Source organism: Arachis ipaensis, chromosome B6, assembly GCF_059453495.1.
Source record: "Arachis ipaensis isolate K30076 ecotype BB chromosome B6, ASM5945349v1, whole genome shotgun sequence".
In the NCBI taxonomy this organism is placed as follows: Eukaryota; Viridiplantae; Streptophyta; class Magnoliopsida; order Fabales; family Fabaceae; genus Arachis; species Arachis ipaensis.
The window spans coordinates 7,501-250,185 of record NC_142441.1 but is presented as its reverse complement, the minus strand read 5'-3'; the positions used below and the strand labels follow the sequence as shown (position 1 = coordinate 250,185).

General features: G+C 34.2%; 27 protein-coding genes and 3 pseudogenes across 49 annotated transcripts; 16 read left to right on the top strand and 14 right to left on the bottom strand.

Annotated features, from left to right (window-relative positions):
- Window positions 1–1,290: 1,290 nt before the first annotated feature.
- On the top strand, window positions 1,291–2,123 carry LOC107647891 (E3 ubiquitin-protein ligase ATL23 pseudogene; annotated as a pseudogene).
- Window positions 2,124–7,487: 5,364 nt separating this feature from the next.
- On the top strand, window positions 7,488–7,913 carry LOC148554388 (uncharacterized). The gene has a single exon (XM_088489707.1). The coding sequence runs from the start codon at window positions 7,488–7,490 to the stop codon at window positions 7,911–7,913; it is 426 nt and encodes a 141-aa protein (XP_088345833.1).
- A 316-nt stretch (window positions 7,914–8,229) lies between these two features.
- LOC148554387 (uncharacterized) lies at window positions 8,230–8,837 on the bottom strand. Its single transcript, XM_088489706.1, has 2 exons — window positions 8,748–8,837; window positions 8,230–8,676 (listed from the first exon to the last, which is right to left on the bottom strand). The coding sequence occupies exons 1-2, from the start codon at window positions 8,835–8,837 to the stop codon at window positions 8,230–8,232; spliced, it is 537 nt and encodes a 178-aa protein (XP_088345832.1).
- A 6,034-nt stretch (window positions 8,838–14,871) lies between these two features.
- LOC107645331 (glutamate-1-semialdehyde 2,1-aminomutase, chloroplastic-like) lies at window positions 14,872–16,998 on the top strand. Of its 2 annotated transcripts, XM_088489996.1 has the most exons (4): window positions 14,872–15,149; window positions 15,253–15,396; window positions 15,471–15,644; window positions 15,751–16,998. In XM_088489996.1, the coding sequence occupies exons 2-4, from the start codon at window positions 15,277–15,279 to the stop codon at window positions 16,816–16,818; spliced, it is 1,362 nt and encodes a 453-aa protein (XP_088346122.1). In that variant the 5' UTR covers window positions 14,872–15,149; window positions 15,253–15,276; the 3' UTR covers window positions 16,819–16,998. The 2 variants fall into 2 exon arrangements, with proteins under 2 accessions (XP_088346122.1, XP_016204822.3); XM_016349336.3 differs by having other exon boundaries at window positions 14,872–15,396.
- Window positions 16,999–17,341: 343 nt separating this feature from the next.
- Window positions 17,342–21,747, top strand: CPK29 (calcium-dependent protein kinase 29). 2 transcript variants are annotated; one of them, XM_016349338.3, is made up of 8 exons: window positions 17,342–18,072; window positions 20,149–20,292; window positions 20,376–20,528; window positions 20,612–20,727; window positions 20,828–20,995; window positions 21,107–21,234; window positions 21,321–21,420; window positions 21,491–21,747. In XM_016349338.3, the coding sequence occupies exons 1-8, from the start codon at window positions 17,421–17,423 to the stop codon at window positions 21,581–21,583; spliced, it is 1,554 nt and encodes a 517-aa protein (XP_016204824.1). In that variant the 5' UTR covers window positions 17,342–17,420; the 3' UTR covers window positions 21,584–21,747. The 2 variants fall into 2 exon arrangements, with proteins under 2 accessions (XP_016204824.1, XP_016204823.1); XM_016349337.3 differs by lacking the exon at window positions 17,342–18,072 and adding an exon at window positions 18,246–19,269.
- Window positions 21,748–22,501: 754 nt separating this feature from the next.
- Window positions 22,502–23,802, bottom strand: LOC107647892 (LYR family of Fe/S cluster biogenesis protein). Of its 3 annotated transcripts, none has more exons than XM_016351940.3 (4): window positions 23,671–23,802; window positions 23,389–23,517; window positions 22,810–22,971; window positions 22,502–22,638 (listed from the first exon to the last, which is right to left on the bottom strand). In XM_016351940.3, the coding sequence occupies exons 2-3, from the start codon at window positions 23,480–23,482 to the stop codon at window positions 22,832–22,834; spliced, it is 234 nt and encodes a 77-aa protein (XP_016207426.1). In that variant the 5' UTR covers window positions 23,483–23,517; window positions 23,671–23,802; the 3' UTR covers window positions 22,502–22,638; window positions 22,810–22,831. The 3 variants fall into 3 exon arrangements, with proteins under 3 accessions (XP_016207426.1, XP_016207427.1, XP_016207428.1); XM_016351941.3 differs by having other exon boundaries at window positions 23,389–23,513; window positions 23,671–23,796; XM_016351942.3 differs by having other exon boundaries at window positions 23,389–23,509; window positions 23,671–23,791.
- A 1,351-nt stretch (window positions 23,803–25,153) lies between these two features.
- On the top strand, window positions 25,154–29,443 carry LOC107645333 (uncharacterized; annotated as a pseudogene). The gene is made up of 2 exons (XR_015885860.1): window positions 25,154–25,560; window positions 26,700–29,443. The product of XR_015885860.1 is annotated as an uncharacterized LOC107645333 (transcript).
- Window positions 29,444–36,126: 6,683 nt separating this feature from the next.
- On the top strand, window positions 36,127–37,573 carry LOC107645334 (uncharacterized protein At1g76070). The gene has a single exon (XM_016349341.3). The coding sequence runs from the start codon at window positions 36,364–36,366 to the stop codon at window positions 37,228–37,230; it is 867 nt and encodes a 288-aa protein (XP_016204827.1). The 5' UTR covers window positions 36,127–36,363; the 3' UTR covers window positions 37,231–37,573.
- Window positions 37,574–38,919: 1,346 nt separating this feature from the next.
- Window positions 38,920–40,662, bottom strand: CDSP32 (chloroplastic drought-induced stress protein of 32 kD). Its single transcript, XM_016349343.3, has 2 exons — window positions 39,721–40,662; window positions 38,920–39,487 (listed from the first exon to the last, which is right to left on the bottom strand). Exons 1-2 carry the CDS (start codon window positions 40,214–40,216, stop codon window positions 39,078–39,080), a joined length of 906 nt encoding a protein of 301 aa, XP_016204829.1. The 5' UTR covers window positions 40,217–40,662; the 3' UTR covers window positions 38,920–39,077.
- A 1,832-nt stretch (window positions 40,663–42,494) lies between these two features.
- Window positions 42,495–43,581, bottom strand: LOC107645336 (glutathione S-transferase). Its single transcript, XM_016349344.3, has 3 exons — window positions 43,257–43,581; window positions 43,123–43,171; window positions 42,495–43,037 (listed from the first exon to the last, which is right to left on the bottom strand). Exons 1-3 carry the CDS (start codon window positions 43,404–43,406, stop codon window positions 42,580–42,582), a joined length of 657 nt encoding a protein of 218 aa, XP_016204830.1. The 5' UTR covers window positions 43,407–43,581; the 3' UTR covers window positions 42,495–42,579.
- Window positions 43,582–46,712: 3,131 nt separating this feature from the next.
- On the top strand, window positions 46,713–50,106 carry AMY2 (alpha-amylase-like 2). 2 transcript variants are annotated; one of them, XM_016349345.3, is made up of 12 exons: window positions 46,726–47,181; window positions 47,273–47,327; window positions 47,407–47,440; window positions 47,638–47,675; window positions 47,817–48,170; window positions 48,292–48,437; window positions 48,513–48,625; window positions 48,718–48,806; window positions 48,896–49,018; window positions 49,385–49,420; window positions 49,522–49,620; window positions 49,696–50,106. In XM_016349345.3, the coding sequence occupies exons 2-12, from the start codon at window positions 47,310–47,312 to the stop codon at window positions 49,894–49,896; spliced, it is 1,251 nt and encodes a 416-aa protein (XP_016204831.1). In that variant the 5' UTR covers window positions 46,726–47,181; window positions 47,273–47,309; the 3' UTR covers window positions 49,897–50,106. The 2 variants fall into 2 exon arrangements, with proteins under 2 accessions (XP_088346338.1, XP_016204831.1); XM_088490212.1 differs by lacking the exon at window positions 47,638–47,675 and having other exon boundaries at window positions 46,713–47,181.
- Window positions 50,107–62,263: 12,157 nt separating this feature from the next.
- Window positions 62,264–65,441, top strand: LOC107645339 (uncharacterized). 2 transcript variants are annotated; one of them, XM_016349348.3, is made up of 9 exons: window positions 62,264–62,394; window positions 62,476–62,905; window positions 62,983–63,053; window positions 63,139–64,306; window positions 64,401–64,476; window positions 64,549–64,612; window positions 64,729–64,864; window positions 64,931–65,044; window positions 65,125–65,441. In XM_016349348.3, exons 1-9 carry the CDS (start codon window positions 62,270–62,272, stop codon window positions 65,188–65,190), a joined length of 2,250 nt encoding a protein of 749 aa, XP_016204834.3. In that variant the 5' UTR covers window positions 62,264–62,269; the 3' UTR covers window positions 65,191–65,441. The 2 variants fall into 2 exon arrangements, with proteins under 2 accessions (XP_016204834.3, XP_088345935.1); XM_088489809.1 differs by having other exon boundaries at window positions 64,401–64,612.
- Window positions 65,356–69,247, bottom strand: SKS5 (SKU5 similar 5). The gene is made up of 5 exons (XM_016349350.3): window positions 68,935–69,247; window positions 68,721–68,830; window positions 67,494–67,764; window positions 65,992–66,806; window positions 65,356–65,898 (listed from the first exon to the last, which is right to left on the bottom strand). The coding sequence occupies exons 1-5, from the start codon at window positions 69,076–69,078 to the stop codon at window positions 65,607–65,609; spliced, it is 1,632 nt and encodes a 543-aa protein (XP_016204836.1). The 5' UTR covers window positions 69,079–69,247; the 3' UTR covers window positions 65,356–65,606.
- A 6,575-nt stretch (window positions 69,248–75,822) lies between these two features.
- Window positions 75,823–83,300, bottom strand: LOC107646233 (DEAD-box ATP-dependent RNA helicase 16). Of its 2 annotated transcripts, none has more exons than XM_088489811.1 (16): window positions 82,716–83,300; window positions 82,379–82,629; window positions 81,979–82,134; window positions 81,789–81,878; window positions 81,478–81,606; window positions 81,032–81,132; window positions 80,551–80,665; window positions 79,618–79,749; window positions 79,148–79,213; window positions 78,741–78,914; window positions 78,450–78,545; window positions 78,127–78,264; window positions 77,490–77,572; window positions 77,368–77,405; window positions 77,055–77,263; window positions 75,823–76,106 (listed from the first exon to the last, which is right to left on the bottom strand). In XM_088489811.1, exons 2-16 carry the CDS (start codon window positions 82,556–82,558, stop codon window positions 76,032–76,034), a joined length of 1,782 nt encoding a protein of 593 aa, XP_088345937.1. In that variant the 5' UTR covers window positions 82,559–82,629; window positions 82,716–83,300; the 3' UTR covers window positions 75,823–76,031. The 2 variants fall into 2 exon arrangements, with proteins under 2 accessions (XP_088345937.1, XP_088345936.1); XM_088489810.1 differs by having other exon boundaries at window positions 82,379–82,636; window positions 82,716–83,227.
- Window positions 83,301–88,243: 4,943 nt separating this feature from the next.
- On the bottom strand, window positions 88,244–95,397 carry LOC107645338 (Ubiquitin-like superfamily protein). 4 transcript variants are annotated; one of them, XM_088489906.1, is made up of 18 exons: window positions 95,192–95,397; window positions 94,218–94,384; window positions 93,963–94,080; window positions 93,575–93,670; window positions 93,322–93,440; window positions 93,121–93,201; window positions 92,342–92,509; window positions 92,167–92,236; window positions 91,942–92,093; window positions 91,450–91,614; window positions 91,297–91,368; window positions 90,962–91,082; window positions 90,577–90,894; window positions 90,365–90,498; window positions 90,041–90,268; window positions 89,196–89,744; window positions 88,726–88,881; window positions 88,244–88,628 (listed from the first exon to the last, which is right to left on the bottom strand). In XM_088489906.1, exons 2-18 carry the CDS (start codon window positions 94,344–94,346, stop codon window positions 88,557–88,559), a joined length of 2,748 nt encoding a protein of 915 aa, XP_088346032.1. In that variant the 5' UTR covers window positions 94,347–94,384; window positions 95,192–95,397; the 3' UTR covers window positions 88,244–88,556. The 4 variants fall into 4 exon arrangements, with proteins under 4 accessions (XP_088346032.1, XP_088346031.1, XP_088346033.1 ...); XM_088489905.1 differs by having other exon boundaries at window positions 93,566–93,670; window positions 95,192–95,393; XM_088489907.1 differs by having other exon boundaries at window positions 93,322–93,428; window positions 93,566–93,670; window positions 95,192–95,325.
- On the top strand, window positions 95,350–100,565 carry LOC107645340 (ATP-dependent zinc metalloprotease FTSH, chloroplastic). The gene is made up of 5 exons (XM_016349349.3): window positions 95,350–97,142; window positions 97,407–97,653; window positions 97,746–97,929; window positions 99,833–100,004; window positions 100,099–100,565. Exons 1-5 carry the CDS (start codon window positions 95,862–95,864, stop codon window positions 100,318–100,320), a joined length of 2,106 nt encoding a protein of 701 aa, XP_016204835.1. The 5' UTR covers window positions 95,350–95,861; the 3' UTR covers window positions 100,321–100,565.
- Window positions 98,095–99,398, bottom strand: LOC107645342 (uncharacterized). Its single transcript, XM_016349351.3, has one exon. It carries the CDS (start codon window positions 99,063–99,065, stop codon window positions 98,424–98,426), a length of 642 nt encoding a protein of 213 aa, XP_016204837.1. The 5' UTR covers window positions 99,066–99,398; the 3' UTR covers window positions 98,095–98,423.
- A 262-nt stretch (window positions 100,566–100,827) lies between the features above and the next one.
- On the bottom strand, window positions 100,828–103,382 carry LOC107645344 (protein ALTERED PHOSPHATE STARVATION RESPONSE 1-like). The gene is made up of 4 exons (XM_088489909.1): window positions 102,419–103,382; window positions 102,099–102,268; window positions 101,795–102,018; window positions 100,828–101,702 (listed from the first exon to the last, which is right to left on the bottom strand). The coding sequence occupies exons 1-4, from the start codon at window positions 103,170–103,172 to the stop codon at window positions 100,991–100,993; spliced, it is 1,860 nt and encodes a 619-aa protein (XP_088346035.1). The 5' UTR covers window positions 103,173–103,382; the 3' UTR covers window positions 100,828–100,990.
- Window positions 103,383–114,780: 11,398 nt separating this feature from the next.
- On the bottom strand, window positions 114,781–120,511 carry LOC107645345 (O-fucosyltransferase 16). Its single transcript, XM_016349353.3, has 10 exons — window positions 119,565–120,511; window positions 119,413–119,463; window positions 119,219–119,309; window positions 118,996–119,072; window positions 118,628–118,716; window positions 118,296–118,479; window positions 117,487–117,668; window positions 116,515–116,617; window positions 115,810–116,141; window positions 114,781–115,732 (listed from the first exon to the last, which is right to left on the bottom strand). Exons 1-10 carry the CDS (start codon window positions 119,733–119,735, stop codon window positions 115,300–115,302), a joined length of 1,713 nt encoding a protein of 570 aa, XP_016204839.1. The 5' UTR covers window positions 119,736–120,511; the 3' UTR covers window positions 114,781–115,299.
- A 1,762-nt stretch (window positions 120,512–122,273) lies between these two features.
- On the bottom strand, window positions 122,274–127,358 carry LOC107645346 (mRNA cap guanine-N(7) methyltransferase 1). 4 transcript variants are annotated; one of them, XM_016349354.3, is made up of 14 exons: window positions 127,039–127,358; window positions 126,758–126,932; window positions 126,330–126,469; window positions 126,165–126,233; window positions 125,999–126,070; window positions 125,294–125,395; window positions 124,608–124,664; window positions 124,084–124,222; window positions 123,434–123,498; window positions 123,290–123,340; window positions 123,142–123,204; window positions 122,862–122,985; window positions 122,690–122,751; window positions 122,274–122,614 (listed from the first exon to the last, which is right to left on the bottom strand). In XM_016349354.3, exons 2-14 carry the CDS (start codon window positions 126,924–126,926, stop codon window positions 122,519–122,521), a joined length of 1,209 nt encoding a protein of 402 aa, XP_016204840.1. In that variant the 5' UTR covers window positions 126,927–126,932; window positions 127,039–127,358; the 3' UTR covers window positions 122,274–122,518. The 4 variants fall into 4 exon arrangements, with proteins under 4 accessions (XP_016204840.1, XP_088348062.1, XP_088348063.1 ...); XM_088491936.1 differs by having other exon boundaries at window positions 123,142–123,156; window positions 127,039–127,335; XM_088491937.1 differs by having other exon boundaries at window positions 126,330–126,458; window positions 127,039–127,325.
- Window positions 127,359–141,325: 13,967 nt separating this feature from the next.
- On the bottom strand, window positions 141,326–146,137 carry LOC107646235 (putative serine/threonine-protein kinase PIX13). Its single transcript, XM_088489704.1, has 6 exons — window positions 146,054–146,137; window positions 145,802–145,937; window positions 145,565–145,704; window positions 145,217–145,340; window positions 144,728–145,131; window positions 141,326–141,376 (listed from the first exon to the last, which is right to left on the bottom strand). Exons 1-6 carry the CDS (start codon window positions 146,135–146,137, stop codon window positions 141,326–141,328), a joined length of 939 nt encoding a protein of 312 aa, XP_088345830.1.
- Window positions 146,138–147,362: 1,225 nt separating this feature from the next.
- Window positions 147,363–148,764, top strand: LOC148554386 (uncharacterized; annotated as a pseudogene).
- A 9,747-nt stretch (window positions 148,765–158,511) lies between these two features.
- LOC107646236 (putative serine/threonine-protein kinase PBL21) lies at window positions 158,512–159,683 on the bottom strand. Its single transcript, XM_021103591.2, has 3 exons — window positions 159,505–159,683; window positions 158,998–159,401; window positions 158,512–158,899 (listed from the first exon to the last, which is right to left on the bottom strand). Exons 1-3 carry the CDS (start codon window positions 159,623–159,625, stop codon window positions 158,627–158,629), a joined length of 798 nt encoding a protein of 265 aa, XP_020959250.1. The 5' UTR covers window positions 159,626–159,683; the 3' UTR covers window positions 158,512–158,626.
- A 4,569-nt stretch (window positions 159,684–164,252) lies between these two features.
- LOC107645348 (RAD3-like DNA-binding helicase protein) lies at window positions 164,253–177,954 on the top strand. Of its 4 annotated transcripts, none has more exons than XM_088491728.1 (29): window positions 164,253–164,678; window positions 168,011–168,395; window positions 168,488–168,572; window positions 168,824–168,899; window positions 169,308–169,372; window positions 169,453–169,497; window positions 169,584–169,684; window positions 169,777–169,918; window positions 170,169–170,230; window positions 170,363–170,436; window positions 170,519–170,589; window positions 170,828–170,915; window positions 170,996–171,068; window positions 171,189–171,284; window positions 171,693–171,801; window positions 172,019–172,112; window positions 172,204–172,287; window positions 172,370–172,526; window positions 172,716–172,912; window positions 174,041–174,085; window positions 174,187–174,215; window positions 174,327–174,448; window positions 174,540–174,587; window positions 174,819–174,943; window positions 175,045–175,334; window positions 175,959–176,868; window positions 176,971–177,042; window positions 177,295–177,396; window positions 177,473–177,954. In XM_088491728.1, exons 1-29 carry the CDS (start codon window positions 164,292–164,294, stop codon window positions 177,512–177,514), a joined length of 4,176 nt encoding a protein of 1,391 aa, XP_088347854.1. In that variant the 5' UTR covers window positions 164,253–164,291; the 3' UTR covers window positions 177,515–177,954. The 4 variants fall into 4 exon arrangements, with proteins under 4 accessions (XP_088347854.1, XP_088347852.1, XP_088347853.1 ...); XM_088491726.1 differs by having other exon boundaries at window positions 168,008–168,395; XM_088491727.1 differs by having other exon boundaries at window positions 164,254–164,678; window positions 168,008–168,395; window positions 177,476–177,657.
- A 4,215-nt stretch (window positions 177,955–182,169) lies between these two features.
- On the top strand, window positions 182,170–184,338 carry LOC107645347 (NAD(P)-binding Rossmann-fold superfamily protein). The gene is made up of 4 exons (XM_016349355.3): window positions 182,170–182,561; window positions 182,677–183,300; window positions 183,389–183,585; window positions 183,695–184,338. The coding sequence occupies exons 1-4, from the start codon at window positions 182,372–182,374 to the stop codon at window positions 184,127–184,129; spliced, it is 1,446 nt and encodes a 481-aa protein (XP_016204841.1). The 5' UTR covers window positions 182,170–182,371; the 3' UTR covers window positions 184,130–184,338.
- A 704-nt stretch (window positions 184,339–185,042) lies between these two features.
- Window positions 185,043–190,966, top strand: LOC107646238 (glutamate--cysteine ligase, chloroplastic). 6 transcript variants are annotated; one of them, XM_088489476.1, is made up of 16 exons: window positions 185,043–185,213; window positions 186,105–186,337; window positions 186,802–186,952; window positions 187,128–187,235; window positions 187,546–187,638; window positions 188,283–188,366; window positions 188,499–188,567; window positions 188,636–188,706; window positions 188,810–188,878; window positions 189,063–189,156; window positions 189,334–189,423; window positions 189,506–189,586; window positions 190,018–190,110; window positions 190,233–190,313; window positions 190,413–190,482; window positions 190,642–190,966. In XM_088489476.1, exons 2-16 carry the CDS (start codon window positions 186,123–186,125, stop codon window positions 190,728–190,730), a joined length of 1,458 nt encoding a protein of 485 aa, XP_088345602.1. In that variant the 5' UTR covers window positions 185,043–185,213; window positions 186,105–186,122; the 3' UTR covers window positions 190,731–190,966. The 6 variants fall into 6 exon arrangements, with proteins under 6 accessions (XP_088345602.1, XP_088345603.1, XP_088345601.1 ...); XM_088489480.1 differs by having other exon boundaries at window positions 185,052–185,213; window positions 187,084–187,235; XM_088489477.1 differs by having other exon boundaries at window positions 186,807–186,952; window positions 190,233–190,482.
- A 4,081-nt stretch (window positions 190,967–195,047) lies between these two features.
- On the bottom strand, window positions 195,048–197,124 carry LOC107645349 (cell division control protein 2 homolog D). Its single transcript, XM_016349357.3, has 8 exons — window positions 196,779–197,124; window positions 196,549–196,690; window positions 196,389–196,450; window positions 196,173–196,284; window positions 195,986–196,079; window positions 195,823–195,892; window positions 195,590–195,728; window positions 195,048–195,513 (listed from the first exon to the last, which is right to left on the bottom strand). The coding sequence occupies exons 1-8, from the start codon at window positions 197,030–197,032 to the stop codon at window positions 195,421–195,423; spliced, it is 966 nt and encodes a 321-aa protein (XP_016204843.3). The 5' UTR covers window positions 197,033–197,124; the 3' UTR covers window positions 195,048–195,420.
- An 8,322-nt stretch (window positions 197,125–205,446) lies between these two features.
- Window positions 205,447–208,973, top strand: LOC107645350 (Chlorophyll A-B binding family protein). The gene is made up of 6 exons (XM_021103587.2): window positions 205,447–205,747; window positions 205,821–205,987; window positions 206,651–206,797; window positions 207,176–207,308; window positions 207,753–207,845; window positions 208,418–208,973. Exons 1-6 carry the CDS (start codon window positions 205,559–205,561, stop codon window positions 208,730–208,732), a joined length of 1,044 nt encoding a protein of 347 aa, XP_020959246.1. The 5' UTR covers window positions 205,447–205,558; the 3' UTR covers window positions 208,733–208,973.
- Window positions 208,974–211,786: 2,813 nt separating this feature from the next.
- On the top strand, window positions 211,787–215,503 carry LOC107645351 (UDP-rhamnose/UDP-galactose transporter 2). The gene is made up of 5 exons (XM_016349359.3): window positions 211,787–212,522; window positions 212,932–213,116; window positions 214,083–214,283; window positions 214,616–214,777; window positions 214,888–215,503. The coding sequence occupies exons 1-5, from the start codon at window positions 212,393–212,395 to the stop codon at window positions 215,245–215,247; spliced, it is 1,038 nt and encodes a 345-aa protein (XP_016204845.1). The 5' UTR covers window positions 211,787–212,392; the 3' UTR covers window positions 215,248–215,503.
- Window positions 215,504–228,585: 13,082 nt separating this feature from the next.
- On the top strand, window positions 228,586–233,084 carry LOC107645352 (hydroxyproline-rich glycoprotein family protein). Its single transcript, XM_016349360.3, has 3 exons — window positions 228,586–228,953; window positions 231,133–232,318; window positions 232,672–233,084. The coding sequence occupies exons 1-3, from the start codon at window positions 228,915–228,917 to the stop codon at window positions 232,872–232,874; spliced, it is 1,428 nt and encodes a 475-aa protein (XP_016204846.1). The 5' UTR covers window positions 228,586–228,914; the 3' UTR covers window positions 232,875–233,084.
- The last annotated feature ends 9,601 nt before the right edge of the window (window positions 233,085–242,685 follow it).

Genomic DNA, 242,685 nt, shown 5'->3' with positions numbered 1-242,685 from the left:
ACCGAACATAACGCAACTAACTTCGAAGTCGGCCACCCCAACGTAATGCGACGTCTCGTTTAGTCTGTTGATATCCCCATCGTTTCTTGCTTGGCGTGCCATTACCGTATTGGACTCAAATATGGTAGAAAATGGTAAAAAATAGGGGAGAAAGAGTTTGACTAAGTCAAAATAGGGTCCAAAAACTCTTTGTAAACGACTTATACTTAGAGCAACTCCAATGCTAAAAAATAGAGTTCCTCTTCTGACATATGGGGACTCAATTACCATTGGAGTGAAAAGAGAAAGAGGGCTCTTCACGGGGATCAAGGTTGAGAGTCCCTCTAAACAGGGACTTGCAACAACCAATAAAATCATGCCATGTGGTAAGTTAATAAAAAAATAAAAAATATATTAAATATATATTAAATACTTATATATCTATTTAATTAATTATTTATATTAATTATTTAATAATTAGTTATATTAAATTATAATTAATATAAATAATTATGTTAAATCAATATCAAATATTATTTATATTGTTATATTAAATCATAATTAATTAAATTTATTTTACATAAAAAATAAATTTAATTTATATATATTATAAAATAATTTTTAGTTGGATTATTTATTTTTATTTATAAAATTTAAAATACTAATCAAATTTAAGTTTTTTTTTAGTATTTTATAATATTGAATTATTTTGAATTTATAAATTTATATAATATTATTATAAAAAATAATAATTATATTAATTTTAATTACTTTAATTAATTAATTAAGTGGGACCACAATAGGGATTAAAGTTAGTTCCTTCTAATGGAGAAGAGAGATTCTTTGAGTTCCTATTTATTGGTTATGATGCAAAATCTGATGTGGAGCCACTTTTTATGACAGGTGGACCATAAATAGGGACTGGAATGAGTTCCCTATAGGAGATAGTCTTATAGGCGCCTGACGTGTACGAGATAAGACACGTTGCAGCTGACGTGTCTTATCTCGTTTACAGTGATACACGCAATGCCATCTCGTTTACAGTGTAAACGAGATAAGACTAAAGAATTTAAATCGGTAATTATTTTTTAAGTTATTTATTTTGGTAATTATTAGATTTTTTTATTTATTTAAGTAAAAAATCTCAAACATTTCTCATCTTTTAATGTTAGTAATTATTAATTAGTTCGAAGGAGATAGCATATAGTGAGAAATATATTGACAACACGTTTTTTTTAGCCCGAAAAAAAAAAAAGAGAGAAAATAACCGTTCAACAAATTCGTAGGCATATAAAATGAAAGGGGCAAAGGCATTTGTATTCACATACACACAGCTTCCCCTGTTCTATCTTCTCTTTCTCTGTTATTCTGATGCTAGAGTAATAGCAGCTCAGAAAAGATGTTGCCTTGCATCTGCCACTCATCCTCTTCAATAGTTCTGTACCAACCACTCCCACCCCCACACTGATTTCTCTCGATTGATTTCTTCTTTCGTTTCAAATTAATTAAAAAAACTGGACATGCTGGACTCAGTTCTGCTGGCGCTGTTCCTGCCGTGCCTGGGCATGAGCGCCGTCTTCATAGTGTACATCTGCCTTCTCTGGTACGCCACCGCACACCATCCCAACCTCCCTCCGCCCCCAGCCAAAACCCTCTCCGTGAAGGGCCTCTCCCCCTCCGACCTTGACAAGCTCCCCAAGGTTACCGGCAAGGACCTGCTGTCCCCTAGCGAATGTGCAGTGTGCCTCGATGACATCGCCCACGAACAAGCTGTTCGGATGGTTCCCGGTTGCAACCATGGCTTTCACCTTGAATGCGCGGATACCTGGCTCTCAGAACACCCTCTGTGTCCGGTTTGTAGAGCCAAACTTGACCTTGAGAATTTGAATTCCTCTGAAAGTGAAAAGAATCCATGCTAATATAAACAAGAAACCCGGTGGCGTGCCTTGGTCATGTTAAAGAAGTTTTAAGGTGATGAGAAAGAAAGAAGGGATATCATTGTCATGTATAGATTGTGTTTCAGTTACGTTCTTTAGCTTCTGTATGTATGTATGTCTTACGTAGCAATCTGGCGGCTACATAACATCCAAATATAATGCCGCCGCCTGCCCACCCCTCATTCTAATTCTACTTTTTCCTCTTCATGTTGCTGAGTCTATCTAATTATTCATATTCATATTCATTTGTTTGCCTGTTATAGTTACATCACATTTTTTCCCTCAATGTTTCTGGAATTTCCTTTTACCCTACTGTTAATTAATTAATTAATTGATTAAGGAGTAAGAAGAGGAGAAATTATAGTAAGCAGATCGGATATTTATAACTAGAATTTAGTGTCAGAGCATTTTCCTATATAGAGGGCAGGGGAAGGGAGGCAAAGAGGAGCGGGTAACTAACGCTAACACGTACTTTTGGTGACGACCTGATGATAGGGTTTGAAGGCCAAGTGGGGAACGGGGATGAGTTGTGTGATGGATTGAACACTTCATGTGATTCTGCTTTCCATGAATTCTTCCTCCTTCGTTGTTTACTAAGCACGCATATAGCGCAATAAATAAATGTCACACAAAGTAATGTTTTAATTTAGTTCAAACAACTCAAAATTATCTTACTTTATATTTATTAATCATTATTAAAATAATCATATCATTTTAAATATATTAAATATATAATTATAAAAATTATATATATAATATTATATAAGATAACTTTAATATTTTCTTCCTATTATTATTGTTATTCCTGTCAACAACTGGATGCCAGCTACTATTGATGTTTTTGAAAATCGGTTCACTTGTATCTCGCCTTTACTTGTGAAACATTAAAAACTAAAAAGGTGTATATATGTTTCAATGGAATATGAAAATTTAAAAATACAGCCTACAATAAAAGTGTGACTGTGCTTTAAAGACCGATGCTAGGGTTGTGTTTGGGCCAAATTAAAAGGCTTAATATTCCTACTTTTTGGTGATATTAGTAACCTGAGTAATATTAATGTGTCCATATTAGAAACAATCCGCCATATTGATTGGGGGTTGGGGTTGGTGTGTGATGGTGAACTTGTGGATGATGAAGCCAACTTCATTCATTGCATGAGATGGTCTTGCCACGTCACGGTGTGAACAGTTACCAGCTTTTGCGATTTCACCAACTTAATGGGTGGTCCCAACCTCGTCCTGTGGCAATTTCCAGTTCATGCAGCTCAAAATAAAATGAAAAGTAACAAACTAACAAACACTATACGGGTACACATTTTTAATCCCGTACCTGGTATTCCCAGTGCCAACTAGTTTTATGGATATGCTGCTTCTTTTTTATTTAAAACAAAAAAAAGCCATGCCGTATTAGTATTTGAGTACAAGTTCATGTTGGTTTGGAACTCATGGAAAGCATTTGTTACCTACCCGATGGTCTGCAGTATACGTCGTCAATATGAATATATTTGGGTAAAAAACTCAAATAAACCAAGCTGAAAAGTTTATTACTCAAATCAGCCAAAACAAAATTATTTCAGCAATCTACGAATGACCATTTATATATAATTCGAATCAATATGATTCGAACTATAAATACATGTAATTCGAAACAACTTGCTTCGAATTACGGTTGAATGAATATGTATGTAATCCGAATCAAGTAGATTCGAATTAGAGAAGGGTAAATCGAATTGACTCGATTCGAATTAGTAGGCTCATGTGACTCTATGGAGTTCGAATCATATTGATTCGAATTATTCAATGTTGGTGACACTAGGTAGTTCGAATTAAGTTGATTCGAATTACTAGTGAGTTGCCTATATAATGCTACGTTAGTTGGATATATATCAAATTTTTTTTTTCACATTCTTACTTGGATAGTTGGATATATATCTTATAGTTGATACAAAAGATATTTACTGTATAATTTTATTTTTCTAAAAATATTATATATATATATATATATTTTGATGATTACACAATTTTAGAAATATTTAAAAAGTATTATTAAAATTAAAATTATATTTTTTATTATTTGACAATAAAATTAAAAATTTAAAATTAGGGATTAAAATTAAAAATTAAAATATTTATGAGCTATCAATTCGAATTCCATACAATACTCTTCTGCCTATTCTTGATAGCTCATGAATATTTTTTAATAAATTTATTTAAATTATACCACAAAAAATATTTTATTCTATGCAAAATAATTTTAAAAATATTTTTAAACTATTTTTTTAAAATTATTTTGCATAGAATAAAATATTTTTTTGTGGTATAATTTAAATAAATTTATTAAAAAATATTCATGAGCTATGAAGAATTAGCAGAAGAGTATTGTATAAAATTCGAATTGCTCACCGTATAATTTGAACAAGGCTTTGTTTGGTAAAGCTTTTACTCTTTAAGAGTAGCTTATGAAAGCTGTATTTTAAAAGACGACTTTTTAAAAGCTACAGCACTTGCGTTTGGTAAAACCACATTAAAAATAGTTTTTAATAAGCACAAGTACTATAATTGTGTTTGGTAAAATAACTTTTAAAAATAAAAAAAAATATAATAAACATATTTATAACGAAGAATAATATTTTTTTTTCAAATTTTAGAGACCAATAATTTAAATATTTATTTGATTTACTCTCTATATTAATATAAATAGAGTTATCATTAGTCAATAATAAAACTTGTACTGATACGTCTATTACCCATTTATATATATTGACTCACTTATACAAATCACAAAAAATGAGACACATATCTCAAGTAAAATTATATGAAGATTGTGTTAGAATTTGTGAAGGTTAGGTTGAGAAATTAGAAATATATGAGGATTCCAATGGCAATATAATGACTAGGAAATATGTGTGGAAAAATAAATAAAATATATTTTTAATTGTTTTGTATGGAATAAAATATTTTTTTAATTTCTAAATTATTATTGACTATGTAGAGTACTTTATTTAAAATTTGAGTACCTAAGTCATTAGAATATTACAAATTGTTATAGTACTCCTAACATTTTTTAAGCCATTTTTTTAAATTGTTTTGCATAGAATAAAATATTTTTTTGTGGTATAATTTAAATAAATTTATTAAAAAATATTCATGAGCAATCAAGAATGGACAGAAGAGTATTGTATGGAATTCGAATTGATAGCTCATAAATATTTTAATTTTTAATTTTAATTCCTAATTTTTAATTTTTAATTTTATTGTCAAATAATAAAAAATATAATTTTAATATATATATATATATATATATATATATATATATATAATATTTTTAGAAAAATAAAATTATACAGTAAATATCTTTTGTATCAACTATAAGATATATATCCAACTATCCAAGTAAGAATGTGAAAAAAAAAATTGATATATATCCAACTAACGTAGCATTATATAGGCAACTCACTAGTAATTCGAATCAACTTAATTCGAACTACCTAGTGTCACCAACATTGAATAATTCGAATCAATATGATTCGAACTCCATAGAGTCACATGAGCCTACTAATTCGAATCGAGTCAATTCGATTTACCCTTCTCTAATTCGAATCTACTTGATTCGAATTACATGCATATTCTTTCAAACGGTAATTCGAAGCAAGTTGTTTCGAATTACATATATTTGTAGTTCAAATCATATTGATTCAAATTCTATATAAATGGCCATTGATGGATTGCTGAAATAATTTTTATTTTGGCTGATTTGAGTAATAAATTTTTCAGCTTGGTTTATTTGGGTTTTTTACCCAATATATTTTTCTTTGATTTCTCATGGATGCCTCCGGTTAAATAAACCATGACTCATATCTATCATATCTAGAATAAATTAATAGTAATGATCCATATTTTTTAAATATTCTACATTTATAACAGAGCAATGCTACATGAATCTCATATTTGACATAAAAAAATTATTTTCTAAAATGTTTAAAATATTTTATTGTTATCTTCAATAGATCCAAAAATTTTAAGTAGCGAAGACAAATATGTAGCATATAAAAATAACAAAAAAATTATTAAACATATAAAAGCATATAAAAAATAAATAACATAAAAATATTAAATAAATTTTTATTTATTTATTATTAATATTGATATATTAATAAGTAATAATATGGTCATTAATTCACTTTTTCATAAATTAAATAATAATAATAATAATAATAATAATAATAATAATAATAATAATAATAATAATAATAAATAAGATTAATTAAGATGATAAATAAATTATCTTCTAATAAATAATAAAAGTAAAAAATATTTTTTTATGAATTATGTACAAAAAAAATATTTTAGGAAAAAAATTATACACCAAATCTCTCATTATATATTTTATATATTACTTATAATTATACAATCATTTAATAAAAAATTAATTTCAAATAATAATAATAATAATAATAATAATAATAATAATAATAATAATAATAATAATAATAATAGAGATAATTACTTAGATAGATAAAAAATATTTTTAATTTACCAACAAATATTAAGGTTGAGTTAAAAAAATTCAAAGAGATAAACTTTAACTAAATAAATTTATTAATTAAATAATACTATAAGAATATTTTATATTTTATTAAATTGATTTAATACATATTTTTATTTTATACTTTTAGATACAAATTATAGTTTAATTTTTAACAATATAAAATATTTTACATATTTATCTAATTATATATGATCTATACTAACAATCTCCGCTTCAGTAACTTTGACCGAGCATATCTAACAGCTAAAGAATCTTCGGAATATCACTAACAGCTAAGATTCTCGCCTCAACAAACCATAGCAGAACTCTCCCAAAATCCAATCAATAGCTCAACGTAACGGCAAAAAGCCAAGACTCTTTCGACTATATAAACACATCGGCTAATCCTTGTCAGGGGGATATCCAGAAAATACCACTAGCACTGAGAAAATACACACGGCTCTCTCACTTTAATATATTGCTCGTTTATTCATCTTTTCTTAAGAAGCATCACTGACTTGAGCGTCGGAGTCCCCTTTGCAGGTTCCACACCAAGCTCGTCCCTGTTCCGAGGATAACCTTCCAAGCCGGCGGAGATTCACAGAGGAAGTACGCATCCGAGCTATAATCTGAAAGAGTATCCTTTGCCAGAACATTTAGCGCCCACCGTGGGCCCACTTATTTGACCCACACTCCTCTCTCTGCCATTTTTTCTCTTTTCTTTCAGGCCCACCACACATGGCAGACAACGGAATTCAACAGTCCACACTAGCTGAACTGATGACGATGATGGTAGAACTTCAGGCCGAGGTTCGAAAAATAGCTGAACAATCAACCAAGAACCGCGGCGTTGACGACCCCAAGAACCCTGGAGGGAGTAATACCCATGCTCGAGAAATAGAGCCACAAGAGATTACTTTGTCGAGGCAGCTAATAAGGTCATCCTCAACGCACTAAGGAAAAAACTCGGCGCTGCGAAGGACGAATGGACCGAACTCATCCCTAAAATTTTGTGGAGTTACAACACCACAAAGCAAACAACAATGCAAGAAACCCCATTCAGGTTGGTCTATGGAGCAGACGCAATGATTCCAGTGGAGATTTCAATATTCTCAACACGAACCAAACAAACATCAACGAGTGAAAATGACAACATCAGAAGAGCAGAGCTTGATATAGTAGACGAAGACAGAAATAAGGCTGAAATAAGACAAAAAGCAATGCCGATAATAAAAAAGAAGTACAACAAAAGGGTACAACCAAGGTCCTTTACCGAACAAGACCTCATCCTCAGACGAACAGAAGATGCAAGAATACCTCACGCCCATGGCAAGCTAGCAGCAACATGGGAAGGGCCTTACCGAGTTATACAAGTACTCGGTAAAGGCGTATACAAACTTCAGACACTACAAGGTGTAGACATCTCCTGTATTTGGAATGTTTCATCTTTGAAAACTTACTTTACTTAAAAATGATGTGGACAAGGGGAGACACTCTTTTTCCTACTCACAAATTTTTATCTCACCATGGATTTTTATTGGAGAGGTTTTAATGAGGTACCCCACCCCATATCATTTACATGTACAAACTATATTCATTATCAAAAGTACAAAATTCCAACTTTGTGCAATTCAATTTTCCATCAAAAGCAAGTCACAAACAATCCTTATAAGGGACAAAATACAAACAACAGTTCAAGTCTATCAAATAGTTTCGTGAAACATTTCAATCATAACCCATCCCACAAACTTAAATACAAAACAAAAGTCAAACAAACAGACAATGTCAATCCACTTTCTCCATTGAAATGCTTTCGTCCTCTTTCTCAGGAAGAGTCTCATCATCCATCAGTTCACCATTGCTGACAATCTTCGTTACATCCAATTTACTAACGTTGGCACCCGGGGCAACGACACCTATCTGCGCAATGACTCGGTCAAACCCAAGTGTAAAGGCGGCCAAAACTTCCTTTTCCAATTCTGGAATCCGCGCTTTGGACTTTTCAGCTTCAACGACCATAGACTCAAGGTCAACCCTGACCTTCTGCAGCTCAGTCTCGGAGTTTTTAAGCTTTTCCTCCAAGCTCCTAACTTCACCCTTAAGCTTTTCCACTTTCAAATCCCTCTCCTCCATATACTCTTTCAGTTTCTTTATGGCAGTAACGTTGTCACCTTCCAAAATAGCATCTAGCTCAGACGTTCGAACGATAGACAGAAGCCTTCCCCCAATAACCTGGAAACACAATCAATAAATTATCAAAAAGAAAAACAAACACAATCAGAGAAAACAATAAGCAGCCTTGCCTGCAAGTAGCGGGCAACCCCAACCTTCCCAGCATCATGGATTATCTTCACGTTAGAATCCACCTGGATGACCTCATCAGCAACAGCCATAAACGGGTACCCAAAGGACCAAAGGGAGTTTCGGGGGCCTTCTTTGTAAGTTGTAACCATGGAGCACCACTTGGCTCTCATGTGTCGCACTAATCTCCTTGGCGGTGAAAACCTCAGATTTCTCCCTCAATTCAGATAAATCAATCACCTTCGACGATACCTCTCCCCTTTTCCTTTTAAAAACCATATCCTGTCTCACCTCGCCTCCCTCACCGACTTTACCAACATTCGTAGATGACCCTTCCTTCTTTTTCGTTTTAACCTTAGAAACAAATTCTTTCAGGTTCGCAGAGAGTAGGAGCTTTTTCACCTACAACATACATAAAAAACCACATAAGACCAAACACACCACATGAAATACAAGACATACAACATACAGGACCTTTATTACCTAGATACTCCTCCATAGCTTCCTTATCCCCTTCAAGCTACAGTAAACTAGATATAGACAGCAACTTAGACGAGGACATCACAGAGATAAAAAAAATTCAGAATACACTCTTCACTTTCTACCCTATTTTCACAATCTAAAATTTGCTTAGGCTCTGAAGACCAAAAGACTGGAAACCTCTCCTCAAGCAACGAATCCAATAAGAATGGATAAAACTCCTCACCAATCTGAACCTTAACAAATATTTCTTTGAAATCTTTGAAGGATTATTTGTATAAGTTAAAAATGCTACGACCCGAATGGCTGCTAAGATTAACCCATCCACCCTTCTAGACACCTTTCGCTTGAAACAACAAAAAAATAAACCGAGAGAAGGATAGCATTCAAGGTGTTCCATCAAGCATTCAAATGCTCGTACGAACACCCATGAATTCGGGTGTAACTGCGTTGGAGCACAGTTCAACTGAGCCAACACCCTACATTCAAAATCAGTAAAACAGAACCTCATGCCAAGTTCAGTCAACATGCAGGTATATATATAAAAATAACTCCAGTCAGACCTTCGCTCGCAAACCCTGTCACTATCATCACAATGTAAAATCCTAACTTCCAAATGTACACCATTCCTCACCCACCTAGCTTAATTTAACTGAGTCACCAACTCTACACTACTAAAAATTGAAATGCGGCCCTTCACATCCCCATCAACCCAACTATACACATCCTTTTCATCCACCATAGCACGCTCCTTTTTCCCCATTACAAGACAGAAAGCAAAAACTAGGTGAAAAGGTACAAGACAAAAGTAAACTAACCTTTCTTACTCATGCTTTTTTCCATGGGTACACGTACAACCTTTGGAAGATATCCAGAAAATATACGAAGGCAAAAAAATCAAAGCCCAAAAAAAAAAAACATGTTGACCTTGGGGGCTCTTACGATGCATCCCTTCTGTACAAAGAGCTCCTGAAGCCGAAAATATAGAAGCTCAATCTATTTTTACAGGCCAAGCTTGGGGGGCTGTGATCCATACTAACAACCTCAACTTCAGTAATTTTGACCGAGCATATCTAACGGCTAAAGAATCTTCGTAATATCACTAACAACCGAGATTCTCGCCTCAACAAACCACAGCAGAACTCCCCCAAAATCCGATCATTAGCTCAGCGTAACGGCAAAAAGCCAAGACTCTTTCGACTATATAAACACATCGGCTAACCTTCGTCAGGGGGATATCCAGAAAATATCACTAGCATTGAGAAAATACACACGGCTCTCTCACTTTAATATTGCTTGTTTATTCATCTTTTTTTTAAGAAGCATCACTAACTTAAGCGTCGGAGTCCCTTTTAATTTGCAGGTTCTATGCCAAGCTCGTCCCTGTTCCGAGGATAACCTTCCAAGCCGGCGGAGATTCGCAGAGAAAGTGCGCATCCGAGCTATAATCCGGAAGAGTATCCTTTACCAGAACAACATCTATTCTTTTGGATCATCATTCATGCGAATGTAATCATGTAAAAGATAGTTATTTTTTATGATAAAATATTATGTAATTATAAATATAGGTGTAAAATTACTTATACTAATAATGCATTAAAATTTAATTTTAAAAATTAAAAAATATATATAAAATAAATATTTTGGCACAAAATTTAATAGATATTTTTTAATATGAGAGCAAATATAATTTTTTAATAATATATATATATATATATATATATATATATATATAATATTTTAGTGGGACACTTACTCCACAACTTATAGCATTTGTCAGTTTTAATTTGGAAGATAAAATTAATTATTAATATAAAATATATATTAAAATTAATGTAAATAGTATTTTTTATTTTAAAAAAATTATATTCTGTTAGCTATAGTGAAAAAGTTTTCAACGAATCCACTAATTCTGATCCTCCCCACAATAGAATGAGATATTACTATATTAGTAGTTTTTTGTTTGTTTGTTTTTGTTTTGGTACATGAGATATTAGTAGTTAACCAATTGATGTAGATAAAGACGATGACATGCATCCAGCTATATACAGGAAAGCAAATAGAAGTATTCAAATTGAAAACATTATTTGTACATCAAAATCAATTACTAATATATTTGTATATAAATATATGTATAGTTTAATTTATTTTTAATATATATGTATATTTTAGCATGTATTTTATATTAGTGACTGATTTTGGTAGCTGATTTTAGTGTACACCTAGTATAATCCATTTAAATTAAAGGCGCATATATATATATATATATATATATATATATAAATAAAATTAAAAGTATTTTTGATCATTAAATGTAAATTTAAAAATTTATACAAATATGAAATAGAACTTCTTAAAAAATATTTTTATTAATTATGATTTCATTTTCTTAAAAGTATGGTTTGTATATGATTTTTTTAGTTGTGTTGTATTTTCTATAATTTTGTGAAATCTAATTATTTTAATTTATTTATAAGTATATTTTAATAAAAATAAAAAACAATGACTATAAATATAATAGTTAGCATAAATTTAATGACTATAATAAATGTATTACTTGTATATTAATAATTAGCTATATTTAATCTTCACTATTTAAATTAATCTAATGACTATAAATATATTTAGGGCTGCACACGGATCGGATCGGATCGGATATAGCCTAAAATTTTATCCGATTCGCACTGCACTCATCGGATTGGATCGGATATGATATTTGCATTTTTTTCAGGCGGGATCCGATCCGCAAGTATGCGGATCGGATCATATCGGATATCGAGTATATCCGCATAATTCAAAAAAACTATTTTAAGATTTTGTTTGACTGTTTTTATAAAAAAAAAAATCTAGAAAATTCATTTTTCACCTGTTTAAGCCTATTTACTTCTAAAATATTATCAATAAAAGTTCTCTTGAATAACCAAAAAAAAAAAATAACACAAAATTTAAGTTTAATTATTCTAAGTTGAAGTACAACATAAAAAATTAAAAACAAGCTATCATAAAATTCATAAAATAATACACTAAAATTCATATCACATTAGGGTTTACTTTCTTAAACTATGCTATTTATATGAGATGTGCGGTTATGCGGATTTGCAGATCGAATCCGCAAATATTACTACCAAATCTGCAATCCGATCCTACCGATGTCTCTGCGGATCGGATAATATCCACAAAATTTGAATCGGATGCGGATAATTACCGCAGATATGCGGATATTATCCGATCCATGTGCAACCCTAAATATATTCTCATATTCTCGTATAAAAATCTTATTCTCGTACAATACATTTCCATATATATATATATATATATATATATATATATATATATATATATATATATATATGTTTTGCTCAGTGTTTATGTTCCTGTTTAGTAGTTCTAATTAAGAAAGGCAGGCTTTTCTATCGTAATTGTTGTTAACTAGCTAGTAAATTTGTTCACAATATATATAACTGTACATAGGATAAAGTGACGATAAGATATTAGAGTATAAAACAACCAGTCATATATTAGAAGTTGAGATGATCAGTTCCATAATTGATTCATGAAGAGTGCATATCTATCTATATATTTTGAAACAAAATATGGTTTGAGAAATGCGTTAGCTTGCATGGTGGAAGTATGTAGCTTAGCTGCTGGGAATCTAGAATCTATATTCTATCTTCCCACCGGAAAAGTGGGTTTTCTAGCTGTGTGATTCCTATCTATTGATTGAAACTTATCGGTCAATCCCTTCAAGTGGTGAATGGATATAAATCATATTTTTATGCTTTGATGCGATTAACAGTTGATTATTTGATATCACTTGCCCGAAAAATTGGAAAGAGAAAAAAAAAAAAAAGGAGGTGGCCGGAGGGTGGGGGGTCATATAAGAGAATTTGTCCCATCGTTGCCGTTAAAGCCAAGCCAACACAACAATGTGATTTTGTTATTTGCGTATAATTAAGAATAAAGACTACGATTCTCTCTATTTTTACAAAAATATAAGGTGATTTTTGTCTAAAAATAGTTTTATTTAGAGATAATATGATCTTTTATTAAAAGTTTTGTTAAATAATAACGATAATTATTTTTATAAAAATTTTATTTGTGTTATGTCAAAAAAAAAAAGATTAATGATCAAAATGTCCTTTTTTTTTTTAAAAAAAGAATCGTTTTATTCTTAGTAAAAAATAGACAAATATAAACTTGGGTGTTTATTCTATCATTAATATAACGATGATTTACATTATATATCGTAGAGAAGAATTTTGTTGTCTCCCAGCTGAACGACATTATTTATTTATTTATATGTATTATCTCTTGGAGCACATATTCCGCTAATTTACCTCATACTATTTTTGAAAATTAGTAAGATTAATTTTAGAAAATAAATAAATAAACAATAACTAAATAAAATCAAATGTAATAAATAATTTTAGTTTATAATCTTAGAATTTTAATGATTGAAAAAGAGAAGAATTATATACCTCTAATTGATGGATGATTTATATTGATGAGACTCACTTATAAATTGAGTTTTTTTTTTTAATTCATTTAAATCAAGTCATTCAGATAGAATAATATAATATTTCTTTGAGTAGTTTTTTCCTATATATGATAGAGAGAAGTATGTTTTCCCTCTCCTTGTGATAGAGAGAAGTTGTAATTTTCAAAGAAAGTTATTCAATTGTTTTCATATTTTATACAAATTTCTAATTTTTCATCTTTATATCTTGCTGTGTCATTTGTCTGGTACCTAACAGTGGTATCAGAGCCAAAGGTTGCTAATGAATATATTTTTTTCTTTGCAAGTTATCGTCTAAAAAAAATGGCAGCAAAGTATGAAATTTTAAAATTCAGTGGAAGTAATTTTTCCGTATGAAAATTGAAGATAAAAGACATTATAAAAAAAGATAATTGCGTGAGCAATTGAAGATAGACCTACTAGAATTACAGATTCAGTGCACGACACCAATTTTAGGGACATTTTGGATTTAACTCGGAATGATGATACGTTTGATACTCCACCGTATTATATTTTATGTTCATTCAAAATAAACAAATCCAACGGACCTATTAATAGTTACTAACTTACTATGTATTTTTATGATGCCGTAGATTATCAATTTGATCATACACAAGTACACAACAAACGTAATTTAATAAGCATAAGCTTTAGCTTCATGGGAGGAGGCGTCAAAATGAAATAAAGTTTCACTTTCAAAAGGTAAAAGACAAAAACCTTTTTATTTTTAATTGGAAACATTTTAAATTTCAATGTTGCACTTAGACTCTTGCACAGTTGCACTGCTTTGTTTCAGGAGGAATATTTTAATATTAACTTTTTTTGGTAGTATAATAAGTTAATAACTATTATTGTAATGTATGATTTCACTTGAATTTTGTTCAGTCTGATTTTTTTTATGGTTTTCACTTGTCGTTTGGGTATTGAGACCTTATTTCTGGGTCACGGGTATTGAGATTTGAGACTATATTTGAGTTTACTATAAAGCAATATGAAAGGCTGAAGGTCCAAATTGGTATGTACAGAAATGTGCAGTAAATGGTTTGGGTGAATATCCATATATTTTTGTGTTTAGTACGGATCGGTTGAACCAACCCACACCACAACAACAGATCACACTTAATTGTTAATTCCAATAAGATCACAGTAACTAACTAGTAAGCAGTAACTACTCTTGCCCCGCTCGCACGTAACGCTCACTAAAGAGGACTTGGCTGCTGCTTCAAAAACAGCTAGAAACCTGCTTGAATCATCATTCATCGCTACTCTGATTGTGCAGGAATCTAGTTGACGCTGTTGTTGATTAAATTAATCGCTACTCGGCTTGAATTGAGTTGTTGAATTTGAAAAGCGAGCCCAATCCCATTAACTACACTCTTCGATGGCCCAATTTGACTTTACGCATTAGGTGCCCTACCTACTCTCTCTCTCTCTCTCTCTCTCTCTCTCTCTCTCTCTCTCTCGATCAATCCATGGCTGCTGGTGCTTCTAGTTTTTACTGTATTCCGCAGGCGGGTGCCAAGTCAAGCTCAAGGATGCGATTCTCGCGTGCTTGCAGAATGCAGCAGCAGGTGTCACTCAACAACGACAATAACACCAATAACAACTTGAACTTGTCTCTTACCAAATCCCAACAAGCTTTCACTGCTGCCCTGGTACTAACTATTTACATTCAATTCATACTCAATATTATTACGATGCCACTTTTTAATTAATTTGCAAAAAATAGGATTTGATGCCAGGAGGTGTGAACTCTCCAGTACGTGCCTTCAAATCTGTTGGTGGGCAACCAATTGTGATTGAGTCGGCCAAGGGATCTCGCATGCGGGACATTGATGGCAATCAATACATTGATTATGTGGGTTCTTGGGGTCCTGCAATTATTGGTCATGCACACCCTAAGGTTACCTTTCTTCTGCTCTATTGTTTCCACCACATATTATATCTGTTGACTATGTGTCCATGGAGCAGACCAAAGTCATGTTTGACTTTCATTTGTTCATCATCAGGTACTTGCAGCATTGGCTGACACAATGCAAAAAGGAACCAGCTTTGGTGCACCTTGTCTGCTTGAAAACACTTTAGCCCAAATGGTCATCGCTGCAGTTCCAAGCATAGAAATGGTTCGCTTCGTGAACTCGGGCACGGAAGCATGCATGGGGGCGCTTCGTCTCGCTCGCGCATTCACCGGGAAGCCCAAGATCATCAAGTTCGAGGGCTGCTACCATGGCCACGCCGATTCCTTGCTCGTCAAGGCAGGAAGTGGAGTGGCCACCTTAGGACTTCCAGACTCCCCTGGAGTTCCTCAGGCAGCCACTTCCGATACCCTTACTGCGCCCTACAACCACATATCAGCCGTAGAGAAACTCTTTCACCTTCACAAGGGAGATATTGCAGCAGTTATCCTAGAACCTGTTGTGGGAAACTCTGGTTTCATTCTTCCTAAACCCGATTTTCTTGCTGCCATTCGCAAGATCACCAAGGAAAACGATAGTCTCCTCATATTTGATGAAGTTATGACCGGATTCCGCTTGGCATACGGGGGAGCTCAAGAATATTTTGGCATACTTCCTGACTTGACAACTTTAGGAAAAATAATTGGCGGGGGCTTGCCGGTAGGTGCATACGGGGGGAGGAGGAATATAATGGAAATGGTGGCACCTGCTGGACCAGTGTACCAAGCTGGGACATTGAGTGGGAACCCTTTGGCTATGGCTGCAGGGATAGAAACTCTGAAGCTTATTAGGCAGCCGGGAAGTTATGAGTATTTGGACAAGATAACAGGCGAACTTGTTAATGGCATTCTTGAAGCTGGGAAGAGGGCAGGGCATCCCATGTGTGGTGGTCACATAAATGGCATGTTTGGTTTTTTCTTCACAGAAGGACCTGTGAACAATTTTGCAGATGCTAACAAGAGTGATACAGACAAGTTTGCTAGGTTCTACTGGGGTATGTTGGAGGAAGGTGTGTATTTTGCACCTTCTAAGTTTGAGGCTGGCTTCTCTAGCTTGGCACATACTCTTGATGACATCCAGTTCACAATAGCAGCTGCTCATAAGGTTTTGAGCAACATATGATGAATCAATAATAGTAATTATTTTTTTGTATATGCAATACTTTATGGTTACATATGCATATACTAGTTTTCAACTCCAACTTTTGCATATCAATTTATATACAAGTATCATATAGTTTTGTATTTATTTACTGTCTGTAAAACAATTTTAAAGATTTCTTATTAACTCAACTTAGCACGTGATGTTTTGACTCCACTAGGAAATTCTTGGACGGTGGTTTACTTATTATTCATTTATGCACCAATAAATAATATCTTAGTAAGTTGTAAGAAACTAAGAATCCCATAGATGCGAAGCGTAGGTTGATGGCATTCCAAAGCGTTTATATATATACCTTTTTTATGAGCGAGGTTCAATGATAGTTAGTTTGGCATAATAGCAATACTCCAACAGCAGTAGTCCAATACCAAGAGAAGAGTAATGGAATCAGTTCTCTTGCAGAAATACAAGCATAGGAGGCTTCTTAAGACTAATCCGAGGGAAGAAGGAAAGCATCCCAAAAATTATTGGTGTATTGTGTATATATAATAGGCAAAGGTCCTAAAGATTTTGAGAAAGCTAAGATACAACTGAAACTTGGTGAAATAATAATAACAACAACAATGGGACTGGGGCTGTTCAGGATGTTCAACTGCTTCAGTAGTAAGCCCCGTGAAATTCCGATTATTCTAGGGTCGGAGACGCCGCCGCGGCCAAAGCAGAGGCAGCAGAAAGAAGAGTTGGGGGGCGGGGGGCAGTCAAAGATAGGAGGAATCCTGGGGAGGCCATACGTGGACATAAATACGATGTACGAGATGAAGAAGGAGCTGGGAAGAGGGCAGTCAGGGGTGACATACCTGTGCATAGAGAGGTCGACGGGGAGGGAATACGCATGCAAGACGATTGCAAGAGGGAAGCTGGTGAGGAAGGAAGAGATAGAAGACGTGAGGAGGGAGATAATGATATTGCAGCACCTGTCAGGGCAGCCCAACATAGTGGAGTTTCGTGGGGCATACGAGGACAGGCAGAACGTGCACGTGGTGATGGAGCTTTGCAGCGGAGGGGAGCTGTTTGACAGGATCATAGACAAGGGTACCTACTCCGAGAGGGAGGCTGCCCGCTTGATGAGGCAGATTGTCACCGTCGTCCATGTTTGCCACTTCATGGGCGTCATCCACAGAGACCTTAAGCCTGAGAACTTCTTGCTTGCCTCTAAGGACCCCCTTGCTCCCCTTAAAGCTACTGATTTTGGCGTCTCCGTTTTCATTGAGCAAGGTAACTTATAACTCATCTTAACATAAAACTATTCATACAATGAGATGAATCACAAACTATGTCTAAAAATAACATATATTGAGTGATTGACCGTCTGACCAAAAGGATAGAATATAAGTATAAAAAGCGTGTACCCTACATAATATTAGGTATATAAATAGAGAATCTCTGGTAGCACTGGAAGCACGAAATCGGTCTCTGATTCTCTCTTTGTCTTTCTCTCTCTATGTGCAAAATTAAATAAAGCGGGTTGAGCGTAAAGATAAAAAAAGTGAAGGGAATGATACGATGCTTTGTTTTGGTGTGTGAGGATGGAGTGAAGTGAAGGACCATCTCATCCGTTTTTCAAAGCCAAAGCGAGAGCCAATGCAAAAAAGCACCATACTGTTGGATTGTTTAATCAGTACACACATAACCAACATAACGTAACTAATTAATCTCTGTATCCTCTCTTAGCTAGCTTCTCTTTGTTTCGTTGCCTTTTATCTATCTACTGTGCCCAATTATATAATTAAATGGGGCAGTGCTTCACTAAATCCCAAAGTAATAACAGAATCCCAATCTCATATGAACCCGATTCGCCGCCGCCGCCGCCACAGCAGCGTCATCTTCCAAACAGAAGCAAACAACCGGGGCCTGCATACCGTCCAGCAAAATCAGAGGCGGCCTCGTCGTCATCCCATCAGGAGGGATCCATGATAGGGAAGGCTTTGACGGACATAAACGAATTGTACAGGCTGGAGAGGGAGCTGGGAAGGGGGCAGTTCGGCGTGACGTACCTGTGCACGGAGAAGGCGACGGGAAGACAATACGCGTGCAAGTCGATAGCGAGAAGAAAGGTGACGCGGAAGAACGAGATGGATGACGTGAAGAGGGAGATAATGATCCTTCAGCACCTGACGGGGCAGCCCAACATCGTGGAGTTCAAGGGAGCCTACGAGGACAGGCAGCACGTGCATTTGGTGATGGAGTTGTGCCGCGGCGGCGAACTCTTCGACAGGATCATAGCCAGGGGGAGTTACTCTGAGAGGGAGGCTGCTTCCATATGCAGGCAGATCGTCAATGTGGTTCATGTTTGCCACTTCATGGGTGTCATGCATAGGGATCTCAAGCCTGAGAATTTCTTGTTGGTTAGTAGGGATCAAAATGCTCCTTTGAAAGCCACTGATTTTGGTTTGTCTGTCTTCATTGAAGAAGGTTCGTTTCTTTTGCATTCTTCTCTCCTCTCTTCTCATACTCTACCATTACTTCTTTTTCTCTATCCTTGTTGGATATTCATCATCATTCTATCTTCACATAAATCACATCATATATTTTTCTTACCCATTTTTTATTATTAATAACATCCAAAACTCAGCTTGCAGCCAGAGCATTAAGAACACAAAAACAAACATACAAAATTGATAATTTATTGGCATTGCCAAGTTTTATTTGTTAGAAATTTTTGTATGCTGAGGAAATAAGAATTTCTTTTCGAACAAGGTATAGTGAATACTTAAGAGTGACGTAAAATGTTAGCAAAAAGGGAATTCAATATTTCATATTCCAACTTCTCAATTATATTATATATATTGTTTAATGTTTAGTTTTTTTAAGAAACTTTGGTGAAAAGACTTTAAGGATGAGCATGACCAAGTCTATTATATAAAGTCCGAGTCAACCACGTAAGTAAACGACCTCCTGCATGATAACGACAAGTCAACGGGTAAACGGTTTCCCATTGCAAAAAAGAGCAACTAAAGAAAAGCAGAGAGATAGGGAGAGTGTGTTTTGTGTGTACAGGACACTCGAGTTGAACCCTACAATTTATTAGTAGACCATCATGTCTTGCCATTCAAGTTCCACTACAAGAAGATATTAAGACTTTTGGGACGTGGTTAACAGATAGTCAGATACTATATATATACACACAACAGTAGCAGCAACAAGTCCTTAATTAAAAAGTGTGTTAGCCATGCAACCATTATTAAGTGGTGACAGTAACAATTGCATAATGGCCTAATGGGAGCCAAATTAATTTTGAGGTTGATAACATAGAGATGCAACAATGCTTAACGTGTATTAATAATTGTACAGATAAAGTGTACAAAGAAATAGTTGGAAGTGCATACTATGTGGCTCCGGAGGTGCTGAAACGCAATTATGGAAAGGAGATAGATGTGTGGAGTGCTGGAGTCATTCTATACATTCTCTTAAGCGGGGTGCCCCCATTTTGGGGTGGTAAGTAATAAGTGCATACATAACCCTCCCTCTGTCGCTCTGTTTCGGACTCACTCATCACTATCATTGTTGGACAATTTCAGAAAATGAGAAGCAGATCTTTGATGCTATCTTGGAAGGGAAATTAGATCTAGAAAGCGCACCATGGCCTTCTATTTCAGCTGCTGCAAAAGATTTGATCAGGAAAATGTTAGCCTATGAACCTAAGAAACGCATCACAGCTTCTGCTGCCCTTGGTAAATTTCATTCATTTCTTGTATGAAGCTAGCTATGTATCATAATGGTTACTAAGGTTATTCACATTATGAATATGAATCAGAACACCCTTGGATGAAGGAAGGGGGGGAAGCATCTGACAAGCCTATAGACAATGCGGTTTTAAGTAGGATGAAACAATTCAGAGCAATGAACAAGATGAAGAAACTTGCTTTAAAGGTGCCTTTACAATTCCATTCTAAATGTGAAAAATCACTTGATTATAGTATATTATTTCTTGTGTGTGATATGACGAATACTTTATCTTTGGACATGGAAGGTGATAGCACAAAACCTTTCAGAGGAAGAAATCAAGGGCCTGAAACAAATGTTCAACAATATGGATACGGATCGCAGCGGCACAATCACTTTCGAAGAACTAAAATCTGGTTTGTCCAGATTGGGATCCAAGCTTTCTGAAACTGAAATAAGGCAGCTAATGGATGCTGTGAGTTAGTTCAGTCACATAAATAATATTAATGTTATGCCCTTGATCGAATACAAAGACACATAATGCTTTCAATTTTGCATTTGTATATATGTATGTCGTGCCATGCAGGCTGATGTTGATAAGAGTGGAACCATTGACTATTATGAATTCATTACTGCCACCATGCATCGGCATAAACTTGAGAAGGAAGAAAATTTGTATAAGGCTTTTCAATACTTCGACAAGGATAGCAGCGGGTCAGTACGTAATTATATACTCATTCATTTCATCCTCACATTGATATATATGTTGGTCAACACAATTTCATGACCTTGCTCCTCAGTTACATAACAAGAGATGAGCTTAGACATGCTTTGACTGAATATCAAATGGGAGATGAAGCAACTATTGATGAAGTCATTGATGACGTTGACACTGACAAGGTACGGATATTATTATATACTTCCTATCAGTGTTTCATATTATTCATCGCTGTGATGCTTCATTTTGCAGGATGGGAGGATCAACTACGAGGAGTTCGTGGCTATGATGAGGAAGGGGACATTGGATAATGAAGGGGTTATCGGCAAAGAGAGAACACGATAATCTGCTGAGTTCACTCTACTTTTATGTAAAATTTGAGAGAACTCAACATGTATTACTTTGTAAAGTTGTTTCTCGTGAATAAATTGCAACATGTACCGAAAATAAATAAAACTATGTCAAGAGTCAAGACATATGCTTCAAAGTAATTGCACCTTTGTTATTTATTTACATTCTCTTTACTAGTAATTTGCACAAAAATGATAGAAGATTCGAAAGAAGCTTGCATGAATACACATTTAACAACTCATGCTTAAGTACATTCATATTAAAATAAAAAAAAAAGTTTCACCATCCTTTTTTATGGCACTTGCTTATGGACGCCGCTAACTTCATTATAAACTTATTATATCTAAGAAGTTATCAAATATTTCACTATATTTACTCATTAAAGAAAAATTTAAGTAATCATAGCTAAGATCATGCAAAACCATCGATTTCACTTCTTTAAAGACCACTTTCATCTGCAAGAGATCTCACATGGCTAATTCTTCGACATGATCAGTTAGACTGGTTTGCGAAGAAAGAAAGGGAATGTCAAAATTTTCACATCTAAAATATTTTACTTTTAGTAGCCGATGACAGGCAAAACATTATCAAACGACCTTCAAATCAAGTTCCAAAACAGGAATTTTCAGACCATCCTTTTCGTTTTCATAGAAAAGCATGCTATGGTAATCTTCTGTTGAGATTAACCTTTCCCTCTCCCAGTTCCCACTTTAAACTCCTTATAAAGACAAACCGAATCCAAGGAGACAAAGATGAGACATTTTGGAATGGGGATGTCAAACATTGATGGGAGACGATATGCCCATTATACTTTGTAATCAAGATAACATATGAAGAATTTCACATAGAATACATGTTTGGAACTTGAAAATCCAATATTCACTTTCAAAACAAACAAAAGACTAATGGAATAAAAATAAGTTCCATCTGGTGTCATCCTTCTGTCCAACCCCTGTGACTGAATTCTCAGAGGAGTTTAGCTTTTACATACTTGTCAGTTACATATTTTTTGACTCATAACTCTTAAGGCCAACGGAATTTGGATCAATCTGAAATAAATGGTAAAACCTGTTAGAGTTTGAAGCAGAAGCAAGCGTAACCACTGCAATGAACCAAATACTGAAATACCACCACATAGAGGAGAAATAAATAAATAATAATGCAAGACATTACATTATATTATAAAATTTCTGGAAAGGGGGAGAAATTTCCTTTCATACCGGTGCATATTCACTTTGATCATCAGTGACCTTGCATATCAAGCATTTCATCGAGTCGTTTCAATCTTTCCATTCCTTCACTAATCAGGTATCGGATCCTTTGCTTGTCTTTACAATCCCGATTATTTTCCATCTCTTGTCTAATTGTCTGTCTCAGTTCATCTGTCACATTCCATTTGATCTTAAACAGTTTCATAAAACTTTAAGTGAAACAAAGTAAGGCCAGCCAAACAATGCTGACTATCCAACCTAGACATAGGATGACTAGACCAAATTACACAAACATGTCATGTCCCGTAATTTAATCAAGTTCAAATGTAAAATTATCCAAGTATACTATGCATAAATATATCATTTTATTACTAACATTAGAACCTATTACTCTATTAGGACTATCTTTATATCACAAAATCCGATAAAGAGAATGGCCCAACTCAAGATTCAATGCTTATGCTTGAGTTCCTTTACCAGCGGTCCTAATAAATCACATTACAGTACTTATGAAAACACGAAGCAAGACTACAGAGCTCAAATTTTGAGCATAATACACTTGCACTAAGATGTCATAGAAATGCTGACCTTTAGCAGCAGTAGGGGCTCGAGCAGAAATCCTCAATGCTTGCCTGTAAAGCTTCAAGACTCGAGCGCGAAGAAGGAAGTCCTGCAGATCCATGGAGATAAAACTATCCAGCACTCACCTCTTCCTACCTAAGCGCATTTATCAGAATCAGGATGCCACAAAGAAAGCATAATGCATTCGTTTGCACATTACAGCAAACAGATGGTGTGCTCGGACGTTTTCGAGAGTGTTATGCACAATTGAACAATGCCAAAGCAGAAGAGTGATGTAGATTGCAGTACCTGTGATGGTGATTGTTGAGAATATCGAAGTTGGTGTTACTGGGCTGAGAAAGATGCAGTCGGTTACAGAGAGAAATACGGCGACCAGCCAACCACGACGGCATGGAAGCGTGAAGCTCAACCACCGCGCACATAAAGGCAAATATCTGCAAACACTGAAGCCCAATAATGGTTGGCGATATTAGAGCTCTGTCCAATAATAGGCCCATCTAGACTGAATTGGGCCTAAAAAATACTAGGTGATGATGTAGTTCAAACCACTACTCCGGTCCAAAAATAAAAAACCATCTGAATTTTGGAATTTAATAAAAAACATTGATTACCAAAACAAAATTAGAATTTGATATCATTTTCCAATTGAAAAAAATGTTATATGCACTGCCTTTTTAACTATCTCTATTGGATATCGTTTGCTTTTAATATTAAAAGTGATCGATAAAAAATTAGAAAAAACAAGAGTTTTTTTTGTACCTAAAAGAAGTTGTACAAATGAGGTGCATAAAATAAGTTGTGTCACACTTATACTTATTTCTCATTTTCTTTGTGGTATATTATATGCATTTTTTATGTGCACTTATTTTGAATACTTTTGGTATTAAAAATAATGGGTAAGAGGTGAGAGAAATAAAAAAATTTGTTTTTTATATTATAAAAAGAACAAAAAAAATGTACACAAAAAATAGTACATGTATTATAACATTAATTTTGTCTCTCTCTCTCTCTCTCTAATCTCTATATATTTATACAAAAGATAAATGAGGCCTCTATCATAAGGTAGATTTGGCTGTTTCTAAAGAAGTTTGAAAATTGAAATTTACACTATTTTTTTGTTATTATATTTACATTATTTTTTAAACAAATGAATTATATCTATATATATATATATAGTTTATGGTTATTATTTTTAATTCTTCTTATTATATTTATATTACTCTTATATTAAAAAATCGATTTGTCGAATCACTTATTGAATCTTAATATTTTAATATAAAATATTTATATAATAAAATTCAAATTATTGTTAAATCTTAATAACTAATGTATAACTAGTATATACTAAAAATTTTAATATTTTAAATTTTATTAAATAAATATAGTAATTATTTTAAATATTTTAATCTTTTATTCAACAAATAATTTCATAAATTGATTTTTAAATTATTGAATTCTATCATATAAATTAAATAATAATATAAATTATAATTTAAAAAAATTTAAATTTTAAAATAATTACTATATTATTTAGTGAGATCTAAAATATTACCCTTTGTACAAATAATAGTTTATTGTTAAAAAAAACAGAAAAGAAAAGGAAAAACCCTAGTTCTGAAGTTACCTTAACCCGTTCCTATGCGATTATCCGTCCCGAGCGGGTAGGAACGGAGTGGGAATCGACGGGTTCGAATGGTATTGCCGTTACCTACCCTCACCCCACTCTAATTCTGTCTCACTCTCACAAGCGGCACACCACCCTAGCTCTGAAGCTACCCACCCCAGCCCCATCACCACCGCACGCTCGCCGCCGGCTGCTCGCGTCTCGCCGCGCCTCCCTCCGCCAGTGAGTGCTCGAGCTGTCCGTATTTGTTGCTGCTCGTCGTCCGTGGTTGTTGCTGCCTGCACTGCAGCGCCCGTGGTTGTCTCTGCTCGATTCTGCCTCTCAGTCTCACTGGAGTCTCGTCTCAGTCACATTGCTGGCATCTCGTCGTTCGTCTGTCTCGTCGCCGGCGTCTCAACGTCTCGCGGCCTTCCCTGGGCTCCTCTTCGCCGGCGGCAGAAGCAACTCGTGGGGTTGTCGCTTGCTTCGTCGCCTTCCTTGGGGTCGTCGTTGCTCGTCGTCTTCTGTTTTCGGATCCTCGCCCTCGCCGAGTCGCCGTGGACTGTGGAACGTTGGTGAGTCCCTGCATCATCGCTTACCCTGTTCTCTCTTTTCCAGATTTTCCCGTCTCCCTGTATTTTTCCATGTCGCTGAATTGCTAATCAATTAATTTGCCTTGTTGCTGATCTAAATGTTGCTGTAAATCGTGATTGAACTAGGATTTGTTGAATTTGTTGCTGAAAGAGCTAATATTTTGTTGTTGATGAAAATCATCAGAGTTGAATTTGTTGCTGACTTGCTCAAATAATCACTTAGCCAATTTTTTTGGCTGTAAATCATCTTTGGAGTTAATTTTTTTGTTGTTGAAGATTATCAATGAGCTGAATTTGTTGCCGTAAGAATAGATTTGATTCTTACATTGGCAGTATTGATTTGGTATAATTAGTTGAATTTAGTTTTTTTGAGTTTGTTAATCATTAATTTATTGATTTATATTTCTGTTTTTTTTTTTCTCAGAATTTTTATACTTAGATTGTTATTAATGTGTTTGTGAAGACATGCTTTTGAATTTTTAATTTTAAGCTTCTTTTTTTTGTAATTTTATATTTATATTTAGTTGTGAGCGGGTCAACCAGTTCAACCAATAATTCACTGGTTGACCCAGTTGTGTGATTGGGTCAATTCCCAGTTCGGTTTTGATAACTATGCTTTTAATTATTGATGATGATTGAGTTTGCTAATCCCATCAACAACCATGCATATATAAGGTCATTTTCCGAAGCAGGCAGCATTTTTTACCTGAATGTGTTGCTTGATATTTAAGAGTTTAGGTGAAATGTAAAATGGACGAAAGGGCTACACATGCTGTTTGCTATTTATATTTAGTTTATGCATGTAAGAATGAGGGTAAAGTTGGTCTGAATGATTGAATTAGGAGTGAGTGCCCTGTTTTGTAGTTTATTTATTCTTTGTGCCCTGTATGAGTGAGCATGGGATATGGAATTCCCCCATTGTAAACCAAGCTATGATCGTTGACCAAGATTTGTTATGTTGTTTTGTTGGAAACTTTTCTTTTTCGTTTTATTTTAATTTGTATGTTGGAGATTTAATGTCTATGTTATTATGTTGAATGTTGTTTTGCCACCAATATGTTTCACTGTTTAACTGCTTGTGGTTTGAAGTTTGAACATGACTATGAGTTTTGTTAGAGCAGTTCCAACTCCACAATACTGTCACACGGTTCTTCTCCAACTGTGGCCGCAAAAGCCTTCGTGTTAAAATCTCCGTTCTCAGCAACCACTTCTACAACATACATGCTCTCACTTATACGCTTCAACTTCACAACTCTGTCGATAAACCCTTGTGCCCGCATGGTTGGAGAGTTCTTCTATCATTTCCCCTGATTCTACTCCGATACCTCGATGTGAACCCTTCAAGGTTCGTTCGAATTCATATCTCCATTTGTCTGTGCTTGTTATTATTTTATTTTATTGTTCCGGGCTGTTCTGTATTTCCTTGGTGGCGAGAGTTGGGTTCTGATGGGTGTATGTTGATGTCGTTAACATGTTTAAATGGATGTATTTTTCTCGGAAGCAAACTGCACCCCGGACAGCGATGTTTATCGAGGTTGTATAATTCTGCATCCGGGGCATTGATGTTGGAAGACCAAGTGTTTGATGAAAGTCCAAAATTTGAGCCCAATGCTGTGATGGATTTTGGGGTAACCCGGTCAGTTCCCCGTGTTCCCACAACAGGGAGCGAATTGTTTCCTTTAGTGGGTAAGGTGTTTAAGTCCTTGAATTTTAGGGTTGCAAGGGAAAAAAGGTTTGGGAGTTGGGTTGAGAGCCATGGGTTTTCTCATTCAATCAACTGTTTTAGGATTATCATTCACATATTTGCTCTGGTGGGGATGCGTTTGGAGGTGTTTACTTTGCTTAGGGATATTGTTGAGTTCTGCAATGAGTCTGAGTACGACGCATTTGAATTGTTTTCGGCTTTGCTAGATTCACCCCACCATTTGGAAAGATCAGCTATCGTGTTTGATGTGCTCATGAAAGTATTTGCATCAAATTCTATGCTTGAAAATGCTTTGAAGGTGTTTGTGAATGCTAAGCATGTTGGGCTTGAAAGTGATATAATGTCTTGCAATTTCTTGCTGAAATGCTTGGTTGAAGCAAATAGAGTGGATTTTGTGAGGCCATTTTTTGAAGAATTGAAAGACTCTGGTCCATCACCAAATATCTACACCTATACAATTATGATGAACTTTTATTGTAGAGGTGGTCCTGGGTGGGATGTAAATATTAGACGGGCTACCGAGATTTTAGGAAAAATATATAGTAGTGGGCAAAGGCCAACTGTTGTGACATATAGATCTTATATTCATGGACTTTGTAAAGTTGGTTCTCTTGATGTTGCCTTCAAGTTAATTTGCAATTTGTCATATAGAAACAAGCCTCTCAATAGCCATTGTTTTAATGCTATAATTCGTGGTTTCTGTATAAGAGGTGCAGTTCAGAAAGCTTTTGAGGTTCTAGAAAAAATGAAGATCTCTGGAGTAGTGCCTGATGCTTATAGCTATAGCATTTTAATTGATGCACTCTGCAAGGAAGGCGATGTAGAGAAAAGTCTCGACTTGATGACGGAAATGGAACGCTACCAAATAAAACCATCTGTTGTTATCTACACTTCCCTCATTCATGGTCTTTGCAAAAGTGGGCTGATGGAATGTGCAATAGATTTTTTCAATCGAATTGGTGCTTCTGGTTGTGAATATGATCAAACTGTGTATAAAACTTTAATAGATGGACTTTGTATGGATGGTGATAAGAATTCAGCCACCAAGCATTTGCAGGAGATGATTATAAATAATTTGGTTCATACTACTTTTGGTTTCCGCTTTCTAATTAGAGGATTCTACAAACTGGGACACTATGATAAGGCATTTGAAGCTTTTAATATCATGCTTCGACGTGGTATCTCGCCAGATACCATCACTTGCAATTATGTTCTTAATGGATATTGTAGGGATGGACGCTTGGAAGAAGCATTAAAACTGTTGGAGGAATTATCAGATCATGGTATTACCCTGAACTCACATTCATATAATGCAATAATGTACAGGCTTTGCAAAGAAAGTTATCCAGAAAGGGCATTGGAGCTCTTGCCAAGAATGCTCAAAAGGAATACAGTTCCCGGAGTTGTTAATTATAGTACTCTTATATCAGGTTTTTTCAAACAGTTGAATTTTAGAAAGTCTGTGATGTTATTCACAAGAATGGTAAAGGTAGGGATCGCTTTCAACAACATCACATACACGATTCTTATTAACATATTTTGCCGTAGTGGTCAAATGCATCGAGCTTGTGACATTTTTCTTAAAATGAAAGAAAGAGGTTTGTGTCTGGATGTGATTACATATACATCTTTAATAGCTGGCTTTTCTGATGCTGGAGAACTGAAGGAGGCCGGGCTAATATTTGAGGAAATGTCGAGGGAGGGCTGTCGGCCAAATGTAATTACATATACTTGTTTGATTGATGGATGTTGCAAGTCAAACCAAATAGATTTGGCCTGGCAGCTGTTTAATAAAATGAACAAAGATGCAGTTAAACCCGATGTTGTAACTTATACTGTGCTGATTGCTTGGTATCGTATGCATGGACGGACAGCTGAGGCACATAGCCTATGTTGCGAAATGAAGAGAAAGGGTATTTTTCCGGATGATAAATTCATCAGGATCTGTCGATTTGATACTGAATACTGGCACAACACTTGAAAGTTAGGAGGCTGTACAAAAATTTCTATGATATCCAGCCGGTATGTGTTTTGACATAATTCTACTTGTAGTTGACATACCGAATATTAATGCCAGTTTAATAAACTTGCCTGCTAACTGCTATTTGGTGTAACCCATTTAAAATAGTACAATGATAATTACGTCTGTGTTTCCCAATAGCTGTATCTCTCTTCTAGATCCATTTTATTTTGTGGTTACTTATCATTATTGTACTGATACATCTAATTGCCCCACTTGCTCACAAATGTAATATGTATTCTTTGACACATTTCAACTACCATATGAGATATCATAACAATATCGATGGTTGGTATTTAGTACTCTCATATTCTGTAATAAAATTAATCAAATTAAGATACATTGTTTATTATATATTTGAGTACTAATGTTTACCTTTAGATAAAAAATTATAATATACCGATGTATTCCTTAATTAAACAATACATCAAATAATATAGGAGTTATAAAATTAACAATATAAAACGTCAAAATTAAAGTTTAGCGTACAATTTTTTTAGACATTATTCATCTTTAAAAAATTTATTATATAAATTAAATTTAATGGTCAAAATAATAATAATAATAATAATTTTTTAATATTCCATTTCCATCATACAATATAATATATAATGTAATATATAATATTTATATATTTATATTTATTTAATAAACAAGATTATGAATTCAATTATAAATACTTAAAAAAAATAAAATAAAAAACATTTATAAGATCAATAATAACAAATATAATAAGGAGAAAAAATATATATCTCTTGTTTCTTGTTGTGTATTTTTAAATTTAGGTGAATAGATATATTTTATAAAGTAATAACTATGAAATAAAAATAAATTTATTATTCTAACTCATAAAAAAATTTAATGGGTACTTTTCAACTCATGTTTTTATTTATTATATATTTATTACCAAAAAATATATTTATATTTTAAATTAATGTAGAGTCTGAGTTAAAGAATTAGAAATTAAAGAATATGCATTTGTATTCTTATATTAAAAAATAAATGAAATTCCTTCGTACTTTAGTTTAGTTTTTTTTTTAATTTTATTTATGTTATCATATTTTAGAGTTTTGGTAATGATATATATTTTTTAAAATCTAAAAATAAAATCAGGATATATCTCACTTCAAAAAAATATTAATTACTTTTCTAATGCTTGCTTCAAAAACACATTAAATTAAACCTATTTAACTAGTTCTTATTGGTTATCCAAAGTTAGTTTCAATGTTGGGTATAACAAAAATATAAATAACTAAAGACTATGAACCGCTTGTACAATAGCAAATCTCGAAGGTATAGTCACCAAAAAAAAAAATTAAGTCACCAAAAAAAAAAATCTCGAAGGTATAATTGCAATTCGAGCATTTTCCTTTTAGTTTTTATGTTCCGAGAATGTCACACTATCTGAATTATTGAGTAAACCTCATACCATACTTATCTTTTTTGTTACTTTTTGTTGCCAAAAAAATAAAATAAAATCAAAATACTAAAAGTATAAATGGCAATTGTCTATGACTTCTTTCTTGCCTTAACAGTTAACAATGCACAAAAGTATCAAGATTAATGAAAAATAAACACCAATTATCAATTAAACTCTCAGGAATACATCCATTTTCCTTATATACAGCAGTCAAACCAAGCACAAGAAATCTAAGCTCCAAATTTGTGAAAAGAGACTCAATACATAAGGTTACACTGAATTAAGGTATTGCTAAAATTTTAGCAATAGGTGCTGCATTTACAGGTAAAGGAAAACCCAAAAGAATTAATATTTCTTTTATTAAGGAAACAAAAAGAGAAAATAGACGAGAAGTACGTTGTGATGCATCCATAAAACCAACACAGACAACACAAACCCCAAAGACAAAATCACGTATTATGGACAGCAGAAAATAATGCATTATGCAAACTAAACCAACCATGCAACCAAAGCCCATGTATAATGACAGCTGTAAAAGCCAAGATCTTTCATCACTAAAATTATATAATATGAACTCCACGGCCATATAAATTTATTGAGGAAATCCAACATCTAAAACAACACGTGAGAGGTAAAATCTTAAAGAAAATATTACACAATGTATATTACCAAAGAAGAATTTGATCTTTGAATCTTTGAAGCTTTAGCAAGTTGCCATCTTGTTTGTGCAGTTGCTGCATGAGAATGCTCAATGTTGGACCCAATATCATCTAAAAAAATATAAATTCTTGGCACCAGATCACATGAGAAGTTCTGGACAAATAAAAAACTTGGGATTAAGATATATAGAGATGTACTCAATTAGAATAGAAGTGAAAGTTACCAATCATAGCTCCTGTTCATGTATAAGCACAGCAAGATCTTTAAAAATTTCATTTACTTTACCAATTTGTCGCTGAATTTCTTGAATGCCTTGCTCCCTTCTTCAATGATAGCCTCATTGAAAGCAATCTCTTTATCTAAAAACAAGACCTCCTGCTTGCAGCAAGATAATGCAATAGTCGAGATACTAAATATCACATCATGTCAAATCTAAAAATGTCAAAATACCATTTTGGTCCATGAAAAAATATTAGTTTCTAAGGTAGTGTTTGTTTCTAGAGATTGGAACTGAAACTGGGAGATTGAGACTCAGTATTGTATTTAGTGGTTAAAAACTGAAACTAAAATTCCAATCTCGGGTCACAAAATTCCAGTCCATTCAGTATTAGAAACTGGAGACAGAGGGTAAACGCTGTGATAAAAGATTCTCGAAATTTGCTAATCACGGCTCTTGTTAAGTCAAGTTATTTCCAGTTAGGAGAACTTTTTGCCAGGAAGGGTTCCGAGGTCTTTGCCCAACTCCAAGTCGGCGCCGAGTTCTCACAGACGTTGATGAAGGCCATCGAGTTCAACTCGAAGCACATCAACACCATGAATGTTTACCAATTCGATCGTTTGCGAACTAGCTTCACGGTTGAAGAGTTAGCGGCAGTCCCTGGGCCCAGACAACAAAACTACCAGGTTCTGCTCGACGAAGGCAAGTGTGACTGTGGGTATTTTCAGGCGCTTCATCTTCCATGTCGTTACATCATCGCAGCATGCTCCCATGCAAGAATTGATTAGAGGGGGTTTGTGCATCCGGTGTATCGCACGGAGTCCGTCTTCAACGTATATAGGTCAGAATTTCGTCCGATCGGACATGAGAATGATTAGCCATCCTATGATGGGCCCCGGATTCGGCCCAACCCTAGGATGATGAGAGTGAAGAAAGGTCGACCGGTCAGCTCTAGAATCCGCAACAATATGGATGACGTCGAGCATAATGGGGAGAAAAGGTGCGAATTGTGTCGTAAAACTGGTCACACGCGGAAGACGTGTACTGCTATTGACGGTGCAGGTGCATTGTCTAGCCGACGTTAATTTGACTTTCGTGTAATTTACATTGCTTGAAAAGTTGATGAAAATAAACTTATTTGGCTGTTAAATTCTAATGCAGTGATTCCAAAAACATAGATAACGATATATAATATATGTGTTTAACAAACATCTGTATATACATTATCGCCAAATACCCTAACTAGCCAGTGGAAAACCATACAAATATCTACTAGCCCCTCCCTCACCTATCCCCACGCTGAGGACACCGTCCGTGAGGTCTCGGGTCCAGACACCCACCTGTGTCACATGCAAGTAGTCGAATATCGCGCTGAGCTCGCCCGAGCTGAGGATCCGGGTTAGGCTGATGAGTGCTCATCTGCTCCCTCAGTGCAGCATAGTCCACAGTGGAGGACGATCCACTGGAGGGATCATCAACATGTCGTGGCTGGTATGCTGACTGGGAAGGAGACGTGTGCATCTGTGAGAATGATTGTGCCTGCTGTGAATGTGTTCCAATATCTGCCAACCCGCCATTATATACATCTTAGATAATATAATTTTTTGTATAATTTTTTAATATTATATATATTATTGACTCTTATGAGAAGTTTGCTTATAAATCTATAAAAAAATATTAAATAATTTAATATATTTAATTAAATATATTTATATTTTAATAATTATTTTTACACGACAAATTAGACTTTATGTGAATAACATTTAATATTTTGTATAAGTGTTTTTTTTTTTAAGTCTACTGGTGGTTTTGGGGGAGTGGGGATGGGCATTGGCCCCATTATTCACGAAAATATCCGCCATGGGAATCACAATTTTTTATCTGAATATTATTTCAGTCATTAATTAAAGCACAATTCATTTGATATGCAATTATTTGTTAACAAAAAAAATTACTCAAGAAATAGAAAAGCATCCTCGTGAGGAGGGAAAAAAAAGCATCTTTGACCAAAAATTAAATAAAAATAAATACATAAGGTGAGATGGCTAAAAGACAGAATGACTAACTGAGATGTGCATATCCATTATCCAATCCATCTAATTTTCATTTATTATCATTCTAAGTATTTTTTTGTTAACGCGGAGACTAATTTTTGTAAATAATATAAATAATAAATTTAAAAATTAATCTAATAAAATAAAAAAATATTTTATCTTAAATTATTTTTTAAATTTTAATATTAGAATAATTATTTACATATCTAAATAAATTAAATATTTAATCATTATTAACTGTACATGAGTAAATCGAATCAATAATCATCCAATTAAAAATAATGAACATAATTATTTGTATACTTCTTAAATTGAACATTTAATATATTTATTATTTATGTTATTTAATATTTTTATTATTTACTTATATTTTTTTTCTCCTGTCCTTTTTTTTTTTTTTTTTTACCAAAAATAGGAGACTCGAACCCGCAACCTCTTAAGTAAGTATGGGGAGTCTATGCCCATTGGCCCTGTCTTTCAATTATTTTATTTTAAATAAAAAAAACTCTTGTATGCATTCACTAAAATATTAAGCAACCAACAATTGTCACAACTCACATTCTCTGAACGACAACAGCAAAATTACACATGTAAACGGTCCAATAAAGTAAAATCTGCTTTCACACTTTTTCTGTGAAAATATTCAGATTTGTGAAGTGTGCTAATCTGAAGTATGCTCTCTCTCTCTCTCTGTTTAACAAGTCATAAGGTGACACTATGGCAGAAACGGCACAACACACCATAAATTAGACCGGTATTATTATAAGTACAAATTTTTTTAACCAAATTTAACTAAATTTACACAAATCTAACAAAAGAAACGTGTATATGCATCACTTTTCTTTTTAAGTATAACAATTTTCTGTTAGAAAATAAACAAAAAAAAATTTATTGATATAATACATAATTGTTGTATTATTTGTATATAACGCAAACTTATCGATATAACGCATAAATTTTTATTAATAGTATAATTTTTTTTTTCATAACACATACTACAAATATATTTTATTGGTTAGATGGGTCAATATTCTAAATATGTAATCTTTTAAAAATATACATAAAAAAATTTTGCATTATGCACTAAAATTTTTGTGTTGTCTATATTTTATTGGTTAGGTATCAATATCATGTACCAAAATTCTGTGATGTATATATTTTGTTGAATACTAATATTCTGAATATGTAATTCTTTAAAAAATTATGTACTTCTACACTAAAATTTGTGCGTTGTATATCAAAATGCTAAATAATTTTGCTGAACATATATATATATAAAAAAAGGACAATAATGTTAAAGAAGAAAACAACGATCACGACAACAACGTCGAAGAAGATATAAAAAAAGGTAGTGCAAAAAAAAAAAAAATCGACGTCACTAAAACAACATGCGCACAATAAAATAAATGATTTGATTGAATTTGGCTAAAAAATTATTTAACCACCTAATTTTATTAAAACTCGATTACCAAATAGTTATTATATATTTATATATTTATTGTACATATTTTTAATATATTTTATATTTTAATACATATGCTATATACTATAAGTGATTGGTTTATCTTTTACGAAAATATAATATTCTTGTCTTACAAAATAGGAAAGATCTTCACTATTTAAACTAGGGAGATTCTTTGATATCTATAAATTTTTGCCTAAATTATCTAAAATAAAAAAAATAAAACCTATTCTTTTTTTAATAAAAAAAAATGACCTTCAAACTATTCTAAGGTCCCCCACAGATTAAAAAAAATTCCAATATAAAATGCTTGTGCAAGTGCAACAATTAAGAAGGAATTTTCAAGAGGAAGGAAGACTACCAAGCTACAAAATCAGCAAAATCTAATCGAGATATTTATTGCTATAAAATTATAGGGTGATTGGATGATGTATAATGTTATGACTTACTTATTGGTCTTAATATTTATATCAATAATTTCAGTCATGCTAAGTATATAGTAAACTCAATCTTTAATATATCTATATATACTAAAACATAAAATAGATATTAAAAATAAATTAAATTTATATACAAATATATAATAAATTAATAATTGATTTAGTAATCAATTTTTAATGTGTACATAGTATTTTTTAAATAATTTAAACCATCTTGTAGTATAGATTGCCATTTGCAAAAGAAAAATAAAAAATAAAAAATATAAACCACATATAATGACTTTCATATAAGTAAATATGCCATAAAAATTACTTTGTAAGTAATAGATATAAATTCAATTAATATTATTTTACATATTTATATAGAGTCAGTCACAACTCCATTTGTGATATATTTATTATTTAATTTGTAGATGTGTGAAGTTTATTGTAAAAATATATGAAAATATAATTTTATAAAATTTCTATGTAATAATTTCCTGGAAAGGAAAGGGTAAGATATTTCTAAACAGATACTTGATGGTTTTGGTAGTTTATTGCATATTGTAGGAAGCAGAGAGATTTGATTTGACCATCCCCATGGGCATCCCTAGTGTGTATGTCTCACACCTTTGTTGACAAAGTCATGATATGGAATTGAAGCAGCGGCCTCTCTCCAACAACATATATTTATTTATCATTTTATTTCCATAAATAAAATAATTTGGCCCCATATGAGAACATAAAGAGGAGAGTCTCATCATCCCGAAAAAGCTAGAAGAAGAAGAAGAAGTTGAATTCATAGATCTGATCTATCAGTAGATAGGCATGGAGAATAATAATAACAACAAACAGAACTCATCCTCTAAGCTAAGGAGCAAGATCTTGAAGATACTACCAAAAGCGGCGGCAGCAGTTCACGTGACATTCCAGAACCCTCCATTCAGCCCCGGCAGAGATCATCACAATCACAATCACAACACAGGTTCCTCATCAGGAAGCAGCAAGCTCAAACCATCACCATTCTCTGGGCCCATAATGATTCCAGATGAAGCCAGAAGAAAGCCTAAGCATGGTGGCATCGATACACAAGAACCCACCTCACCCAAAGTCTCCTGCATAGGACAGATCAAGAACAAGAAGAAACGGATCATCAACAAACATAACAGTAACAGTAACACCGACACCACGACCAAGAAGGAGGGTTCAAATAGGTTCCAGAGGATGTTCTTCCACACTGGCAAACCAAAAACAGGGCTCAAAAACTCTTCTGCTATTCCTGCTCCTTCTTCAAAGTCTTCTTACTTGCTTGCTCAAGAGAATAATAATGCACTACCGATTGGTCACATGCGCCGCTTTGCCAGTAGCCGCGAAACGTTCTCTAATTTTGATTGGAAGGCTCAGATTGCGCCTGAGGACATCAATAACAGGGATTGCTACTCTGAGGATGACAGACCCGCCGCCGGGAGTGACGTCGAAGATGAACACGATGAAGAAGAAGAGGTCGTTATCCCTTTCTCAGCACCTATTGGTGGCAGAGGTGGCTGCAATGGCGATTTTGGTGGCAGAGGTGTTGATCATGAGACTCTGGATAATTTGAATTTGCAGCCACGGAAAGAGATTAATCTGTGGAAGAGAAGAACCATGGCACCACCTAGGCCTCTTCAGCTCAAGCCAGTGCTCACGGCCAAGTGATTATTATTTTTCTTCTTCCCCCTTTCATTTCGGTTAAAGTTTGTAGATTTGTTCTTTTCTTCTTTATTTTTCCTGTTTCTTCTTATTCTTAATTTCTTATTATGATTAGTATTATTATTATTATTTACACTTTGTTGGATCATGTATTGATTCCAAACAACTGCAAGTAATAGATTTAGGTACAAACTAAATAAACGAATATTATTGTCCTTGTTCATGGCGGCTTCATGAGTCGCTAAGAGGCATGCACACGGCACTCCTACCACTCAGCCAATATAATACCTACATACTTTTCAGAACATTGAATAAACAAACAATGCAAATTTGCATGACCATACCGGAATATTGTGATTCTTGATATCTTTTCTCTCTCCTTTTTTTTTTCCCTCAATAACGTCACTAGTTTAATTAAGGATAAAACAATTTGAGTTTCTCCTCGTTCGGATTAATTAAGAATATCCTTGGGACCGCTCCTCGCTTGCTTAAAAGGAAGTGCTTAATTAGTTCATGGATCCAAGATGCCTTCAAAAGTCATCGATCAAAGGAAGATATTATATTAACTACAGTCTACAGATTACGTATGTATCACTTTCACCTCATCAATTTATCTAATAAACCGCTGATGTATATATTATACTGTAGTAGTATTTAAAATGCATAATTATTTAGCAAATTAAGTCAACATTTCAGACTATTGGAAACAAATAATATAATAGTATGCATATTTTTTTTTTCCTGTCAGGGTATATAGATTGCACTTTAATAGAAGGAATTGAATCTTGCACATGTACATGTTTAAACCATTTAAAAGACGCACACATAGAAAGATAATTTAATTTAGGGTTATGCTAGATGTACATCAAAATTAGCAATCAAAATCAGTCATCAATATAAAATATACATGTTAGAATATAAATTCACATTAAAAATAAATTAAACTACACATGTATTTATATACAAATTGATTTATTTTAATGACTGATTTTAGTGCACAAATAGCATTTCTCTTTAATTTATTTGTGAACTTTTCTACATAACCAACATCCAACCAACCAACTTGTTATCAATTAATAATTCTAATTCTTTAAATTGTTACTAATTAGTAATTATTTAAATTTTATTTTTTAAAAATATAAAATTAATAATTATTAATTACAATGTTTAAAATTGACTGATTAAAAAATATTTACCTATATTTTTTTATTATAATAAATTATATATAGATAAATTTTATGGTGCTTATAATTTAATATTTATTTTTTGTGATAAATTTTAAATAAATTAGGTATCACCTTTTAAATACCATAGCAATAATCTTTTATATATATATATATTAAAATTAGCTACTATATATTTATATATAAATACATATACAGTTTAATTTATTTTTAATATATATTTAATATTTTAATATATATTATATATTAATAATTAATTTTAGTATATACCTATTATTGTTATATATATATAGAGAGAAAAATACTAGAGAATTATTAGAATTTATTATTTTTGGCCATTATTTAGTCATTAATTCAATTTCTTTAATCTAGTAATCTAGCAACATATTTTATCCTATATTTTAAATATTAATAATTAAAATTAATCTAGTAATATATAGCGTTCGTCAAATTTGTACGCTAATGTATGGTAATCTGAAAGCAACAGGGGGTTGGTGAGGCGTAGATAGCATTTTGGGTGGTGTGTATAACTCTTAATTAATAATACAATAAGGAAGGGTTCCACTGAATTGAAGTTACATTTTGGCTGAAGAGTAAAATTGGCATAATGCATATATAAATATGAGAGTTGAATAATTGGGAGAAATGAAAGTAGGCAGGTAGGTAGCATTAGTAAGTGACACGCACACCTTGGTAGCGGAGAATCTCGCCAATGAGCTCTCCCTTGCCAGAACCAACATATCGGCCACGAATGACGCCGTCTCTGATGAACAGGAAGGTGGGGACCTCCACGACGTCCATGTCCCTGAGGAACTGCATGCAGCTGTCATTCTCGTCGCCGTTCATCCTGGCGAAGACGACGGAGTCGGCCATCTGCCTGGAGAGCTTGAGGACGGTGGGGTACACCTTGACGCAGGGGCCGCAGTGCTTGAGGCCCACGTCCAGCACCACCAGCTTGTGCCCTTCCTTGTTCTCCTCTATCAGCTTCTCCACGTCCTCCCTGCTGTGCAGCTGCACCACTGCTGAATGGCTGTCCCCGTAGTATAGCACATCCCCTACCAGCCTCTCCGGTCCAATACCTGCATCGTATGTATGCATATTCATTTCCAATTTCAAACTGAATTCACAATTCTATTGACCTTGAACTAACTCTCAAATTATTTATTCATCTAAATAGTTGACATTTGGAACTCATTCATTCATGTAAGAATATATATTCCCCTCTCTTACATCAAAGGTTATAACTACTAGCTAGCTAGGTAGGTCAATCTTAACTAAATATAGTGAGGGAGTGAGAGTTAGAAAGCCAGACCTTCCTCTTCGTGGATCTTCTCCATGCTCTTGTAGAAGCTGAAGTGAGGCACTTTGTCGATTTTCTCTCTTTTGCAGAGGTCGCGGGTCTTGTCGGACTCGTCACCCATCACGAGAAGGAACTCAACGTCGTTGCATTGCCTGCTAAGGTCCACCATGAAAGGGTATATCTGGCTGCTCTCCAAGCTGTCACTCGATGCGTATTCTACCACCACCAGCCTGTTCTTCGCCGCTCTAAGCGCGTCGTCGAACTCCTCAATGCTATGAACCTTCTGAACTCTCTCCTCGCTTGCTTTTTTCGCCCCCGATGCTGCTGATGATGTGGCTCTTGTAATCACCCGGCTCTGTTGCCAACCAGAACCACAAGAAGAAGATTGTGCTTGTGTGCTCAGAAATTGTAGAGAAGAAAGTGGAAGCAGCTTATTTGGGTGGCTTGAAAGGGAGACGGAGAGAGATGCAGGGGACTTGAATATGAAACTGTTGGTGATGGTAGCCATCTTTTTGAGGAAGAAAGAGAGAACAGAGCAGAGGAGTGAGTAATAGATAGATTAGGAAAGAGCAAGGGAATCAACTAAGAAGATCAGGGTAATGATATTCATATCCCCTCGCTTCAATTGTGGTGCATATTGTCCACACGTTCCCAGCTCCCTCCTAACTCTATTTCAATTTTATCTTTTTCCCTCTTCCAATCAATTTTCGTGTATATGGCGGGGTATTAATGATTGGCCAGGAGAGTATAAGGTTAAGTGAAGTTTAATCCTTGAAAACAACAAGTTATTATAGGTGGCAGAAATGAAACCATCCTAGAGGTGGATTTTTTATATTTGAAGTAGATATACATACACGTGTGGGAATTCCTTTTCGACAAATAAGAGTCAATCAAGCCACCCGGGATCTAAGTTAAGTGGTTGAAATTAATCATGATTATACAGATTTTTGTGACATGCTTCATTTCTGTGCACATCTATATATACTTCTTTTTCGGTCAACTTCAGTGGAGGAAGATCTTTAATTTGTATTTGCAACTTGCTAACTGACAATTTGCATGCTGATTTTTCTCCTTGTAAAATACAGAACGCACTAATCTGACTAATCTCTTTCTCACAATATCCAATGCTGCAACCTAATACGAAGACTAGACTCATATGGTCAATTGGTCATACACACTAAAAAAAAATCTATATTCCACTTTTGAGATTTGAACTCTGGTGCAGTTTAATGAGAGACCTACAAATTCTCTTTTTATACCAAATCTCAACTGCGTAATTTATTTTTCCGCGGCACATAACCATACTATGAATGTTATAAAAGATAGAATTCATAGAAAGGAATACATAAGTCTGATAATCGTCTTGGGAGAAGAATATAAAGCCCAGCAAGGCCCAATTAGAAGCTTTGAAGTCAATTATGTTTGGGCTAACATAGCGGTTCTCCAATGCACCAATGTATACTCAGGGTTATAACTCCATGTTGTCACGACCAAAAAAAATGAAACTATGTTGTCCTATTGACAATGTATAAGATCTGCATGAATATTTGATTCGTTTGCGTAATTTTATAGTGTATTGCTGAGACGCCAGATTTACCGTCATGTACTTTATAACTGAGTAATGAAACTCAACTATTTAAAAAATAAAAAAACAAAAGAAAGAAACTAAGTTGACTTGTTAGGACTCCAAAAATTAAATGAATTGTTTGTGAGAAAACAAAATTAATTTTGATAACTAAGCAACTTGATTTGAATTAAAAAAATATAAAATTTTAAGAAAGAATTATAATTACATTGATGAATTTAAAATTAATTTAAATTAAAAAATAAAAACTTTGAAAAGCTAGTTGAATGGTTAAAAACTAATAATGCATAGTCTAATATTTCAACTTACTTGTATTATATATATAGAAGTTTATTAATTGCAAAGTTTAACTAATTAAAGGTAAAAAATTAATTAATTGGTCAAATAATTCAACTTAAGATTATCAATTTATAAGTTACAACTGAAAAATATTCGAGTTGATAATACCATAAGTTTCATATTTATTATGTAATTTATTATGTATGAATTAGCATATATGGGTGATTTTGTTAGTTTAATTCGAGGTGATAGAAGCAACAATAATATAGTGAGTATTAATTTTTTTTTTTTATATTGTGTCTTGTATATTAAGTCATTAATCACTCTTTTACCTAGAAAAAATTAATGTGTTTATACAATTCAATTTGGTATTTAAATGTAACAGAAATTTGATTTCTAATAGATATCACTTTGTATCTCTTTAAAAAGAATTTGATTAAAGTAGACTTTGTGCCTTGTTAAAAATTTAATTTAGAATAGAATGGCATAAGTATTAGGCTTGTGCTTGCAGGCTTCGTTCTCTAACATTGTTAAGCGGAAGAAGTCAGAGGAAATGACAAATAGTTCTAATATTTAAGTTTTATAGAATTTAAAAATATATTTAAGTAATTAATTTTTTAAAAATTTAAAAATATCAATTTTCATATTTACTTAAATTTTTTAGAGTCAACACAAAAATCAAACATAATTTTCATTGTAGTGACTTAGTTGATATTGATGCACATATAAAATTTTTTTTAAAATTAGATAAATTAAACTAAAAAATTAATATGTAGATTTTGAAAAAAATCAGATATGGATTTCTCCTCTTCTCAAAAAGTTATTCTGCTTTGAGGCGATTGTATACTTTCAGGTTTGAGAAATCTCCAGAAGCCAGGAGCGCAATCGTAGCTAAAGTTATGAGTTACGAGTACACGTAATATAAGGTGTCTGGAATTGTGATTTGCATTAATTGGTTGGGCATGATGATATATAATAAAGTAAAAAAGAGCAAAAGCAGTTGCTGTTTAATAAGCAGTTTTGTGGAGACGAAGGACCTCGTTCCAGGAATGACGGGTGGAGATGTCGTTCCACCACCTGGAGACGTTGTCCCTTTGGGTGAATAGTGGGGCCCTGTCGGTGGCGGTGACCAAGTAGTGGGCGTTGGGAAGGTGGGAGAGGTCAGCGAAGGAGAAGTCATCGCCCGCCAAGAAACGAGTCTGAGAGAGCCTCTTGTCATAGACGTCAAGCACCTTGGCAAGCTTCTCTTCGTTCTGCCTAATCACTCCTTCGTCTTGCTTCAGCTTCATCCTTGGGGCAAATGCCAGCTGGAACACCAGCGCTGAGCTTGGGGGGTTGAAGCTCTGCCCCTCCGCCTCCACCCACTGATCTATGGATGCCTTCGCCAATGGGTCCGTTCCGTACAATCCCTTGTTCCCCCTCTCCGCGTATTTCTCACATACATACCGGCATATTGCTCTTGACTCTGTCTTTCAACAAACCAACCCCTTTATAATATGAACAAAGACTGCAGCAAAAGGAACACAAATTGCTTTTAAGGAATTACTTACCGAAGAGGGAGATGTTGCCGTCTTGAAATGCAGGGACTTGGCCAAAAGGCTGTGAAGTGAAATGAAATGCAGGTGTTGGTGTATATCGAGAAACATTAGAAGAAAAGAATGATGTTGGAAGAGGCAGAGCTCACCTGAAGGGACAGGAATTCAGGTCTCTTATGTTCTCCTTTCGACATATTCACCGGAATCACCTCAAACTGCACATCCTTCTCGATCAGACAGGCCAGCACCCTTGACACCGCCGTCGACAGGGTTGGTCCGTACACTTTCACTGCTGCCATTGCCTTTTCTGCTCTCCTCTGTTTTTTAGCTCGCTCTTTCTTTATCTCTCTCTTGTTCGTTGCTTGGTTCTGCTGCTTTCTTTATCCTCATTCCTATCACATTACTAAACACCAAAGGCTAGGTAAAGCGCTTTTTTGGGGCCCCTAGGCTACACTTGTCACAAAATATCAATCCATCAGTATAGTGTAATCGTTACAAAACTTATCTGCATCTCATTCCATTCAACATTCCATTTAACACCTCCACATTTGTTATCATATTTATTTCATTTCATTTCATTTTTTTTCGTCTTAAAAAAAATATAAAAAAATGAGCTAAAAACAGCTTTTTTTTTTTTTTTTTAATGTGATATACAGTGTTTGATTAAAACTTAGATGAACAATTACAAGTTCTACATTTTGTGTTACTTACCCTGATACAAAATAAAAAAAAAATTCAAACTGAATAAAAAAGACATATTAAAATTAAAAAGAATAAATTGAAATTAAATGTAAATTGAATTATTCAATTTTTTATTTAATTTTTTGATATTAACAAAAAAAGAATTTATCAACCTCACTTGTCTACTATATTATCTTTTTATCGTTAAATCAATAAGTGTTTTATCGTTAAATCAATAAGTGTTTTGACATTTTTTTATCTCTATATTACAATTACAATAGTTAATGAGATATTTATAACTTCTTATTAGGTTAAAATAAAAAAAAAATCATAAACTTGTAAATATAAAATTTAATTTAGTAACTAAATAAACAAAATTAAAATATATTAAATTAAATTAAATATTTAAAAAATATAAATTAATAACTTTTAAATAATTCTTAAACTCTTCATATCACAACATTTGAAGCACATATTATTCTTCTCTTATCCAAAAAGATTTGTCTTCAAATATTGTAATTAGAAAAAATGGTATATAAAAAGATAAATCCAAAGAAGATAATTCATTTATTCTTGGTTTTTTTGGTATTGTATGTTTTTTTTAATAATAAAATAAATAAGAACGATAAAAACAATAACAACACACAAATAAAAAAAAATAAGGATGATAAAAACACAAGAAAGAACGCGAAAGACACTAAAATACTTTTTTTTAGGACACAACAAAAAGAATTATAAATTAATAAGAATTAATCTAATACTCGAAACCTGATACTAAATAATATAGAAAAAAATAAACAAAATAAAAAATTTAAATTGAATAAAAAAGATATATTGAAATTAAAAAAAATATATTGAAATTTAATAAAAAGAGAATTATTTAATTTTTTTTAAAATTTTTTGATGCAACAAAAAAAGAATTCTTTAACCTCATTTATTCACACTATAGTTCGAAAATTAGATCGAAGATACTTATTTAACCTTTTATCCAATTTTTCGACACAACAAAAGAATAATTAACTCAACCTCATTTGTTTACATCGTAATTTCATCACAAAATAAAAAAGTATTTTAACACTTTTTTAATTTCTCTATATTACAACTATAATAATTAATAAAATATTTATAACCTCTTATTAAGTAAGTTAAAATAAAAAAAATTATAAATTTACAATCATAAAACTAAATTTAATAATTAAATAAATAAAATTAAAATACATCAAATTAAATTAAATATTTTAAAAATATAAATTAATAATTTTTAAATAATATTTAACCCGTTTCATATTACGAATATTGAAAGCAAGTATAATAAATAACCTACAATAATATGAAATGGCTATCATATCACTTTTAAACTAAAATAAATTTGGAGTGTTAAGCGGAAATTGGAAAGATAAAAAGCTGTAAACATTATTAACACGTATATAATTTGTGGCACTAATATCTTTTCTTGTTATTAATTTTAAACGTATATTTTTTGTTGGTGACTATTTTAAACGTATATTAATCCTAATAGAATGTATTAATGGAAATACATGTCATTAGTATGTATACACAAAAATTGATCACAACAAAGTAATTTTAAATAGTACCAAGGATTTTACATGAAAGAATAGAATTGATAACTAAAGTCTTTGGTGGTGTGAATCTCTGCTCAATATGGATTATGCCGCAAGATATTGTTTATCCAAATTGAGGGAAGGCTAATGAAGCATAGGAGACGATCAATATTCAATATAGAAGATGAAACAAAAAACAAGTAGTCCCGTTTTGGCAATTATTTCAGTACAGCAATACAATGACAATTACACATACGACAGACTGATGGAATAAAGTTTGCTGAGTTTTTTATTCGGTCAGTTTGCCAACACAAAAAAAGCAGAGTTTTTAAATTAAAATGGATGGAGATAGAAATCAGTGGAATCCAGGTAAAACATTTTCGTGGCATTTTTTTTGCTTTGCATGTAATTTGGAGAAGAAACACATTTAGAACATGTTTCTCCTATTGAACTGTGCGCTTGCTTTTTGTCATGAAATGAGAAATGGAAGAGGAGTGACACAAGTCTTCCCGCACCAGTGGCTTTGGTGTACTTAAAAAAGGTGTGCACGTCATTCTTGTATGAGTCTGGGAGTTGTTACTTAAATTATTTATGGGTTATGTTAGTTGAATGATTTTTTTTTATCAAGATGAAGAATGGGTTTTAAAATTGATCCAATTTAAACAAAAATTTAAAAACGCTTTTACAAGAAGATGTTCAAGAGATTGTACTCTCTCGTACTCTTGATGTAATTGAAGATGTTCAAGAGATTGTACTCTCTCGTACTCTTGATGTAATTGAAGACTGTAACTAGTGTTTTTCCTTTTTTGGGCCTAGGCTCTTTTTATTACAAAAAAAAAAAAACAAATTACACTTTAAATTATTTATTTAAATCTTAATATTAAAATAATTATCTACACATTTAATGAATTGAACATTTAATATATTTATTATTTATATTATTTAATATTTTATTGTCTATCTATATTTTTTTATTATTTTTTTATTAGTTTAATACTAAAGATAATTAATTATAATAAAAATATATAAGAAACATGCAAAGTTATTTATAAAACATTTTTTTTAGTTTTTTATTTTTATTTATTTTATGTAAGTTTTAAGGATTACTTTGTTGATTTTTTTACTCAAATTTTGCTATCGAGTGTATTTTTTATTAATATTTTTAAGTTAAAATTATTAGATTTATATAATTTTAATGTATTACTTAAATTATTTTTTATTAAATTAATATTAATAATAATTAATTATAATAAGAGTATATAAGAAGTTCGTAAGACTAATAAAAAGACAAAGATTAATCGGGATGACTCAAATGTCATAGAAGGAATTCGCCTATCTTTAATTAAAAAAAAAACAAAAAAATTGGGGTAATTTTGTTTGTAATTTGTGTAGAAGAAATTCGCCTTCGCCTTTGGGAATAGGAAAGATGGAACAAGCTAAGAGCGCGTTGATTTGGATGTGGATGCGTGGTGGTGCCGGGGTGACGTAGTGTGTTGGCTTTGTCTGGAAGATGCCATGCCAATTAATCATCAACATGAATTGAATTCACTACTGTGCCCACGCGCACCCAATTCCCTTTGCCGCTCCCACCACCCTCTTTTTTTTATTCCTCAATTGATTGATATTCGGCCCTCCCTCAGATCACCTCGCGGCATTGCATTCCATTGTGTTCGTGGGCACAATTATCTGATACTGATTCGCACCGCCATTATCTTCTCCCTCTCTCGAATGCTGTGACTTTTGTGTTGCGGTGTTGTATATTACTATAAATACCTTGACCTCCAAACTAAAGCTCTACTCATTATCGGGAGATCAATTGCAGTGTGTATCTGTAAGCCTCTATCTTAACTTACTGCTCTTGCGTGATATATGATGCTCCTCAATTCATTCATTTTCTTACTCGTCTTCATCATCACATGCAGTTTTAATCTCTACCTAGCCACTCTCCTCCTCATTATCATGGGCTTATTAAACACTGTATGCTTTCCTTCCTCTCTTTCTCTCACTCTCGAGATATTATGTATTCTTTATTTATTTAATTATAATTTTTCTTCAGGGACATGATCAGACCAATCAACAAAAGGATATCGGTATGTTTTCCCAACTTCAATTCTAATCTCGCGCGCTTATGCATATTGTTTTCAGTAGTGCCTAAAATTAAACAGATCATTTCATGTGCGCTATCTACCATTAGTTGAAGTTGTAGGTCGTTTATTTGATGATATGATATGATTGAATCCTTGTATGTTAACGCACGCGGCATACACATGACCTGACCATCATGCAGGTACCGCTTTGAAGAATGGAAAGGAAATACTCTTTCAGGTACAGTTAATAGAATGAATAATCTAAACATATGTATGCTTATTAGCGTGGAGATAGAGGAGACAGAGCAAGAGGTAGCTAGCATTGAGATTGAAGAGAAGATAAAAGCTAAGAATAAAGAAATTTGTTTGCACTTTGCAGGGATTCAACTGGGAGTCGCACAAGTACAATTGGTGGGAGAATCTAGAGAGCAAAGTTGGAGAGATAGCCAAAGCTGGATTCACTTCCGTTTGGTTGCCACCACCAACTCATTCCTTCTCACCTCAAGGCTACACTCCACAGAACCTTTACTCACTCAACACTAATTATGGCTCCGAGCATCACTTGAAAGCTCTGCTTGCTAAGATGAAGCAACACAAACTCAGATCCATGGCTGACATTGTCATCAATCATCGTGTTGGCACCACCCAGGGACGTGGAGGAATCTACAACCGTTTTGATGGAATCCCACTCTCTTGGGATGAACGTGCTGTCACTTCAGATACCGGTGGACTTGTAATATTTCAATTCAATGCTTCTTTCTTAATTATTAGTTACATAATGAGATCTAATATATCGATCACAAATTAAAACAACTTTAATTTCATCTCTCTATCTGCATTCCACCCATATTTAGGGCAACAGAAAGACCGGCGCCATATTCCAGGGGTTCCCCAATATCGATCACACCCAAGACTTTGTGAGAAAGGATATCATAGGTTGGCTAAGATGGCTGCGCCATAACGTAGGCTTTGAGGATTTTCGTTTTGATTTTGCAAAAGGGTAACTTATTCAACCTTGTTTGGTTAATTCGACTATGTATTGTTAATAATTGAACTATTTGGTACGTATACACAGGTTTTCAGCAAAATATGTGAAAGAATATATCGAAGCAACAAAGCCATTGTTCTGTGTAGGGGAGTACTGGGATTCTTGCAACTACAGAGGTTCTTCTTTGGACTATAACCAGGGTGGGTGTATGCACTACTGTACTTGTTAAAATTAAAATATAAATGAGGATCGGAATTGAACTCTTAATAACAGCATGATGGATGCATTACAGACAGCCATAGGCAGCGAATAATCAATTGGATTGATGGCACTGGACAGCTTTCAGCTGCATTTGACTTCACAACAAAAGGAATTCTCCAGGTTATCACCCCTACACACATGCCCTTTATCTCATGCATGTTGATTTTGATCGGTTGATGGACTTATATCAATTATATATATGCACGCAGGAAGCTGTGAAGGGAGAATTTTGGCGTCTGCGTGATGGTCAAGGGAAGCCGCCGGGTGTGATGGGATGGTGGCCTTCAAGATCAGTCACGTTTGTGGACAATCATGATACTGGCTCCACTCAGGTACTCCTGGAGAGTGTGTTTTCGTGTTTGCCAATTTCACAATTTTTAGGTCTCTTGTTCTGTACCACGCATTTCCAATTTCTTAATCTCTACTTATTCACACACAAGAACATCTCTAATTATAAAAGATACTGGCCTTGAACAAAAAGAAGAAAAAAAAGGTGCCTCAGAGTTAGAAATGCCTTCTGTAATTAAATTCTGCTGCCTTTCCAATTATTCCGCTAAGAATTTTGGCATCAGCATGAAAAGTTGTCCTGCTTTCCTTTAACATCGTGCTGCCTTTACTTCCCGCCAGTGTTTTCTATATATTAATTACTAAATGGAGAACTTACATATATGGTTTTGTTCAACTTTCTGTATGAGCAGGCTCATTGGCCGTTCCCCTCTGATCATATTATGGAGGTAGGTACCTTTTTTTTTTTTTTGTCAATTTGTGACTCTTTACACATACAGAAGGGGTGTATAATATTAATTAAATCGTTTGTGTGTGACTTGTTTGGCAGGGATATGCATACATATTGACTCATCCTGGGATACCAACAGTTTTCTATGACCACTTGTTTGAGTGGGGCAACTCCATTCGTAACCAGATAGTGAAGCTGGTAAGCACAATCATTATTGATATTGTTGGTTGTTGTTGAGTAAGAAATTAAAGTGCATGCATGCGGTAAGTGCAGATTGATGTACGGAAGCGTGAAGGTATTGAGAGTAGATCATCGGTGAGGATATTGGAAGCGAAACAAAACCTATATTCAGCGATAATCGGAGACAAGGTGTGCATGAAGATTGGAAGTGCCTCATGGTGTCCATCTGCATCTCACACTCAGTGGGAACTAGCAACCTCTGGCCACAATTATGCTGTATGGCGCAAGCAGTAGAACATAGAGACATTATGATACATGGGAATAAAATCACAATTCAATACTTAGTTACTTACATATGTGCGCTCAACTATACCTACCTTGCTCCTTTCTAAGTTTCTATATCCCTTACTATAACAATAAGCTAGTATCTCTGCTCGCGCTTTCTTCTGTAACAAAAATAACATGCTCTTTTCATCACTAATATATATATTATGCTTTTTTCTACCCTTCTCTCCTTCAGGTAGCTTTCCTTTTCAAACCGTGTAAAAATATACTTACTAATTAAATTAAACTACATGGATTTAGTTTTATGGCACTAGTACTCACTAATACACTAAAATTAACTAATATAAATATATGAATGGTTTAATTCATATTTAATATATATTTTATATTAATAATTGATTTTGGTGTATATCTAATCAACATGGTTGTATTTAGAAATATAGAAGAAATAATAATATAGAGACAAATAATTTAGCAAATGTCTTTTGTACTTTGAAATAATTAGTAATTTACTACTCGTTAATAAAAACGAGATTTGAACCTTCAAATACTTATTTAAATTGATTAATGAATTAACCACGGGTCCAAATTGGATAACCGCTACATAATCAAAGCCTACAACTAATCAAGTACGGTGAATGAGAAAGTTTAACTTAGCCTAAGAAATAGACATGTTATTTTTACATTGATTTTTTTTAATCTTCTTCTATACATAGTCAATGATATATGGTACAATAAAGTATGCATGTGTAATACAGGGTAAAATATAAGAGTTATAGAGTAATAGATGGAGATCATTTGCCAAAAGTTATATACAAAACGTGCTTACAAATCATAATTACTAATTTACTACATTGATTTTTTTTTTTATTTCAATTATGGACATCTGCGTTAATCTACAGGGTAAAATATAAGAGTTATAGAGTAATAGATGGAGGTCATTTTGACAAAAGTTAAATGCAAAATGTGCTTACAAATCATAATTACTACATTGATGTTTTTTTATAGTTTATCAAATTTTTAATTAATTTTTTACTGTATTTAAAAAATTGTAATTAAATGCTTAAGTTATTATTTTTCATGTTTGATATAAGATGAATTATAAAATATTTTAAAAATAAATATTTTAAATTAAACGACAATAATCAATAAAAATCTAATTAAACTTTGATAAAATAATAAAAATCAATAGAATACTTAAACCCAATCTAGATAAATTACTCCATAACTAAATGTCTTCAAATCATTAACTTTTGCCATTAATTTTGGCCATTGAAAAGGGAAAAAAATGGACTTCCATAGGAAATTACGAATATAAAAATGTATATCTTGTTTCCTTTATATTTTCCATTGAAAAGATAAATTTCTTTAATTTTTTTTTTCTGAATAAATTAGAGACATCTAAGAATGGTTCAGCATAACATGACCTGAATAATGAAGCAACTCATCGATGCATAATTGTATATTGACCTTTGAAACGTCGGACAAAATTTTCAACTGCCACTATCCCATATTAGATTGGAGGTGTAGGTTCACATTTGTCCTCTTTTGGTAGGGTATAAAATGAAAAAGTAATCCCCATAAAAAAACTAAAAAATGAATAGTTGTATATTTTAAGTTAATTTCAATATAAAATACTATTTATAATATTTTGTAAAACCTAATAAAATTATATTATTATCTTTTTAAATTATATTTTTTAAATGATATTTTTTTAAAATAATTTTATAATACTATTTAATATTGTTTTTATATAAAAGTTTTTTTTATATTTTTTTCAAAGCACCACATCCGAACTATCAACCTCTAAAAAATGGATTAAAAAATAATAATATAAAAAAGTAAAATAATAAAAAATAAACAAATGGAATGTGCTATTGGGATCTAAAGAAAATTTATTTTTTTCATTTTGTAGTCATAATTTTTTAAATTTTTTTAAACAAGTGAGCTCAACACAATAAAGTAGAACGACAAAAAAACAATTTTAAACATCAAAATTTAGCGAAATATAAATAGAAGATTATCCTTAGTATTATCTTTGATATTATCATCAATAACAAAAAGAGTTATACATTTCTATTCTTTGTAACTGTTCAAATATTTATAAAAAAAAAAATTCCTTCCACACTCGCTTCTTTATTTTTAAAGATTCGCCTGTTCCTTGTTATTAATTTCCCACTTTTACATTAGTGGTATGAAAAAGTAATAGCTTACATAGATGTGAATAATAAAATTAAGTACGCTTGTTTGGTTCACCTATATATGGTTTATCATCATAACAGAACAAATTATACTTTTTGATATACTTTGTATGTGTAGAGTAAAAACTGTGCTTGATTTTTCTATATATAAAAGATTAGCATCTATATATTAGAAGCTAATATAAACAAGCTAAAATTTCTTCCCAAATAAACATTTTTTCTTCACTTTCTTATAATGAAGAGAATAAAAACATTTTTCACCTAAATAAGAATGCATAAGAAGATATCATAAAAGTAAAAAATCATATAAATAAAAATGATAAATAATAGAGAAAAGGTATGATGATGACAAGTATACATTTATATAAACATTCATTAGCAAATCTGTCATTTTCAAAATATAGTCGCAAGATTATGATAAAAATATTATAATTATGGTTGTCAAATCTTTCATTTCAAAATAGTCGCAAGATTATGAAAAAAATATTATAATTATGGTTGTTAAATTAGTATTAAAAATGTTATGGATCATAGTAATTAGGAAGGGAGCCACTCAGATAAAGACGCCTAAAACGTCTTTTTTTAAAAACGTTTTTAGTAATTAAAATTTAATATATATAATTGATTAAATCATGTTATTTTTGTCAAAATTAGACTAGACAAATTGATTTAATCAAAAAAATGGTGAATCAAATTTTGAACTGATCTAAATTAATATTTTTTTTTATAAAAAATGACTACAATTCATTTATTATAAAAAATGATTAAAATACTCTTATTATATATATATATAAATTTTAACAATTCTAAATCTAACCCTAGAAAATAAAGGACTAAAATTTAAGATTTTTAAAATTAATATATATTATAGAAGTATTTTAGTCATTTTCTATAATAGGGTATTGTACTCATTTTTTATAAAAAATAATATTAATTTAGACTAGATCAAGATTTGATTCACCATTTTTCGGTCAAATCAATTTGTCTAATCTAATTTTGACAAAAATAACACGATTTAATTGATTATATGTGTTAAATTTTAATTATTAAAAAATATCTTTATAAAAAAACGTTTTTAGCGTTTTTATCTAAATAACTCCAATTAGGAATAATCGAAAATACTATTTTTGAATATACAAGTACCCATCTTGTTTTTATTTGGTCGGGACGAATTTCAATATGTAAAATAATTAATAATATTATATTATTATAAAATTTTTATTTTAATTTATATTTTATATAATAATAATTATATAAATTTTAAAATTTAATTTTATTTGTTAAATTTTAATAATAATAAAAACAGATAAAAACGGGACAACTTATAATTTGATTTTTTTACTACTCATAAATAAAAATAGAAAAAATTCTATTGCCACTTGTATGCTGGTATAATATATAGCAAGTTGGCTTAGTAGGTTAAGGCAAAAGGTATCAAGTATCAAGTTATCAAGTATATGAAGAACAGGGATTAAGGACTAAGGAGTGGGCATCGGAATCGAGGGATTAAGGAGCTGAGCTGAGAAGGGAAAAGATTAGATTGATGGAAGAGACGAGTGAGTGGTCTTGTTACCTTCAATTCGTCAAGAACGAGGGATGAAATCATTCATTGCAGCATTTCATCCTCTTTGATCCTTCTAAATATGCTCTCTCTCTCTCTCTCCAGGGAAGCGAAGGAATGAACCATCTAATCTCATTACTTTTCACCATTCCTTTTCCACCCTGCTACTCCAGCAACTCACGTCTCCTCTCTTTTCCGTTTTCGGGAAAAAGAAATATATTAATTTTTTTAAAGATTTTTTTATTGAACTTTTTGACATCTACTTAAACATACTTAACAGTTGAGCAAATCATTCGACTAATTTAAATTAATTAATTCACTAATAGTAAGGAAAAAATCAGTTAATTCAATATTCTAACTTTTTAATTGGAGAAGCGTCCATGACTTTACAAACGTCTGTAAATGAATTTTGTCCAATAATGACTTGATTTAGATATGAATAACGATGAAGAGTTATTTTTTTAATTAATCAATTTTTTAAAAATTATTTTATTTATCTTAATTTTTAAGTTTTAAATTACAAATCTTAATTTTAGATTTTAAAAAATTATTAATATTGACTAATTAAAAATTAATTGTATATATACTTTTTCTTTTAGATAATAAAATGTTGAACCTTAATTATATTTAATTATATGTTTAATAAAAACTAATTGAAAAAAATTGAGTTTAACAGGATTTAAATAAATATAGAAAATTTTACTAATTATTTAATAAAGTGAACAACATACATCACCTAATATTTTTAGATAAATAATTATTTTGAATTAATTAAAATATTAATGATGGTGACTTATTTTAAATTATAAAAATATTATATCAATAAATATATTCTTAAAAATAAGCAATATTCTAGTAAAGAAATTAATGTTAGACTCTCTTTAAATTTTTTTACTAATTTAATAAATATAAAAAATATATAAAGGTAAAATAAAAATAATATTTTAATAAATATATCAAAACCTTTATTTTGTGGGACTTTAAATTTTGTTCTCTTCTTTCTTTCTATATATTTTATTTTAGCGAAAGATAAACAAAAATGGATGGTTTTATAAGAATAATTAATAGAGGGAGGTGATGATGTTCCACTCTGGATTTACCATGGAGGTGGGTATCGCGTCACATCTTAAAGTATATGTACTATGTACCTTCCCTGGCAACACTCCTCCCCATCCAACCCCAATAATAATATACTAAGGAGGAAGAAGAAGAAGAAGAAATGAAGAATAGTTTCGTTGATCATCGTCATCATGTGGGTTTAGCAAAGAGTTGCTTACAGAGTTTATTGGCATTCTGTCCACCTCCTTTCATTTCTATCTTTTCCTTAGCGGAGGGAGGAGGTGGACATGCTGCCAACTGAGTTCTGTTGCCTTCTCTTTGTAAAGCCCTCCTGATATCTATCTATCTTCTTTCCCAACAAGTAAGGTAGCTATCTTCACACGCTTTGTAACTTGCTCTCTCACTGCGTTGATGAATAGTGTGTCTCTACTGTTCTCTGCTTTATGTACATTGCTTTGCAGGATCATATGCATGTTCTTGTTGTTGTTGTTATTATAGTAAAATGTAAAAGTTTCTATGGAATAAGCGTTTAATTGACCACTTTTTCTTTTGTGTTGTAGTTTAATTTCTCTGTCCTTCACTACTCCTCATTCAATCTTACTAATTAATTATTCGCAGCCGCTGGTGTTGGAAAACGGAAACCTATTTCTTGATTTCATTGCTTGATTTCTTGTGTTCCTTTATTCATGGAAAATTCTCATTTGTATTACTCCCATCTCTGCGATACATTGGCTTCTAGGGTTTCATCAGAAGCCCCTGCTAGCTCTATCATTCATCGATCTGTGAATTGTGATTGTGATGGGGGCATAATGGGAATTTGATTATTTTCCACCGCATTATTATTTTTAATAAACAGAAGAAATTCAATTACATCTTTCTTCTAAGACTAGCTTCTTTAATCGCCGGATATTTTATTAAAATTAAAATGATGAATTTGTGGGTCGATATTTTGTTATACATGGTACGGGTGCGGTAGTTCCCTCTTTATGACCAAAGCTAACTTATTGCGGTCCAGATTTTCAAATAAAGGCGAGCTTTTAGTTTATTATTTTGTATTTTTGTAATTGTAGGTGATTTGATATTGTATCTGCCGCGATGATCTATGATGTTGATAATTACTAGATTGGATTGGATTACCAACTGATAAAAGGAGGAGATTTGATTTGAGTAGGGTTCGAGTTCGTGCATTGCATGCCTCATCTGACATGCCTTTTGAATGGTACAAGATAGTTACGCTCTACTGTATTCGTATGTGTGTATGTATTATTGGGGAAACTAGAGAATACGTTAATTTCTACGGTCCAACTCTCTTGAACTAACGTCAAGACCTAGCTAGGCTCATCATTGAAGATTGCACACTCAACTAAGTCCACTTATTGCTGTTTTGTTATTCACCCAACGCAAGCTTCCTCTTCCGTGGCGCGTGCGGTGACTTAGCTAGCTATAAATAATAGTACTTCATAGAATTGAAACTCCTATTTTATTACAATAAGGCGGGCCTTACAAGTTACAATAATGCTAGCTTATCTATATGTACCGCCATTAAGTTGCTTAATTTTATGTTTGGTTTAATTGTTTGGGATGAAATTATGCCGCCATAAGTATCACATACATGCATGTTCAAAGAGTTAGACACTACGTGCTAATTTTTACTGCTATATATATATACAGTTGAATGATGTCGCACAGAGACACATTGATTAGTCATGTAATTAACTTTTTTTTTTTTTGTATAATTCGTGGGTGGCCCGCCGTATGTGTTTGTGTGTTCGTTCTAATCTAAGTACGAAGCTCACACCAAACGGTTTATGTTTGGTTTCGAGTTTGTGAACACTTTTTCGTATTTTCTTCAATTGAAGCCCCTTTTCCTATAAAGATCACAAAAAATCTAACCTGTGGACAAAGTCTTTTCAGCTCAGGATTCAGGAAGTTGGTGAAAAAGTAACTACAATTATATATATTATATTATATAAAAGGATAATTATATGATGTCTACATATTTTGTATTATTGTCTAAATATGAGTGACAAAAAGTGGGATTCGCCTTTTTATAAAATTAAAACATGTATAATTTTTTTTTTTTTTGGTGACTAAAACATGTATAATGTATAATTTGTAGACACTAGAATATATTTATTGTTCTTGAGTAAGTAATCGGGACATAACTTGGCTTCGGGACATAACTTGGCTTCCGAGAGTCGTGCTAGCTTTAGGGGTGTGTATGGTTCGATCTGGTTGAACACTTTAGGAGTTATTTTGATGTGATTTTACTGGGTTTAAGATCGGGTAAGGGTCTTAAAAATAGGTCTGGTCATTATTTCGGGTCGGAATCGGGTTATGACTCAGGTCACCCGAAATCGATCCGGTGGCTCGGTTATAATACACAATTAATATTTTGTGTTATTAGTGATGGATGATGGCTATTTTTATGTGAAATTTAAGTATTGTAAACCTTAATATTTTGTGTTATTAGTTATTATAAGACTATAGGTTAATTTTTTATGTTTAAAATGCATAATATTGTGTTATTTGTATTGATTTAAATATTTGGAGTTATTAGACAATATTAGTATTGATTATGGTTATGCTTTAATTTTAGAGAAGAGTTAGTTCTTGTTATATTTTTCTAAGTGAATTTTACCATGTCAAATAATGATTGGAGTCTTGAAAATTTGGATATTTTCACATACTAGCTTATAAAAAGGTATCAAGGTAATGTAATGTTAACGGCCCGATTTTCACCTGATTTTTACCCGGTATAATTGTGGCCCGAAAGTGTATAGGTTTCATCGGGTCTAGGATCGGATTCGAGTCTAATAAATAGACCCGATATATATTTTCGGGTCGGGTCTGGGTCACATCAAACCCGGTTTCACCCGACCCATGCACACCCCTAGCTAGCTGTAATCTCCAACGCTAAGCTATAGACTTAAGAAATTTGAGCTTTTCGTCCAGAGAAATGTCACGTCGTGGAGAGTGAGAAGAAAAGAGAAAGTGAACCTGCAAAAAGCATTAGGGCTGCACACGAATCGAATCGGATCGGATACGATATCCGCAATTTTTCAGGCCGGATTGAAAAATGCGGATCGGATCGGATCGGATATCGGGTATATCCGCATAATTCAAAAAAAATGTTTTCAAATTCCATTTGGCTGTTTAGAAAAAAAAATTATTTTTCACCTGTTTAAGCATATTTAATTCTAAAATATTATCAATAAAAGTTCTTTTGAATAACAAAAAAAAAATCACACAAGATTTAAGTTTAATTATTCTAAGTCGAAGTACAACATAAAAAATAAAAAACAAGATATCATAAAATTAATAAAACAACACACTAAAATTCATATCACATTAAGGTTTATTTTCTTAAGCTATGCTATTTATATGTGATGTGCGGATATGCGGATTTGTGGATCGGATCTGATGGCTTTGTGGATCGGATAATATCTGCAAAATTCGGATCGAATGCAGATAATTACCACGGATATGCGGATATTATCCGATCCATGTGCAGCCCTAAAAAGCACTCCGATATTTAAGTTAGTATTGTGAAATTTTAATAAGTTTGAGAGGTGAAAGATCATACTTTTATAGGTGAAAGACGTAAATCGACTATATTTCTAGCCGTTGTTGATATTGAAGAATCATTATGATTAGATCGGGAGATTACGATGTATAGTCGGGTGTTTTATTCTAGATTCATACCGCTATACCGAATTATAGCTTATTAAGTCGAGTTGTAACAAGTGATGCCGAGTTATGATGCTTGGATTGTAACAGCCATATCACTTATATAAAAATGTATATATAATTATATATCAAAATTCATACAAAGAATAAGGATGTCAGATAGAGAAAATCGTATATAAAATTATATTTAAAAAATTATTTTTATATCAAAAATGTGTATAGACACAATATTAATATAGTTGTGATTTAGACTTTCTTGCGTAAAGAATATTATCCTTTATATTAGTTAAATAAATTTTATTTTTTATTTATTATATTTTATATTAATAATTTATATTAAAATTTAAAGTGTTTTATTTATTTTTTATTTTTAATAATAGATTAATTTTCAGGATTTTATTTTGTTTAACTCTTATCGCATTAACGAAGGTAGGGAGTTAGCATTTTCAAAACAAAGTCTAAGCATACTTTTTTCATGTAGTTCAGTAGTTGTGATGTTGAGGATTTTGTCTGAAGTATAACTCCTCTTTTAGCTAAATACATGATCTTTCTAGTATAGAGGTTATTTTGGGGTCTAAAAACCTAAGAAGTGGGTATATGTAAAAAGTATTTTGACACCTCAATGTGTGAATTTCTGAAGATGTTTCTAATAATAATAATAAAAAAACCCATAGCTTTTCTTTCTTCTCAGAGTCCCTTTATAAATGAGCTTGAATGATTTTGTTATTGTTCTACATGGTGGGTTACTAGCGAGTATTCGTTTGTATTAATAAAGTGGTGGTTGTACTTGTAACCAATGTATAAGGTTATGCAGGATTTACTCATAATCAGTACAAATAACAAGTTCTAAAGTTATGCGGTATAAATTGCTAATGAAACTCTAAGATACATGGTATTTATTTTTCATGTTGCATGTTAGTACTAGTGTTATTGGTTTTGTCTTGAGGATGGGAGGGTTTGAACTGGAAGATGATTATGGATCGGCAAGAGTTAAAGACTATAACACCTCAAAAAAGACATATGACACATGACAACCAAAAATGCATCGATAATTTCTTCTTTACTCAAGCATTTTGGGCACAAGTTGAAATTCTTACGTGCACGTCTCTCAAGATTTGCAAATGTGGGCAATATGTTTTGCTTAAGCGCCATATGAAATTCTGCATTTTGGAGTTTGGAGGTGATCTGTTATCCAAAGTATGGCTCACACCAACAACTTCGGAATTGGAGCGCTAAGGATAACTCTCCCGAAAATTTCTCCAATCAAACCACCACAACCCCAACAACCGGAATAATAGCAAATAGACTTCGTCAAACTAATAACTGCCTAAAGGTAACTCCATATATACTTGTGACCAACTAAGTCATAGGTATGCAATTCACTCCATTTTCATTCTAAATATTCTTACACTCTTACTTACTTGAGCGTTGGAATTCCTTTGCAGGTGCGCCGCCGCCCTCACAAGAAGACGGCGTTCCTCACCTTCATTCTTAGAAAAGCAAGTTCAAGCGATAGTAGAACAAGCTATACCTCGGAATCTCTATATTCACACAGGTCACGACACATCTTTTTATATATTTTCTGTGCTTTCTTCTTTTCTTTCCCTTGCAGGTCACGACATATGGCGGATGCTCACAGCAATGCCCCAGTATCTGTCTAGGCCTCGGAATCCAGTATAAAGGAAACCTCTCCAGTAAGCACTCATCCATATACCACGGAAACTCATTATCATTAACCCCAATTTTCAAAAACATCGACTTGAACCCTTTATACGAAGACTTGTACAAGCTGAAAATAGCTCGGCCAGGAACATTAGCCAGGTTCAACCAACAACCCTTCTTAACACCTTTACACTGAAATAAAGCAAAAAATACCTCTAATGATAGTACAACCCCAAGACAACTCATCAATACCTCAAACCCCCTCACAAACGCCCAGGAATTTGGATGTAACTGCGAGGGGACACATTTCAATTGCATCAGCACCCCTCACTCAAACTCAGAAAACGAAAACTTGACACCAAACTCAACAAATACACAACTGTACATAAAGAAAAATTCAAAACCCTTGCCCCGGTGATACACACGGTCAGCAATATTGCATGGCAAAAATTTTATTTTTATATCTGAACCATCCCTAACCCAAGATGACACTGGACCTAGCTGAGAGATACTATTCTCATCAACAAAAATCAAAACCCACTTCGTCACAGACTCAGCAACCCAAGGAAAGGGACCTAGCTGAGAGATACTATTCTCATCAACAAAAATCAAAACCCACTTCGTCACAGACTCAGCAACCCAAGGAAAGGGATCACGGGGATTCTAAACAAAAACTTCCTCAACAAGCCTATCTTTATCCTCAACAACAGCCTTTCTCCCTCGACCCTTGGCATTCTTTTTTGAAACAGTTTTCTCCTTTTCCATCACGAAAGAAAAAGAAACAAACTCAGAGAAAATGAAATACAAAGCAAAAGAACACTAACCTCTTCTGTCCATTCTTCAGCAAATAACCCCAACACAAAAAGCTTAGTCAAAATCGAAAAAAACGAAAAGAACAAAATTTTACCCACTAACCCACTAAAAATTCAAACAATGAAGACCCAAGTCAAAACAAAACCGTCCAACTCCGCACGGTGCACTATACTGACGGTTTAGAAACTACTCCAGTTCCCCAAGCGCATTAACTCAACGTGACCCTTTATTTATTTTCTCTCACCAACGAAACAAAACTCACATTTACAAAAATTCACACTTTACAATAAAAATTCAATTTACCGCCAAACCATCAAGGTGCTTCTATTTTCGAATAACCTCTAAAACGAGGTTGAGCTTGGGGGCTCTTACCAGCTCCAATTCCGAACTATATTTCGTCAAAGCTCAACCTGTTTATAGTTCGGTATCCCAAACAGATCAACTTTGGGGGCTATGATCCGTTACCCAAAGTATGGCCCACACCAACAACCTCGGAATTGGAGCACTAAGGATAACTCCCCCGAAAATCTCTCTAATCAAACCACCACAACCCCAACAACTGGAATAATAGTAAATAGACTTCATCAAACCAAAGAACAAGATACAAATAACTACCTAAAGGTAACTCCATATATACTAGTGATCAACTTTGTCACAGGTACGCAATTTACTCTATTTCCATTTTGAATATTCTCACACTCTTACTTACTTGAGCATTGGAGTCTCTTTACATGTGCCCAACGCTGCCGCCCTCACAAGAAGATGATGTTCGTCACTTTCATTCCCAGGAAAGCAAATTCAAGCGATAGTAGAACGAGCTATACCTCGAAATATCTATATTCACACAGGAACATGAGAGATATTCAGATGCCAAATATATGTGACCAAACCTTGTCATATGAATTAGCAAGAGAGTTGATTCCTTCATGCATGTGATATCTTTTATATTTGGAATTTAGGTTATGTGTAAATGAATTTAATTAATGTTAATTAGAATAAAAAAATATAAATGAATTGTGTAATTTTTTTTTTCTTCTAAATTTTGTTGGGTACATATTATATAGAGAAGAGACTAGAAGACATTAGAAGTTGTGGCCCAACTGTACTTATCACCTCTTTGATGGTTGACCTAATGAAGATTAGAAGTTGTGGCCCAAAGCAAGTTTCCAGAAGACACGTGAGACAAAAAAAAAAAAAAAAAGAGAGGGCATGGGGGGCATACTGGCAAAGAAAGTGCAGGTGAATGTAAAGAGGTTGGGTCAGTTGAGGAATGAGGACACATTGGAGTAAAAATGTGTAAGGATGTTGTCATCGTCTCTTTATTTTCCCGCCACGAATGGAAGGAATCAATTATTTATTTAAGGTGCAGCTGCTCCATCAACTCGTTCCTCAAACCATGATATCCATCGATATGGGATCGCTCCCGCTCCCACTCAACCAATATCCATATCCCAATGCTCGCAGGGACAACTCAGTCGTTGACCATTTTCACGGCATTACCATTCCTGACCCTTACAGATGGTACTCCGCACTCCATCTCTATGTAGGTATGTGTGTATGTACGGGATGTTGATCATTTCATTTCTTCTTCTTCTTCTACAGGCTTGAGGATCCTGATGCCCAAGAAGTCAAAGACTTCGTGCACAGCCAGCTTCAGCTAACGGATTCTGTACTGGAGAGCTGCGCTGCACGTCCCAACCTCCGCCACAAACTCACCAACCTCTTCGACCATCCTCACTACACTGTACCTTTCAGGCGATCGCACAACACCTATTTCTACTTCCACAACTCTGGCCTTCAGCCACACAGTGTTCTCTACATGCAGAATGGCTTCCACGCCGGGGCTCAACCGCACCTTCTGCTTGACCCCAATGCACTCAGCCCAGATGGATCCGTCTCCCTCACTGCTGTATCCGTAAGCCAACATGCTGACTTCTTGGCTTATGGCCTTAGTTCTAGCGGCACCGATTGGGTCACTATCAACATAATGCGTATCCAAGACAAGCATCTCCTCCCACATACTTTATCCTGGGTGAGTCTCCATCTCTATCCAAATTCAATAATCTACTACTTTTCATTTAGCCTCCTTCAATATATTCACTTCAACAGGTGAAATTTTCTTCTATTAGTTGGACGCATGACACCAAAGGTTTCTTCTATAGCCGCTATCCAGCTCCCAAGTAAGTCACCCTTCTCCATCTTTCCAGATTTTACCTTCATTCGTGATGAATTTTTTTTGCCAACTCTATCTACATAACATTCTAGGGAGGGACAACTGGTAGATGCTGGCACTGAGACAAACACTAACCTTTATCATGAACTCTATTATCATTTTCTGGGTACTGATCAGTCCCAAGATATTTTGTGCTGGAGAGATCCCCAGAACCCTGAATATCGGTTTAGAGCAAGTGTTAGTGATGATGGCAGGTATATTATCATGTATATTGAACAAGGTTGCGATCCAGTGAATAAACTTTACTACTGTGACATGTCCGAACTTACGAATGGGCTGCAAGGTTTTGGGAATAAACAGGAAGAAGAAGATGCTCATGCTCATGCTACTATGCTCCCATTTGTAAAGCTTGTTGACACGTTTGATGCACAGTTTCACTACATTGCAAATGATGACACTTTATTCACATTCTTAACAAACAAAAATGCTCCCAAATATAAACTAGTCCGAGTGGATTTGAAAGAACCTATTAATTCTTGGTTCGATGTTATCCACGAGTCAGAGAGGGATGTTCTTGAATCAGCATGCGCTGTGAACGGCAACCAAGTAATCGTAAGCTACTTGAGTGATGTCAAGTACGTTGTGCAAGTAAGAGACTTGGAAACAGGTTGCTTGCAGCATCATTTACCAATTGACATTGGCACCGTTAATGGAATCTCTACACGCCGTCAAGACAGTGTCTTTTTCTTTGGCTTCTCCAGCTTTCTGAGTCCTGGTATCGTATATCAGTGCGACCTGGGAACACAAGCTCCTGTTATCAAGGTATTCCGCGAGATTGTAGTTCCTGGTTTTGATCGCTCTCAGTTTCATGCCAATCAGGTGTTTGTTGCTAGTAAAGATGGTACCAAGATTCCAATGTTCATTGTTGCAAGAAAGGACATTAGTTTGGATGGTTCACACCCCTGTTTGCTATACGGGTATGGTGGTTTTAACGTGAGTGTCACACCGTGTTTCAGTGTGAGCCGCATTGTGCTTGCAAGACACTTGGGTTGTGTTTTGTGCATAGCGAACATTCGAGGTGGTGGGGAGTATGGGGAGGAATGGCACAAAGCAGGATCCCTTGCAAAGAAGCAGAATTGTTTCGATGACTTCATCTCTGCAGCCGAATACCTTGTATCCGTAGGGTATACCCAGCCCGCAAAGTTGTGTATTGAAGGCGGAAGCAACGGCGGACTTCTTGTTGCTGCTTGCATAAATCAGGTTTGGTTCCATTCATTATTTCTCTAATTGGCTAATTGCTTAGTGTTGTGCTGAGTTTTCGTTAAATATTTTGGCATTTTGTTGGTACATGCAGAGACCTGATCTTTTTGGTTGTGCACTGGCTCATGTTGGTGTTATGGACATGCTACGATTCCACAAGTTCACCATAGGTTTGTTTCGTGTCTTGCTTTTGTACATATGTATCACAATCTCATTCATTTCGGGTCGTGGTTATTATTCAGGTCATGCTTGGACTTCAGAGTTTGGTTGTTCAGAAAAGGAGGAGGAGTTTCATTGGCTAATCAAGTAAGAGACCCAATTTGTATATATATGTAATATGTTGATTAGAGATTAGACATGTAGCAATTGTTGGCTAGTGTCTAGTGCCTATGCCTAGTATTAACTTAAGTTGTATAATATAGATACTCACCGTTGCACAATGTACGAAGACCCTGGGAAGAGTTTGGTGGTGGGTCAATCCAGTACCCATCAACGATGTTATTGACGGCTGATCATGATGATCGCGTTGTGCCACTCCACTCATTGAAGTTATTGGCGGTTAGTCTGCTTACTAGCTTTGCATATTGGGGTATTATTGCACTGAATCTTGTTTATTATGTGTAGACGATGCAGTATGTTCTGAGTACTAGTATGAAGCAAAGTCCTCAAACAAACCCTGTGATTGCTCGCATCGAATGCAAGGCCGGACATGGAGCTGGGCGTTCCATGCAGAAAATAGTAAGAATATTTCCATTTCTTCTTTCCGTTTTTCCATTGTCTAAGTTTATATAATTGTTGTATTTGTTGTTGGCGTTCAGATTGAGGAAGCTGTTGACAGGTACGGATTTATGGCTAAAGTGTTAGAAGCCCACTGGATTGAATAGGACAGCAGCGAGCGAGCCTACTTAGGCTATTTCATCATCATGTATATCCCAATACTCGGGGTTTCACATCTTGTTGTATCTTAAATATATGTATGCAGTGAAATATGCTGAGAATAGTTCTGCTTTCTAAATAACATGTATGTCAATAATTTTAAGAGATACATCTTGTAATCTGAATCATTTAAAAATAAAGTATTAGATCCTTTTCAATTCTTTGTTGTTATTATGAATGTATGTTCTCTGTTTAGCCATTTGAAACAAGAAATAGATATTTGATTGAATAAAAGTTGTGAATTCCTAGGGGTAAAATGTAGTGAGCATTGGAGAGAAAGAATGGCACTGTGGCAATACATATAATGGATTGATGAAAAAGAATGAGACCTCGAGGTGGGGTCAAGTGATAATATAGGGTGGAATTAGAGGGGTCGGGTGTGTCGGCCAGAGGCCTTTCCACAGAGAAGAGCATTCTTGGGAATAGGGTATTCATCTCTGAGGGAAGTGGATGTTGTGTACACTCTCATATAGAATTGTTGGCCCAGGTATTGCCTTGCCCAGAATTCAGATCTCAAGTTCCACATTCCCACGTTGTCCAACGCCACATATATTGCTGTCCATGACTTTGGATATACCTGCGTCGTGCATCGCGAAACTGCGTCTCGAAGATTGTACTCGTTCCTGCTACCAGCTGTCCATGTTCCTCCATCCATACTAGGTACGTACATATGAACAGAAAATAAGTTAATTAATAAACCACTACTGATTCTTAATTACGCTTAAATTGATAAATGCTAATGTGCTTACCCAACAACGAAGAAAGAGTAGCCATCAAGATGATAGGACTGGATGATGTCCTCGTCGTTCTGGAAGACAATCTCCACAAAAGTTCTGTAGTCAGTCTGCATGACAGACGTGTCAAGGTAGATGGCAGAGCCGCTGGGCCTGTCGGATATGCTCCCCACGCGGAAGACGCCGGGGATCTTGAAGAAGTCGGCCACCTTGAGAGGAGTGTCGGGTGCAACGTAAGACACGCTGTTAATGGCGTATCTCTGCTTCCCATTCACCTGCCCGGCTGAGCTCGACACCACGATTGTTCTCGTCAGGTTTATGAGACCGTAGTGGTACGACCCTTGCGGGTTGGGCCTTGGCCCACTTGCTGTAAGGTTCGTCCTGATGGACCGGGCCTGGTTCAACGACCAGTCAATCTGGATGGTGGGTCCCCCAGGTGGCGGGCCCTGCACTGGCCCTGCTGAGTTGCTGTAGCGAAGAATTCCGGTGGTGGTGAGGACTGTGGTGGTGAAGCGAGTGGAAACCACGATGTAGTAGTCCCGGGGAGGTTGATCGGCGGTGACTAGGACGGAGTAGGATTGACCAACGTGGACATCGAGAGAGGAGTATGTGGTCTGAAGGGTATGGGTTCCTTCCACTTCCACCAGGGTCATCTTGTGGTTTTGTATGCGGAAATTCAGGGAATTCTCCAGCCCCACATTTGATATTCTCAGCCTGTAAGTCTTTCCTTGTTCCACGTTGAATGAGGCCCCGTTGTCCCCGCGACCATTGATCAGGATTCCATCGGGGAGTGCTAGCTTTCTTCCGCTATCAAGTTGCCTTTGCAAATCCTGTAACACCAAATCAGATAAGTACATGCATGCATCATTTACAACCTCTCTAATACTACCTAACTCCACTTAAATATTCAAATATAAACATCTAAAATGTTTAATGATTCTGCGTGCTATTTTTTCTCTTTAATGATTCATACATCTTTTTGGGGCATGTGCATGTGGCTTGGATGGGACTAGGAAAAATAAATTGGGATTGGAGCGTTTGGCCTACCCAGACCCAGCTGTCCCGACCGAATTGAAATTGTAGCACGTAACGTAAGATGTCAAACTCAAATGTTAGATGCCCATCTTAATTACTAGAAAAGCAAGGCTGGAGAATATTAGTAAACTAAATAGTGCTAGCTAGCTGGGAATATACTAATACAAGAAAGGTGGGTACTCCCATGAAGATATTATAATTGTCTTCATGTGATGATTTTTCTTTTTGACCCTTAGATGATGGAGTGTAGGGTTAGATTTTGATATGTTATAAAAGTGTTGTTTTTATTTGAAGTGTGGCCAAATCAATAAATCACACTTTTATACAAAGCATCTTCATAAAAAGATGTTTTTTGCATCTTCATTTGAGTAGTTCCCTACGAGAAATACTTATTATGTAAATGATTGCAAAAGGAAAGAAGCTGAGTTTTGTTTTGGGATTATAAGACCAGTAAATTAAAGTTAAATAAAAGAAGAGATTACCGTGTGGTTGGCCTTGTACCAGTCTCCAATGAGAACAGTGTAATCGCCGGCGGGATCAGGGAAGGGGACCGGGATCCTTGGCCTGCTGAGGATCCTGATGCCTCCGAAGCCGCCCGCAGCTTTGTGGAATGCAAGAGAAGGGAAGTAGTAAAAGCTTCCAATCTGATCCTTCACTTGAAGTATGTAAGTGAAGTTCTTCCCCGGTGGGATGGGACATGTTGTTCCAAACACCCCATCCTCGTATGAGTTCCTTCTCTGTTGGACCCCATTCCTGCATCATTTTAACCAATTTACATGCTGCCATGCCATGACATGCATATATGCTTCTTTTTTTCTATACAAATTTAAGTGACAATTAATAATATAAATATATTTTTTTAAAAGTGTTGTACCTAATATTTTCCGTAATAAAATGAAAAGCTGAGAGATATTCTCCTCTACAAGTAGTCAAAATCCGTGGCTCTACTAGTATACTATGATTGCGCATTGATTTACTCTTACCGTGGGATCGTAATCAGAAAAGTATGTAAAGCATCCAGCAAATGAAAGCTAAGATGATAATCCATCTAGCGGAGAACAGCCTAGATAGCATAAATAAAATGGGCCCCAATGGCACATTCTTTGTATCATATTTTAATTTCTACAAGCAATCCCATTCTATCGTTGTATACAAAGCTCAAATTAAAATTCAATTATGCACATGCAGTCAATGATTTTTTATGCTTGCTGATATGCCCCTTCAAACCTTATAATCCAACTTAAATCTAAACACTTGATAACTAATTAATAATAAACACACGAGATTGCTCATTATCATGACCTCTCTGATGGGGTGATCCGATTCTTTATTTTGGGGGAAATTTTAAATGAGATTGAAACAATATAGTATAGAATTTTAATTTATTTATTTTATTAATGATTTTCTAATAAGAGCGGTGAGGCAGATCAGATCCATAATGATGCTGGAAAAATAGTCCGGATAGAAAATAATAATTATTTGGAGGAGCACATGGAATATGGACATTGAAATTTTTTGTTTACTAGCAGAATACAAGAAGTCATGTGACTTAACAAACATCCAAAAATGCACCAGTGTTGTGTGCTACCAATGGCAACACTCACTGATCTTCACGGGAAGACAAGTATAATCAATTAAAATTATTATTATATTAATCAAATAAGATATATCGTAATAATGAGAGAGAGTGAGAGTGAAGATAGAGTTACCAGGAGAGGAGAAAGGGCTGGTCCAAGCTGTTGAAGACATTGATGATGAGGTTGTCGTTGGTAACTGAATGAATGTCTGGTCCTGGGAATTGGCCGTTTATAAGTATTCCCTGTAGATATCATAGATGAGATAAATAATGAAAGTGAGAGAGACAGAGATAGAGACAGAGACAGACAGATGATCTAATAAGGTAACATAATAGAATAAGCGAACCTGTTGACGAACACCGAGCGGGTAAATGTCGCCGTAGGTAACATTCCAGTCGAAGAACCTGTAGGGATCTTCACCAAGACTCACGCTCACAAAAGCCAACACACACAACACCACGGCGGTAGCAACCCCTCTCTTCACCCCCATTTTAATTTGCTGCTCTCTCTGTCTCTATATCTATTATACTCACTAGTCAGTACGGAGTCACTGCTCTATTCTGTCTGTCTTTCTAATAATAATGCTTGAGAGAGAGAGAGAGAGAAGTATGAAATGGTGAGGGGTGGACACACACATACATGATACATATATGTGCGGTACAGATGAGGAGGAGTAGGAAGGAGTGAATATAGCCGTGACTGAATGGTAAATCAAATAAGAGAGGGAAAACTCTCAACTCAATTCGTCTTTTTCTCTCTTTCAAATCAACATAAAATGCTTACTACTAACTATAAAAACTTGTATTTTTTTTTTTTTACTAAAGATAAGAGATTCGAACGCGCAATCTCTTAATTGAGTATGGGAAGACTAGCCATTTGAGCTATTACTCATTGGCCTATAAAAACTTGTATTACATGTCTAATAAAAACAGAAAAAATAAAAACTAAATATTAATAAAACAACTATTTATATACATTTTAAATTTTCATTTCACAGTCAATTCTAATTTATACAAAAAAAGTATATCATTTATATAAATAATTTACAATATATAAATTTCTAATACAGTTTTGTTAAAATAATTTTAATAAAAATTATTTGATGGTATTAAATTTTTGAGGATATTATTATATCCCTTTCTATTAGTTTTTCTTCTTCAACATTAATAGATAGGACGTAAATGAATGATTAATGCTATATAAACTCTACCTTAGACACTTAAATTTGATATTAAATAAAGCTGCTTATATTTTATTTCAGTTCCTAAACATTTTTGGTGAATTTTTCACTTTATATATTCTTTAAAAAATAAAAAAGAAACGTATACTGTGAAATGATGAGCTGCAAATGAAAATGGTAATTGGAAATGGGAAATAGGTGTCGGTGGTGGGGTCCAAATATGAGCTGCTATTGAGAATTTAGAATTAGAAATAAAAATGTGTGTGATTGCCTGCACATGGGTTCATCTTTGTGTGTTCTCAGCTTCTCATAATTAAGAAGTGGAGAGAGAGGGGTGCTCGATCTTGTTTTGACGCCAAAGGGAATATAATGCATATGCCGCCATATGCATGGTCTCACTCTCACTCTCACATGTGAATGTGACGAATTTAAGTGCCCATGTCCCTCTTCATCCATGAAATCCATGACCATACCTTTTAGACTAGATTAATGCATGTGTCTTACCCTCTTAGAAGGAGTAATTTAACGGTCAAAATTTATTTGTAGTAGTTGTCTTTAAGTAAATTTAATAATTAAAAATTATTAATTTTATTTAAAAATAATGTATTTAAATATCTATTATAGGTAGTATTCAATCATTAAATTTAAAAAAAAAATTATATATGTATTTTATAGTACTTTGCATCTTTGTTGGTCTATTATACATCGACCACTTTTTATTTAAATAAGAGTAAATTTTTATCATGGTTTCTGAAATTTACGCGTTTTGATCCTTAAGATATTAATTTTCTTATAGTGGTTTTTAGATATAATTTTAGACTTCATAGTGGTCTTAATATTCATTTTTGGTGATGAGTCCGTTTTCGATATACCAATGTGATCATCTGTTGTCACGCTGAACGCTTTCCAACAGTTTAGTGACATAGTTTAATTCTAATTTATACCCAATTTAGACCCTTACTCAATATATAAGCCTAATTCCTAATTAACACTTATTGTTGTGCATTTCATCTTCTTTTTCAATGATTAATGTTAATGTTCAGAAACTATGATATTTAATTAAGTAAATGAGATTTTCGTTTTAGTGATTAAACAGGTAGAAAAATTAGTTGATGGAGATGTTAATAGCACCATAAGAATGACCAAAAACAATAGAAAACAATGTTTTTATGCTACTTATTTAAGTGATCCTACTATCACATTCTTTTTCTAAAAACAACTTAACTTATCATTTAAATCTCTATAACTCTATGTACCACTTGTTTTTATGCTCATTTTTCTATGCTTGGAATTAAAAATCAGAAAATCTTCTTATAAATTATTAGAAATTAATATTTTGTCTCATCTAAATGTAAACTAATCAAATAGAGCATCTTCAAAAAATTTCAATCTAATTAAATTCTAGAACCATATTGACAAAAAAAAGCAAACAACATCAACCATACTCACAATACAAACATAATAAAGAACCATTATGCATTGCAAAAAATAAAAAATAAAAAAATTATATTCACTAACAACGACAGTAGCAAAACTTCTTATGATGGAAGAGAAGGTGAACGACAAAATGAGAAATTATTCAAATGTCTTTCGGACGCAAAAATTTTAACTCCACCAATAAAATTCTATGACAATGGCATTGATAAAGAGAGGAGAAGGAGAAAGAAGAAGAAAAACAAAAAAGATAGAAGTGAAGAAGACAAGTGAAGTGAAGGTGTTTAATCAAAATCGTTTTATATGTTTAATTTGAGTTGAATGGTGTGTCGTTTTTGCCAAAAATGAGTGCCAAACTAAAACGGCAACGATTTGGTTCACTCCAGCGTGACAAGTCATCACAAGTCAATACCACGACAGATAGCTCATCATTAAAAATATAAATAGGGACTACTATAGTGTCTAAAATTGTATCTAAAAAACCACTATAAAAATAATAAGATCTAGAAAATCAAAATGAATAATTGCGTAAATTTTCGTGACCATTATAAAAATTTTCGCTACCATTTTCCCAAGCTCCCACTCATGATTGGTGCATTTTTACATGGTTCAACATCAACAACACATTGACATTGGGGAGATTTTCCAGACACTATTGAATGCACTGTGCACATGTCTAGTTTGTCCGAGCCAAGTGGCACATATTATGAGCAATAACTCTATTTGCTAATGCTAAATCTGTCTTCTTGAGAGTTCGTAAATGGCAGTGTACTTTGGAATATAACCATAGGCCCACAGGGCATAGGGCAAGGTTCACGTGCCAATTCAAAATGTTGTTCACGGTCTCTCATCTGCTTCCCCATTCCTTTGAACGCTGGGCAGATCTGTAATATATCATTTAAAAGATTGGGACTACCAACTACTAAGAATGTACACCAACCGGATCGGAGTTCTATAGTTTTCATATATGTCACCAACGCTGAGAAAACAATGTTGTAAGCTCATTACTTCAATAACTTACGCGTTATCTCAACTCTCATCAATATATCTTTTTTTCTTTTTTTTGGTATTAATACAACTATATATAACAGATAACATACACAATATTAGGATTTTTCTTATGTAGACATGAATAAATTTGTGATGATGTAAGTATCATGCATATAGCACCCGACAAAAAGTTAAAATTTATTACGATTTAAAATAAATAAATAAATTCTGATAATTTTGATCAGATTAAATAATTTTTATGTTTTAAATATAATTTGATATTTGATATTTTTAATTTACTCTTTTGATTTTATATAAAATTTTGATTTCAACTGCCTTGGCTATTGTAGTATATCTTAATGGGAGATTTTATGGTGCTTACCCAAAAAATTAACATATGTTTTTATGTATCAATTGTTGAGGATTATTGGAGGCTATTTTTTTTAAATGAAAAAGGAAAAAGAAAGATTAAATTAAAATAATATAATAAAAATTTTGAGAAATTTTTTAAATAAATAAATTAAATATTTTATTTATCAAAATATATTATTATAAAAATATTTATTAATTAATATAATATTATTTATTCTATTTATATTAAAAACAAGATGTATATATGTATGTTTTGTTTACACTATAAATAAAATAAATAAAATAACATAAACAAAATATTAAAAAAATCTATTAATGTCTGAAATAATAATAATAAGTATAAAATTAATTAAAATAATAAATATTTAATATTTTTTATTATAAAATTGTTAAAACATAAATATTTTTTTTTGTATATTTTTAAATATTACACATCTTAGTTTAATATACGTGATACTTATCTGTTTGTTTAGATGTAGATGTATATTTTTTTTTTGCCAAAATATATAAATATCGTTTAACAATTTTTATGAATAACAATTTGCTCTTGTATAAAATAAAAAAAAAAAATCACTCCTCCCACAAATTCGATCGGCCAAACAAAACAAAACCCCCCTTTTCTCCCTCTCCCCCTCCCCCTTTTTCTCTTCCCTACGCTACCTTAGAAAGAAAATCTCCATGTCCATCCTTCGCACTTGAGTGTTGATGAGCGAATATTTTATACGCTTTTTGACATCTTTTTCATATAGTTTTTAGTAGTTTTTGTTTAGTTTTTATTGAGTTTTTATAGGTTTTAGTGTTAAATTCACATTTTTGGACTCTATTATGAGTTTTTGTGATTTTGGGCAATTTCAGGTATTTTTTGGCTGAAATTGAGGAGTTGGAGCAAAAGTCTGATTCAGAGACAGAGAAAACACTGCAAATGCTGTCCAGATTTGAACTACCTACATTTGGAAGAGCTTTTCTGGAGTTACAGAAGTTCAAATGGAGAAATCTCAACGGCTATGGAAAGCTGACTTCTAGAGCTTTCCAGAAATATATAATAGTCCATACTTTGCTTCGGATTAGAAGACCCAAAACTGGCATCCAACGCCAGCTACCTGCCCCCTTCTAGGCGTCCAGCGCCCAAAGAGCAGAGCCCAATGTCCAAAGGCCCAAAGAAGACGTCCCAGTTGGCATTCCATGCCCAAGGAAGCCTAATTACGTGGATCTCATCAAAGCTCATCCCAAACACTTACCAAGTGGGCCCAAGAAGTGGATTTTAGCACTAAATAGACTGTTTTATCCTTACTAGTCATCTGTTTAGTATTTAAAGTGTACTTTACATAATCATTCGACCATATCATACACCATACACATTTTACACTTTGTTTTATTTTTAGTCATAGTTTCTAAACCTCCTAGGTTGAGGGGAGGAGCCCTGCTGAGTCCTATAAATTAATAAAAGTATTACTTTTCTCTTCGATCCGTGTTTGATTGATTCAAAGATGTATATTCGTTCTTCATCAATATGAATGCGTTGAACTGGCATAAGGTTATCATATTCTACATGGGTTCAGAGTGCGTCTTTCATCGGACAATGATGAACCACCAGCTTGAATATACGTCTCTCAGACGGCTAATCCACGATTTCGTTGGGGACTTCTCGAGACATCAGTTCAGCCGATTTACAGGGAGATTAGGGTCTCTGTGGTAGAGGCTAGAATCCTAAGAAGCTTCACCCTCAATCAGAATGGATCCGCACTAAACCTGGGTTTCAGATCTGGAGGAGTATTGGCAGCTGCTCAAACCAGTGTCAATCACATATAGCCTGCCATTGAAGAAATCACTCACAAGCAAGGAGAGCAGTAGTATCAGAGTTAATTCAGAAAGACAAAGCAACTCCAACTCTTAACTCTAATCCTATTACTTAATCCAATTGGTTTTACCCTTTACGAACATTTTTCCTACAACTCTATTCCTATTCTTATAATTAAACATTGTAATTCCATCTTTCAAAAATCAACAACCTTCTGATCTTGCTTGACTAAGACTGGCAAGATAACCATAACTTGCTTCAAACCACAATTCTCGTAAGATCGGCCCTGACTCACTCAGGTATTACGACCCAGTGCACTTGCTGTACGAAGGTGTGGGAATTCGTGCACTAGGTGTCCACTACACAGCATAGCCCAATTAATATCAACCTAGTCTTGTCTCACATCCGATCCAATGCAATTTTCTTTTCTCATTTTGGTTTCTTATTTTTTTAACTTAAATTTATCTTACTAATAAAAAATTACTCACTACGTTAACAAAATAACTCACCAACAAGTTAACAGTAACTCTCAGACAAAACCTACTGCAGTTGCTCCTAGCAAAAGAGACCGACAAATTAGAATTAGTTGAGTACCTTCACGAATCAACATCAGAGGCACACTTTCCGTATTTCTCAATGGACATACTCCTCCATCTCATGAAGATGAAGTTGGTGTCATCATCGTAGCAACCCCCGTAATACAATGCCAATTAATCATTATATAATTTAACTAGATTGATAACAAAAAGACCAACTTAATTTATAGTTATAAAACTCGAGGAATAAACTCAACATATTCAAAGTTTAATAACCTAATTATCGAATAAGAATTCAGATACCAAATTAAAACTTATTTAAGAAAAATCAAGGAAGCCTTTGGCATTGACATCAAAGGCAACGCAAAAAGAGAAAATATTGTCATTCTTGCAATCAGATAGATCTAAGGTTTAACCCCTAGTACCGCTTCTTTCTCTCCCCTACCCCCAATCCCACCCCTCTGGTTCTCATCTCAAAGGGAACCATGGGCTATCTCCTCTAAAACTTGGTTCACTATTTTGTTATTCATTGTTGTCAACACACAAAGCTACAAAAGAATGCGTTAATAAATCAGAATCCATGCTCATTACTAAACTTATTGAAGAGACAATAGAACCAAGAGAGATCATAAGAAGAATTAGGCTAAGAAAATAAGACTTCCACTGTAAGAAAACAAATGAAAGCCTTCATAACAATTCTCATAGAATCGAGAATAAACTGCTCAATAATGGATGAATTAGATCTACTTGGAGACTTAAAAATCCTAAAGTGTACAAGAGAAATATCGAGATAGAAGAAAAACTTGACGTGAATCGACAACCAAAAGTCATCCATCAAAATGCTCATTTGCAATAATGCATCTAAATCCAATGTCAGCTTCTTTGCTGTCTAATAGAAATACGCAAGTTAAAAGTCCTACATAGTTGTTTAGTGTAAAACGCTTAAATAATGCCTTGATGTTTTGTTTTTGGTATAATATTTGCTTCAATGTTGCCTTTTCCTATCAATCAATGAAATGAATCGTCTAAATCAAATCTTTTGGCTTTAAATTGAATTTCACGACAATTACAATACTATTTAGAACCAAAATTACAACAAAATTGTGGAGCCTGCTACAAGACTCTAGAATAAATCAGTCAGTCTTTTTGTGCTTATGTCTACCACCGGTATTGTTGTGGCTTCCACCTTTGTGCGATCTTTTTGATACCTAAAAGGACAGATATTTAAATAAAATATCATATTGGACAAAGAAATCACAACTAAAAAAAAACTCCACACAATTGAAATTTATCCTGAGATCTACCAAGTATTATATTGACTGGTTGTGTTCATTTTCTAATTAACCTGCAAGCCCCAATGATTTGACCAAATTTTCAACTAAGTACATATAGTTTTAAATTTTTTTAAATAAGTCTTAACATTTGCCAAGATCCGGTAATCAAGTCCTTAGAATATTCTAAGGTAGCGTTTGATGAAGAGACAGAGACGGAAAGACTACGGAAAGACTGAGACTGAAAGACAGAGACTAAGAGACAAAGATTGAAATAAATCTCAGTATTCTGTTTGGTACAAAATGGGAGACAGGAATTGAAACAAGAATGAAACTCTAATTTAATTTGCACAAAGGGTAAAATTGAAATTAATTAATTGAAATGAGAGTATTTTAGGTATAAAATGTTATTAAAGTTTCAGCCTTCATTTCTAAAAATTTTAGTCCTCCGTGTCCCTACTTTTTTGAGGTACTGAAATATTAAAATTTTGGAGATAGAGACAGAAATTTTAGTACCAGTCTCTAAACCAACAAACACGATACTGAATCTCAGTCTCTCAATCTTTGTCTCAGTACCTCAAAACAAACGCTACCTAACATTACAAAATCTTTCCAAATTTTATATAATTACTAATACGTCCCCATCCAATAGTGTCGGCTCAAGGCTCAAGCATATTAAAATTTATTCACCCCAAACAAAACTGTCGTTGCACCAAACACTACAAAAATTTATCTTTAAAGCGTCTTCCTCTGTTTTTTATTTTTTCTTTTTTTCCCCTGTTGTTTCTCCCTCCTCTCCCCATTGCACTCTCTCCCACTGTCCGAGATAGAAATGAACACAAATTAGGAAAGAGGTAAGATCCATGGGAGGTAAAGTTATCATACCGCAGCAGAGATAGCCTTCAGAGGGTCTCCACCTGTTTTTGGTTTTTTCTTGAATCCCTTGCGACGATTATTATTTCCCATTGCATCACTTGCAAGCTTGACCATTTTCCTTGCCTCCTGGGTGGTCTTGTCTAATAGGTAGTTGGGCACATCACGCAGGTGCGAAGGAGGTGCATTCTTGCTTAAAACTTTGTCATGTTTCAACAGATCTGCTCAACCCCAAATACAATTTGAAACCTTAATATTTAACTTCTTCAGATATAAATGTAAAACTGCCCATCACAAGCACAAGAAAACCAATTAGTTTCATTACCTAAGTCTCTTGGATTACTTTCAAAGTGGGCCTTCAACCTAAATCAGAAAAGCAAACAAACGTATTAGAAAGATAACACAGCTAGAATCACAAGCATGCCACATCCAATATCAGGTACTCACTTTTCAGAGTTTAGAATTTCATTCCGCAAATCCTGAGCACGTGATTCTCGCACAGCAATTTTAGTTACGCTCTTCCCAATGTCCTGCAGCATTATGATAAACATATTATCTAAAAAAGCAACTATGATTTCCAAATATAATTAGGAATGCCATGCATATACACTTAAAATCAGAGAAAAGAACAGGAAGATTTTTTTTCTAAATCTTTCTAATGCCATGAATATACCATGACATGCATATACACTAAATCTTCAAGTAAAAGAAAAATAGAAATGGCGGAAAGACACACCGGGCTTGTCAATCAATATTCTCAAGCACACAACGATTTTTCTAAATTTAGTCACAAACTCTACCAGGAAGGGGAACCTTGGAACAACAATTATTGGGAGCAGTCCCTGATGTCTTTAGGTGCAGCCATTCTCTGGAACGTGGACTGGGCTGCCCTTTTTCTTAAAGTCACAAACTATGTAACAAATTAAATAAGTAATTCCATCTTTAAACTATATTTTAAATCAAAATGTAGTAGAAAATATATCATGTCACTCAAAGACTAACTACTTGAAGCATTAATGAATTGCTATGGTTGTTTACAAGTTTTTTCTTCAAGAGTAAAGGAAAATAGGAAATGATAAATCACCTCAGCCCTATACCGCAAAGATTCAACTGCATTCTTGGTGAGGAAAGGAAACTCCACAATTGTGTTTGAGCCCTTGTTTTCATCATCACCAACAAAAGCTTTTACTTCTTCCAATGTTTCCATCTCATCTGTTGAAACCTATGAAGAAACAAAGGCATACAGATAAATTAGCCAGGAATGCATAGCTGGTGCACCTTTAATCTTTCTAGTATACCCAGTGGACCAGGACACGAGACGAACAAACAAATCTAATCTGATAAGGATATACGCCTTCGAATTCACTCACTGGAAAAAAGCAGGCTTTATTTGTCGGATAAGCTCACCAGAGAAATAGAAGCACCAGAACTATATGCTCTTCCTGTACGTCCAATTCGATGTACATATCCTGCAACACTTCGAGGCATATCAAAGTTTATAACCTGTCCATCAAGAAGGAGGGAAAAAATTAACTAATTGTTCAGTATACAGAGCATTTTCCCCATGGAATGCAGACATAATCACAAGATTAAATTTACAATTGTGTAACTCTTTCTAAAATGGCATAGCAGAGCAACAATGTCAAACATGTAATAGATAGCTGCATGACAAATACACAGAAGGGAGGAGTTGATTACCGTGAATACATTTTTGAAATCAATTCCCCTTACTACTCCAAATTCAGAATCGAGTTTAAGTTTATGTTTCCTAGACTTTCGTGATCCTTTGCCTTCTTTAGGTGCTTCATCCTTCTCCTTCGACTGACTGACATCAGTTGCAATAAGATAATCAAACAGACCAGCATTGAACTCCTGATAAATTCAGATATATCAAAATCATGAGAAACAATATAAACCCACAAATAATAATAAAATCCACATCTTAAGAAAACATATATTTATTAAGTTCTAATTCTTCACTTGGAAGAAAAAGCCATAGTGCTATGTTAAGTGCCAAAAGCCATATGCACATATCAGCAATCATTTAAAAATATAAAATAAAATAAACAGAAAAAGGAGGAAGTAAACTGGATAATATTGCATACCTCAATAATATGGAGTCGGGAATTCTGTGGCAACTCAGCATTTAAAACAGCAGACTTAATCCCAAACTAGAAAAAACATGGGAAAAATTAGATAGAGGAAGCAATGATGACAACAAAATAATCCCAACTCAAGTCTAAATGTTTAGGGTTTAGACCATGAGCATTGGTGCAGAGGAATTTTTTAATGAGGTCGAGAAGCGAGATAGAACCCTAACAGTTACAAACTCCATCAAGATACTACAGGTTGATTTAAAATTTAATCCAAAACATTTTGATAAAAAATGAAAGAAGGAATAAGTGAGATAAAAATTTTATTCATTATCAATCATACTGACACTGTACAAAAGTCAATGCAAGTCTAATACAATATTATGTATATGTACTAACATTCGTGTATGACATGCATGATGTAACTAACATAAAATTAGTTGGATTCAATTCATTGAATGCATAAGAACAACTGTGTATACCTTTTCTAGGAACAATTTCAATCTGAAACTCATGTCTATGTCATTAGTGAATATCAGAACTTTTTTTTGCACTAACTCCAACTTCAAAACAGCAAGGGTGTAGAGCAATTTATCATTGGCAGGGCACGAGATCTGAGAAAAAGATATTTGATGAAAAATGTTAAAGGATTATTAACTCCAAAGTAATAATATTGAATCAGGAATCACCTCCAGAAAGGAAAACATAATGTAAAAATATATTTAAGCACCTCCACGGAGGTGACATGTAAGATAATTAAAAAAAATGATAACAAGCTGTTACATACCTTGGAGAGAGAGAGAATGCTGAGTCAGCAGCAAAGGCAGCCAAAAAGGAAAGAAAATAATTCCTTTACCTTATCATTATTCTAGAAGAAGCAATAAAGAAAAAGGAGGAATAATAGGGTAGGAGAAATGTGTAATCATAAGTGACAATAATTGATGATTGGATTAGTCAGATGAGAGAATCAGGGAGGCGTAATCGTAGGAGTTGAATGCTAATTATGATACTTAATTTGAGGGAAGGCAATAAAAGGTGGAGCTGATTAGGTGAGAGGTAGGAAAAGATTTGGAAAGGCCTAGGCTAGGAGAGAAGAGGACTCTCGAAATTCCTCTGTTATCTTTTACGTTTCTATTATATTTCTGTATTTCCATTAAAATAAATACCAGTGTAACACAAGCCTAACATTTTTCCCAAGTGCGAATGGATCAAATTACGATTTTATTTTCAAGGACTAAAACTCTTCTCACCCCAAATCAAATAAATATATAAACATAAAAGATCATCCCCATTTCTAGAGTGTACACAGATGTGAGTGAATATGTGATGCAATATTGTTGCAGATGCACAAAAGAATTAACATAATCCCAACTACTTCATAATACCAAAGATATGAGAAGAAAGTAATGTCTCACCCAGAACTGCTGAACATTTTTTGGGATGACGTCATCCTTATTATTTCCCACTTCAGGCAAAGTCAAAATGAATGGATTGTGTAGAATCAACTTCTTTAGTTTGTCAACATCAGTACTGCATGAGTCAATAGTACGTCTCAAACAAATCAATATAATTGAATAGAACTTAAACCATAGACATATGCAATGTAAGATCAGTCCTAGAATAAAGTCATGGAATGATCAATGATCTTAAACAACAAAACACTTGCCAACAAAATTTTATTGAGCCAATTTTTCTATAGTAATCAAGGTGTTTACAAAAGTGCAAGAATTTAACTACCTGTTTTCAGTCACCTATTATCTAATATAATGAAACAAGATTCAAGCACAACAAAAACAGAATTGAAGAATGAGAGATGTACATGCTCATGATAATTAAATAATTGAGCAAAACATACATGACAAGTGGCAGAAACACTGATGATGCAAAATAACACACCTTGATGTTGCGGACATAAGAAGACACTGGCAACTTCTGGGTAAATGAGGCGTAAAAGATTTTATATCATTTTCATATCCATATGATAACAGAAGATCTGCCTGGAAGCACAAGAATTGAGAATATCATTCAATAGATGCAAAAATGAGTAGCACAATCAAGGGTTATTCATCTTTAACTTGGATTAGAATGATATTTCCAGTATTTGGAAATTGAAAGTTGATAAGAACCATGGAAACCAAAAAAAAAATGTATAGTCATCTAATCAAGTTATTCTTGTCAACACATAGCAGGTCAGATTTTGCAAAATGCAATCGAAGTCCAGTGTGAACATAAAGTACTCAATATAAAGAAAGAAACCGACAGCTGTCCTAGAAAATGTTCAACTAAGAATAAAATGTAGACAACTAGATACTATACAAACAATATGCTACATCTGATTTCACCTCATCAAGAATTAGAGTTTCAAGCGTAGCATTAATGGAAGCTGGTTGAAGTACACCATCAAACAAGCACTTTGCTAGGCAAGCAGGTGTGGATATCAAAATATCAGGAGGTCCAGTCAGAGCTGCACGCTGCAAACCCAATGCAGAACAAAGATAGCAATAAGATTTACGCAGCATGCACTACGAACTAACAATTACAAACAAAATAATAAAATTTCCACACATCATGGCATCACATACAAATATAAATTGGCTCCGAAAACTAGTGATAATGAAGAAACAATAACAAAAAAGAAGGCATGGTAACTAACCAGATCAGAAGCTTGCATATTGCTATTCAATTGGGCGACTTTCAGTTGAACTCGGCATAACTCAATGAGTGACACAACCTCTGCGTAGACCTGAAATCACAATCCAATTGAAACATATTAGCAAAGTAGAACGAAAGAGGAAAACACACACATAAAGAGAACATCTTTAACAAAGCTAAAGAAAACCAACCTGTTGACACAGCTCGCGAGTCGGAACAAGAACAAAAGCATTGGGTGCCTGCTTCTTGCGATCAACATTAGCGAATAGTTTCTGTAGCATGGGGAGAAGGTAAGCAAACGTCTTCCCAGAACCTGTCTTCGCACGAGCAACCACATCCTTACCTTCCTAAAAAAACAAATGAACTAGTGAGCTTCCCTAATTGGAGACCCTACATTGCAGAATGCACAGAATCTCGTAAAACCTAACCAACTTCTAACTAACTTAACCAACCAACCAACCAGCTATATCGGAACTCGGCAAAACAGAAAGTCGTTGCCACTGACAATAATATCTAATCTTGTAACTAATAACTCACTAACTAACTAACTGGCTAACTAACAATTAGAAGTAAGGGGGGCTAGAGAGTGACCAGAATGAGTGGAATAGCGACTCTCTGAATTGGTGTGGGCTTGTCGATTCCTTTCTTGAGCAAGGCACGAATGAGACGAGCGTCCACACCGAGCTCCTCGAAGCTCTTATCGTCGCTTGCGTCTTCTTCATATCGCTGCACCGTTTCTTTCAATACGTTTTCGGTTGTTGTCGCCGCCATCACAAACACCACAATTCGGGAATGCAGGTTGCACTAATGGCAGTACCCTAGCCTTATAGTCGACGGCGAACCTTTATACTAATAAGTAACAATAAGGCATAGTTATTACTAATGAGAAAGAAAGTCAACTACAAATAAAAATAGAAAATCATAATACCCGCCAGCAGAACAAATGCCAAGAGCAAGAAGATCTTCCAATGTTGTTGGTAGCACAGATGTTAGGAGTGAAGCAGATAAACCAGCCACACCCTCCCGCGACCTCCACCCCTTCTTTCCCCTTCGCAGCGCGACGCGACGGCAGAGGAGAGTGGAGCATATGCGACGCGACGGCAGAAACGAGCTGCGACGACGCTGAAACAGCAGGGACGACGGTTGAACCAGATTCGACGGCGGCGGTGACACAGCTTGAAGAGGAGAGTGATGGAGGCTAGGGTTTGAGAAAGACCAGCGAGGCAGCGAATGACGGCGAGCTCAAGGAAGACGCACCGATTTTCGAATGAGGGAGAAGCACGGACGGTCGGACGAAAATACGGTGGTGCTTGAGAGCAACGAACGGCGGCGCTGAGCCCTGTGGCGGTGGGGGACTTGTAATCTAGGGTTGTGTTTTGGGAGAAAGATTGAAGAATGGCTCGAGGGGTTGTGCTAAGGAGACATGGCCATTCCATTGATGCTAACAGAACGGAAAACGACGCCGTTTTTCAAAATCGGTCGGGTTCTGATTCGGTCCGATCGATCGATTCTCGGCCGATTCAACGGTTTAAAAACGATTTTGTTTTTAACGGTTTTTTATGTTAAACCAAACCGTAAAAATTACCGATTCGCAGTTAAACTGATCGGACCAGCCGATCGGTACAATTTTCAAAACCTTGGTTATTTTAACAAATGTAATATGAGTGCTCGTTTTATTTTTTATTATAAAAAATAATTGAACTTAAATAATTTGATTAATCATTATAAATTTTAATATAAAAGATTTAAGCATTGATATTTTAATTCATAAAATATATAAATTAATTTTATATTCATTAAAATTAAATTTGATAAAATTATTGAAACGATATAGTAAAAAATTTTGTTGAATAATTTTTAATTTTATTAAATTAATATAATTTTAATAAATAATAATTTATTCTTTTTTTATTCATGATGCTGCTGTGGATAGACTATTGAATAACTAAAAAGACAATATTTATAATTTATTTTGGATTATTTTAAAAAATAAAATCAATTTACATAAGTTTTATGTTTTAACAATTTTATAATAAAAAATAACAAATATTTATTATTTTAATTAATTTTATACTTATTATTATTATTTCGGACATTAATAGACTTTTTTAAAATTTTGTTTATATTATTTTATTTATTTTATTTATAGTATAAACAAAATATATGTATATACATCTTGTTTTTAATATAAATAGAATAAATAATATTACATTAATTAATAAATATTTTTATAATAATATATTTTGATAAATAAATTATTTAATTTATTTATTTAAAATTTTTTTATTATATTACTTTAATTTAATCTTTCTTTTCCCTTTTTCATTTAAAAAAAACCTCTAATAATGCTTAACAATTGACGCATAAAGATAACATGTTATATTGATTTTTTTGATAAGTACCATAGAATTTTCTATTATTAATAGAATAGTGTATATATATATATATATATATATATATATGTATATTTTAATTTTTTAATAAATTTTACGTACACACTAATATCAAATTTTGTTTATTATTTTTATCATTCCGTCACTTAAATAATTTTTTCGATAGTATTGACCGTTAGGTGGCATCATATTGACTATGGATTATAATAGCTCTGTATATTGTATTGTGTGACCTGAATTTAACAAACAATAACAAAAAATTATGATATTAAAGTAAAATTCTCTCTCTAAATCTTCTTTGTGTTTCTAATATTTGAAATTTGTAAACTTTAACATACTAAAATGTCACAATCTCAACAAAGGAATAACATATTTTATGTTTGTGCAAGTGGTTGTGGTGGCTCTTCTTCTGCGTCGAAAAATAAGAAGAAGAAATTCAGCTACAACAACGACAAGTATCTGACTATCTGCATATACTTGACGCAGTAGTACTTGAGTCTGTTATAGAGTGAAACACAATAAGATTGTTTGACGCAGTAATACTTGAGTCTGCTATAAAATGAAACACAATAAGATTGTTTTTTTGTTGTTTGTTATGGGACGTATGTGATTTCTCATTCTATTTATGATAATAAATACTATACAACTTATGTGAAATGGTTGAAATTACCCTCGAATTTATGAATGTAAAAAGTTAAATTGAGGTGTAATTATTTCGTTTAGGCTGATAAAGTTATTGATGTTAAAAAAATTGGAAAATTTAGGAACAGAGTAAAAAAAGTAAATAAAAATCGGTAAAAAAAAACAAATAGAAGATCGATGAAAAGATGAAGAAGATGTTGTAAACAATTAATGAAAATAAACAAGAATTGCATAGAGCTACCATGGCAAATAAAATACTACCTAATAGCCACTATTACCAAAAAAATTATTTAGATGACGAAAGGGTAAAAATTACCAACAAAATTTGATATTAGTGTATACACATCATTCATTAAAAAAATTAAAATATACATCTAACAACCGTGTAAAAATTCATATGTTCTTTTGTCAATTTTTAGAATTTGTTTTTTAAAAAGCTATTAACATTATATTAATTAATGGCTATATAAAGCTTTAAAACAACGGTGGTAGTACTATAATCTTTGCTCTTTCCTTTTCCAACAACGGATTCGGTGTCTCATTGAATACTATGCCTTCTTGCTATCCTTTATGTTTCAACAAACTTAATGTAATTACGTTGGACAATAAATGTTGCAAAGGGTAGGGGGAAGAAAAGAAGACAAAGCTCTTCACAAAGTAATAAAAAAAACAGAGCCATCAGTTGCTTAAAGTTTGAGAAAATTAAATTAGAACGGTGTATCCGTTTCAAAAATGTGCAAAATATATATTAAATCTGAATCCCTTTAACTGCAGCTAAGCAGTAAAGTGTAATGAGATTAAATAATTGTCTTTTCGTCTCCATCGGTCCATCCCTTGAGATAAATCTACAATAATTCGCGTAGCTTGCAAGTTGTACAAGAGAATTTCCTTTCCAAAATCAAACGATTTGGTCTCATTTGCATGTGGCATTAGTTTATATGATTGAAGGCTTGAATACCCATTACACATTTTATAATGGGATGGACCAGCATATGATTTAGGTAGATTTACAGGATATATATCGTAGGAACCTTCCTGGTGTCAATCCAGTGCAGTCAGTGACCATATAATATACGTGTCCAATTTTAACTGACCCATGCAAAAAGTCAACAACATCATCAATCTAAAATTAATAATCATCGCAAGCATTCACTAGTACGCGTGGCACACCAGACAAGATCCAGGTTGATTAAAAGAAAAGCAAAACTATATATAGAACAGAGACGACGACGAATAAAACTACAACACGTCAACTGGGAACCATATATTATAGAATCACACTCTTAAAATCCAGATGGAAGGGATGACCTTAAGAAGAGGATAAGCCAAAGAATATAATTGTTTAATTGTTTCACTACACTAGACATTAACCGTTGTAATTATCATAACCGCATTCGTTTTTGATTCATAAGAACTAAACAAGATCGGAAATCCCTGCGAAAATTAAACTCACAGTGAAGAGAGGGCAGTATTCAATGTTGTTGTTGTGGTCGGAAAAAGAGAGTGGAGAGAAGCTTCGCGAAGGAGGGCACGCTTGATGCTTTTGATGCGGCGCGTGAGGGATACTTGCGTGTGTCTGAGGGCAGTGGTTTCCTTTTGAAGCTGCCGGATTCGGTACTTGTGATCCAAACACCTCACGCTCAGACCAAGGATTGCGGTCATCGCCAACATCTGGACCAAGCTCTCCTTTTCCTTCATCGCGTTCCCCATCAGCCCCATTCGATCCTTTGCTCTTTTTTCTTTCCACCTCACTAGATCACCTAATATTCTTCTCTACCTGAATTTTTTTTTTTGTCTAAACATTTAAAGAAACAAAGCAAATTATTTTCTATATCCGATTACAACACAAGATTCGGACCAAATAATATTATTAGAGTTACTATATTAGAGTTACTTTTGGCACCATATTTATTCATTTAATTCGCAACTCTATTTGCTTCCCAAAACACCCACTCAACATAAACAAGGCAAAGACGAGATAAAAGCTCCTCAATCTTATGAACTAAATCTGTTTGGGTAGAATGTCAAGGCAATTCGTTTTGCATATAAACTGCAATTCCAAACTAAAACCAACTTCCTTCAAACAACAAATAATTTATATCTAATGATAGACTAAGAGAGAATGCTTCCAAAGCAGTCCGAGATTCAATCTCCTTAAGAATCTCTAATAATACACACAAAGTCTGCTAAATTTGAATTTAAATATAAATTTGCATCACAATTAACTTTAAAATTGTTGTCTGCCGATGGTTTTTAACACAGCAATTTTAAAGAGATCTAAGGCATTATTTCGATTCCTATACACCTATAAATTCCGACTAAGACAACAACTTATAGTCTGTCCAAGGATTGTCATTATTAAATATGTCCAAGGGTTGGTGGTGCTACTTCTCTACTTGATTTAACAATATCTTATTCCTCTTGCTATCCTCCTCCTTACATTTGAATTTTCAATTTTGGTCTTTTAATTTTACTTCCCTGTACCTATTTATACTTATAACGGTCAGCTGTCAAGTAGTCAAAGATAAAAAAGAAATGAAACTTGATTACTACATTAAAGAAGAAGAATGCCAGATGAAAATTAAAATAAAAAAGTTTAGGTGACTAGCACTCTTATTAAAATTTGACTATCATTTAACCAGTAAAAGAAAAATGAATAATTCCACACCATTAGATGTAATCTTCTATCATTAAAAATATTATTAATGACTAATTGATGACTATAAATTACAAAACTTACTGGCTCTTTAGCATTCTTCAATTAAAATTTATTATTTTTTGTCATAAGTCATTCATAGTTAAAAATATAGACAAAAATATATTGTTAGATTACTAAAATAAAAAATATTAGATTGATTACTAAAAAAGATAACCACAAACAATAAATTCTGATAATTCTCTAACAATTCTCTTTAAAGAATCATAGGAAGTGATTTCTTTACATTAGTGATTTCTTTTCATGTAATGTTACGATGTCATTTTGACATGCCTTCAACGCAAGTGTTAGGCAACTAATATGATGCTTGTTTTGAATATTCTTGGAAGCCTTGTTTATTACCAACTAATTACGTTTTACATCTCAAGTCGAGGGTATAGACTATGGAGTTGCAAAATCATTCTAGGTGATTCTCGAGAGTTAACACGCCAGTTACGTGCTATGTATATGCTACTTACGGTGGCGGTGTTATTACTTAGTACTTCAGCTCCTCTGAAGTCAACCAAACGTGTACCCAGCCCAATTCAGGGGCAAGATCAGTAATCCCACATTACAATTTACAGAAATGGTGACGATTGATTGCACCTGCACCATCAGATCACCTATCATATCGTCCACATCAATGGTCAAATACTAAAGACCCTCAATAGTTGTAACGAAATCAGATCACTAAAATCCGCAAGGACGCAACATGTACAGATACTATTTTTGATGAATTCTTCTTGTGTCTGAATTTAGCCCAAAAGTTGATAAAAGTATTAAACCATTTCAAGTGGGGCTATCTCCATCCAAGGGGGAAAAAAAATAAGTGGGGCTATCCAACGCCTCATTGTTATAAGTTATAACCAAGGCGTGTGGGGAAAATTAAAATTTCACACATCCATCTGGATGTCTGTCAGAATGATCCAGACCAATTAGTCACAATTACCCAAACTTTCTAGAAACTAGAAAGACACCTAGGATGGCCACACGAAATAGAGGCAATGAAGCAGAAAATACATATCCACAAAAGCTGCAATTACGACTTGTCCTGCTCAGAATGTCCATTTAGCCGCTGTCTCACATCATATCGCAACGTCTCCAAATATTCCTGCGCAATCAAGTGTGTCCAACTTTTAAGAGTTCATATGCACAAGACCTGTATGCAAAAGCTTAAAAGCAGAAGCACAACACCAAAGAATACTTACGCTGGCAAGACTCTCATTACTGCATAACTCATCCAGAATATCATCGGTAACATTTACACCCCCAGATACCAGGACGGCATTTTCAGCTACAGCACGGAAAACATCTGTTGGTGGGCTCAAGTGATCAATCCTATCCACCACTTCTTGAAGGTTGAGCTGGAATACATAGGAGATAAATATACATTTGTAACTACTACTATTGCACCTCAGCTTAGAAAATAGGTTAATGATAATAGATTCACTGAGAATTTTTTTTGAGAGAAAAAAAAAGAGGGGGGGGGGGGGGGGGGACAGAAACAAAGAGAGAAGAAGAAACAAGCTATATATTATGGTTGAGAGCAAACCAAAAGAAGCTGAAGATACGATTATCTAAACCAAAGCAAGTAACTAGAAGCTAATCTTATTTTCTCAATAGCCCAGATAAATTACAAAACATGGATGTGCAGTAATACAGGAATATGCGTACAGACCTGTAAAGTTGTATTATCGGAGTTTTCAGGTTCTACAGCAGAGAATAGTGGAGGAGGAGTATCCCCACCAGGCGCTCGGGATACAATAGGCATCAGCTGTTGAAGAATCGTTGAAAAATCAATGCCACCCCCTTGCCCCCTTTCCATCCCGGCAAACATATTTCCCATATCCTGACTGCCAACCTGTTGGACAATTTGATTGACTGTGTTCATCATCTGTGGGCTCTGCGTGAACTGCTGCAACATATTCCTCAAGCCATTAGGTGAGTCAACCCCAGTTTGCTGTGAAACCCCTTCAAGCAAACCATTCAAAGCAGGGCTATGCAAAACCTGAGACATCAAACCAGCCATATCAATCTGCCTATTACTAGAGGGTAGCGGCTGCTGGGATGGTCTATTAGGATTTCTTGCATTCACAGAAGAGCCATGACTTGGAAGAGCTTGTAATGTGTGTTGACCCTCTGTTCCAGTTTGGTGACTTTGGTTGACAGAAGAACCGGATGATACATCAGCGCCTTTACTTACAGGAGGTTGAAGTCGCGTCCGCCTCTGTTTTCACAAATAAATTTGTCTATAAATAATTTTAAACAAAATGTTGAAGAATACCTCCTGATGTATTACTGGGATTCACTGCTCAAATTCAGACTCATCTCTCAAATTACATTTTCTAAAATATATGAATAAAATTTTCGAAGGGACAGCAGAGAAGAAACTACAGCAGCCTTTTAAATGATATGGAAATACCATTCCAACATCAAGGCGAACAAATACATTTCACAGAGCATGCCACATCAATGGGGAAATTTAAGGCATCTTAGTCAGAAAAAAATCACAAATAAGCTTACCTTACGCTCCAAGCCACCCATGCCCAATCCAAGAGGAGCAGCTCTGGCAGGTTCAGCTACACCCTGTTTCGCACTTGCAGATGGAGCATCCTTTACTTGTTCTGATTTCACTGTTGTTTCTCCACCAGAAGAGCTTTGTAAACCTTGACCGGAAGAACTTGAAGGGTAATTGTCAACTGAAACAACTCTCTCATCATTATCACAGGTTTGCACTGCCTCAGTTTGGAGCTGGTTGTGATTGAGGTTAAATATTAGTCAATTAAAATTTTTATGGGGAATAGATATATAATTAGGTATGGGTAGAAGTACTACAGCTCCACTTACAGAGCCACAGCCAACTGAGGATGCAGTTGCAGTTCTGAAGCCATTCATCCCGGTGGTATCTGCCTGCTCATCTCTCTGGGAAGACCTTGATTCAGAACCAGAAGACAAGTCTCGGCCAGTTGATGCCATCTGACCTGTTTAGATGCAAAAACAGTTTAAAAACTTGAATGCTAGCGGAAGTTACATATTTTGCACAAGAAATTGACAAGCACCTGATGGAGCTGTGTTATCTCCTTGTATATTACGAACTAAGTTCCTAAAGAAATTCGCTTCATTTGCAGCAGATGACCATGGAGTTGAATTAGGTGGTGGCTGTGAAGTAGAAACACCTAACCCAGTCTGTGTGCCACTGGCAACTCCAACACCAGGAGGGTGAGATGGGAAGGCTGCCGACATGAAATTTCTAACGGGCAACGCACGTGCAGAACCTGAATCCCCAGGGCCAGGCTCATTACGGTTTTCATTTCTTGTCCCTTCTCCATTATTTGTCCTAGAACTAATTGCTGAAACAATGGGAGCAAGAGCAGTACCTGGTACAAAGAAGAGTTATTAAAGGTTTGAACGATTCAAAGAAAACCCAGAACTAGTTATATGTACCAGCATGTATATGAATGTTCACATTCCGCGGAGCACTTCCAATACCAATGGCACCAAATGCTGGAGGAGTTGAAGAAGGAATAGGACCACCAAATAGTGAGTTTGTCTGAAGAGGAAAGGGCTGAAAATAGCACATCAGTAACATCAGAAACTACAATGTAAACACTATCCAACCTGTCCAAAAGACTGGAGAAAATGTTAAACAAGGACATAAGCAAAATTCCAGTTTCCCGTTTGAATTAATTAATTGCATTTTGAAGAAGCATCACCTAATGCTGAAATAATTGGTCTGGAAGCACCATTAAAAAACATTATAGATTTAAAAAATGTCAAACCTGAACCATTACAGGATTTGGCCCTGATGGAGAAATATAAACTGCAGGTCCAGCATTTACAGCAGATTCTGCCTGAAAATTGAATATTAACCTGAAGGATCTGTTGACACAATAAACTAAACCAAATCCCTTAAGCAAAGGATGAAAACATACAGGAGACTGTCCCATGCGCAGGGTTAAGATTGTTCGGCCAAGCTCAAGTAAAAGTGTGCCCAAATGCTGCATAGCAAGTCCTAATTGTGCTGACTCTGACTGTATTTGATCCCTTATACTTAAATCAGACGAAGTTCCCTCTCGCTCCAACCGTCCAGCAATATGCTAGAGTCCCAAATTATAGATAAAACATTCAGATAGGATACATGATAAGGATGGAAAGGTTAATAAACATAATGATCCTACATTTAAATATGAACTTCATCGCGATAACAATATCTCTGTGTTTCTCAGAAGTAACTTAAGACTCGTATTATGTTTAGTATCTATGCTTCATTGCGCGAACATATGTGATCACTGATCAGAGATGGACAATAAGGAAAGAGGAAATTGGAAGTTTTATATAACAAGAGACTAAGTAATAAATGCATCCCCCGAATAAATCATTAAAAGGGTAAGTATGAATATTTGTAAAAGGGAAGCCTTAATTACAGATATCGCAGCAACAGCTTGATGACTAAGCAACTGTTCTGTACGATGCAAGATGGTGCTTAATGCTTCAACTGTCGGCAACCCTTGTGCATTGGTAGGCAATTCAACCCGTTGATCTCCAGCATTAGTTGAAGATAAATTTGACTGATAACCTGCATAAATAAATCTATATAACTCCATTTCCTTTTCATTTACATTAAAAAAATCAAGTGTCAGTGTCATCACCATTTAGCAATAGTGTCTGTTCCATGCGATTTATAAATTCAGAGAGTGTGTTCAATGAATCAGGAATTGGCTGAAATGTAAAAGAAAATGAATGAGGAAAATTGTTAATTGTAGTCAACAATGCATTAAATTTCAAGATTTGGAGAGTAATGCATAAATGTTACTATGTTCATACAGCATTGAGAGAAGGGATTGGTATGGCCCCAGAAGCCACAGGAATTTGAACAACATGAGGCAGAGATTGGAATGCCTGACCAGGAAATGTCTGGCCAGACTGTGCTTGATTTCCAGATGCATTTTGATTCCCAGAATTCACGCCCGCAGCTTCATTCCCTAGCGGAGCCTGTACAGATAGATTGAGCTCTAGTTTAAATACATACCTACTTGGCTACTTGGTTCAATGGACATATATTGCACAATGCATGCAGCAAAACAACATACACAAACATCAAAGCACAAGCCTGTGATCCGCATCAAATCTCTTTGACAATTCGTAGCAAACAAGTAGTATCATGAGGAAAAGTACACATTTTAGCCCTCCAAAAAATTGGGGAAAATAAAGTCTCCAAAATTAGATAAAAACTCAAGATACTTGATATTTAAAAATATTGGGAAGGATATATATATATATATATATGAAGGTTTTATGCACTAAGGAATACAAGCCACCTGAAGCAGGTAATAAGCAAGTAAATGTCTCACGTTTTACTTATTAGAAATGGTAATGGATGTCAAAAGGATGGGACTAAACAACAATATTTAGGAATGTTGCAAGAAAAATCACAAGAAACTTACTTAAAAACCTATTAACCTAGGCAACAGATAGGCTATGGACTTGATCAAAGTCAATTTTGGATTAAAAAAAGTTGGAAATGTGTAGTACAAAAAAAATATATATCAAAATGATGCAAATACAAGGGATAAAGAGCTTTTCAAACAAAACGCGATACTAACTGTAGCAGGTTGGGTAGCATTGGGAGGACTACTTGTGTTCTGACCACCAATTCCAATAGAATTCAAAACTGCCCCAATAACCTGAAAACATGGCACAGCTATATTTCTTTGGTAATAGCAAAAGTACTTTTTGGAAAACTTAACAGAATAAACAATGAATATGAGCTACTAAGATATAGATGCTAATTACAAAAGACACACCCGTGTAAGGTCAGGAACAATGCCTTCCCCTTGGTCCCCCACATTAAAAGTTCCAAGAACAACACTGTGTGAAATTTGTCCAACACGGTTACGAGGAGGCACGGAGGCTGCATCATTTCCTTCCAAATAAGAAGATTTATCACTAGTACAGTACAATACAACAAAGCATTGATGTAATTAAATCTGACAGAAACCTAGTGGAGGGGAGAAAAAACTTCAACATGAATGCATCCTTAAGTTATACCTGCATTACCATTAGCACCAGCTGGCTCAGCAGTACTATTACCAGAAGCCTGTGACTGATTTGGTTGCCTTTCAACTAGATGCAAGGTATGCCCATTCTCGATATCTTCAATGGTTAAGGATTATGGTATAAAACAAATAGATAAGCACCACAATTTTCAAACACAAACTCATTTCCTCATTTGATTCAAGCTATATCATTTCCATCTGCCTTAAAATCAAATCCATTCTTTTTCAAAAGCCAGACTGATAGCAATGTTGAATAATGAGAAGACACTAGCCATACCTATTGTGCTTTGCTTACAAAAAGATAAACAAATTATTCAACAACTACGAAAACATCCAGTCGACCATAAATTATTCTAACTAAAAACAACGAGTCACAATTGGAAGGATACGATACTCAGATAGCACATGCTCGTCCTTTAAGACTTTTCCTCTAAAAATCAGCCGTTGCTGACCAACTGGAAGACCAATTTCATTTGCAATTTTCTCCTTTAACAACGAAACAGGCATCTGAAACCATTTTTAAGACCAATCTAGTATTATAATCTGATGGTCTAATATACGAGCAGAAAATTTTTTTTTTGGGTGGGTGGGTGGGGGGGGGTTACAAAAATCCAGTAATTGACATAAATGGAGATGGTTCTTACATTTTTGTCCAGTTGAAAATTATAGACCCGTGAATCTAGAGTCTTGATGTTGAGTTGAACAGTTGAATCCGAACACTCAGCCGATGTAATGCCGGAACTAGAGCCTTCATTAGAGCCCTGACTTGCCATGCTATTTTCTCAGCAACAATTTCACGGACCAAAAAATTCTATAGAAAAAATCCCCCGGGGCCAAGAAAAAACAATTAAATAGGAGGTAAACATTCATTTTCAGGCATTTAATTACAAAATTCATTAAAAAGGAAGCCATATCACGAATGCGGATATTAAAGAAAATTATGTAATGTGTACTATTTACTTGTCTCAAGAACTCGTTATTCATAAAGACGCTCAAGTGCATTATTGCCGTGGCACCTCATCTTCATCGAATATATCAACTAGGTGAATGGACATCCAATCCATACATTTTGCAAGTAAAAATTGCTTATTTCTATGGACACATAACGACATATAGAGGCCACAAAGTATAACATAACAGGTCTCCTACAGCACAAGCAATCTAGACCCGGCACCAAAGCATGGCAATGAACAGGTTTATATCCGCGACATAAACAAAGAGAACTGAAGAATACAGAGATATATTTGAAATTCTTGAAATGATTTATAGGACTAGTAAAAAGTAAAATGCCTGAAAGTTAGGACAGATTTTGATAACAGCATAAAGAGAGTAAAAATAATGAGACATGAGAGAAATTTGATAGATAAATCAGGGCAAAAGGAAAGCAGCAGAGGATGTATAATTACATTAGAAAGGAAAAAATAATAAAAAGTGGTGACAGAACCCGATCGAAGAGTGAGCAGAAGAAGTTGGCGTTGGGGAAAGAGGTAGGAAGCAGGGAGAGAGAAAGAAGCGGTAAGATCTGAGGGTATAGAAGATTCTAGAGAGTTAACAACGAAAAAATGAATGAAGTATAGGATAAGATAGGAACAACCGAAACGGCGGAAATAGTGCTCACCGTAACCGGAGATGAAGGCGATGATCTTTGTGCGTTTGTTTGTTTTGGAGCAGTAGCAGAAACCCAAGAAAATGAGGGCTATTGCTATTGCAAATTTGCAATTGTATGCTAAATTGCTAATACCTTCTTTTATTTATTTATTTATTTATATTATTATCGTGTCGTAGAAAAAGAAAGGAAATGGAAATATGGAATGCGTGATGTTTGGGAGGAGTATCGGGTATGAAAGTTTTCTCCTAGTCCCTGTGGGCTACTCTTCGGCCCATTCAGCTAAGTGATTGGGATAGTTGGGCCTTTTTGTTAAGACATAAATCACTTTGAAGAAGCCCAAGTAAGAGAGGCGCGCCAGGTCGTTGTGGATATTTTTCTCCAGTTATTTAAAGGGATGGGAGAAAGGAAAACAAAAATAAAGGGATGGAGTATCAGCCACGTGTGCTAAAGAAGATCACAAGCCAAAGTTATGGCACAGGTTGAAGTTGAAGTTGAAGCAGCTTGGTTGTTCATCTTAAAAACGCAACAACGTAGGATTACTGCAAAATAAGGAAGGAAGCAACTAGCAAGTGATATAAATATAATTGAGGAGCTGATTAGATTAGAGATATCAGAGGTAGCAGTAGCTTGTTGTCCTGAACCAGATAGAAGAAGCAATAAAGAAAGAAAGAAGATAAGGATGGCGTTTCTGTCGTCCTCAGCTTCAAACTTGCTGGGAACCAAAGTCCTAATATCGCCCCCAACTCCGAAAACAACGAAATTGAGCTCCGCAAGAACAAGCAAGCTCATCAACGCACAAAACCTGCCACAGCAACCACAACCACAATGGAAGAAATCACTGCCTGCTCTCACCGCCCTCTTCATCTCCTCCCTATCCCCACAACCACAAGCCATCGCCGTAGACAACGCAGGGCCCCCAACCGTCATCGAGGCCCAGCAGCCCAGCACCCAGAATCCCTCTCCATTCTCTCAGAACCTTCTCCTCAACGCCCCCAAACCCCAGGCCCAGGCCTCGTCGGACCTCCCCGAGGGCTCCCAGTGGCGTTACAGCGAGTTCCTCAACGTCGTCAAGAAGGGCAAGGTCGAGAGGGTCAGGTTCAGCAAGGACGGCTCCGCCCTCCAGCTCACCGCCGTCGACGGCCGCCGCGCCACCGTCATCGTCCCCAACGATCCCGATCTCATCGACATCCTCGCTATGAACGGCGTCGACATCTCCGTCTCCGAGGGCGACTCCGGCAACGGCCTCTTCAACTTCATTGGCAACCTCCTCTTCCCCTTCCTAGCCTTCGCAGGCCTCTTCCTCCTCTTCCGTAGGGCCCAGGGTGGCCCCGGGGGCCCAGGCGGCCTCGGAGGCCCCATGGACTTCGGCCGCTCAAAGTCCAAGTTCCAGGAGGTCCCCGAAACCGGCGTCACCTTCGCTGACGTCGCAGGCGCTGACCAAGCCAAGCTGGAATTGCAGGAAGTTGTTGATTTTCTCAAGAACCCTGACAAGTACACCGCTTTGGGTGCTAAGATCCCAAAAGGGTGTCTTCTGGTGGGGCCACCTGGAACCGGGAAGACCCTTCTGGCTCGGGCGGTTGCCGGTGAGGCCGGAGTACCGTTCTTCTCTTGCGCGGCTTCGGAGTTCGTGGAGCTGTTTGTTGGGGTTGGTGCTTCCCGCGTGAGGGATTTGTTTGAGAAAGCCAAGTCAAAGGCGCCGTGCATTGTTTTCATTGATGAGATTGATGCCGTGGGGAGGCAGAGAGGGGCTGGTCTCGGAGGCGGGAACGATGAGAGGGAGCAGACCATTAACCAGCTCTTGACGGAGATGGATGGCTTCTCTGGTAATTCCGGTGTCATTGTTTTGGCTGCTACCAACAGGCCCGATGTCCTCGACTCTGCCCTGCTGCGGCCCGGCAGGTTCGATAGGCAGGTTACTGTTGACAGGCCTGATGTTGCTGGCAGAGTTAAGATCCTTCAGGTAAGCATCCTCTCTTGATGGACTCACTGGGAACTTAATGCTAATCTTGATAAACTTAAGCACTTGTGATATGAACCCTTAGTTTTTTTCATATATGGAATTGGTTGTTTTGGAATGATATATAGTGCATGCTTGGATGATTGGTATTAGCCTATTAGGTCTCTCACCACTTTCAGTATATCCAAATGTTTGTTGGTGTCTAAGATAAGCATGTAGGTGCACACATGTCTGTATCTTGACATGTAAACTTTTCATGCCTTTCAGGTACATTCTAGAGGAAAGGCACTTGCAAAGGATGTTGACTTTGAAAAGATTGCAAGAAGAACCCCAGGATTCACCGGGGCCGACTTGCAGAATCTGATGAATGAAGCAGCTATTCTTGCAGCAAGGCGTGACCTTAAGGAAATAAGTAAAGATGAGATATCTGATGCCCTTGAGAGGATCATTGCTGGACCAGAAAAGAAAAATGCAGTTGTTTCAGATGAGAAGAAGAAATTAGTAGCCTACCATGGTTTGTATTATTTATTGTGTGTTACGTAGCTAAGCTTTGCTGCTTTTAATTTATTCTTGGGTCATAAACAATTTTTTCATTATTAATTTCAGAGGCTGGCCATGCTCTAGTGGGTGCTTTGATGCCCGAATATGATCCCGTGGCGAAGATTTCAATCATTCCTCGCGGCCAAGCTGGTGGTCTCACATTTTTTGCTCCCAGTGAAGAGAGGCTTGAGTCTGGACTGTACAGTAGAAGCTACTTGGAAAATCAGATGGCAGTTGCTCTAGGAGGAAGGTTAGTAGACCATTGCTCCATTGCATATGTGATTTTGGGGTTTGATAATTACTATCACACCACCTCGTAGTTTGAACCCATGGATGGGTTTTGATAATTTTTTAGCATGATTTTTAACCATGGTTTTAAACTAGTTAGCTTTATTCAGAAAACAAAAGGAGCAAGTACACAAACTCATGATTAATAATTATAGAAAGAAGAAAAAATAGATAAAAAGTTTTGGCAGCGCCACCAAAGGTTTCTAGAAGTAGCGCCCAATTCCATGTAAGAAAACCCCAAATTACAGAACTAATGAAAATAAAAATAATAAAATAAGTCCTAAATTGGAAGATAACTATAATATTATACATTGGTTGGTCAACCGTTCTCCCCAAGTTAGCACCTAATTGTCTGCTTTATGTCACTATCAAACATCACCAAGGAAAACTGCTATCCGTGTTCCTATTGAAACATAGACTAGGATAGGATGTGGTTTCTCTACAGGAACTTACTCATCAAGAAGAACTACTTGGGAAGAATCGTCCTCCATGTTCATGATCCATCAAAACCTCATGATCATGGTCAGAGGGTCTTGTCGGGTTGCTTAGTCTCTGGAAAAACGTGTTGTCACCTCCACCTTGTGTGCTACCACTATACATGAACTGTTGGTTTTGTGGCTGAAAGAGATTTTGATGGTGTTGTTGCTGCTGTAGAAGGTAACCAGCTGGGGGTGAAACCATGAGCGTTGAAGAGTTTACAGCTGGGACAGGGCGTGACCCGAACCCAAGACCCAGCAGATTTGGCAGCCCTGATGGTGCAGCTGGGGATGCTGTTGGTGCAAAGGGAGCGTTTGGGCCTCCGGTGAATTGCTGCACCATGGCACGGAAGTTTGTGGTGTCTGTGGTCAGCAAAGTGGTGGGAGTTCGCCGTGAGGCCCGTGATCGGCGCCGTGCAGGCTTTGAGACCCGGCCCTCTGGGCTTAGATTTGGGGATGATGTTGGTGGTGAACCCGAATTCACCATCATCCCCATCCCTGGTAGAGGGCTGGTGGTGGCAGTGGCAGTGGTGGGGGTTGCTGCGGTGACGGGAATTGAAGGATTACCTTGGGAAGGGAAATTTTGGTTGTAGAATTGTAACCAGTCATTTGGGGCAGACATGGTTTAGTTCATGACCAATGGCCATATAGGAGGACAAGAAATTGGACAGTTGAGGGGAAGGAAACGAACGTGTTGTTACTTGGTATTTATGGTGGTTGTATTTGTTTTTTTTTTTTTTTCCTTCTTTTTTTTTTAAGTGCATTTTATTATTTTTTAGTGGTTTATAGTTTATACCTAGTATTGAGTCAAAAGTGTGAACGTAGGGCATGATCCCTGACTCTGAATTTTGGGGAAAGCAGTATATTCTAAAGGCGGCAGCCACTGACATGTTTTGGGAGATTAACTAATTAACTTCTTAATTTTTTATTAATTATTGTTACAATTAAAATACAGTTTTTTTAATTTTTATTTTCCTCTCAGAATTCCAATGCAATTGTAAACTTGGATTTAACAAAAGTAGAAAACAAATAAATATTTCGTGTAACATGTGCCATTATCTTAAAGAAAAAGGGTTTGGTGTGGAAAATATTTGAGTTTGACTGAGTGACGTGTTGAGCATGAGCTTCTGGAAGTGGGTTGATTGGGAGATTATCTATCTAATCTGTGGCAGTGTCTTCCTTCCTTATGCCCTGCGTGTTCCGGGAAGCATCATCATCCTCTCTATCTCTCCTCGTGTAGTTTGGCAGTAGGTGAATCTGTTGACTGAGTCAAAATAGAATAAGCAAATATTAATATTTTATGAAAAAGCACATTAAAACTTTATGAAACATGGTGGTGGTATTTTATGGTCACTCACTCACTCAGACCGAAACAATGAATGCATGCAGGGTTGCAGAAGAGGTAATATTCGGGGAGGAAAATGTGACGACGGGAGCTTCAAATGACTTCATGCAAGTTTCAAGGGTGGCAAGGCAGATGGTTGAGAGATTCGGGTTCAGCAAGAAGATTGGACAAGTTGCTATTGGCGGCCCTGGTGGTAATCCATTCTTGGGCCAACAGGTATGGTACCTAGATCACATTTTCATCGGTGTCGTCATTCTTGGACATGCTTTCATTTCTCACTATTACCTATGTTATTCTTAACTAACCGCAGATGTCAACGCAAAAGGATTACTCCATGGCAACTGCCGATGTTGTGGATGCAGAGGTGAGGGAGCTAGTGGAAACAGCCTATTCGAGGGCTAAGCAAATCATAACCACCCACATCGACATCCTTCACAAGCTTGCCCAGCTTCTCATTGAAAAGGAAACCGTCGATGGCGAAGAGTTCATGAGCCTCTTCATTGATGGCCAAGCTGAGCTTTATGTTGCCTAAGGCCCAACCTTGTTTCCCTACCAATCAGCACAAATCTTGTTCTTGTTTGTATCATAAGAGCAGTACACATGTTTAACAATTCGGTCAATACACTTCATCATCAAAGCAAGAAGTCGAAAGTTATATAAAATGGTTTAGAAGCAGAGACATTTATTTGTGGGATGAATGCGTCTGGAAAAGTTGTGCATTGTCCTCCATTCACACCCAGTTCAATACAAAGATTGCACTATACATTTTAGGTTTCACTTTATAGTTTTGTTTGCCTTTACTTAAGTGATACTATCTCTCTTAATCTTTGCTTCTGAGTTCTGTCTTTTTTACATGTCGGACCTTATTTTATTCATTTCAAATAAACATTAAGAAGTTTAATTTTAATGCATCGAACATACAATCACATCTGTTTTTTTCGATAACCATTCACACTATTAATGTGAAAGGTAGTTATTTTTAGGTACATATTAATGTGAAAGGTAGTTATTTTTAGGTACATTACGTAATTGAATGCACGTATAAAATTATTTTATATTTTTATCAAAATTAAATTTTATTTTAAATGCTTAACATTTAAATTTCAATTAACCAACCCTTTCTTCGAAGGTGACATATAAAACCTTGGATGCAATGCGACAAGAATCAACGAATGGTGCAATATGAATAAAGCGAAAGAAAACTAATGAATGTTGTTGAGATCTCCCGAAAGATGGTTGTCTAGCTCAATTTGCTGGCACAATTGTTCATATGCACGAGTGGCGGAGGCAGTGAACCTCTCCATTGCAGCAAAAATATGTTGGAGACCTGACTGCAAGCTCATAGCAGCAAGAAGTTCACCACGATGCACAGCATCCCCTCTACCCATCTCTATCTCCCGAGACTGAATCACTTTGTGCATCTTTTGCTCCTGCCTCTCCAAGATTTTCACTTGTCTCTCCAGTTCCTTGTCCAATGTTGCTTTTTGACGAGGGTCTGAGATATGCTTATCCAAGATCTCATTCACTCTGAGGATGAATCCGTTGACGGCTTCCACCATTTCCTTCTCCGATAGATCATCCATTGCCCGTGACCATTTGCTGCAGATGACAAACAGAGGCGGTGCACCAATCCCACCAGAGGAAAAGGGTGGTACTGCTGTTGTTTCTTCAAGATCATGCATTAGGCATCTTACTAGCCAGCCATTCAACGCTTTGACATGCGACTTTTGGGCGTATATCCAATCTGAGAAGCTTAGAGTCCAGTTCTTAATCTCAGATTTGAGTTTTATTGCTGCATAGAGATGAGAATTACTGAGCTTTTCGTTGAAGGAGGTATCTAAACTCCTCGCTTCAGCAATCTGCCTACACTGTCGTTTGTAACATTCTAGCATGTCTTTCCACATTCGAAGAAACCTTTTTCTCACAAATATGAACCAGTGTTAGCTAAGGGGTATCAATATAGCTAGCAAACAGCATCTAGAGAAAAGAGGGTTCAGAGTATATACCTAAAGAGGAAAGTGCTGATGTGCGGCCATAACTGGTTCTCCCTCAAGTCGCATATGGTGTTAGATATGTTGTCAACTACTTGGATAGATATTTTCATTTTGGTAGCTAGAAGAGCAATCATGGTCTCCAGGGAATCAATCTTGTGAGCATCAGCACCTTTTTTACTGATGCGCCTCAACTGCCTACACTTGTTCTGATGGATTATGCGCAATTTCTCCTCGCCCTGAAATGAAATAGCCGCGTTAGTTCATTGCAGTATTAACAAATCAACTCATCACACATGGTTGGTTGGTGCATATATACCTTGACTTCATCGTAGAGCTTCTTCTCCCACATACATAGCTTGTTTAGAGTAGAGCAAACATTCTCGGATCCCATTGATCTCCGACCAACCAAGAGGGATGATTGCATGCTGCAATGGACCGTGACAGGCGTTGAAGGACTAGTAAATACCTGCATCAACTTGCAACCAACTGAACACCCCCCCCCCCCCAAAAAAAAAAAAGAAAACTCACTTTTTTAATTCAAAACTTGTTCATCTGATTTATTATAATCTGTGAAATTGATAAACAAAATACACAACACAGGAGTGGGTAGCCGCAGCCATAGGTGATAATGAGTACCTGGATTAACGGCTATATTGCGATGGTACCGAAGTTTGCCAACGTCCAACATTTCCAAGATTGGGTTTCCCGAATCAGATGCTTTCTCAAAAAGAAGCTGAATCTCTTTCATTGCCTCAGAGAAACTACTACCTTTGGCGAAAGGATCCTCCGATTCTTTCTTGTTCCAAGTTGAAGTCTTTTCCTTGGAAGAAGCAGCAGCAGCGTCAGCACCATCCTCCTTCTGCTTTAGCTTCTGCTGCTTGGCTTCTCCTTTATGAGTGTGATGATGATGAGTAGGAGTAGGAGTGTGCGGGTTGGGAGTAGTGTAGGGGAGATGGTATTTGTCGAAAGAAGTGTCAAAGAAGTTGAGGAAATCCCATTCTGAGGTGCTCGGCGGTGACGGAGGAGGAGGAGGAGGTGAGGAATCATAACGGGTAGTGCTTTGGTTGAACAAGTGGGATATTTTATTCGTATCCATATCCATATCCGTATCCGTATCTGTATCTGTATCCTCATCCACTGAGCCTGAGGAGGCAGAGGAGGAAGAGTGCACATGTTGATGGCAATTAGAATAAGGAGGTAATGGTAATGTTTCAGAGTGACGGAAGAAGGTGTGGAGAGCGAGGCCAAGATTTTTGAGGGACTGCATGTGTGCCACGTGTGCTTCAGCCACAGCGTAGCTCTGGCGGAGGGCCTCGTCCAGCAAGTTGCAGCGCTCGCGGCACAGAGCCACCGCCGGAAGTCCATCCACTCTTGAGGCGTTGCAACCCATCACCCCTGTCTTGCTTTCCTTGGAATTATAAAATGTCGAATTTGAATTGGAATGAATGTTACTATTACTTCTATTACATTACATTCACTTACATGGATTGGGAATGGGAATGGGAATGGAAGCGGAAGGGGAGCCTTGTTGCTGTATTCGATACTAACTGGTAGTACTAGTAGTGAATAACGGTGATTATTAATATGATTAATAGCATTCAAGTGTATGTTAGGATAGCATATTGACTTATTATGACTAGCTTGAGGGGTGGGCCTCTCTTTCTAATTTCTATGTTTACCCATTAACTTCCAAAAGTGGCGGGTACTGCCAATGCAACGTCTCTCTTCCTCCTAACTCCTAATTCAATTATTGTTCATTGCTATTCGTGGTCCTTTCCTTCTATCCTTATGCCTATGTACTCTTTATTCTCTCTACTGCTGCTACTACTAACCTTTTACGTTCTCTCACACACACACTCAACTTTTTCATATCTTTTATTCTTGAGTAAAAAGATAATTACATTCTTGAAGATTGACTTTGAATTAAGAGAGTCGCTTATATAAATAAGTCTAAAACGTTTTTTTAAATATGTTTTTTAATTATTAAAATTATATATATATATATATAATCAATTAAAGTATGTTATTTTTGTTAAAATTAGACTAGACAAATTAATTTGACCGAAAAATAGTCAGTTTAAGTTAATATTATTTTTTATAAAAAATAACTATAATACTCTTATTATAAAAAATAACTAAAATATTCTTATTATATATATATATATTATTAATTTTGAAAATTTTAAATCCTAATCCTATAACGGCAGAGAAGTAAAATATTATTTTTTATAAAAAATAACTATAATACTCTTATTATAAAAAATGACTAAAATATTCTTATTATATATATATATATATTATTAATTTTGAAAATTCTAAATCCTAATTCTATAACGGCAGAGAAGTAAAGGGCTAGAATTTAGAATTCTCAATATATATATATATATAAAATAGGAGTATTTTAGTCATTTTCTATAATAAAGATATTGTAGTAATTTTTTATAAAAAATAATATTTAGACCACTTCAAGATTTAATTCACTATTTTTTCGGTCAAATTAATTTATCTGACCTAATTTTAACAAAAATAACACAGTTTAATCGATTATATATGTTAAATTTTAATTACTAAAAAATATCTTTAAAAAAAAGACGTTTTAAGCGTCTTTATTTGAGTGGCTCCCTTGAATTAATTAGTCATTAAAAAAATAAAAAGTATTAATTAGATTTCTATGATAATAAATAATAGACACGTTATATTTTTATGTTAATTTATTATGTAAAACTTGTATCAATTTATAAAAGATCGTGACATAAATAACAAATGTAGGAATGAAATTTTACCTACTTTGTTAGGGTTCTTGATAAATAAACACCAATCGATAAAAATTATATAAAAACTAAAAAGATAATAAATGTTTCTGTTCCGGGGAAAAGATAACATAACCGATGAAGCAATCGAGGTCGTAGCCGACTTCACGGGATAACAGCAACGGCCGGATCACCCGATCTTGTAACCGCTGAACCCCAACTATAATGAGCACTAAATGCTGGAAAACGACAACCTCCAAAGACAGGAGTTAAAAGGAAGAGTCCAGCAACAGGTAAACACACGAAAAAATTCTTTGCTACCTCATACACTACTGACTTTAGTATCGGAGTGTCTTGCAGGTTGTCCTCCCGACCTGATTTTATAACCTTCGAAGTTGAGATCTCCAGTTCTTTCACTTCACCGGCTCGTGACCTTGCTTGGAGCAGAAACAGTTTCACTCTCCAAAATTATATTATTTCCATAGTCATATCACAATAACAAAACACATCTATTATGAGTCTGACATGCTAGTCTCTAAAACTGCCAAACGATGACCAGATTCTCAAATCCAAATCTTTTTTACAGTCCAAATTGGTAAAAAATCAATAATCACCAACTAACTTTTAAATTTAAATACCTCTATTATCTTAAAAAATAAGATAAGATAACAAGACAAAAATTATATAAAATATTGTTCTAAAAACCAAACCGGACCGATCAGTTCAACTGGATTAACCAGAAATCGGTCTTCTAGCCAGTTCGGTTGAAATAAAAAATCGTCTGACAAAAAACCAATAAAAAATCGGTCAAACTGGCGGTTAACCGGTGAACCGGACAGTTTTTTCCGATTTTCAATTTTGAAAAAAAAAACATAAACAACGGATAAAGATAAACGCTCTTCTCTCTCACACACACACCCCACCCAGCTCCTCTCTCTCTCTCTGAGCTCCACAGAAGACGAAACCCTAGCAGCCTCTCTCTTTCCCAGCCAACCAGCAGCAGCAGCCAACGGCCAACGCCGCCGTCGCCAACGAACTCTTCTCCTCATCCAGCGTCGAGTCCCGCCGTCGCGATCCTCTTCTCCTGGATCGCTTCACCTCGCATCGCCAGGTCTGCTCGGAGCTGCTGTTGGTGTCGCCGCCTCTGTCTTCGTCGTCGTCGGCCACCCTGAAATCGTGTCTCTGTCTTCATCGTCGATCCCTCTCTCTCTTGTGCGTCAAGTCTCTGTCTTCGATTTCCTCTGTGCCTGAGTTCACTTCCCCTCTTCTGTTGCCTCTTCAGCCTCTCCTCTCTTCTTTGTGGTGCTTCCACCTCTCGCTTCACCTATTAGGTATCCTCTTTTTCTATTCTTTTTAAAATACCTTTTTCCTTTTTTCTCAATTCAAAAATTCGAATTTTTTCCCATCTTGGATCCATCCCCTTTCAGATTGCCACCGCAGCGACGGGTTTGACCACCGCAGCTCCCACCGCGTCGTTGTCATCGCCGAGCTCGCCTTCTCTTTTAAAATAATTCTATTAATTTTTTGTGGTACTTATTAATTTTGTTGATTGTTAATTGTTAATTTAATTGTCTAATTGTATGGATTCTGACTTCTAAATTTGTTTTCTGAACTTTGATGCCTTATGTAATTGATAATTTTCTATTTTAAACTTTTTGGTGCGGCATGTATTGTTGGCTTCTTGATGTGATTAGAAATTTTCTGTAAATCTGTTCAACAATCAATATTTAGTCATTGACTGTAACTGTATTTAATTTGTATAAATTTGTGTTTGTCAATTGTAATTGTTACTAATTAGAAATTTTTATTTTTAAATATAGAACAACTAGATAATGATCAAGCATTACATATATTAATTTTTAATAATTTTATTTAATATTTATTAAACCGATTGAATCTCGGTTGGATTATTGAACCAATAAATTAATTGTCTTACCGATTTATTGATCGATCCGGTTCTCACAACATTGATATAAAAAAAATAAGAGACTCTCTTATATATATTATACACTCATAACTCTCACTTATATTTTTTAGACTCATTCTAACTTAACAGACTCATTCTAACTTAAAGTCATATGTTTATAGATATTACTTCCTACCACTCTAAAAATCCAATCTCATCATCACTAACACCGATAAATCTATGATCCTTTCTTCGATTCGTACCAGCAAAATCTCGTACAACATCCTATACCCATTGCTTGCTATCATAAAAATGCTAATTGAATAATTGATACTTAGGGTCAAAGTACTTTACTTTTTAGTTTTTAAAATTCGTCTACATCCTACATTCTAACATCTACATGTAAATGGTGAAATAGGGCCGCTAAAATATACGCACATTTATTCAGTCACACACCGACATTTGTGTATAAAAGTTTGTGTCACATTCTTTAAATTTATACCCTTAATTAATCCAATATGCCAATAATTAATTTCCACTTAAGAATCTATTCGGCCAATAAATTATTATATATACAAAACAAAATTTAAATATCAACACTTATTTAAACGAATAAGTTTATTATCAATCTAAATTTGTTAAATTTATACATTATATATCAATCATATTAAATATACACTAAATATCAATCATACATATAAAATATATATAAAAAATAAATATATATTTTAAAAATACTGGAAAACAATTAAAAATTAATATTTTTTATCATCACTTTTAATCATCAATCGAATTTGTTTTAGTTTAGTAATTCAATAATATATTTTAATTCACACTTTTAAACATTGATAATTAATTTATGGTCTAAAATAATAAATTTTAATAATTTTTTAATATTTTTCATATATTTATATTAAAATACATAATATTAATTTTTTGTATACATATAATATTTTTTTATTGAATATAATATATATATTCAATCAGTAATGCAAGGGAAACCACGACCACAGTAGATATTTTGTGTGGCTATATTGAAACTGGAGTATAATTCCGTTAATTTTCTCTAGTTTTCAAATTAGCCATAAATACTAATCATTATTGTGCAAAGCATGAGGCAAAGAGCCTTAACTTTATGATTTATCATGCAAAGCTGAATGAATGAATCCAAAGATCATAATTTGATTTCAGTAAGTGCAAAAGTAATTAATTTAAAATGACAAAAAAGATAATCCTAAAGTTATTACGAATGCATTGTGATACTTTTTTTGGTGAACGAAGGCATCATGATTTAGGATGATGGCAATGGAAACGATGCATAGATTTGGCCAGATGGGAAATCAGATATGCGTCTCTTCCTCAAAAGAATATTTTCGATGGAATTCCAACTCACTTAATTTTGTTTGCATGTTACTCTATAAGATAGAGATTGAAAAACAAAAATTAAAAAATTGAAATAAATTAAATTTTTATATTATATTTAGTGTAAAATATATATGATTAAATTATATTTTAGTATTTGTTTTATTCAAAATAAATATAAAAATAAAATAAATATTCTTAGTTAAATTTATTATAAAAAATATTACTAAAATTGTAATTTCGATTTTTAAAAATTTTAATTCTCTGTATCTTTATTTTTTAAAAATATTAAAAAAATTAAAAATTTATGTCCCAAACTACAATACTAAATCATAATTTTCCAATCTTAGTATGTGAAAACAAACACCAATTATATATATATAGGACTGAGACGTATCCGAACTAGATATAGAACCATATATATAATATTTTCTCGAAAATCAACGTCTACTTTGGGATAGAGAATAAAACAATATATAGAGAGTCGTTCATTAATTTAGGGGTAAAACGTTGAAATAAGCCAATGACACACTAAAATTGTACAAATCAGCCAAATTGAGAATTGATACAAGAATCAACCAGAAGCACATCTATACGTATTCGAATTAGTTAAATACGAATTAAACATTTAATGTAATTTGAATCACACTGATTTGAATTACACACAAACACTAATTCGAATCAACCTGATTTGAATTACACACACTAATTTGAATTAAGGTGATTCAAATTACACACACGCTACTCTTAGTAATTCGAATTATGCTATTTCGAATTATACAGGGCCAGACGTGTATATATATGGTGTGAACGTGAATTGATCTCATTAGAGTGACAAAATGGCTAGTGAGGAGAGTTTTGTAGTGTTGGTACATCACAGAGGATCAATTAAGAGAAAAACACGCTCTGGTGTGAAGTTCACTGATAAGAATCCTCTGTTTTACATCCTAGGTATAAAACTTTGTGTGGTAAGGTGTTACACACTGCTTTGTTTTTAGTGATTGAATATTTTATTTTATTTTTTTATTCATGTATGTAATAATATTGCCAAGTTAAGAATTATTAAATATAATTTATCATTTTACCTTCATTAAATTAGTGAAACATATTGTAATGATTGGATGAAAATGTGTCGTAGGGATTGAATTAGATGATAGAGTTTACAACATAGAGAGCATTTAAGGTGCTATAAAATAAAAGAGGCACGGAACAAGTTTTACTCCAAGAATGAGTGCAATAGGAACTCGGCATTTACATGTGTGTGAATAATACTTCTAATTCAAATCTCATTGAATGCCCTATACTTTTGAAGATCAAATATGGTTCACATATTCAATTCTCAAAGTTTGATAGAGAATTTAGTTATTGAGCAGCTAGCTAGAACCTGCTTTAATTTAATTTGGTTGTTGTATTTGCAAATTGAAACTTTATTTATATTTGGTTTCTTTTCTTATGTGCTTGCTTAGTGTATAGTCATAGATATTTTAAACCAACAATTTTGTACAGGCAGCAAAACTCAGAAGACAAGCAGCTGCTAAAGATAGAAATTTTGGACTTATTTTCTGGTCTTGAAGAATCAAAAACTAATCTGGTTAGTTTATGAGTTCACTATTTTTTGAGATTTGCACTATAAGTTTTGATAATTCTACTAACTGATGTATTTTATTTTATTTTGTGTGTGTTTATTTATAGGTAACTGCATTTGATAATGGAATGAGCTCAAAATATTTGTTAGAGTCAGAACCAACATGAAGTAATATTGAAGTATTATCTTCTATTCATGTATATTACCCTTCCATTGATCAACAATCAAGAATATAATGTTAAAATGGCCTTCTCACAATTTCTACAACAACTTAATGCACGGTTCTCTATCACCTTTATTCAAGTCTCTGTCAATATCAGATAATGTGAGTTCTAAAATAATTTTTTTGCTGTCTCTTATATTTATAGTCTCTGATTATATAAGAGAATTAGTTGTGCACTCAATGTAATATGTTGTTCTTTTTTCTATTCTTATAAAATATGAATTCTTTGATCATATGTAAATTATTCCAGATTTTCTACTATTCTAAAAAGAGACATTTATATTAACTATGCTTTTGATGGATGCACTCATGAGTCATGAGTTTATCAAAATAGATTTTTACACCTTGGTGTATTAATTATGATGCAATTAGTAAGCAAGTAAAAAGTTGACAAATCACTCTAAGTAGATGCTTTAGCAAATGAACATCCAAAATTACAAGTATAATGCAAAAGCTTAGTTTACATGTTTTTTTCTTTTTTTTTTTTGTCTTAAAAAATAAAATCCTGCATCAATTTTAAGAATTAGAATCATGTTAATTTATTAAAAAAATATTTATATGACCAAACACTTCTCTTTTGTTTAGGTCCAGTTTGGGTAACTAACTTAATTAAGCTCCTTTTGATAAACAATAAATGACTCTGTTAAAAGTAACTTATAAATAAGTTATTTTGTGTTTGGATTTTTAACTCTAAAAATGCTTATTTTAAAGAAATGTAATGAAAAGTAGAAGTATTATGAGAGAAGTCATTTTTTTTAACTTCTCTATAAACTCCAAAATAGCTTCTTAGAAAGTTGTAATTTGATTTTGAAAATTGCACCCGACATTAATACTACTACTTTTTATAAGTCAAAAGTTAAAAAAAGCTACTTCTAGAGTTTTCTAAACAGGCCCTTAATGATAAGTGAATGACTATGGCACACTTCTACTTTACAAAAGCACGTGATAAGACAAATTTGATAATTATTTTTAGGTACTCTGTTTTTGTGGTAAACATTTGATTTATTCTTTGTTTTTGTTTTTCTATAAAATAGCAAATTGATACTTCTCATAGAAAATTATTAGTTTATTTTATTTTATTTTATTTGTATGGTAACATTCCTTCTTAATTTAGAATTTCATCATTGATTTATATTCAAAAAAAGTAAAAGGGGATCGATTCCATAAAAGATGAGAGCAGTAAGTAGAAATTTACTGAGAATCATCCTTGTTAGATCGTCAATATTGTACCCAAGGTGTCTTTCGAGTATACCGAATCATATCCATTGAAAACAATAAAACTAATTTCATGTAGGTTTGTTTTAATTTTTAAATAGTCATTTTTTTTATTTTTTGTGCTTCTTATTACTTGATTCAGTGTGTTGTTTAGAAGCCAATAGTTAGTTATTGAATGATATTTTATTTCATATACCATGTATCATGCCTTCTTATTACTTGGTTGGAAATTTGATCATGCAACTGATTATGTATTGGGAGTACTATGTTTTGATTGATTATGTCTATTAATGTATTATACAGTTTATGTTGTGTCAGCTTTAGAAATTTTTTATTTTTGTTCAAATTATATGGCATAAGCTTCAATAATCAATGGAATTAGATTTTTAGAGCATTTGATGAGTATAAAGGGATAGAAAATACACGTTAACTAACTCTTCAGATTTTGACTTTTCATTTTTAAAGTAATTTATACATTATTACACCAGCAAGGGCCTTATTTGATTATTGGTTTTGAATTTCATGTTTTGACAGTATAACGAAGTTCTTGACAAAGGAGTTTCCAAGACAATGTATACACCATATCTTTTAGAATAAAATCCAAATCAGCCCCTCACAATTACCTCGAAAGACAACGAGGTCTCTGACAAAAAAAAATCCCAACCCGACTCCTGACAAAAAAAAACCCAACCCGGCCCCTGACAATTACTTCGAAAAGACAACGAGGCCCTTGTACCAAAAAAAGTTTAATGTTATTTTTTTTGGCATAGGGGCTAATCAGTCCCAAAAAAAATTATCAGGGGCCGGATTGGATGTTTTTTTTTTTTGGGCCTCGTTGTCCTTTCGAGATAATTGTCAGGGGTCGAATGGAGTATTCACTCTATCTTTTATTATTTTTAGCATAGCCACCTCATAAAGTTTTTAAAGAAAAATCTTCAATCACTTTTAGATTTTTTTTTTTTTTGCAAATTAAAAATTGTGGGATGTCACCAAAATATGATTTTTGTTTTTAACGAGGTCATATTTATTTTTTGCATAATATTCTCAATAAACATTACCAACTTTTTCATTTTAATTATTTATTTATTGCTGAAAACTAATGGCTACAAAATCTTCTATTTCTATAACTCTCATAAGTTGTGAAACTTTATGAAAGATAGCTGATTATGTGTGCCAACTACTCTAAATACTAGATGCTTTATGCGGAGTTCATGAAAACGAACGGGGAAGAGAAATTGCAAATTATTCTGTAGACCAAGTAATAGAAATTTATTTGTTTACTAAAATACATTTATTTGATTGAATTTCGTGTTAATGCTTGGCTTATTACGTGCTTCTGCTCTTTTTTTATATGAGCTTTTCTAAGGTGATTTGACAAATAATTATAAATGATAAGGCTTTTTAATGAATGAAAATATGAAGTATAAGAATCAATATCAAATAGCAGTATTACACGTTCAAGATGCAGAGACTGTATTTTTAATAGAAATTTTTAAGTTAAATTATAGAAGTGAAATCTATGACTTCAGAAGTCGAGGTCAACATGTATTGTAAGTCATCTTTAATGAATTAAGAGGGGGAAGATGATCAATAAACTGAAAAAATTTGGTTTTTAGTTGTCTTTTAACTATTCTAAAGATCTATTTTTTGTCTCCATTATTGTGGTTCCTAAACTATAATAAAATAAAGTTAAAATTCTATTAAGTAGATGCATAATTTGTATTTGCACTAATATTTTCTCCTGATTTTAGTATTTTTTCTAATTCGGTATTACTCAGGCAAAATCAAGGATAGCTTAGGGAGTAATAATGTACCAAATTTCTGGTGATAATATATTGCAAAACTTATAAAATATGTTTTTGTTTCTTTTATTTTCTCTTCATCATTTTTTTACTCAATTTATTCATTATTACTATTATTTGTTTATTTACTTTTCATTTTTAGCTGTTGAATGACTTAATTATCTCTCTATTTTTTCTTTCTGTACAATATATTTTATTCTATATTTTGATTTTTATTCTAACCTTATCATGTTATAAAGACAACATTAAAATGTTCATGTGAATCTTGGATCAAATCACATATATCAATTCTTATTGTATTTATATGGCTTTTAGGTGATTCAGAGTGTATGATTGAATTTTAATTTTGTGTAAATGTGTTAGAAAAATTTGATAGCATCGGTGTATTATAGGTACAAAAAAGCTCAAAAAAAATGTGTAGTACGATATTAATTTTGGTGATGTTAGCATATTTATAAGATTCTGCAATTTTTCTTTTTTAAATATTCTTATTGTGCATTATTTTCTTTTTTCAGGTTCAGCCCATTACGTACAAACACAAATATAATAGGTCATGGATGACGATTATAATTGGATATAAGTGAGAGGAATACAGATCAAGTTAATTGAGCCTTAGAGAAGAGATTAAATTTAATTTTCTTTTATACGTGGTTGCTTTCACTTTTAGTATTTATCTGAAATTATCCGTAAATATGACTATTAAACATGCTTAGTCAGAGTTAGTATCTGCATTATTTTTGTGACTTGATTATTTGTTCATTACTAACATACTTCATTATTTAAAACCATTTGTAAGAATTTAAAGAGGTCAATTAAAGTTCTAAATTTTGTGATATGTCATGAATTTTTTTAATTGATTTGGTTTGCATGGCATGGGAATAAATGAGGTTGGGATTGAGTTTTTTTTAATTGTTCATTTTTAGAACAACTTCTTTCGCTTATCCGTTTTACTTTTTTTTTTTAATTTAAAAACAAATCATACAAGGTAGTCACGTTTTTTTGGTCAAATTTATAGATTTTTATTATGGATTATTTTGTCGGGATTATATTTATAACTGATTAATTACATCCTTATTTAAAATTTTATCATCGTATTCAAGACAGTGTTAAAAATTATTTATATCATGCATTTAAAGAATTTTTAAAATTTTTTTTAAATGTTTGTTCCTAAAATATTAAAATAGTTCTTTCTTTTACTACTTCATTCATTAGAACATATTATTCTACACGTTGAGTTAATCTTTAAAAGCAAGAAGAGAGAGATATGTTGTTGGTTGGATTAAGCGAGATCTAATTTATGGTGGAGGAGGCGGATTTACAGAAACAGGAGTTGAAACTATTTTTGGATAACAAAATTACGGTGAATTGGATTAATGGTGTAAGTGTAACAAGTTGGGAACAACGGTTTTTAAGAAATAAGACCATAATCACAGCATAAGAGTTTCAAAATGCTGTGTGTTGAATTCAAATGTAAAAGGAAGTATAAACTAAGAAAAAAGTGAGAATAAAAGACACTAAACAATAAGAATGAATAGGTATAGTGGATGGCTTTAACAAATTGTGGCACAAAGAATAAAGCAAACATAAGTATTGAAGTGAAGCGAGGACTGTAGATTGATGTTTTATAATATAATAGGGTGCCGTATTTTTTGAGTTGATAAATTACTTATACTAATAAGAATTCATATAATTATATAAATTAACATTAAATTTAACATCATATAGCTATATAATATTTAATAACATTTTGAGGAGAATGAGATGTAAAAATTTATAATTTATCAATTTTGGTATTTTTTTTATATTTGTAATTTATATTACATGTTTCTATTATTATTTATAAGAATTTTTCATATATAATTTTTAGATTAAGTTATTTAAAATATAAATAAATTATATAATATCTTTATTTTTATTTGGTGTGTGAAGGTATAATGTACAATTATGCGTGACACATATCTAATAAAAAAATTAAGAATGATAATACATGTGTAATTAAGAATGATAATACATGTGTTATTGTAATTTTAGTATGACTTCTATTATATTAACTGATAAAGGTGATTTAGTTTAGCATTCCCATGCGTCGCTGCACGGGGCATGCACTAGTCAGAATCAAGACCAAATTATCACCCATGAAGACAACACAATGATAGAAAGACTAAAAAGAACACTTAGCATCCCGTTCCAGGCGGAAAATTTTGACAAAATCTACCCCAACAATAGGGGGTTAAAAAAAATTGAAAGATTTACAAAGTCTATCACCTATAACAAATTTTCTGAATAAAGATATACACCGCCTATCAACTGTAGTGATTTCCCTATTTCTATAAAGACAACCAAACTCATTTTCTTTCTGCAGCTATATGCTGGCTAGATTTCCTCCTATTCCTCTATTGGTTATATTTGATCTCGGACCCCTTCAGATTTAAATTGACATCCAGACACTCCATTCAGCATGAAAATAGGCAATTATGTCCCTACGAAGCCAGTATTGAGCAAGACATATGGGAGTTCTTTTCCTTTTCATTTTTTTTTAATTATATCATTCTGTTTCTTGTGTTTATATATGATGCAACTCTCAAGCAGCAGCAGCAGCTGAAGGCAGCATGAGGCGGCAACAAATCACAATGGAAGCGTCAAGAAGACAGCTGTCCTTAAAAAGGACCTTTCACTAATCTGACAGAATTTCTTCCAACTCAGGATCCTCAGAGTTCAGAGCTTCATAGTCCGAAATTGTTTCATTGAACATCCCCTTCTCATCACCCTGATCTTCATCATCATCCATGTCAGGCCATTCAGACTCATCATCCACATCCTGATCATTATTTGTTACATTTTTCCTATTCGTGTTATCCTTCCCATATTTTCTAGGTCCAGATATTTTCTCCACTTTGGTTACAGAATCCTCGCATATGCAGGTAGATGGATTCTCATGAAACCCACCTCTACCTGGTCTAACTTCCTTTGGCTCCCCCATGAAGCCTTTCTGGAAAGTACGGACACTAGAAGCAAAAACTTCCCAAGTCAAATTGTTTCTGTTCAAGAACAAACGGTAGAGCTTTTTTGCATTTGGACGAATGGTAGGCTTGTGCCCAAAGTATCTCCTACAAAGAAGTGCTCAAAAAGTTGATCAGGCAGCACGTTAGTAACGATAAACAGGAGAAGAAAAAACCTGACATACCTTCTTCCAGCTAATATTTTAGCCATATTACCATTGTTGTTTGTCACAAATACATCACTTTCATCACAAACAATGAAGTCAAGTGCAGCCATGCGAGAAGAAAATGGAGAAAATGGCTCTAATTCTTCTTTCGTAGCAATGGTGTCCTTTGAGTGGAAATTGGGAAACAATGCTTTGAGAGGTGCCAATGTTTCCTCCCCTCCATATACTTCCCCTGATGCAACATATATATGAACATCAGAGCCATACCCCAATGCTCTTAGCATGAGTCCAACTTCTTCTGGGGTTAACGGGCATTTCCCCTGTCTCCTTTGCCTATCAGGATTGCTTCTCTGCATTTCAATATTTCTCAATTGTTTTTACTAGTCTATAGTCTATATCCATAATTCTGAATAAACTTTCAAATGCAAACATAGAAAGATTTTCTATTCACAACATTATGCCTTTTGCTACAAACAAATAATCAGTCATTAACACCGCTACACCAGTGCCCAAACTCATTTTCTGAAAAAACATCCAGTTGGGTTTTATCTCCGGTATAATTCTAACAAAATTAATATTGACTACCACTATCATGTGCTTGCATGTGCTGTCAAGCATACAAAGTAGAAGACTAAATAATACAATAATACATTATGGAATTTTCAAGATCTCCTAATAATTGAGGTTTGTAATGAGTAACAACATTAAACATGCAAGCCTTACATGCAGTGTTTTCCATCTCCTCCTTATAGTGCCCAGTTCCTTTTGCTCCTTCTCTCCACCACCATAATCACATCCAGAAAATGCAAGCATATCAGGTTCAAACCTGTAGAAAAAATTCAGCGAGATTAATGAACTCTGGCAATAGTTATTTCACCTAGTTAACTGCAGCAACACAAAAAAGTCATTGCTACTTGTCCACGTTTCAATAAACAAAATCTTTGTTAATGCAATCATGTCAATCAAACTCTTTCACAGCAATTGTCCCATTGGTGGTCAGATATTCCAATAGCATGGTTAGAGAGGATGGCTGGCCACTGGCCCAATTTGACTTTGTAATACTTGACTACTTGCAAATACCGCATTCTAGTAAGAACAACAATCCTACATGATATTGGTTACTCTTTTGTTTCAAAATAGGACAAATAGATGGAATTGGATATCATAAGATTATGTTTAGATAGCACATTTGGTTAAAAAAAAATCGGCAGGAATATTCACAAGAAAAAAATGCTTGCTAAAAGCAGAGAGACTCGCATTTGTGCTACAATATACCTGAGATTTTTAGTAGGGATTAACACCAAAAATACCAGCAAATTATTCGGTCGCCAACAAAAATGCCTTGATTTATATTATCAACAAAAATACTCTCAAAATATTTAAACACATGACAAAAGTACATAAATGTGACAAAAAGTCATCTTTATTAACGGAAATGCTGATCTGGCAAACAACATGTCCGCCGAACGGAAGCCACATAAGCATTGTCGGTTGCCACCTCAATCGTTTACGTTATCGGAGATGGTCTTTCTTCACATCTAGGTCCTACTATCACATTTTTAAACATTTTGACGGTACTTTTGTTATTAACATAAACCGAAGATATTTTCATCAGCGCCTGAGGGCATCTGTGGGTTAACTCTTTTTGTGATCACGTACAGGCTATATAGGATCAAATTCAAATGTGAATACTACCTTAGGTGCAATGCAATATAGTGCTTGCTTCTCATCCTCATTCGATGAACCAATTTTTCACCCATTGAAAATATTGGATTGGTAAACCTTAAAGCATGGTAATTAACTCTACATCTCAGTTTCTGATATTCTGTATCCAACCTGTTTGCAAGCCTGTAGTCAAACTTGCTGAGTTGAACAGCCTGCAACAAAAAGAAGCAAACTAAATACTTTGCAGGGGGTAACAAAATACCCTAAACAATCCGTAAATTGATTAAAACTTAATAGTATTACTTAGATCTGAATGTGAAGAGGTTTGACTTGGCTTCCATAAAATATAAATCGATTCAAAGTTCAAACTCAAACAATTCAACTAATTATTATATGGCAATGAAATGCAAATGATACCCCAGAGGAACAGGGGTTTTCATTAAGCAATAAAAGCAGCAGCCGAGGCTAAATAGTGTTCTCATGCATCCACAGACTTCCTCAAATTTCTTGAGGTTTCAAGTGGCAAAACTGCTTTTAAAAATTAAAGAATGGAACCACAGCAATTACAATTTTAAGAAGGCTACAGGTTATGAACCTTCAGGATTTGGTCTAACTAGCTATGAACCAATAACCTAGATTGATGAAACAAGGGAGTAACACGAGTTATCTAATCATGGTGAGGATCTAGATTTGAGCATATGACATCTTCCAGACAGCAAATAATAATAATAATCAAGCCAAAGGGTAAAGATGACTTGTTCCAGTTAAGGAAAGAATTTTAAACAAGTAGGCAATATTTCTGCATTTAAGAAATTTCAGACAGGGCATAAAAGACTTACATGCTTTTTCAGGAGTACAGGTAATATACGATTTACGTAACATCTTTCATTACACTTCCTTGGAACACGCATGTTGTACGAAGATAATGTTTTCCCACCTCTTCTTGGGAGTTGCTTGATGATTTTTACATCCTTTGACAAGTATGAGATAAACCAATCAACATCAAAAATTTCTGAGAAGTTACTGCAAAAGAAAAAGCATGACATCATTTCACAATTAAAAAGTTGCTAGCTACACTGACATTTGGATACTCAGATGGCGCATTTGAATTACAAAAGCATAGCTACACACACGGACGGACCAGATAACAAAAAGTCCTTCCATAACTGACCTAGAGTCTTTCCAGAACGATTTTTGATCCAATTTGGGAATAACAAGTGTAGCATTCAAGATACGCGCAGCAACAACACCATCTGTAATCTGGCAGTTGCAGATATAAAATAGTTGTCATTAACAGCTGAGTATGTTGATAACTTGCAAGCAATAAGCAATCGAAACAGCTATCCTGTTGCATTAAACTCTCTGATTTTGATTTTGTTTCTACTTTTAATTCATTTCACTTCTTTTATTTCAAAAATATTATACATATAACTATAATCACATAAATAGAAGGTAAAAGGTTTAAAACATGATGGAGTGTAAACAAAAGCCAAGCATCAAATACTCGGTTTGCCATAAAAGGGATAGATAGAAAAATACCCCAGTTCTCTGTTGATTCAAGCCTCCACTTGTTGCAATCATCAAATATCTGTTAGGTTGTGTAATAACTTGAGCCTCTGCCATGAGAAAAACAAAGTTATCTGTAACAGGTACATTTATACAATTATACATGTATTGAGAGAGATAAAGAGAGAGAGAGAACACTTATTAGTGAAGTGATGTGTAATCAATGCGAATATAAACATTGCAGTGAAATACGCACTTGGAAACTTGTTGCCCGCATCGCTGCAGCCGTGGAAGTGTTCGGAGTTTCTAGAACTCCAGACATGGCGATCCATCTTTCCTCCACCTCTCTGCTCATCATATCAAAACAAAGAAAACACAACTAAGGAATTAAGATCCAATAGAAACAAGCAGAAGCTGATTAGGCAAAGGAGAGATAAGAAGAACCCTAACCGGAACGCGGAAAACGGGAGTTGTAATTGCATCATCCGGCGGAGCGTTAAGCTATTATTAAATAGATAGAAGAGAAGAGAAAGCGGGTGAGCAAGTCGCATCGAAAGAGTATCCAATTTTATGAAATGTGAATTTAATTAGCTAGTACTGACCGAGGAGGTGTAGAAGTGGCGCAGATGATCGGTGTCGTTGGGGGAAGGAGCCAGAATGGAAAGGAGAGAGAAGAGAACCAGAAGAGCAGCGGCGACGCCTGAAATCAGAGGAATCAAGAGGCGGATGCGAATGCGTTGGTAATTGTTGTGGCGCCGCCGCTGAAGCGCCATAGGCTCCTCTCTCTCTCTCTCTCGCCGCTTGGCTTCCTCAGTTGCTCTTTGTTTTCTGGTCTTACTAGCTTGCGAGAAAAGAATAGCGAGCAATTTGGTATGATAAAAAAATTAACTAATAAGTTGTTTTATCAGTTGTAATTCAATATTTAATTAAATTAAGTAATTGATAACAGCGCAAGTGCCATCCAGGAAAAGGGAGGGAAACATGAAGGCAGCATTAAGCTCACTCTCTCCCCCAATAATGGATGGTGGTGATAGTGAATTAATGATCCAATACAATATACAGAGATAATTTACAAAGTAAAATATAGAATAAGTAATAAATAAGAAGGAATAAAAGGAGGAATAAGGCCAGGTGTAGTGAAGGTGTGGTTACTGAAGCCTAGTGAGTGTAGTCGTAGATCTATGATTTATCTACCGACTTTCTACTTATGTGTCGTGGTGTTGTGGTGGTTTCTGTTTAAGGTAAACTGGTAAAGGAAATCAAGATAGAAATGACGCTGCACCACCACGCCACGCGACAGGGCGAAAAATGAAAAAAAAAAATAAAATAAAATGGAAAAGGTATGAGGGTTGAGTGTTGTGGGCTGCCTTCCTTTCTTGCAGTTTTCTTGATTTTCACTCTAACCATTAACCATACCGAAGTATTATGCCTTCCTTCCCCCTTTCGGCCCCTTCCTCAGTTCCTCTTCACCTCAGCAGGGTATCTTTCCTTGCACGTGTCACGTGGACTCTCTCTCTCTGAACGACAGAGCATATTTGTTTGGCTACATAAACTTATTTATGGAGGGGCTTTTAAATATTAATCGGTAACTCGTATAATTTTCCCACTCAATTTCCTTCGGATTTGGCACTTTTTTTTATTTTGATATGGAGTAAGTAAATGGGACGGTATGATGGGAGTAGGGGTGGATAAAGGCCAGCGGTCTGTCAGGAATCTGCAGTCTGATCTGTGTTTGGCCTGGCCTGACCTGACCTATTATAAAATAGATATAGGCTCAGGCTCTTATAATTGAGGAGGATTCGATTTGTGTACTTGAAGGGTCCGATTTGTGTATTCTGAATTTTTTCAATTTTTAAACACAAATCGGATGGTCCGATTTGTGTACTCCCACAATTTTAAAAAATACTAAAAATTATAATATTAAAGTATATCACTCATTTTACTTTCATATCAAATTTTTTTAGCTCGGATTTAGAACAACCTATATTCTAGCATACGACGCTCTACGCTCCTCAATTTAGTCCCTAAAATTATATTCGAACATTAATTTAATTTTTAAAATTTTAATGGTCTCAATTTATTTTCTAAATTTTTTAATTAATTTTGTAATAGAAATTACTATAGAGACTAATATGATTAAAATTTGAAATATTTAGGAATTAAATTGAAATAAGGTGAAAACTTAGGTGCAATCGACTTCACGTGAAGTTCTCAGATATCAACTTCACCTGAGTTTTCACCTTGAAACAATTAAAATTTCAAGGACTAAATTGAGATTCAAGTATAACTTTAGAGACCAAACTGAGTATTTTCTCCCTCTACTGACTAATTGTATTTATTACTTTATTAATTAAGCTATGCTGTACTTTAAAAAAGAAAGGGTTCAAATACTACCTTCATTTGAGGGAGGTCTATCGCTATCACCATGAAATAAAATATATGAGGTCTATCAATATTATTAGGTGTTTTGATCTTCACCAAATAAATAAATAAATTGTTTAGATTGTTCATGGCAAGTCTATCGTGATCACCATGAAATATATAGAGTATAGACCATGTGTATCTAGACAAGTCCCATTCAATTTTTAATGAACTAAAAGGGTGGAAGCGAAACTTATTTTGAAATGAAATGAAGGGAGGATTAGCTAACACCATACCATATATGAGTGTTTATTATTGTATTTCAACATGTTTATTAGTACATTTCAATTTCAATTTCAATTTCTTCTCATTTTTTTTTCTCCATTTTTCCTTTCTTCTCAGCAACATTAGACCAATCCAGTAATAAGGATGGAGATCTGAAAAGATTTGTTTTAAGTTTGTGAAATTTGTACAATATGCTAATATTACATCTATTTCCTTTTCCTAGTAGTGATATTACATCTAATTAAATTTTATATTTTATAAAATGGAATGCAAAATATATATGTACAATCAACATAGGATTAATAAATCAAGAATTGTGAATGATAAGATCTAACTTAGGAAAAAAATGGTTAAACAATTTAATTTGTTGTCAATGATTTTACTCAGTTCCTCCCGAGTTTTACTTGTCTAACCAGTTAAAAATTTCACTTATTATTGCCCTTTTAAAACAGATACACGAGCACAAAATGTAATTACCGAAATCAATTAATCCATTTAAGGAAAAGATCAGGAACCTTTTTTTTTTAAATAACAATCAGACAATATTTTTCTTCTCTTAGAATTTTCTTTTCTTTCTCTACAACCCAGATCCTTAATCTTTATTAGTTCTCTATTTTGTTGGCTGATTAACCGGGGGGGAATGATTCCCTAGGAAAACCAGTGAATTTGTTAAAGTTAAGCTCTCTTACAGAATGTATTAAAGATACTGAGGCCAATGAAGTTGATCGAATTATTTATAGTGGACCTACAAAATACATCTATTTGACTATTTCATTTAACATAAAAATCTGCCGAAGCTCAAGATTGTGAGATCAAACCAGCAGTAGTTAACACGGGAAACACAGGCAGGCAGCTCCAAGTCCTGTGCTGTTTGATTGTATTCAATAATCCAGCCGGTGTTCTGATATTGCTAATGACTGCTAATGTACATTATGTCTTGCTCTGAGATATGCATCAGTCCCCGCTTTCTTTGGCCACTAACTTGGGTTCTTTCTGGTTGGTCTCGCTGTGACCATTTTTACAATAAGTTGACAATGGCGTCATTATCAATAATAACAAACACAATAACTTAGTCACTGACCTTTCTCAACACAAACGACATGTATAAATAAGCAGCTTCCCATTCATCGGCTGATAGTGTACCTGACATGGAAACAAAACATATTCTCTATTGTCAGCAGCACACTGAAAATTTATGTCCAATGATTATCATTGGAACTAATAAAACAAACAGCACTGGCACAAAGCCTTACTCTTGTCTTGGTTGCCATCACCCAATGCACCAAGTCTTTGCATGAGCTCCACAAATTCAGGTTTTTTCAGATACTCATGCACAAATTCATGAGAGTTCTTTGCAAAAATGAGCTCAAAATCATACTGTGAACAATAAATTTAAATTAGCATCCTTAGTAGCATGAACTCTTATAATCCAATGCTTACTCCTAAGAAACTAGAAATATTCATTTTCATTGGTCAGGACTGCAATGGGGTGCATGGTTCTCCTTTACATTTAAGCTTTTTTGGCAGTGGTACCTCTTCAGCTAATGACTTGAATACATGAAAGGGGACAATCCATTCAGGACAATCAACAGCATCCTGCAAGACTTAGAATCAGTCTTGGGTTATCAGAAAACATCTATTTGATACAAAAGTAAAGGAGCAGACTTAAGAGAAATGATACCTCTAAATGGAAGGTATATTTTATTCCAAAGGGGCTGGAAGATTTGAATTTCTGTATCACACAGGAGCAGTCCAGGTTTGAAGTAAAATTCACAAAACCATTTTTAGGAAATAATGAAGTTGTAGAATAAAGAAGCTAAATTACCTTGTCAGAAAATACTTCATCAAAACGCACCCAATATACACTATTACCAAAAGCCAGACCTTCAGCTATATATAAACAGTTAAATGTTGAACAGAACAACAATTTTATTAAAAAGTTAATGCTAATGCAAAAGAGATAACAACACTTCAAATCAAAGTTATTGTGATGCCCATATTAATTCAAACTATTTTATTCATCAGTTGAACTTGGAAAATTATGACAATATCAAAGGGAATCCAGGATAACAATCAACACAAAAATGTGGAGCATAATGCTATTTGGGAACAGCTCATTAAAATTTTTGTAGATAGCAAAGGAATATGATAGTGCTTCACTAATGCACTAATTTAGAAAAATAGCCCCCTGTTTTCCTTCAGACATTTCACCAAACAAAGATCAGATCCCTACATGTACTCTAGTTCTGAATAAAACCTTTTCCTCAAACATATAAGGAAGCCTATGTGAACTATAAGACTTAATTGGGAACGTTAATCAATGTCCATCAAACTTATCTATTTCTAACACAACACACACCCCAAAAACTTATTTCAATTGCCAGTTGATTTCATGGATTAATCAATGCCACAGGAATTTATGAACAACCAAATTGATTTAGAATAATAATAACAAAGATTATAAGTGCCAAAAACCTTCTCTAAGCTTTTTGATTATCACATTGGCATCCGGCATAGTTCCAATGAAAATGCCTCCTGGGCGAAGTAAAGCTGACACATTAGCCAATGCTTGTCGGGCACGTGCCTCTGTAGACCATGAATAATGCAATGCAAACTACAGATTCATAAATTTTTTCAGATTAGACACCAACATACACTTTAATATGGAAAGAAGCTGGGTCGTGCAATATTTTATTTTTTTCACAGATGCATATTTACATCAAATACTGCTATCCTAACTTCTTATATTTGTTACTAATTATTTCATAAAATTGCTGTATTTATGTACAATCCGATGTAGTATTCAATATGCATACTTGCTTTCGTGCAACATATGAACAAATTGTATAATATGTATGAACGAATCAGGTAGGTGGGCGGGACGGCGTCTGTAAACAAGTCAATATTATGCATAAGAGCAAAAGTAGCTAGTTACAAAGAGAAGCCACTTCAACAGATATATTGATGGAGTGCTTATTTCTCAAAGGTGCATCATTCACCTGGCAACTGCAAATATCAAAAGGAGCATCATCTACAAGAACTTTGTCCAACTGAACCTGAAATAAGATGACATAAGCAATGAAAACTAATTCAGCTTTCAGAAAAAATTAATAAATAAAATATGAAAAGGGACCCAAATTGATATGAAAGGCAATGATCATAATATTAGTTTCTATACGATAAAATTAACCTAAAAAGATTTTACTTAACATGATCAGAACCATTCTGTGATGTTCTTGTTCATCTGAAGAAATGTGATGACACATAAGTTTAAAGAATGAAACAGCTTGAACAAGAAGAAGTAGCTGTATTTAACTTAAGGATTTGATAGCATATGTTTTATGCCAGAAGAAAGCAACAAAAAGAGAGAATGTAAAAGTCACTTGATGGAGACATATATATTAAATAAGTGTCAATCTTCTGTTTCAACTTTTCTTAATGATCAATATGAATTGGTGTTTGAGGGGAAATAGAAAAGGTTGTGAATCTGATATTCGCCATTATCATTCTATTATTTCCGACTCACGCCTTGAGTTTGGGTTTCTCCCATTTTGCTGGGGAACAAAGCATTGACATCTGTAAGATTAAATACCTCCGAAATTTGAATTGCCCTTCAAAACATTAGTAGGTTAAAATCTTATTTTTGGGATGTTATTAAAAACATTAGTAGGCTAAAATCCATCACCTCATAACAATCTCCACATATCAGGCGAGCAGGAAACGAAAACTTTTTACGTCGCTGATGATGGTCAGCATCACCATTGTAACGTGTGCGACAGTCTTTGATCTGGACAGATTGGTGAATTCAATGAGCTGACAGTGATGACTACAAACAAACGACAGTTGGAATAACTTGACACATAAGGCATACAATGTTTCACAATGAGTCCGAGAACAAGAAGGACTTGAGCTATTAAATATAGCTCATCACCTGGAATGGAAGGAAATATAAAACTGCAATGACAATTTCACTACTACTAGCAAAGATATGAAACTGCTATCAGTTTATAGTTAAAAATATAAAAAGTGAAGCTTGACTTGTAACTAGAACAAATAAGTGACCAAATGTAAAGAAAAATTTTACGGTCTAAGTTTAATGCCACACAAGCACATAACATGCCGAAAGCAAAACTCTCTAAATGCACTTGTGTCGAAATTCAAATCATGATGGGGATATGTGTACTCAAAAATAAGACTTAACATTATTTTGCAGAAAATAAAGACCACTTATCAACAAGAGGGACCACTTATCAACAAGAGATGTGTATGCATAACAACTATCCAGAGCTTATTTCAATAATAGTGTTCAAAAAGGACTTATTACCACGTATCAGTATAATTTAATCGGAAATGATAACGCAAACCAAAGCAGAAAATTTTGAACACTTACTGAGCCTTCAGCAATATCGATACCAACATAATATCCAATTTTGGCCTTGTCCCATTTGATAAGATCCCCACCCTGGTAAACATGTATGAAATGGGGGGAAAATGCTCAGCTAAAAACCTGGGAATAACTTCTACTATAATAAGCAGCAGCCAAAAACCACTGACACCTTGCCACAGGCGAGGTCAAGGACTGCATCTCCTTGATGAGCATAAAGCTGAACTAAGACACTCTTAATCTGTTCAACAACAAAATTACCCAGATAATAATAAAAAGAATCATATAATATTCTTACTGTAACAAACTATTCATTATTGCAAAATGCAACATATACCCAATTGTTGAGTTTCTTCAAATGAATTATAGGACTAGCCTCCCGTTCTTCTAGAGTCTGGTTGGATCTAGCGCTGTAATGATCAGCTACTTTCTGAGCAAAAATCTTTGTGGTTTCATCCTCCAGAAACTGTGCATCACCTAAATAGAAAGCCAAAAAGTGAAAATGAAATAAGCACAAGAACAGTAAGTTTTCTACAAGAAAAATAGGTATGCTCCGTTATACATACCAATGAACTTTCCACAACAAAACGCTAGAAAGCAACAAAATGAAGAATGCAGTCAGTATTCTTAAACATTCTACTGCGATATTCACAAAGCTCGAAAGAAAGCAAAACAATGCGAACAAATGAAGAACAAAGGTCAACTGCTGATTACTTGCTATCATCATTCAATTGGAGTGCTAAAGGTCAATTGCTGATTACTTACACTCACTATTTGATGCTTCCTCTTTCCCAGCGGGGATTTCAGTCATAGAGCCACTTGGCCATGAAAACTTGCGCTTTTTAGACATCTGGGATGCATAGTGCTCTTCTTGCTCATACACTGTATCTGCGATTCTAATTGACCTTGAAGCTTTGCCTTTTTTGCTTGCCATAACACTCTGCACCCAAAAAAAAATGCTACAAAATTCATACTAATAATTCATATACCGTGTTCAACTAAATACAATGAAACAAAACCAACGGAGAAAGAAGAGAATCGAAGACCAAGATCAGCGAGTGACGGTGGGGGGCGCTGAATTCGCAGAGGCAGATCGAGCGGCGGCGGCGGCGTCCCCTTAGCTACTCACAAACGCGAACGCAGACGACGCTCGGCGACGTTTATGTTGACCATGAGAGGTTGTGGAGACTAGTGGTGGGGGTGGCGGTGGCGGTTTTGCCTTGCGCTGTTGCACAGTCACAGCGAAAAGAGCATGGGCTGAGATGCCCAAGTTTCAGGCTCGGCAATCCCGGAAAAAAGAAAGAAAAAGGTCTGTGGTTTTTTTCACTTATATATTTTAAATTACTAATAGAATTGTTTAAATTATAATTAATAATTTATTCATACCCTATTTCAACACTATGGTCCAGATTCAAATAAGTCAAAAAGGCTCAGTCCAAAGATAGGCCTTCACTACCTACCCGACCTCATCTAAAGAAGTTGGGCTCGACATAGGCTCTGCCTCAAAAAAGTCAGGTTCGATATGAGCTGGCAGATAACACTTATTTAAATAAGTAACTGCCCATAAAATCTCTCAATCCACTTCCAGGAGCTATATCCCAACAACCCTAAGATAAAGGGACGGTTATCCACCTTCAGAAGTGGAACTACTCCAACGGTGGTTATTGCATCACCGCTATAAATACACTGACACCCCTTAGGTATCTCTAAGTTCCAATACACTCTAAACCTGCTTAACCCTTTGCTAACTTAGGCATCGGAGTGTCTTTGCAGGTACCACCCCACATTCTGCAAACACTTAACTTGGACGGCGGCTCCCGAACACGAACAAGTCGGAGTCCACCTTCCCTTGACGCTTGGGCCAATCATTAAAGCTCAATCCATCTATCTCAAGTTACCTACGTAACATTAGCGCCGTTGTCGGGGACCTGGGAGATTAACCCATGATGGTGGACGACCTAGACGAGGACGCAAACACTGTGTCCGAATCTGAGCTAGAAAACCAAGACACTGGTAATAATGACACAGCCATAGTCACTCTTCAAGGAGCGACTAACCAGCATAGAGAAGGCTCCTCAGGGGTGAAAGACCCAAAGTGAATCCTATCTAAGGTGCAAGAATCAGGAAAAGAAGGACAGCCCATGCGGCCGATCTCATGGGATTGTTCCACGGCCACCAAGGACGGCTGGAGCAGCTAGAACAAGAACTAGAGCGACAGCGAAAAGCATAAAAAAACCTGAGGAGAGAAGTCGAGCGACGAAAAGAGCTCGAAGAAAAGCTCTTAAGATTAGAATCCAATCTCCGAGGTAAGAGCTCTCGCAGTGATCGTAAAGATTCTCCCTTGGGGGGAGAAGACCTGTTCAGCGAAGACATAATAAGGGCAAAAGTTCCAAGGAGCTTCAAAAGCCCAGACATGGACCAATATGACGGGACCACCGATCCAAAGCATCACCTGAGCAATTTTAAAAGTAGGATGTACCTAACCGACGCCTCTGATGTTACTCGCTGCAAAGCCTTTTCAACAACTCTGACAAAAGTAGCGATGAAGTGGTTCGATAGCCTCCCCCCAAGGTCAGTCTGCAGTTTCGACGACCTCTCGCATAAGTTCCTTATGCAATTCTCAATCCAAAAAGCTAAAGTGAAGCACGTGCCGAGTCTCATGAGAGTAAAACAGGAGGTCGGAGAACCTTTGAGGAACTACATGGAAAGGTTCAACAAAGCGTGCCTAAAAATTCAAGACCTGTCCACAGAGACAGTGATTATGGGCCTAGTAAATGGACTCTGAGAAGGCCCCTTCTCGCAGTCCATCTCGAAAAGGCACCCGACTTCTTTGAGTGATATACAGGAAAGAGCTGAGAAGTACATCAATATGGAAGAGAATGCCTGGCTACGAGAACCAAGCTGGCAACCTGGGCAACCTCACCTGACAAGGGAGAAGGAGAGGAGTCCAAGAAAAGAGAAGAAGTCGGGCCAGAAAGGCCCAGAATATATCACTCTTATACTCCTCTACGAGTTTTCCTAGTCGACATCTATAGAAAAATTTGTCATACTGAAAGGCTACCTCCCTCTCGGCCCATCAAGAACAAGAAAGGGAAAAGTCGTGGCGAGTATTGTGAGTACCATAAGCTATATGGTCACTCAACAAATGATTGTTACGACCTGAAGAATGTGATAGAAAAGCTTGCCAGGGAAGGTCGGCTTGACAAATATCTCATGGAAAGGTCGGACCATCATGGCAAGAGGAAGCGAGATGAGGAGGATCGAAGAAACCCACCACCACAGATCCCGGAAAGACACATACGCATGATCTCAGGGGGGTTTGCTGGAGGAGGCCTCACAAAGTCATCTCGCAAGAGGCATCTAAAGTTGATGTGGGCTCAGCTTATAACGCTTTAATAGGCAGAACAACCCTAAATCGGTTTGGGGCAGTGGTATCTACCTCCCATCTTTGCATGAAGTTCCCAACAGTCGAGGGAATTGCAACCATCAGGAGAGATAAAAAACTGGCAAGAAAGTGCTACAATGAAAGCCTAAACCTGAGAGAAAAAGGCAAGGAGGTTCACACCATTGAGCTCAGAGGAATTCGAGCTAAAGAAGAGTTACGACCACAGCTCGGAGAAAAGACTGAAGAGGTACATATCGGGAAGGAATAAGGAAAGAATACCAACATAGGAGCCAACTTGAAAGAAGACTTGAAGCAGAAGCTTACAAGGCTCCTACAAGAAAATTCCGACCTCTTCGCCTGGAAAGCCTCCGACATGTCCGAGATAGATTCCGAGCTCATGTCGTACAAACTATCGATATACCCTGGATCACGACCTGTTCAGTAGAGAAGATGAAAGCTTGGACCTGAATGGGCTCAAGTGGTGGAAGAACAAATACAAGCCCTCCTAGAAGCGACTTCATCAGAGAGGTCAAATATCCGGCTTGGCTGGCAAACGTGGTGCTAGTCAAGAAACAGAACGACAAGTGGAGGATGTGCGTCGACTACACCGACTTGAACAAGGCGTGTCCAAAAGACCCATATCCACTTCCAAACATTGATACCCTAGTAGATTCTAGCTCGGGATATCAATACTTGTCGTTCATGGATGCATACTCGGGATATAACCAAATTCCGATGTACAAGCCGGATCAAGAAAAAATGTCTTTCATCACGCCTAGAGCGAATTATTGCTATGTGGTTATGCCTTTTGGGTTAGAAAATGCAGGAGCCACATATTAAAGGCTGATGAACAAGGTGTTTGCACCTCACCTTGGGAATCTAATGGAAGTATATGTAGATGATATGTTAGTAAAAACCAAGGATGAGGCCAACCTCTTGACTGACCTCTCGCAAGTATTCAACACCATAAGGACGCACAGGATGAGATTGAATCCCACAAAGTGCACCTTCGCGGTGGAGGCTAGAAAATTTTTGGGGTTTATGCTAACACAAAGGGGGATTGAAGCCAACCCCGATAAGTGTAGAGCTGTCCTATAAATGAAAAGCCCGACTTGTTTAAAGGAGATCCAGCAGTTAAATGGCCGACTGCAGCTCTCTCCAGGTTCTTGGTAGGATCATCATTAAGATCCCTACCACTCTTCTCTCTATTAAGAAAAGGATGCCAGTTCGAATGGACTCTAGAATACGAATAAGCTTTCCAGGAGTTCAAAAGGTTTTTAAGCCAACCTCCAATTCTGACCCGACCTAAGGTAGAGGAATAACTCATCCTGTATTTGTCCTTAGCCGACAAAGCTGTAGCATCAGCTTTAATACGGGAAGACGAGGTCAGGCAGCATCCTGTGTACTTCACCAGCAAGGTTCTAAAGGCCCCAAGTTGAGGTATCAAAAACTTGAGAAGTTTGCGCATGCCTTAATCATGGCCTCTCGAAGGTCTTATTTTCAAGCTCACACAATAAGAGTTCGAACGAACCAGCCCATGAAGCAAATACTTAAAAAAAAAAACAGACATTGCGGGCAGAATGGTTCAATGGGCTATAGAGCTATCTGAGTTTGACCTCAAGTTTGAAACTTGGACAGCAATTAAAGCCCAAGGCCTTACCAACTTCGTAGCAGAATATACAGGAGATCGAGAGGAAGCCTCCACAGCGTGGGAGCTATACGTGGATGGCTCCTCCAATAAAGTTGGAAGCGGTGCAGGCATAATACTAGTCAACCAAGAGGGAACTCAAATAGAAGTCTCCCTCAAATTTGAATTTCCGGCTGCTAACAATCAGGCAGAATATGAAGCCTTGATTGCCGGGTTGAAGCTAGCATAAGAAGTCGGTGCAGCCAAAGTAGTGGTTTTCAGCGACTCTCAGGTATGACCTCCCAAATCAATGGAGAATACCAGGCTAAAGACCCTAATATGAAGAGGTACTTAGACAAAACTTTGGAATATCTTAGGCAGTTCTCAGAGACCGAGGTTAAACACATAACTCGGGACCTAAATAGCAGAGCAGACGCCCTCTCCAAGTTAGCAAGTACCAAATCAGGAGGGAATAAGAAGCCTGATTCAAGAAACTCTCCAAGAACCCTCTGTCATAAAAACAGATGCTAAGCAAGATGTCCGTGAAGTATCTGGATTGGACCTCAGATGGATGAACACACTAATCGAATACATAAAATTCGACATCCTACCCAAAGAGGAAAAAGAGGCCAAGAAAATCCGGAGGGAAGCATAGAACTACACCTTGGTAAAGGATATCCTCTATAAAAGAGGAATATCCACACCATTGTTGAAGTGTGTCCCGACCTCAAGGACAACAGAGATCTTAGAGGAAATACACAATGGTATCTGCGAAAACCGTCTCGGAGCAAGGTCTTTGGTCAGGAAAGTCATCCGAACAGGGTTCTATTGGCTGACTTTGCAGAAAAATGCCACCGAATTCGTAAAGAAGTGTCAGCCATGCCAAATGCATGCCAACTTCCATGTCACTCTCCCCGAGGAACTCATTAGCATAACTTCTCCATGGCCTTTTGCAAAATGGGGATTAGACCTACTAGGGCCCTTCTCCCAAGCGCTTAGATAAGTGAAGCATCTAATAGTGGGAGTGGACTACTTTATGAAATGGATCGAAGCAGAACCATTGGCCACCATCACAGCCCAGAGAAGCCGTAAGTTTCTCTACAAGAACATCATCACAAGGTATGGAGTTCCCCACTCCATTACCACTGATAATGGAACCCGGTTCACCGACTTTACCTTCAGAAACTTGGTCGCCAACATGAAGATCAAGCATCAGTTCACCTCAGTAGAACACCCACAAGCAAATGGGCAAGCTGAGGCAGCCAACAAAGTTATACTGGCGGGTTGAAGAAAAGACTACAAGATGCAAAGGGAGCCTGGGCCGAGAAACTCCCTCAAGTACTATGGGCATATCAGACTACACCTCAGTCTGCCACGGGAGAAACATCTTTACGACTTGCTTATGGCGTAGAAGCCCTGGTACCAGTTGAAATCAATGAGCAAAGTCCAAGGGTGAGATTCTATGATGAGGTTGGTAAAATTCAAGCACGCAAAAAAGAACTGGAACTACTCCCTGAAGTCCGAGAACAAGCCCAGATAAGGGAAGCAGCATTGAAGCAAAGGATGACAAATAGATACAATAAGAAAGTCATTTGAAGAAGCTTCATCTCAGACGACTTGGTCTTGATTAGAAATGACATCAGCGTCAACAAATCGAGTGAAGGAAAACTCGCTGCTAATTGGAAAGGGCCATATAAGATAAGTGAAGTCTTAGGAAAAGAATACTACAAGGTAACTGACTTGAGCGGTACCGAGTTACCAAGGTTGTGGCATGCTTGTAATATGAAGAGGTACTATAGTTAGAAGCGAACTCCACTCCCTGATATACTCTTTTTCCCGACTTCACAGTTTTTTCCCAAAAAAGGGTTTTCCTGAAGGGGGTTTTAACGAGGCATCAAAGTGGAGGTTAGGGGAAAATAAGTCTTAAAGACTCCCCTAGTAGCAAAAGTTACCTTCATCAATAAATAAAGATCTCTTTATAATTCCATTATTGTTATCATTATTCTACGAAACGCGTCGATTTAAGCTCGAAAAAACGTAAAAATCCCATGACCGACCTAAGTGGTCGGCAGGATGAAACGACGAGGTACAAGTCGGTGTAAAGAGGTTACAAAAGACGATCATGATAACTCGAGGACATAACGACCTCTTAGTCGGAAAACCCGAGAAGAATTGAAATGCATCGCAAAAATAACTTAAGTCATGAAAACAATTCAATAAGCAAAAATTGGATATGTGGCTCACCAACGTTGCCAAGCATGAAGAGTAACGTTGGTGGCCCAAAGTTGGCTCACCAACGTTACAAGCAAAATATGGTGCCATCGTTGGTGTGTTAACGTTACTTCAAGTTGGCACACCAACGTCTTCGATAATTTCACAAATTGGAAACTGGAAGAATTGCCTTGTGTGCATACGCACAAAACTGTATGCGTATATACAAGAAGAAAATTTGTTTGTGTACGCACGCACAAGGCTGTGTGCATAAGCACAAGTAGAACGTTGACGCACCAACGTTGAGTCACCAACGCCGGTACTAACGCTAGCATTGGAAATTTTGGCTAGTGTGCGTACGCACACCCTGTGCGTATGCACAAGAGGAAAATTTGCCAGTGTGCACACGCACAAAGTAATGTGCGTACGCACACCAGGAAGAGCGTTAATGACAAACGTTAGTGTATCAATGCCAGTACCAACGCCAGTTTTCACGAGCACTCATGCAACATTAGTGCACTAACTTCAGCATTAACTTCAAGAGCCAGTCCAAGCTTACTTCAACTAAGGCCAAAGCCCACATCCAAGTACTTGAAGACCCATTTTGAAGATGAGAAGAAGGATATACATATGAAGAATTTTGAACTTGAAAGAAAGCTGGGAGCTGGAGGATTAGAGACTCCAGAGCTCTTACAATCTGGAGAATTAAAGACTCCAGAGGGAGCGTAGCATAGGAATTTAGTTTAGATACACTTTTCTTTTTTGCAATTTTACATTTTAGTTTGTATTGAATTTAGTTTATTTTATGCTATTTCAATTTCATACACTTCTTCTTTTCTGGAATTTTACATTTGAGTTTACATTGAGCTTAGTTTATTTTCATGCAATTTCAATTTCTTGCACTTGTTCTTAGAGCGATCATTAACTAAACCCCAGTCATTAGGGGCAGGAGCTCTATTGTAATTCACATGATTGAAAGAAATTCTTCTTCTTTTCAATCCGCTTGTTGTAGCTAAGAGATAACTTCTATTTTCATTTTGATCAATTCACTCTGGAAGGGGGTTTTAGATCCATGAATTTCTATGTGAGCCTCGGAAGAAGAATCATGGAAATTAGATTGAAGCTCTATCTCTCACAACTCTCTTGATCAACACCATTCGGGAGGAATTGAGATCTTGAGAGTTTGTATGGCTCATGGATAAGAGATATGCACTTAACCTCTTCTCATGACAGTTAGATCAAGGAATTGGTAAATTGATTGTGATTAGAAAAATTGGGTTGCCAAGGAATTGGGACTCAATTAATTCCAATCCGCCATAGATCTACTTCATATGATTGAAAATAAAATTGAGACCCATTCACTACAAGAAATTATCGGAATAGCGACCGATTCTGGTAGTCGATAAAACATTGGTCGCTAAATTCAAAATAGCGACCGATGTTGGTCGCTAATATTTAGTGACTGATTTTAGCGACCGATTTTCAAACAAGGTCACCTAACAATACAAAATAATTTTGGTCGCTAAATCGGTTGCTAATAAGATTGGTCGCTAAATAGCAACCAATATTTCGGTCACTAAATCGGTCGTTAAATGGTAACCGATATTTCGGTCACTAAATCGGTCGCTAAATTTTCAGTCGCTAAATCGATCGCTAACAGCTAACTTCAAAATTCTAAAAATCGGTTGATAAATCAGTCGTGCTGCTTTCTAATTATAAATTTTAACTAAATTTCACATATATCACTATTAAAATTTAATTTTGCACAGATTGTAAAGAAGCTTCTTGAGCAGAAAGAAACAAACAAAAAAGTTGTTAAAGCAAACATAGCACCACACTCTGTGCTGTTTATTCTTATTGCCAACTTAACTCTATGATTATATTATATTGTTTCCCTTCTGTTCTCACTACAATTAGTCTTACTCATAAATTAAACATGACAAACCCTCTTTTGCCCTAAATTCGCAGTAGCAGCGGCACCCCAACGCAACCGAGATAGCGACAGCAACATCTCCAATCACTCTCGCAGCCATAGCAACTTTCTACCGCAATGATAGTGATCACAGCAAAACAAGGAATTCGAATTTGATAAAAAATGAAGATTTAAATAGTTTTGAAAATTCAGGACAAGGCAGAAACTAAAATGGAATTAAAAACCAGAACAAACAGATAAATAAAATGAAAGCAAAATAGAACGCACAAGTGGAGCAGGATTGCGGTGAAACTGAACTGACAGTGGTGTAAAGTAACTCCGGCAAGGTATAGCTCCACCAACGGTGCACAGCTCGATGGCGGACTCCACCTGTGGCAACGGCGGCAGGGGCTTCCCCTGGCGACGGCTCGGACGGCAGCAGGGACGGTGACCAGCTTCAACGGAGCTCCCACTATCGCACTTCTCTTCCCTCTCTCTTCGAAGCTCAATGGTGACGCGTAGTGAGGCGCGACGGTGAACCCAGCTCGACGGTGATTGGACAGCGGCGGGGTGCGACAGCTCCTCTTCCTCCCCCCGGAGTTTCTGGCTCGCAACGCGCGCTCTCCCTCGCTGGAAACGGTTCTGCTCGACGGCAGCAGCAGCGGCGACGTCTCCTTCTCTCCTTGTGTGGTGGCTCGGCGTCATGACGTCGGTGGTAGTGCACGACGGTGGCAGCAAAGCCCCCTCCTCTTCTTTGTTCTCCGATCTCCTCTGCTCTCTCATAGATCTCTCTTTCTCCCTTTTTTCCCATTTTATTTTCGTTTATTTCCTTTTTGGTTTGCTGAACTGTGTGTTGTGTGTATATGGGGGAGAGGGGTTGGAGGTGGGGGAGTGAAGAGAATGTGAGCGGAGGAACAAACAGGTGGGAGGTATGTTGGTGATTTTGAAATTAAAGTTAGGGTTCTTATGTTGTAATTCAGTGACCAAATTAGTAACTAACCAAGTTTTATTCTATTTACCTATCGATTGGTTGCTAAATAAAAAAATAGTGACCGATTTTACCGACCATTTTTATTTTAGTTTTATAAAATTAATCGGTTGCTAATTTGGTGGATATTAGTGACTGATTCTGTTAGTCACTAAAATCAGTCACTAATTTAACAATTAGCAACCGATTTAGCGACCAGTACGTTAGCAACCATACAATTGTTCACCCTTTCACTATCAGTTACAAAATCAGTCACTAAAATAAAAAATAGCGACCGCTTTTGTGACCAACAGTCCCAAAGACATTACTTTCTATTTTGGTTGCTAATTCGGTCGCTAAATGAAAAAATAGCCACCGATTTTAGTGAACAGCTTTATTCTGGTTGTATTAAAACCTTATCGGTAGCTAGTTCGGTTGCTATTAGTGACCGATTTTTTTGGTCGCTAAATGTAATTTAGCGACCGATTTAGCGACTAATATTTTTTTAGTCCTAGAAATTTTATATCGGTCGCTATTAACAACCAGTTTTTTCGGTCTCTAAAATCGGTCGCTATTCTAATACTTTCTTGTAGTGATTGATTTATGATGGATTATGATATCTCCAATCCCTAATGAATCTTTCTCTTTGTCATTCTTCACTTTGATTTCCTTTAATTCACTTTAATTACCTTGAATTTATTGCTTCCTTTTAATTTCCAGCACCCAACGCCCTTTACATTTCATGCAAATTACATTCTATTGTCATTTACATTCTTGCCTTTATTTTCTTGTCCTTTAAGTTTTAGTCCTTTACATTTCCTGTCATTTAAGTTTCTATCCTTTACTTTTCAGCACTTAAATTTTTAGTACTCTACATCCTGTTGTTCTATTTTCATTGTGGATCTATTTTTTGCTCATTAAATTTCACCAAACTCTTTAAATATTAGCTTTACTAGATAATTCACCTCACTAAAGTTGCTTGATCCATCAATTCCTGTGGGATCGACCTCACTCTTGTGAGTTATTACTTGACGATTTGGTGCACTTGCCGAAAGGGATTTGTGCTGTGCAAATTCCCGCGTCATCATAAACAGGATTAAGACGAGTCCACATAGTCTTTCTAAAAGAATGTAGGTGGTCGGCGCTGGCAAAGGATGGTCGGACGGGCTGTCAAAAGTAGAGAGAGAAGGGTATATTGGAGAGAGAGGATGTGTGTTTCGAAAATGATGAGGGAAAAGGTTCACGTTTTAAATTAGGGCAATTAAGTTTATCGGCAGATAAATCTGACAGTAACGCATTGTGGGTTACCAAAAGGCAGCATTCCACTAATTAGATTTACTGGCGAAAAAAATTCACCGCTAAATCCCACATAAAATTTCGCGCCTATTTTTCCGTTTTTTCTCCAATTATTATCGACGAATTTATCGTTGAAAACGAACATCTGTTGATAATAATTTGACCTGACAAATCTAAAATATAAATCATCGGCAAATTTACCGATAAAGCTAATGCTAATGTGTCACGCTAAATCTAACGGTATTCAATATATTTTTTTGTAATAATTTCTTTAATCTTCTCCTGCTGCCAAAAAAAATGAAACGAGAAAATTAACCATTGAATCAAATATTCTTTGGTCACACTTGTGTGTGATTAATAATCCTTTTAATTATTTAATTACTAATTATTGCAAGTATAATTGAAGCCAAGTTTCAGTGTGAATGAACGAACTTGACCAAAAAAAAAAAGTCCACTATCCAGAATAATTTATTTTTTAGTAATATTTATCCTATCAACTTGCGGTTAAAATTTTGTAGTGATCTAGTGTGGTTAATCTAATTCAAATATGCATTAATTTGTTTGAATTAAAATTTTGTGTAATTTAATTTGCACACATGTTTTATGACGAATATAAATTATTAGGAGGCCACTCAGATAAACATGCCTAAAACGTCTTTTTTTAAAGATGTTTTTATGTTGTGTTTTAATTGGTTTTGGTATAATTTATTCGGTGTTTCTCATCACATATTATTAAATTCCTCAAAAGATTTTCTTTCCAAAAACAATAAAAAACATTTAATTTGGACTAAAACAAAAAAGGTAATAGATTAACTATTAGATTTTTTTTAAAAGATTATTTACATAAAAAAATATATCACATTCATCAAAATATATATATATATATATATATATATATATATATATAAAAGCTCTTAAAAAATTTTATAAATAAAAAAATAATTAATTTTTATTCGTATAATATATAAAATAATTACTATACTATTATCATATTATAGATTAAAATTTACTAATTTAAATTTTGTTTTTATTTTTAATATAAGCATTAGAAATAAATAATTTTTTTATAACAAGATATATTGTAATAAAATATATATAATATTAATTAGTTTTTAAAAAATTCTGGAAAAGATGATTTTTTCTAATAAAGTGTTATTAAAAAATTAACATTATAAAAACTAATTTCAACCAATATGATATAATATGATATAATAGGTTATTAAATATATTTAATACAAAACACATTGAATATAAATTTTTATTGAGTTTAAATTTTAAATAATTTTTAATTAAATTTCAAATATTTTTATTTTAAAGAGTTAGAATATTTTAACATCATTTTTTTCGTATCTTTTTAATTGAGTCTTTAATTTTTTAAATTATAAACCTTATTTATAATTAAGAGTAATGTTTTAACACCACCAATTAGTCACACATATAAAAATATAAGAACAATTCTATTGTCATAATTATAATCTAACTTTATAAGCAATACAATACAATGAAACTATATATAAGTAATATAACTAAATTTTATCTACTTCTATAGTCACATTTTATAAATAATATAATTAAATTATATTTATGTTTATAATTAAAATATGAATAAAAATACAAAAAAGTATCAAGGTGGTTAATTTTTTTCATTCATAATTTTTTATTATTTTTGTTGTGAAAAATTTAATTATTTTAATAATTAATTATTTTTTTAAAAAAAAGATAATTGAATAACACAAAAAAGTCTTATTAAGAGTAATTTATTTATGGCTTTTTTACTTAAATAAATTAAACCAAGTTCTAAAATTACTCAAATCCCCTAAATCAATTTTTGATACGTAAATACCCTAATCCTAATATTATATAAATCGTGCTAGGGGAATGTGATTTATATAATATGTTAACCATTACACCTTGGAACAATTTATGCATGAATGATTTCTGAGCAATAACACATAAATCGTCTTAAGGTTGCCAACTTTATTAATTGTATGTAAATCGTTCCAGGTTAGGAGGATTTACGTGGTTTCAGGCAAAAACACAAGACTCTGCCACGATTTATGTGTAAGTTATAACTGCAGCACCCTACCACGATTTATTTGTCAGCTATAATCCCCAACATCCTGCCATGATTTATGTTTGAATATCACACCTAAGACTTAACCATGAGTTACCCACAACTCTTAACGTTACACACAAAAACATACAAAAACCTCCATTTTCACCATATCTAAGCATTCAGTGATAAGGTTGGAGAGAAAGAGAGCCCGCAGCGATTAGAAAGAGGCATTGAGTGACCGCATCTGGCATACAGCAGTGGGAGAATGGGCATTAAGAATATCAAATTAAATAAAAATAATTCAAGAATATACCGTAAAAATATACAAAGTCAAATAAAAAATAACAAATTTTTTTTATAAAAAATTTGTATAAATAAAAATAATAGAAATAAAAAGGTCTTCCTAATAGGATCAATAATTGAAATTATAAAAAAGGTATATTTTTATTTTTTAAGTTAAAATTTAGATAGAGATAATTTAAATTTTAAATTTAATTAAATTATATCTATTTAAATTTTAAATTAAAAATTTTAATTAATTTTTTAATTTAAATTATATCTATTTAAATTTTAACTTAAAAAATAAAAATATATTTTTTTATAATTTCAATTATTGATTCCATTAGAAAGACCAAATTAAATAAAAAAAGAGTAGTGACAAATTATAATCAAAAGAATACTAAATTTTAATATATATATTAAATTTTTTTAAAAAATAGTCAAAAGGTCGTTAAAAAATATAATTTTGCATAATATAAAGTTTTTAATATTCATTATTTATATAGTTTTTTAATTATTTTTATTTATACAAATTTTTATAAAAAAAATTTGTTATTTTTTATTTGACTTTGTATATTTTTACGGTATATTCTTGAATTAATATGTACTTTACTTACTATTGTTATTTATTTATAATATAAATTACTTTTTTTTTACTAAAGATAGGAGACTCAGAACTCGCAACCTCTTAATTGAATGTGGGGAGACTATGCCATTTGAGTTGTAACTCATTAGCTATAATATAAATTACTTATTCCATTATAAAGATCAAATTAAATAAAAAAATATTAAAAGAGAATATTAAAATTAAATAAAATTAAAATTTTTTAATATTAAAATATTAAGAGAGAATTTAGGATTTAAAATTTATAAAAAAATTAATGTAAAATTTTTAATACTCATTGTTCATATAATTTTTTTTAATTATTTTTATTTATACATATTTTCTATAAACAAAAATTTGTTATTTTTTTATTTTAACTTTGTATATTTTCACTGTGTATTCTTAAATTAGTATGTACTTTACTTACTATTGTCATTTGTTTATAATATAAATTATTTATTTCAATTGAAAGATCAAATTAAATAAAAAAATACTAAATTTTAACATATAATTTATTTTTTTTTAAATTAAGAGCAAAAAATGTTGAAAAAAAATATAATTTTGCTTAATATAAATTCATGTATTTTTGAGTAATATAAATTTAAGTAAAAAATATATAAAATTTAAATTATTAAACAAAATTATGTGTCAAAATTTTAATTATAATTTTTTAGTATTCTCTTTTAGTATTATTTTTATTTAATTTGATATTCTTAATGTCCATTCTCCCACTGCTGTATGCCCCACTGCTGTATGCCAGATGCGGTCACTCAATGCCTCATTCGCATCGCTGCGGGCTCTCTTTCTCTCCAACCTTATCACGAAATGTTTAGATAGGGTGAAAATGGAGGTTTTTGTATATTTTTTTGTGTAACGTTAAGAGTTGTGGGTAACTCATAGTTGGGTCTTAGGGTGTGATATTCGAACATAAATCATGGCAGGATGTTGGGAATTATAGCTGACAAATAAATCGTGGTAGGGCGCTGGGGTTATAACTTACACATAAATCGTGGCAGGATCTTGTGTTTTTGCCTGAAACCACCTAACCTGGAACGATTTACATACAATTAATAAAGCTGGCAACCTTAAGACGATTTATGTGTTATTGCTCAGAAGTCATTCATGCATAAATCGTCCCAGGGTATAATGGTTAACATATTATATAAACCACATTTCCCTAGTACGATTTATATAATATTAAGATTAGGATATTTACGTATCAAAAATTGATTTAGGGGATTTGAGTAATTTTAGAACTTGTTTAATTTATTTAAGTAAAAAAGCCTTTATTTATATATGATTAAAAAATAATTGAATAATTATATACGGTAAAAAATTAATATTATTAAAAAATAAAAATAAAATTTATTTTAAAATTAAAAATAAAGTTTATTTAAAAATAAAATTAAAAATCATGGTTTTTTTTCTTTTTTCCAAAATTTATCTACGAGTAATTCTATAAATATTTTATGATGAATAAAAATATTAAACTCATACTAAAATTTATTCTAATAAAATTTATTTTTATTCTACTAAACGTTAAATAAATTATTGAAAAGAATTTTGTTTCCTCTATTAGAGAAGAATGATAAACTTCCATACTTCTATTATGTTATGGCAATAATTTGGCCTGTTATTTTTTAATGTACATAATAATAATAATAATAATAATAATAATAATAATAATAATAATAATAATAATAATAATAAACAAGTATATCATAGTAAAAAAGAAAGCACGTCACCAAATAATTTATCATCCGAATTATATATGAATCAAATTGATAATATGAGAGCTAACACTACAAAAATCGACAACAAAGTTAGAGACTTACAAAACCTTTCTTAAGATCATAGAAAAAAAAACGTTTATATTTGTGTGATATACAAAACAATTATCATATTATTATTATTATTATTATTATTATTATTATATATATATATGAGCAAAAAAAGTCCAACTGTATGTTTTAAAGTAAATTTTTTTTTAATATTTGATTAAATGTTCTTGTATTTAGTACTTTTTTTTGCACTTCCTCTTAGTTAAAAATATAATCATTATAATTTTTTAGTTATTATTGCTAGGGGTGTTTACAGATGGGATATGGCTGAAATTTCGATCCAATCCACACTAAACTCATTAGATCAAATTCGATATTCGCACTTTTTATGTTTGGATCAGATATCAAATATATCCATAAAATAAAAAATATAAAAAAAAAATTATTTTTATAAAAAAAGTCAATAATTTTTTTTGTTTACTTTTTTAAACATATTTATTTCTATCTGATTAGAGTGTGGATCCGATTCGATCCAATCCGATCATTTTACAGATCAGATCATATTCTCAAATTACAGATCAGATACGGATAAATACTGTGGATTTATATGGATATGATCTAATCTATGAACACCCCTAACTATTACTATAGGTTCATTGTTGCAAAAGAATGTTTCTTTTATTATAAACTATTATTAGATTTTAATTACCATTAAAACAACTGAATTGTCAACTTAATTACCATTATTATATCCATAGTTGTAAAAACCAAACTGGATCGGTTGGTTCGACCAGAAAACTAGTGAACCGGACTAGAACTGGATCGGTGTGAACTGGTAAGAACCGGTGCAAACCGGTCTAACCAAACTGGTCTGCTTGAAAATTTTTTTAAAATATCTCCAGAAGGTCTCGAACCAAGAACCTTGGAGCAAAAGTAACCTCTACTTGCCACTTAGCCATTGCACTTCTAAGTACTATATTTGACAAATACTAATTATATAGTATACATAAATATCTAATTTAATTTAATTTTTATTTTTTCTATTTTTAAAATTAATTATATTTTAATTATATACCATTATTAATATAAATATAAATTTCACTAAAAATTTATTAATTTACTTGATCTATTTTATTGCTAGTATTGTGATTAAGGTTATTTGTTTTGATGTTAGTGTTCAAATCTACTGATATTATAGTTAGATGATAGGCTTTGTGAATTAATTATTTTTTTATTGTGTCAAAATAAGACATTATTGTAGTATTAAAATTTTATGATTTTTTTATATTAGTTATTTTTAGAAGTTGAGACTTGATTCTTCATAAAATGTTAGTGAAGATATGTATTTCAAATTTTAATTTTAAGTTTTTAACTATTTTATATTTTATATTTACGTGAGACCAGTTTTATCGGTTCAACCAGTGATTTATCAGTTGAACCAATAAACCAGTGAACCAGTAGCTTGATCGGTTCGATCACTGGTTCAGTTCTAACAATTATATTTCAATCTAATTTCAAAAATTTTGATTTACTCAATTTAATAGTTATGACTCACAATTGGTTCCTAATCAAGCAACAACAAATTATGTCTCCCAATTGGTTCCTAATCAGTTCTAACAATTATGTCTCCCAACTTAATAGTTATGACTCACATTGGTTCCTAATCTTATTTTTGTCACTGTCTCACAAAATCGTTAACGACATGCTGAAATGGACTAATGACTACTACATTATACATTCTAGCGACTATTTGATGTGACAATTAAAATTTTTTTACCTTATTTTTTATTTTCAACTAAACACTTAAAACCCTAACATGAGTCACGGATACCTAAATTAAAAAATCAAACTAAGTAAATTGAAACTTTAAAAATCAGATTAAAGCTCGAATATAACTTCAAAACAGAACTTTAACTTATGTAGTGATTAATTTAAATGAAAATAAAATAAATCAAAATTCAACATAATTTTTGTCAATGTTTTTAAATTCGAAATTTCTATACCAAGATTAACTAAGATTTTTCTTTAAATTAAAAATTTAATGAAATAGTGACTTTAATTATCTTAACCAATGTCCTAATTAATTGCTTTTATGTCTTAAAAAAACCGTATATGAGAAGAAAATAATTAATTTGTCTACTTTAATAAATAGTTATTTTACTAAAATGAGAAACTATTTTTTTAAAATTTTTAAGAACTAATTAATATTATATATATTTTGTTACACTACATTTAATTATAAAAATTTTATTTATTTCTAATACTTATATTAAAAATAAAAAAAAATTAAATTAGTGAATCTTAATCTATAATATAATAATAATATAGTAATTATTTTATATATTGTACGAATATAAATTAATTATTTTTTTATTTATAAAAATTTTTAAACGCTTGAGCTTGTTTTATATATATATATATATATATATATATATATATATATATATATATATATATATATATATTTATGAATGTGATATATTTTTTATGTAAATAATCTCTTAAAAAAATCTAATAGTTAATCTATTACTTTTTTTATTTTAGTCCAAATTAAATATTTTTTAGTATTTTTGGAAAGAAAATCTTTTGAGGAATTTAATAATATGTGATGAGGAACACCGAATAAATTATACAGAAACCAATTAAAACACAATATGAAAACATCTTTAAAAAAAGACGTTTTAGGCATGTTTATCTGAGTGGCCTCCTTCTCATTGGCAGCATGAAATCGCTCCAAGCTCTCCAAAACTTCCTTCATTGACGGCCGCTGTTTGGGCTCAGTTTCAAGACATCTCAGCGCAAGCTGAGCTATACGAAATGCAGCTTTGGACGGATATTTTCCTTCCAACCGAAAATCCATAATGCTTTTCAGCTTTCTTCTATCATGCAGGTATGGTTTGATCCAATCTGTTAGATTATGTTGCCCACTTGGGCGGTTTGGGTCAAGTGCTCGTAGCCCTGTTAGCATCTCCACCAAAACTACTCCAAATGCATACACGTCACTCTTCACATACAGATGCCCTGTACAATCGTAATAACATGTCAAGGCTCTACATTAATCAACTTGATTCAGTTTCCAAAACCTCCTCCAAGTAGATCACCTCACCTGTAGCAACATATTCAGGAGCTGCATAACCATATGTGCCCATCACCCTAGTTGTCACATGGGAGCGACTAGCTGAAGGACCCAGTTTTGCCAAGCCAAAGTCTGATATCTTTGCATTATAGGCCTGCAGCATAACAAGAATTTAAGTTATAGACCCAATATATAGTGCATCCTAAAGTAAAAGATGTATTTTGATGTTCATCACAAAAAATACTAATAGACAACTCATCGTGACAATAATTCTACAACTTATATGGCTCAACTATCCACCATTTTTGCTAATAACAATTTGTATTGTATGAGTTCATCTTCATGTTATTATATATATAACTCAACGACGTTACTCACCCCATCGAGCAATATATTGGAGGCCTTGAAGTCTCTGTAAATTACTTTCTCGGATGTATGCAAGAAGGCAAGGCCACGAGCTGCTCCGATTGCAATCTTAAGCCTAATATCCCATGGAAGTGGTTGAACAGCAGAGCCCCCTGTGCAACAAATTAAAATAAGACACTTCTCAACAGAGTACTCCAATAGCTTAATTCAACAGAGTACTCCAATAGCTTAATTCAACAGAGCACTTACTTCCGAATAGGTGGTTTTCCAAACTGCCCTTCTGCATAAATTCATAGATGAGAAGAAGTTCTGCTTCCTCCAAGCAGTATCCCAACAACTTAACAAGGTTAGGATGAGAGAGGCGTCCCAGAAAATTTACTTCTGACTGCACCGTTCGATCCACATAAATGAATTATCAAATGTATATGTGTATCAGCAAATTCTCAATTAAGTTTGTTGGTCCTGCAAGGTGTTGTAGTTGTAGGATTTAGGATGGATTACCTTCCACTCCTCAAGCCCCTGTAAGCTTTCGGAGTTCAATTTTTTGACGGCAATGACGGTTCCATTTGCATTCTTAATTAACATGTCATAAAGCTATTAAAAAAAATGCTGAGTATTTTCCAGGATAAAACCAAAGCAATAAATCAACATAAATAATAGATGCAAAATCAGTAACATTATCAACAAATGAGTTATATCTGAAACGTGTCACAGAAATGCTAGAGAAAGACCTTTATACATGTTTCTCTCTTTTGGCTTTGTTCTCTCGTTTTGCAGCATGCTAAACAACTTTTATTTCAGATATATACTCATCGATAAAAATCTCCCTATCCTCGTATCTCACAGATTTATTCTTGGGTCATCCCTTAAATAAGAGATCTTCTGTTCTCAACTAAAATGTAAGCTCCGCCCACACTGCAACAAAACAACAACAACAAAAACAATAATAATAATAATAATAATCAAAATTCTCTCCTCTTCCTTTAAAAAAAAAAGAAATGCAGAAACATTTACCAACGAAGTTAGAGAAGACGCAATGATTTCTGTTCCCTGCAAATTTCACAAACTCTGGTCTTTTCCAAGAAACATAAAATTCATAAATTTATTTGAAAGTTTCTAACTAAGTACACGTATCAATATCTATGAAAGTATTGAGAAGTAGTTTCAGACCTACGAAACCATACCTACGTAGTTGGTAGAAATCATCATTAGATCATATTTTGTAGCTTGCGCATATATATATATATATATATATATATATATATATATATATATATATATATATATATATATATATATTTGATAGAAAGATCTGATTTTAGGACAATTTCATTTTAAAAAAAAAAAACTCATAATTCTATTAAAATGCCATGTCAGCTTGAGCTCTTCCAAGTTTACTAGTATAGAAAGATACATAAGAACGGCCGAACGGAGCTATGTTATATTTTGAAAAAAAAAAAACTAAAAATTAATTTTATAAAAAAAATTAAATAAAAATGTATACATAATTTGTTAAAAAAAATTAAGAGGGAGCATTGCTCCTCTTTCTTTACACAAGATTTTGTCTTTGTTTATACATATTAATTTACATATTTTTAATTAAATAATTAACAATTAAAATAATTAAACTTAACATAATAGAATAATCAAATAATAAATAATTTAACTATTTTATCAACATCTTCCTATCATTTAATGTGCCAAGTAAAAAAGATCTGAATTGAAAAAATTACAGAGTGAAGAAGGAGAAGAAAATTAGGGTTTAGTGGGAGTACGTACTCCGTACTCTGTACAATTTTGAAAATCGAAGATGAGCGGTGGAGTGAGCGGGAAAGAGACTTTGAGGGTGAAACACGGTAAGGCAGCCGATAATGTCGGCGGAAGAGATAAGGGGGAGAGCGGGGGAGGGATTGCATCAGGGGAAAAGGAGGATCATATTTCGGGAGGGGTTTCTAAGCCTTTGAAGGTTTCTTTCAGGGACAAAGTTGTGGGTTCCAAGATTGCTAAAGCTTTTTCACTTGTTGAAACTTTATCGGGAGATAACATTGCGGTAGTTTCTGGGAAGCAAGGAGATCTCTTGCCACCGAGTGTCACGTTTACCCAAGAAGCTAAGAATTGCTTGGCAGAACCTTATAAGGATGCTATAGTAATTAAGGTGCTAGGTAAACATTATAGCTACACTGCATTGTCTCATAAACTCCGAACGGTATGGAGGATTAAGGGAGGTTTTGATTTATTGGACGTGGGATTTGACTACTTTCTTGTGAAGTTTGATGTAGCTGAGGAGCGAGAAAAAGTTCTCTTAGGAGGTCCATGGATGATCGAGGGAAATTATGTGGCTGTGAAGCCTTGGGATCAAGAGTTTAGATCAAGTGAAAACTGTTTTGGAGCAACTTTAGTGTGGATTAGAATTTCTGGATTACCAATTTGGTGCTACCAAGAAGATGCAATGCTCCGTGTTGCGGCTGCAGTTGGCATTCCCGTTAAGGTTGATTTGGCAACAAAATTAGCTGAAAGAGGACGATATGCTCGAGCATGTGTTCAGATAGATTTAGGATTGCCAGTGACTAAGAAGATTCTTGTTGAAGGTGTTGAATATGAGGTTGAATATGAAAGTCTTCACCTTATTTGTGGCTCCTGTCTCAAGTTTGGTCATGATATGAAGGTGTGCAAGACTGACAGCAATGCAGGAGGAGGAACTAATGCCAAGGTGATCAGCGATGTAGCAAAGCAGCCAGAAAGCTCAAATTCAAAAAATCCAGTACATGTAGAAAAGGCAAGTTTTCATTTTGGCAAGAATCTTGGAGATGAGACTGTAAAAGTTACTGTCCCGGATTTGGTGGAGAGTGATTTGCATGCTGTTCATGTAGACCATGCACAACATGAGGATTTGGAAGGTTGGACTCAAGTGATTAGGAAAGGAAAGTATAAAATGGGTCAAAAGCCTTCTCTTAGCACCCATCAGGTCCAACCAAAAGTAAAGAAGACTCCTAACAAGGCTACCAATACTTGGACAAGGCCTAATCACCAACGTACAACACATGCTACTGGATCCAAAGTAAAATTAAGCAGGGGCATCAATATTGGAAAATCGTTTAGTGTGGCTTCTTCGGGGATCCGGCACAATGTTCATCATCAGCAGCAAGGTGAGACAACAAATGGCACTGTGCGAAAGCGTCCTCGCCCAAACTCTTTGCAGAATTCACCAGTAGATAAGGATGGAGCATCGACGGCGGGTATGGTGCAAGTTTCGACGGAGAAAATTGGGCTGCAACTTGAGAGTCCATTAAAGGCAGGATCGTCGAAGACAGGGACATCATGTTGAGTCTCGGGTTTGTTATTGGAGCTCCCTTTTTGCTATTTTTATGGATAGTTTCAATATCATAGCCTGGAATGTGAGGGGTGCGTCTAACAAGATGACCCGTGTGCATTGCAAAAATTTGGTGAGAATATATAAACCATCTTTCTTCTTTCTCTTTGAGACTCATACCATGTTTAATAATTTGAAGAATTTTTGGGATAAGTTGGGTTTTCATTGTGTTGGTATTGAGGAAGCAGTAGGACACAGGGGTGGCATTTGGTTTCTATCTTCTATTGCTAATACTTCTTGTGTGGTTATTGATCAAATTGACCAATGTATCACAGTGAAAGTGAGTGTGGGTAACTTAGTTTGGCTTTGTAGTGCAGTATATGGGAGTCCTCAATTCGAAAAAAGATGTATGCTTTGGGATCATTTGCGTTCTATTAATTCAGGCCATAATAGACCATGGATGGCAGTTGGTGATTTTAATGAGATTGTGGCACCAGATGAGAGTACAGGTGCTTATTTTCTTCTCACAGAGCTAGTCTATTAGTTACTACTCTAGATGACTGTGAGCTCTTTGATCTTAAAGTGACTGGTAGGAGATATACTTGGTATAGAGCAGTTCAGGCTGGCAGGGACTTGGCTAAAAGGTTGGATAGAGCTATAGTTAATGAGGCGTGGATGACAATGTTTCCTGAGGGTTATTCTGAAATTCTTAGCAGGCTTCATTCTGATCATTGTCCTATTTTAGTTCGTTGTCATGGTAGCCCCAGAGTGAAAGGTTCACGTCCTTTTAGGTTCCAAGCTACGTGGGCAACACATCCTTCTTATAAACATGTTATTAGTAAGGCTTGGAATCAAGAGTTTGGAGGCGTTACCGAAAGGCTTAAGATGGTTCAACAGGCTTCTTTGGACTTCAACTCAAAGATTTTTGGAAATATTTTTGTGCGAAAAAATAAGCTGGAATATCAGATTGATCAGATTCAACGGCGTTTAGAGGTTACCGATGTGTTATCTCTGAGAATTAAAGAAGCTGAACTGAGGAAAGATTACAATAGGCTTTTGTTGCAAGAGGAACTTTTTTGGTACCAAAAATCTAGAGAGCAGTGGGTCAAGTATGGGGATAGAAACACTAAATTCTTTCATCTTCAGACTTTGGTGCGTAGAAACCATAATAGAGTACATGGATTATATGTTAAAGATGGGTCTTGGTCTACTGATCCAGATATTCTCCAGGAAGAAGCCCTCTCTTTTTACAAGAATCTCTTTGGTACAACGGAAGAGGTTGAGGTTGATTGTTTAGGGGATGTTCCGATGCCCACTCTAAGCACTGAGGCTTGTGCTAGGTTAATTGACCCTGTCTCTTTTGCGGAAGTCAAGTCAGCAGTATTCAGTATGAGCCCTTTTAAGGCTCCTGGTCCAGATGGCTTTCAAGCTTATTTTTTTAAAGAATATTGGGAGATAGTAGGCACTGAGATTTGGAATATTGTCCGGAGCGCTTTTTTGGGAGAGTTCTTAAATCCTAGCATCATGGAAACTCTGATTGTGCTTATTCCTAAAATTGATAACCCTACCTTTATGAAGGATTTCAGGCCTATTAGCTTGTGTAATGTTGTTTATAAAATTATCACCAAAGTATTGACTAACCGACTTCGGCCTTTTCTTCCAGATATTGTTAGTCCTTTACAAGGAGGTTTTATTCCGGGTCGTGGTGCTCCTGATAATATTATTGTGGCCCAAGAAATTCTGAATTTCATGAAGCACACAAAATCCAAGAAAGGTACTCTTGCTTTTAAAATTGATCTTGAAAAAGCTTATGATAGGGTGGATTGGAGGTTTTTGGAGAGTACTCTCATTGCTTTTGGTTTTCCTATCATCACTGTTAATTTGATTATGACTTGTGTCCGTGCATCATCTCTTTCTATTATGTGGAATGGGAATAGATTGGATAGTTTTGCTCCTAGAAGGGGGCTTAGACAGGGCGATCCAATGTCTCCTTACTTATTTGTGCTTTGTATGGAAAGACTTGCTTGCTATATATCTCATAAGGTGGTTGAGGGTGTGTGGAAACCAGTTTCTGTCACTAGGGGTGGCCCAAAATTTTCTCATTTGATGTTTGCAGATGATCTCTTACTCTTCTGTCAGGCTACAAAGAGTCAGGTCCAAATGGTCATGCATTCTCTTAACATTTTTTGCAAGGCATCTGGCATGAAAGTGAATCTTGAAAAGTCTAAAGCTTTTTGTTCTAAAAATGTGACTGCTCGTAGAAGAGATATTTTTACTAGTGTTTCTTCAATACGTTTTGCTTTGGACTTAGGAAGATATCTTGGAGTTAACCTTAATCATTCCCGTATCAGTAGGGCTTCTTTTCATTCGGTGATTGAAAAGGTGAGGGGAAGATTAGCTAATTGGAAAGGAAGGTTTCTAAATAAAGCAGGGAGACTTTGCTTGATCAATTCTGTTGCAGCATCCATTCCTGTCTATCATATGCAGGTATCTTTTTTTCCAAATTGGGTTTGCGATAAATTATCTTCTATGATGAGACAGTTCCTTTGGAAGGGTCAAGTTGATGGTAAAGGTCTTTCTCTTGTTAATTGGAGGACCATGATCACTCCAAAAAAATTTGGTGGCCTGGGTGTTAGAGATCCTGCGTGTGTTAATATATCTTTACTTGGTAAATTGGTGTGGCAACTTTTTCATTGTCAGGACAAGCCTTGGGTTGCTCTATTGAGGGCGAAGTATCTGAGGAATGAGGGAGTTTTAGATGGCCCTGTCCCTTGCAATGCTTCTCATGTTTGGAAGAGTATCTCAAAGGCTTTTGGTGCTCTTAAGGATGCCTTCTCTTGGTGCGTTTGAGGACCTTTCTAGCTCTAATTGCACTAACTCTGGTTATACTAAGCATGGTTGCTAAACCTTTACTAAATATAGAATGAAAAAGAAGGGGTTCAAAGTATCAGCACTAGTCACTTTTCATTCCATGTGTTATGGAACTGCTGTTTTCACAGGGTATCTTAGATTAAGTTTCAGTATCTAAATATTATGTTCGAAAATTTTTTATAAGGTGAAAAAGGCGTCAGGAATTGAATAATAGTATCTATTTCATGTAGTGTAATTTATATGGGTCCAAGTTAATAATTGAGTTCATTAATAATTTATATCAGATGTTCTTTGATGGGGACTAACTGAACTACTAATGATAACTTTCCTCTATTTTTTAATGCCCGGTTAGATAAATCAATGTTTAATAGTTTACTTTGTGAACTTTTTATTTTTAATATGATGAAAGGAATGGTGTATACCTGGATTATGAGGGTGTATGGTGATTTACTAGTGTATGATGGCTGTCTAAGAGAAATTGGACCGTCCGATTGGGGGTACTGAAAATCCTGGGTCCGATTTGTGTACTGATAGAAAACTTTGGGTCCAATTTCAGAAAACTCTGGATCCGATTTGTGCCCCTCTCTCTGTGCAATGAAATCGAACCCTCCGATTTGTGTACATTCTACAGTTTTTAAAAACATGAAAATTATAATGTTAAGATATATCACCACTCTTACTTCCATACCAAAAAAAATTAGCCTTACTTTGTGGCATTTCTGATTTTTTCTTTTCTTCACTGATGAGTGATGAGAAGGCTATACTTTTAGGACAATCGAAACCCTAAAGTGTTTATTCATGATGATAACTTGAATGCCTCTCATATTTGATTATCACACAACATTGCAAATGCTAACTTGATGCACTCTTTATGTTCATTGACATGACATGAATCTGATAAGTGTTTGATTCGTTAAGGTAGTTCATTTTTGTGGATCTTCATTGTGTATCAGTGCTTCTATTTTTGTTGACAAAGACTGGAGGGAGTGGAATGGGGTGATAGCAACTAACACTTTATTTGGATAGATAATAGAAAATGAAAGGAAAGAAAATGAGAAGAAAGAAAATGAGAGGAATGAAAATAGAAGAAAAAATGGATTGTTTTATGTGTTATTTGGATAAAGAGAAAATGGATGGAAAGAAAATAAAGAGAAATTTTTTTTTTTTGTTTGGATGGAAAGAAAAGTGAGAGGAGAGAAAATTATAATAGAAAAAATTACATTAATACCCTTATATCTTTTATTTTTTAATTAATCAAAGGAAAAATTAGTAATTTTATATTTATTACATATTTTCTTTCCATTTTCATCTCATCTTTGAGAAGAAAACATTTTTATGGGTCCCACATCAATTTTGTTCTTTCCACTTTATTTTCCTTCCTCATCCAAACAACAAAAAACTCACATTTCCATCTATTTTCTTTCTTCATATTTTCTTTCCTTCCATATTCACCCCATCCAAATAAAGTGCAAGAGGGTACCTCTTCATGTATGTTAATCAATTACTTACACTTTGTTTGGGGTGGAAAAAAATAGGAATGAGAGAAATTGAGTGAAAAGAAATAGAAAGAAAAGAAATTGAAGTGAAATTTAATTTCTATAGGTGTGTTTGGATGAAAAGAAAATAAGATGGAAAGATATTGAAAGATAAATAATTTATGTTGTTTGTTTGGAAAGGAAAATAGAGAGAAAAAATGAATTAAGTTATATAATGACAATATTACCCTCCATATTATATAGTAATATTATTATGTATTCAATTATGTAAATATTCATAAATGTGATTAAATAAGGACAACAAAATTTAATTATATTTATAATATAACAAGTTAGGAATACAAATTTGATATAATAATAATAATAATAATAATAATAATAATAATAATAATAATAATAATAGTAAAAAAATTAGCGTGATCTAATTAGATAAAATATAAATTTTATTTTTATTTATTACTCATGTCAATACATAAACCGAAAATAATTTCAAGGAGAAGAAATATCTAAATCAATAATTACATGTACATGATTTTAATGAGGCTAACCAATCACATTATATGACTTGATTAATATATGATGCCTTATATTACACTTACAAATACACATAAAAAAAATCTTACATGATCAAGTCATTACATATGAAACTAACAAACTTAATACAGGGACCTCTTTGATCAAGTCATTACTAATAGCATACACTTTTTTGACTAACTCATTACTAATAGCATAGTTAACAATAGTTATAGTTATGAAAGTCACAAAATACAAAGACACGAGGTATTATCATTATAAACCTTAATTAAGTCATAGATATGTTACCCACAAAATATGAAGATACTTGTACCTATCTTGATGTAAAAGTTATATTTGTGTCCGTCTCAAAATATTAGCCACATTACTAGGACTATTGTTCCTAGAGTGCACATGCTTCTCTCATCAATTCATATAGTGTGGCAAGACGTACGTCAGCCGGAACACCAATTTCAATTTTATGCTATTTAGTTTATTTTTATGCTATTTCAATTTCATACACTTCTTCTTTTCTGGAATTTTACATTTGAGTTTACATTAAGCTTAGTTTATTTTCATGCAATTTCAATTTCTTGCACTTGTTCTTAGAGCGATCATTAACTAAACCCCAGTCATTAGGGGTAGGAGCTCTATTGTAATTCACATGATTGAAAGAAATTCTTCTTCTTTTCAATCCGCTTGTTGTAGCTAAGAGATAACTTCTATTTTCATTTTGATCAATTCACTCTGGAAGGGGGTTTTAGATCCATGAATTTCTATGTGAGCCTCGGAAGAAGAATCATGGAAATTAGATTGAAGCTCTATCTCTCACAACTCTCTTGATCAACACCATTCGGGAGGAATTGAGATCTTGAGAGTTTGTGTGGCTCATGGATAAGAGATATGCACTTAACCTCTTCTCATGACAGTTAGATCAAGGAATTGGTAAATTGATTGTGATTAGAAAAATTGGGTTGCCAAGGAATTGGGACTCAATTAATTCCAATCCGCCATAGATCTACTTCATATGATTGAAAATAAAATTGAGACCCGTTCACTACAAGAAATTATCGGAATAGCGACCGATTCTGGTAGTCGATAAAACATTGGTCGCTAAATTCAAAATAGCGACCGATGTTGGTCGCTAATATTTAGTGACTGATTTTAGCGACCGATTTTCAAACAAGGTCACCTAACAATACAAAATAATTTTGGTCGCTAAATCGGTCGCTAATAAGATTGGTCGCTAAATAGCAACCAATATTTCGGTCACTAAATCGGTCGTTAAATGGTAACCGATATTTCGGTCACTAAATCGGTCGCTAAATTTTCAGTCGCTAAATCGATCTCTAACAGCTAACTTCAAAATTCTAAAAATCGGTTGATAAATCAGTCGTGCTGCTTTCTAATTATAATTTTTAACTAAATTTCACATATATCACTATTAAAATTTAATTTTGCACAGATTGTAAAGAAGCTTCTTGAGCAGAAAGAAACAAACAAAAAAGTTGTTAAAGCAAACATAGCACCACACTCTGTGCTGTTTATTCTTATTGCCAACTTAACTCTATGATTATATTATATTGTTTCCCTTCTGTTCTCACTACAATTAGTCTTACTCATAAATTAAACATGACAAACCCTCTTTTGCCCTAAATTCGCAGTAGCAGCGGCACCCCAACGCAACCGAGATAGCGACAGCAACATCTCTAATCACTCTCGCAGCCATAGCAACTTTCTACTGCAATGATAGTGATCACAGCAAAACAAGGAATTCGAATTTGATAAAAAATGAAGATGTAAATAGTTTTGAAAATTCAGGACAAGGCAGAAACTAAAATGGAATTAAAAACCAGAACAAACAGATAAATAAAATGAAAGCAAAATAGAACGCACAAGTGGAGCAGGATTGCGGTGAAACTGAACTGACAGTGGTGTAAAGCAACTCCGGCAAGGTATAGCTCCACCAACGGTGCACAGCTCGATGGCGGACTCCACCTGTGGCAACGGCGGCAGGGGCTTCCCCTGGCGACGGCTCGGACGGCAGCAGGGACGGTGACCAGCTTCAACGGAGCTCCCACTATCGCACTTCTTTTCCCTCTCTCTTCGAAGCTCAATGGTGACGCGTAGTGAGGCGCGACGGTGAACCCAGCTCGACGGTGATTGGACAGCGGCGGGGTGCGACAGCTCCTCTTCCTCCCCCCGGAATTTCTGGCTCGCAACGCGCGCTCTCCCTCGCTGGAAACGGTTCTGCTCGACGGCAGCAGCAGCGACGACGTCTCCTTCTCTCCTTGTGTGGTGGCTCGGCGTCATGACGTCGGTGGTAGTGCACGACGGTGGCGGCAAAGCCCCCTCCTCTTCTTTGTTCTCCGATCTCCTCTGCTCTCTCATAGATCTCTCTTTCTCCCTTTTTTCCCATTTTATTTTCGTTTATTTCCTTTTTGGTTTGCTGAACTGTGTGTTGTGTGTATATGGGGGAGAGGGGTTGGAGGTGGGGGAGTGAAGAGAATGTGAGCGGAGGAACAAACAGGTGGGAGGTATGTTGGTGATTTTGAAATTAAAGTTAGGGTTCTTATGTTGTAATTCAGTGACCAAATTAGTAACTAACCAAGTTTTATTCTATTTACCTATCGATTGGTTGCTAAATAAAAAAATAGTGACCGATTTTAACGACCATTTTTATTTTAGTTTTATAAAATTAATCGGTTGCTAATTTGGTGGATATTAGTGACTGATTCTGTTAGTCACTAAAATCAGTCACTAATTTAACAATTAGCAACCGATTTAGCGACCAGTACGTTAGCAACCATACAATTGTTCACCCTTTCACTATCAGTTACAAAATCAGTCACTAAAATAAAAAATAGCGACCGCTTTTGTGACCAACAGTCCCAAAGACATTACTTTCTATTTTGGTTGCTAATTCGGTCGCTAAATGAGAAAATAGCCACCGATTTTAGTGAACAGCTTTATTCTGGTTGTATTAAAACCTTATCGGTAGCTAGTTCGGTTGTTATTAGTGACCAATTTTTTTGGTCGCTAAAATCGGTCGCTAAATGTAATTTAGCGACCGATTTAGCGACTAATATTTTTTTAGTCCTAGAAATTTTATATCGGTCGCTATTAACAACCAGTTTTTTCGGTCTCTAAAATCGGTCGCTATTCTAATACTTTCTTGTAGTGATTGATTTATGATGGATTATGATATCTCCAATCCCTAATGAATCTTTCTCTTTGTCATTCTTCACTTTGATTTCCTTTAATTCACTTTAATTACCTTGAATTTATTGCTTCCTTTTAATTTCCAGCACCCAACGCCCTTTACATTTCATGCAAATTACATTCTATTGTCATTTACATTCTTGCCTTTATTTTCTTGTCCTTTAAGTTTTAGTCCTTTACATTTCCTGACATTTAAGTTTCTATCCTTTACTTTTCAGCACTTAAATTTTTAGTACTCTACATCCTGTTGTTCTATTTTCATTGTGGATCTATTTTTTGCTCATTAAATTTCACCAAACTCTTTAAATATTAGCTTTACTAGATAATTCACCTCACTAAAGTTGCTTGATCCATCAATTCCTGTGGGATCGACCTCACTCTTGTGAGTTATTACTTGACGATTTGGTGCACTTGCCGAAAGGGATTTGTACTGTGCAAATTCCCGCGTCATCATAAACAGGATTAAGACGAGTCCACATAGTCTTTCTAAAAGAATGTAGGTGGTCGGCGCTGGCAAAGGATGGTCGGACGGGCTGTCAAAAGTAGAGAGAGAAGGGTATATTGGAGAGAGAGGATGTGTGTTTCGAAAATGATGAGGGAAAAGGTTCACGTTTTAAATTAGGGCAATTAAGTTTATCGGCAGATAAATCTGACAGTAACGCATTGTGGGTTACCAAAAGGCAGCATTCCACTAATTAGATTTACTGGCGAAAAAAATTCACCGCTAAATCCCACATAAAATTTCGCGCCTATTTTCCCGTTTTTTCTCCAATTATTATCGACGAATTTATCGTTGAAAACGAACATCTGTTGATAATAATTTGACCTGACAAATCTAAAATATAAATCATCGGCAAATTTACCGATAAAGCTAATGCTAATGTGTCACGCTAAATCTAACGGTATTCAATATATTTTTTTGTAATAATTTCTTTAATCTTCTCCTGCTGCCAAAAAAAAATGAAACGAGAAAATTAACCATTGAATCAAATATTCTTTGGTCACACTTGTGTGTGATTAATAATCCTTTTAATTATTTAATTATTAATTATTGCAAGTATAATTGAAGCCAAGTTTCAGTGTGAATGAACGAACTTGACCAAAAAAAAAAGTCCACTATCCAGAATAATTTATTTTTTAGTAATATTTATCCTATCAACTTGCGGTTAAAATTTTGTAGTGATCTAGTGTGGTTAATCTAATTCAAATATGCATTAATTTGTTTGAATTAAAATTTTGTGTAATTTAATTTGCACACATGTTTTATGACGAATATAAATTATTAACGTTGTTTAAATAATAATTAATGGTTAATTCAAAACAAAAGAAATGAAGTCAATAATTTTATCATAGATGGTTATATAGTTGTCCAAATTCTAATTAAATTCTTTTAATAGCTATAAAACATATTATAAAAGGTAATATACCCTTAAATAAGAGAGTTGACTAGAATTTATCTTTTTAAATTTTTATATAGATGTCAAGAATATTTGATGTATGAACAATGTTTTTCTATTTTCACTATTCTATTTCAAAGTGTATATATATCTTGTATATGGAAACCTATATTATATGGCGGCGCAAACCACTAGCAGAAGTTGATGGACTCGCCAATTAATCAATATTGTCAGAGAACGTGATTATTATTCCATTGAAAATTGATTAACTTGTGGCAATTTGCGGTTGTGGTTCTTGTTGTGATGAGTTGATGTCAGACAGTCTTCCATGCTTATCGAGTTCAAGAATACTCTGAGAAACTATGTAATCTAGTGCAGCAACAATATCACGAACATGTGGACGGAAAATTGGTTGGTCCTGGAGACACATTGCGGTTATACAAATCGCATGATGCATGCAACGCACAGGATAGCTTCCCCGCAATCGAGGGTCAACCATTTGCCTAAACTTTTTCCTGTCACTTAAGAAAGCACGAGCCTGCATGCATGAATCACAGACAATGCAAGTAAGCTAAGGTAACTTTTAAGAATGTGTACATGTATGTATATGTATAGCGGCGTCGTCCATATACGTACCCATGAAACTAAGTTTTGGCTGCCTTGTTTTCTAGTGAAATCCATGGCCTTACGACCAGTGATCAACTCGAGCAAGACAACACCAAAGCTGTAAATATCGGATTTAAGAGTTAATTTTCCACTCATGGCATATTCGGGGGCGCAGTAGCCGTACGTTCCCATGACTCTGGTGGAAACATGGGTGTTGTCTCCAACAGGCCCTAGCTTGGCGAGCCCAAAATCTGAGAGTTTTGGGTTGAAATCATTGTCTAATAAGATATTCGCCGATTTCAAGTCGCGATAGATAACAGGTGGATTTGCTTTGCAATGGAGATACTCCAGCCCACGAGCAGCCCCGGCCGCGATCTTCATTCGAGTTATCCAACTTAGCCCTCCTTCCTTATTATTCAATGTAGGATCCGCTGCTGCAAATTCATTTCATGAATAATTAAACATCAATAATTATTAGAGCTTGCATTGCGTTAGTTGCATTGTCATTGATAGCATTAATTAATTAAATATAATTACCAAAAAGATGATCTTCAAGGCTACCCATGGGCATATATTCATACACCAACAGCCTCTGCTCACCATCGGTGCAATAGCCAATCAAGTTAACGAGATTAGAATGGTGGAGGAGGCTAAGCATAAGCACCTCCGTCACAAATTCTTGAAAACCTTGATGCCCGTCATGATTTAATTGTTTTACAGCAACCACCTATATATCAAAGCTAAGTCATGTCTATATCATATATATATTTGTAAAATAAATAACATGGATGCATGCCTGGCCTGTCAAGAGACGACCCTTGTAGACCCTTCCAAAACCGCCTTCCCCAATCAAGTTGGCTTCCTTGAAAGTGTCGGTTGCCCATTCAAGCTCCCGAAAACCAAAGCTGATGGCAGCGTCTGTCTTGCTTTCACCCCGATCCTGCTTCTTCTTCTTCCGCCCTCTCCCTGCATTATTCTTCTTGAAGTAGTTCTCAATTAATAATTCCATTCTGTTCATCTCTCCGGGCCCATGCTTCCCGTGGTGATCATCATCAACAAGGCAAGAGAAGCAGCTCATTTAATCTGATGTTGATGATGATTCTCAATCATCGAATTTTCAATAGTAATATATTACACAAACATATGGATCGGATAGTGGCAGATGCATGCATGCACATGCAACACAAACAAATTAAATTAAATCTAAGTAGCGGCAATAGAAATATAGAGAAATTACGCATTGCAGCCTTCAATTCGTCGTATTTCTATCATTCATGCCAAATTTAGAACACCAGACAACACTAAATTTATCGAATACCAAGTGTATCTTCATTGTCTCCTTATCAACTCTACCTTTCTAACTACTTTCCTCGTTTTTTTCTTTAACTAACGCGTAAAGACTAAATATTCACTAGATTAAATTATTCTTATTTTTTCAAAAAATAAAACCTCCATACACAAAAATTAAGCTATCGACATGTATTTATGTAATTTACACATAATCTTTTAGGTAGTTTATTTTATGGTAATAGGTAATGTTTATTTTATGGTAATCACTTAAATACAAATGTTTAAAACGTTTTAAAAGACTACAAATGTCCCACTAATGACAATAGGACACATGTAAAATCTCGAATTCATTAAGGAAAAATATAGATAAACAATGAAAAATATTAAACAATGTGAACAATGGATATACTGGATATTTAATTTATTAGGTGTGTAGATAATTATTTTAATATTAATATTTAGATGAATAATTTAAAAATATAGTGTATTTTATTTGAATTAGTCCAATTTTAGAGTCAATTATTAATATTATTCAAAAGAATTATTAATTATCTAACATAACTGATTAAATCGGACAAATTTTATTTATACGAAGATGTGGTCTACAAGTTCAAGGCATTTTAAAAATATGAGATTGAACCAGTTTGTGGAGCCAAGCATATACCAAGTTTGGCCAGAAGTTAGCCTTTTTCTTTTTTATTTGTATGGGCTTACTTTTTTAATATTAATTTTGATGTCAGTAAATCTAAGACTATTTAAAAAATATCAAAAATAAAAAATTTAAACTTTTATTAATAGTTATATAAGTTATATATTTTTTAGAAAATTATTCATAGTTAATTGTTATCAATTTAATCTGTGTAACTTTTATTATTTTTTTGTTCTTGTAATATACAAATTATATAGTGTCTGAATTTATATTTTTAAAAGAAAAGTACTTTTTTTATTCGAAAAATTACTTTATCAAATTATATAGATGTTTGAATAAAATTTCTTACAAATTTAATTCCATTAAAAGAGTGAAAAACATCCTTTAGCAAGTAACAATTTGTATTTTGTAGTAACCGGGAAAAAAGAAAAAGGTAAGTGAATCACGTGACTCTTCTCCCATCATCCATTTAATTCTTCCGCCTCTCGAAATAAATATGGGACTAATTTTTATTTGTAGGAATAAGAAACGAAATCCCGTATAATAAATAGGAAGAAAACATAACAGGGTAAAAGTCTCTGCTTTATAAAAATTTGTTTAACTTCCATTTATATAAAAAGACTAAAATATCCTAATACATATATAATATATATGAGACACGAAAAAAATTATGGGATATCAAAAATCCAAAACCTCCAGTGCTTTAGAACCTCTCTTCTCTTCTCCTCATCAAATTCTTAGTCTCTTCTCTCCCGAACACCGCCAACCGTTGACCGCCACCTTCCATCTCTTTGGTCCCTCAGCGCCACCTCTCATCCCTTCGGTGGCTCAGTCGCTCACCGCACCTCTCGAGCTCATCGTCACGTTCACCTCGTCTTCTTCTCCTCGTCGCGTCATTATCGATTGTCGTCTTCTCCTCGTCGCCGGTCATCGCATCTTCGTCGTTCGTCCGCGTCTGGAGTTAGGTTAATGAAATTCTGATTTTAATTTCTAATTTAATTATAATTTATATTTGTGATTCAATCTAAGGTTAATGTGATTCTAATTCATGATTTATATTTTTGATTAAAGCTTGGGTTAATCTAAAGTTAGGTTTATGTGATTATGATTCATGATTTTTAATTTAATTATAATTTATATTTGTGATTCAATCTAGGATTAATGTGATTCTGATTCATGGTTTATATCTTTTATTCAATCTTAGGTTAATGTCTTTGTTGTTGTTAACATCTTTGGAGACAAGGAACATGATGTTTAATATATTTTTTCATTTGTTTCTAATTTTTTTAATTTTTTGAAAATCCGCAGATATTCATAGATTCCTCAATCCCCAGTAGATACGGGGTTTCCGTTATCTGTTACCCGTTACGGGGACGAGACAGAGACGGGAACTGAATATGGAGGCGGGGGACGGGGGACAAGGAGCAGGTAGTATGTCCCCGCTTCCGTGGGTACCCGTTGCCATACCTATCTTTTTATCTCTTCTTGTAATCGCACACAGTATTATTAAACTCATTTTCTTTATCTTATTTTTTTTCTTTTCTACTCTATTTCTGGTTATTTAAATCTTATTTTTACATTCTAAATCATGGAGTTTCATATTAATAAGTAAAACAAGCATTTAATTTTTAAATTTTAATTATTATTGAGACTTTAAAATAACTAGTTGATTCAATAATTAATTATATCTCTAATTTTTGTTATTTTTATACTTGTGGATATAAAAATTGAGTAAGATTGTGTTAATCCACAATATTATTAACTCACAAATAATATCATCATCATCGTCGTCATCATCATCATCATCATCATCATCATCATATTTCTAGAGTTTTAGAGTTGTTGGATATCATTCGTAGCTCGGTAACGTAATCAAAATTACTTTCGACTCTTTAGAACCAAGTTGTGAGTAGATGTTATGCGTATAATTATTTTTAAGTGTATTTTTATTAATATTTAAATTGAATCATTAATTCTAGCATTTAAAAATATTTGATTGTTGTGATTTTTAAATTATTGGGATGGATTTTTGAAAAACTCATAATTTTATAAAAATACACATGAGACGATATGCATATATTTTATACAGTATACATATTTTTTTATTTAACTTTATTTTACATTAGTTAAATTTTTAGTATGCATTTTTATATATTTTTTATTTATTATGAGAGATTTGTTATAAGTGAATTGGTTTTAGAGACTTTGACTAGAAAATCGTAGTTAATGACAGTTATAATGTTAATTTATATGCATTTGACTCAAACCTTAAATAGCAGGGGCATTGCTAGCCCATGTGTAGGCCACACATTGAATCTATTATACCATACGAGCACACACTAGAGAAAAGGAATACCCTTAGAGATGGAGCTTTTCAAGTGTGTGGCATTCGATTTGATTTGACTTTTGGAATAAGAAACTCCCATTTCAGTTTATTTGTTATATTATTTATCTATTTGTTTGCATAGTTAGTTATACGAAATTTTTATCTCAAAACTCACCCTATTATATTCTTATATTTTTCAGATTCAAGTGTCATTATTGGAGGTTTCATTCTACCTATTTTATAATAGATCTTAGTCTTTTTTTATGAGACTTTTTTCTAGCTATGTGTATATGTAATAGAATTTTCGTGCAAAAATTTAGATTATGTCAATGCTCTATATGTCACAGATAATATTCTTGTGTGGATTATGTTATTTTAGATCTTTAATTATTTAGATAATAATTATGTTTTGATTATGTAAGATTTATGAAGTCAACTATATACTTTATTATCAACTTAATATATATAATGTGACTTTTTACATGTTTAGTTATGAATAAAAAATTAGAGTACATTGTTGTTGTTATCTTTATAAATAGATATTTATTAATTATTATTAATACAGAAAAATAATATTCATTTTAGCAGGACCATAGAAATAGAAGAGATTATATCCATTTTTCTGTAAATTTAGTTTGGACCACAACAATGTTATTTAAGAAAAGTCAAATTTAAAAGGTTTTAATAATTTATCTATTAAGTAAGTATTTCTTAAATTTTGTATGCAAACACAATTACTTTTTATAATAAAATATAAAAATAAAAAATATTAGAGTATAATACAAGTGTAATATCCCCGTCATCTACTTGAGCTATTTGTTAATCAACATTGTTATATATTTTAGAGTAAATAATATATAAGACTAATAATTAGTTTATTGAACAAAGAACAGAAGGCTAATAGAATTTCAAAATAAATTTTGACAATATTTAATAATTTAAAAAATAATCACCATAATTGCACTAACATGATCCAATATTTTTTTTGGGTCGCACTAGTATACAGATGTACGATCTTGTTATTTTTTGAGTTGACACGTGTTGCCCCCATATTACAAGATGCAGCTGGCTCTGAGGAATTTGAGGGCGCTCATAGGAGGGGCGACTGAGCCGGCTTGGTTGGGTGAAATCGAAGAGGGTCTTGAACGTCCCGCATTCCGTTGGTTGGAGGGTCACAACATGGGCCTTGTCGGGGGCCCCAGAAAAACAAAAATGCAAGAAAGCCAGTACTTGAGTCTTCGCTTTACCAGTCTGATAACATTGAAGGAAACCCTAGGTTCAGTCTGGAGCACCGGCGTCGCTGGCCTTGCTACTGCCGCTGGTGGTGACGCGCGGGATCCGCCTGTGGTCGTAGTTGTCCGACATGGTGAAGGTGCTGGCCGACTGCGCCAATCGTCGGTTTGTCGTGGCAGGGTTGGAGTAAGGGTGCCTGGATTCCTCATCCTGGTAAGCACCGAGCTACTCGGCCCCTCTTGTCGTTCATGTTCCATATTTCTCCTTTAATTATGGGAGCATGCTGTTGCATCACTTCAAAAGAAATACAGTTGGTTCTCTCCTTCATAACATGTATAGGATTATGTGGAATGTAATTTGTTTCTTGGTCTTTGTTCTGGCATTGTATATGTGTGGGAAAATAGTGGATACAAGATCAGTTAAGTTCAGTAATGCTTTGATGTTGCGTAATTAAATTTGGAATCAAATTGTAAGAGTTAATTTTTTTTTTTAGAAAAAAATATGATCGAGGAGGCAAACAAATCAAGGAATAAGTACTGTAATTAGAACATGAACAAGTATAGAGAATTAAATTTGGTCTCATGCATGATGATTCTTGGTTCCGAAAATTATTATTGCTATGGGTACTAGGAGGATGGTAGGCAGGATGAAAACACAGTTGTTGAGAAGGCACTTCGTGGTATTGCCCAACTAGTTTTTTTGTCACCAGTCAATTCGAACTTAGATGGTTCGGATGTTGTCGATTGATTGGGAGTTAACCTGTCATTAACTCTATTCTATTGTATACCACCTGTGTATTGAGATTTGAGAATCAAATGTTGTGTGCTAGATTGCCTCCAATTACTAGAGTTGATGTACAACTGAAGACTTATAGGACACGACTAAGTATAGGCACCTTCATATAAGTAGATAGATAGACATGGTAGCTTCGATTTTTTATTTCATATAGGACAGGCGATGTATATAAATTATAAGGAAGCTTGTATAGGAGGTATAATTAGCTCTTATTGATATTATAATACACTATTGTTTTCTGCTTTTTTATTCTTGTGATTATAAATTGGAGAGGGTTTTTTACCCTTTTGTTAACAGTTGTGCTGAGAATCTTTTTGTATCTAAGATGGTGTACGCTTTGTAAGTTTTTGTTTTGAAGTAAGTGAAGGAAAGTTAAAATTGGTGAGCTTTGTTTAGGGTGGGAATGCCTTGTTCAACTTTGGTTTTCATTAAACGAAGAAACAGTTGAATTAAATTAAGTCGGTTAAGTAAAAGTGCAGATGGTAGAAATTTTGTTGATGGTTTAGTTTATGTCCATAATTTTTTTTTTATTTCTTGTGAATGTGTCGATGAATTCACCTGTTGTCGAACTCCTTGTACTTGCCATAATACTTGCGATGATTAGATTCCAACACTTTGTACTCAATTTCATAATGGATGCTATAACTCTTCACGCTTAACATGACCTCCTCTCTATCATGAAACTGCTGACTAACTTAGAATTCAGATACAACTTCTATATTATGTGTATCTTTGGCCCCGAAACCAACAGATGCTTCCGAATCCTCCTGCTGTACCATGGTATATTGGCATCCAAGTCTAAAATTGAAAAATGTGTCGGGTACTGATGAATTCCTGAACTAGATGCTCGTCCACCCACAATTGGAGTAGTCCTTCCTATGTCATCATCATTATCATCACCTATCATGGTGGGCTCCAAATCATCATCGTCATCATGCAGTGCATCCTAAATGCCATCCGGTATTGTATCCTCTCCGAAAACTGGGACCATAATAGGAGTACCAGGCGTCGCAATCGCAACCTCACCCAAGACTCCAGTTAGGGCTGAGAATGGGTAGGGTAGGATAGGGTTTGAACCCTACCCTAATCTTAGCCGCGGGTTGAGAATCTCTCAACCTTAATCCTACGCGCACCCTAAAGTTCTAAACCTTACCCTACCCTTCCCACCCTTCCCTACCCGTAGAAATATCAAAATTTTTCAAAGCAATTATAAAATTTAATAATTCCAAATTTCATACATATTAATAAAATAAAAAATAAAAATATAATGCTCTAAATTACTAAATTAACTAACTAGTTTAGTGATTGCTCATTTATTGCAAGTCATTACATGAAGGAGGTTGTGGGTTCAACTCTCACTTCCTTCATTATATACCTAATTTTTATAAAATATGTGTTATATATGGGGTGCGAGTAGGGTAGTTTATGGCCCTAAACCCGTACCCGACCCTACCCACATGCATACCCGAACCGATCTCTACCTTACCTGTAGCGGATCGGATCGCCTACCCTACCTGAACGGGTTGGGTACCCTTAGGTGGGTATACCCGGGCCGGTCTCTACCCTACTTGTAGCGGGTCGAGTAGCCTACCCTACCTGAACAGGTTGGGTACCCGCGGGTGGGCATATCCGGACCGGTCTCTACCCTACTCGCAGCGAGTCGAGTAGTCTATCCTACATGAACAGGTTGGGCCAGGTTGGGTACCTGCAGGTGGAGTATGTATTGCCAGCCCTAGCTCTAGTGAAACTCGTCGAAGGTTTGAGGAAAACACTCAGCGGATCCTTATCAATAAATTTAATTCCCAATTTGTTTTTTTCTTAATTGACCTTTTATAGTGCACTAGAACTAAAAAATTCTCATCACTAGCCATTGTGAGTCCTATTATGGTGAAAAATTCACGTTCAGCTCGTATTTATATGCATTAGAACTATACTAAATCGAATTAACCCCTTTCAAATTATACAAAGGTAATATTTCATAATAAATCGAATCTAATAGTTTCGATTTACCATTATGCAATACTTACTGTAAATCGACTTTAATAGATTCGATTTATTAAGAGACTAAATCGTACTTTATTGATTTAATTTAGTGTAGTCCATATAAATCAAAACTTATAGATTTGATTTAATAGAGAATACCCTAGTTCGAATTCTTTAAATTCGATTTATTACTAAAATTTCTAATTCAAATCCCATGAATTTAATTTACATAGAAATATAAATAGAAATATCCACATAATATTTTTATATTAAAAAATTCAAGTAATATTGGAGTTTGTTTGGTTTATGCATGTAAATTACCCCCATATATAAGTATATGGACAAACGCTTAAAGAAAAACTAACTAAACAAAAATTTTGTACGATTAACCAAATAAAAGGCCTATAAGATTACATGGTGAAGGCCCATGCCAAACACCCCACAAAAATATACCCTTCGTTACGCCACTCATCCTAGAAGGCTCAACAAGCCCTGCAAGGATTGGCTCTGACACGTTTCGCGGCTCAACCAGCTTCTGGATACGTGTGCAGTTTTCATTGCATCACATGAAATATCTATAAATCTGTACAGAGTTAGCTATGTACCGTATATTCACCCTCTTAAATATGCAACTTTTATGGTGTATAATTCCACTTTACCGCCTCGTGAAAATCACAAGGCTGGCTTTCCCGCCTAAACAGCCACTCACCAGGGAATGAGAGTCCACAGAAACTGAATACTACCATTTTGATTTTTGAACTTAGAAGTGTATGATGTCGTGCAAAGCGGAAGTAAAGGAGAAAATGAACTCTGCAGCAAAACCTAACCGCAGGAATGGCAATCATCTCCCGAAGAATGTGTACCACATCGGAGGCCTGCAGGTGGAGTTTCCGTACCAACCGTACGGGTCCCAGTTTGCATTCATGGGGAGAGTGATCTCCACCCTCGACCGGGCTCAGAGGGAAGGCCACTGCCACGCCTTGCTCGAGTCTCCAACTGGCACCGGCAAGTCCCTCTCCCTCCTCTGTTCCTCTCTCGCCTGGCAGCACCGTTACAAATCCCAACCCAAGCCCCCTCCGCCTTCCGAGCCCCTTGCCGATCCTCTCGTCCACGGCGGCGGCTTTCTTCCCGAGGATGATGCCTTTTCTTCTCGTAACCATCTTATTCTTTCCTTTATTTAAGTTATTTCATTTCATTTGGTTTTGCACTCTTGTTTTTCCTCAACAAGTTTCTCCTCAATTCAGCATCCGATAATCCGGAGCTCGCAGAAGCCGAACCAGCCAAAAAAATTCAGAAGAAAAAGGCCGCTCCTACTATATATTATGCCTCGTATGTTTTTGTTACCTTTCAGCTCTCATTTGTGCGGATGATTTATCTCAATTAAATTCAAAACAGTTACCAGTGAAAAAAATAAGTGTTTTTATCTCAATTAAATATGTAGGAGGTGATCTACACTAATATTTTAGAACTAAGATATCTGTTTTACAATCAATAGATACATTGTTCCAGAGTTTTGCCCTTGCCCTTTTTTCTGAATGCATTGGCATGGTTGCTTAACTACGGCCTTTGTCTTTCTTAAGGAGAACTCACTCACAAATCTCTCAAGTCATTCGTGAACTGCGGAAAACTACATACAGGGTGCCGATGGCTGTATTGGTAGGTTTAACCCATTGCTTTGGTATAGTTATTAGTTGCATTTTCTTTTTAATCTTAACTCCTCATTTGGTTCCTTATAAACCGTGGGTTCTCAGGAGTAATTACATTTTGGCATTTATTTTTCAATACTTAAGGAAACTGATGCAAGATTTCATTTGGTGGCTTTTTGAAGAAAGACATTATCTTGCAATAGCTTTGCCTGAAGTACATATTTTCCCTGCCATGAATTTAAAATATGTTGTTTTCAACTTCTGTTTACCAAGTGATATCTTATTTTGTTGGTAAAACATTACTAATATATATGCTATGCTAAGTAATGTTAATGCAAGAACATATGTTACATTTAGCATCAAGATGGTAAAGTGACATGGATTTGGCTAAGTGTTTTTCCCTTTCTTCATTTGGCAGGCATCACGGAAACATTACTGCACCAATAAAAATATACTTGGCAAAGAGAACATCAATGAAGAATGGTTGTTTTCATCCCTAAAGTTTTATTTGTTTGAATTTATTTCTGACTTTCCTACTGACACACTTCATTAAATGCTTTCAGTAAACTACTTCTGAAAGACCAGGAGATAGGGTGTCCAGAATTCAAGTAAGTATATGCTTGTCCGCACTTGCTTCATTCTATTTTTTAAACCTCTTGAAGTAACATATATAAGAAACGTACAATCTAAGCAGAAATGCACATAAAGTCAAAGGACATCCCTCTCTTCAGAAAGGAGGATGTAATGAGGTGCATGACATAGAAGATCTTATAAAAGTTGGACATTCAGTGAAAGGTTCAGCTTATTGTTCTACTCTTATCTATTTATTTATTATTAAGCTTCTGCTAAGCTTTTCAAATGCAAGCCTTAGTTGTCTCCACTGTCAGGTTGCTCCTATTATGCTGCACGTAATATGTCAGATGATGCGCAGCTGGTATTTTGTCCTTATAGCTACATCATTAATCCTGTCATTCGGGGAGCAATGGACTTAGATATTAAAGGAGCTATACTGATTCTTGATGAAGCTCAGTAAGCCATTTGTGATTTGCCTCATTGTCTATTTGTGGAGTTTGCAATACAGTTCCTGGAGTCCTATTAAACTGAGCTGTCTTTATTTTCCAGACTGTAATCACTATAATATGGATTCAAGATGTCTTTTTATGCCTTCATTTGTATGTTGGCGAATCTAGAGATGAAGGTTCTATTTTTTTACTGTCGTTGGTAGTAGTTTATGTTTTTTGTCTCTAAATATCTGGCATTCCATGTTTGCACTCTGCAGCAATATAGAGGACATCACTCGAGATGCTGGCAGCGTGGATATTCAAGAGGATGATTTTGATAGTATGTTGTGAATGTTACAGCTTTTTTTCTTCTTCTTTTTTTTTTTTTTTTTTTTTTGAATTTCCTTATTTTTTTTTATTTTATCCTAATAATGAGGCATCAATGCTAATTTATTGGTCATACTTTTGGCAGAACTGCAAATGGAGCTCCAGCAACTATGTTCTGTAAATGCTGCAATATACCAACCACTATATGAAATGGCACAGGTAATTTGGTTGGATGACCGATTTGAAATTTTTAAGTATATCCTTAGTAATGGTATAATCAAGTGTATATTACCTTGTGTAGGGTCTTACTAGTTGGATAGAACGGAAGAAAAATAACCTAGACAAGCGTGATTTTCAGCACTATGTGTCATGGTGAGTTCAGGGTTTCCAAATCGATATGCTTCTGAATTCATTCGAATTCCTTTTGACATTTTACATTAACTATCTGAGAATTGAATGGCCGATTTAAGCTCCAAATACTTGTGGTTTGTCTGTTGCAAGGGAATTGATATTCTGCTTAGTGCCTGTACATCCTTTAGAACGTTCTCATAAAATGAAAGTCAACATGAAAATTATATCTGTGATTTAACATATTCATTTGTATGAGTAGTTGGACTGGTGACAAGGCATTGAGAGAACTTGAAGAAGCAAATATATCAAAACAGTGCTTCCCAATCTTACTAGAATGTGCTACTAAGGTATCTCATTTGTATGCCAATGTATGTATTATTATTCTGTTGTGATACTTGTAATTTATTAACTTTATTGTTTGTTCAAGGCAATCAGAATTGCTACGGACTTGGAGACAGATAAGCCACATTTAAGTGGCATGTCAGTGATAACATTGGAAGGTATGGGATTGTGGCATTTAAAATATTTCTGGTAACATATTCAGTTACTGATCAAAGAATATTTGGTATTGTCAATGACCTTTTTGTTTTTGTTTTGTTTGGTAATCAATCTAATTTCAGGTTTATTCTCATCACTAACTTATTTCTTCTCAAGAAACGGATCTCACATGTTGGATTACCAGCTTGCTCTGCAGCGATGTGTTAGAAAAGATGCTGGTAAGTAGTTGCACTCCAAGCAATCAATAATAAGTTGCAAAACTCCAAATCACAATGCTTTTATCCTCATGTAAGTGACTGGTAGATGGTTTGGGAATCTATTGGTTTATAAATAAATTTTCTGGGGTATATAATTTAAAATAAATATAGAATCCTAATTGAGAAATTGGAAACATTATATGGAATTTGAAAAAGATCTGTTTATAGTAAACCCTAAACCCTTTTAGCATGTTCTGACTAATGTAACCTTTTATTTTGATTGGGCAAACAATTAAGTGTTAAATCGACCAATTGCCCTATAAAAGGTTCCAATAGTGTGTATATTTTTGCCATTTCTTTTGAAACATTAATGCTGTAATTGGTAAAGTGCATTGTTATGACTTATCACCATTCATTGGTTTATGTCAGTAAGAGCTTTTGGAAACTGGACACACACTTTCAGCTTGTGGTGCTTGAATCCAGCTGTTGTGTTTAGAGATGTTGCTGATCTTTCTTTATCGATTATCTTGACTTCTGGGTAAGCGTAGTGCTTTGACACACAAGGGCAGGTTTTATACCTTGTGCAAGGGCAACATAATGTTAATTTAAACAACATTGCACCTTTGCTAAAATGAGGTGGACTGTGCTATTTGTGTTCTTAATTTATTAATTGATGCAACACCCAAAATATGAGGGCTAAAGATTGCAAAGGTGTTGGTTCACTAATCACTATCTTCTTGATTTGGGTATTTTAGGACTCTATCGCCGATGAGTTCCTTTTCTTCTGAGCTTGGAGTTCAGTTTGAAACTAATCTTGAAGCCCCCCATGTAATTGACATTTGCACACAGGTCTCATCTGCTTCTATAATATATCCTTCAGGTTCATTAATCCTTTTAGTTCTTAAGTGCAATTCAACAAGTTATAACATCTTGAATACAGGTGTGGCCTGCTGTAATCTCCACTGGTCCTGGTAATTATCCTTTGAATGCAAGTTATAAAACGGCAGATGGATATGCCTTTCAGGTATGCTTGATATACATATTTTCACTATTTGTAATTTTCTTGCTTCTCTAGTTACACCTTTTGACTGTAAGTAATGGTTTAGGATGCAGTTGGAAGATCTTTAGAAGAAATCTTCAACATTGTTCCAGGTGGATGTCTTGTGTTCTTCCCAAGTTATAAATTGATGGAGAAATTATGCAACCGTTGGACTGAAACAGGTCAATGGTCTCGACTAAATGCAAAAAAGCCCCTTTATGTTGGTGAGCTATCTATCTTCTTCCAAGTGCTTTCAGAATATGTTTTAGATATGTTAGTTTTTGTTGATTCATTTTATTTTTCTCCACAGCATTGTAGTTGAGATGATTTATATGTGAAGTTGATTTTCTTGTCTTTTGCCAATTATTTTGGTTGCTTGAATAATCTGTATTTTGTTGGTACTTGACATGCAGAACCACGAGCTGGAGGCCAAGATGATTTTGAGACTACCTTAAAAGGGTATTATGACTCGATTCATCATGGGAAAAAGCTTGGTGCGCGAAGGAAAAGAAGGATTAAAGAAGTTGATTCAAATCACTCCCATCCGGTTGATTCCCAAGAGGGTTTTGAGAAAGGAGGAGCTGCTTTACTTGGTGTTTGCCGTGGAAAGGTGCATTATAGTTTTACTCACCCAGTTATCGGTTATTTTGAATTGATATATTATCAGGCTAAAATTATATAACGTCAATTATGTCCTTGTACTTTACAAGTATTATTGATATATTGGAATATGTAGGGCTTGTATGTGCATGTGCTTGCATATGAATCTATTTTTCATTTCTTTACCCTTTTCATGAATGTCACACATAATAAGGTTTCTAAATTACTGTTAGCTAACTGATTTGTAAAAGAAGGTATACTTTTTGATAAGAAATAGAACAGCGGAAACGAAAGGATAGAAAATTAATAGCGAAAAATAGAACTAACAGAAAAAGGAATTTTCGAGTGTGTTTTTTTTGTTTTTGTTTTTTTGTTTTTTGTTTTTTTGTTTTTTTTTTGTTTTTTTTTGAATACGGGTTTATTAGAGGTCTAGTAGGAAACTATTTTTTTATTTTCCGCGGTGTTTTTCATTTTTCGTCCTTCTCATTTTCTTTTCACTTTTGAATGCACCATTTATTTTACGTTGATTCAAGTCTTCAAGTTTTCAATAATGAAGGCATCAATTTTACTTTCTCATCACATGTAGATACTTATTTAAACGGGTAGCAGAGCATCTCTTCATGTAGCAATGCTACCATCTTTCCCTTAAGCAGCTAGAACAAGCATGTTTTGGCATTAGGCTCCTCAAACTCGTCTTGAGTTGCTGTTTTCTTAGTCTCAACTCTCAAAGGTTATATATATTTTGGCCCTTTTTTTTTTCGTTTTTTTTGTTTTGGGGGGGGGGGGGGGTGGGTGGGTGAATGTTCATCTTTGATTATTTAGTGTTGCACTTTGAAATATTTATTTTACATTATATGCTTTCGTTCTCATTTAAATTTTCTTTTTGATTTAAACTTAAATTGATCATGTGGCTGTTTACTTTTGATATGATTAAGGTTAGTTCAGGAAATGGATATTAGTTGAAGCTTGTAATATGGACTATAAATTTATAATTGATAGTCCCAATCAGTTGCCTCATTTGAAATTTTGTTTTTATTTGAGTTAATGGCATTTCCTGTTACCTTTCACATATTTTTTTCTGCTAACAACCCCATTATATGATTATGTTTGTTTACTGATAATTTTATCTTGCTTGCAGGTTTCCGAAGGGATTGATTTCTCTGATGATAATGCCAGAGTAGTTGTATCCTTATCTATACTTGTAAACTTACTATACTTTATTCTCTTTATTTTGGTCATCAACGTGAAAATAAGATATAAAATGTCTATTCTTGACAATGTCAGATTATTGTTGGTATTCCATTTCCCAACATGTAAGAATATTATCTTTTATCTTCTATTCCCCCCCCCCCCCTTTTCTCTCTTGAAGGAAGCATCCTACTGGTTAATTTCTGATTGCCTAATTTATCGTCACTTCTTTGCAGAAATGATATTCAAGTTTCTCTAAAGAAAAAATATAATGATATGTACAAATCATCCAAAAATCTTCTCAGCGGAAGTGAGTGGTATTGTCACCAAGCATTCCGTGCTTTAAATCAAGCAGCAGGTAAATCATGGCTCTGGTTTTCCACATTGTAACCCAAGCCAAGTTAATCATTCTTTATTTTTCTTATACTGATTACGTATACCTTCTGTAGGGCGTTGTATACGACATAAGCTTGACTATGGGGCAATAATCCTTTTGGGTAATTATGCTGAATTGCTGATCATATTATATCTCTTCTACTGTCTATCTTGTTTCAGAATTTAAGAACTGATTTAGTGAAGTCTTTACCAAGTTATTTGTTTCTTGTTTATCCTTCTTTTACTCTGTGTTTACACTATGGCCCTTGATCTATACTGCCATGCCCATCTAAAAGTATAAGGTTTAGTTGTTGCTGTCGCCTTTTCCTATGTAACTGTTCTTCTGGTAATAGATGAACGTCTTCGTGAAGAAAGAAGTAGAGCATTCATTTCGAAGTGGCTAAGAAGAAACCTAAAGGTTTATGACAACTTCGAATTATCAATAGAAGGACTAAAATCATTCTTTGAGGATGCCAAGGTATAATGCTTGTGGCATAGTATGAACTTATTATACCCTGCCCTGTTCGTATACTGGGCTTAGTGGAAAGAACTGTTAAATATACGGTGAACTTGCTGTAGGAATGGCATGCAATGAATACAGTGAATGTCAAACAGAATTTGAGCTTACATACCGATGGTGTCAATATCAAGGGTCAGAATAAGAGATTCACAAGAAAGAAAAATCAGAAACTTAACAAATCTTGCAATGGATTTGAGAAAGAAGGGTCAATTATTGAGGACCATGGCTCTTTTCCTGTACTAAGCTGTCAAGATCTTGTTGACAGTCAACCATCAGCTCAAGGGAATAGTAACAAATACAATTGTGAAGACCATATAAACCCACAAATCTGTAATCTGACGGAGGAAAGGTACTTTTTCAGTTTTTCTTTGGGTGTTGCCACCTTTTATGCCATTAGTATGATTTGTTGCTAACTATTTAATAAGCCATATAATGAACATATAATCCAATTTGAGGAATTGTCAAATTGTGTTAAGTGGAATCTTTGTCCGGCCATAGCACCAATTTTGTTTACTTTGACCTCATTTGTTCAACTTCAAAAGATATGCGAGGGATATCAATTTTCTGTCAGCACAACTTCCGGTGCAGCCGTGCTGGCAACTATGCCTACTCTGTGATTGTCTAGCCAATAACTTCTTTTTCATCATGTTAGTTGATCTTATAGCATGTTGTTTATTTCATGTTCTCTGGAATTTGCTGATTTTGCCCTTATGATTGAGAACCTTTCAATGTTATCAGTTTGGGTGTGCAAACTCAGGGTATTCAATTTTGTAATAGAAGATCAGTTTTGCCATATCTTCATCCCCTGATGCATGTGTATATAAGATTCATTTTTTTATCTGGTATAAAACTTGATAAAAAGGTCATTCCTCAACTCATCAAATACCATACTCGAAAGTTTAATGCAGCAGCAACTATGTTTACACCATTATACACTTCCAATGTCATTACTAGAAGTATATATTTCTTGCAGGTTCAATCGGGACTTATTTGTTGCATCCACGCTTGGAGAATGCTCCTCCATCAAGGAAACCCCTTGTATAGATGTTAACAGTGATCCAGGTAGCCCTGGTTTCTCTAAGGATGATAACTCTGTTTCCACCATAATTGAGGCCTCTGCTCAATTTTCAAATCACTTATCAAGCTTATCAGTGTGTTTACCTGATGGAAGTAAAAATTCCTCAGGGCTTCACTCTTCAGTAACTGTTACTCCTGAAAAGAATATAGCTAGAAATAATGTTCCTGAAACAGAATCACCTGTGAATACAAGTGTTAATTCTCACTACCAGAAAAGGAGGAAGACCATGCTCTCACCATTTATCACAGAGGTAGAAAATTTAAATTATATTACACCTTGTGCCAACACTCTTATGACATACACAAAAAGCTCATTGGATGTTAGAGAGGAAGCTCATGGAATTGAACATGTTTGGGAGAGAAATTCGAAGTCAAATATTCCTGAGTTACCAACAAGTAGTCTACCTGGTTCATGTTCGTTAACTTTCCCTTTACGGGATAGAAGGTTACAACTTTTTTGTTTACTCTGCAAAAACCCATTGGGCCGACCTGAAAATGATCTGTATCTCATGTGTTCCTTGATTTCCTCATCAAAAGTCCACTTAAGAACCCTTTTGAAACAGAGAACGAAAGCTTATGCTACTGATACATCAAATAGTATACCCGTTATTTTAACCGATTCTTCATTTGTTGATCAACGTATCCGCAATAGAATACCTGGCAGTGCACTGGAACAGGGTATTTGGTGTGTGGAAGATGGGTGTGTCTTCAGCTCTGTTCTCTGCCCCTTCTGCAGTGACCGCAACAATTTACTAGGAGTTCAGATCATTGCAACCAATTCATCAAATATTCAGTTACTTGAAAAGGTGCCCTCTTATAACCACTGCTTACAGGAACCCTTTTTTACCCTTTCCTGCAATCCTAACTTTCTTACTATTACTGTTCTTTTAAATGCATTTCTTCCCCAGATACTGTTTTACTATGATTCTTTAGAGGTGAAGAGCTATGAGGAATCAGCGTCTGGTGTTTCCAAGGATGTGGTAAGATTGAATCATGTGGCCATTTTATCTTTTTCATAATATTCTTATTCTAAATGACAAAAGCAGATGGCCAAACAGTTTTCTATCATAATGCCAGAAACATTAGTTTATGGCTAGTTGAAAGATGTTGAACTTGAGCAGTTCATGACTGGAACAGAAAACAAACTTCTCAGAATACCGTCTATATGTTATTTCCACATTGATCAATTTTTGAGTCTAAGAAAGTTATTCTATGGTTTGCTGTTGCTACAGGATTTGAAGCCAGTTAATGTGAATGATCGAGGCATGAATGGAATTGCTGTGTTAAGTTCCATTGACAAGTATTCTTATGTTCCCCGGCCAAAGATTTCAGAAGTCAGTATTTAGGTTGCAAGTATTTTTGTCAATAGCATTCATGTGTTAAGATTTGACTTTAATTGCAATGGTGCAGCAGAGACTAAGGGGCTTGCCTTCTGAGGAAAACCAAAGTTGAAGCTAATAAGAATAAAAGACATATCCCGGTGCAGTATTTGGAAACGATGTTTTGATCAAATTACAGAAACAAGCAGAAATTCTGGAACATCATTTGAAGATCTGCCACCCCACCAATATTGGTGAGTCCAAGACGGTTAGATGTCAACCTTAATTGTTAACCTAAATCAACTGAATGCCCTGTATTACTTCGGAGCTAGCTTTTGTCCTGTTTCTTTCGGGGAACACCGATCAAATAGCTAGTTACGCAATCTTATTAGTTTTAACTTTTCTTCACAGCATTATTTCACAGTAGTGCTCTGCATTCCTCTGCCACTGGAACTGTCGTCTGTCTGTTACCATTCAAATTGATTCAAATCTTATTTATGTTTCATGCAACAGATTAGATGGTTACAAAATTTTTGGACTATTAAGTGGTCCTAATAATAAAATATAGAGAAATACTAGAGGATTAGTAAAATTTATTGTTTTTGCCTCGCAATTGGGTGTCAATATTTTAAAGTGTGGACAAAAGTATGTTGTTGGATTAATAGACTAAAAAATTTGAGTTGATAGTTAAAAATGATAATAAAAGAATAAATTTTGTTAGTCCTCTAACATTTTTTTTAAAAATATTTTTTAAAAATTTTTAATAATTGTTAAAATAACTCTTCTTTAATTTTATTTATTAATTTGTCTTTTATATATCATTTAATTTTAAAATCTACTCCCTAATTATAATTAATTATTTTATTATTTATTATTCATACATTTTATTTAATAACTCTATCATTAATAATTTAGAATTGTAAAGAAATAGAACATTCATCAATGATGATTTTAATTCTAGCATAAGTTCCATAAAACGATTAAGTTCAATGATTCTTTTTTGTTTATCTTTTCCTACTTGTGTTTATTTTCTCATTATTTTTTTGTTTTATTCTATTAACAAGAATAAAAATAAAAAAAAAGTCAAAAAAAAATTACAAAATCAGTAGGAAGAAGAATCTATATTTATTTAAGTAAATAAAATTGTAATACAGTATATACTATATAAATATTTATTTAAATCTAACATGAGAAGTAATGCTTTTAAAAGAAGAAATAAGAACAACAGAAAAAAAAAAAATCAGAATTAAAAAAGATATTTTTGTACTTTTATAACAAAATTTTGGTGTTAAAAAGTAAACTAATAAATGAATGTGTTATTGTTAAAAAATTTTAATGTTACTTTTTTTTATAAATTTTGCATAATTTAAAATTTTTCTTTCTTTTCATCTTATTACTTTTTCTTTTTTTTTCTTTGTCTTCTTATTTTTTTCTCATAATTTTTGTTTTACTTTCTCTAGAGAAATAAAACCAGAAAAAAAAAATTAAACAAAAAAGAATAAAACTCAAACGCAGCAAAAACAGCACCAACAAAAGGAAGAGGAAGAGAGGCGTGAAGAAATACGAAGAATGACATACGAAGAATGACGTGATTTCATGCGCATGTTTTGAGTGGATTTTGTTGAGTTTGGGCTAATTTAATTGCTAAAAAGACTTGGATATGTAATGAGATTGTATTATATATTACGTATATATTAATAAAATATATAACTGTCGTTGTATTATCATTATTATTAATAAATTAATATTTTGTTACTCTATATATACTATTTACATACATTTCTATTTTTATAATTTCTTCTAATTTTCTTCAATCTTCTTTTAAATTCATGAAACTATTTTTTTTTTCCAAAAAAATAGATCCAAATTAATTCAACTCTTTTTCAATTACTTCTAAAGTTTTACTCATATCTTTTACAATGTGTGTCGTCAACTATAAAGTTTAATTATGTTTTTCTTTATATTAAGTAATGTTGCAAATTAATTTAAGTTCAAATTATATATTGTACATTATTATTATTTACGAAGTTTTTAAATTTTTTTGAATATTAATTATTTTATAATAGTGAATATTTTTAATTTATAAATATTAATAATATTATTGTAAAAAATAATAAATATTTGATGTAAAGTTACTTTTATGATAAGTGGACTATAAATAAAAATTGTAATGAGCTTTTCAATGGCAATGGTCTAAAATAGTTAACGATTGGGAGACTAAAGTAATTAATTAGAAAATAATTTACATATTAAAAAAAATTAAAAAAATATTTATACAATAATAGAGATTCAAATATAATTAGTTATCTTTATATAAAATTAATAACTAAAAATTTTTAGATAAATAGATAAATTTGACTAAATTATTATTAAATAATTTTTAAATACTAATTTTATACAAAGATAAATCCACGGGAAATTTTCACTTTATGCAATAGCTAATATAAAACATTTGGCTGATTTATTTATACATGTAGGCTGAAAGAAGTTTTTTTTTTTTAATAAGTATTTTTTTTTTGAATTGTTATACTTTTATAAAAATGCAGAAGTAAAAAATAAACGTTTTTATACTTTATTAAAGAGGTAAGGAGTAGGGACTGAGTAGATAGAAGCAGAAGTAGAAATCGATGAAAAGAGGAAAAAATACAATTAAGATTACAAATTTATTTTTATATATTTTAAAAAAGATAAATATATCTATTTGTAAAACATAAAATCTTAACCACTATAAAATTATATTATTTTTAAAATGAAATACTTTGCATTAAAATATTACTAAAAAATAACATAGTCTATTAAATATCTATATAATTATTTTGTTTTATACCGATAAGTAAATATACAGCTATACATTTTAACTCTTTAAAAATACCGAATTATATAAAAATATATATTTAAGTCTTAACTCCTGGCTATGACCTACTATGATAAATTTAGATAAAAATATCTATTTATTTAAACAACAAAATTATTTTTTAGTCTAACAAAATATTCTTTTATAAACATATATAAATACATAATCATTATTTTTAGAAAAATAAATGAATACGTTATCAGTATATTTAAATTAAATAAAAAATAATTTTGAATTTTTTATACAAATTTTCCATACAGTTAATTTTGGGACAGTGAAGGGTGATGAGAATAAGAAATGAGAATTGGGCAATAGGAGAGACCGAGAGAGCATGTCCCAATAAATTTTAGAATAATTTATCAAAAATGCATTTGAATAATTTTGTCATTCACAAAAATATATTTAAATTTTATTATCTATAAAAATATTTTTAAATAATTTAAAAATATTATGAAAATATTAAAAAAATATTATTTTTTTTGTAAATAAAAAAAAAATTTTGTGTTTGACAAATTATTTATACATTTAATTTAAAGTTTTATAAAAATATTTATATAACTGTTTAAAAAGTTCACACAAAAAAGAATAAAAATTTGATCTTTATATTTTTATTTTATTTTTAAAAGTATTATTAATTATTAATAAAAAAATTAAAAATATATATACATAACAAAAAATTACTAAATTTTAAGAATAAAAATATTTCATTTTTTTAATTATGTTTGTATAAAATTACATTAAAATTTAATTTCTAAAATATTTTTTAAGAATATATTTTAATGTTAGGTATTTTATTGCTTTTTAATATTATATGAGAATATTTTTATTGATAACAAAATTTAAGTATATTTTTATTAATAAAATTATTGGATGTATTGTTAATGGTTCACTTTAAATTTTAAAATGTTTGAAATGTTTTAAATAATTTTAGAATATTCTAGTTAAAAGATACTGAAAAATCCTAAAATACCTTAAAAGGTTTTAGAAAATTTTAAAATGTTTAAAATTATTTAAAAAATATGTAGGTTAAATAAATAAATATTTATAATAAATATTTTAGATATTCGATTTAAATTACTGATTAGATTAAATTTTAAAATTTTAATCGTCCAATACAAAAATAAATGCTATAAATAAGAATGAGAATTGAAACTTGAGTGTGTTAATCAATAGAAAAAGTATAGAAAGTCAATAGAATATTTATATAATGTGTATAATGAAGATTTAGGGATGTCCGAGAGATATAATCAATTAGTGTTATTTTTTTCTATCAACTAAAACTTTTGAGATGAGTGGTTAACAAGATGACATGATATCAAAACTTTAAATTCAAAAAGTCAAATCTTTTGGATAAATAATTTCATAATATGAAATATTTTATGAATAATGTTTATTTTGTAACTCATAGCTAGGGGTAGAAAAAGGCCAGGCGGCCTGCCAGGGGCCTGCAGCCTGGCCTGTGTTTGGCCTGGCCTGTTATAAAATAGGCACAGGCTCAGGCTATTATAAAGGCCTTATTATGTTAATAGGCCAGACCCAGGCTCACTAATTAGCCTGCCCTGGCCTGTCAGGCCTGTTTGAACCATTTAATACATAACTATATATATAAATAATTTTTTTATTATTAATAAAATAATAAGATATTTTAAATTTATTATATTTAATTATAAATAATTTTGTATATTTTAAATACTTTAAAGTTTAAAAATTTTTATAAATATTAAATATGATATTTTATATATAAATATGTTTATTAAAAAATATTTTTTTAAAATAATATTTTTATTTTTGTAAAAAAAAAAAATTAGCAGACCTTTTAACAGGCTTTAGGCCAGGCCAGACTAAATAACAGACCAGACTTAGTACTTTGAAAAAAGCCTATAACAGACTGCAGGCCAGCCCTGTTAAGAGCAAAGCCTGGCCTGGCCTGGCCTGTTTCCACCTCTACTCATAGCTTTGTACAAATATTACATCTGCTCCTCCCCGAATTCTAGTCAATATAATCTCGAGTAACGAAAGTGTTTCTTTCGCCCGTTCTTTTCTGTTGTGTTCTGACTTGGTCTTAGCGTTAGTGTGTGTTTAAGGTGGTGACGAGCAGATAAGAATAAGATCGATCAGAATCAGGTCAGATCGAGAATGCACTTGAGCGAGAACGAAGGGATAGAGGGGAAGGTCTTCGTGGTGACCGGTGGGCTCGGATTCGTAGGGGCAGCTCTTTGCTTGGAGCTGATCCGAAGAGGTGCCGCGGAGGTGCGAGCCTTTGACCTCCGCCACTCATCTCCATTTACCCATGCTCTCGAGAAAAAGGGAGTGCGCTGCATCCAAGGTTACTATAATCTTATTTTCTTTTTGCATGCAATTTGGTTTCATTTCATTTCACCTTACAAAGCTGATTGTGAGTCTGTGGGTCTCTGCTAACAATAAAAGTATTAAATTAAAAGGGGATGTTGGGCGCAAAGAAGAGGTGGAAAGAGCCCTGCAGGGGGCGGAGTGTGTGTTCCACCTGGCGGCCTTCGGAATGTCGGGCAAAGAGATGCTCCAGATAGGGCGCGTGGATGAGGTCAACATAAGCGGGACCTGCCACGTGCTCGACGCGTGCCTCGACCTCGGCATCACAAGGCTCGTCTATTGCAGCACTTACAATGTAGTCTTCGGTGGTCAACCCATCGTCAACGGAGATGAGACTCTGCCGTATTTCCCAATTGATCAGCATCTCGTCGATTCATACGGCCGCAGCAAATCCATCGCCGAACAGCTCGTTCTCAAGAATAACGCCCGTCCACTCAAGAATAACTCCGGGAAGCGTCTTTACACCTGCGCTGTTCGTCCTGCTGCAATCTATGGACCCGGCGAAGACAGGCACCTTCCTAGGATCATATCCATGGCCAAGTTGGGTCTCCTTCTCTTCCGGATTGGCCACCACACTGTCAAATCAGATTGGGTTTATGTGGACAACCTTGTTCTTGCTCTCATCTTGGCAAGTATGGGGCTTTTGGATGACATCCCTGGGGAGGGAAAGGGAAAGCTCCCCAACGCGGCTGGCCAAGCATATTTCATATCTGACGGTACCTACTCATTTTCATATTTCTGACTTGCAGCCTTGAGAAAACGGCCTCGGCCTCGGCCTCAGCTGGTTTTCTTTGTTATTTTCAGGTTCTCCTGTCAATACTTTTGAATTCATCGAACCTCTCGTCAGGAGTTTGGACTACCAGTTCCCAATGAAGTGGTTGGCTGTCGATCGTGCTCTTGTTATTGGGAGGATTTGCTGGGCTGTTTATACAATATTATATCCATGGCTCAATCGGTGGTGGCTTCCTCAGCCATTCATCCTTCCCCCTGAAGTACACAAGGTCAGTCCTTTCGAGTTCATAATATTCTACTCCTACCTGAGGAGATTTACTTGGGCCACTATCAATATCATCATGTATTCCCAATTTATTCATATTCGTTCTTTCACAGGTTGGGGTCACCCATTATTTCTCTTATCTCAAAGCCAGAGAGGAGATCGGTTATGTCCCCATGGTGTCCTCTCGAGAGGGGATGGCTTCTACCATGGCATACTGGCAAGAGAGGAAAAGGACCACATTGGACGGGCCTACCATATACGTGTGGCTGTTTGCAGTCATTGGAATGATCTCTCTCGCCTCTGCTGCTTTCTTACCTGACATTGGAATTGTGGTCTTTCTTAGAGCTATATCGCTTTTTGTCTTTCGATCAATGTGGATGATAAGACTAATTTTCTTTTTAGCTACAGCTTTACATATCCTTGAAGCCATTTATGCTTGGCACCTCGCTAAAAGGGTCGATCCTTCTAATGCAAGAGGCTGGTTTTGGCAAACTTTTGCTCTTGGATTCTTTTCATTGCGTTTCCTCTTGAAAAGAGCAAGGAAGTAAAATGCACTCTCAAGCTTTTAGCAGATGACTGGATCATGCCGGGAATGACTCCTCTTCCCTGAAGATTTCTGCACAATAATTTGGAAAATGCGCACTATATTTTTGCTTTAAGATGTTCTTTTATCTTTTGGAAAAGACTTATCTAGAGGAGAATGTTACGATGTACTCATTCTTAGATCAATAAGATGGCCCAGTGTATTCCCTCATAAGTAATAACTTTTACAACGCGAGTTCATAGAGACGTCCGTCCAGCATAACTTTGTCCCATTTTTTTTTCTTTTTCGGTTATTGGTATTCAAAGGTTATCCCTGTCAAAATTTAACTCCTATCATATATGATACCCATATCAATTAAGTATCATCTGCTGATTTTATGATGCTTGAGCTTGAGTTGCCCCTTTCTAGAATACTACTGCACGTGCTAGAGTACCATTGGGATACGTATATATCTTTTTTGTCTAATAAGTTTGGATTGGGATGAAAGATGGATACAAGGCTAGTTTGTTTCTTTCATATTATCACTTGCTGCAGCCCGAGAAAGGTTATAATTCCATACGATCGCCTTGTTTTCGGCATTATAATTGAGTGGAAAGGGGAAAGTGGAAACAAATGATTGGGCCATTCTCATTCTATCAGCATAGTGCAGTAAATGACCAAGGTTCATCCGTCAATGTGTCGTGATTCAGACTTCATCACCGATAACCGACGTCAAGAGATTCCTCTGTATCCCAAAACTGAGGGTGCAAGACACTTGTAAAGCTCGAGTAACAACTCTATAGATAACAGCAGATGAGACAACAAACTGACGTGTCGTTACCAGGACACGTGGAGCACAATCAAGACTATACCATGCTTTTGTATTTGTATTTTGACTATTTTCTATATTCTATTTCTATTTCTACTAATATATCTGTATATTTGATTCGATGCTTGATTAGAACCTGGGAACCACGAAAAAATCGTAACATCCATCGGACCACGGAAAATTCGTTACATCCTTGCTTACGCTCTTTCTTCTTTCTTCCTTCTATCTATCTATCAACTAAAGTTGATTGGACAACAATAACCATTAAATTTCGTTTGTGGTAACTTGCTTTCATTGATTTGCAGTCTGCTTAAGACATTTGTTTCGTATTTGTAGTAATGCATGGATGCTAGCTTTGCTAATATTACCAATCAAGCTTGGCTTTGTTTTTCTTCTATTTATATGTTCCAGGTGCTCATTTGGTCATTTTCCAAGTTTCAAGGGTTTTAGTGTTATTGACTCTATTGTCAAACCAACCTAAGTAAAAGATTGATTTCAAGCAGATATTTGTTTCGTATCTGGACTAATGCATGCTAGCTTTGCTAGTATTACCAAGCAAGCTTGGCTTTATTTTTCTTCTATTTATATGTTCCAGACTTCCAGATGCTCATTTGGTCATTTTCCAAGATTGATCTATTGTCAAACAAACCTAAGTAAAAGATTGATTTCTTTTCTTGGGAGGAAAAAGATGAAAGAGAAAACCTATGATACTGTGTGCTTTTGGTAAAAAGTGGAACTACGGTTTGGGACAGCAACTTAAATGTTTGACAAAATCTTACTCTTAGATTCTAGATGAATCCAAATGGCAGATAGTAAAAGTTCGCTTTTTCATTAGACCAAACTATGATTTGGCAATCATAAGCTGAAGACATGCATCGTTCATTGTGATTTGCTCATTGACAAGACTTGACATTATAGTGTCAAAACTTGGCTGCAGTCAGTAAGAAATAATCGTTGTATGGGACTGGTAGCTCGTGATAGTAATTGCAAATTATTCAAACTAGGAAGATGCCTTTCGAATTGGACTTATACAGCGACTTGACTATAAAAATATTATACGCACCACTTTTATAGCACTTTATTTATATTTATCTCTTTTATTTCTTTTACTTTTAATATTAAAATTTCACGATTAAGTGAAGTAAAGTGCAGTGTGTGCATGTTGTTTCAGTTGAGTCGGGTGGAGATAATGGGAATCCTTCATCTGAAGTGGGCATCATCAGGGTCGTCCATGGTTGTTTTTCACAAAGAGAGAGCGTCTGCATCTTGCAGACGAGTAAGGCATGGAGTCATCGTTGCTACGGGACCTGCCACAGAGGCTCCTCTTAAGGTCAACCAGCCATTGACAAAATATGATCTTATTAACTACTTTGCTTCTGGTTGCAAGCCTAAAGACGAGTGGAGGTCACCTAACTTCTTTTCCTCTTTTAGTTTACGCCATTTCTCACCACCCCACATTATTTCTTTGAGCAAACACTGCCTTATTATCATGCGTCCATACTTCATTTAATACATTCAAAAAATCATGTAATGTAGTATCCCCCTGAAGACAAACCAAATCAATAAGAGTAAATGGGAAAAGGTCCATGGTGTTTCTTGTCATGCTGATTTCAAGACTGGATTTGTTCATCGACTGTATATTGCTTATTGTTTTATTCTCTTGTCCTGATGTTCTTTACTTCTTTTCCATCTGAGCTGAGCTGCCGTATCTAATTGCCACTCAATAAAAAAAAAACATTAACTAACACATTAGTATACCCATTTAACGGTCTTAGCGTGTTTCAAGGATTTTCCCGCTCGTTCAGAATATATTCCATTTCCATTTGCCAGATGTAATTCACCTAGCTTTTATTGTATTTTTCTTGCAGAATAGGTACAGAGCATGAGAAATTTGGTTTTGAGTTTGAAACCCTGCGTCCAATTAAATACAAACAAATAGCAGCTTTACTCAATGGCATTGCTGCGAGGTTTGAATGGGAAAAATTAATGGAAGGTGACAATATCATAGGCCTCAAAAAGGCAAGCCCTTCCTCCTTCATAATTTTATTTATTTATAAAATTAATAATGCCTTTATAGGTAGAGTTCCTACTTGAATGCTTATCTTTTTGCCATTCTTGTTTAAAATCTGTTTCTTGATATCCATATGAAGTGAAGGGAATGCATGAGATTGATAAATAGAACATTCTGCCCCAGGGCAATCGAAGCATATCATTAGAGCCCGGTGGTCAATTTGAGCTTAGTGGTACTCCCTTTAAAACATTGCATCAGACTTGTGATGAGCTTAATTCACACCTCTATCAGGTCAGTACGAGAAGACTGCCTTTGGTTTGCGGTTTTGTTTTCATTTCCCCTGGTTCCTGTTTTTAATATTTTGTGAATGACAAAAAAAAAAAAAGAAGAGCAGAAAACACTAATAAAAACAGAAAAAATGAAAATGCAAACCAACCGTATCTTAAATTCTCTGGCATGGCATGAATCCACAAGGCAGTTTGATTATGTAGAGTGCAGCATCATCTTCATTTTTCCAGACCATCAGATTTAGAACATAATTGTATTTGATAAACTCCTCAGGTGAGTTTGAGATGGATCCATTTTGTCTTTTGTTTCATAGGCGAAAACTGTTGGAGAGGAAATGGGAATTGGATTTTTGGGATTAGGTTTCCAGCCTAAATGGAAACCGCAAGACATACCTAGAGTGCCTAAGGTAATATTTTTTTTTACCTATAGTCAAACATTGGAATCAAGAAGTGCAATTGAATCCAATTTGATCATCTAAAGTGAGGAAGTTGGTAAAGTGGTAAAGTGAAGGGTTAATCACCAATTCACCATTGATTGTGCAACTTTGATGAAATGTGTGCCTCACTATCTTAACTTAAAGAATGATTAACTTCTCATTTTTTCACTTTTCCAACTTCCTTGCTTTAGATAATCTTGATCCAATTGAATCTATTTGCAGAGGTTGCCAGAATTTGGACCACTATCCCTTTATGTTAATTTCAAACTCTCGTACATGATTGGGTGGTGAGACTACAAAGATTTTCTTTGTATTGCTACGTAGTATTTTCCTCGCGTTGTCTCAATGTGTTGCGCCACTCTTTCTGTTAGTTTGACTTTCTTGTCAATCTTGTTTACTTCTTGATATTTCCTTGCTAATATAATTGGTCGTGCGGAAAGCTGATTATTTTTGGACTCTAGATGTTTGCTAGCATGATGTAGCATTACGATAAACCAATACATTTCTTGGCTGCACTAGGAAACTTTCTTAGCGTTACGATAAACTAACATGATGTAGCATGATGTCTAATTTCTCCTATTTCAGCATTTCACTTGCACATTGACTTCTCCCAGGTACGGTATAACATTATGCAAAATTACTTCAACAATAATGGCTTACCTCAAGTTGAGGCATTGTTAATGACCTGCTCTGTTCAGGTGAGAGAAATTTTTAATATTTTATACTTCAATATTTTATACCTCAACCACTTAGCTGTGACCAAGGAATTGTCTGTGTGAGCTTGGCATAGGCGATGTATATTATATATTCCCTTCTAACTATGAGTTTAGGTTAACCTGGACTACAGTTCTGAAGCAGACATGATCAAGAAAATGCGTACTGGGCTTACGTTGCAGCCGGTGAGAATTCATTCTAGTATTGTTGAAAGTTCAAGATTCCTACAGTATCTAACAACTATTTTAACCAGCTAGCAGCAGCTATGTTTGCAAATTCGCCTTTCAGTGGAGGCATCCCAAGTGGTTACCTCAGCATAAGGAGGTCTATAAAATTGTCTGAATTATTAGTCACCTTAGCACCCAAACATTTGTGTTCAATTATTTTCTCACCTTTTTTTTTTTTTTTCTGGTGGCGGTGCAAACAGCTATAAGGTGAATCAAGTTGACAAACGTCGCACAGGCATGCTGCCCTTTGTTTTTGATGATACTTTTGGGTAGGTTTACTGTTTTTTTTTTTTTTTTGAAGTATTCAGGTAGAGAATTATGTTTGTGATCACAGCGTTGCTAAACAGGATACTTTATTAGGATAAATCATTCAGTAAAATTTTAGAGTATTGATAATTGAACAATCGGAATAGTCTATAACGAATCTTGATTAATTTTTCGTTCTTCTGATAGGTTTGAGCAGTATGTTGATTATGCTCTAGATGTACCGATGATGTTTGTCTATCGGGAAAATAAGTACATTGACTGCGGTGGCATGTCATTCCGGGTTATCTCTTCTATTCTTATCTCTCAGAATCAGATATATCTAGCTTACGCTTGCAAGTTCCAGCCATGCTATTCTTTAGTTCAACATTGTTTTAATTTTATGCATGTGTTGAAGTGATAGGAAGTTTGTGATTTGTACAGCATAGTAGCTGTACTTAGCTGATGGAATCTTGTGCAGGACTTCATGGCAGGTAAACTCCCTGCCATCCCAGGTCAGGTGCCAACACTAAGTGACTGGGAAAATCATCTGACGACCATATTTCCCGAGGTTGAGGCCAAGTATAACATCAAAGAAATTTGTATATCTACCTGCTGTTTACTAAGTTGGCCGAGTATTCAATTTTGTGTAGGTCAGGCTCAAGAGGTACATGGAAATGAGGGGTGCTGATGGGGGAACTTCAGACATGCTGTGTGCTCTGCCAGCATTTTGGGTAATTGATCTAGAAGGCTAATTTTTTTTGTTATGGAAGTAGAAGTGGTGATATACCTTAACATTGTAATTTTTGGTGTTTTTCAAAACTGTGGAAGTACACAAATCGGACGATCCGACTTGTGTACCTCTCGGACGGTCCGACTTGTGTACCTCTCGGACGGTCTGATTTGTGTACCTCAAGAAATCGGACGGTCCGATTTCTGCTTTTCTAGTTAAACGATTCCACATTTGAGTATAACACCCCAGCAATCCACATTTTAAAAAAACACCACTACCACTCCAATATTAAAAATAAAAAATTCTATTCGCCTGCATGTTTTTCCTTCACATTGTGAACTTAAAAGTAAAAGTATATGCTTTACTTTTATTAATAGTCTGCAGGCAAGAATAAGCAATCCCATATCATTGTTGTCATCTTTCCTATGTCAGGTAGGTCTGCTATATGACGAGGTTTCCCTACATAATGCTCTAGATATGATTGTTCATTGGACCCCCGAGGAGAGACAGAATTTAAGGAACATGGTAATGACTAGTGAATCAAAGCCAAACATTTATGCGGGAAGAATTAAATTCCAGTGAATATAGTGTGGTCGTTGGTCTAGGCCCTCTTCTGTGGACTAAAATTGTGTGATTTGTACGTCTAGGTTCCTATGACTGGTTTAAGGACTCCATTTCAAGGTAGATTACTGCGGCATGTGGCTGAAGATGTGTTGCAGTGGGCGAAGGTGTCTTTGATGCTGATAAATGATAGCCAATTGTTTTGCCGATTTCATTATCTTGGGTGTCTAGAACTACGTCAGACTTCTATTTATATTGTTTTGCAGGATGGCTTGGACAGGAGAGGCCTAAACGAATCCAGTTTTTTGGATCCATTAAAAGACGTCGTTGGAACAGGTATATAAGCTGATAGCTTTAACGTTATTCGTTCATCCTGCTTTGAGCACTAGAATGTCATTAAGGTGAAAACAACATTGTTCAGTTGTAAGTAATTTAACCTTGGAAAAATGTGGTGCTGTTCTTAACTTTATGACCATCTTCACACTAACATCGCAGGTTTGACGCCAGCTGATAGGCTTCTGGATATGTTTCATAACACGTGGGAAAACAGCGTAGATCCTGTCTTCAGAGAGCGCTGCTACTAAGCTGAGTATAACCCTTGCAATCCTCATAGAGAGGAGAAACAACAGTTGTACTAGGTTTGACTAATGACTATATATAGTTCCTCCTTTTAATCAACCACACTATAATATGATTTTGGAAGGCCCACTAATCAGGTTTTACTTGTAATAATAGTCTCCACTAGACAATTTGTTTAACGTGTGATTGACACCTCATAACCTCATTTGATCATATCAATGCATAAACATTAGTTATTAAATTATTTATTTTTATAGAATACATATTAAAAATAAATTAATTTTTATAATTAAATATATATTAATAATAATTTATATATTTATACATAGTACATAATAATTAATTTTTATATACACATAATATTTTTATAATTAATGACCAATGCAATTTTTCTAAAAGAAGAAATACTGCATTAAAAAACAATTATAAAATAACATTTCAAATTAGAATAGTTGTTACTTGCTATTTATTTTATATATGTTGTTTATTTTAATTTTTGAGATGAGAATTTGTTTTTATTTTATTTTATGAGAAATTATTTTTATATCATCTATTTATATTTTCCTTTTTTTTTAAAAAAAAAATCCAATGGATAAGAAATTTCACGGGTAAGAAGTTTTATTCTATATAAGACTGATTTCTTATGTTTAAAAAAAATAAATGTCTCTTTTAGTTATGATAAGAGTTAAGTATCGTACGCACAAAAAATACTTGCATACTAAACTCTCTTATTTATATTTTTTCCTAGTATAAACAAATTAGGTGTACAAAACAATTCTATTGATTCTTAATAACAACATAAAATGAAAATTGGTAGAATTAGTTGATTCTAAATAATATTTAACCAAATAATAATAATAATAATAATAAAATGTTTTGGACCATGGGTGGCAACACTACTTGAATTCGTGGGTACTCATTTCACCTTTTATCTGCTCGAGATGGGTAATTATTCGCCTCTACACTGGGGCGGGATTTTAACGGGGTGAGTTATTGGGCGAGGCAGAGCAGAGTCAGCTTTAGGTTAAACCCGCCTATATATATGTAATGATGATTATATAAATCTTAAAATTTAATTTTATTTGTTAGATTTTAATAATTATAAGAGCCGGTAGGGACGAGTTAGGTTTTAACTTTTTACTACCTACGGATAGAAGCAGAATGGATTCGATGCGGGTTATTGTAGGATAGGACAGGGTCAAGAAGGACAAAAATCTGTCCTTACCCGCCTCATTACCATCCCTAACCGTGACTCCCAGTCTTTTGTCATGATCAATTAAACTGGTCCAACGCTAAAATCCCATAGATAGTACGTCCTCTAAATCTAAGAAGGATAAGATTTGGTCTGGTATTCTCTTTTTGCAATTAACTTTCTTATAATTTTAGTAGGAAGAAAATTTTTAAAACTTTTAAAATTAGAAAATCTTTTATAGATTTTCGTAACCACTACAAAAAGAGAGTACGGGGCTCCCCTAAAGGTATGTACACAACCCAAATTTCACCTCACCTCTTTGAATATTTTTAGACTTGGACGTTGAAATGTCATTGCAGGTACCACTCTCGTCATCTTCTATTCAGCATTGCATGTTAGAGTTGCCAGTCCTATTCTCCCACTCACCTCACTCAGGTCAGCAAATGAACATTGATGCCGTATGTGGGGACTGATACTTTAAAGTAGGATAGAGAACAAATCCCTCCTCTCTCCGAATGAAGTCGAAAGAGGGAAAGCCATGTTCCACAGTCGAACCCCAGGGTTGCCAACGATTTGCAGATTCCCAATGTCATGCATATCGAGAGAAGCCCCAACAATAGCAAAAAGGAAAAAGAAGAAGAGAGCTTAACCACGCACGGGATCTCCAAGTGCTTGCAGATTAAATCAAATCATCGGAGTGCTTCCCAACTATTGGGATAGAGTTGTGACAGGGTACTGAGCATCGGCTCAACATAGCATGCACGTAGTTGGAGAAGGGAAATCGCACCCTTAGAACTGTGAATATGGGTTTATACACCCACATCCAGTCGATGATGTGAGGGCCCCCAAGTTGAGATAACAAACTCGCTCCTGGTGGGATAGACCATAGCGATCTTCCACTCGGAGATGGCCCGGTTTTCCGGAGCTCTTGAAGATCAGCTTTCCTGATGTGTCAAGGAGTGCTTAGGACATTCACAGTATAGCATTGGTACCAGACCAAAGACCTCGCGATCAGGAAACACTAAATCCCAGGGATGCAGTTTTGGCCTACATCTTGTCATACCTACAACAAGGGGTACCACCACCATTAGTATTACTCTCGCAACAGTAAAAGCTAACGCTAGAAGTGGGCTAACAATACTAGAAGTTGAAATCATACATACAAACATAGTGCCACTCTCTTCCCCCCTACATCTCCTACTAATCTAACAACATTAGGCACAACAAAATCTAGGAAGCATGCCAACAAAACTAAAAGCAAAGAAAAATGCAAAAATAAAATAAGAAATGGAAAAGAAAGCGTACTAGAAATAAAATGTAGCAATAACAAATATAGGTGACGACAAAAACCACTACTAAATGGCAAAGCAAGTGGAGGATCAGAGAGGCAAGCGAAGGGACGAAAATGAGAGAGGAAGTTGCAAAAAGAACGAAAGAGAAGAGCAAAAATAACCGTTCAAAAATCAAAAGAAATTAGGTGGGGACGAAAAGAGACTTTTTCTATTGGAATTTAAAACCCGCTTATTTCCTCGACAGTTACAATGCCTCGGACAATGCAAACGTCAGGTCAGTTCAGAATCTAAACACCCGATGACGGTATAGATTCGAGAATGATAGCAATCAATACAAAAAGAGTGAATACCCCATCCGGTCCCTGACAATTATCTCGAAAGGACAACGAGGCCCCCAAGAAAAAAAAAATATTCAATCCAACCCCTAATAATTTTTTTTGGGACTGATTAGCCCCTGTGCCAAAAAAAATAACATTAATTTTCTTTTGGCACATGGGCCTCGTTGTCCTTTCGAAGTAATTGTCAGGGGCCGGGTTGGAGTTTTTTTTTGTTAGGGGCTGGGTTCGGATTTTTTTTTGTCAGGGACCTCATTGTCTTTCGAAGTAATTGTCAGTGGCTGATTTGAATTTTTCTCATACAAAAATATGAGACCTCGCAAACTAGTTATCCCGTGTTTGGGGGCACTGTTCTGGATCATGACTCGGGGCCTTTTGCCATGATTTACTAAACCGGTCCAACGCTAAGGTCCAACAGTGGGAAGCCTTTCAGACCTGAGAAGGGCAAGATTTGAGAAGGGCAAGATTTGGTCTGGTATCTTTTTTATTATGGAGTAAAGTATTGTTTTTGTCCCCCAACGTTTGGGGTAAGTCCCAAAGTTATCCCTAACGTTTCAATCGTTCTATTTAAGTCCCTAACGTTTCAAAATTGACTCAATGTTGTTCTTATGTTAAGGATCCGTTAACAGAATTGACAGCGGGACAAAATTAAGACAATTTTGAAACGTTGGGTGACTTAAATAGAACGAAAACATTGGGGATAAAAACGATACATAGAAATAAATTTTAATTTTATCCTTCAAAATATCAATTTTATTGTATATAATATTCAATTATTTTTTAATCACATCTAAATAAATTACACTTAATCACATTATTTTCATTCTAAATAATATTTTTTATATTTTTATATTATAACCTTAAGTATAAAATTATAAAAAAATAAATTTATGTAATCAGGACTATTTGAAGGGATCCCCCACAAGTTCTCAGGACCACTAGCACGAGACTCCTCTAAAGGTATTATTATTCACCTCACTTCTTTGAACACTATTTGATTTAAGCATCAAATTGTCATTGCAAATACTATTCGTTCAACATTCGACATCAAAGTCGCCGGTCCTATTCTCTCACTCACTTCCTTCAAACTAACAAATAATATGATATCATTATCTTTTCGTAATTGAAAAATACTTAAAAAAAATCAGACCTATACAAAAGTTGAATCACTGTATAAATCATCACTTAAAAAAAGTTAAAAAGTTATTTTTATTCTAGTTATAATTTATTATGAATAGCTATACAAAAGCCGTTTTTTTCTTTGATTTTGGAGAAGATAAATAAATAGAGAAAACAAATATAACAAATTAAGCCACCAAAATATGATAACAAACTAAGAAGAAAACCTATGCGACCCTGTAACTGTAAGTACATGTATGCGCATTAATAATTTTGAGTGTTCAACAACGGATATGCTGCTTTTGATTTATTTATTTAATAGGCAAATAGATTATTATGTCTGTGATTATTAGCGTAGCTCTAACGAACGCATCCCACACAGTATTAATGATTAAACACAGGCTATATTTTTGTTAGTCAAAAAGCCAACAACGATAATCATAAAGTATGTCCAAATTTAATCCTTGAAAAGTTAAAATTACAAACATTCATAATTCTCGAATTTGAAATAAAAAAAGGCCAAATCATCCTAAAACAGAATATTGTAGTCACAAAAAAAAAAAAAAAAAAACAGAATATTATATGCGCTCGAGGGAAGCAAAGCAAATCGGTAACGATGAATTCCCACATCCAAAGAGTTGCGTTTGTTCATCGAATATAACAACAGAGCAAAAGCTATCACCCGAAACTTTTTTTATCATGCGCTCGAGGGAAGCAAAGTACTCCCTACATCCAAAAGAGTCGATGACGTTATTTCCTAGAGATTGGTCTTATCCAGGTCATGGAAGTAAGGGTGTTCCATAGCTTTCTTTGCAGAAATCCGCTTGGAAGGCTCGTATTGCAGCATTTGCTGAAAATGCCCAGAGAAATTATGAACAATAAAGTCATGTCAACAATAGAATTGATCAAGGCAAGGTATTTCTTACAGATAGTAGATCGACTCCTTGATCATCCAAGGTTGGAACAGCCATGTACAGCTCTTGAGGGTTCCACTGAGGGTACTCATGCCAGTTCATTAGTTTACTAACGCCTGGCCACACCTCTTCATTAGGGGTACCCAATAGCCTGGAGAAAGAACACCAAGTTACCCACTTATTGATATACAAAGTGCATATTGAATCAACGAAGCATATGAGATATTCTTGCTTAAATGAATCACCTGAATATGTGGAGGAGTTGTTGCAGTTCCGAATCACCAGGGAAAAGGGCTTGCTTAGCGACAAGTTCAGCTACATCGATGGAGATGAGATAAAACATGAATTTAGATGTACTAGCCAACATGAACAAGGCAATAAACTTGGTTGAAGAAACAAGGTCCTTACCAAATATGCAGCCAACGGACCACATATCCACCGCCATTGAGTAATGGGTAGCACCAAGAAGGACTTCGGGAGCTCTATACCACAAGGTTAGTATCTGAAAATAGAGAAATGACACGGAAGTAATGCCAATGCTAGAAAGGAGAGAAAAAAGAACGCGAATTAACACAAAATCTATCTATGGTCTAACCTCGTGGGTGTATTTCTTAATTGGCACAGTAAAAGCTCGAGCGAGTCCAAGATCAGCTATTTTGAGCATCATTGTTGATCGGTCCATCAAGAGATTGTGAGGCTTCAAGTCCCTTGATAAAAATAAAGATCCAATTTTGAGGAGATAAGTAAAGTGCGTGAGTAACTATGAAACTATGACTACATGTGATGTGAGAGAAAGCCATGGAATGAATACCTGTGCAAGATTCCATGTCCGTGGCAGAAAGCAACGCCCTTACAGAGTTGGTACATCAAGCTCTAGAACAAAGAAATGCAAAGCAGAGTGTCAATTTAAACAAACCCTAAGAACAAGGAACCTTTCCTAATCTTGATTTGAAAATCGGAGAGAGAATTACTTTGACGGTTTTGGGTGGGATGAATTGACTACTCTGACGGAAAGAGCGAATGAATTTCTTGAGATCGGTGTCCATGTACTCGAATACCAGGTAGAGCACGGTCTTGCCTTCCTTGTTCTGACCTTGTTTGACATCCATTAACCTGTGTGATACAGGGGGAAGGGAAATGGGATGAAATTTAAAACCCTAATCTAATCTTGTTCAAATCGAAAGGAATGTGAACGGTATACCTGACTACATGGGGATCGCGGGAGAGCATGCGTAGGATGGAGACCTCGCGGAGAGTGGTGGGAGGGACGCCCTCTTCGTCCTCGTGGAGACGAGTCTTCTTGAGGGCGACGATCTTGCCGGTGGCCTTGTCCCTCGCTCTGTACACCTTCCCGTACGTCCCTTCTCCAACCTTCTCCAGTTTCTCGAACGCCTCCTTCGCCGACAACACTACTGTTGCCGCTCCTACGCGTCCTGCTCCTGTCAATTTCTCCATACCTCTCTCTCTCTCTCTCTCTCTCTCTCTCTCGTCGCTCGGGGAATGGTGATGGTGATTGTATTCAAATCTCAATCCAGTTAGTTAATATTAATATATAGCCCGTGCAACCTTCAATTTCAATTTCAAATGAGATTGTTATTGATTGAGTCGTTGCCCAACGGATACTTTTCTTTTAAAATTCAAACTCCGCTCCTCTTTCCTGATCTCCCTAGTCAGTAGTCAACTATTGAAGCAATTAGACAGTTATGCAACATAATTTGCCAAAGCAAAAATACAATACTTTAAAAAAAAATTATTTTAATATTTAGTTTCTATAATTTTTTTATAGTAATCTCAATCTTCTTTTAAATTTAGATTGTTTTAAGAATTTTGACAATTTTTAAATTTTAATATAAATGAAAATTAGAGACGGATCCAAGAATTTAGTAAAAGAGAGAGAGAAAAAATTAAAATATTGTATAATAAAATAATATATATTGTATTTAGTAATATATACAATCATGATTAATATTTTTTAATAAATACTTGTTATATAAAAATATTATTTTAGTTCTTATAACCTTTTTTTTATTATTTTGGATTCAATAAAATATAAAAGTTAACTATTTTTTTAAGAGGAAGTATAGGGAGCCAATGGAATATCTGTACAGTGTGTACAATGGAGGTTTATGGATGTCCGATTCAGTATTAGAGGTATAACCATTAGTGTTACATTTTCCTATCAGTTTAAACTTTTGGGATGAGTGGTTTCATGACATGGTATTAGAGCTCATCCTTGGTGAATCCCAAAATCAACTTAAACTTTTAGGATGAGTGGTTTCATGACATGAGATGTTTATTATCCCTGGTACCCGAATGGTTATTCCGGATAGTATGGTGATGTTCATTTTTTAACTCATAATCCATTGTACACATTATACAAATATTCCATTGGCTCCCTAACAGAATTTTTTTTTAATTAATTTATATTTTTCTGTGAGCGAGTCCAAAAACCTTTTGGATAAAGCGGAATTCAACCCATATTGGTTAATATATAATAATTGTATATACTTAAAATTATTTTTATTTTACATTTATGCTACATATACAAGTCTTTTTGACTTACAAGTTTTACAAGTTGGGCCAAACCCAACAAAAGTTACGCTCACCCACAAAAATGTGTTAACACGTGCATCACGTTTCCAAAGCGCTCTTTCACCATTATGAATAACTCTTCTTCTTCCTCGATAAAAACCACAACTGTCATTTTTTTTTTCGCGTTTCTTCTCCTCTTCCTCTTTTTCCTTCGTCTTCTCCTTTTTTCTTTGTGTTTTTCCTCATTTTTCTTCGCGTGTTTCATCTTCATCGTCGTGTTTCTCCTCCTTCTTCTTTTGATTTTGTAACATTTAGAATCTTCCACCCGTACCTGAACAAGTTTGTAGTAATGTTCATCGATGATATTCTGATTTACTCAAGGACAGAGAAAGAGCACGAGGAACACCTGAGAATGGTATTACAAATTCTGAAGGAAAAGAAACCGTATGCCAAACTCTCTAAGTGTGAGTTTTGGGCGAAAGAAGTTAAGTTTCTAGGACATGTAGTATCAAATGGAGGTATAGGAGTAGATCCTGCTAAGATAGAAGTAGTTTTAGAATGGGAGCAACCTAAGACAGTCACCGAGATTCGAAGTTTCCTCGGACTAGCTGGATATTGCCAGAGGTTCATTAAAGGATTTTCACAATTGGCTTTACCACTAACTCAACTCACTAGAAAGGAAGTACCTTTTGTTTGGACGAATGAGTGTGAAGAAAGCTTCAAGACGCTCAAGGAAAGGTTGACGACAGCACCGTTGTTAATTCTGCCAGATCCCGAAGGACCATTTAAGGTTTTCTGCGATGCTTCACTTAAAGGCTTAGGGTGTGTACTGATGCAAAATAGGAACATGGTAGCCTATGCATCAAGGCAGCTCAGACCTCACGAGCAGAACTATCCAACTCACGACCTAGAGTTGGCAGCTATAGTATTTGCTCTCAAAATCTAGAGGCATCACTTGTATGGAGTAAAGTTCAAGATTTTCTCTGACTACAAGAGCTTGAAGTACATTTTTTACCAAAAGGAACTCAACATGAGGCAAAGGAGATGGATGAAATTCTTAAAGGACTACGACTTTAAACTAAATTATCATCCCGGAAAGGCAAATGTGGTCGCGGACGCCCTTAGCAGGAAGAATGCAAGTCTCTCCTGGATGAAAATTAAGGATGGATAATTAAGGACGGCCTTTGAAGGACTCAACTTGGGAATAAAAGAGACTTCACGGGGAACGTGTTTGTCACAGATGCAGTTAACTCATGACTTTAAGATGGCAATCCGACGAGAGAAAGCTCAAGAATCAGAGATGACCAGGCTTTTGTCATGTGTCGACAAGGACCAACAGAGAGAAGTAAGACGGGATGCAGAAGGACTATGGCGATTCAAGGGTAAAATATGTGTGCCAGAATCCAATAATCTGCGATAGGAAATATTAAGGGAGGCACATCATGGAAGATTTTCGATCCACCCAGGTATCACTAAGATGTACCAGGATTTAAGCCAGATGTTCTGGTGGCCTGGAACGAAGAAAGATATAGCTACCTTTGTTTCGAAGTGTCTCACGTGTCAAAAGGGTAAGTTTGAGCACCAGAAGCTGTCAGGAACTCTTCAGCCTCTAGAAGTGCCACAGTGAAAATGGGAGACGATTACCATGGACTTTGTTTCAAGACTGCCAAGAACCACATCCGAAAATGACGCCATCTGGGTAATTGTGGATAGACTGACCAAGTTTGCTCACTTTTTACCAATCCGAATGGACTATTCAATGGAAAGGCTTGCACAACTTTATATTCGGGAAATAGTCAGGTTACACGGGGTACCATCCAGTATTGTGTCAGATAGAGACCCGAGATTCACTTCACGATTTTGGGGAGTTTTTCAGAAAGCATTCGGAACGCGTCTGCACAAGAGTACAGTTTATCATCCTCAAATGGATGGCCAGTCAGAAAGGACTATTCAAACACTGAAAGATATGTTACGAGCATGTGCACTAGACCAGAAGGAAAGTTGGGAAAGTTACCTGCCGCTTGTAGAATTTTCCTACAACAACAGTTTCCATGCAAGTATCGGGATGGCACCATACGAAGCACTCTACGGTTGCAAATGCCAATCACCACTATACTGGTATGAAGGGAAAGAATCCAGTATGCTGGGACCAGAGTTAGTTCAGGAGACAACATATCAAATTAAGAGAATTTGCGAGAAAATTCTGACGGCTCAGAGCCGACAGAAGAGCTATGCCGACAGGAGAAGGAAAGCTTTAGAGTTTAGTGAGGGTGATCATATTTTTCTTAAAGTAACACCAACCACCGGAGTGGGTCGTAGTCTTAAGACCAAGAAACTAAGCCCTAGGTTCATAGGTCCTTTTCAGATTCTAAAAAGAGTGGGATCAGTAGCCAACCAAATAGCTCTTCCCCCTTATCTATCCAAACTTCATGATGTATTCCACATTTTCCAGCTTAGAGAATATAATCCTAATGAAAGTCATGTCCTAAAACCTGAAACAGTACAGTTACGGGATAACTTGATGTTTCGAGTACCACCCGTACAAATAGTCGACCGGAGTATCAAACAGCTGAGAGGCAAGGAGGTTCCTTTAGTAAAAGTTGCTTGGGGACGAGATGGCATGGAAGAACACACCTGGGAGTTAGAGAGCACAGTGACGGATTACCCACAGTTATTCTCAGGTGACTAAATTTTGAGAGCAAAATTTTCTTTAAGGAGGGCAGAATGTAAGAACCAGGTTTTTAGTAAATAGACTTTTCTGGTTGAAAAAAAACGAAAATTAGAAAGAAAAAGAGAGTTACGAGGTCAAACTTGGCTTTATGAGGGTAATTAATCCCTCTAAGTCAAATTTGACTAACATATATTAAATACTATCTTACCATTGGCTTAGTTACCACACCAAAAACGCTTTTAGTGACGATTGTGCGTGTACCGAAAAAAATTCTAGTAACCGAAAACCTCAGAATCAGTGGTAAAAATAATTTCTACTCAAGTAAATGTGTTTCTAGATTTATGTTAGCTATCTCTTCATGATTTACTTCTTTAAGAGTAGTTATTAGCCACTAATTCTTTTACTGCCGGTAAAAGTTATCCGAAACAAATTTCTGCCTAGTATTCTGCAAATGACTCCTAGAGGCCCCGAATCCTTTTGCTTGCTACCCTAGTAACTCGGCCCCACTCTCTTAGCCTCTGGGCCGAGATTATCTCAACCCCTCATCCCTCTCTGCTGTGTTTTCAACCACAAGTAATTAACCGCAGTTAACTGCAGATAAACATGTCATTATGACGCTGACTGTGTTTCCTCAAAATCACGTCCCTTCTCTCTTGCTATCAGCCCATTTCTCTCTAATTTTTCTAGCCTTCTTTTACCACATTTAATTATATTAGACTTCAGATTTTTTAAATAAGAAAATTACCAAGCAAAAATTTAATAACATTTTACCATAAAGAGAGAGATAAGAACCGTAAGTGAGAGAGCAGGAACAGAAAAAATTCTGCACATACTACCTGCATTCAGCCCCTTCTATCACCATTAATTCACTATTCTTTAAGTATTTTTCAAGGATTCAAATCATACAAGCACAAACTCTTGTCCGTTTTTGCCAATCTTCGCGTTTATACCAAATTTGGCTAGGTAAACTCTTGTTCTTTCTCCTTTAAAAAAAAGAAACAGTAACCATAATGAATCTTTACTCTCCTCTATGTATAGAGAACTCCTCTTGAAGCACCCATGGAGCACGCCTAAGAAGTTAAGGAGTTTCGAGCTCACAGTGGTTGAATTTCGACGTCTTGCGACACTTTAGGCCCAAAAATGAAACTCACCACCACCAGCTGTGTTCTGCCCTTATATACTTGTTTTCTAGTGTGAGAAAGGTTTACCAACTAAATTACATAAGAGGTAAGGGTTAGGATTAGTTAGAGTATGATTGTGCTTGTTTTCGGTGCTTATATGAGCCACTTTATGGTGAATTTGTGCTTGTTTTAAATTTTTGAAAATTTTATGAGTTACCACTGTTTTGGCTTGATAAATATGTGTAAAATACTATTATATTACCTCTGGATTTTGTGTGAAAATAGCCGGAAACATAGAAGCACTTGGGGTTTAACTTTCAAGCTTTAAACGTCACAAAAAGTGAAGAAAAACATAAAAGCTGCGCCTCTGAAATTTTAGTCACTAAAAGCACAAAAACTATGATAGAAAAGCATTAAAAAGTAGTTATAAAAATATTTTTAATCCTATGGAACAAAGGAAGAAAGGTAAAAATGGTGTTATGGTCATTTTTGGGTAAAAAGAGAGTTAAAAATGTAATTTAAATAAAAAATAAGTAAAATTCTGAATTTAGTGTCATCAGGGATAAAATAGTCATTATATAAATTATTTGAGTCGAAATTATAATGATAAAAAAGTTTCGGGCCTAAATAAAAGTTTTAGTAAAAGTTAGAAGTAAAACGGTAAAAAGCGGTAATTAGAATAAGTAAATAAATTAATAAAGGGTAAATTTGGTTTTAGGTCCTTTATAGTGAAAATTAGTATTTAATAAAAATATTAGAAATAATTTTAATCATAGGCAACTATTAAGATTAATCCGGTAAAATTTTGATGCTAAATAAGGTTAAACAGTAAAAGTAGAGCACTTAGGGGCATATTAGTAATTTCAGGCATAAAGTCAAATTAAAAATGAATAATTAACTTAATCAAGGGAAAAAGGTATATTATAAAAAATATGAAAATACAATGGTAAAATAGTAACATTAGGGGTGAAAGCATCATTAAAAACCTAATGAAAACGGTAAAAAGAAAAGTTAAATAAAAGGGCAAAATGGTAAAATGTGACAAGGTTGAGATATTTTTAGAAAGATCCAAGCACAAGTTTTTTATAAAAGAAGGGAGGATATGTCCCTTAGAAAGAAATTCTGCTGAGATGTGCCGCGAAAGAAGAAACTGTAAACCCCAAAGTGCTGAGAAGTACTTGGCAGAGCAGACTTCCATCCCGCCTGGCCAGAGACTATATGAACGTGGGGACGCCCGCCATATGGACTGCTACTCACTGGGAGCACCTTATATTTTTGGGTCATTCTTTATTAGCGCCGCGATTGTATTACGGGCACCGTGCGCGACTGACCCAGTGGAGTAGCCATATCCGGACTTGGGCCGGGTAACGTCGGGCTGCGGGTAGCCAATCGACGCATGAGCTCATGACCTCCGTAGGACTAGACATGCATCATTCTTGGTTGCTGCATTTCCTTGCTTGTGTCTGCTTATTTGTATATGTGACTGTTATACTGTTTTATACTTGTGATTATATCTGTTTGTATGATTGATTACTGTTGTAACCTTATAAACGATTAGACTTAGGCTGCGGATCCCTTTAGGTTTTTCGTATAAGACCCTACTGGGAACCTTAGGTTCTCACCCCTTTTTTCTATGTTCGCAGATGGGGACTGGCGTGATCTTCTTTGAGTACCCAGCGTTCGGCAGATAGGTGGACCCTGCGATGAGGAGCGCGGTGTTTTGGGGTAGTCCGCGTACACGCACCTCTACTCAGCCAGGAGTTTGACCCTGACATGCCTTATGATACACTCTTATCCGAGCTTCACCCCGGCAGAGGCTAGTATCATTTTCCGCCTTACCCTCTGAATATGGCAGAGCCAATACTGGAGTCTCCGATTATTGACATACCTGAGTATCCACCATGGTTCAACCCCGAAGAGGATCAAGTAGTTCCTGACATACCTATGCCCGACGCTCCACCACCATCCCCTATAGCTGAGCTAGGATTCGACGGGCCAGGGGTTCCTGAAAGCTCTGGTTCTGCACCTTCAACCGAGTTTAGCTCAGAGGCGTGGATTGATCAGATGATAGCGGATCTGTACTCTAGCTCTTTTGGGACCGGGGAAGAGGACTCCACAAAGGATGCAAGCAGCAGCAACATCACCGGCGCGTCAGAGTGATTCTCTCGCTTCAGCGTATTGTGACAGCAGTTTTTGATGACCCAGTATCAACGGCAGCAGCAGTAGTAGTAATGATAGTAGTCTTTATAATAGTGGTCCTTGCCCTCGCTCTTGAATAGTCTTTTTAGAGGGCTAGTTCTTTTTATTTATTTAATAATGTAGATCGGATCCCAGTCTAAGGTGGCTCTTGTGAGTCGGGGCCTGTAAGCATTAAAGATGGAGTATGTACATAATATAGTAAGTAATTAAGTGTAAACTTGTGTTTTGTGATAAATTAAGCCTCCGGGCGTTTCATGTATGATATGAGTATGCTATGCTATGCTTTTCCGTTTCTTGTATTAACTACTTAATTTACAATTATTTCAATATGCGCGACTAGATACACGATTCTCGACTAGCGTTACAGGCTCATATGTATACACTTAATGTATGGTCTAAAGTATTTAAAGTCAGCTAAATAGTAGCGCCTGACTACTAGTCTTGGTCATGACAGGTTAGAAGTTGGGTCGTTACAAAGGAGAGCAGTTACAGTGGATGGAGAAGGAGAAAGAGAACAAAAAATTAGGATTAAAAAATTAATAAAAGATAAATGAGTAAAAAATTGTGTCTAATTAATTGTGCCTCTGTATCTCATTATTTTAGAAGTACACTGAATACATGTATTTTGTGTATACTTGTGTACTAACGTATCTATCAAAGATTTACATCTCAACAAATAAACATAGGACATGTTCTAATGTGTCATGTCTCTGTGTCTGTGTCTTTGAAGCCAAATGCTGCCTAATGTATAAAGACACCAACTAAACAGTATATGAAACGAAGACATCAAATAGATTGCAAAAAAAGAGAAAGATAGAAAGTCTTCTTTTACTTTTTTTTTTTTAAATTATTTTTAATAAATTATTTTTGTTTAATAAAATTTTTAAAATGATTTTGAGTTAATTTTTTAAAAAAATATTTATGTTTTATTTTTTAAAAAAATTAATAAACAAAAATTATTTTATATTTAAATAAAATTAAAAATTAATTATTTAAAATATTTTTATTTTTATTTTTTTAAATAAAATATTATTAATTTTATAAAAAAGTAAATAATTTATTTTTTAATTAAAATATTTTTTAAAAACATATCCAAATATTTTTTTTGTGGCCGTATCTAAATAAATTTAAAATTGTATAAAAATATTTTATTAAAAAAAGTAAGATCAATACTTAATGGTCAATGGTGTTGATTAGAAATAGATTTTTTTAATAGTTAAAAAAAATTAATAATATAAAGTGTAATTTCTAATTATTAATTATTTTTTTTATATTTATTTTTAGTCCTATTAATAAAATTAATAATAAAAAATTATACATTAAATCACTTTAACCTCTAAGGCTCTAAGTAAGCCAACTAATTTAAAGGAGCCTGATCCAGTTCCAGCGTAGATGGATAGCAGGCCGGACACGAAGCATTAGCCACTAGCACAACCACAAGCATAAGCATAAGCGCGTATGAGTGGCGGGACTATGGTTTTGGTTCATCCACAAGCCAGTACTTTCTTCGTCTTGTCTTCGTTTTCTTCCTCCTCTTTTGTTAGCGGCTCACTCCAGTTTCGTCGTTCTCTCTCTGCAAGTTTAACCCCACCTAGAATCAGCGCCAGGGAACATCCTTGTTTCTTCTGCAATTCTTCGTGGAAAGAGGTATCTATTCCGTTATGTTCCCTTCTCTTTACTGTTCCTTTTTTACTCATAATTAAATTATTTCTGATTGAAGCTCGCTGGAGTGTTACTGTTCTCGGCGTTTCCTTTCGCCGCCGTGAAAGCTATAGCTAATAGTCCTCTAGGGGAATCACTTCAGAGGAAACTGGAGAAGAGAAAGAAATTCGCTGTTGAAAACTCTTCTAAATTCATGGCCTTGGCCCAGGAGGCCCGAAAGCGGAGGTAATTCCCGGTAAGCAAATCCTTCGTGTTACATCTGTGACAATAATCGGGGTACGAGTTTGTTGTATTTATGAGATCTAAAAATAAATTATTTATGCGAAATGAAAAAATAAATTAGAAAGCTCGGTTTATTGACTAATATTCTCATTGTTTCCTGGCTAGTTAGGTTAACACTTGTGCTCATTCTATTATATCTATTATTATTAGAGTAGAGTATATTTTTTGTGTTTCAAATTTTTTTATTTGCATAAAATATATCTCAGTCAGACGTGTAATTTTTCAAAAAAATTAGGACCAATTCAGCAACAATTTTCCAAGAACAACTATCAACACAAGCAAACTAGAGAGAGTTTTTATGCATTATTGCTGGATTATTCCTAAATTTTTGAAAATTTAGCTATCATGGGTATATTTGATGCAAATTAAAAACTTTTGGGACAAAATTGAAACAAAATAAAACTTAGGAATATTTTTGAAACTTTTAGCAAATTTCAAATACAAAAAATATACTTTACTTTGTTATTATTATTGGTTGCATTGATGGCAATGAGGTTTGAACCTAGTAGGGCCACATATATATACTACTCAAACTCCTCAGTCCTCACCACTTGATTGCTCCAACTGGCTTCTGTTAAGTCTATTATTAATTCACAATATTTTCAGCTTTTGGTATGGAGAAGATCGGCCTGGTTGGCTTGGTCCTATTTCATATGAATATCCATCATATCTTACTGGGGAACTTCCTGGAGATTATGGCTTTGACATTGCCGGGCTCGGCAAGGATCCTGACACACTGCAGAAATACTTCAAGTATGTTAGATTGAGATTTTTCATTGAAAGTCCGCAAGAGTGTGCTTGTCAATTTGTTGCAAATGATTTTCTCATAGATGAGATGGTTTATTTTATTTACTTTGTTCCTTATTTTTCTTCAGCAGTGCATTGGTGCCAAATATAATGTGTTGGCTGTTATGATATATTATATTTAATATGATATGGGCAGGTTTTTGAATAATATCTCATAATAGTTGATCCACCATCTGAGCTATTTAAAAAAAATGTTAAAGAAGCCTATTGCATAAAAGGGAAATCTTTAACAAATAATAATTTCTTTATAATGATATCTCTATCTTGGGTGAAGCTCTGTTGAATTTAGTTGTCAAATGATTTTTTTATCCTTTTATCATTAAGCTTTGAGATATTGCATGCTCGGTGGGCAATGCTTGCATCTATTGGTGCTCTTATTCCTGAAATATTGGACCTATTGGGAGCTGTTCACTTTGTCGAACCTGTGTGGTGGCGTGTTGGTTATTCAAAGCTCAAGGTTAGCATTCTTGCCTTTTTAATCATCTTCGATATCATACAAAAGTTTTACCAATTAAATGTATGATTATTCTCCAAAAACCCACTTGAAACTACTGATTTAATTTTCAGAGGTTAAAAAGAATTGATCATAGCTTTTGTCATCTATTTTTTATTTTGTAGTAGTATCTTTAATCATATTCTTGTTCTTCTCCCTAATCTCATTGACCATATGGGCAGTCTTACATTTTTTATGTCCAAACTCGCAATTATTTTGTTCATTGAAACCAATTGATCGGTGTTTACTTGTTGTCTGTTGCATGGAAATAAATCTAGTTGCATATCATACCCTACGGAGCTGACTTCAGATAACATTCACTTCATCACTTGTATATTAAGCAAAGTGGTAAAGATAATTGTAACAATGGCATTCATTGCTGATGTGTCATTCTTCGATTTTGATCAGGGAGATACTCTAGATTACCTGGGCATCCAAGGTCTTCACTTAGCTGGTAGCCAAGGAGTGCTTGTGATTGCTATTTGCCAAGCCCTCCTTATGGTAAAGCCTGAACCACTTTACACTTCACTTTCTTCTTGAGCTCTGTTAGGATAATTTATTTCTTCTGACTTCCATTTCCAATATTTGAGTATTTTTTTTTTAACCCATGTTGATGTGAGCGGTTTCAGGGTTTCTAGTGGGTTGTTTTGAATGAAAGATTCTATATCATTCTACTATTAAAAAAAAAAAAAAAAAAACAAAGCACCCTCCAGGAATTCACCTTGCCTGGAATCATTCATAGGTGTTTCCATGATATTTTGAAAGTTAAATCACTGTCGTATTTGGAATTATAAAAATGCTATTCGTACACCAAAATCAGCCATTAAAATCAGTCACCAATATATTTGTGTATAGATACATGTGTGGTTTAATTTATTTTTAATGTGTATTTTTATATTCCAACATGTATTTTATACTGGTGGCTGATTTTGGTATACACGTAGTATAGTCATTCTAATTAAAGTAACTATATCAATGTTAACACAACCAAATTTATATTTGCAAAAGTAAAATCTATGAACCATTCGAGCTACTTGGCTACAAGACTCGCTGTTTAACATATATATAAACAGGTTGGACCAGAATATGCTAGATACTGTGGGACTGAGGCATTGGAGCCTCTAGGAATATTTCTGCCTGGTGATATAAATTATCCTGGTGGAGCATTGTTTGATCCCTTAAATTTGTCCAAAGATCCTGAAGCTTTTGAGGAGTTGAAGGTGAAAGAAATTAAAAATGGACGCCTAGCAATGGTTGCCTGGTTAGGCTTTTACGTGCAAGCAGCTCTGACGGGTAAAGGTCCTGTGCAGAACTTTCTTGACCACATCTCTGATCCTGTCCATAATAACTTGATTGCTTCACTAAGCTTAGTGAAAATACTCAATTAAAAAAAGTAATATATTGAAAAATAATTTTAATTTTCTTCTATTAATCTATTTTATTATTTGCGAGGGAAAGGGAATTCAGATCAAAGTGGGGATAGCCAGTTAGCCACGGGGAATTCCGCATTTTCATGGGGAAATAAATCTAGTTGCATATACTAAGATCTATTTTATGATTTTTGTGGTGTTCCGCTTAAAGGAGTTACTCTCAGTATATAAAGGAAACCATTGCGATGCCTTTTTATCTGCCCTTCTATGTTTGAAATTGTGAGATGTTACTGTGAGTCTGACACGTAGAGAGTAACAGTAAACGACTTGGATCGTTCTGTTACGAATTACGATCTGTTATGTCTTGCGTTTATTACCACTATTTTGTGTTATCTTTCCTTATTTAGCTTATTTACGTTAATTTGTTATAGGCGCATTGTAATATTATATTATTGTACATTGTGTACTATGACGCATGGATATGAGACACGGGACATGCAGATACTTAATATAAAATATAAATTTGATATTTTAATATTTTATTAATATTAAAATATAAATTAATTTTAAATTTTTTTAATTATATAAAGTATTTAAAATAATGTTTTAATAAATAATAATATATTATTTTTAAATTTATTTTAAAAATATATGTTAAAAATAAAATTAGATATGTTAATACATAATAGAGAACAACTAGGGAACCAAAAGCATATCAGCTAAAAACCAGCCAAAATGTGTTTGGGCTCTATGAAAAATCGGATTTTGATTTGTGCTCCGTGATCCCAGGAGCAGTTTTTAAACATATTATTCAAAAAGTGATTCTAATTAAACGGTTTTGTTTACTTTTTGGCTGATTACCTTTTGGTTCCATATACTTTTCCTACATAATAATATTTAAGTGTATTTAAATGTATTTTAATGAAATGTTTTTTATTTTTTATTAAGACAATTGGATACAAAAAATATTATGCATATTAGACTAGTTTCGGATGAGTGTCGTATAACTCATCACCACCCCCTGATTCTGAACATGAATACAACCCACCTCAGGAAAGCCTTTATCATCCTCAACCCCATGCACTACAACCAACTCAACATGACCCATGTTTTCAGCTATTCTTACCATTTCAAGTGTATCTATACACCGCTAAAATAAAAAAAATAAACTGATAAAATAAAAATTAATCATTATAAAACTTATCATTTATATTATATATAAATTTTATTGTTTTAACTTAATAATAATTGAATAAATACTTTTTTTTTATCATTGACCTTTTTTTTTTGTGAGACATCACATATTCTAATCATTCTTAAACCTCATCTATGTTCCCATCCATTAAAAAAAAAAAGACAAAATGACCCCTGCAACCGGATAGTAAACGGTTATCAGTGGCAGGTGTCAGTTTCTTTGGTTGGAAGGACTAAAAAATCCCTCTTAACATCTTCCTCATCTTCTTTATCGTCCTCATCTTCTCCTTCATTTTCCTCTTCTTCTTCTCATTTCTCCTCGCATCTCCATCTCTATCACCACCATCATCGAGTTTCACCTTCACCACTACCACCGTAATTCCCTCTTCCTCCTCCTCTTCTCCTTCTTGCTTTAAACCACCACCACCATCTCCCTAAACCACCTTCCATTGGACCAGCCCCGACGATCATCCCCGATAACAACTACATGCACACCCTTGACCATGCCAGTCCCCTTTTCCAACCCACCCCTGACCATGCCACCCTCCTCCATTTTGCAAAATCCCTTCTTTCATACGCCCCAAGTCCACCAGACCAACCTCAGAACCCTTTCCGCTATGAAACCACTCTTCAATCACAGATGTCGTCATTTCACTAACGCACCTCACTGAGCTTCTTAACTTGTGCAAATACTCATATACTTTATCTGCATTCCCGTTTTTTGCACTCACCTTCAACGGCGTCATGAGTTGTGGTTCTTCGAGCGTCACACCAGAACCATTCACATGCTCCTCCACCTCATAAGTCTTATCGGAATTTATAAGCTCGCAGAATCTGAACAAAGCATGGTCAAAAGTCCTCAACCTAGGGGGCAGAGCCATAATTCTGAATGGCCTTCCCGAACTCAAATGCACGGTTGGCATTGCCTTTTGCGGCGACAAGCCTGGCGACCGCAATGAGGGTGGGTACATTGGGGTTTATTTCGAAGCTGGTCATGTGATCGAAAATGCAAAATCTGTGGTGCAACGCGTTATCTTTGAGCGAGGCGTCGTTGACAGAATTAGAAAAGAAATAGAGTAAGGCATTGAAGTGGTCCTGATTGATGCGAGTGTTGTTCTAAACGGCATCATCGTATACGGAGATGGTAGCGCTTAGGTTTTTGGATTTGGAGCATGAGTTGAGCTCGAATTAAAACTTGGCCTCTGGAGTTTGTGCCTTCCTGTTTTTTTTTTTTTTTCTTGTTGTTGTCCATTGATGCAGTTTGATTGAGAATTTTGGTGTTCAAGTTTTGCACCATTTAAATTTCTATAAGCGGTAACTTTTTTGGTGAATCTATATAGCAGTTATCTATATATTGGTAGAATCTAAAAAATTAGAAGAGGATTGTTCAACATACATAAAAAGAGAAAGAAAATGAAAAAGAAAGAATGAAGAACAAAAAAAAAAAAAAATAAAGGAGACGAGGAAGAGGAGAGAGAGAATGAAGATGAGGAAGAAAATGTTAAGAGGAGGGATTTTTAGTCCCTCCAACCTAAAGAACTGACACCTAGTATTGGTAACCATTTGTTACCCAGTTGCAGAAATGATTTTATCTATTTTTTTAGTAGCTAAGGCCTCGATAAGATTTAAAGATGATTAATGGAAATGTTTGGTAACTAAAGAAAATCAGTCAAAAACAGTCATAACTTGTCTTATTTACCATTCATTAATTGTTGCTATAATTAATTAATACTAAATAAGACAAGTTCTGACTGTTTTTTTTATCTACCTAGCATTAACCCACTATTAAAATGCATTATGTCTCATAAATAAAATAGAGAGCAGAAAAGGTATTTACCCATAATAATTAAATATTTACCTTCCCACCTTACAAATCTCGTCACTTTACAACCTCTTGATACAAAAGTTTGGATTCATGACTTCAGGTTGTAGGAAAATAAAAAAGCTAATAATTTATAATTCACTCCAATGCTCTCTCCGCTAGGGTGATAAACTCGAAGGTGATAAAAATGAGTCCTCTCAAAATTATTTAATAACCACAGATCTTCCAGAGTACAATAAAAGAAAGATTTACAGATCTAGTGAGGGTTGAATGCAGATGGAGACAATAATGTGAAGGCGAGGGAAACAACGGGGAAGTATTGTGGGAGGAGACAGACAGAAAGACACAAGTGCCATCAGCGAACTAAAGGGTGGAATCGGGAAAAGCTTCTCTCCCCCACTTTCCTTTCTCAAATAATTCGAGTCCTCGGTTTCCATTTTGTTTCCAAAGTACATATATATTCCTCCCGAGTCCGAATTGAAGCTAAACTTCAATTTGAATTCGGTAAGGTAAAAGTAGATTCGCGCTATACAGATCTATCGCAACGGGAGATCAACATTAGTAATCAGATCTGGTCTCCGGTTACCAATTTGATAATCGATATTGTTCTTTCTGGTTCTGGTATTATACGTTCAAGTATTTGGAACTCTCCGAAATAGCAGATGGAGAACGAGAAGAAAGCGTCGGCAATATCAGATGTGGGGGCATGGGCCATGAACGTTGTCAGCTCCGTTGGAATTATCATGGCCAACAAACAGCTCATGTCCAATCATGGCTATGCTTTCAGCTTCGGTCAGTCCTCTTCCTCATCCAAATGCAGCTGTTATATTCTCATATGCTTTAATTGAATCCTGGAGTAGCAGATATCTATCTATCTTCTCCAATGCTAGTTATATTCTCTCAGATCTCTCCTTTTACCATAACATGTAGCCATTTATTTCGTTCTGGATCTCGTCTGCACTTGAGCCCCGATCGACATTTCCCCTCCACCCCCCTTCTCTCTCTCTCTCTCTCTCTCTCTCTCTCTCTCTCTCATTTTAAACGGCACATCTATGTTTATCAATTTCGTTATACTATTTTGTTTCGGATACAAACTTATTTGCCAGTATTATGGTGTAAATTTATGTTGGGTATTATATGCGAACTTTTCCGTTAATGATTTCTTGTCTTTGCATCTGCTCTTTTTTGTTTCCCCTTGCAGCCACCACGTTAACTGGGTTCCACTTTGCTGTAACTGCTATTGTGGGTCTGGTGTCGAATGCTACTGGTTATTCTGCAGCAAAGCATGTCCCCTTGTGGGAGCTTCTTTGGTTTTCAGTGGTTGCCAATATGTCTATCACAGGGATGAATTTTAGCCTGATGCTCAACTCTGTTGGATTCTACCAAGTATCTTCGCCTCCCTTTTCTAACATGAGTGATTGGTGCATGTAATTAAATATCATCTTTCTGGAAATTCAAACCTGGGTAATTTATGTGCAAACTAATATACACTTAAGTTGGTTGCATCACAATGATTTGTATGTGTGTAATGCATTGTGTAGTGAAAGCTAAGAATTGAGGACCGCTTAAATAATATATATATATATTTGGTTTATGGGTCTACTTTTAATGGATGAGAATTTTGAAATGGAAGTAGATATTATAAGAGAGGAGTATGAATTTAAGTACTAGGAAAAAGATGAAATACGCTTACTACTTATTGAGAAGAAGATGCATGTGATTATTAGAACAAGCAAGAATGTAATGAGAAAGATTGGTCAAATGATACTTTGCAAACCAAGAAGCCTGTTTCTGGTAAAGCTTGATGGTGTCCTTAGATTGATGCATCCACTTCCACCTGCAGCTTGTAGCTGTTGTATGAATCCATTCTTCAAATTCTACCTGAAGAATTGATTAACCTTTGAAATTGATTGCAGAATTAGTACCTGGAAAGATATTGTTATGTGAGGAACACAAATGCAAGTTTTTAAGACTTAACAATTAATTCTGGAGTTAAGTTTACACCTTGAGGAGCCCTCTTTCATAAGACAGCCTATGCAGGCTTTGCACTATAACTGAGGCATTTTTTGTGCGAGCTTTCAAAAATACTTATGCAAGCAGTTAGCATGATCACATACATCATTATAGTACTTTCAGATTGTCCTAACACTTCATCTGTGGAGACACATGTGCTTCATTATAACTAATATCTCTATTTCCTGATATTGTGGTCTGCATTACTCTCACATTGTTATCTAACTTTCCAACTCCATCCCCATGATTCAGTTTTATCCCTATCCCCCAAAGTTTCACTTGAATCTGGATTGCCTCTTGTTTCTTAAGCAGTGATTTTCTCATTCTATATGTGAACAGATATCAAAACTAAGCATGATTCCAGTGGTTTGTGTGATGGAATGGATCCTTCACAGCAAGCACTACTCAAGGGAAGTGAAAATGTCAGTCATGGTTGTGGTTATTGGTGTTGGTGTTTGCACTGTAACTGATGTTAAAGTTAACCTCAAAGGTTTTGTATGTGCCTGTCTGGCGGTTTTATCAACATCTTTGCAGCAAATTGTAAGTATCATATACTGTTCTGATTCTGCCCCTCTCTATGCAGGCACTATGGCCCCTTTTTTTAGAAGGAAAAAAATTTGAGTTGTGGACTTGTACCATCATTTCTCATGTCATTTTATACATTATGAATTGCAATAATCGGAAGTGTGTCTAATGGAACTTAATTAGGTGTAGTATCATAACCGGAAGCATCATTTTTTGTTCTTATAAATGTATTGTAAAATGTACTGTCAATTACAAAAGACACTGTTATCTACTGATAGTTATGAAATTTGTGGGATCATTTATATTTATTTAACTGATCCTCCTTTTCTTTTTTTTTTCCATGCCAGTCAATTGGTTCTCTCCAAAAGAAATATTCAATAGGATCTTTTGAACTGCTGAGCAAGACTGCTCCTATTCAAGCCCTCTCTCTCCTTATTCTTGGTCCATTTATTGATTACTACCTCAGTGACAAATTGATAACCGACTATAACATATCCACGGGTGCCACTGTAAGTTTTTGTCTTATTATCCTGTTGCATATAGCTTATTTAGACTCTATATATGTCTTAATTATACAATGGTGACACTTTTCTTTTTGGGGGGCTCACAATCTCTGCAGTTATTCATTGTTCTTTCATGCTCCCTAGCTGTATTTTGCAATGTGAGCCAGTACCTGTGCATTGGGCGCTTCTCAGCAGTTTCCTTCCAGGTTTTGGGCCACATGAAAACAGTATGTGTTCTGACGCTGGGATGGCTTCTATTTGATTCGGAGCTAACTTTCAAGAATATCATGGGAATGATTATTGCAGTTGTGGGCATGGTAATTTACAGTTGGGCAGTGGAAGTTGAAAAGCAATCAAGTGCCAAGAACCTCCCTCATTCGAAAAACAGCCTAACAGAAGAAGAAATTAGGTTATTGAAGGAAGGAGTAGAAAACATTCCTTTGAAGGATGTTGAACTTGGTGAGGCTAAAGGTTAGATTAAGTCAGTGGTGGTAAAATTTGATGAGAAACACAGAAGGGTTTAATTCAATTCTAGTTTTCTTTTTATTGTCAATTTGATTCTGTTCCTTTATTATCTAGTTTACTGGCTGTAAGTCTTGAGACATGACAAATTAGGGTGGGACCTATAGCACTCCCGTATGTCTATTTAATTTCTCTCTCAATTGCTTAATCTTGGTTGTTTGAAATGACCTTAATTATTTTATTGATTAATTTAAAATTTTTATGTCATAATTAATTATTTGGGTTAAATTTATGTTGTCTAATTTATTTATTAAAACTTTTCACGACCGTCTCTTTCACCCCGAAATAAATAGTTTGCTTTTTTTTTTTTTAGTGACTAAATAAATAGTTTGCTTTACTAAAGTGATAAATTAATATAGGGAAATGATAATGCTACTTTTATTTTGATAATATCAATTTTTTAATAAATTCATACAAAAATATAATGCAAGATTACATCCTATACCAAAAAAGAAAGAAAGAAAAATGCATTTTATTTAGATATGCAAAAACAAAATGGAAACAACAGAATTTTAACGATGTGGAAAACTCGTGACCCAAAAGAAAACGATGTGGAAAACTTACCACATATTCGTAAGTAAATTGTTGAAAATATTTTTTGAAGTTAATTATTAAGAGAGAAGAATTAAACCACCGAGCACGAAATCATTTTAAAGTTAAAGATGTATTCAAAAAGGAAAAGTGTTCTCTAGTGGAAGCCTACAAAGTACAAACTCTATCAACTTTATGTGATTTAGTGAATAACTTTTGATAATTTCAACGGTGTTCATGGCTTCATGCCCAATGCTTTTGTTAAAATTTATCATTTATCATGGAAGCATTCTTTTTGTTATCACTCTACACATGATTTGTTAGTGTGTTTGGTACATTGTCGAATAGGTTAAAAGTGAAATTAATCCTTTAGGTTGTGATTGTTTATAGAGATAAAATATTGAGATAGGAATATAGAGATACAAAATTGTGTTTAATAGAGGAAATATGAAAGTGTAAAGTACTAAATTAGTCCTTTACGTTAAGGCATAATCCTGTTTTGGTTCTTAAGGTTTAAAATGTTCTATTTAAATCAAAAAAAGTTTCATTTAGTTTCAATGTCCCACCGTAAGGTTAAAGTTAAATAATTAACAAAATGTGCTACATGACAGCAACACAAGAACAAGGTCGATAATATGGAGAATAAGTACAAGCTTCAAAGGCACAAAATCAACCGTAGATGCATCAACACATTTATTTATTATTCTCTTTAGTTTTATAGAAAATATTTCATTTAAATTGTAAGAAAAAGGATAAATCAATGTATTGATGCATCCATGATTGATTTTGTGCCTTTGGAGCTTGTACTTATTCTCCAGATTATCGACCTTGTTCTTGTACTACTGTCATGTAGGACATTTTGTTAATTATTTAACTTTGACCTCACGATAGGACTACATTGAAGCTAAATAAAACTTTTTTGGATTCAAATAGGACACTTTAAACTTTAAGGACCAAAACAGGATTACGCCGAAACGTAGGGGACCAATTTAGTACTTTACTCAAATATGAAAAGAGATAATGTGTTCAGAAATATTAAATTAGTGTATTTTGTATCCATCCTGACAAGAAGGACACTAAGACACTAACAAAAGACACAACTTATTTTTTTTTTTCAATTATTCTTGTTAATTTTGCATAATTATATTTTTTATTGGGTTTAATTACTTTGTCGATCCCTATAGTTTTATCGAATTTTCAATTAGGTCCCTATACTTTTTTTTTCTTTCCAATTAGGTCCCTATATATCATATCATATTCTGTAATTAAATTCCTACCGTGACAAAAAACGTTAAAATTAATGGAATATTCTGTTAAACTATATAGAATATTCAATCAAGTGTTAGGCATATTCATTTTGCTTAACGGAATATTCCATTAATTTTAGCATTTTTATTATGGTAAAAACTTAATTACAAAATCTTATATGGTATAGGGACTCAATCAAAAAGAAAAAAAAAAAATATAATGACCTAATTGAAAATTCAGTGAAACTATAATGACTGATAGAGTAATTAAACCTTTTTATTATTATATTTTTCGTCTCAAATTTTTTGAATGAAAAAAATGAGAATAAATTAAATTTTCATAATTTGTTCTAATTTATCACCAACAGAATATAAGAACACAAAATTTTGTGTCTCTGTCTTTTATGTCTTGTCCTATTTTCAGAAACAAATGCAACCTTAAAACTTAATCGTTTTCTAAATTCGTTCATAAAAAATTTTATCAATTAAATTATTATTTTAAAAATTATAAATTAATTATATTTATTAATTTATTATTTCATTAATAAATTTTAACAACGATTAATGATGTGAAATATTAATTAACAGTATACAAAAGACCTAATATGTAAAATTAAATGTCGATCACAAATGTTTATGAAAATATATTAATTTAATCTTTAAATTATATTGGTATTAAGATTTATGCAATAAAAAAAAGAATAAATTAATAAATTTTTATAAACATATCTAATTAATGTCTAATTAGATATATTAAGTATCATATACATTCTCAGTAAATGTTTTACATCGTCAAACGTGAGTGAAAATTTACATCATGTATGTCAGATATCATGCAGTGTTAGATGGATAAATCTTTTAGTAATTAAGTCTAATAAGATTGATTCAATTATTGGTCTAATAAAAATTACACACACAAAAGATGCACATGAATCACATATTTTAGTGATGAATCACTTCTTCACTTGAACTACTATTGTTATTATTAGTATAATAGTTAGAATCTCGATCTATCTTTTAAAATTTTTTGGTATTATAATTTTGAATGAGTTAATTGATTTTACAAAATTTATATTAAAGTTGACAATTTTATAATTTAAATTTTTTTATAATTTTATATTTTATATATTTAATTTACTTTTTTTGTTTTTATATAAAACTTTTATTTTCTCTACCTTGACTGCTATTGGCTACGTTTATTTATTTATTTATTTTTTCTTTGTTTCTTCAACTTTATTTTTTCTTTTTTTGTTTAAAAGGAAAACAAAAGCATCTAAACAAAAAGAAGAGAAGGAGAAATATGAAAAAAATAACTAATAAGAAGAACGAAAAGGAAGAGGGGAAAAGAAAAGCGCAAAATTTTTATATTTTCGTTTACAAATTTTTTTGTTTTTCTTTTAAAATTTATGTGTTCATCGTTAAAGAGGAGAAACAAAAATAAATGAAACAACAACATAAAATCTATCTGCGTTTTCTTTCACAATTTTTGGTGTTTCCTTAAAAAATTTATGTATTTTTTTAAATGTTTATTATAAAAAATTGACCTAAAATTAAAAATAATAAAAATGCAGAAATTTCAATATTAAAAACACACAAATATGTATAAAGCTGAACAAAGAAATTTGTGAAGCTCAATATAGAATAGTTTTGTAGATAAAGTAAAATATTCAAAAATTTTAAACTACAAAATATATAAATTTTTGCTATATAAATATAGAAAAAAAATCTTCTATTTTTGTTTGTCTGCTATATTTGTCTTTTTTTTTGTTGCTCTGATTTGATTTTTTTTTCTTGCTTTTTTTATTTTTGTTCTTTTCTTTTGAGAGGAAGAAATAAAAAAAATAGAAAAAAAAAATAGAGGAGAGAAAAAAAAAGAAAACACAGGGAAAAAAAATATACAGAGGAAGAAGAATGAGAAAAAAAAAAAAGAAAAAAGAACCCATAAAAGCAAAAAGTGAACAAGAATAAGAAGAAGAAAAAAGATGCAGGGCACTTATGTGACAAAAATTAAAAACTTTTAAAGGTGTTTAGTTGTATTTAGTTAGATAATTAATTTGATCACACTATATTTTCGTATTTTTAATGTAAAACTAAAGAAACTTTTATATTTTAATTATATATTTAATGAATAAAAAAATTTATACAGAATTAATTTAAATTAATAAATAAATTCATTAAATAAAAATTGAATTATATTAAAGATTATATTAATGGTTATAAATATTTCAACTAAATATTGTATAGTATAAAAATGAATGACTCAATTGACAAAAGTGAGTTTATTATTTTATAATTTAATGATATCATACATAACTATAAAATATTAAAATATATGATAAAATAAAATTTAAATTAAATTTCCATTTATTAAAGTATTCTTTTTATTTATGATAAAGTATTATTTTTATTTCAAATATTTAGATAAATATTAATATTATTTCAAATATTTTTTTGTTTTATTTATATCTATAATTTTTAAATTAATTTAATATTATTTCGGTTTTAATTATTCTGTCAAAAAAATACTAAAAGAGGATGTATATCTTCTTAAATTCTATTTTTATTTTTATTACTTTTACAATTTAGTAGAGAAAAATTCGGTCTTTTATATATATATATATATTGAATAATTTGTAAGTTAATTTTCTGTTATTAAGTTTATTATATTAATTATTTTTTTATATTTATTTACGAATACTGCTACATATATAAGTTTTTTTGGCATATAAGTCATACAAAAGTCACTTATATATCGCGCACCGTAAAATCACGTTGTTTCTCTTTATATCCCGCGTTCCTCATCCTCCTCTTCCTTCTTCTTCTTTTTTTTCTTTGCGTTTCTTCTCTTTTTTCTTCGTGTATTTCATCTTCATCATCGATTTTTTTATTACTGTTGTTGTTGCTGTATTTTTTTCTCCTCCTATTTTTATTGATTTTGCAACATTATGTATTTTTTTCTTCTTTGTTTGATGTTTTCCTTCCAAGAAGAATGATGAGAATATGAAATAAGAAAATGAAGAAGAAGAAGAAGAAGCAGAAGATGAGGAGGACGAAGATGAAGAGTTTTGAATTATGCAGAACTTATCAGCACACATACATAAAAAATTCTTAAACAATACACTCGAATATCTTCGTGTTACACCCAAATTTACTGCAAATACAGAAAAATGTTTCCTTTAATGCTGCATTTTTTTCTTCTTCTTTTTTTCCTTATTTCTTTCTTTCTTTTAGTTGAATGAATGTAAGTTCATCATCTTCCAAGTAATTTTGCAGCATTATGTGTTTCTTCTTCTTCTTTGTTTGATTTTTTTTGTTTTTATTCTTGTTAAAAGAGTAAAACAAGAAGAAACTCGAGAAGGTAAACAAAAAGAAAAAGATGAATAAGAAAAAAGAAAAAGAAGAAGATGGTGATGATGATGATGAAAAAAAGAAGAAGCAGAAGAAGATGAAGAGAAGTAAGAAGAAGAGTTTTGAATTATGCAGAACTTATCAGCACATGTACACTGAAAAGTTTTAAATACACTTGAATATCTTTGTGTTACACCAAAATATCTTCGTGTTACATCCAAATTTGCTGCAAATACAGAAAAATATTTTCTTTAATGCTGCTTTTTTTCTTCTTCTTTTTCTTATTTCTTTCTTTCTTTTAGTTGAATGAATGTAAGTTCATCCTCTTCCAAGTAATTTTATATCATTATGTGTTTTTTCTTCTTCTTTGTTTAATTTTTTTTTGTTTTTATTCTTGTTAAAAGAGTAAAACAAGAAGAAACTTAAGAAGATAAAACAAAAAAAAAGATGAATAAAAAAAAAGATGATGATGATGATGATGATGATGATGATGATGATGATGATGAAAAAGAAGAAGAAGCAGCAGCAGAAGACGAGGAGGAGGGAGAAGAAGAGTTTTGAATTATACAGAACTTACCAGTACACATACACCAAAAATTCTTAAACAATACACTCAAATATATTCGTGTTACACCCAAATATCTTCGTATTACACCCAAATTTACTGCAAATACAGAAAAATATTTCTTCTAATGCAAAACTTTTACATTACATTCAATTCAAACCATCAATGGTGAAACATTATTTACCTACAGAATCATAAACTACTAATGAAAAAATTACTAGAATTGAACCACAACTCAACCACTTGATTGGATTTAAAACAATAATCAATTTCGTTCTGGTTCAATTGACAATCTGAACTTGAATTATTCATTATCTTCAACAACGAGATAACTGATGATGGAGGAGAAGGAAGAAAATGAAGGAACATAAGAAATTTCAATAAAAAAAGAAGGAGGAGGAGGAAGAAGTGGTGTTGGTGACGATGATAATGAAAGAGAAGAAGAAGAAGAAGAAGAAGAATGTGCAGTAGTTATACGAAAAATATAAACCCCGCTAAAATGAGTAAATAAACAGTCAATAAATTAAATTTTAATAAGAAAAATAGAATTGTAAATCTTATGTTAAAATAGGATTGAACTCTTTAAAACGAGAATTTTGACACTAATTTAGAAAAATTTAACCCAAGATTCGGTCGGACGGACCAAATCGGTCGAATCGGGCCCGTGGGCCCAACCGAACCCATGCGTGAGCATCTTAAGTACTTTTCTTGGGCATTTCTCATAGAGAATCAATGATTTTTTCTTGATAATTATATTATTTTCAAAACTATTCTATTAGTACTTTGATTTTCTTGGTTTCATAATTTTTGTAGGGAAATGTTAGGAAAAGAGAAGTAAAAGCACAAGGAGGAACCAAGAATTGAAGGCAAGTACAAAAAGAATTCGTGAATGCTGTCAACCTTGACCTCTTCACACTCCAACAAGTATAACTTGAGCTATAGAGGTCCAAATGACGCGTTTTTAACGAAATTAAAATTCAACTTCTAGAGCTTTCTAACAATATAATAGTCTATGCTTTCTCTCTGGCATCATGACGCTAAACGCCGCAACATTGGCATTTAGCGCCAAACCGCGTCCAGCACTCATTCTTATATGGAGTCCCAGCGTCAAACGTTAGATAGCCAAGTTTGGCGCCAGAACACAGAAAGTTCACTCCCATCTCTGCCATGGTAGCACCAAATGCCACGACCCGGAGTTTGGTTTCAGGGACCTCGTAAATGTGAAAAAGTTGTTGCCCAGGTGGCGCCAAACGCCAGATGGCCAAGTTTGGCGCCACTACGCCAGTAGCACGAATCAGAGTGGTCCTACGTGATTCAGCACCAAATTCTTTACTCTAATTTGATTTTTTTTTTTTTATCAATTTTGAATTAAGAAAAGATATTTTTTTGTTTTAGAATTTCAATTTTGTATCAATTAGGATTAGATATAAAAGGAGAAGATATCATGGTCTAGGGCTTTTCTCTTCTTTTTTTTTTCTTCTTCTCTTCCTCCGCACTTTACACTTTTTCTCTACTAGGGTTTTTTTCGCACCATGAACAACTAAACCTCCGTTATTAAGGTTATAAGTTCTGTTATTTTAATGGATTAATACTATTGTCATTCTTCTCTTAATCCATGTGCTGGTTTATTTTTAAGGATTGGTTTCGTTCTTCATCCTAGGAATTAGAATATATTGGAAGATAACTCTTTTTCTAATTGAATTCTTGTTGAATCTTGGGAAGGTTACATCACTTGAATAACAACTTGAAATCAATTCCTCGTAACTCTCTAATTACATGGACTTAACATGATACGTTACATATAATTATCTTATCTGTGTGTACCTAGGGTTTGTGTGGCTCATAAACTAGGATTGAATTTAAACTTCTAATTTAAATTAAGTGACCAAGAAATTGACGATTGGTTTGGTTAGAAGAGATTAAATTGCTAAGGAATTAGGGTTTAATCCATTAGAGTTTGCCATGAATTAAACATTTGCATGATTAAAGTGAGTGATAAGAATTATTAATCCAGAAATTTAACATCTTCAAAACCTTAACTGTTTTCTCATACTATTTTCACTAACTAAATACCGTTTGTTTTCTTGAATTCTCTGAATTATTGCTTTATGCCGTCTGAACTTGAAAACGCTCCCTTTTTGCTTGTCTGACTAGCTTAATCATTCAACCATTATTGTTTGATCCATTAATCCTCGTGAGATAGATACTCACTCACCTGATTTATTATTTGGTATAACGCGGTGCACTTACCGGTCAATTGTGGTATTCGAAATCTGCACCATTAAGAACGTTTGAACCACGAACCATGGACCCCGCTCACCGAAGAAGGAGCAGCGAGAACGCGAGAAAAAGGGATGAATGCGATTATGCGAGGAACAATGGCAAGAGGAAGAATGCCACAAAGAGAGAGGAACAACATGCGATCTTCGATGAGCAGTTTTCGGTGGGGTCAAGGAAGAAGGAGTGGCCGATTGGTGTATCTCAGTCTCTGAGTGTGGGTGAGAGTGAATGATTGCAGCGTTAAAAAAGGGTGAAATTTGATAGATATCCGCGATCTGATTCTTTAAAGGTGTGGATCGGATCTTATCTGATCCGATTAGTCTGCGGATCAGATCGTATATGTAATTTACGAATCAGATGCAGATAATTACTGTGGATCTGTGAATACGATTCGATCTATGAACACTTTTAAAATTTTTTATCAGCAATTATTTTCTAATATTTTTAATAGTTTAGTCTTATAGATATTTAAGAAATTAAATACCATAGTTGTGTATTTCAATATGAGAAATATTCAAAGACCATTAAAATTAATTATTTTTTACTGTTATTTTTAGCTATCAACTCAATTCTTTTAGTCAAGTATTTAAGAACATATTTTTAGCTCCAATTTTTAAATATTAAAGGCTAATTACAGACAAAAATAATAAATTTTATTTATTCTCTAATATCTATCTTTTAATATATTATAGAGTTAATAGTTAAGTTAGTCTTTGAAAGATGTACTATTTTTTAAATTCGTCCCTAAAAATTTTTATTAATTAAATAAGTCCTTCAAAGATTATAAGTTGATCATTTTTGTCATTCCATCATGCAGTTAATAGTTTTTATCAATGATTGATGATATATAACATTAACTAATGGCATACATAACATAAAACATGTTCAATTGATCGCTAAATAAGTATGTTTATGAAAATCTATCAATTTAATCAATTTTTTCAATTATATAAACTCTAACTCTAATATAACCTAATAACACTAAATTGATATATTTTCATAAATATATTTGTTTCACGTCTAATTAAATATGCTAGGTATCATGTATGATGTGAATTAATATTTTATATCATCAATCATTGACGAAAATTATTAATTAAGTGACTGAAAGTTAAAAATAATTAGTTTATAATATTTAAAAGACTAATTTAATCGATAAAATCTTTTAAGAATGAATTTAAAAAACGAATCATCTTTAAGAACTAATTTGATCATTAACCTATATATTATACATTAAAATGAAATGTCAAATCAATTTTTCGTTTTTGACATAAGCGTCAAATTAACTTTGAAATGTATGAAATTTAATATACATTATTTATCTAGTGAGTATTTTAAATTCAATTGGCAAAATTTAATATTTACAAATAGTTATCAAACTTACTTTAAGAGCAAGTTAGTAAAAGTACTCATACATGCATGAAAAATATTTAATTTTTTATTTATATTTAAAGTATTTTTAATAAAAATATTCTTCAACATATTTAATTTTAAATTAAACTCAATTTATTTTTTTATTCATGTGAATACTAAACAAAAGTTCATAAGAAAAAAATTTACAAAATAATTGGATTACCTACAGAAAAAGACAGTGTATATAATAAATCAATATTTTTATTTTTATTAAAAATGTGCATACACATTTTTTTTTTTTGTAAACAACAGAAAATTTAGTCTATATCTCTAATATTAATTGTTGTACATTTATAAATTATATCTCTGTTTCTATATCAAATAAAATTTAAACGTTATTTATATTAAACTTTCTATTCAACTAAATAAATATAAAAAAACACAATTAAAGTAAATTTCGCACCACCTCAATCAACATTCCCTTTTTTAGTTCAATTATTATTCACTTCGGTTTAATTTTTTAGTTTAAGTAAAAGTTTCACAGTATTACCAACGATAAGTTTTTCATTCAATTTCCAAAACAACAATGCATGATTGAATGCCGATGAAAATTATTTAAAATTTATGCTGCATAGAAACAATTGAACATAAATTTGTTAATAAAAATTAGACCACAATCATATCATCATGAAATCCAAATATTAAATATATTATCCTTTTTTTACAAAATAATTAAAAATACCATATTTGATATAGATAAAAGGTGACTATTTTAAACAAATTATTTCCTTTAAAATGAATTATTCCCTTTAAATGTATGAAATTTATTATACATTATTTATCTGGTGAGTATTTTAAATTCAATTGACAAAATTTAATATTTACAAATGATTACAAACTTACTTTAAGAGCAAACAAACCTCTTCATATGTACAAAGAGTAATATGGTAAAAAAGAGAAGTTGTTGTCAAATTAATTTTTGGATTTGATTTTAATTTTACTTTTGATATTTGGATTAAATTTAAATTTTATTCTTTTATTCTATTTTTAGACATACTTTTCTAACATAGTTCCATAAATCTAAATAAACCTTAGAACCTATTTTTACATTTTAAAATATTCAAATCATAATTTTGCAGTTTTACGTCTTAACTAGCAACCATGTATTTACAAAAATTATTTTACATATTAGTTAAGAAGGGTGATTAGCAAAAAAACTATTGAAGGGACGATTAGCAAAAAACTATTAATCTAAATAACGATGTTAAGGTTTTGAAGAAATTAATTGTTATATTCTATATATTTAAGATATTAACTCACCCAACTAATAAAATATATTTGTAATAAAAACTTATGTATTATATGTAAAAATGTGTGTTATATCGATAAATTTATATTATGTATAAATTTATTGTGTTGCTTCAAAAATTTGTGTACTATATCAATAAATTTTTATACTCTCTAACAAAAATTTGTGTGCTGACTATTAAATCACTCTTCTACCTTTTACGGCCCATAAATTCAACCCAATAGAATACACAAATTCAGTTATAATTTTAGTCTTTATTATTATCTTATCCTTATCTTATTTTTATTTATCATTATCGTATCTTTATTTGCTTTTATTTTTCATAGGCCAATATATATATATATATATAATCTCTACAAATAAGTGATTTTGCTATACAAGTCTTACAAGTCCTCTAATTGATATTACGCTCAAACGTGCTTGTTATGCACATATGTTTCACGCGCCTCTAACAGATTTTTAATTTTTGAAAGGATTCCGTTTCCTTTTTCGAATTTCTTGCCTTCTTTTTCTCCTTCTTCATTTACGTGCTTTTCTCTCTCTGTTCTATTTCTTTGTTATTCTCGATTTCCATTGTTTTTTGACATCAATCTTTAAAATCGTTTTTGAAGATAATGGATAATTCAACTTTAGATTGTCAGATGAATCAGTGCGTGAACCTTGCCTGTGAAATTTGCTGTTAATTCTTCATTGTTTGAATTGAATCTAATGTACTAATTCTGATTAGAATTAATATAATCTTGTCCATTTTATATCAGACATTCGAGTATAGATCAGGAATATTTGGGTGTATTTTTATAAAATTTTGGGTGTATTTACAGTTTATGACTTTTCATCTGACGGAGGGTAAATTGTCTTATTCTTTTAGTTGAATTGTTGTAGTTTCTGTTTAGTTATGATTCATGAATCTGGTTTTTGTTATTTTTTTATGATGGTTTTATAGTTGTATTTGCATTCTATAGTTTATGCTTGTTTTAATATGGTATATTTTAGGTGTACTCTGCAGCCCTTCTGTGGTATATTTTGGGTGTATTTTGCAGCTCTTGTTGACTTTGGTGGATGATTTTAGTGTACACGTAACATAACTCATTTCTGTATCTGCAGCAAATTTGGGTGTAAAAACAAAGATATTTGGGTGTAAAAATGAAGATATTTGGGTGTATATGAAGATATTTGGGTGTAAAACAAAGATATTTGGGCGTATTTTTATTCTGATGAGTTCTGCCAGTAATTCAGAACTCTTTCTCTTCCTCTTCCTCTTCCTCATCTTCTGCTGCTTCTTCTTCTTCATCTTCTTATTTCATATTCTCATAATTCTTTTTAGGAGGAAAAAATCAAACAAAGAAGAAAAAATACATAATGTTGCAAAATCAAAAGAAGAAGGAGAAGAAATACGACGATGAAGATGAAACACACGAAGAAAAAGGAGGATAAACACAAAGAAGGAGGAGAAGAAGAAGGAAGAAGAGGAGGAGGAGGAGAAATGCGAAGAAAAATGACAGTTGTGGTTTTCATCGAGGAAGAAGAAGAAGAGTCGTTCATAATGGTGAGTAGCGCACTTTGGAAACAGGAAGTGGTTGAGTAACGTGCATGTATTTACTCTTGAATGTGGGAGTGTAATGCACGTGTGTTTTGTTGGACTTGTGCCAACTTGTAAGACTTGTAAGCTAAAAAAACTTGAATGTGTAGCATACCTGATATATATATATATATATATATATCAAAGCTCCTCTTAAACTCTGCTGACATCCATAGATAAACTAACCAATTTAGATCTTAAAACCGCTTCAACCTCCCTTCCCACTAAGAATAATCAACATCCCTACTTTGTCTTAGGTCAAGGAGAAAGGGCACACGAGCAACTTCATCAGGAGCCTCTTTTTGACCTTTTGTCAGCCCAACACTTTTTTTCATGGCATTTTCTTCCAATAAAAAAACTCGTCCTTCAAACAAACTTGAACTTTTGTCAAGTTCAACTACTCATTATCTTTGTTCTTTCAATACTTTTTCTATTGTTAACAATTTTTCAAATTGAGATTCATTTTTGAACACTTGGATCATTGATTCTGGTGCCACAGATCACATTGCATCAAATTTGTCTTGGTTTATTTTTTACACACAAATTTCTCCTATTATTGTTTATTTACCAAATGATTCTAAAATTACTGTTTCTTATAAAAGTATTGTTCAATTTTTACCATCTTTGGTTCTTCATAATGTTCTTTCTTTACCTCATTTCAACTTTAATATTATCTCCGTCTCAAAAATTACTTCAACACTCATATGTGAACTCACTTTTTCATCTTCTTCTTGCACTCTACAGAGCAACAATTTGGGAACGATTGATTTGGGCAGAATGAGAGAGGAATTATATGTCTTTGGACCCAATTTCGATAACTAACTGAAAAACCAATTTGACTTGTGTTTTTCCTTTTAAAGACTAATATAACTAAAAAAATCTTTTGTGAACTAATTTAAAAAATAAATAATCTTTTAGGAACTATAAAAAAAAAACAAAAAAAAATGGATGACTTACACACATTTGTAATCCATAATAAAAAAAAAAATTAGCGATTTACTTACAGTAACGATAATAATATCCCCTTCAAACACTTTCTCCCCCTCCAATATATATACAGAGAGATAGCGATATATATATATATATATATAGAGAGAGAGAGAGAGAGAGAGAGAGAAGAAAAGAAAGGAAGCATCACCTCTGTCCCGGTCCCTCTGTTGCTTTTTTTTTTTTCTCTATCTTCATCACACTTCAATCCTTTTCGCTTTTGTCTTTCTTTGTCCTTTGATTGTTAGCATAAATTAATTAATATTCTCCCTCTCTTGGCATCGAAAGTGTATTTGGTGTCAGCTAGTGTAGAAGAAATGTGAGAATGATCTTGTTTTAAGCCAGAGCCACCAGTGCCCCCAACTCAACAACTGACCTGACAGCCCTAGTGGAGTGCCACACATTCCAGCTACTTCTATCTAATGGGGTCCGAGCAAAATCGATTTCCTCAGCATGAAAGGGTAACTCTTTACTCTAGCGGATCGTTTTTATTTCTTTTGATCTTCGCGTATTTGATTTTAAGATCACGCTTTGTACTATATTTGCGAGTGGTACAGTTTTTTTTTTTTTTTGGTGGGTTGGGGGGGGGGGGTTAGATCTGAGCTTCTCAGTATATAACCTAACTTCAATTTTGGTTTGTTCTAGATTGGGGATCCCTTCTTATGTTTGTTCATTACTGTTTTTACTTTAATAAGTCTGTTTCTTTCTCAGATCTCAGGTTAAACGAGGATATTGTATTTATTTTTCCCCTTCTAGCCTATTCTTAATGGTTCATTTCCATCCCCACGCACTCAGCTTGGAGAGATCTGAGGGCTAAATTATTAGTTTCCAAAGCTTCCACATTTTATCATCTTGTAGAAGCTTTGTAGAGAAATCCTTCCCCAAAAGAGAGTGAAGAACGGTGTACTTTAAATCCTTTGATGCTTTTTTCTCCCCCTCGAAATCTGCATTGCTAGTATCACACGCACTTGTCTTTTTGTCTTGTATTATTTGTTTATTTATATATATATTTTTTATGCCTAGTTTATATTTAGCAGCATAAGTTTGTTGTTAATGAACATCTATATCACATTTGCGGGAGCTGTCCGAAGAAAGGGTTTATAATTTTATTAATCCAGAGAGTCCAATGAATAGGAAGGGACCTTTGGAAACATATCATTCCTTCCAACCACAGGCACTAAAGAACTGCAAGAACTGGTACAGCCATACAAATTACAATCATAGCTTCTAGGTGTGAGGATGCACCCAGTGTTCACCAAAAATCCTGAAAAAGTTTCCACAAGAAAGTTTCTGCCTGACAATGCAGGTATAGATTCACTAAATGATGAACATGAAGAGAACTGTGTGAAGATGAAACTTAGAGAGGTTGAGATTACAAATGGTTTGTGAAGAAGAGACTTCTGATTATTTGGAGTGTGGGTTAAAACTGGGGAAAAGAAAAAAAGAAAATACACAAAAAATCTGAAGGCCAGATTGTCTTGTATATACTGAGGGTGAGATTACTAGAATCAGGTAGCTGAAGGGACACTAGTTCGTTTAACTTTGCAATGTATTATAGGATGTTAATTTAGTAATTTCTTTAACAGTGAAATGATATTTTGAAAATAGACAAGAAGTTGAGTCTTAAAGGGACCAAATGCCAACATTAATCATGGAAAGATACAGACACATCAAGAATTCAAGATAGTCGTTCCAAGACTTATGTATGCTAATTTTGTCCATCATATTGTAAAATAGCCATTGATTTAAGGATCAAGTTGATGTCCAAATATGCATTTGAGATTAGATTGATTTCCATGTTAAAGAAGGGACAAAGTTGATATTTAAAATTCTAACTGAACATTTGAACTAGATATTCCTTATTTAATTGGAGGATTTAGTTTGTGCATTTAAGTATACTAGAACATAAGTTGTGATTACTAAGGTTGTGTTTCGTAGGGAGATAGAGACTGGTTGATTGAGACTAAATTAAGTTTATGTATTATGTTTAGTGTAAAGTGTACAAGATTGAGTTATGTCTTAAAATCATATTTGGTTCAAGATAAATATGGAGATGAAATAAGAATATTTACTAAAATATATTTCATTATTAAAGAAAATGTTAAAGTTTCAATATATGTTTCCAGAAATTTCAATCCCATATGTCTCCATTTTCTTGAGGTATTGAAGAGACTAAAATTTTGTGCCCTAGGACTAATTTTTAGTTCTAGTCTCTGGCCACCAAATACAATATTGAGTCCCATTTCCAGTCTTTGGAAACAAACACTACTTAAATGTATGCGTAAGCTTCAATTAGCACATGTTGACATTGAGAGACAGAGATTCTTGAAAAAAAAAAACACATTTTTGCATTTGTGTACTTGAAATCAAATCAATTCGTCCTAACTATCATATAAAATTATATGATTAGGAATTATGGAGAATGCAATTGGTTGAATCAATTCATTTGTCATCATAATGTGGTTGCAAACATGAGATTAAATAAAAAATCAATTCATTTTCATTTTTAGTTGTTCCAAATGCACTCTAATGGTTAAAAAAAATGGAAATTCTAAAATATGGTTGTCTATATTGAGATCTTCCCATTATTGATCTCTTCTTTCTTGAATCCTAAGTATATTGCTTGACTTTTATTGACAGCGAAAGAGATGGGGTGGATGTTGGGGTGCATTTTCATGTTTTGGTTCACAGAAAGGCGGCAAGCGCATTGTACCTGCATCTCGCATTCCGGAGAGTAATGTATCAGCCACTCAACCCAATGGCCCTCAAGTTGTGGGGTTGCCCAATCAAGCCACGGGACTCGCTCCTTCTCTTTTAGCTCCGCCTTCATCACCAGCATCGTTCACACATTCTGCCCTTCCTTCAACTGCACAGTCACCTAGTTGTTTCTTGTCATTATCTGCTAATTCACCTGGTGGTCCTTCATCCACAATGTTTGCTACTGGACCATATGCTCATGAAACACAACTGGTTTCTCCTCCAGTCTTCTCTAATTTCACTACTGAGCCATCTACTGCTCCTCTGACTCCGCCACCGGAGTTGGCTCACTTGACAACTCCCTCTTCCCCGGATGTTCCTTTTGCTCATTTTCTATCGTCTGCAGTGGATCTAAAAAATGGTGCTAAAAGTAACTATGTCACAGCAAATGATCTTCAAGCTACTTATTCATTCTACCCTGGAAGTCCTGCCAGTAGCCTTAAATCTCCAATCTCAAGGAACTCTGGTGAGTGTTTATCATCATCTTTTCCTGAACGTGAGTTCCGCCCGCAGTGGGATCCATCACTATCTCCTGAGAATGGAAAATATCAAAGGACTGCATCTGGGAGGTTGTCTGGCCATGACACTAATGGTGTCACAATGGCATCCCAAGATACAAATTTCTTTTGCCCTGCTACCTATGCACAATTCTATTTAGACCAAAATCCTCCATTTCCTCATACTGGTGGGAGGTTAAGTGTTTCCAAAGATTCAGATGTTCAATCTACTGGTGGGAATGGACATCAAAGTAGGCATGCTAGAAGTCCTAAGCAAGATGTGGAAGAAATAGAAGCTTACAGAGCATCCTTTGGTTTCAGTGCAGATGAGATCATTACTACCACTCAGTATGTGGAGATTTCTGATGTAACAGAGGACTCATTTACCATGATGCCTTTCACCACCGGTAAGTCAACAATGGAAGAAAGCATAGAACATGCATTGATGAAAGAAGGAATCAAAGCTCAAGAGACACAAGTGCCATTTCAGAGTCTGAAAAGCCTTAGGTTAGATGCAAGTCCTGATATCAAGGAAGCACGTAATCAGATCACAGTATGTCAAGGATACAAAGGTATGCTGTAATATTTCCTGGTCCAGAATTTGATCTGTTTGCGTACATCTCGAGAAATCATCAAAAATGGAAAAAAGGATATAGAGCATATTACTTATAGATTAATTATGATATGATTTGGTTCGCCTCAGTATCTAAAGCCTTGCTTGGCTGTATTTATGATTAATAATCATGTTTTTACATTCAGGTGGTAAAATATTATATCTGGATTGTCATAAAAGACCATAAAAGATGGATGGTGATTGTGTTAGAATGCATTTAGCTCAGTAGGATGTGCCATCTTTGTTTCAACCTTTTTCATGCTTATTTTTTTATCTACCTGTAATCAAATGTTTCTTTCTTGCAAATTTCAGATCAAATATCGCACGAGCATTGTAACAGCAGCTCTGGGTTAAGTACACCGGATAACCATGTTGTCATGGATGACGAGGACATATTCTCGAAATTGGGATCATCCAGAATTTCCAGGAAATATCAGATGGGGTTATCATGCTCTGATGCAGAGGTTGACTATAGGAGGGGAGGAAGCTTACGAGAAAGAAAGGGAAAAATGTGATTTGGCATGACTAAGGATTAAAGCAGTTTCTTTGTTATCTGTGTATTAATTTAATTTGCAGCTTCCTTATAAAAAAATGAAAAAAAAAAAAAAAAAAAACTCTTGGAGTTCTCTTATAGATGGAATGGTCTAACCTAGATCTAACCGATTCTGTCCCTCGGGTTTGCCAAGATCTTACTGATGAATGAATGTAGTCTCTTAATTTCCCTCGAGCAAGTCTGAGTTCGTGTTAAGCAAATGGAGTTTAAATTAAAAATAGGTGTATGCTGTACAATTGAGGTTGTACAGCTTTTGAAGCTGGTTAGTGTTTTTTTTTTTTTTTTTTTTCTCTGGTGACTGAAGCTGCTTAGTGTAGGACTATAGACTTTAGAGAAGTTGTTTACAGAAATAATTGGTTAGTTTTTGTTTGATTGAATATCCAAATTAGTCCTTAAAAAATTTTGGATCAAATATTTTAGTCTCCAACAAATTTTTATTTTTTAAAAGTCCTCAAGAATTATTTTAGTCGGACAGATTAGTTTTTGGATCGCCTTTAATTAAATTTTAATGTGTATTGAATAAATAAGTCTCTAAAATTTTTTATTATAGGACAAGTTTCAAAATATATAATTATAAGTCAAATGTTTTTTCTTCAAAACAATAGAACAATTAATTTGTCCAATAAAAATAATATTTGAGGACTTATAGTAAATAAAAAATTATTGGAGATCAAAATGCCTGATATGAAATTTTTTGTTTTTTTTTTGGAGGGGGACGGGGAGGGATTTTAGAATTGGAAATTTTTTTAAATAAATAAAATAAATATTTTATTTATCGAAATAGATAATTTGTAGCATTTTTACCAAAATGCATCTTATGTAAGACATAATAGAAAACGTGTATATTTCGTTTATAGTGTGTAAACGAAATATGTGTAGTATTAATTTGTTTATACTGTAAATGAGATACATGAATAATTATGATGAGTACAGTATAAACGAGATATTTAATGACAAATTTTCAGTAGCTATAAAAGGATGTATAACCCTTTGTATTGTTCACACACATTTCACTACTCCTCTATTTTTTCTTTCGAAAATAAATCAAAATGTCCAGTAGTATTGGATATTTGGTTGTAAGTGTGTATCCCAATTGGCAACTGCCATATGAAAACCAGTGATAATAGAGTGATATTTGAGTGTAAAAATCTCATTCTGTTATGTACTCAGCGAGTAAGTTCTTTGTTCGAGCTGAATAGTCCGATATTGAGTAGTGTTGGTGGTAGCAAGAGAAAAGAGATCGGAAGGCTGGGGTATATGATGCTAGCACAGATGGGAAATGGAGTTTTTCGGTTTCGTCTGTTTTGGCTCAATGGTGACGAGCATGTGCGCCTAATTTAGGGTTTTCTAGCATTATCTAGGGTATTTTAGTATTTTCTAAGATTTTTTCTAGGGTTTTTAGGATTATCTAGGGTTTTCCTAGGGTTATCTAGGATTTTTCTAGGGTTTTCAGGGTTTCTTACGGCTTTCTAGGGTTTTCTAGAGTTTTTTAGAATTTCTAAGATTTTCTAGGGTTTTATAGGATTTTTTTATGGTTTTCTAAGGTTTTCTAGGATTTCTCTAGTATTTTCTAACGTTTTCTAGGGTTTCTTAGGATTTTTTTAGGGTTTTTCAGGATTCTCTAGGTTTTTCTAAGGTTTTATAGGATTTTTCAAGGTATTTTAGTATTTTCTAGGGTATTTTAGTATGTTCTAGGGTTTTTTTTAGGGTTTTTCTAGGGTTTTCTGTGTTATCTAGGATTTTTTAGATTTTTTTTAGGGTTTTCTAAGATTTTTCTTGAGTTTTCTAAGGTTTTCCAGGGTTTTTTAGGAATTTTCAAAGTTTTTCTAGGATTTTTTAGGATTTTCTTGGATTTTTGAAGGTTTTCTAGATTTTTTTTGTGATTTTTTTTTGGGATTTTTTGGGTTTTCTAGGCTTTTCTTGGATATTTTAGGATTTTTTAGGATTTTTTTAGGGATTTTCTAGGCTTTTTTTAAGATTTTCTAGGGTTTTCTAGGGGTTATCTAGGGTTTTCTAGTGTGTTTCTAAGGTTTTCTAGGATTTTTTAAGGTTTTCTAGAGGTTTTTCAGGATTTTCAAGGGTTATTTAGGGTTTTTCTAGGCTTTTCTGGAGTTTTTAGGGTTTCCTAGAGTTTTTAGGGTTTTCTAGCGCTTCCTAAGTTTTTCTAGGATTTTTTCGCATTTTCTAGGTTTTTAGGATTTTCTAGTTTTTCCTAGGATTTTTAGGGTTTTCTAAGGGTTCCTAAGATTTTCTAGGTTTTTCTAGCATTTTGTAGGATTTTCTAGGATTTTTTAGGGCTTTTAGGGTTTCCTAGGATTCTCTATGGTCTCCTAGGATTCTTCTAGGATTTTCTAGGGTATTTCTAGGGTTTTTAAGGATTTTTTTAGGATTTTTTAGGATTTTTTAGGATTTTCTAGATTTCTCTAGGGTTTTCTAGGTTTTTTAGCATTTTTCTAGGGTTTTTTAGAGTTTTCTATTGTTTTCCAGCGTCTTTTAGATTTTTTCAAAGGTTTTTAGGGTTTTTTAGAGTTTTCTAGGGTTCTCTAGAGTTTTTAGAGTTATCTTGGGTTTTATAAGATTTTTCTATGGTTTTTTAGAGGTTTTTAGGTTATTCTAGGGTTTTCTAGGATTTTTAGAATTTTGCTAACGTTTTCTAGGATTTTCTAGGGTTATTCAATGGTTTTCTAGAAATTTTTAGGATTTTCTAGGGTTTCCTAAGATTTTCTAGGGTTTTTTAGGGTTTTCTTGAGTTTTTTAGGGTTTTCTACTATTTTTAGGGCTTTTTAGGGTTTTCTAGAGTTTCTAAGGGTTTTTCTAGGATTTTCTAGGATTTTGTATGGTTTTCTAGGGTTATCAAAGGTTTTCTAAGATTTTTTAGGGTTTTCTAGGGTTTGATTTTTCTAGGTTTTTCTAGGATTTTCTAGGTTTTTCTAGGATTTTTAGGGTTTTCTAGGAGTTTTCAGGGTTTTTAAAGGTTTCCAAGGGTTTTTCTATGGTTTTCTAGGATTTTCTAGAGTTTTCTAGGATTTCCAAGGATTTTCTAGGGTTTCTTAGGGTTTTTTGGGTTTTCCTAAGATTTTTCTAAGGTTTTCTAGGGTTTTCTAGGATTTTTAGGGTTTTCTTGGGTTTCCTTGGGTTTTCCTAGGGTTTTCTGGGATTTACTAGGGTTTTTAAGGGGTTTCTAGAGTTTTTCTAGGATTTTTTAGGGTTTCTAGCATTTTTCTAAGATTTTCAAGGGTATTCTAGAGTCTTCTAGGGTTTTCCAAGTTTTTTCTATGGTTTTCTAGGGTTTTTAAGATTTTCTAAAGTTTTCTAGAGTTCTCTAGGTTTTTTCTAGGCTTTTCTAGGATTTTTAAGTTTTTTTAGAGTTTTCTAGGGTTTTCCAGGGTTTTTAGGGTTTTCTAGGGTTTTTTAGGATTTTCTAGATATTTTAAGATTTTTCTAGAATTTTTTAGGGTTCTCTAAGGTTTTCTAGGATTACCTAGGGGTTTTCTAGGTTTTTCTAGGGTTTTCTAGAGTTATGTAGGGTTTTCTATGGTTTTTCTAGGGTTTTTTTTACAGTTTTTTAGGTTTTTTAGGATTTTCTAGAGTTTTCTAGATTTTTCTAGGATTTTCTAGTATTTTTTTAAGGGTTTTATAGGATTTTTTAGGGTTTTCTAGAATTTTTAAGGATTTTCTAGGGGTTTCTAGGATTTTCTAGGGTTGTTTTTTGGGTTTTCAAGGATTTCGTAAGGTTTTCTACAGTTTTCTAGGGTTTTTTAAGGGTTTCTAGGATATCCTAGTGTATTTTAGTGTTTTCAAGTATTTTCTAGAATTTTCGAGGGTTTTCTAGGATTCTCTAGGGTTTTTTAGGGTTTTCAAGGGCTTTCTAGATTTTCTAGGGTTTTCCAAGGTTTTTATGGCTTTTCAAAGTTTTTCTAGAGTTTTCTAGGTTTTTTAGGATTTTCTAGGGATTTTAGGATTTTCTAGGGTTTTTAAGGATTTTCTACGATTTTCTAGGGTTTTTCTAGAATTTTCTAAGATTTTCTAGATTTTTCTAGGTTTTTCTAAGATTTTTAGGGGTTTTCTAGGGTTTTCTCAGGTTTTGTAGGGTTTTCTAAGATTTTCTAGGGTTTATCTATGATTATCTAGGGTTTTCTAGGGTTTGCTAGGGTTTTCTAGGGTTTTTAGGGGTTTTCAGATTTTTTTTAGATTTTCTAGGGTTTTAGGTGTTTTTAGGGTTTTTTTAGATTTTCTAAAGTTTCCTAGGGTTTTTTCAGGGTTTCCTAGGGGTTTTCCAAGGTTTCCTAGGGTTTTGTATGGTTTTCTAGGGTTATCCAAGGTTTCCTAGTGTTTTTTAGGGTTTTCTAGGTTTTTCTTGGGTTTTTAGAGTTTTTCTAGCTTTTTCTAGGGTGTTTCTAGGATTTTCTAGGGTTATCTAGAATTTTCTAGGATTTTTTTAGAGTTTTGGGTTTTCAGGGTATTTTAGTATTTTTCTAGGATTTTCTAGGGTTTTCTAGGATTTTCTAGGGTTTTTTAGAATTTTTTAGGATTTTTCAGGATTTTCTAAGATTTTTTAGGATTTTTCTCGTATTTTCTACAATTTTTTAGGATTTTTCTAGGATTTTCTAGGGTTTTTCTATGGTTTTCTAGGATTTTTTTGGATTTTCTAAGGTTTTTTAGGGTTTCTTGTGTTTCCTAGATTTTTCTTGGATTTTCTGGTATTTTTCTTGGATTTTTTTAGGGTTTTCTAGGGTTTCCTAGAATTTTTAGGGTTTTCTACAGTTTTCTAGGATTTTCTAGGTTTTTCTAGGGTTTTCTAGTGTTCTCTAGGGTTCTTCTATGGTTTTCTAGGGTTTTTAGGATTTTCTAGGATTTTCTAAAGTTTTTCTAGGATTTTCTAAGGTTTTCTAGAATTTTTTAGGGTGTTCTACGGTCTTCTTGGATTTTTCGGGATTTTCTAGGGTTTCTTACGGTTTTTTAGGATTTCAAGGGTTTTCTAGGTTTTTCTATGGTTTTTTCTGGGTTTTCTAGGGTTTTCTAGGTTTTCCTAGGATTTTCTAGGGTTATTTAGGGTTTTCTTAGGGTTTTCTGAGATTTTCTAAGGTTTTTTAGGATTTTCTCGGGTTTTTCTAGGTTTTTTTTGTTTTCTGGGTTATCTAGGGTTTTCTAGATTTTTTTAGGATTTTCTAGTATTTTCAAGGTTTCATTAGAGTTGTCTAGAGTTTTCTAGGGTTTTTCTATGATTTTCTAGGATTTTTTAGGGTTTTCTTGTGTTTTCTAGGGTTTTCCAAAGATTTTTCAGGTTTTACATAGTTTTTCTAGAGTTTTCAAGAGTTTTTTCTCGAGTTTTTTAGGGTTTTCTAGGGATTTTTAGGTTTTTCTTGGTGTTTTGTGTTTTCTAGGATTCTCTAGGATTTTTCAGGGTTTTCTAGGGTTTCCTAGGATTTTTCTATGATCTTTTAGGATTTTCTAGATTTTTCTAAGGTTTTCTAGGGTTTACTTGGATTTTCTACGATTTTCTAGGATTTTCTAGGATTTTTTAGAGTTTTCTAGGATTTTCTAGGATTTTTTAGGATTTTCTAAGGTTTTGTAAGATTTTCTAGGATTCTTCTAGTGTTTTCTAGTGTTTTCTAGGGTTTCTTAGGATTTTCTATGGTTTTTTATGGTTTTTCTAAGGTTTTCTAGACTTTTCTCGGGGTTTTCAGGGTTTTGTAGGGCTTCCTAGGGTTTTTCTAGGGTTTTCTAGGTTTTTCTAGAGTTTTTCTAGGATTTTCTTGGGTTTTTAGGATTTTCTAGGATTTCTTAGGGTTTCCTAAGGTTTTCTAGGGTTTTATAGGGGTTTTTTAGGATTGTCTATGGTTTTTCTAAGGTTTTTCTGGGTTATCTAGAATTTTCTAGGATTTTTTACGGTTTTCTAGTGTTATATAGGATTTTCTACGGTTTTCTCGGGTTCCTTAGGTTTTTTTAGGATTTTCTAGGGTTTTCTAGAGTTTTCTAGGATTTTTTAGTATTTTCAATGGTTTTCTAGGATTTTTTAGGATTTTCTAGGTTTTTCTAATTTTTTTTTGTGTTTTCTAGATATTTTTTTGTGTTTTCTAGGGTTTTTCAGGATTTTTCTAGGGTTTTTCTAGAGTTTTCTATGGTTTTATAGGATTTTTCTAGGATTATCTATGGTTTTCAAGGGTTTTTAGAATTTTTTAGGGTTTTCTAGGATTTTCTAAGGTTCTCTAGGATTTTCTAGGATTTTTTAGAATTTCTTAGGATTTTCTAAGGTTTTCTAGGATTCTTCTAGTGTTTTTTAGTGTTTTCTAGGGTTTCTTAGGGTTTTTCTATAGTTTTCTAGAGTTTTTCTGAGATTTTCTAGGGGTTTTCAGGGTTTTGTAGGGTTTCCTATGATTTTTCTAGATTTTTATAGGTTTTTAGGGTTTTTTAGGATCTTCTAGGGTTTTTCTAGGGTTCTCTAGGGTTATCTAGAATTTTCTAGAGTTTTTAGAGTTTTCAAGGGTTTTTCAAGGATTTTCAAGGATTTTCTAGATTTTTCTATGGTTTTTTAGTATTTTCTAGGGGGTTTTAGGGTTTTCTAGGGTTTACTAGTATTTTTCAGGGTTTTTTAGGGTTTCCTAAGATTTTTCTAGAATTTTCAAGGGTTTTATAGGGTTTTCTAGGATTTTTCTATGGTTTTTCTAATATTTTCTAGGGTTTTTTAGGGTTTTCTAGGATTTTTCTATGGTTTTCTAGGGTTTTTAGCTTTTTCTAGGGGTTTTAGAGTGTTCTAAGGTTTTCTAGAGTTTTCTAGGGGTTTTCAGGATTTTCTAAGATTTTTCTAGTATTTTCTAGAATTTTTTAGGGTTTTTCTAGGGTTTCTTAGGTATTTTCTAGGGTTTTTTAGGATTTTTCTAGGTTTTTTTAGGCTTATCTAGAATTTTCTAAGGTTTGTCTAGGGTCTTTCTATGGTTTTCTAGAATTTTCTTGGGTTTTCTAGGATTTTCTAAGATTTTCTAATGTTTTCTATTATTTTTTATGATTTTTTAGGTTTTCTAGATTTTTTTTGGATTTTCTTGAATTTTTCTATAATTTTTCTAGGATTTTCTAGGGTTTTTTAGGGTTTTGTACGGTTTTCTAGGATTTTTGAGTGTTTCCTAAGATTTTTAGGATTTTCTAGGGTTTTCTAGAGTTATGTATAATTTTCTAGAGTTATGTATAGTCTTCTATAGTTTTCACGGATACACAAGGAAAAGGAAGTCACATGAGTCTTGAATTTTGTGCATTGGAAAAAAGCAACTCAACATGCATTGGGCACGAAGAAGCATGCTCCCCATGCTATGACCAACCATCAAAACCACTCCCCCACCATAAATATGACGTTAAAACACTCCAACAACAACCATCAAACTTCACTTTGTCCTCACTCCTATATATACCATTACCCATCACCACACATCAACCGAAATCACACTCACCTTTTGTACATCTGTGTTTCACAAATTTTGGCTTTGATCTTAAGAATTGCTAAGCAAGACTCATGATGCACCATTTCCCATAGCCTACCCGAACCATCTCCCCTTCACACCCCTTCACAATCATTTTCAAGCTTGCATTTCTTACCTTGTGGACCTATCCTTCTTATCTTCCTTCGTAACCGTTCCTATGCTTGAGGACAAGCATTCTTCTAAGTTTGGTGTTGGTTGGAAGATCCGACCCTTGCAACTGAACCTCAATGGCTTCATCATCAAGAGCTAGGAAGGGAAAGGACAAGCAACCCATAGAAGATGAAGAACAAAACACATTTGATAGAAGAAGATTCAAATCCAAACACAATGAGCGCATCTTTAGTTGGATGGCAGAAAAAGACGTTGTCCCGGAGTTACCTTTCAAGCTAAGAAGGGAGGAATACTCTGAGATACAAAAAATAATTAGAAAGAGGGGATGGGAGCTTCTCTGTAACCAACCTCAAGAAGTGAGCATGGTTCTCATCCATGAGTTCTACACCAATGTAATAAGAGAATTTGATGATGAAGAGCCGTACATGAGCTATGTAAGAGGGGTGACTGTTGACTTTAGTCCAAACACCATCAATAGGGTTCTAAAGATCAAACCAAAACGGTTCAAACAAGCCAGCTATGAGAAAAAGGTTGAAAATGATCCAAGATATGTGGATGTGCTAAGTGACTTGTGTAGAGTAGGCACGGATTGGGTGTTGGATTCACAAAAACAACCACTCAAACTCAGGAGAGGCGATCTCATACCTCAAGCAAAAGGATGGCATGACATAGTGAGGAGATCATTAATTCCTACTTCAAATAATTCTGAAGTGACAGCAAATAGAGCAATAATAATCCACTGCATAATGAAAGGAGGGGAGATCAATGTGGGAGAAATCATAGCCAAAAACATCATTGACATAGCCGAGAAGGTCAAGCAAGACAGCTGGCTAGGATATCCCAGTACGATTCTGCGCTTATGTGAAGAAGCTGGAGTGCCTCTGGAAGAATTTGACGAAACTGACATAGTATCTATTGGAAAGGCTCTCACCAAGGAAAGACTAGAATTTGTCACCACGACCCAATTGGAGAGGCAACCTTTAGCAAGAAAAAAGAAAAGGAAAGAAGCAAGACAGGAGGAGGAGCCTCAAGAAATGGAAGAAACCAATACCTTGAACATGAATCAACTCCAAGCCGCTTTGGAAGGAATCTCTGGGCAATATTCACAAATTCAAAGAAGCCAAGAGGAACAAGCTCAGCAACAAAGGGACCTTTGGCAATTGTTTGGGTTTGGGGTTTGGGGTTTGGGGTTTGGGGTTTGGGGTTTGGGGTCTGGGGTTTAGGGTTTGGGGTTCAGGGTTTGGGGTTTGGGGTTTGGGGTTCAGGGTTCAGGGTTCAGGGTTTGGGGTTCAGGGTTCATGGTTTAGGGGTTAGGGTTTAGGGTTTAGGGTTTAGGGTTTAGGGTTTAGGGTTTAGGGTTTAGGGGTTAGGGGTTAGGGCTTAGGGTTTAGGGGTTAGGGCTTAGGGCTTAGGGCTTAGGGCTTAGGGCTTAGGGCTTAGGGCTTAGGGCTTAGGGCTTATGGCTTAGGGCTCAGGGTTCAGGGTTCAGGGTTCAGGGTTCAGGGTTCAGGGTCTAGGGTCTAGGGTTCAGGGTCTAGGGTCTAGGGTCTAGGGTCTAGGGTTCAGGGTCTAGGGTCTAGGGTCTAGGGTCTAGGGTCTGGGGTCTGGGGTCTGGGGTCTGGGGTCTGGGGTCTAGGGTCTAGGGTCTGGGGTCTAGGGTTTTAGGGTTTTAGGGTCTGGGGTCTAGGGTCTGGGGTCTAGGGTCTGGGGTTTAGGGTTTTAGGGGTTTAGGGTTTAGGGTTAGGGGTTTAGGGGTTTAAGGTTTAGGGGTTTAGGGTTTTAGGGCTTAGGGCTTAGGGCTTAGGGCTTAGGGCTTAGGGCTTAGGGCTTAGGGTTTAGGGTTTATGGTTGAGGGTTTAGGGTTGAGGGTTTAGGGTTGAGGGTTGAGGGTTGAGGGTTTAGGGTTGAGGGTTGAGGGTTGAGGGTTTAGGGTTGATGGTTGAGGGTTTAGGGTTTAGGGTTGATGGTTGATGGTTTAGGGTTTAGGGCTTAGGGCTTAGGGTTGAGGGCTTAGGTCTTAGGGCTTAGGGCTTAGGGCTTAGGGCTTAGGGCTTAGGGCTTAGGGTCTAGGGCCTAGGGCTTAGGGCCTAGGGCCTAGGGCCTAGGGTCTAGGGTCTAGGGTTCAGGGTTCAGGGTCCAGGGTTCAGGGTTCAGGGTCCAGGGTCCAGGGTTCAGGGTTCAGGGTCCAGG

Excerpts from the sequence above, each read along its gene's own strand:
- LOC107645338 (XM_088489905.1), bottom strand. The coding sequence starts at position 94,346 with ATGGCAAGTCAGGGCTCTAATGAAGGCTCTAGTTCCGGCATTACATCG. Across the intron at positions 92,237-92,341 it reads CAATCCCTTCTCTCAATGCT|CCAATTCCTGATTCATTGAA; the intron begins GTATGAACATAG and ends TTTACATTTCAG. Across the intron at positions 91,615-91,941 it reads AAGCTGTTGCTGCGATATCT|CATATTGCTGGACGGTTGGA; the intron begins GTAATTAAGGCT and ends TTGGGACTCTAG.
- LOC148554387 (XM_088489706.1), bottom strand. The coding sequence starts at position 8,837 with ATGGCTGTTGCTGATGAGGTCATCCAGGTGGATTCTAACGTGAAGATA. Across the intron at positions 8,677-8,747 it reads GGGTTGCCCGCTACTTGCAG|GTTATTGGGGGAAGGCTTCT; the intron begins GCAAGGCTGCTT and ends TTGTGTTTCCAG.
- AMY2 (XM_016349345.3), top strand. Across the intron at positions 47,441-47,637 it reads CAATCAACAAAAGGATATCG|GTACCGCTTTGAAGAATGGA; the intron begins GTATGTTTTCCC and ends ACCATCATGCAG. Across the intron at positions 49,421-49,521 it reads CCTCTGATCATATTATGGAG|GGATATGCATACATATTGAC; the intron begins GTAGGTACCTTT and ends CTTGTTTGGCAG.
- LOC107645348 (XM_088491726.1), top strand. The coding sequence starts at position 164,292 with ATGCAGCTGGCTCTGAGGAATTTGAGGGCGCTCATAGGAGGGGCGACT. Across the intron at positions 172,113-172,203 it reads TAATTGACATTTGCACACAG|GTGTGGCCTGCTGTAATCTC; the intron begins GTCTCATCTGCT and ends TCTTGAATACAG. Across the intron at positions 172,288-172,369 it reads CAGATGGATATGCCTTTCAG|GATGCAGTTGGAAGATCTTT; the intron begins GTATGCTTGATA and ends GTAATGGTTTAG.
- LOC107646238 (XM_088489475.1), top strand. The coding sequence starts at position 186,123 with ATGGGAATCCTTCATCTGAAGTGGGCATCATCAGGGTCGTCCATGGTT. Across the intron at positions 186,953-187,127 it reads ATATCATAGGCCTCAAAAAG|GGCAATCGAAGCATATCATT; the intron begins GCAAGCCCTTCC and ends ATTCTGCCCCAG. Across the intron at positions 188,367-188,498 it reads TAATGACCTGCTCTGTTCAG|GTTAACCTGGACTACAGTTC; the intron begins GTGAGAGAAATT and ends CTATGAGTTTAG.
- LOC107645334 (XM_016349341.3), top strand. The coding sequence starts at position 36,364 with ATGGAGAATAATAATAACAACAAACAGAACTCATCCTCTAAGCTAAGG.
- LOC107645346 (XM_016349354.3), bottom strand. The coding sequence starts at position 126,926 with ATGGCAAGCAAAAAAGGCAAAGCTTCAAGGTCAATTAGAATCGCAGAT. Across the intron at positions 122,986-123,141 it reads TCAAGTCATTAGCTGAAGAG|TATGATTTTGAGCTCATTTT; the intron begins GTACCACTGCCA and ends TATTGTTCACAG. Across the intron at positions 122,752-122,861 it reads TGATGGCAACCAAGACAAGA|GTACACTATCAGCCGATGAA; the intron begins GTAAGGCTTTGT and ends TTTCCATGTCAG.
- LOC107645352 (XM_016349360.3), top strand. The coding sequence starts at position 228,915 with ATGGGGTCCGAGCAAAATCGATTTCCTCAGCATGAAAGG. Across the intron at positions 228,954-231,132 it reads GATTTCCTCAGCATGAAAGG|CGAAAGAGATGGGGTGGATG; the intron begins GTAACTCTTTAC and ends TTTTATTGACAG. Across the intron at positions 232,319-232,671 it reads AGTATGTCAAGGATACAAAG|ATCAAATATCGCACGAGCAT; the intron begins GTATGCTGTAAT and ends TGCAAATTTCAG.
- LOC107645340 (XM_016349349.3), top strand. The coding sequence starts at position 95,862 with ATGGCGTTTCTGTCGTCCTCAGCTTCAAACTTGCTGGGAACCAAAGTC. Across the intron at positions 97,654-97,745 it reads GAAATTAGTAGCCTACCATG|AGGCTGGCCATGCTCTAGTG; the intron begins GTTTGTATTATT and ends TATTAATTTCAG. Across the intron at positions 97,930-99,832 it reads GCAGTTGCTCTAGGAGGAAG|GGTTGCAGAAGAGGTAATAT; the intron begins GTTAGTAGACCA and ends GAATGCATGCAG.
- LOC107646236 (XM_021103591.2), bottom strand. The coding sequence starts at position 159,625 with ATGCTTAGCCTCCTCCACCATTCTAATCTCGTTAACTTGATTGGCTAT. Across the intron at positions 159,402-159,504 it reads CCTTGAAGATCATCTTTTTG|CAGCGGATCCTACATTGAAT; the intron begins GTAATTATATTT and ends ATGAATTTGCAG. Across the intron at positions 158,900-158,997 it reads GCCAAAACTTAGTTTCATGG|GCTCGTGCTTTCTTAAGTGA; the intron begins GTACGTATATGG and ends TCATGCATGCAG.
- LOC107647892 (XM_016351940.3), bottom strand. The coding sequence starts at position 23,482 with ATGGATCTGCAGGACTTCCTTCTTCGCGCTCGAGTCTTGAAGCTTTAC. Across the intron at positions 22,972-23,388 it reads AGCCCCTACTGCTGCTAAAG|ATGAACTGAGACAGACAATT; the intron begins GTCAGCATTTCT and ends GGAATGTGACAG.
- LOC107645350 (XM_021103587.2), top strand. The coding sequence starts at position 205,559 with ATGAGTGGCGGGACTATGGTTTTGGTTCATCCACAAGCCAGTACTTTC. Across the intron at positions 207,309-207,752 it reads TTGGTTATTCAAAGCTCAAG|GGAGATACTCTAGATTACCT; the intron begins GTTAGCATTCTT and ends GATTTTGATCAG. Across the intron at positions 207,846-208,417 it reads TTTGCCAAGCCCTCCTTATG|GTTGGACCAGAATATGCTAG; the intron begins GTAAAGCCTGAA and ends ATATATAAACAG.
- SKS5 (XM_016349350.3), bottom strand. The coding sequence starts at position 69,078 with ATGGGGGTGAAGAGAGGGGTTGCTACCGCCGTGGTGTTGTGTGTGTTG. Across the intron at positions 68,831-68,934 it reads CGCTCGGTGTTCGTCAACAG|GGAATACTTATAAACGGCCA; the intron begins GTTCGCTTATTC and ends TGATATCTACAG. Across the intron at positions 67,765-68,720 it reads CAGCCCTTTCTCCTCTCCTG|GAATGGGGTCCAACAGAGAA; the intron begins GTAACTCTATCT and ends AAAATGATGCAG.
- LOC107645339 (XM_088489809.1), top strand. The coding sequence starts at position 62,270 with ATGATATCCATCGATATGGGATCGCTCCCGCTCCCACTCAACCAATAT. Across the intron at positions 64,865-64,930 it reads ACTCATTGAAGTTATTGGCG|ACGATGCAGTATGTTCTGAG; the intron begins GTTAGTCTGCTT and ends TATTATGTGTAG. Across the intron at positions 65,045-65,124 it reads GGCGTTCCATGCAGAAAATA|ATTGAGGAAGCTGTTGACAG; the intron begins GTAAGAATATTT and ends GTTGGCGTTCAG.
- LOC107645331 (XM_016349336.3), top strand. The coding sequence starts at position 15,214 with ATGGCTGCTGGTGCTTCTAGTTTTTACTGTATTCCGCAGGCGGGTGCC. Across the intron at positions 15,397-15,470 it reads AAGCTTTCACTGCTGCCCTG|GATTTGATGCCAGGAGGTGT; the intron begins GTACTAACTATT and ends TGCAAAAAATAG. Across the intron at positions 15,645-15,750 it reads TTGGTCATGCACACCCTAAG|GTACTTGCAGCATTGGCTGA; the intron begins GTTACCTTTCTT and ends GTTCATCATCAG.
- CPK29 (XM_016349337.3), top strand. The coding sequence starts at position 18,588 with ATGGGGCAGTGCTTCACTAAATCCCAAAGTAATAACAGAATCCCAATC. Across the intron at positions 19,270-20,148 it reads GTCTGTCTTCATTGAAGAAG|ATAAAGTGTACAAAGAAATA; the intron begins GTTCGTTTCTTT and ends ATAATTGTACAG. Across the intron at positions 20,996-21,106 it reads TAAGGCAGCTAATGGATGCT|GCTGATGTTGATAAGAGTGG; the intron begins GTGAGTTAGTTC and ends CGTGCCATGCAG.
- LOC107645347 (XM_016349355.3), top strand. The coding sequence starts at position 182,372 with ATGCACTTGAGCGAGAACGAAGGGATAGAGGGGAAGGTCTTCGTGGTG. Across the intron at positions 183,301-183,388 it reads AGCATATTTCATATCTGACG|GTTCTCCTGTCAATACTTTT; the intron begins GTACCTACTCAT and ends TGTTATTTTCAG. Across the intron at positions 183,586-183,694 it reads TTCCCCCTGAAGTACACAAG|GTTGGGGTCACCCATTATTT; the intron begins GTCAGTCCTTTC and ends GTTCTTTCACAG.
- LOC107645342 (XM_016349351.3), bottom strand. The coding sequence starts at position 99,065 with ATGTCTGCCCCAAATGACTGGTTACAATTCTACAACCAAAATTTCCCT.
- CDSP32 (XM_016349343.3), bottom strand. The coding sequence starts at position 40,216 with ATGGCTACCATCACCAACAGTTTCATATTCAAGTCCCCTGCATCTCTC. Across the intron at positions 39,488-39,720 it reads GAAGATCCACGAAGAGGAAG|GTATTGGACCGGAGAGGCTG; the intron begins GTCTGGCTTTCT and ends CATACGATGCAG.
- LOC107645349 (XM_016349357.3), bottom strand. The coding sequence starts at position 197,032 with ATGGAGAAATTGACAGGAGCAGGACGCGTAGGAGCGGCAACAGTAGTG. Across the intron at positions 196,691-196,778 it reads CGCGATCCCCATGTAGTCAG|GTTAATGGATGTCAAACAAG; the intron begins GTATACCGTTCA and ends TGTATCACACAG. Across the intron at positions 196,080-196,172 it reads TTAAGAAATACACCCACGAG|ATACTAACCTTGTGGTATAG; the intron begins GTTAGACCATAG and ends CTCTATTTTCAG.
- LOC107645344 (XM_088489909.1), bottom strand. The coding sequence starts at position 103,172 with ATGGGTTGCAACGCCTCAAGAGTGGATGGACTTCCGGCGGTGGCTCTG. Across the intron at positions 102,269-102,418 it reads CAATATAGCCGTTAATCCAG|TTGGTTGCAAGTTGATGCAG; the intron begins GTACTCATTATC and ends GGGGGTGTTCAG. Across the intron at positions 101,703-101,794 it reads ATCAGCACTTTCCTCTTTAG|GTTTCTTCGAATGTGGAAAG; the intron begins GTATATACTCTG and ends TGTGAGAAAAAG.
- LOC107645351 (XM_016349359.3), top strand. The coding sequence starts at position 212,393 with ATGGAGAACGAGAAGAAAGCGTCGGCAATATCAGATGTGGGGGCATGG. Across the intron at positions 214,284-214,615 it reads CAACATCTTTGCAGCAAATT|TCAATTGGTTCTCTCCAAAA; the intron begins GTAAGTATCATA and ends TTTCCATGCCAG. Across the intron at positions 214,778-214,887 it reads ACATATCCACGGGTGCCACT|TTATTCATTGTTCTTTCATG; the intron begins GTAAGTTTTTGT and ends CAATCTCTGCAG.
- LOC107645345 (XM_016349353.3), bottom strand. The coding sequence starts at position 119,735 with ATGGCGCTTCAGCGGCGGCGCCACAACAATTACCAACGCATTCGCATC. Across the intron at positions 119,310-119,412 it reads CTCCCGTTTTCCGCGTTCCG|AGAGGTGGAGGAAAGATGGA; the intron begins GTTAGGGTTCTT and ends TATGATGAGCAG. Across the intron at positions 116,142-116,514 it reads GGAGATGGAAAACACTGCAT|AGAAGCAATCCTGATAGGCA; the intron begins GTAAGGCTTGCA and ends ATTGAAATGCAG.
- LOC107646235 (XM_088489704.1), bottom strand. The coding sequence starts at position 146,137 with ATGTTAATTAAGAATGCAAATGGAACCGTCATTGCCGTCAAAAAATTG. Across the intron at positions 145,341-145,564 it reads CCAATATATTGCTCGATGGG|GCCTATAATGCAAAGATATC; the intron begins GTGAGTAACGTC and ends GTTATGCTGCAG. Across the intron at positions 141,377-144,727 it reads TTCTGTATAATTTATTCGGT|GTTAGGTGGTTTCAGGCAAA; the intron begins GTTCCTCATCAC and ends AAATCGTTCCAG.
- LOC148554388 (XM_088489707.1), top strand. The coding sequence starts at position 7,488 with ATGCAAGAAACCCCATTCAGGTTGGTCTATGGAGCAGACGCAATGATT.
- LOC107645336 (XM_016349344.3), bottom strand. The coding sequence starts at position 43,406 with ATGGCAGCAGTGAAAGTGTACGGACCAACCCTGTCGACGGCGGTGTCA. Across the intron at positions 43,172-43,256 it reads CTGAATTCCTGTCCCTTCAG|CCTTTTGGCCAAGTCCCTGC; the intron begins GTGAGCTCTGCC and ends TTCACTTCACAG. Across the intron at positions 43,038-43,122 it reads CGGCAACATCTCCCTCTTCG|AGTCAAGAGCAATATGCCGG; the intron begins GTAAGTAATTCC and ends GTTGAAAGACAG.
- LOC107646233 (XM_088489811.1), bottom strand. The coding sequence starts at position 82,558 with ATGGCGGCGACAACAACCGAAAACGTATTGAAAGAAACGGTGCAGCGA. Across the intron at positions 79,750-80,550 it reads AAAATGTTCAGCAGTTCTGG|ATCTCGTGCCCTGCCAATGA; the intron begins GTGAGACATTAC and ends TCTTTTTCTCAG. Across the intron at positions 78,265-78,449 it reads CTGGTGCTTCTATTTCTCTG|GTTTCAACAGATGAGATGGA; the intron begins GTGAGCTTATCC and ends GTTTCTTCATAG.